The 288,358-nt window shown below is 37.3% G+C and overlaps 1 protein-coding gene, 1 long non-coding RNA gene and 1 other non-coding gene across 9 annotated transcripts; all 3 read right to left on the reverse strand.

Moving 5' to 3' along the window:
* Nucleotides 1-26,050: 26,050 nt before the first annotated feature.
* Nucleotides 26,051-139,259, reverse strand: ATP11B (ATPase phospholipid transporting 11B (putative)). Of its 7 annotated transcripts, none has more exons than XM_020879898.2 (32): nt 138,939-139,258; nt 115,507-115,623; nt 108,643-108,732; nt 106,873-106,953; nt 104,154-104,261; nt 103,837-103,965; nt 103,125-103,228; nt 100,762-100,809; nt 99,229-99,309; nt 98,590-98,654; nt 94,487-94,568; nt 86,888-87,038; nt 85,848-86,045; nt 83,745-83,987; nt 82,968-83,143; nt 81,669-81,737; nt 80,267-80,340; nt 80,079-80,182; nt 74,542-74,723; nt 72,029-72,232; nt 66,878-67,031; nt 65,531-65,633; nt 62,357-62,502; nt 61,130-61,189; nt 59,250-59,377; nt 57,666-57,804; nt 49,292-49,357; nt 48,679-48,782; nt 47,240-47,405; nt 44,558-44,643; nt 33,812-33,945; nt 29,524-29,612 (listed from the first exon to the last, which is right to left on the reverse strand). In XM_020879898.2, exons 1-31 carry the CDS (start codon nt 138,963-138,965, stop codon nt 33,843-33,845), a joined length of 3,588 nt encoding a protein of 1,195 aa, XP_020735557.2. In that variant the 5' UTR covers nt 138,966-139,258; the 3' UTR covers nt 29,524-29,612; nt 33,812-33,842. The 7 variants fall into 7 exon arrangements, with proteins under 7 accessions (XP_020735554.2, XP_020735553.2, XP_020735559.2 ...); XM_020879899.2 differs by lacking the exon at nt 29,524-29,612 and adding an exon at nt 41,389-41,514 and having other exon boundaries at nt 33,857-33,945; nt 138,939-139,259; XM_020879895.2 differs by lacking the exon at nt 44,558-44,643 and having other exon boundaries at nt 26,051-29,612; nt 99,238-99,309; nt 138,939-139,256.
* TRNAE-UUC (transfer RNA glutamic acid (anticodon UUC)) lies at nt 120,281-120,352 on the reverse strand. Its single transcript has one exon. It is a non-coding gene; the product is annotated as a tRNA-Glu (tRNA).
* A 63,046-nt stretch (nt 139,260-202,305) lies between the features above and the next one.
* On the reverse strand, nt 202,306-223,790 carry LOC139034655 (uncharacterized). Its single transcript, XR_011487148.1, has 3 exons — nt 223,709-223,790; nt 222,413-222,540; nt 202,306-202,491 (listed from the first exon to the last, which is right to left on the reverse strand). It is a non-coding gene; the product is annotated as an uncharacterized lncRNA (long non-coding RNA).
* Nucleotides 223,791-288,358: the final 64,568 nt, after the last annotated feature.

The following is a 288,358-nucleotide window of genomic DNA, read 5'->3' on the forward strand; positions in this document are numbered from 1 at the left end:
CCAGTATTCTGGCCTGGAGAATACTACAGTCCATGGGGTTGCAAAGAGTCAGACATGACTGAGCAACTTTTACTTCACTTCATGTACTTCATATAAATGGAGTCTTCATTACAGTATTTAGCTTTTTGTGGTTGGCTTATTTCACTTAGCATGATATCCTCAAGCATCATCCTCATTGCAGCATGTGACAGGAATTCATTCTTTTTAAAGACTGAATAATATTCCATTTTAAGTATATATCATATTTTACTTTATCCATTTATCTGTCAGTGGACATTTGACTATTGTGCTACTTTGAACATAAGTGTGCAAATATCTTTTTGAGACCCTCCTTTCAGTTCTTTTGGATAAATACCGAGAAGTGCTATAACTGGATCCTGTGGCATTTCTTGTTTACATTTTTTGAGGAACTTCTAATCTGTTTTCCACAGCAGTTGCATCATTTTAGTCTTACCAACAGTGCACAAGGGCTCCAGATTCTCCACACATCTTCACCAACACTTCCTGCCTCCCTCCTTCCCTCTTGCCTTCCTTTCCTTCCCCCTTTCTTGTATTTGTCATCCTAAAGAATTGAGGTAATATCTCACTGTGGTTTTTAATTACATTTCTCTGGTTAGTGATATTGAGGATCTTTTGACATGCTTGGTGGCCATTTGTATATCATCTTCGGAAAAATGAGTGTTTAAGTCTTTTGTCCATTTTTGAATTGGGTATTTTGTTGTTGAGTTATCAGAGTTCTTTTGATATTCTAGATGTTAAACACTTGCTCAAATGTTACTAAGTTCAGTGTGTCTCGATTGGTTTTCTGTCTGGATGATCTTATCCATTGATGACAATGGGATATTGAAGTCCGCTACTTTTATTACACTGTTGTCTATTTCTCTCTTTCAATTTCTTCTTTTGTTTTGCTTTATATTAAAACACTTTGTGTGTGTGTGTAATCTTGGATTTTCAACATGAAAGATAATATCTGCAAATATAATTTTGGTTCTTTCCAGTTTAGATGCTTTTCATTTTGTTCTCTATCTTAATTGCTGTGGCTAGGACTTCAGATACCTGGTAGAAGTGACAAGAGTGGGCATCTTTATCTTGTTCTTGATCTTAGAGGAAAAGCTTTGCATCTTTCACTTAACGTTATATTGAAGTATAACATTAGCAGTGGACTTTTCATATATGATCTTTAAATCTTTTATTATGCTGAGGTAGTTTCCTTCTATTCCTAGTTGATTTTTTGTTGTTGTTGGTTGTGGGGTGACAGGAAAGGGTATTGAGTCTTATCAAATGCTTTTCTGCATCAGTATGGTCATGTGGTTTTTCTCCTTCACTCTGTTACTGTGGCATATCAGAATGATTGATTTTCATATGCTGAACCATCTTTGCATTCCAGGAACAACTCCCACTTTGTCATGTTGTACAGTTCCTACTGGAACTCTCCACAGAATGTAATCAGAGATGTTACACCTCTTCTGTTTAAGGCTCTTTGTTGTTGTTGGGTGTCTGGTGCAGCAGTATGGCCTTACCTAATACAACATGCACTGAATGTGAAGGTTTTCTAAGGGAAATAAGAAAAATGACTGAATTGGATTCTCAGATGCTTTTTATTTCAAGATTCATTAACAGCTAAATCTGTAACTTGCTTAGAGACTTGAGGAGAAGAAAGTTTAGCTCACTGGATCACACACTTTATCTAAGTTTTTTAGTTTACTTATTTTTAAGGTAACCACCTAGTTCTACTTCTGGGGATTCTGCAGAGTTGGAGCTCCAAAAGAAAAGGAGCCACCCACGTGATCCAGATCTAGCAGAGAACAACTAGTTCAAAGTCCCTGAAGCATGTATGAACTTAGCAAGTTCGAGGAATGGAAGGTAAGGCAGTGAGGTGGCTGAGGAGCAGAGACAGGGCCATGAGATGAGAGGCAGGTAGGATTGCACAGGCTTCCACATGGCCTATGATTTTGTGAGCTAGCACAAGGAGAGTGAATTTCTAAGTGCAATGAGATACCTTTGGAGATTTTAAAACGGAAAGAAGAAAACTTTTTTGAGTTTTGCTTTTAAAAGATGACTGGCTGCAGTTCTGAGAATGATTCCCATCGAGTTAGGAGGTTGCCGTCTGGACAAGAGGTGATGCTGGTTTGAACTAGTGTGACAATGGTAGAAGAGAGATGGGCAAACTAAGGATATATTTTAAAGGTGGGGTCAAATAATTTAATGATGGATTGTTTATTGGGAGGGAAGGAAAAACTCTTAATTGAAATGGTTGTATAGATGATGCTGTCATGTAGCATAATGGGAGATCACTGGATTAGAAATCTGGAAAAATCAAGTATTCTGTTGTTAGGCATCAATGTTTCTTACTCAAACAAGTAAAAATAAGTAACGTCCCAAAGTATAGCCAGATACTTGAACATTTTTGGGCAGGACAATCCTACATTGGATCTCGGAGCTGTACATTTTACCCCAGGAAACGTAAAACTGCCTCTCTAGTGTGACAGTCTAAACTGCACACACATTTTTAAATGCTGGGTAGGGTAGTTCTGGGGGCTTCCCTGGTGGCTCAGCAGTAAAGAATCCGCCTGCAATACAGGAGACACAGAAGACACCGGTTCCATCCCTGGGTCAGGAAGATACCCTGGAGAAGGTCAGCAATCTCCTCCAGTATTCTTGCTTGGAGAAAATCCCATGGACAGAGGAGCCTGGCAGGCTACAGTCCAAAGAGTGACACAACTGAAGTGACTCAGCACACGAGCACGTAGTTCTACTTCAGGTTGTACCTCTAATATACTATTGCAGGTGTAAGGGGTCTTTACATCTTTATGTGTGTGTTCTCAGGCAGTGGACACTAAAAAGTACAACTTATGCCATCAGTTCAGTTCCATCAGCTCAGTCGTGTCCAACTCTTTGCGACCCCATGGATTGCAGCATGCCAGGCCTCCCTGTCCATCACCAACTCCTGAAGTTTGCTTAAACTCCTGTCCAACGAGTCAGTGATGCCATCCAACCATCTCATCCTCTGTCGTCCCCTTCTCTTCCTGCCTTCAATCTTTCCCAGCATCGGGGTCTTTTCCAATGAGTCAGCTCTTCACATGAAGTAGCCAAAGTGTTGCAGCTTCAGCTCCAGCATCAGTCCTTCCAATGAATATTCAGGACTGATTTTCTTCAGGATTCAAAGTATTATAAAAATACTTCTATATTTTAAAAATAAAATACTTTTTATAGTACTTTCAGTCCTAAAGGAAACCAGTCCTGAATATTCGTTGGAATTGGAAAGCATTATAAAATAGTTTTACAAAACTTAATTTCTTTAAAATAATTGTTTAAAGCAAAAAGTGTTTAGTTGGGTTTATAAATGTAAACTACATGACAGTAGTACAAAGGATTGGAAGAGTAAATGGAATTTTATTTTAAGATTCTTATAAATGAGGTGAGATAATATGTAAAGACTGGTTTACTGCAAGGATGCTAATTAAGTTGCTTCAGATGTGTCCAATTCTTTGTGACCCCTATGCACTGTAACTTGCCAGGCTTCTCTGTCCTGTGAGATTTTCCAGGCAAGAATACCAGAGTGGGTTGCCATCTCCTCCAGGGGATCTTCCCAACCCAGTGTATGAACCCGAATCTCCTGTGGCTCTTGCATTGTAGGCAGATTCTTTACCACTGAGCAATGTAAGGATGTTTTGTAAATCCTAGGAATTGCCACTGAAAACAGGTATAACCATCAAGCTAGAAGGAGATTGAATGCTAAAAAACAACCTGAATGAAGGCAGGAAAGAAATAAGCACAAGAGACAATAGAAAAGAGCAAGATGTAAAGTTTAAATACAAATATATTGATTATATTAATTAGAAGAGACTTTTGGAATAGACAAAAAGCAAGACCCAAGTAGATGCTTTATACAAGTCATGCATTAAATATAAAGACAGAAGGACTAAAAGTAAAATGATATATCATGGAAACAAGCATCAAGTAGTGTGGCTATGTTAATATAAAATATAAAAGGACATTTTACTTTGATAAAAGATCAATTCATCAAAATATAATCCTAAATGTGTATGCACCTAATAAAAATGTATGAAGCAAAAAAAATAACAGAAATGGGCAAATTCACAATTACAGTTGGAGATTTTACTACTCATTCAGTAATTGATAGAACTGTCTAAAAGCCACACACACACACATACTGATTTGAAAATCACAGTTGATGTTTATAGAACATTCAGCAACTGTAGAATACAAATTCTATAGCTCATATGTGCTACACATTCTATAGTGCAGTTGGTAGAATCTCAACTGGGAATATGTTGGATGTGTAGATCAGCTTAGGAAGAACTGAAATCTTGACAATACTCAGTTTCAAGAGTTTCAGTTCTTTTAAAAAAAAATTATTTTTGGCAGTACTGGGATCTTCGTTGCTGCATGCGGGCTTTATCTAGTTGTGGTGAGAGGAGGCTACTCTCTAGTTGTTGTTTGCAGGCTTCTCATTGTGGTGGCTTCTTTAGTTGCAGAGCATGGGCTCTAGGGCTCATGGACTCAATAGTTGTGGAGCATCAGCAGACAAATGGATGAGGAAGCTGTGGTACATATACACCATGGAATATTACTCAGTCATTAAAAAGAATTCATTTGAATCAGTTCTAATGAGATGGATGAAACTGGAGCCCATTATACAGAGCGAAGTAAGCCAGAAAGATAAAGACCATTACAGTATATTAACACATATATATGGACTTTAGAAAGATGGTAACGATAACCCTATATGCAAAACAGAAAAAGAGACTCAGATGTATAGAACAGACTTGTGGACTCTGGGAGAAGGCAAGGGTGGGATGTTTCAAGAGAACAGCATTGAAACATGTATATTATCTAGGGTGAAACAGATCACCAGCCCAGGCTGGGTGCATGAGACAAGTGCTCGGGCCTGGTGCACTGGGAAGATCCGGGTGGAGAGGGAGGTGGGAGAGGGGACCGGGATGGGGAATACATGTAAATCCATGGCTAATTCATTTCAATGTATGACAAAAACTACTGTAATGATGTAAAGTAATTAGCCTCCAACTAATAAAAATAAATGGGGAGAAAAAAAAATAGTTGTGGAGCGTGGGCTTAGCTGCCCCTTGGCCTGTGTTCTTCCCGGACTAGGGATTAAACCTGTGTCCCCTGGGTTGACAAGTGTACTCTTAACCACTGGATCACCAGGGAAGTCCTATTTCCATAGCTTGGCTATTGTGAATGATGCTGTGATTAACAAGGAAGTGCATTTATCATGTTAAAATCCTGTTTTTATTTCCTTTGGGTATATATATCCAGAGGTAGAATTGCTGGATCATATGTTAGATCTATTTTTAAATTTTTTGAGGAACCTCCATACTGTTTTCCATAGTGGTTAGACCAGTCTACATCCTCACCAACAGTGAATGAGGGTTTCCTTTTTATCACACGCTCACTGGCATCTTTTTTCTCTTGTATTCTTGATGATAGTTATTCTAAGGTGTGAGGTGATACCTCACTGTGGTTTTGATTTACATTTCCCCAATGATTAGTGGGATGTTATCTTTTCATGTACTTGTTGACTGTTTTGAGTCCTTTTTGGAAAAATGTCTATTAATTCTGCCCATTTCTTAATTACATTTTGTTAAGTTGTATGATTTCAGTATGTTTTGGATATTAACCCCTTAACTGATACATGGTTTGCAGTTTTTTTCTCCCATTCTGTAAGTTGTCTTTTCATTTTGTTTTGTTTTGTTTTGCTGTGTGGAAGCTTTTGGGTTAGTTGTACTCCCACGTATTGAATTTTGCTTTTATGGTTGTACTTCTGGTGTCAAGTCTAAAAAATTGCTGCCAAGACTAATATTGATGAACATTTTCCCTGTGTTTTCTTCTAGAGTTTTATGGTAGCAGGTCTGATGTTTAAGCCTTTGATCCATTTTCAATTGTTGTTATTTTGGCCACACAGCAGGCAGGATGTTAGTTCCCCAACCAGGGATCAAACCTGTGCCCCCTGCAGTGGAAGTGCAAAGAATCATAACCCTGGACTGCAGGGAAGTCCCTCGTTTATTTATGTTTTTTTGGGTGATGTGAGATAGGGGACCAGTTTCATTGCTCTGAATGTGTTTCTCCAGTTTCCCCAGCACCATGTGTTGAAAAGACTGTCCTTTCCACATCTGGTGCACTTAGCTGCCTGGTGTATGCTAGGATTTGCTTCTGGGCAATGTTCTGTTCTGCTCTAGCAAGTACAGTCATTCCATCACTATTGAATAGAAGTGGTGAGAATGGGCATCCTTGTCTTTTTCCTGATCTTGGGGTAGACACTTGGAATTTTTCCTCACTGGCTATAATGTTAGCTGTGGGTTTGTCATATATAGCCTTAATTAAGTTCCTTCTATACCCAATCTGTTAAAGGTTCCCCCTGCCACCCCCTCCCCCAGCATCAGGATTACGGATCTTTTCTTTCGTTATCCATATCTGGTTTTACTATCAAGGTATGCTGGCTTTGTAGAATAAGTTTGAAAGTGTTCCCCATTCCTTGATATTTTGAAATTTTGAGGATGATGGGTGTTAAATCTTCTTTACATGTCTGGTAAAATCTCTAGAAGCCATCTGGTCCTGGAGTTTTCTGTGTTGGGAGATTCTGATTACTTATCCAATTTACTTACTTTTGGTCTATTCAGATTTTCTGTTTCTTTCTGCTTCAGTCTTCGTAGGTTTTGTGTTTCTAGAAATATATCTATCTTGTCTAGGTTATGTAACTTTTGGCATATAATTTTTCAAGTAGTCTTATGATCCTATGTATTTCTCTAGTATCAGATGTCACATCTCCTTTTCATTTCTAACTTCATTTAGTTAAGTCTTTTTCTAAGTGTAGCTAAAGACTTGTTAATTTTCTTTATATCTTTTCAGAAAAGCAGCCTGTAGTTTGGTTGATTCTGTTCTTTTTCTGGTCTCTATTTCATTTACTTTCACTCTAATCTTTATATTTTTCTTCTGCTCAACTTGGGCTTGATTTGTTCTTTTTCTATTATCTTTAGGTTATTTGAGATAGTTTTGATTTCTTAATTTGTACTTAATACTTGATAGGTTGTATTTCCATTTTCATTGTTTTGATATCATTTTATTTGGCTGTGCCACATGGCTTTTGGATATTAGTTTCCCAACCAGGGATTGAACCTGCACACTCATCTGTGAAAGCATAGAGTCCTAACCACTGGACCACAGGGGAATTCCCAAAGATAATTTTTAATTTCCCTTTTGATTTCTTCTTTGACCCATTGTGCTGTTTAGTGTCCACACATTTGTAGATCTTTTTGCTGATTACTAGTTTCATACCATTTTGGTCAGAAAAGATAGCTGGTATGATTTCAGTTTTCTTAAGTTTGGTAAAATTTGTGTTCTGTTTTATGATCCTGGAGAGTGTTCCGTGTGCACCTGAAAGAATGTGTATTCTGCTGCTGTTGCATAGAGTGTTATGTATATGACTGTTAAGTCCATTTATCCTAATTCCAACATTTTCTTACTGTTTTTCTGTCTGGACAATTTATTCATTGCTGATGGTAGGATACTGATCTTTCCTACTAGTATTATACTGTTGTCTACTCCCTTAAGGTGTTCAGTTCAGTTCAGTCGCTCAGTCGTGTCCGACTCTTTGCGACCCCATGAATCGCAGCACGCCAGGCCTCCCTGTCCATCACAAACTCCAGGAGTTTACTCAACTCATGCCCATAGAGTCAGTGATGCCATCCAGCCATCTCATCCTCTGTTGTCCCCTTCTCCTCCTGCCCCCAATCCCTCCCAGCATCAGTGTCTTTTCCAGTGAGTCAATTCTTGGCATGAGGTGGCCAAAGTATTGGAGTTTCAGCTTCAGCATCAGTCCTTCCAACAAACACCCAGGGCCGATCTCCTTTAGGATGGACTGGTTGGATCTCCTTGCAGTCCAAGGGACTCTCAACAGTCTTCTCCAACACCATAGTTCAAAAGCATCAATTTTTCGGCACTCAGCTTTTTTCACAGTCCAACTCTCACATCCATACATGACCACTGGAAAAACCATAGCCTTGCCCAGACAGACCTTTGTTGGCAAACTAATGTCTCTGCTTTTTAATATGCTGTCTAGGTTGGTCATAACTTTCCTTCCAAGGAGTAAGCGTCTTTTAATTTCATGGCTGCAGTCACCATCTGCAGTGATTTTGGAACCCCCCAAAATAAAGTCTGACACTGTTTCCACTGTCTCCCCACCTATTTCCCATGAAGTGATGGGACCAGATGCCATGATGTTAGTTTTCTGAATGTTGAGCTTTAAGCCAACTTTTTTGCTTTCCTCTTTCACTTTCATCAAGAGGCTTTTTAGTTTCTCTTCACTTTCTGCCATAAGGGTGGTGTCATCTGCATATCTGAGGTTATTGATATTTCTCCCAGTGTTAGTATTTGCTTAATACGTTTGGTTACTTGGGTGTTGGGAGCATATATATTAATGATTGCTCTAACTTCTTGATGTATGGGCTCTTTTTTATCATTATAGAATAACCTCTGACTTTCATTACCACTTTTGGCTTGAAGTCTCATTTGTTTCATACAAGTATGGCTTCACCATCTTTTGGTTTCCATTTGCTTGGAATATAATTTTCCATTCTTTTACCTTGAGCCTGTGTGTGTCTTTAGAGCTGAAATAAGTCTCCTGTAAACAGCATATAGTTGTCTTTTTTTTTTTTAATCCCGTCCAATCTATGCCTCTTGATTGATAAGTTCCACCCATTTACATTTAGGGAGATTATTGATATGTAAAGATTTACTACTGCCATTTTATTTTTTGCCTTCTGGTTATTTTGTCTCTTCATTGTTTTCTTTTTCACTTTTGTAAGTTGGTGATTTTCCATGGTGATTTGTTCACTCTCTTTTATGTATGTGTGTCTGCTGTAGCTTTTTGTAGTTACCATGAGATTTACATAAAATATCTCATAGAAATAGTAGTCCTTTTTTTTGCTGATAGCAATTTATTTCCATTTGTCTAAATATGTTCCATCCTTTACTCTTCCCCTTTTATATTTTTGATTTCTCAAATTATTTTATGCTGTGACTTTGTTACTAAGTTTTAGTAGCTATAGTAATTTTTAATGTCCTCCTTTTAACCTTTGTAATTGTTTAATATACTTTTCAAAAAATTTTAGTTTTTCAATTCTATCACCTTAGTCACTTGTATGTACTTTTTTGCCTTTTAATTTCATCTTGAAGAGCTCTGATCATTTCTTTTAAGGCAGGTATAGTGGTGGTAAACTCCTTGACGTTTTATTTGTCTGGGAAAACTATTATTTCTCCTTTCTATCTGAAGGATAACTTTGCTGGATAGGGTGTTTTTTTAAAATTGGGGTATAGTTGATTTGCAGTGTTGTTAGGTTCTTCTCTACAGCAGAGGGAATCAGTTATACATATACATATGTCTGACCTTTTTAAAAAAAAAGATTAGACTGCATTGGGTCTGGATCTTTTGTTATGGTGCATGGATGCTAGTTATGGTGTGGGCTCAGAATTTCACGGGCTTATTTGCTCTGCGGTCTGTGAGATCTTCCCATACCAGGGACTGAACCCAAGTCCTCTACACTGCAAGCCAGATTCTTAACCACTAGACTACCACAGAAGTCTCATATCCACTCTCAAGATGATTTTCCCAAATAAGTCATTACAGAGAATTGAGTAGAGCTCCCTCTGCTGTACATTAGGTCTTTATGATCTATATATAGTAGTGTATTTATGTCATTCTGCATTGGGTATTCTTGGCTGAATTTTTATCTTTGAATACTTTGAATATGTCATCTCTCTCCTGGTGTGTAGAATTTCTGTTGATAAATCTAATTGCATTATAGGAGTTCCTTTGTAGGTTATGGGTTTTGCTTTTTTTCCAATGACTGCTTTTAAAATTCTTTATCATTGATGTTTGAGTCTCAATGTATTTTGGAGGTCTTTTTTTCATTGAGATAAGGTGTTCTATTAGCTTCATGGACCAGTATATCCAGTTTCCCAGGTTTAGGAAGTTCTCAGCTGTATTTTTTTGAACATGTGCTCAGCTCTTTTTTTCTCTCTTCCTTATGGTATACCCACTAATGCTCTGTTGGCACCTCTAATGGCGCCTGTAAATTCTCATGGGGTTTCTTCATTTCAAAAAAGTATTACTTCTCTCTTGTTTTCCACCTGAAACACTTCTATATTGCTATCCTTGAGCTCATTCTTTCATCTGACCTGCCCTATATCCAATGCTTTCTAATGCATTCTTCATCTCTTTTCTAAGTTCTTCATCCCTGGAATTTTTTTTTTTTTTTTTAGAATTACAATCCCTTTGGTAAAGTACTCCTTCTACTCATTGACTTTATTCCTGAGATCATTGTATTACCTGAGTTTTCTTACAGCTTGTTGAATTTCTTCATAACAACTATTTTGAATTCTTTATCTTTTAGATCACAATATTCTGTGTCTTGGGTTCAGTTCCTGGAAAACTTTTGTGAAACTGTAATACCATGATTTTTTTCAATAGTATTTGATGAAAAGTGCCTTTGCTGCTGCATTTGAAGTAGAGAACACCTTTCTTATTTAGGTAAGACTTTGATTCAGCAGGTTAGCAATTAGGAACCTTCGTTTTTTCAGAATGTTGCACTATAGCACAAGTTTTTCTCTTAAAGCTCACTCACCACTAAGGGGTTGGGAGTGTGTACATAAAGAAAGAAAAAGTTAGCAGAGAGAAATACAGGGGAGAAAAGGGCAGTGGCAGAGTTGGGTGAGGTATGTCATTGGCACTTGGGGCTGCCTAAAGCCTGGTAAAGGGATCTTTGAATATGTTTGTGGGTGGCCTTCTTGCCAGAATCCTGGGGCAGACAGCAGAAAATAAATCCTTTCAGTTCTCTGCTTTCTTATTTTAATATTATTGGTAGTTGATTTACAATGTTGTGTTTCAGCAGTGATTCAGTTATACATAAATATATGCTCATTCTTTTTCAGATTTTTCTCATATTGGTTATCATGAATATTGAGTAGAATTCTGTGTGCTATACATGGTAGGTCCATGTTGATCATTTACAGTAGTGTGTGTGATGTCCACCCAAGCTCCTGATTTATCCCACTTCAGCATTTCTCCTGTGGTAACCACAGGATTGTTTTTGATATCTGTAAGTCTGCTGGTCTGCTTCTGCTTTGTAAATATGTTCATTTGTATCATTTTACAAAATTAGATTCCACATGTGAGTAATATATTTCTTTGTCTGACTTCACTTAGTACAATAATCTGTAGGTCCATCCACATTGCTGCAAATGGCATGATTTCATTCTTTTCTAAATGGCTAAATAATATTCTATTGTATATACATTCCACACCTTCTTTATCTATTCCTGTCAATGGACATTTAGGTTTTTACCTTCTTTTCCCTTTCCCTCTCCTCAGTCACTGTAACTCAGTCGCTCAGAGCAGTGGGTCCCTCCAGCATGTGTGACCAGGGAGACCCCCACTCACTATCTTTGCCCTCCATCTCCGTTGCCAGAATGGCATGCTAGCCCACCATTGCCACTAATGTACTGGGTCTTCTGCCTCCTCTGAGATCCCAGTCCACCCACCATTGGATGTAAGGTAGATGGATCTCTCTCAGGTCACCTGGTGTGCTGTGCAGAGATGCTTTTCCTGGGCTATGGATGTCCAGTTAGTTGTAAATCAAAGGGGAGAGGAAATGCTTCTGTAAGTCTGAAGCACCCCTCCTGATTTGTTAAAACTTTTGATTTTACATCTATGTTTATGAGAGATACTGTGGTTTAGTTGCCAAGTTGTGTCTGATTCTTCATGACCCCATGGACTGTAGCCCACCAGGCTCCTCTGTTCATGGGATTTTTCCGTGCAAAAATATTGGAATAGGTTGCCATCTCCACCCATGAAAGTGATTTGGTCTACAGTTTTTTTCTATGATGTCTATAATGTCTTTATCTGCTATCAGTATTAGGGGTAATGCTGGGCTCAAAGAATGAGTGTAGAATGTATTTCCTCTCCTATCTTCTAAGAAAGAATTGGTATAATTACTTCCTTAAATGTTTGGTAGAATTCACCAGTGAACCCATCTGGCCTTGTTGCTGTTTTGCAAGGTTATTAATGATAAATTCACTTTCTTTAGTAGATATAGGCCTATTCAGATAGTTTATTTCTTCTCGTTTGAGCATTGGACAGCTGTGTTTTTAAAGGAATTGGTCAGTTTATTCTAGGTGGTCACGTTTGTGGTCATAGAGTTGTTCATAATATTCCTTTATTATCCTTTTAATGTCCTTGGGATCTGTAGTGATGTCCTCTTTCATTTCTGGTGTTAGTTATTTGTGTCCTCTTTTTTCCCTCAGTTAGCCTGGCTAGAGATTTATCGATTTTATTGCTTTCCAAAGTACCAGAGTTTGGTTTCATTCATTTTCTCTGTTATGTTTTCAACATCATTAATTTCTGCTCTAGTTCTCACTCTCTCTTCTGCTGCTGACTTTGGTTTTTTTTCTAATGTATACACTTAAATGTTATAAATTTCTTTCTAAGCACTACTTCTGCTGCATCCCACCAATTTTGCTAAGTTGTGTTTTCATTTAGTTCAAAATGCTCAGTTTAGTTAAAATTTCTTGATTTCTTCTTTGACCCATGTGTTATTTAGAAGGGTTGCTTAATCTCCATGTATTTTAGGCTTTTCCAGTTATCTTGTAACTTATTTTTTTAATTGTATTAAGTTCTGAGAGCAGATATTGCATAATTTGTTCTTTTAAAGGTGCTTTTTTGTCCCAGATGTGGTCTATCTTGGTGAATATTTATGAGCATGAGAAGACTTTGTGTTCTGTTGTTGGATAACACAGTCTACAGATGTCCATTTTATTCAGTTGATTGATCGATTTTTAATTCAACAATATCCTTAACTGCCTGTTGGATCTGTCCACTTCTGATCAAGGTTGGTGAACTCTCCAACTCTGACAGTGAATTTATCTATTTCCATTAGTTTTTGCCTCATATAGTTTGATGCTGTTTTTAGGCACATACACATTAAACTAACCCCTTTATCATCATTTAATGCCCTTATTACTGATAATGTTTCTTTGAAGTCTGCTCTTCTTGAAAATTATATAGCTGCTCTTTCTTTTGATTAGCCTTAGTATGGTCTATTTTCTATCCATTTACTTTTAATCTACATGTCTTTATATTTAAAATGGGTTTCTTGTAGATAACATACTGTTTGTCAGAGTGGATCTAAAATGAAGACCAATCTACTTTTAAACTGGTACATTCAAATGACATTCAAGGTGATTACTGATACAGTGGTAATATTAATACCTATCATATTCATTACTGTTTTCTAATTGTTGCCCTTGGTTCTCTCTTTTTTCTGGCTTTTGTAGTTTTAATAGCATATTCTAAGATTGTTTCTCTCCTTAGCATATTATACTTCTTTCCCCCACCTTTTTTAGTGGATGCTATAGAATTTGTATGTACTTTTATAGCTAATCCAAGTCAACTATGAAATAACACATCACAGGTAGTGTACATTATAGTAGCAAAATAATCCTAAGTCCTTTGTACAACTGCTGTTATTCACTTCATTTATATATAAGCATATACACTAGCATACATAATCAAATACATTGTTGGTATTTGGAAGAAACTGTTATCCTGTTACAACAATTAAAAATAAGAAAAAGAAAAGTTTTTATTTTACCATCACTTATTACTTCTTCACTGCTCTTCCTTTATACAGATCTGAGTTTTTGACCTATATTATATTCATTCTCTCTAAATGTTTCTTAGTTTTTGTTTCAGAAAATCTTTATCCTTCACTTTTGAAAGAACAGTTTTGCAGAGTACAGAAATCTATGTTGGTGATATTTTTTTCTTAATCTCTAGCTTTCTTCAGATTAGACTGGTGATCTCTGAATTTCCTGGATCTGTGGTTTGATCTCTGCCATTAATTTGGGGTAAAATCTGTCATTGTTTCAAATATCTCTTCTCCTTTCTCTGTTTCTTCTATTGATATTACCATGTGTACATATGTTATTTTGTAACTGTCCCAAAGGTATTGGTTTTTTTTCAGTCTTTGCTTACCTCTCCAATATTGGGGTAGAAGTTTGCCCTCTATTCTCCAGTCTCTTATGAATCCAAGAAGAGTTATTGATTTTTCAATCTGTTCAACTTCTTACTTGCTGTCAGGATGGAGTAGCGCCTTTAAGCTTTTAAATGTAGAACCAGAAACAAGTCTTGGATGCGCACATGGAACATTCACCAAGATATATCCAATGCTAGCTTTTAATACAGTCCCAAGGTTTGAAATCAGAGTATGTTCTTTGACTATAGCAATTATAAATTAAAAATAATATATATCCCAAGCACTGGGAAATTAAAAATTTTTTTTATAAATTTAATCACTAAAAGACATAGAAAACTTATTACATAGATTAAACTTAAAACATAGATTACATAAAGCTAGCATACAGATTAAAGTAGTAAAAAAAAGTGATATACAATATAAAAAGTAAAATGTGATATCAAAAACCTGAAATGTAGCTGGGGGAAAGTAAAAATGTAGTTTTAGAATGCGTTCCAACTTAAGTTGTTATCAATGACAAAGACTTTTGTTATATGTAAGCTTCATGGTAACCACAGGAAAACCTATACTAGATATACAAAAGATAGATAAATCTTAAAACACACCACAAAAGAAAACCATCAAATCACACAGGAAGAGAAAGTAACAGAAGAACTGCAATACAGCCTGAAAACAATGCACAAATGGCCAATTAGTATATACCTACCAATATGCAGAGTAGCTGAATAGATAAAAACAAATCCAAGACTAAGCTATATGCTGCCTACAAGTAATGCACTTAGATATAAGGACACACACTGACTGGAAGTGAAAGTGAAAGGACTGAAAAGATTCCTTGTAAATAGAAACCAAATGAAAGTTGTTTTGGCTATATTTACATGAGACAAACAGGCTGTAATAAATGACAAAGAAGGACGTTACATAATGATAAAGGGGTTAATCCAACAAAAGGATACAATATTTGTAAGCATTTATAAACCCAACATAGAAGTACTTAAATATATAAAGCAAACATTAAGACTTCTAGAAATAGCAATACAGTAATAGGATACTTCAATGTCCCATTTTCATCAATAAATACATCATCCAGAGAAATCAATTAGAAAAAAACCACCATTGTTTTTAAATGACATGTTAAACCAGATGAACTTAGACGTATATAGAACATTTCATCCAAAAGCAATAAAATATACATTGTTCTCAAGTGCACAGGAACATTCTCCAAGACAGATTTTAGGCCACAAATAAAGTCTTAATAAATCTGAGAAGAATGAAATCAAGGTTCTTTTTTTGAGTACATGGCATGAAACTAAAAATCAATTACAGAATAAACCTGGAAAATTTGCAAATATGTCAATTAAACAACACGCTACTGGACAATCAAAGGATCAAAGAAGAAATCAAGAGAAATAAAGGATTAAAAAAAGGATACTCTGAGGCAAACAAAAATGCAAATATACCAAAACTTAGGGAATACAGTTATTAGGAGGTTCATAGTGAGAAGTGCCTAGAAAGGAACTAGAAAAAGACGACTAAAGAACACTGTAATTAGTAGATGGAAGGAAATGGATTCAAAAGATAACAGAGAAGATCAAGAGCTGGATCTCTGAAAAGTAAACAAAATTGACAAACCTTTATCTAGACTCATGAAGAAAAATAAAGGACGCAAAATGAGAAATGTTAAGAGATGTCACAAGTGACACGACAAAAATACAAAGGATCATGAGATTATGAATGATAGTATGCCAACAAACTGACTAACCTAGAAGAAATGGATAAATTCCTAGAAACACATAGAATGAGTAGATCAATTGCTAGTAAGGAGATTAAATCAGCAATCCAAAACCTCCCAACAAAAACTCTAGGCCCAGATGACTTCACTAGTGAATTCTATCAAAATTTAAAGAATACCACATCTTCCTCTTTTACAATTTTTTTGGATGAGTAAGTGCTTCCAATTTTACAAGGTTAGCATCACCCTGGTACCAAAACCAGAAAAGGACACTGCAAGAAGAAAAATTACAGGCCAATATCCCTCATGAACATAGATACAAAATCCCTCAACAAAATACCAGCAAACAATTCAAGAATACATTAAAAGGGTCAGAAACCATGATCAAGTAGGGTTTATTGAAGGGATCCAAGGATGGTTCAACATTTGCAAATCAATAAATGTAATATACTATATTAACAAAATGGGGGATAAAAATCATACAACAATCTTGATAGAAGGAGAAAAAGCTGTTGACAAAATTCATTCATTTATGGTAAAATTCTCAACAAAGCAGGTATAGAGAAAATTCACCTCAGCATAAAAAAGGCCATTTGACATGTACACAGATAACATAACATGCTCAATGCTGAAAAGCTAAAAGCTTTCCCTGTAAGATCAGGAACAAGACAAGAATGTCCCCTCTTGCCACTTTTATTCAACATAGTATTGGAAGTCCTAAGCAGAGCAATTAATTAAGCAAGAAAAAGAAAAGGCATCCAACTCAGAAATAAGTATACCTTTGCAGATGACATATATACAGAAAACCATAAAAGTGCCACCAAAGACTTAAAACTAATAAATTCAGTAAAGTTTCAGGATATAAAATCAATATATAGAAATCTGTGTTGTTTTTATACATGATAACAGCTTTGAAAAAGGAAAATGAAAAAAATTCTTTCTGAAAGCATCAAAAAGAATAAAATATCTAGGAATAAATTTTAACCAAGGAAGCAAAAGACCTGTATACTGAAAACCATGACACTGAAGGATACTGAGGACGACACAAATAAATGGAAAGCTGCTTTGTGCTCATGAATTAGAAGATTACTGGTAAAATGTCTGTATTATCCAAAACAAATTACAGATGTATTGCAATCCTCATAAAAATTTCAACGGAAATTTTAACATAGAAAACAAACAATCCTAAAATTTGTATAGGACCATCAAAGACCTCAAATAGCCAAAGCCATCTTTAAGACAAAAGAACAAGGCTGGAGGCATCATGCTTCCTAAATTTCAAATATATCACAAAGCTCTAACAGAACAGTATGGTATTGGCATAAAAACATATATAGATCAATGGAACACAATAGAGAACCCAGAAATAAACCCATACACCTGTGGTCAATTAATTTAAAATGAAGGCATCTCTTAATAAATGGTACTGGGAAAACTGGACCAGAAACAAAAAAAATTACTCAAAATGATTTAAATTTAAGACTTAAAACCATAAAAGTCCTAGAAAAAAAATAGGTGGTAAACTCCTTGACATCAGTATTGGCACTGATGTTTGGATCTGATATAAAAAGTAAAGGCAACAAAATAAAAAAGTGGGACTACATCAAGCTAAAAAGCTTCACAGCAAAGGAAGTCATCAATACAACAAAAACATAACTGAATGGAAGAAAATAGCTGCAAATCATATTTCTGGCAAAGGGTTAATTAATAATGCAAAATTTATAAGGAACTCTTACAACTCAATAGCAAGAAAATAAACTCCAATTAAAAAAATGGGTAAAGGCTCTGAACAGACATTTTCCCAAAGAAGACATAAAAATGGTACATGAAAAGGTACTCAGCATCACTAATCATCGGGAAAATGCAAATCAAAACCACAGTGTCCCCTCACCCTGGTTGGAAAGGCTATTATCAAAAAATAACTACAGGTGAGGATGTGGAGAAAAGGGAACCCTGGTATACTGTTGGCGGGAATGTAAATTGGTGTAGCTTTTATGGAAAACAGTATAGACATTCTACCTATGATCCAGCAGTTCTACTTCTGGGTATTTATCCAAAGAAAACAAAAACATTAACTTGATAAGTCCACAACATAACCTCAGCTATGCAGATGACACCACCCTTATGGCAGAAAGTGAAGAACTAAAAAGTCTCTTGATGAAAGTGAGAGAGGAGAGTGAACAAGTTGGCTTAAAGCTCAACATTCAGAAAACTAAGATCATGGCATCTTGTCCCATCACTTCATGGCAAATAGGTGGGGAAACAGTGGCTGACTTTATTTTTGAGGGCTCCAAAATCACTGCAGATGGTGACTGCAGCCATGAAATTAAAAGACGCTTACTCCTTGGAAGGAAAGTTATGACCAACCTAGACAGCATATTAAAAAGCAGAGATATTACTTTGCCAACAAAGGTCCGTCTAGTCAAGGCTATGGTTTTTCCAGTAGTCATGTATGGATGTGAGAGTTGGACTATAAAGAAAGCTGAGCGCCGAAGAATTGATGCATTTGAACTGTGGTGTTGGAGAAGACTGTTCAGAATCCCTTGGACTGCAAGGAGATCCAACCAGTCCATTCTAAAGGAGATGAGTCCTGGGTGTTCATTGGAAGGACTGATGTTGAAGCTGAAACTCCAATACTTTGGCCATCTGATGCGAAGAGCTGACTCACTGGAAAAGACACTGATACTGGGAAAGATTGAGGGCAGGCGGAGAAGGGGACGACAAAGGATGAGATGGTTGGATGGCATCACTGACTTGATGGACATGGGTGGGGTGGACTTCCGGAGTTGGTAATGGACAGGGAGGCCTGGCATGCTATGGTTCATGGGGTCGTAGAGTTGGACACGACTGAGCAACTGAACTGAACCATGTTCACTGAAGCATTATTTACAACTTACAAGATGTGGAAACATGTTCAATAATAAATAGATAAAGGAAATATACATACATACAGAAAGGTGTGAAAGTGAAGTCACTCAGTCGTGTCCGACTCTTTGTGACCCTGTGGACTGTAGCCTACCAGGCTTCTCTATCCATGGGATTCTCCAGGCAAGAATACTGGAGTGGGTTACCATTTCCTTCTCCAGGGGATCTTCCCAATCCAGGGATCAAACCCGGGTCTCCCGCATTGGAGGCAGATGCTTTAACCTCTGAGCCACCAGGGAAGGCCACATAAAGGCATATTCGGCCGAAAAAAGAAATCCTGCCATTTGAGACAACATGATGGACTCGGCATTATGCTAAGTAAAATAAATCTGACAGAGAAAGACAAATATCATATGAGCCAACTTAAATATATGTAGAATCTTCAAAAAAAAAAATCCCAAGAAAACTGAATTCAGAGATTAGAGAAGATTGGTTACAGGTGGGGGCTTAAGAGTTGGGTGAAATGAATGAAGGGGGTCAAAAGGTACAAACTTTCAGTTACAGAGTAAGTCATGAGGATATAATGACAGTATGGTGACTAAATACTGTATTGCAAGTTTTAAAGTGCTAAGAGATCTTAAGAGTTCTCATCACAAGAAAAAATTTTGTAACTATCTTTGAGGAGGGATGTTAACTAGGCTTATTAACCATTTCACAATGTATACAAATATAAAATGATGTTGTACACCTGAAACTTATCTGTCAATTATATCTCAATTAAAAAAAAAAGAAACCAAAGAATGTATGGAAAATAACCCAGAAAGCAGAAATTATTTCAGACATATGGAGGTAAAGTCTTATGAACTAAATTGAAATATTTAAAATGGATAAACTCCTAGAAATATATAAAATGTATAGGAATAATTTGAATAGACTCATCAACTGTAAAAAGGGTATTAGAAATAGTAAAGACCTGTCCTCTCAAAAAACCTCAGGTCTAAATGTTTTTACTCTATCAAATTCTACCAAACTTTCAATAGCTGTTTTATGCAAGTTGTTTCAGAACCCAGAAAATGGGGAAGTGGAAAGCTTCCCATCTCATAAACAAAAAATCCATACCAAGAGAGTAAAAATTATAGGCCCATTTTGTTTATGTACACAGATGCAAAATCCTAAATAAAGCAATAGTTAAATGAATCCAACATAGCACTAAAAATAACAGATCATGAACAAGCAGAATTTGTGCCAATAAAGCAAGGATTACTTAATATCAGAAAAATTCATCAATATACTTCTCTACATTAGTAAAACATTTCATGATAATTTTAATTGAACCAGAACAATCACTTCATGAAGTTCAACACCTGTCTATAATTGGTAGTAAATTAGGACTAGAAGGAAACATTTTTAACAAGGGAAAAGCTATGCATTTGCAAACCTTACAGTACACGTCACAGTTAAACTTAGATGCATTCTCTTTAAGACAGGAAACAAGGTTAAGATATCCTTATTACCACAAATGTTTTAACACAGAATTGGAACACTATTAAGAAAAAGTGTAGGGAATGGAAGGAAAAAAACATATATTCTCCAAATGTTTAAAAATCAAAACACTTCTAAATAATCCAGGGGTCAAAAAAGAAATCATAAAGGAAATAAAACATTCTGATTTTGAATAACAACAAAAACAAAATCTGTGGGATGCATCTAAAGCAGTACATAGAGAAAAATGTATAGTTTTCATGTCTTTATTAAGATCAATTATCTAAGGTTCCAAAAAGCCAAAACAGAAGAGCAAATTAAAACCAAAATAGAAAGGGATAATAAAAATGAGAGCATAAAGCAATACAAATAAATAGATAAAATTAACAAAGCCAAAAGTTGGTTCTTTGAAATAAATCAATAAACTTGATTAAATCCCTAGCATGATTTGTCAGGTAAAAAAAAAATCAGGAAATAAGCTACCAATATAAAAAAGAAAAGCAGAAACACAATACAGATCCTAGAGTCATTAAAAAGATATTAAAAATATTCTGAATTATGTCAGAAATATTGGAAATTACATAAAATGGACAAATTCCTTAAAAGATACAACTTTTCAAAATTTTCACAAAGAAACAGAATGAATAATCCTGTATCTGTCATGATCCACAATATCTTCACTGAAATGCCCCCAAATCCCTCTTACTCTCGGTCTTATGACTTCAGTGGTAAATTCTTCAAAATATTAAGAGTTAAAAATAACATCAACCTTATAAACTCTTCCAACAAAGGGGAGGAAGGGACATTTCCCAAACTGTTGTGAGGCCAGTGTAATAACCCTAGTACCAAAACCTGACAGGGATGTTGTAAGAAAGTGAAATTACAGATCCATATCCTTCCATAAGCACAGATACAAAAGCCCTTAACACAATATTACCATATCAAACAGCAATATATAAAGGGGTAATACATCATAACCAAGTGAAATTTATCTCAGACCAAGTTGATTTAACATTGAAAATTAACCAGGATAGTTCACCATATTACCAAACTAAAACATAAAGAATCACATGATCATCTTGAAATGGAGGGAAAAAATGGAGAATTTTTGAAATTCAACACCTATTCATGGTTCTCAGCATATCTATTAAACACTGTACAGGAAATTCTAGCCAGTGCAATAAGGTGATAAAAGACATGAAAAGTGAAACAATTCTTAGATGACATAATTGTGTGTATCAAAATCAAAAAGGTTCTACACAAAAGTTAGAAAAATTGAATGAATTTCACAATGTTGTTAAGTTACAAAGTCAAAGGCACAAAATTAACTGCATTTGTGTAGAATAGTAATAAGTAACTGGAAGATTAATTTAAAAACAATTCTACTTACTGCTGCACCAAAATTCTTAAACATTTTAGGAGTTTGCCAGATTTCTACATTCTTGAAGACTACAAAACCTTCCTAAAAAGACCTAAGATAAATGGAGAGAGAGAACATGCTTATGAAATACAAGAGTCAATATTAAGATGTCAGTCCTTTAAAAAATGATCTAAAAATTCACAGCAATCAAAATCATATCAGGACTTTTAAAAAATTCATCAGCTGGTTCCAAAATTTATATAGAAATGCAAAGAACCTAGATAGGAGAGCTAAACTTACTACCAGATCTCAAAGTTAGGCAGAAAGCTATGGTAATCAAGACTGTGCTACTGGTATGAGGATAAATGACCAGAATAGAGTCCAGAAATAGACCCATATTTATACAGTTTTATATAGTTTTCAGTTTTTTGGCCACACTGTGCAGCTTGCGGGATTTTAGTTCTTAGATCAGGGACTGAACCCATGCCTCCTGCAGTGGAAGCTTGGAGCTCTAACCACTGGACTGCCAGGGAATTCCCCACTCAGTTAATTTTAAAGAGGCACCAAATGAATTCAGTGGAGACTGAGAACATTTTCAACCAATTAAGTAAACCAAACATATTTTTACAGGGTTGGGAGGAAGGAAGATATTCAATCCTTACATAAATGAATTTAAGATGGATCATGAATTTAAATATGAGACTGCTTTCAGAAGAAAACATAATTACCTTTATGAACTTGGGGTTGATAAGAATATTTTGGATAAGACACAAAAAACACATAACCAAAAAGGAAAAAAAAAGAACTTCATCAAAATAAAACACTCTGGCTCCTCAAATCACTCTGGCTCCTGTAATAAGAAAATATACAGGCAGAGCACAGACTGGAGAAAAATGCAAGTAATACATACATCTGACAAAGAACTTACATCCTTATGAAAAGGATTCCAACCATTCTGTAATGAGACAAGCAGCCTATTGAAAAAAATGGCCAAAGACATCAACAGATATTTCAGAAAAATATAAATTGCTAGTAAACATATAAAAAGGAGTTAAATGTCATTTGTTATGCAAATTAAAATCATGAGCTATAATAAAACTGAAACACATTATTGTACACAAATGCACATAAAATGGCACCCACAATCACTTGGGAAAACTTTTTGACAGTTTCTCATAAAATGAAACATAGACCTACCTTACGACCCAGCAATTCTACTTGTTATTTAATAGAAATAAAAACATGTCCATGAAGAATGTTCATAATAACTTTATTTATGATCACCCCGAACTGGAAATAACTCAGGTGTCCATAAACCAGAGAAAGGATAAATTGTGAGATGTTCACAAAAAGGAACACAACTGAGTAGCAAAAAAATACTCCACACTATGCAACAAGATGTATGAGTCTCACTGACATCGTAAACAAAGTAATATACAAAAGTGAAAATGTACAATTCCATTTATATGAAATTCAAGAACAGGTAAAGTTAGTCTATCTCAACAGAAAACAATGAAAAAAATGGTTGCTAAGGGCAGAAAGGGAGAGAAATTTCCTGCACACTTTGAGATGATGGAAAGGTTCTCTATCTGAGTTAGGATTACAGAGATACACATTTGTCAAAAGTGATAAAATGTAATCCTAAAGTCAGTGCACTTCACTGCCCACAGATTTTACTTGAATACAGACCATTTTACCTTAAAATCTGCTACTTCCAAAAACAGCTGTTCACAGATATGTGAATTCACTTCAATTGACTGAGTTGGCCAAAAAGTTTCTTCAGTTTTCTATGTAAAATAAGTCACATTTTTCATTTTCACCAAGAACTTCATTGAACAACAAATTCACCATTTCATTCCACTACATTTTGTCATTTTTCAGGCAACTTCAAAATTCCATCTTCCCAAAACTTATCTTTTTGAGCAAAGAACTGTTCCAGGTACCTTTTATAGTCTTTCAGAGTTAAAAAATTTTCCACTAAGAGGATTTTGTAAAGACAGAAATAAATGGACATCTCAGGTACAATATCTGGTGAATACAGCAGATGAATCAGAACCTCCCAGCCGAGCAGTAACAGCATTTGTCCAGTCATCAAAGTCAGTCAGTCTTGTGTTATCCTGATGGAAGATTATACATTTCCTGTTGACTGATTCTGGATGCTTTTTGTTGAGGGCTTCTTTCAGTTGTTCTATTGGGAGCAGTACATGTTGGAATTGTTTGGCTTTCTGGAAAAATCTCACAACAGAGGACTTCCTTCCAATCCCACCATAAGCATTCCAATCCCACCATCATTTTCTCTGGATGAAGACTGGCCTTTGGTGTGGTTGGTGGTGGTTCATCTTGCTTGCCCCATGATCTCTTCTTTCCACATTATTGTACAGTATCCACTTTTCACTGCCCGTCATAATTTGTTTTAAAAATGAAATGTTTTTGTTACGTCTCTACGTAGAGTATTACATGCAGAAATGTGGCCAAGAAGGTTTTTATTTTTCACTTGACTTGTGTGAAACCCAAACATCAAAGCAATGAACATAACCAAACTGGTGCAAATGCTTTTCAACTCTTGATTTGGATATTTGTAGTTTATTGGCTTTCTTCTGATGGTATATAACGCTGATCACAGTACCTTCTTCATACACCACACTTACCTTTTTTTTGCATTTCAGTTGCATTTTTGTCTTTCTTAAAATAATAAAGCATAAAAATAATAAAGCTGAAAATACTGCTTTTTCTTCCATCTTCAATATTAAAATGGTTACACAAAAATCCACCAATTTTGATTTTTTAAAATGCACATTTATATGACAACTGTCACAGTACAATCTAACAAAATTGTTTCAAATTAAGTTAAAGACAACTAATTTAAGTGCTACCAAAGCCAACTTAGGAAAAAACTGAATGAACCTTTTGGCCAACCCAATACAACAGCTTTGTTTTTGAGTCAAAATAAATACTCTTCAAAATAAAACTTCAATTGTTTTTGAATTCACTACATGTTCTGGTGAAATACTGCTCAAAAAATTTTACTTTCTTGCCCTATGTCTTAATCATTAGGAACATGATTCATTATGTTGTACAATAAACATTAAAGGCTGAATATCTTAAAGATAGTCTGAGTCCTCAATGCCTTTTAAAACAGATGCCTATTTCCAGCCATATGACCCAGCAATCCCACTTCTGGGCATACACACCAAGGAAACCAGATCTGAAAGAGACACATGCACCCCAATGTTCATCGCAGCACTGTTTATAATAGTCAGGACATGGAAGCAACCTAGATGCCCATCAGCAGACGAATGGATAAGGAAGCTGTGGTATATATACACCATGGAATATTACTCAGCCATTAAAAAGAATTCATTTGAATCAGTTCTAATGAGATGGATGAAACTGGAGCCCATTATACAGAGTGAAGTAAGCCAGAAAGATAAACACCAATACAGTATACTAACACATATATATGGAATTTACAAAGATGGTAACGATAACCCTATAAGCAAAACAGAAAAAGAGACACAGATGTACAGAACAGTCTTTTGGATTCTGTGGGAGCAGGAGGCAAGGGTGGGATGTTTCGAGAGAACAGCATTGAAACATGTATATTATCTAAGGTGAAACAGATCACCAGCCCAGGTTGGATGCATGAGACAAGTGCTCGGGCCTGGTGCACTGGGAAGACCCAGAGGGATCGGGTGGAGAGGGAGGTGGGAGGGGGGATCAGGATGGGGAATACATGTAAATCCATGGCTAATTCATTTCAATGTATGACAAAAACCACTACAATATTGTAAAGTAATTAGCCTCCAACTAATAAAAATAAATGGACAAAAAAATAAATAAATAAAACAGATACCTAGATAAATTGACTTGTCCAGGATCATGTTCTATCTAATTTCAGAAATAAAAAAATATATACATTGTCATTCCTTGCAAATACTAACACATGTACAAAAACAATAGCTTACCTTTTTAATAAACACCAATGAAATAATGTGTTTACAGTGATTGAGCATCATTAGGACAGTGGAATATTTCAGACATAAATATATACAGTATATTTTAATAAACACATTTCTTTTTCTTTTAAATTCTTAAATTTTTTGGCTACACCATGCAGCAAGTGGGATCTTAGATCCCTGACCAGGCATCAAGCCTGTGCTCCCTGCATTGGAAATGTTGGGAGTCTTAACCACTGAATGCCAAGGAAGTCCCAGAAAGCACATATTTTCTATTCATTGAAGGCATTTCCAAATTTACACTGGCTGGTTTTTCATGAATGATGCATTTGTAGTTGAAGTGTGTTGGTCTTTACAGTCTGTACATTTCAATCAGACAGCTTTCAGAAACTGTATTGATAATCTACAACTTGGGTAACAAAAGAACTGGATTTCTGAAAACTGCAGTTAGTGAAAGGCATATAATAACATTTCTTTACTGGAGAATAAATGCAGTAAAATTTAACTACAAAAACTTGGCAGTGCTGGTTTTGATGAGGAGAGGGAGGTTTAAAATGCATTTAAATAACAGAAAAAGACTTACTTATATAGGAAATTTTTTATTTAGTATAATTTCATAAACTTTAAAAAATTACTGAGCGCTGCACAACAGGTATGCTACATTTACTGACAATGAAGATAACAAGTTATATTAGATAGCCACAGTGTCTGAGGTCCAGAATTTTAAACTGTTACAATAGTATTTCCAACTATGTATTATTCATAAAAATCTAACAATCACCATTATTACAAACATATCATTAGTTATGATCTTTTGCAGTAATATCATTCAGGTTATTTCACATAAACAGCACTTTAATAATGTTCTGTTTTTATGAAAATAGAAGACATTTTAGATAGAAATAAAAGTGTCTCTAAAGGTGGGCCAAAAATAACAAAACATGTTTCATATAAGTCTTTGGTGTGTTAGTTTTATTAACACCTGCTTACACCCCAAATTGATCTTTAAAGGAAAAACACAAAACATGGGATGATTTTTCCCTTTTCTCCAGCCCCAATAGTTTTTCAGAGTAGTGTATTTTAAAAACTTTTGGTATAAATTGTAAATATTTTAGTGGTTGTGACTCCTGCCTATTAGATAGGAGGCTCAAGCTTATCACACAAGGCCAATTTCACAGTCTTATGCAGTAGAAATGACCCTGGTCGGAGAAAGGTATTCCCTAACTAGCTGATTTGACTCTCTTTAACCTACTCAGGACAGTGCCAGAGTTTGGATCAGGTCTGGGAAGCTGCTGGACATCAGAGAGATTAAGACCCAAGGAGGTGGTTAGTTAAGAGAAATTAAAACTTAATTCTCTCCTTTTTCCTTCTCAACCCCACAGCAAGCCTGGGTAGCTAGCTATAGTTCCCCTGGCCCACACTCCATTCCTTCCAGTGTGAGCCTCATGCTTGTTGAAAGTTGAGGCAAGATTGCTGAGTCACCTAAAGCAGCTGATGGGTAATTTTGGAAACTGACTTGGTGATTGCTACTATCTTCAGGGCTACAGCCTTAAGGCTAGGCAAACACAAGCAAGTGAAGCAAATAGATTTGAGACCAGTAACTAGCAATAACACATGTAGCATCATACCTGGTTTTGGCAGATAAGAGTAAGTTAATTATCAACATTGGTACTTTCCAAAGAATTTTAAAGAGATATGCAAGGAGGAAAATTTACAAATACTCATTATGCAGTAACAATTTTACAAAATGACTATCTAGCACACAGAACTATTGGAGGTTTGCAGACAACACTGTTACTTTCTTAAACAACAGAAAATCCTTTTCTTACAATTGCAAGAATTCCTTTAAAGGGAGTAGGTTTTGAACAACAGAGTAGGATAAGCATGTCAGCAGATGCTATTTTTCAGATACAAAGTTCCTAAATAACTTCAAATAGTGAATGCAGAAAATTGTATCAATCATACTTTAAGCACCATATAGGCTGGCTGAGTTCGTGCCTTGCTATAGTTGGTCAGAGACTGCTTGATGGCTTTGCAGTCCTTCCCTACTATTAGTAGTCAGTTAAATTGATGGCAAATAAACACCAAGGTAGATGCAATGCCCAGCTACCAAATGTCATTTTGTTATATGAACATTTTACAAGACATTCTAAGAGCAAGTTTGCCATTGTCATCCACTAATACTCTACTGAATATTTTCTGCAGTATTTCCTCTTCTGAAACATGAAGTGGTAAGGGTACACACTGTAAATTTTTATTATCCCTTTATAGTATTTCCAGAATAACAGCATTTTCCTAAACCCAATCTAAGGTAAAGATGGGCTATTTGCAAAAATTAATATTTAGGCTGAAATTTATAACCTAATATATCCTTGCATTATTGAAGCAGACAAATGTTATACTGGCAAGAAAACAGATTACCAGTGAACAAAGGTAAAGTCTTAATTGTATGATTCTTTCCCTACTAGCCCAATTCTAGAAGTCTTATATTCATGAAATGGGAAAGGGGTGGAAGGGTTGTGCAAAAAATAAATGTACAGAAAGGAATTACCATATTCAAAAAACTTTGGCAACCATTCCCATACAATTTTAAATGTATATGTACTCAATCATATGCTTAGGAACAGTTTTAAACTAATAATCATTTCCAAATTTTAAAACAACATTACTTTTTATGAAAACAAATGATAGCACTGGATCTACATGTTAAATTCAGGATGGAAATCAAGTACTGAACTGCAGTGAATTAATGGCAATCATACAAACCTTATTAATCATTTATAGCACTTAAATTTATTGCAGTCATTACCCCATATAATTTAGCATTTTAGAGTTTATTTCATTTACATTCTATAGCCATACCTTATAATGGGACACCGGGTAGACTTGACTTTACTGTGGTAGGCTGCTGTAACTTAGATAACATACTAACCTAAAAATAACAGGATTCTCATCTGAAATTCTTTATTCTAAGAGCTAGCTTACTGAAAGGCAAAAGCAGTTCTAAGCTAGTCACAAAAAAGAGGCTCTTCTCATTTTACTGATTTAATTATCCTAAAATTTTGATTCATATAATTAAAAGTATTTGCAATATTTGAATACTTTCCAAACTGTTTTTTATTGATATAGTTGGACTTCACAACAGCACTGTAAAATACTATAAACAAAGCCTTCAGATAGACAAGAAAAAGCAAACTGACATATATTAACCAGATTAAAGCATGCAAAAGATCCAATGATAAACACATTAAGTAATATGCAAATATGTCTAATTTACCCACTACAGGTTCTTTACATTGTCATGAAAATAATAAATATTAATTTGAAATTTGGTGAATGGACTTGATTCTTGATTTATATATGATATGGCATACCTTTTTGCATGTATATGGTTAACTTAACTGGTTGTGTTACAGTACACTGAAAGTTTGGAACTGATATATATTTATCTCTACTATCCATAGTGCAAGTAAATAATGGTTGGAAATGCATTCTCCTAATTTGTTCTGTGAACTTAGAAAGCACTAAAGAATTAACAAACATGGGTCACCGAGGGACCAAAATTCCTTACTATTCACATTAACTTTTCCCATGAAAAGCTTCAAATATAACTCTAATAAAAAAATAGAGTTTTCAAGGCAAACTTTTCAGCATAATTTACAGAAGCAGATTTAAATAGAAGACTCAATAACCAAGCTAATACTAAAAAATACAATTAACTAGGAATTAGCTCCCTTTTCTACCTTGATATTAAAATATAGTGGCCTTAGTAAAAGGCTGAAATGCCATTAGGAGTCCCATAAACACATGGGGAGAGCCCAGATAAAGAGATGAAAAATGTCTCTTTATTCACAAATTTTAACATGTTTAAATTAAGAGGGTGGCTGACATGGGTGCATGGTAACATTTTTTGTTTGTTTGCCATTATAACTCTGAGTGGGCATGAACTACTTCAGAGATTTCAGAAAGTAATTCCACAGAGGTAGTGTGGCCATTACCAGGATGCTCACACTCAATTTTAGGAAAGGAGTTGAAATGGCTCCCACAAAGTACTACTGCCCCTTTAACAAGTAGATGAGTCCATTGTGGAGAGGGTCAAGATGCTCCTGTCGTTGGTATAGAAAGGATCCGATGCACTCCATGATCTAAAGTAACAATAAGAGAAAAGTTTGGCTCACCAGGACCTATGTATCAATTGAGAAAAAAATTAACTCTAAAACTTAGGAGCAAAATGCAGTTTGAGTATTAAGCTAAGCACTGATTGATTCATTTTTAAAAGTTAAAGAGAAGTTCTTTTTACTAGCACTGAATGACCAAACATTATATTATACAAAAACTTGGGAAAATAATACTCTAGTCATCATATAAAAATATTAGCCAAAATTCACTAGTATTAAAACAATTTCTATAGGTAGTAAAGCATGAGACACTCTTAAAATCTTAACAATTCAGTAAGAAACAAATATGTTATTAAGTGTTATGCACATTTGGTTTTCCTGAAAAGCAACTAGGCTGTATTTGATATAACAAAAGCAAACAAACAAAAAGCCCAGTTACCGAAAGCTTTACAATGAAGTAATAGTATGTTCATATTATATTATTATTTCTTTTCAGCTATAAATTCTAAAGATTTTAGCATAATTAGCTTGAACAAAGTAGATGTTTTAATTCAACAGGTATCAAAGACACCTGGAAATCACTAGGATTTTCACTTAACTAAGAACAAATAATCCTCTACTGGTCTGTAAAAAGTTACCTACTATCTGTCTGAATGAAAAGACCATATGCAATTCATTATGTAGTAGTTTATTTGCAGCTGTACCAATTTCAGCTAAAAAACTTAAGAATGAAAATAGCCTGCCATGCTTAAAATAGCCTAACCTATTTCAAGGACAGTTTAGAATTACCAAGTTAAAGGTGGCTGTTCTTAGAAGACTTAACAATAAATATATTTTATATAACTTTTTCCAGGGTTCCCACTTTCCTTAAATAAAGATGTTAGAAGAAGAGAGTAGCATTTAAAATGGCTCAAATTCACTTTTCTCAAAAATCTCTTTCCTAGAGACTCTAAAGTTTGTATGCAGTTCCAGTTTAAATCGATTAAGTGAGCATAATCACAATGAAGTTTAGAAGCTAGAAAACTTTACAAAGTTGGCAAAGAGGAAGACAGATAAGCAACAACTATACCAGTGATTTACAGGTTCTCTAATTTTTACTAGTTTCCAGAAAACTTAAACAGTATCTACCCTCCCTTAAGAAGGGCTTGTTCACTACTGTCTCTCTAGTACCTAGAACTATTCCTGGTACATAGTAGGTACTCAGTATTTGTAAAATAAATGAATGAAATGGGAACATTTCCTGGTATTGAGGCAAGGAAAAGTATGCTCAGGCACAGATGACAAAACATAACCATAAACAACACTCCTAAACTGCCAGTATTTTGTACTAGTTTTTCCTATTTTTCAACCACTGCTTACATAAAAAATCCTCTCAGGTAAGCTGTCTTTCATTTTTGATCTTTTCAAAGCACATATGTGCATTTATATTGTTAATATCATATTTGACAGAACATTAAACCCGGAGTTATATATTAACTATTAACTCCTTTCTATTTAAAAGACAATTTTGATTAGGATAAGTAACTGCTGGTAAATTACATACAGAAAAGCATTTACTGCCGAAGCACAGACCTTCAGAGTTCAACATGGTATATCTTTTATAGAGCACCATGATGCTACCTTTGAAACGTAGCTTGCAATATGGCATATTTCTTTGACAACATCAATTAATAAAATTTAAGTAGAATAAAGGATGGTAAAACTTTATTAGTTTTATTAGAAATCTGTTATATGAAAGCACTAGTTGTATTCCTCAAGTAATTACCATTATCTCTTATGTTTAATGTTAATGGAACAAATATCCAAGGGATTCTACATCTTGTAATAGACGTTAATCTTGTCCTACTTTTTAAATTAGACATGAGAGATGTAGAATAGAAGCTGTTCCAGAATCAAACAGAGTGCCAAATGTACTTCACTAAAACAATTACATGTAAAAAACAAAAACAAATGGCTTTTCAAAGTTTAAATATAATGTTAATGGATCTACGGTAATTTTATATAGCCCTTAGAAAGGCACAAAGTGGTTTTGCATATTATATAATTTTATCCACTAAAAAAAAATAGAACAAATCTCAAAAGACTTTGTGGATTATTCATTTGAAGAAAACAGGGAGATAATGACAGTAGTAACCAATAACTTAACCGGAGATGCTGAACAAAATTGGAAAGCTATTTATAGTCTGTCAAATAAGATATTCACTACTGTTAAACATTTTATTACCAAAAAAAAAAAAAAACAAACAACTCTTACAAAAGAAAAAAGTGAGATACAACTTTAAGTGAAAAAAAGTACAAATGAGAACAGACACATTCAATAGAATATGCAGAAAGAAACTCCATATAATCCCTCAGGCAGGTTCAAAAGGAATAACGTAGTGAAAAAATGGCTATGTTAAGAGTAATAGGGCACATTACCTTAATAACTGATATCCAGAAAGTGGGAATATATGTAAAGCAGAAAAATATTCTGGGCTTATTTAAAACTAATTCTAATCTGTTTTAGTAGTTAGTGAAGACATTTATTGTCATTAAACAGAAATCTTGTGCTGAAAAGATATATAAAAAATTCTATACAAGTTCTATAGTAGTCTCTTAGTCTAATTCCCACCTTAGTTCTGTGCAGTAAACCTGTCTTAATAAGTAAAATAATATATATTAGGTCTTTCTGGAACTTCCTTTGGGAGACTCACTGACCTGGGTACATGACAGAACTATTTCTTATAATGCATTTTATAATACAATTTTGTAAGTCATACAAGTCCCAATAAATTCAGCTGCTCATAGTAATTCTTATATATGGAATAAAATGACTATAAAATAATGTCAGTGTTATGGAAATGTTCTTGATCACATTATAATCAACAAATGGGGACTGAAACCATATACATATTAAAAGAATTCTATTTATAAATGCAACTGTACCATAAAGAAATGGCCATAACTAAAGGCAAAGTGGGAGTGAACAAGTTTGCCAGTATAAGTTACCTGCATTCTAAGGTACAAGAATAATGTACCTTATAATAATAATAATATATAATCATTAAGAATAATAATAAGAAGAATGTCATGCTCTTCACTTTTAAAACATAAAGCCAACCAAATATTAAAAATTCTTTTATCAACAGATAAAAGCAGTGTTGCCTCCACCCTTGATTTCCTGCTCATGGGGTCTTTCCACACTTTTCCCCAGCATGGCACATATAGAAAGTGATCCTGCTCATGTGGCACGCTGTGGACAATGGAACTCACCATTCATCTGTGCCCATCTCTAACACATCATGGGCACGAGTGCACTGCTGTTCTCACTTTGGAACTTTAATATACATCATGGGCACGAGTGCACTGCTGCTCTCACTTTGGAACTTTAATATCATTCACTTAAAGAACACCAAAGTTTGAAACAATTTTCTATTTCTTAATATTCCCTAAATAATAGTATGTCTCTTGGGGAAATGTAGAAAGAGCTGAATCAATTTCACTTTTAAATAATTTAAGTGGTAAATATGGCATTTTTGTTATGATTCAAAAGCACAAGTCTAATTCAAGAAATACATTTGGAAAGGGACAAAAAACAATAAAATTCTTCTAAACCATAATTTAAAGACCCGTTCTAACTTATAAACTTTTAATTAGACCATAAATAGCAGTAAAAACTTAAAAACCACAACTTATTTTAAAACCTCATTACACAGCAGCAGCACACAGATAATATAGGAGAGCAGAAATACAGCCTTTTTTAGGTTTATAAATATCCCAAAGTCTCAAATGACTTACTAGACAATATACATGAAGAATAAGAAAAGTCTCTTGATTTTTCCTATTATGTGCAGATTATTTTGTAAATACAAAAAGCAAACAAACAAAACAAATACAGGAAATAAAATAGTATAGGTATAACAAAAAAGAGAAAGTTATAAAAGCAAGAGTACCATATACACACTCCTATTCACCACATTTGAGAAAGACTGTAAAGCAAAAATTTTTTGTTCATTAGATGAAAAGTCTCTTCAAAGGTGCTTTCTCTTCCTTTGTTAGTGAAAGAACCCCCTATCCTAAAGCCACGAAGTGAAATAGCATCAAAGAGTGCTAATAAATAGCACACTTCCTGCTTCAACTGGTAAAAGCAGGGGCTGACTGATTAGGTATCTAGAGATGCAGGTTCAACCTGTTCCAGTTTATAGGATACTCATCTGCAGCAAAGGCTACTTAGAGAAATTTCACACCTGCTGACATGGGATGGACTACATCTTCCTATTACTCGCTCCAGCATTCTTCCAACAGATGCACACACTGTTTCTCCTTCTGAGAAACAGCACATGGAGTCCAAGCACTTGATACTTGAATTTGTTTCAGTAAGCTGAAGGAGGTGAAGCAGAAAAATATTAGTTACTGAGAGATCTGGACTTCCAAAAAGCATGAAAAAAAATAACAAGTACTTTAAAACCAAAAGTAATGCATACATGTTTTATATAATATGGAAAGGTATGGGAGACTTTAAGAGTGATTAAAAGGCACTATGTCCTAAATTAGAGGTTGAGTAAAATAGTTATATAAAACAAGTAGCTGAATCTTGTATAAATCTGGAAAGTTTGTGCATTTAAAATTTTTTTTCTAAATTTATCTTTTGGCCCCACCACACAGCACCTGGGATCTTAGCTCCCCAACCAGGGGTGGAACCCACGTCCCATCCCACGTCCCTTGCACTGGAAGCACAGAGTCTTAACCACTGGACTGCCAGGGAAGTCCCAAGATTGTGGATTTCAGTATCTTAATATATTATGATCAATATGATTTACATCAACCACTCAGAAACTTAATGAAATTTAATTCTTCTTTGAACTTTTTAGGTGAAACTGCTCTTGCAACTTCAATTAAAAATGTCCAGTAACTGAGAAAAGCAGAGTTTAAATTATTTTGAGACTGGGAAATAACCAGGCAGGACTGAATTCCAATCTTCAGCAATAACACCAACAGCAGCAAACACCTTAATAGTGTTTACTATGTGCTAAGTTCTAAACACCGTATAGATATATATATACATACACCATAAATAATTCTTGAAAAAAACCATCATTTGCCTCAAGTTACTAAGCAACTATTAAGTGCTAACCATGTCCATAATAAGCTCATCTTGTTTTTTTAAAAATTAAATGATGATAAACTATTAAAGTCGATTAAGTAAGTAGTACTATTTAGGTTTAAAACTGAATTAATTTCTGTTAAGTATGCAAGCTTTATATTAAGGAGGGATAAACAACCGGGCAAGATTACTTAAAGCCACAGTAGTAATAATTTCAATCCTGTTAAAATAAGGAGGAAAATGGTATAACCACATAGCCCAATGACTCCCAACCTGGTTTTGACACAGTCAAGGGTACTTCTAAATTTCTCAAGGGTTATCATTTTAAACAAACTTATTTTCATTTACTTTACATGTATAACATACTGCATAACAAATCTCTCAAAAATATAGAGGAAGAAAACAACAGAAACAGATCATTGGAGTGCTACAATTCGCAAAGGCTGGGAGTCACCAAGTGTTGAGTGCAAGCATGGCAGAGGGGACATGCACGGGTGGCACAGGGGACAGAGACACAAGCATGATGGAACATAAATAACCTGGCATTCTGAACCTAAGCAAGTGGTGAAAGAACGTAAGTTAGTTGCTCAGTCATGTCTGACACTCTGCGATCCCATGAACGGTAGCCCAGCAGGTTTCTCTGTCCATGGAATTCTCCAGGCAAGAATACTGGAGTGGGTTGCCGATTCCTTCTCCAGGGGATCTTTCTGACCCAGGGATAGACCCTGGGTCTTCTGCATTGCAGGCAGATTCTTTACCATTTGAACCACCAGGGAAGCAACTGGTGAGGTCCAGCAAAAACCCTGTTTATAATAATCCTGCCAAATACCAGGCAATGTGAGACAACTTGGTTCCTTTTTGGCAATGAACTGACTGCATCAATGTCCTAGGATCTGCTGAACACTGAGGAACAGCCAAATTTCAACCTGTTCTTTCATTATAATGCCCTTGATTTAGGACTATTTACCATACTATTTCTTAAACTGAATTTTTTTGAGGTATTTACAGATATCACACGAAAAAAGTTTTGTGCTAAGTTTGAGAAACCCTAGTTCAAGGAATGTCTAAACAGACTTTGTGAGTAAAGGACTGCCAAGAAGTCATGTTTGTATGGTCAGTCTCCAGGGGGAGAGGTAGATATAGTGCAAATTTGGTTTTTTTCTGGTGAACTTCCCTTCTTCCCCTCCCCCCAAGGAACATTAATTAATCAAACCAGGAGGAATATTAATATTCAGTGGAAGACTTTAGGAAATCTTGGTTTAGGTAACAGGACTTAACCAGTTTCCTAGTTTCCTTCTTGGGTCACTGGGCTCTAGCTTCCTCCATCTCAAAACCAGCCCTTTATAACCTGACCTCAGGCTGCCTTTCCTACTCTCACCTTTAAATGCTCCTGTGTGCACACAGCGAACCTGGCAGTGTTCCTTGCCTGCGAACATGGGTCAGGGCCTGTCACCAATTAGGGGCAGCATGCTGACTCCTAACACCAAGATCAGTTTAAATACTGTCATTTCTATACAATCTTCCCACCTGTCCAACTATCAGTAACCTCTTTCTCTCTGGATTCTACTCCAATGGTTGTTTGTATCATTTAAACGGCAGAAGCACTTAAATTCACCTTGTATTTCACTGAGCAGGGCACTGCACTGGTTTTTACAGGGGACAATCTATTGAGTTAAGGATAAAGAAAAGGGTGGGAGGTAAGTCAGAAACAAGTAACAATGGCAGTTATATTAATGGAATGCTTACTGTGTGCCAGTTACTAGGTAAGAAGCTTCTCATGGATTATCTTATTGATAACCGCCTTTTGGGATAGGCACCAGACTTAAACACATTTTACAGATGAGGAAACAGAGAAGTTAAAAAAATATATTCAAGCTCACCCAGCTGGGGCTTGAATCTTGGGTTTCTTTGATTCCAGGGCCCAAACCTCTTTACCATGCTACTATAATGCTTTCTTATAGTTATGGTATAAGGCAGACTACAAATATCAAAAAAGGGAAAGGAAAGCTCAAAACCAGCTGCTATTGTTGGTATTAGTGGGAGAGTATTTTGATGAAAAATATGGCATCTGAAATACATACTGAAGACTGGATGGGATTTCAATAGCTGAAGATGGGAGAGAAAGAGCGTTCCAGGCTAAGCAAAAAGAATGAGTAACTGTGTGGGCAGAAAAGCATGATGTGCATTCAGCACATATTTAGCCTAAGTGTTGAGAGAGCAGCTGTTACTCGTGCCCCCTGGCAAAAGCACCAGTGTGCCTCAAAGTGTGATCTATTGATCATTGTTGGTCTGAAAACACTGTTACTGGCCCATGAGAACACAAAGGCATCTGGTCAGTGAGATTAAGAGATTAGACAATTTTACTGCAATCTGACAGAATATTTTTGTAACTGTTCAATCTAATAATTTCAAAATTGGGGCTTATTTTATATATCTTTTAAATTTCATTTCCTAGTAATTCATTTTTATTGTATTTTACAAAAGTATTGATCTGTGATGAACTAGAAATGAACAACAAAACAAGAAAACAATCTGGTCCTTTACATTTATCTGTGGAGCAATGAATTAGACTAGAAACCCGAACAAGGAGTTTGTCTGGTTCTTCTTAATTTAACAGCATGTGCTTTACTAACTGCTGGGGCTCAACCAACTGACAGGGATTCACTAAAGATGACATCCGTAATAGCAACAGCATTTGCGTTTCCACATACTGATACATGCAGAATAGTGCTTAGGTCTGGATCTGACTTTAGGTAATTATCTTTCTTTGCACTCATCACCTTTTACTTTAAAACCTGAGGACAGGTATTAAACTATGGGCAACTCAACACAGAGAGTAAACATCTTAAAATGTCAAACATATATAAAGAAATGACTTCTCAGATCACCCTTTGATCACACTAAATAAAATACATTTCTTTTTCTTCCTTAAGGGGGAAAACCCCCACCTGATTTGAAAATGCTGAATGCTGGTTAACTGCATTTCTGTAAAGCTATCTATTGGAAACACTATACTGTTCTCTAGCAAATCTCCAAGCTCTACCACTTTCCCATATATACATCTTTGATCTCATATCATAGCTTCCAGTATAACTGAGAACACAGCATTTAGGTCTCATTTCATTCAAAGTAAGGAGAGGGGGTTATTACCTTAAAAAAAAAAAAGACTATTAATAAATACTGGAAAAGAAGAAAAGCAAAGTACTGGGAATGAAACCCTACTTAGTGGACTAAAAAGTTACCTTTTAACTTATCAGAAATTTTGATTTATTGGTAAGACTCACTCTCCACAACACTTCTCAGAAACCACCACATAACTCAGAGCTAAAAGGGCTGCCAAGCAAAACAGCTATGGAGAGCCAACATGGGTATGTAAGGCTAGTGGAACTTTTCATCTTTACAGAACTTCCCTTCTGAAATAAATTCTAGCTTACTGCTTTTATATCCAATATTTTCACATCAATGATGGCAAACATCTAGAATTTTCTCCTGTTGCTTCTACAGAAATCTTTCTTGAATCTTCTAAATTTTGGAAAATTCATAACATTTCTAAGTTTTTTAGTCACTCCCATGACATTTTACCCTTCAAGTAAAGTTTTATCAAACTATTAACCACATTTGTTCTTTCGCTCTTAAAATTGTTTTATATACTTCATAATCAAAATGAATACCTTGCTTAGCCTTATAGGAGGTATCTGGAAAGAAGCCTTAAACTATAATGATGGTGAGAAAAAAAGGCTCCTGTTTAGGAAATGTTTTTCTTTTAAATGTAAGATCGAGAAAGTCATCGAATATTACCAATCTCCAAATTTGGTTACGAATAGTAAAACCCCTAAAACCAGTAACAGCTTCAAGTCCTTATTGAGAGTTGAAAGACATAGCTGTTTAATGATTATATTTAAATAACTGCTTCTCTTACTCAAGGCCTTTTTCTCCAAAACATGCAGCAAGTTCATATTTACTTTCCTAGACTCCCTCCCTTTTTTCATTCTCCCCAAATAAAATAAACAGTTTTGAAAGATAGTTATAAATAAAATACCTCTATACTGACTTTTAGGGATCCTTAGAAAGGAGATTTCCATATGTGTTGCCTAAATTTAAGTATGAAAATAAGCATAAATTATTAGGCAAGCTTATAAATTTGGCTTATTCCTTGTTTCAGAAAGACGGAGACTCTTTTAATAGTGTGATTACCAGAAAAACAAAACAACAATATCTGACTAGGAATTTGTAGTTTAGATGAATAAGAATATGAGGTATCTGTGAAAAATGATAAAATCTCCTATTTTAATGGAGGTGGTGAATCTGAATAGCAATTATTAACTAATCAGCAGAGCTAATGCTAAGAAATCAGTTTTCTAAGTATCAATCATACACAGCATATTATTACTGTTTGGTAGAAATAATATCAATACTAATACCTTTCTTCATTTTAACCTCCAGATGAAAAAGCTATTCAGTAAGTCAGCACAGATTTGAAAGTAACATTAGTTTTGTAAAGTGTCACACTTATCAGATATGCCTTATTATTATCAGCCTCTTAAATGTTTGATTCTGTTTACAAAATTTTACTCATTCAGAAAAGTGTACCATTTAGAGGCAAATAACTGAATATAGGCCATTCAGATTTTCTGTTCCTCTGTAGTTAGCTGCTTTGTTAAATAAAGCAGTATTTCTATGTTATCTTTGTCACACAAGGCGAGGAAGGTGACTTGTAGTTGGTTTAAACTGCTTAAAATGTTGTTGGTGGTGGCAAATTTCAGGTCTGGGACTTAAGTACCCTGATCCACAATGAGAAGGTTTAGTAGCCCTAGCATCCTGTTGATATCTCTATGGTAGCTACTAGGTGCAAGCTGGAAAAGGGCATCCAGAGTAGAGCCAGGAATCCAGAGAGAAAGAAATGACAGAACAATGAAGGCCTAAGAGGCAGGTGACATAGAGGGAGATAACTAGGAGAGTCTATGGCCCATGGTAATCTTTAGGGCTCAGCATAACTCTGTCCGATTTGGCAAGGCTAACCAAATTTTGATTAGGGAAATAAATGCCATTTCAAGAAAGAAAATATAGAAGAGAGGGATTATTTAACACTTATTTTTAAAAGTGATTTTTACCTCAAAATATATGCCAAAGACAGAAATACAGGAGAAGAGAAATACTCAACATACATTTTACTCAACCAATTTAAGTTTAGTGATATGCAGGAAAAAAACTGCAGATCAGGGTAACACCTCCAGCACTTTTACTAAAATCATATCCATGGTCAAAGGGTTCTTCTGCTTTCTTATTTATAGGAAGAGAGACCATATGTCACAGCATGATAGAAGAATTCACTTATCATTCCTTTGGAAAAGTAATCATAACAAGGCCTCTATTATTTTTAGGGGCATTCTATGAACCCAATTCTCAACTATACATTTTAATGGACATATTAAAGCAAAGCAGCACCAGATACATGTCTTATGAAATATCCACTTGAGTTTGAACCTTTGGGGAACTTTTATCACAGAGGACATAATTTCACAGTATTAACATAGCCAGGACCCAAAGGACTATCTGCTCTAGGAAATAACCAGGACATAATGTAAATCCCAGCCAGCTTCCCCTCTTTAACCAGTGTGCATCCTTCAGCTGAGTTTTCCTTTCAGCCAATCAGTGCATGTTCTAAACACTAAAAATCTTTCTATGTTTATCAAAATATGTTGATAAATATGTTGTAAAGATAATCACATGAAATATCCCTGAACAAAATAAAAATTCTGAGCTCTTTTGGATTTCTTTTCAACTAATAAAAATAATGAATGACAGCTGACTAATCTTCGGCATCTTCCATTTTGGGCAATTCATTAAAAGAATCTAATTTTAAAAACATTTTTCAATGTAACTCATATTTTTTTTTCAAATTACTGTATCTGTTCCACTGTCTTGATTTATAATCTTTAAATAGCTTTGTTTTAAAGTTTCCCTATTTATAAGCGTTATCTCAGATGACACAATAGCACCTTCTTGATCAGTAATTACAATATCCAAAGTGGCAAACAGCCCAAGTAAAAATATAATTACTAGTGGTAAGAATTTTTATCTTCCTTGGTTACTACCAATTAAAGTATTTTGCATATCCCAACTAGATATAGAAGTAGTTGGTAGGGTTTATTTATTTCTCAAGAGGGGAGTGAATCAAGTCTTTATTCATTTACACTTTTCTATTACAAAGATGTAACTATCAAGGCTAATGAAAAGTTAAGAACTGAGAGTTTGGTGAATATCAGTCAACAGAAAATTATTCAGTACCAGGTCTAAGCACTCATTCATTTGACCATTCAACTCAAGGGGGAGACTTAGATAAGTAATGTGGTGTCTAACTACATTAACATATATAAAATGACATACAACTACAAAGTGGGAAAAGTGATTTCAGAAATAAGAGAAATAGCATGACATATTTTCAAAAGAAGTGAAAAGGAATAAATGCTTGATTATAAGACAATAAGACAGAATCTGAAGTAAAGTAAGATTTAACTATAACTCTAAAGGAAGATTAATATTTGGGTACAGACATATAAAAAATGTAAAGATCACCAAAAAAGGAAAACAGGTAACTGAAAACAACATATGAGAAACAGTGAAGGAATCAGTAAAGTAAAAACTGCAATGTGAGGCCAGTCTCCCACAGCATGCCCCAAGCTTAGCGGATATCCCCAGGAAGGTCCAGCGCAGTACTACCTAGTGCACGCAAGAACTGTCCTGCTGGCTGCAAGCCTCAGCTAGCAGGTGCCTACTGTCCTCCCCTCTGTGCTTGCTTTCAGCAAATTCATATGCTGAGCTGACTGAACCCTTATCTTCTTCCATCTGGAAGGACAGAAAAGCAACAAGTCTCATATTACAGAACAATACTCTCACTGTATATAAGTTTAGAATCAAAACAGCAAGTCAGGGTCCACAATCTGTGAGGCATAAATGAAAGTTCACACACCACCACATTCATTTACTGTCACAAAAGAGAGCTAATAGGAGCTTAAGGAGCAAACAACAGAGCACACAAAACAAGGCCATGGTTATCCAGGGCACAAAGTTAAATTACAACCAGGTTTCCGGCAGGAAAGTTCAATTTCTTCCATTAAACAAATTCCTTGTCACCAAGAATTAGGGTTCTTATTGCAAAGGTATGTCTCATTTCATATTTCTCATGCTCCTTCTCAGAAGACTTCTCTAACTGGACTTCAGCAGAGTGGGTCAATCAAATAGCCTTTCAAATGTTAGACATATGGGTAGGGGGGAAGCTTGACTTGATTTAGTAAACAAAATTAATTTAATCCTTAATTTAAAATATCTTTTTTTAGTATTAACTAACTCAAATCAATTTCTATTCTTTGCTTTTTCTATTTCATAGGGGCCATGCCTCATGGCTTGTGGGATCTTAATTTTCCAACAAGGGATTGAACCCAGGCACTCAGTAGTGAAAGCATGGAGCCCTAACCATTAGACTGCCAGGGAGTTTCCTCTATATTTTAAATATTAGAGACCTTCAAAGGAATATGTGCCCATAGCCAAGCTAATTTAAAAATTTTAACCTTTCTTAAATTACCAAAAAAAGAAAGTTCCTCAATAAATAAAACATACTTTTTCCTCATTTCTGTGTGTTTTCTCAGTCTTAGGACTAATCAATAATTATTTCTATAAAAAAATGCTATAGTAAATTTCTTATATACATAAATAATAAAGTAGAATTTCTTGGTTTCAAGAGTACAGTAAGTTTATGTAAAGATAGCTTATTATTATAGCTTTGCCTTTTATAAGGGAGTGGAAAATATTCAAACTGAGCTTTCTTTTATTTAAAAAAATTATTAATAGCTTTGTGTTAAGGGTTCTTAAGTATCAATACTAACCTTATAAAAGATTTGAAAACTCTTAAAGGCATTCAATATATGCATAATTTTCCAGTTACAATAGTAAACACGTCATCATGGACCACACCCAGGAATACTGCTCAACACGATTCAAAAACAAGATGCATTTAAAAATTCACAGGATACACCAGCAGACAGATATTTGTGGGCACTTTTTCTTCATGAAGCTATGAGCAAATGCCCATCCAGTGGTCATTCACCACTCATGTAATCAATTGTTATTTCTGCCTAACCTTTGGTTGATTATATTTCTTTTTGTTTTTTGCTGATGCTGATAGTAAGTAAATAAGACTATAGTATGTAAAATGGTCATCTGATAGGTGAAGAACCTTGAAGCTCAATTAATACTCTAATCTGATTAGAATATCGGAGAAGGCAATGGCACCCCACTCCAGTACTCTTGCTTGGAAAATCCCATGGACAGAGGAGCCTGGTGGGCTGCAGTCCCTGGGGTCGCTAAGAGTCAGACACGACTGAGCGACTTCACTTTTACTTTTCACTCTCATGAATTGGAGAAGGAAATGGCAACCCACTCCAGTGTTCTTGCCTGGAGAATCCCAGGGACGGGGGAGCCTGGTGGGCTGCCATCTATGGGGTCGCACAGAGTCGGACACGACTGAAGCGACTTAGCAGGAGCAGTGTTTCATTCTTTGTCTATCACTACTCAAAAAATGTTGCTTGATTTGAGCCACCATGACATGTGAAAATATGATTTAATAAAAATATTAAGATTATTCACAATGCAAAAGTTAATCCTCACAAAAGTGCTTACCAGAGTGTCCTTTTAAATAATGAGCTCTCCTATTGCCTTATTAGATGTTCAAAAATGTGATAAGTATGCACTGTTTTCAGAAGGCACATATAGATAAAAATGATATACATATTTGGCTCAACCAAAGTTGGTGGTAAATCTTCCAAGTGTGTTTTCATTTTAGTTCTTGTTTTAAATATGAAATTTAGTTGACTACCACTTAAACTCCCATTTGTATATCATCTACAATTATACATCTTTGTAATTCAAAGTAGAATATTTGAAAAACCCTCATACTAATAGGAATATTAAAGTCAAAAGGCTTGGAAAATTTTGGAAGAACTCAAAATTACAAGGTTACATAAGTTATTTAAGCAGGGCTTTGTCACAGTCATTCATTTGATCAAGTGAACACAGACAGATTAGAAATCTACAGAATAAAAAAGAATTTAAAAAATACATATGATTAAAAATCCAGGGTGAGAAGCTGCAGGGTCCCAAAACTAAAAACAAACAACCTTTATATTACTTTTCCTCTTCAAACCAGACTGGAATTAAAGTTAATGTATAACTTTGGTATCTTAATATGAAAAGTTCTAGGATTTAAACTTTCAATTCTGTTCCATCAAAACACATCTTGGGATTACTAATTATTTTTTGCAGAAACTGACAGAATGAATCTGTCAGTGGAGATAAAGATATATATGAGATACAAAATCTATTATTCAATTTATAGATGCACTAAACAGTAGCAAGGATATGAAATATTTCAGCAGCCATTTCAGGGTACAAAGACAAATATGCATGTGTATTTACAACACAGATTAAGGCAAGATAAAAAATAGGCAACTGTCACTTCTAAGTAACTGAAACTTAAAACTTTAAATTGTATGATGAATTCCTGTAGCTTAAATTAAATTACTCAACATGCAGGAGCATTCTTAAATACGAGTATGACAAGCAGAAGCATTAGAATTGTGTTAGGAAAGGTAGTTAAGGTATAAAACATATAACAAAGTACAGATCTCTGTCCTGTTATGCTGAATTTTCATCTCAAGGAAATGGATATTTTTTAGGTTTTAACATACATAATGGTAAAGGTCAAATTAGAGACAGAGCTGTGCTAACAAAAATGCCCCACTCTTAATTCATGCCTCTGCCCATCTTTTGAGTTTTTTTAAATTGACCTTTAGCATGCAGAAGAGTTAATGAGGTTCTACTCCTCCTACTCTACCTAAGTTTGCTCAGCTGACTCCTTGCCCTCGACAACGGCTGCAGTGCGATGAACTCGTCACTGAAAGCGACTGTGTTGGAGTACATCTACAAGTGGACAGAAGAGGGACGGGACATGGAGCAAGTCAGTGAGCTGGACTTATCATCTAAGAGACAGACACACGACAAGCTTGGTAAAGACATTTGTTCCTACAGGAGCAGGAAGTATCATACACGGTATACATACATGACTGACATTTGCTATCCCAACAATTTACTCTCATTACCACACTGCTGTTCTGCAAGAAAAACTCAGAATCAATGCTGCCACCTCTTCTTGTGATATAATTTTTCTTGCTACTATTTGGATGATAGCAAAATGAAGTAAGGAACTGACAGCTTTCTAACAATTTTCATATCATTTGAAATTCGAGGTGACAGTACAAGTCTGAAAACAATAAAAATTACTGACTATAGCAAAAGAATAACATCACACATGGGATTTGAAGGACCATATACTGTCTTAACAAAAACAAGAAAAATCCCTGAGTGAAAGTAGAGATTTCCTCTTTAGATTATTTTTATATGTTCATTTTTTATGGAAGTACAATTGATTTATTACAATGTTGGGCCAATCTCTGCTGTATAGCAAAGGGACACAGTTTACACATATATACATCCTTTTCCTCTTTAGATCAGACCCCAGTTGAATATCCAGTCAAATCATTTAAAAGAAATTTAGTGGGGGTAGAAGGGAGATTATATTGACTTTCACACATAGAAAAATGATTGATTTCTTAACTCTATTTTTTAAATCAACTAACCCATGGTAAAAAACCAAAATATAAAGCACTTTTAACTTTTTCTTAAGGGTCCATCTTAAGGTATCAAATACTTCCTATGTAATCCTTTAAAAAGAGGCCTGTAAAAATAAGGACTAATATTATCATCTTGTATTATCATTAAGAAATCTCTTTGAAAGATATATGTAAATACTCTAAAAAAAATTTCCAAGGATAGATGTAAAATATCTGATTATTTACTTTTATAAAAATTTAAGTTTTTAAGTGATGTCATTAATCTATTTTGGTGAAATATAACTTTAGGCAAGAAGACAAGACAAAAATGTTCTTCATAAAGGTCTGGAAAAAGTATAATAGTCAATGTATTAAAAGTAGTATTCTATTATCAAGAATTTCTCTGAAGCTTAGAAAAATGGCAAACCTTTCTGATATTTAAGTAATACCTTGCACAGTGGAAAAATCTGTCCATATTTGGATATAGGTAAATGCATAGGTAGGCACAGTAAATAGATTATGCAAATTTTTTCAACCCAAGCTGAAGATCAGTATTAGAGCAGCATCCTAATCATTCTTCTAATTATGTTCTTACAGAGGACTTACTACATACAGACCCAGATGCTTCATATTAATTGTCTCTAACAATCATGTAAGGTAGTAATTATTATTCTGATTTTATATAGGAAGAAACTGAGGCTTAAGGAAGTGACTTGATTAATAATATACATTGTATGGTTAAAACAGTATTTAAATTAAGTCTGTCAGGCTTCAGATGCCTGCACTGCTTCAATGGTGTTAAAATGTATACTGGCTAGAATTGAGTGACCAAAAGCAAGTAAATGCTAAAGAAATGTTAATGTGATCAACTGAAATTAAACCCATATACTATTTAGGAAGCCTAACAAATCACTAAATACTTAGGAAGCACTTATTCTATTTGTAGCATTAACACACAACTGAATTTCCAAAATTTAAACAAAATCTGCTTTGCATACAACAAACATGCAAAAACAACAACCCCCGCCCCCACCCCCCATCTGCAACAAACACTCAACCTAGGAAGAATTAAACAATTAATAAAATTGGTGTTTACAGGGGCATAAAAGTTGATTAGAATGTGTTCCTGAGGATATATATTCAATGCCATGGTACAGTTAACAGAACAAACTAGGATTTCCAGGTTATGTACAAGTCAAATTATAAAGACGGTACATTCAACAAAATAGCTTTTATTTCTTGAGCATCCACTTTGTCTGAATATTATTTCATTTAATCTTCACATGCAATGAAATAGACATTTCTGTCATAATTTTACCCATGAGGAAACTGAGACTTAAAGTCAGAGCTACCCAGTGGTAGAATGAGGATTTTGAACCCACAACTATCAGGTCCTTAAGAACATATTCTTAAACACTATGTAAACACTGTTAATACCTGTTGTAGTTTAAATACTTTAGTGAGTATTCAATGAGAGAAAATATTTTGTAAAACTCCATTCTGTAGAAGTTATTCAGGTTAAAGAACTATTTCTTCTGTTGCCAACAATATAACCTAAAGAAGTACTACTGAAATTCTAATGATTCTAAAGATATGGATATATATTCCAATTATATATATTTGATCAAATGCTGTGATATTACTTAAGATGTAGTTATACTATTATTTGGATATAACTTAATAGTTTTATATTTCTACTCTACTTCTATGAAATTTTAAAATTATAATTTTTCGGGAGTCAAAAACTCAATACAACTTTAACAGTATCACATTTAACAACATTTATATAGCAAAACACTTGATACAGGAATAGTTAATTTACTATTTTCTAATAGGAACAAATTATAATGACAACTATTCATTAAAGACTCCTAATTCAAAAGGTACTGTATATAAAATGTGGTTACCTGTGCCTTTTCAATATTTGTAGGATGGAAGTGATGGTCAAATACTTTTTTCACAATATCAAGAAATAAGCATGTAACAACCATGAGGATTATGGCAAACCAAGCAGAACCACTTGACAGGAGCTGAATAAATACAAAGTACATATTCTGGGAGCTCAAAAATGGCCTGCAAAGAAAGTGGGCTTAATAAATGAAGAAACTGACAAGACAGATTCTTAAATCAAGACATTAAGTAAACCCACTATATTCGAAGGTTATAATTTTAAGTATATGGAGGTAAAATGTTCAAAATTCGGAATCAATGTAATTTAATTAACTAATAAAATGTAATACACTTTCACTGTCAAAAATAAAATCCAATTTAATTCGCTTGAATGACAACCATAGTTTTTATAATTAGGAAAGTGCCAAGTAGTTGACTTATTCTATCCCAGTGGTAGGAAATCCAAAGAATTATGTTGTAATACAGACTTAAGAGGTTAAAAAAGCAAGAAAAGTATGTAAAAAAATGTTTTCTACTAAGCAACTATAAGCTTGATAACCAAAATTTTAGGTTGAAAAGCTCTAGTTAGAGGATCTTCTCTACACACTTATTTAAAAATAAATGTACTCACAAATATTAGTTCTACATAGTAATAGGTTTTGTCAAAATACCATTTTTGGGGTTTTGTACATATCACTTCAAAGCAATATAGGGAAATACAGGAAGAAATGAAGAAATAAAGAGGATTAAAAACAAATGATAGTCATGAGCATCCTTTTATAATCCTAATGAAAGTTAATGTTTAGCCAATCCAAATTTTTTACCTGCTTTTTGTAATATTTTGCCTGATACAATATTTTGCAGACACAGTAGGCAATGTAATATAAATACTCTAATTCAGAGACTTCAGTTGTCCATGATTTATCAAAGAATTTTAGGATTCTTTAGGATAAGCACTCATTTTTTATCTATCAGAGAAGCTGAAAATCTGATTTTAGCAATGAAGATACAGCACACTATTTACTTTTGAGAGATAAGTTAACTTATTCATGATAAACTTTAATGTTTTTATGTGACTTATTTTATTATATACATTAGTAATAATTTAGAGGTATCAATACTATGGTTAGCATAAAGAACAATAATTTTCAAGTAAATCTTATTTTTAACCTTTGTGATCTTAGAGTTCAGTTTCCAAATAGAAAAAAAGGGATAGTAAGATTATTGTGATAATCAATGTTAATATCTCAGGTAAAACACTAGAATGCAGTAGATAGAGTAATTGTTAGTTTCTTTTTTTCTTCCTTATTAGTAAGATCAACTGAAAGAACTAAATTTCTTACCAGGATAGGGTCTTAAAACTATTCTGAGCAGAATTTGTTCATAATATAACCTATCATAATAAATATTTATTAGAGTTGAATCAATGTAATTAAAATACAATATAGTAACTCACCAGAGAATCCCTCCATAAAACAAAGAAAACACAAAATAGAATAAAATAGATCCCCATGTAACAAGATGATTGATCCAGGTCCAAAAATGAGTTTCCAAAGCCATCTAAAAAAATAAATTAAAAAATCCTTATTGTAAATTAATAAATCTTTAACTTATCAGATATAACCCAAGAATAAGTGACTAAAAAGTTCCTATGGCAAAGTCCCTCAGAAGACAAATATTAATGAAAGGCTCCTAGTATGAAATGGAACAATTTCAAGTTTATACTATTTTTCTTCTGTGAGGAAGCAGCATTAAAATTTCATGAGTACTTCATCAACTCCATGGGCTAAACCAGCTTGTGTTATCTTGCATCACATAGAGAGAAGCATAATTTCACAGGTGGGTATTGGGGAGTTAACTTTCCTTTGACTAGAAAAATCAGCTGAGGCTTTCCAGAATAATGAATTAAAAAATGAATTCATAATGAATTTTTTGACAAAAATTATCAAACTAGCCATCCATGAAATTATTCTTGACAGTAAAAAGAAAAACTCTATTACTAAAATAATGAAGAAAATTTAGAACTATATAGACAAAACATGTCCATGCTCCTAATTTCTGTATCATACCTTTGCTGTGACTGTAATAACCATGACTGTGAAGACCAAGGTGCCAAATGTCCAATTTCCAAACATCTAAAACACAAAGAATAAACTAGTACTGTATTACATGTTAAAATGATGCTGAAACAGAAGTGATGCAAAGAATAATCACATTCTTCACTGAAAATCACTTGCATCATTTACGTCAGGTACATTTGAAATCTGACTAGATTAGTAAAGTTAAAGGAGAATGAGAAGAAATACCATAAAGCATTATTATGTTTATTATATAAATGATCCTTTGGATAACACTATCAGACTGGAAACTCAAAGAAAGGTTTGAAGTTGTGTGGCACAGATAGTTTTTAGTGAGAATTATACACCTGTTAGTAACTGCTTTACTCTTGTCACAGAGTAAATATAATAATAAACCCTGTTCAATTATAATTATTTTCTGAAACCACTCCAGCCAAAAGTCACAGGAGAATACCTGCCACTGTATTTCTGGACACAGCATAGAAAGATCAAGTAAAAAGAAATTTATACATGAAACCAACACTTGAAAGGAAAGGTAATGGCTAGTGGAATGACTCAAAGGATTCCATGTAAAAATGCAGTTAATGCCAATCAGATAGTATGCTCTGGGCTTTTTAGCCAAAACTGACTAAGATTTATTAAAAATGCAGATTCCCCAAAGAACATCAGGATTTAATTTCCACAAACAAGAGCATAACCAGAACTTTATGTCAATTTAGGTCACCAAAAGTCATAATCTTTACCATTGGTTAAAAAAAAAAAAACCAAAAGACCAGTCATTTAAAAACAAGTGGGTTCCAATGGCAATAAAACTTATCTAGGTAATTAAAAATAAATGACAAACTCAGTGCTTAAGACCCTGAATAGCCAAAATAATCTTGAGAAAAGAATAACAGAGCTGGAGGAATTATGCTTCCTGACTTCAGACTATACTACAAAGCTAATGTAATCAAAACAGTATGATACTGGCACAAAAACAGACATATAGATCAGTGGAACAGACACAGATCAGTGGAACAGGACAGAAAGCCTGGAAATAAACTCACGCACCTATGGTCTAATTAATCTATGCCAAAGGAGGCAAAAATATACAATGCAGAAAAGACAATCTCTTCAATAAGTGGTGCTGGGAAATTGGACAGTTACATGTAAAATAATGAAACTAGAACATTCCCTAACACCATAACACCATATAAAAAAATAAAATCTAAAGAAATTGAAGACCTAAACGTAAAATTCCTAGAAGAAAACATAGGCAGAACACTCTGACATAAAATGCAAGAATGTATTTTTGGATCTGTCTCTTAAAATAATGGAAATAAAAACAAAAATAAACAAATGGGACCTAACTAAACTTAAAAAAGTTTTTGCCAGCAAAGGAAACCATCCATAAAACAGACAGACAACTTATGAATTGGGATAAAATATTTGCAAATGATGCTACAGATGAGGGATTAATTTCCAAAATATACAAACAGCTCATACAGCTTAGTTATAAAAAAATAAATGAGCAGAAGACCTAATAGACATTTCTCTAAAGAAAACACACAGATGGTCCACAGGCACATTAAAAATTGTTCAATATTACTAATTACAGGAGAAATGCAAATCAAAATTTCTTACAATGAGGAATCCCCTAACATTGGCCAGACTAGCCATTATTAAAAAGTCTACAGAAGAATTTCCTTAGTGGGCAACTGCTTAAAAACCTGCCTTCCAATGCAGGGGATGTGGGTTCAATCCCTGGTCCAGGAAATCAGATCCCACATGCCTAGGGGCAACTAAGCCTGCAGGCTGCAACCACTGAGCCTGGCGAGCTACAGCCCAAGCTCCGCTACCAGACAAAGCCCACACAGTGCAACAAAAAGCCAGCATGCCGGAACTCTCCTACACTGTTGGTGGGAATTTCATTAATGCTGCCACTAGGGAGAATAATGGTCCTTAAAAAGCTAAAAACAGTTACCATATGATTCTGCAATCCCAATCCTGGGCTTATAACTAGAGAAAACTACTTTGAAAAGACACATGAACCCCAATGTCCATAGCAGCACTATTTACAATAGCCAAGACATAGAAGCTACCTAAATGTCTACTGACAGATGAATGAATAAAGATGTGGTATATATACACAACGGAATATTACTCAGTCATAAAAAATAATGAAATAATGCCATTTTTGGTAACATGGATTCACCCAGAAATTATCATATTAAGTGAAGTAAGTCAGACAGAGAAAGACAAATATCCTATGATGTCACTTATACACAGAATCTAAAAAAAAAAAGACATAAATGAAATTGTTTATAAAACAGAAATAGATTCACAGAAACAGAAAACAAACTTATGTTACCAAAGGGGATAGTGGGGTTGGGTGGGGAGAGAAGATAAATTAGAAGTTTGGGATTAACATATACACCCTACTATATATAAAGCAGGCAAACAGTAAGGACCTACTGTATATACAGCACAGGGATCATGTAATAACTTATAATGGGAATCTGAAAAATAATATATATATGTATACATACAACTGAATCACTATGCTATACATGTGAAACTAACAACACTGTATGTTAACTATACTTCAATTAAAAAACAAATAGCTTAATGGTAAAAAAGCAACCAATAAATAATGGTTCTTACAATCAACAATGAAACATTAATATCCCTTTATTTGAGGGTATTTTGGGGAGCTTATTTGTCAAGGGGAAAATAAAGTCATATTGACTTTTCCTACTTTTATCATCTCTAGAAATGACTTAGAATACTGAAAAACCATCATATCTCACTCAATTCGGCTCTTAAGAATGCCAGCTCCTCCTTCAGTGATATGGAAGCAGGTAATCAATGCAGTCAGGCCACGTGGGCCTGGAAATGGTAACAACCACACATATCTACCTCTTAGTGTCTGGTTTTACTGGGCCCAGATTGGGGCTAATTATATGTATTGAGGCAGAGGATGATTTAAAATTCAAGCATTTAAGGACCTAGAGGGAGCTGTAGAAAACAAATTCACATTCTCTTTTTAGGTAAATTAGCAAAGTAATTTATTTCAACTGTAGCAATAACTTAAGACTATTTCCCTCTGATTTCCCCTTGAATTTAGTTTAATTGGTGATGAAGTGAGTGGCAGAGGGAATTTGGGGATCTAGCTAAAGAGATGTTGAGTTGGGCTTATTACTTTGGCTTGCGCTAAGTAGAAGCTATTTATGTCACTCACAATCATTTTCACATATACTATGTTTGTACTTACAGTTTTACGTTTTTTCACTGAAAGGCGGCCTGCCAAAATGAGTAAGGTTTAGACTACTCTACTAAACCTGGATCTGCTCCTGCTCAGAAGAGACAGATGCTCAAAACATTTTCTATCACAATGTTTTGGTTTTTTTTAATCACTTCTTTTAACTTAATTTGATACCTAATAATTTAATAAAGCCAACCATATAGTTCGAATTAAAGAAGATGATTCAATACTCACTTGTAAAGCCAATCAAGAAATAGTAACTGAGAATCTATTCCATGCCAAGTACCATTCTAGGCCTTGGGGAATGAAGCAGTAATAATGTAAACATTCCTGACCTCACGGAGCTTGTATAGTGGAAAAGGCAGGACATAAACTTAAAAATATATACTTTCAGGTAGAGGCAGGCACCATGAAGAAAAATAAATGTAGAGTAAGGGGTCGGGAAGTGACAAAGTGAGAGGGACAGATTTTACTGGAGTGGTCTAGAAAGTCTGAGTCAAGCCAGTGATAGTTCAGGAGACCTGAAGGAACTAAGGGATTCAGCCACATGACCACATGAGGGAAAAGAATCTAGGCAAGAGAAAGAGCAAGTGCAAAAGTTCTAATGCAGGAATAAATTAGTCTGAAGGAGCAAGAAAACCAGTGTGGCTGGCATACAGTGACTAAAAGGGAAGGTGGTAAGGAAATACAGTCCAAGAGGTAGTCCAAAATTTTTTCATTCTTATAAGATCACTTGGGCTGCTGTGAGAAGAATGGATAGTAGGAAGGGGAAGAATGGAAGCAGGAAGAAGGTAGCTACTATGGTCCCTGAAAGACTGAAAAGGAATAGTTGGTAATGAAGCCAAAGTAACTTATAGAGACTGAGAGAAGATACTGTGGCAGGCAAGAAGGCTTCATAAATTGTACCCAGTGGTTGAGTTCATAAATGCTGAGGTATGCTCTTGGATTTAGCAATAAAGTGGGTGCTGCTGACCATAAAGAACATGGTTTGGATGGGAGAGCTTTGGGGGAAAGTCCAACAGGAGTACATTTAAGGGAGAAGAGGAGGCCAGGAAGTAGAAATAATAAAAAATATAACTTCTTCCAATTTTGTAACAGGTTTAACTTAACTATACATGGATCTATAAGACAATTACCTTCTATAGAGTTAATCAGTTGTTCAGTTCTCCATTACAAACTATCTTTTTATTATTCATTTTAAACATTGACCAATTGTTGGGTGATACCATAAGAAGCAAGGTATATTTTTCTATTCTCTGTATATGAAAATTTCCTATTGACTGTTCGAAGTATTATTAGTGCTTTAAATATTCTCATGAATAAGAGAATACGCAGGGAAATTATGCAATGAACTAGATAATCAAAGGCATTTCAATCATACAAGCTTTAATTAAAATGAATCTATATCTACTGTTAGGAATTAAATTGCATATGTGTCTTTAATGACCTGATTGGTAATTACAGTGGTTAAATCATTTGAATTAAAATAAAGATACTGACTTCTCTGTGTAATATAAATATAAAATAGTATATTACTATCTTAACACAAAGCTCTTATCATTTGATGATTAGGTTTCAACAGCTGATTACATGTATAGTGTGAAAGAATAATTAAAATCATTAACATTAAAAAAAAAGCTTTGTAGTAAAAACTAAAAAAAGGTTTTTCTTTCTCAAAATTACAATCTAGGCTCAACCCTGAAGAATAGTCATAAGAGAAAGAGGTAAACAGCATTCTAGAGAGGAAACACAGAGATGGCTTTGAACTCTAGAAATGAATGTTGCATGTTCTAAGAGAGCCAACAAGGGTAGTTTAACTTATATGGTTAAAGAGAGAGTTTGTGGGAGAAGTAGGCTAGATGGGATTGGGTAGAACAAGGTCTTCAATAAAAAGATTTGATAGTAATAGTAACAAGTAATACTCTGAAGATTGAGTACTCTGTATGCTGGCCTCTATGCCTAATGCCCTACATATATCATTTATTCTTCACAGCAAACCTGCTGCTGCTGCTAAGTCACTTCAGTCGTGTCTGACTCTGTGCGACCCCATCCCTGGGATTCTCCAGGCAAGAACACTGGAGTGGGTTGCCATTTCCTTCTCCAATGCATAAAAGTGAAAAGTGAAAGTGAAGTCGCTCAGTTGTGTCCGACTCTTCGCGACCCCATGGACTGCAGCCTACCAGGTTCCTCTGTCCATGGGATTTTCCAGGCAAGAGTACTGCAGTGGGGTGCCATTGCCTTCTCCGTCACAGCAAACCAATAAGGTAGTTAATTAAGCTCCTAATTTTGATGGAGGAAACTGAGTCTCAGAGAAGTTAACTAATTCATCCCAAATCACTCAAATGATAACTTCAGATGCTAGTATGTAAATCCAATCTGACTGACTGTAACATATGCCTCTTTCCCGTCTATCTACTAGTACTGGTGGCAGGGAGCAGTAGATAAATTTCCAGTGGTATATATCTGAGTGACAGAACTGGTAGGCTAAAAGGGGAAGGAAGTTAATGATATACAATTTGAGTTAAAAAAAAAAAAAGGTAGTTAACAAGTGGTAAAAAGAAAAAAAGAAACTTTTATACCAAAGGGCCAGAACAATTTACCCTGCATTAAGATTTTTTATTTCATATAAAGCATGCTCAAGATTTAATTTTAAAAGTCACTAAAAACTAGAAGCAAATCAAAACTGTAACATTCTTAAATAATTTATACCATGTAATGAATATTATGTAGCTATGAAAAAAATATTTTTGAAGCATTTTTAATAACAAGAAAAATCACTGAGGCAGGATTAAGGGGAAATGGTGATGAGGTTATTGAGAGGATATAAATTTGAGGTTAATGAAAAAATAATAGGAGAAATATGTAAAAACGATAGGAATAATTACACCTGGGTACAAGGAGAACAGGTAGTTTTATTTTTTATTTTTGTGTATTTTTCTGATACAGTATTTCAAAATCAGAAGAAAAATAACTAGCACAAAAGAGATCTCTTTAACTTCCTTTTTATCCAAGGACATCTTCCTTTTTTCTTAACTTTTCCCCCTCTTTATTCTGTCCTGTTTTTATCCCAGTATTTCAGGTGAAAATGGGCATGCTCACCCATATAACTATATATTTGATGACTGAAATTCCCTGGTGATTCATTGGTTAGGAATCTGCCTGCCAATGCAGGGACACAGGTTTGATTTCCAGTCCAGGAAGATCCCTCATGCAAAGATGCAACTAAGCTCATGGGCCACAACTGCTATGATCACACTCTAGAGGCCCTGCTCTGCAACAAGAGAAGCTACCACAATGAGAAGCCTGTGCACTGCAGCTAGAGAGTAGCCCCTGCTCACTGCAACTAAAGAAAGCCTGTGAGTAGCAACCAAGACCTAGCACAGGCAAATATATATATATGTTTGATGGTCCTGGCACAGGTGGTAATACAGCACAGAAGTGTACTAGGCTAATAACTGTTTCTCAACAGAATTTAGGATCATGGCAAAGCATACAGGCTTTGATATTATACAGATCTATACTGTATAATACAGAATATTATATATCAATTATATAATATTGAATTATACTCTTGTAATTTATTTACTATGTGACTTGAGGCAAGTTTTTTAACCTGAGATTACTTTTCTAATATGAAAAAAAGTAACATATATTTTCCTCACATAGGACTGTTGTTACAATTTAGTAAGTTAATACATGGAATATACCTGGAACAGAGAAAAAAAACTGAATAAAATTCAATTACTTGAGAGAATTGCTGTAACATTCATGCTACACAAACTAGACTCATATTTGTCCAAACCTGGCTAAGTATGTCCTCAAAAGTGGCAATAATATGTATGTTCCTATTCCATATCCTAAAGGGATTTGCATGGTTAAAGCCTCTCTAAAATTGGAATCCACTTCCTTTATGCTCTTGAATATTGTGTTATTTCAGTTGCTCATTTCCAGTACCTCTCACAAGACTCTAAGCTCCATAACGGAGTGTGTTAGTTCCTCTCATAAATCCAGACACTAGTATAGTACATGGGAATGGCTGGTCCTCAATAAATGTTTGTTGCACAGATAAAACTTCATATTCTCCCAACTGCAAATATATTTTGGAGTTCTTAAGTACTGCCAACAGAAAACAGAAACTAAAAGGTGACAAGTATTTTCAGTCTATCACAGGACTACAGATGTCATTTCTTTTCCTCCTAACCTATCTAGTTAAGCCTAGAGAGAGGCCTAGTTCTGCAAAGTATCTCTCAACATGAGCATTCCAGTCAGGACACGGAAGCAACATACTTTGTGGTACTCCTTTCCAATTTTACATTTCAGAAATATGACCATTCTAAACTGTAACTTGACATCTTCAGGATTGCTGGTGTGCACTTAAGAGTACAGCAGCACTTTTTAAGCACACCAAAAAAAAAAAAATTCATTCATTTAAAAGCAAAACCCTAGACATTGTCTCTATTTCTCATTTGAAAAGGCCAAGTAATAGTATCATTCCAACAGAATTACTGTGAGGATTAATGGAAATGCAGCATGTAAAGCACTGAGCACAATATTACGTACTAAATAAACAGTTCAGTTCAGTTCAGTTGCTCAGTCGTGTCCGACTCTCTGTGACCCCATGAACCAACCGTAGCACGCCAGACCTCCCTGTCCATCACCAACTCCCGGAGTTTACTCAAACTCATGTCCATCGAGTCAGTGATGCCATCTAGCCATCTCATCCTCTGTCGTCCCCTTCTCCTCCTGCCCCCAATCCCTCCCAGCATCAGGGTCTTTTCCAATGAGTCAAAATAAACAGTAGCTATTATTAAAACACAATCTTGAAGTGAACAGCATGCAGTGGCATGAATATATTCCCTTATATGAATTAATTTTTGAACCCACAAAACTACTTAGGTAACTTGAATTTCACATTAAAACTACACTTCATTGCCTTTCTGTTTTGATTTTCATTTGTATGAAATTTGATTAAGAATAAGTTAAAACCTTTTAATAATTGTAATTTAATATATACAACTTTATAACTTAAACGTAATTTTACTTTATTTTTTAAGACAAAGTTATCAAAAGCCAAACTACATTAATTATTAAAAACATTCTGTAAAAAACTGTATATTTTACCTGGCCATTTCCAAGCAGAGATGTATCTTTCCCTATGAGAAAATAGGATCCAAAAAAGAAAATAAAGGCATGACTGAAACCCAAGATGGTCCAATAAAGAAATGTTTTCATGCTTAATTGACGATTTTTACTTATGTCTCTGCAAATTTAAAAAAAATGAAGAGAAAAAATATATCACGACTTATTATTTACCTACTAAATAATTATTACAATTTGATAATTAAAAAAGATGGCTTTTTAATTCAAAATTGCTTACAATTTTAGCAAAAGAACAAAACCTAATTTATAAACCACTGCTTGTAAATCATACAGCTTATATTTTCATAACATATTCAAATACAGTTTCTCATTTGATAAGGAAATATGATATGGGCATAATTTTTCAGTTTAACTGTGTAAAGTTGCTATTTCTTTTTTGGGGCCATAATGTGTGCCTTATGGGATCTTAGTTTCCTGACCACGGATTGAACCTGGTCCCCTAGTCGTGAAAGCCCAGATCCTAACCACTGGACTGCCTGGGAATTCCCTCTTTGTCAAATTTGTTATATTCTGTTATAACCAGACATGATTATTTCTTTATGAGGTTCCTAACTGAGTTCACGTCTATCAACAGCTATTATGAGCAGAAAAGCCTGTGCCAATCTTGGGTCAGGGCTTCGGTAGCTCAGCTGCTACAGAATCTGCCTGCAATGAAGGAGACCCTGGTTCAATTCATGGGCCAGGAAGACCCCCTGGAGAAGGGATAGGCTACCCACTCCAGTACTCTTGGGCTTCCCTGGTGGCTCAGATGATAAAGAATCCGCCTGCAACGCGGGAGACCTGGGTTCAATCCCTGGGTTGGGAAGATTCCCTGGGGAGGGGCATGGCAACCCACTCCAGTATTCTGCCCTGGAGAATCCCCACGGACAGAATAGCCTGGTGGGCTATAGTCCATGGGGTTGCAAAGAGTCAGACACAACTAAGCAACTAAGTACAATCTTGGGTCAAGCCCAGGCCTAGATATCCTGGGAAATCAAGGTAAGTTACTGCCATTTCTGGATAACTGAGTATCTCTATAAGCATAAAGGTCAAGTTAATGTGGGAATCATAAGCTAGTCCTGAGCTGAGTCCATGTATCTATGATTATCTGGTTCTGAGAAAGGAATAACCCAGGGGGCCTGGGATGGGATTTAATGGCCTCAACTCTCCATCTTGCATCAATTACTACCCATAAATTCGGCAGGGCTAGAACACCAACTACTTTTTAGGTAAGTAATGAGTAACTTTTGTGTGTGCCCATGAAGCAGAGTATTATTGGTTTAAAACAGTAAGTGCAAATCACGCAACTGCTCAATGCATTCCTAGGACGAAACTATTCATTCCTAAAAACATTGGAAAACTTATTCAAACATTCTCTTCAATGTTCAACAATTATAAACCATACGAACACTTAAGTACTTTCCTTAGTAAGACATTAGTCACCAAGAAATTGCCTGATATCTTTGCTTATTTTTAAGATACTTTTAAAAATGGGTAACTATTAAAATATAATGTACTACTTGCTGCAAGAGGTGGTATGGATATTTAATATTGGAAAACACTTACCGATAGAGGGCGGGCTTGTTCTGTAATACATGAGGGTCTATATGTTGTTCCAACAGACTATATATCAGAATAGGCAGGGATGTAAAACAAATATTGTATAAAGTCAGGTACACGCTGTCATATAGTGTCTAGAAAGAGAAATTTGTCGGAATTTGTAGACTCTAGACTACATTACTATTATACTTATTCATATAATTACAAAGAAGCATCATAAAAATTACATATTGTCAGTTTACACTGAATCCATTTTAGTAAGTCTAATTTGTTTCTTTTATAGACATAATGTTTCTACATTTATATTCTTTGTGGAAACTGGATTATGTCACTTGATTCTACTATTACAGTCAGATGGATCTATATTTCAAGATATCCTAATTTGATCACTGTGATGTAATTTTACACAATTCTCTTACATGTGTCCTAGGTTTGTTATTATTTCTTTGATATGCTACACATAGTTTTGTTTTCATAGCTTTGTTTTCCCACCTAAGTCCTACACTTTCTTTAATCCATGATCCATGAAACTTAAACACATTGGCTCAAATTCCTGATGACAGCTGCCTCTTCTAAACAGTTATGTGTGCTACTGTTGATACTAAGTGCTTAGCAGTTGCCTGTTCTTTACATATAGCTTTTATTAACATTGATACTGTCTCTCAGATTATACTATAAATTCCCTGAAAACCTAAACAAAATAGGTTAAGTCTTCTTGTCATATGCTCTCACAGCTTTCTTTATTTCATCCAAGTAAAACATTTTTACTAGCAATCAATGTCCAAGCAGGCTTCCCTGGTGGCTCAGAGGTTAAAGTGTCTGCCTGCAATGTGTGAGACCTGGGTTTGATCTCTGGGTCGGGAAGATCCCCTGGAGAAGGAAATGACAACCCACTCCAGTATTCTTGCCTGGAGAGTCCCATGGACAGAGGAGCCTGGTGGGTTATAGTCCATGGGGTCGCAAAGAGTCGGACACAACATTAACTAACTTAATGCCCAAGCAGATGTCTCAAATTTAGAGTTCCAGGTTGTAAACAAAGGAGAAAACAGTGATTAAGAGTAGGAAACTTCATTAAAAAAAAAAAAAAAAAACCAAAACCCAAGATAATTAAAAATTTCAATAAATTAGAACAAATGTCTTGATCAATTAGAGATGTTGAGTATGGTATGTGAGAAGGGTGCTCAAGTAGTCAGAAGCAATAGGTCCAAGCATGGTTTAGTTATTAACTTAGCTGTGTAATCTTGGGCAAGTTACTTAATCTCTATGGATTTCAGCTTCCTTCTCTATGTGACATGTATACAAAGAAAAGACCCATCAAGTGTTCATTATAGCTACTGTTAACCTACTATAAAGTTTTCCCTCTGAGCATATAGCCATATAGCTTCAGAACCCTTTTCAATATAGCACTCCTAGAACCTCCATTTAATTACCTTCTGAGATGAAACCTACATGTCATCCCTGGACTCAATCACTATGTTTCTTCCAAATCTAAAAAAAATTCTATGAGTCAAAAAATAAATAATGATGTAATCTTCCAATAATTATGTGGCCTGGCTTGATATGAATTTTATAGAAATACTATACATAAGTTGAAAATAGTTAGCAAAGTCCTCTCATAAGCTATTAAGAGTAATAATATCTATTTTTTAAAAAAGCATCCACAGTTAAAATATTTTTTGGTATTCACACTCACTTCACACTGAAAATCAGAAAAAAGAATATTGACGCTAAGCTAATTAGGTATACTACAAGAAAAGTTACGTCTAGCTAGTTATTTGCAGGACTAGGAAAAATGGAAAAAGTCCCTCCAAGTATTTAACAAGACCTGAACAAACATATTCTACTCTTTATCCCAAAGGATAAAACAAAAGACTCTATTTACTTACTTGTTGAGAAAACAAACAGTAGAACTGATATAAAAATTGGGGTGTGATAAAGCACACATTCTGAAAAACAAGATTAAATGGAAATAATTGAAATATTTAAGTCTAAATGAGAAATGATTTCTAAAAATAAGAGTCCAGAAAAATAATCTCAGTTGATATGGTAAATAGATCTGCCCATAAGAACTTTTCCATACAAAATAGGAAAATAAGAATCCCATTTTATTAAAAAATGCCTAAAAGTAGTCTATGTAGCACTGCAAATGTCAGCATGAAAATACCTTTGACTCCTGTCATTGCCAAACAATAAAATTTTGAATTTATAACTATTATTCAGTACTTTTCATACAGAATACAATTAGGAAGGTTTATTTAAACTTTAGGGCTAAAATTACTTTAGAATGCAAAAATATTTAAAATAAAATAAATGGAGTATCAAAATTTCTTTCCATTACAAAAGCCATAGGTCACAGCAAAAGTTGTTATAATAAGCTAAGAAAAAACTGCCAACATCGTCTATTAGCATTATGCAATTTACCTGTGTTCTTTCATTGGGCTGCAGCTACTAATTATAGAAATACATGCAACACAGAACACTCTGTTGTAGCAAATGTTTTGGTATTCAGAGGTGCTTAACATTGGTTCCAAATAATCCTATCTTTGCACAAAAGGTCAAGAGATAGAACAATAGTTCAACATAATTGGCTTCCTTATAATTCTATGTATTTTATTTTATGCACCTAAAATCCCTATACTGAGTAGTTTATACTACTAGACTACCAGTCATTCATGGCCCAAAAAAGATGCAGAACTTCTGCTTAAAATCATAATATTAGAGGTAAAATTAAAACTTATTACTGGTTTCAAAATAACAATAAAGAAATCAAACTAATAATGTTCTACTTTGCATAGAATAAAATAAGTGTGAATTTTGATGTGTCCTGACAAATTCATATATCCACAATCAAGTTAAAGAACTTTTCTGTCAAGCAAAGTTTTCTCATATACTTTTCCAGTCAATTCTATCACTCACACTCTTGGCCTCAGGCAACCACTGTGAGTACACATTAGATTTATGATAAAATAATAAAAGTATATTCCATAGACTATTATTTTTACTTATAGAAAAAATTTTCAGACTAATTTGTATGGTAATATTAATAACATTCCTTAAACTGAAACCTCAAATACTGTTAGCAATTAACTCTAGACTATCTCCATGAAACTCACCTTATAAAAAAAATACTGTACAAGGGTAGCTATTCTAATATAATAAAAATGACCATGAACAAAAAGCAATTTGGAGAGAAACTTAAATCTAGCTATTGCATAGTCACTGTTCCTTGCAGCTTGTCTTCCTTCTTTACCCATGATTCCTGTAATACAGGGGACAAAAAGATTAGTTCACTGATAATTGGTAAATGTAAATTTTAAGATATGTCTGCAAATACCTTAATTATCTGTAGCAGCTGAACGTGGATTTAGGATAATTATATTCTAAGTTATAGCAGACAATAGATTCCGAAAAGGTTGTTCTACTTATATCAAATATGTAATTAATACAAAGCTATAACATATACTAGGCATGTAACATCAATCTTCAAAGAACTAGAATAAAATTGATATAAAATATTAAACGTTCAGGATCTAAGAACATTTTATTCTAATCAAGAGAATGCCATAAAACAGCTTTCAAGGCTCTTATTACTTGAAATCAGTACATAATTTTATCTGACAAATATGAGCACTTTTTTTGAAGTTACCATTGTTAATTAGGTTTCAAAAGTTATTGCCAAGTTTGTTTATTCAATGTGAAACCAGCTTTGAAAAAATTATTTTTTCAAAATTAAAATTTTCTACTCCTGTTATAAAAGGATCAAAATGTTACAAAGTGTAAAGACAATCATCTGTATTCACAGCTCCTAGAGAAAACCACTATTTCTGGTCTATATACTCTTAGAAGTTTTCCTTATGCATATTTCATATATGTTCACTTAACATATATACAAACAAGTACATAAAGATGGGATTGTTTTGTAATCTGCTTTCATCACTTTCTACATTATGGACATTGTTTACTTACTATATATGGACATATGTGCTTGCTAACATAGTCGTTTATTTTCTTAAAAGGAATTCCTGGATGCCTAGTCACTAGGTCAAAGGGCACACATTTATTTTATTTTTGCTATGCAAAGGCTTTCACTAGTTGCAGCAAGGGGAGTTACTGTTTGCTGTGGTGCATGGGCTTCTCATTACAATGGCTTCTCTCGTTGCAGAGCACAGGCTCGAGGAGCATGGGCTTCAGCAGTTGCAGCATGTGGGCTCAATTAGTTGTGGCTCTTGGGCCCTAGAGCATGAGGGCTTCATTAGTATCATGGCACGAGAACTCAGCAATTTTGGTGCACAGGCTTAGTTGTTCTGTAGCATGTGGAATCTTCCTGGACTATGGATTGAAACCACATCCCGTGCACTGACAGGCAGATTCTTATCTATTGTACCACCAGGGAAGCCCACAGGGCACACATTTAAAATTGTTATATATAATAATGCAGGGTGTACCAATTTACATTCCTACTAACATTTAAGGGCATTTGTTAATCTGCATGTGTGTGTGCCCAGTTGTGTCCAACTCTTTGCGAACCCATGGACTGTAGTCCACCAGGCTCCTCTGTCCATGGAATTTTCCAGGGAAGAAAACTGGAGTGAGTTGCCCTTTCCTACTCCAGGGTATCTTCCTAATCCAGGGATTGAACCCCATCTCTTGCATCTCCTCCATCGGCAGGGGAGTTCTTTAACCACAGTGCCACCTGGGAAGTCCATACCCCTGTCAATTTCAGGGTATTTTTGCCAATCTGACAGGCAATTTCAACTTACTTTTGATTATTAGGGAGATTTCTACTAGACTGTTTTTCTTATTCTCCTTAATTTAAGACCTCACATAATAGGAATACTAAGACTATCATCTATTTTACAAATATTCTTTATTAGTTTGTCTTAAAAATTTTTTTATGGGAAGTATTTACTTCTGTCACACATGTTGATCTTTTGCCTTTTCAGTTCCTTGCTTTCTTTGGTTTTGTATTTAAAAGATCCTTCCATACCTCAAATAACAGGATTATTCACTAAAGTCTATTATTTTTATAGCCTTCAAAAATTATTTAAATCCTAATCCATCTGGAATTTGTTTTGCTATAAGCAATGGAAAGGGACTCACTTTTTCCCCCCAAATAACTAGTTATATCAGTGTTTTATTATATCAAATAATTTGTTTCCCTACTTATTTGAAACATCTCCTTTGTTACATACTAAATTTCCAGGCGTTCTGAATTGATTCTGCTCACTGGTCTGGCCGTTATCATATTACTGATAAAATCAAAAGTACTGTAGCTTTTTATACTCTAACATATGATACAGTTAGTTATGAAATTATCGTGAAGATTTCTGAGAAACAACAGTATAAACAATATAAAGAAAGCGAGGTTTTCAAAATGAAGAGTTAATTATCCCAAAGAGGAAGGAGTTGATTTCAGGGATACACTGGAAATATGGACCCAATCAGTACTCATCACACAGGCAACTCCAGAGCAAGGACTATCTCCTAACTCTAAAATTTTATCCTTCAACAAAAACCCATACTCCTCTCTTTTGCTTCCTCAATAAAATTATTGAGGAAGACAGGTCAAAATATTGTTTAAGTGGGAAATGACTGGTAATATAAATAAAATAAAATGATTTTAGTATTCTGAATTTAATAAAAATTTTAGGCAAAAATAGAAAAAACTTAGCATAAAGGTTATTAAATTAGAAAGTTGAAATTTTATAGTTTGGTATAACTTCCTATCTCTAAAATTATCTTTAAATACATTCCAAAATCTTTAGACTAATGGATAAAGTAAATAATTCTAAAATAAGATAATTATATATATCATGAACTTATAATTTAAAAATGATAAAAATACTGTGTAAAAGTATTTTAAAAGGTACAAAATTGCATGTAAAACTAAACTAACTTTACTGGGAAGAACTGGAGAGATAAAATTCACTAGTGGTATTTATTTCCTTGAAACTTTGCAATTAAAACATCCTGCAGCTTCCCTGGTGGTCCATGTGGCTAAGATGCTACATTCCCAAAACAGAGGGCCTGGGTTCAATCCCTGGTCAGGTAACTAGATCCCACATGCTGTAACTAAGACCCAGGGCAGACAAATAAATATTTTTTAAAAATCCTAAATACTGGGCTTAATAATGATAGGTTTCTGACAGAAATACAATGTGATATATTATACCACTGCATTTAGTTTTCATTCGTATATGTGACATTGTACTTTATTCTACAAAAGGAAAATTCATCATCAAATAATTATGCCAACTTTACAAGTTCAAAGAAAAAATATCAATCACCTATGCCAACATGTGCTTCTTGTATCATGCTTACATCGTTAGCACCATCGCCAATAGCCAATGTTATTGGCTTCTCAGGTGAGATTTTTATCAGTCTTATTACCTGAAAGACATACAATTCATTAATTATAATAAAACTTCAATTTTCTTGTATTTATATGAAATTATTTATCTGAAATGATCTGTTGTAAGAACAGTAATGAAAAAAATTAGTTTTATATTGGACAGTAATATGCACTGGGGTTCATTGTTTGAGGGATGTCTCCATTAAGACATTAGCAATGTCTTTCAGAAATGACAACAAAACAGACTGTGGTCTTTGGATTTTATTATAGGATGTAAGAATCTGTTAAACACAGCTTAAATTTGTAAAAAGTTTAATAATAACCGTGTAAAAATTAACTACAATTAATTGAACTTTGTCAGGCAATTTTTTTTTCTCAAGAAATTATTTTCATTTGATACATACGAAAGATAATTATTTTCTCTTGTAATAAAGTTTCTTAAAAATTTAAAAAGCCATCAAAATTAAATTCAATAAAATCTAACGAAAGGTTTGTTTGGAATACTTGAATGTACTTTTCTAAAGAATTTAGGCATTAGGTCTGTTTGGTCTCCAGTTTAATGTCCACAGACTGGGGTATATGGGTTATCATAATAAAATAGGCACTGTAATAAAACTCCATAAAGCCAAAAAAACTGGATGTATAGTTTATTAGCTCTATATGTGAAATAATATGTTTAGATGTATATTTCAAAGCATATACTTGTGAAGGTTTCAGTTACAAAAAATATTTGTATAGTTTTCACTTGAATCACAGCCGAGCATTAAATATTTCCTAACTACAGCTTCATATCATAATTAATTGGCTTTTTAACTCTTTATTAAAGTTCTGTTTAGCACTTAACAGTCATTTTTAACAAAGAGAATTATCAATTCATGAGAATGCAAGAATAAGCAAAGATCAACAGAATGACCTAGAGGTGCAGATGAACTGAAGTCTTATAGGGTCCTTCACCCTGTAAGTTAAGTAACGAACTCGTGAGACTTGTTATCATAGTTCAAATTTGTGTCTCAGGAATATCACAAACTGCTATCTATCACATGGTCACTTTTAGGTTACAATGATCTATTTCTATGTTATTATGAATAATTAAAACTTCAATATTTACTGTGAAATTTCCAAAGGCCTAATGTATACGGTTAAAATTCATATTATGAGAAGTGACTGACTCCTGGTTAAGATTTATATACTGTATATCACCAAATGGAACTAGGTGAGGCATTAATGTTAAAGAACACTTTTAAATCAAAGTATCTCTATGGGACTTATGAAATAAACATACCTTTGCTTTCTGTAGTGGTGCCATACGACAGCACATTACAGCTGAACAATTTCTACAAACGTCCATAAATAGCTTTTCATGCTCCCTGAGTGCAAGAGACAGACTGGTCCCGTCTACCACCAGACCATGCTGAATCACATGATCCTCTCTAACCCTAAAAAAATAGAAAATGATGATATCCTCTGTCAGACATGTATAAAGCCGTATTATTTACACTCATTTAGTAAACAAAAGATTCTTACTGAAAAACGGATCATTCACCTATAGACTTCACTGTTACAAAACTGACATGTCGGGGAATAGAGTTCTACCATTTGAAACTTAAGATTAAGTAGAACTGGGAGTAACTGATATGAAGAGTAAAATAGATGATATTCAATTTTTCAATGAATTATATATATATATATATATATACACACACACACACAAACTGTATTTTCTAAAAAGTGAATTGTGTTACACATAATTTGAGGATATTCTCCCAAACTGTATAAAAAATCTTAGAAAAATAAAAATATAACTAGTTATACATTTAGCAATTTCTGATTTTAAAAAATTAAATGAAATCAAGAATGTTCAGGAAAAGTTACAAGCTAGATTCACTGTATATTTAAGTAGTAAGGCAAGGAATGAAGAAACCATCAACTGTCTCTTGATATTTAACCCTACAATGGACTGTAATGTCAGGTATTACAGTGGTGGAAAATGGGTAACACCTCCCTTGTGGGCATATACTATACTAAGGACTATTTCAAAACATGGTCTAATAATTGGCAGTTGAGAGAACTATTTGTGACAAGAAAGAGAAAACAAGTATGTTATCATAATAAGTATGTTATTGCATCAGTATGTAAATAAAGTATATTATTGAGCACGCTATTTTGTTCAGTTGCTTCACCCCACTCCCCCTTCAGTAATAAGAATTTCTCAGTGAAAGAAGCAGTGTATAGATTTACATTCTGGAGCAAGCTTCTTATGCAGTTGAAGGCCAGCACTTAGAGAAGCATTGTGTTCAGGTCAGCACAAGGAAAATACTACATACAGTTCACCACTGGGTTCACAGTATAGCAGGACTGCTACTGAGAAACACCCATACATTTTCATTTTATTTTTTTTCTTAGCTTTATTGAGATATTATTGACATATATGTAAGTTTAAGGTACACAACATGATCTGATACATATATATACTGCAAAAATGATTACTACAATAAGGTTAATTAATTAACACCTCCATCCTTTCATGTAAAAACTTTTAATGTCATGGTGGTAAGACTTGAGAGCTACTCTCTTTACAATTTTTAAATATATAATATAGTACTGTTAATTATAGCCACCATACTGTAGATTAGATCCCCAGAACTTATTCATCTTATATATAAGCTAGAAGTTTGTACCCTAGACTATCATCTCCCCACCTCCCCCACAGACCAGCTCCTGGCAATAATCACCATTTTATCATTGGTTTTTTTAGATTTCACATATAAGTGTTTGTTTCTCTCTGTCTGACTTATTTTACTGAGCATAATGTTGTCAAGATCCATCCATGTTATCACAAAAAGCAAGATTTCTTTCTTTTTTATGGGTGAATAATATTCCTTCATGTGTGAAAGGAACATCACATTTTCACTGTCCATACACACATTAATGGATATTTAGGTTGCTGCCATTCTTGGCTATGGTGAATAACGCTGCAGTGAACAAAAGAGTGGATCTCTCTGAGACAGTGACTTCATTTTCTTTGTATAAATATCCAGGCATGGAATTGATGGATTACATGGTAGTTCTGTCTAAAATTTTTTCTATACCATTTTCCATAGTGGCTATTCCCTCAATTTTTAAATGATAAGTGAGAAGACTATTAAATGAGCAGTAAGTTATGAAAACTAAACATATTGATGATTTTCAGTCTCCTAATACTTATGTCTTTTCTGTAAGTTAAAATGATGTCTTCATTGTATGCCTAGTGTGTTGCACTGTATAGTAAGTGGAAAGCAATTAACATTTACAATATAAACTTAAAGAAATGTATACTTCCTTTATCAATTCTCCAATACCTGAAATCAGCATCTAAACTATGTTTCCTCTCTGTGGGCTGAACTTCCTTAGCAGCCCCTGCTGCCTATAGGCATTCAGTGTTAAGCACTGCCTGAGCGCATGGTCTCAGAAGCAGCAGCAGCCAAGAGCAGGACAGGTTAGGTAAGCTTTCCTTGGGAACATTCCCAAGGCACACTAAGTGAGGTTCTTCTCGGGACAGGCTTCATAAATCAGCACACACAATCCATGGTGTAACATCTATGCAGTATGGAAAAGCACCTCATAGTTCTGGCACATAGTAAGGTAGCATCTGCTTACTTTCTGTAGCCTCATGTTTCAGTATTTCCCACATCCTCTCCCATCTACTCCATTCCCTGGCCATACGTAGCTACTATCAATTGCCTGAATGAGCCTCTCTGCTCTGGGAATTTGCATACATGGGCCACTTTGATTCTTGGTGTTATTTTCTGGCAAGTTTACATCTCAAAACAGGAGACAACACAGTCATCAGTTCCAACGTACAGTGTTCTAATGTACAGAGCTGTTTCTAGGATAAACTTGGGCTAAGTTTCCCACTTCGGTCCACAGACAGCTGTCTGTTCTTGCCTCAGTTACAATTCAGTCGTGACGGTTGTGACAGTGTATTTACTTCTTTTTTCTGACACACTCTAAGTATTCTGGGAATAAACACACCTTATATGGCTGTCCCAAATGCCTACATAGGAGATAATCAATGTGGTTTTGAAGGATTAGATGCATACACTAAAGCTTTCAAAGATATGGAATTTTTTTGCTATATCCAAGATTTTTAGAATAGATACTTCCTGAAAGTCTATAAATCAAAATCCTATTGACTTATATGGTTAACTCAGAAAACATATTTCAGGAATTCCCTGGTGGTCCAGTGATTAGGACTCTGTGCTCTCACTGCAGAGATCTGGGTTCAATCTCTGGTTGGGGAACTAATATCCCACAAGCTTTGAGGCTCAGCAAAAGAGAAAAAAAAAGGAAGAAAATATATTCCACTAAGAAGATGGTATCTGTGAAACATACATTTCACATAGCAAGCCTAAATTTAATTTCAAGGTATAATATTCACTTTATAATACAGCTTTTGTACAAAAAGGGAAATGAACAATACCCATGATCTTAACAGACTCACCAAAAGCACATATATAAAAGACTTGAAAATATTTGAAAATACAATTATCTTCAGATGGCTGTATTATATTACTAATCATCATATCTTATTTTCAGTGCTTTTACAATCAGTATTTATTACTTTTATAATCAGAAGTAATATTTAAGAAGTAAATGATTCTGAACAATTAGTCTGTATATTTTACGGAGTTCTGGACATTATGCCCTTAAATGCTTAAGTAGCCACAATAGTGTTGGCATTGCTTCAAAACCCGTGTCATTAACCTAGATCAATCACCTTTTTGAGCTCAAGCAAAGATCTTTCTGAAAGTTGTACTGTCTCTTTAAAACATTCCTTAAATAAGCTTTTCTCTGATAAAATCCAAAATTTAGTATCACATCAATCCCTGCATAACAAACATAAATAAAGCACTAATGTACAGTGGCAATTGTGGCACTGTCTTCGTATTTGTTTTTCTGCATTAATATCACAAGACTGCAAAGAGAGATATCAGTAGGACATCTCAGATACCTACATACAAGCAACCCACAAGCTTACAATGAAGCACTCCTATTTAAGGTAAAAAAGAAAAAAAAAACCTGGGGCTCCCCTGGTGGCTCAGTGGTGAAGAATCTGCCTGCCAACGGAGGAGATATAGGGGGTTCGATCAATGATCTGGGAAGATTCCACAGGCTGCAGGGCAACTAAGCCTGTGTACCACAACTACTGAGCCTGTGCTCTAAAGTCCAGGAGTCACAACTACTGAAGCTCACAACGCCCTTGAGCCCATGCTCTGAAGAAGCCACCACAATGAGAACCCTGCTCATTGCTAGAGAAAAGCCTGCATAGCAATGAAGGCACCCAGCATGGCCATAAGGAATTAAAACTTAAAGAAACCGTTAAAAGGGGGCTCCTAAATAAAGTTGATCTACCTAAAGAAGCAGGTTTAGAGAAAAACAGAACAAATTAAGAGCATATATACTTATGAAAGTATCTTTGAACAGTAAAATGCAGGTGCATTTCCCAGTATGGTCATGTGAACTATATCACTGGTTGGTAAATGTTTTCTATACAGCACCAGAAGTAAATATTTCAATTTTAAGCTTTGCAGGCCATGAGACTAAATCGAAGGTATTATATAGGTTCTTATATTACAAAAGAAGAAACAAATTTTGACAAAAATTTTTAAGTAAGAAAATGAAATAATAATAATTAAATACAATTTTAAAAATAATAGAATAGAAATCTTATTCTTGGCAGGGAAAGAACATTTTAATTGGGGTTCAAAGTTCATGTCCTCTATCAAAGTCAGCTGGCACATGTCCACCTGTTAATGCTGATCTGTAATGAGATTTTACATTAAAAAAGAACCATAGGTAATGAGATTTTGTATTTCATATTTGATTATATCTGAAATAGGCAGTATATTAAAGCATACTGTCACTGAATAATAAACACAATGCTTTGCCATCTAATTTGATAATAATCAACACTCCACCGTGCTTTAGGAGTGTGATATTAAAAGTCCATTTTTCTTTTTATGTTGGACATGATAGTTAAATACTGACAATAAAAATATACCAAAATGCCATACAGCAGTGTGGCAGAGAAAACATTACTGAGCTATAACTGTGTCACTGTGATTTGCACTGTATCAAGCAGCAATGAGAAATGATAAAAGTACTCTGGCCCAATTACTCAACTGTGCTGTTATAGCGCAAAAGCCTTTGCTGATATGTAAATGAACCAATGTGGCTCTGTTCCAATAAAATTTATGTACACTAAATTATTAATTTCATGTAATTTTCACACCATGAAATATTACTCTTCTTTGATTTCTTTTTCATCATTAAAAAATGGAAAAGTTATTTTGAGCGCATGGGCTGTAAAAAAGGGCAGTGGGGCATATTTGGGTTCATTGGGCAATAGCTTCCTGAACCCTGAACTCCATGATGCAGGTAACTATATTCTTACCTTCTGGCAAGCTGCCCCAATTTTTCAGCACATTCACTGTCTGATTTCTGGTTTAAAAGTTCAAGGATGTTCATGGTTCTGTGAAAATGTCCACACGACAAACTCACACTAACAGCTGTTTCATGTTTATCTCCAGTAAGTACCCATACTTTGATACCAGCCATTCTCAAAGCTTCAATAGTTTCTCGAACTTTATCTTGCAGTCTGAAAACAAAAGAAACAAATTAGTAGTAGAGAATACTTTTTTGACTGAATTTTAAGTGTAAACCACATAGTACAAGTAGGGTAATTCTGAACTCCTTAACCTAGGAATGCTACAGTATAGTAATACAACTGACTTTTTTTCCCATTAGGGAAAAAACAAGAATAACCCAAGTCAGTGATCACCTGGCTAATACAAAATCTACAACTGTGTGCTGACACATTTGTAACAACGGGCATACCAGAGTTGTGTGGCATTTGAGGTAACAGATACTAATCACCTGGGTCAATACTGCCTTGATGAGAACATGTATGAATTCTAACAATAGTTAAGTTCCTTCCTCTTCATTTTGGTGACAGATAATACCACTGTAAACATATTTGGTTTTTTGAAGCTCACAGGGTATAATATGTTGGAGCACTATGTACACTTAAATATAAAATCTACAACTTTGTATTTTAACACTGTACTTTGAAGTTGATTTTTATAGAACCAACTAACTATACCATCACTTCATGGCAAATAGACAGGGAAACAGTGAAAACAGTGGCTGACTTTATTTTTCTGGGCTCCAAAAATCACTGCAGATGGTGACTGCAGCCATGAAATTAAAAGACGCTTACTCCTTGGAAGGAAAGTTATGACCAACCTAGACAGCATATTAAAAAGCAGAGACATTACTTTGCCAACAAAGGTCCATCTAGTCAAGGCTATGGTTTTTCCAGTGGTCATGTATGGATGTGAGAGTTGGACTATAAAGAAAATTGAACACAGAATTGATGCTTTTGAACTGTAGTATTGGAGAAGACTCTTGAGAGTCCCTTGGAATGCAAGGAGATCCAACCAGTCCATCCTAAAGGAGATGAGTCCTGGGTGTTCATTGGAAGGACTGATGTTGAAGCTGAAACTCCCAATACTTTGGCCACCTGAGGCAAAGAGCTGACTCACTGGAACACACCCTGATGCTGGGAAGGATTGGGGGCAGGAGGAGAAGAGGACGACAGAGGATGAGATGGTTGGATGGCATCACCAACTCAATGGACATGGGTTTGGGTGGACTCTGGGAGTTAATGATGGACAGGGAGGCCTGGTATGCTGTGGTTCATGGGGTTGCAAAGAGTTGGACATGAGCGAGCGACTGAACTGAACTGAACTATACAGTCTTCACAAACTTATTTCTTGTTGCAATGGTGAATGGTATTGTTTCCTTAATTTGTTTTCTCATTGTTAGTGTATAGGAATGCAAGGGATTTCTGTGTGCTAATTTTATATCCTGCAACTTTACTATATTTGTTGCTTTCACCAGTGTTTTATAGTTTTTTATGTATAGGTCTTTTGTTTCTTTAGGTAGACAAACTTATTTCTTAAAAGTCTTAAATTTCAAATTAGAAGATTTTCTTTTTTGGTAAGAAAATCTCTTAAATCAGTAGTTCAAAAATCAGACTGCAGACAATAAAGGTCTACATAACTTCAGAGAGTCTCAGAAATCTCACAAGGACCACTGAAAAGTAAATGAACACTAGATCTTAAAAAAATGCAAACACCCTTAGATCTAGGTGGTAGAAAAAAACATTAACAATAGACTTAATTTGTAGAATTCAATAATTCAAGAAACTGAAACATACATGGAGAGAGAGGCTAGGGAACAAGGCAATGAGTAAATAGATGGCATGGAATTCATAGGCTAACCGAGTGGAAAGTCTTCAAACAAGTAACTATAATATACTGTCACAAAGACAACAGCAGAAACTATCTACAAAACATGAAGGCTTCCCAAAGAAGAGAATTTTTAATACCATTAGGAGTCAGGAAAGGTCTTTCTAGAGAGTGCGGGTAATATATGAACTATAATTTATGAATGGGTATTCATAGATGGATAAGAGAAAAATGATCCGGGCAGAAGGCACAGCTTTGCAGAGGAAAAAAGGCAAAAACAGAACAGTTTTAGTTAAAACAGTCTTCACCAATGTTCAGAAAACTACAGTTTTGGTACTGCTGAAATGTAAAGCAGAAGGTGACAATGGTAGGAGGTGAGGCTGGAGAATTAAGCAAGCGCTTAAAATCTTTGAATGGTACACCGAGTAGTTGTCTAAAAACTCAGAACTATACATGGCTGGATTCTATGAAGTATTTCAGATAGCTGACTAGGAAAAAAATTGTATGTATGGACTGGGAAAAGGCTTTAACTTTTTATTTTAAATATATTAAGTCATTATAAAATGTTAAAAATGGAATTTGTCATATATTAGAAATACTTGGTTAAAAAAATTCTTATAAGAAAAATGACATTGGCTATTTATCCAATACTTACTTGTCTTCTACTGCTGTAGCTCCCAGTAATATCAGGTCTTTCTCTATGAACTGGAAGACACCTGCCAATTTCTCTTCCCGTTGCTGCAAGGCGGTCCTGGCTTCAAATAAACGTCTGTTTATTTCCTCATACTCTTTAGATGTAAACTGCCTATAGGCCATACACAGAGTTCTTAGCCCTTTCTAAAAGAGAAAAATTAAAGACAAAATTGAACGAAAATAACTAATGGGGAATCAAAGTCATTGAAATAAACTGAGGATACCATTACCAAAAATCAACTGTCAATAATTTAAAAATTATCACCATCTAGTGATAGGAAACTGTTACAAAACCATAGTCACCTGAATTGTGAGATACATATTATCATAGCTCTTTCAATTTCTAATGGGTTCTTAATAAGTTGCTCATAATAATTAAGGTCACTGTATTGTAGAACATTACAGACCCTAGACAAGATTATAAACATGATCTATCTATAATTTTAAAACTGTTTCTACCAGGAAAGTAAAAAGTTCTACAAAGGTACCTTCAGGCCAATCAAAAGAGGCAGCACTATGTTCTACTCTCTTGTTTTAACCACTATAAATTCACTTTTATCTACTTAAAAAAATTTTTTTAAGCAAAGGGGACTATAATTTCCTGAGGCTTCATGGTATGACAAATTCACAATTCAAATAAAGAAGACTGTAAGGTGGTCATTATCAACCAACCAATACTTTTCTAGAGCCATCAAATGAATGATTTTTAATTGTATCATTATATCTTCACTGGTGATTTGGGATTACACAAAACTTAGGAATACATGTTTGATTATCTGATTGTACCAAGGGTCAATTTTTCTTATGGTGTTAATATTTTAAAGTTGGTATCTAACTCTGAAAACTTATAAAAGTTCTTTTTCTTACATTTTCCTCACAAAAACCCAAAATAAAGATTCTAATAAAAGGACTCAGAAAGGAAAGGCTTTAAAATACTATATGACACTACTTAGTAGATTTCTAAATATTGGCTTTCTTTGATTTACATATGACCTACCTTTATAAACACCTCTTCTTCTTAAATAAGCCAAGAGACTATGAGAGTTATAAATAAATGAAATTAATTCATTCCACAAGTATTTATTGAGTCCCAGCTTAGTGAAAGCATTGTTCTAGATATTAAAATGACAGAAAAGTAGAATATCTTTGTTCTTACAGATGTTACAGTGTGGTAGATGAACTAGACCATAAACAATTAGAAAATAAGTAAGGGAGAAAAGAAACTGTAAGGAGGCAGATTGATAGAGATAAGTATGGAGCAAACATTTACAGAAATGCAGAAATGAGAGATCATGAGGCTCTTAGACTGAGACAGAACTGCTTAATAAGTTTCCTCTTCACATGAATTGTGGCACTGTATATTGTAAGATACTCCTACATTCTTTTATTAAGAGGGACATAGGTCACATACCATAATTCACTTTAAAGAGTACAATTAGGTGGTCCTTAGTGTACTCATAAAGTCATGAAATCATTACGACTATCTGATTCCAGAACATTTTCATCACCTTCAAAAGGAATTCTATACTCATTAGCAGACACTTCCCTTTTCCCCCTTCCTCCAGCTCCTGGCAACCACTAATCTGATTTCTGGCTCTATGAATTGGCTTCTTCTGGATATTTCATATAAACAGAATATGTGGCCTTTTGTGACTAGCTTCTTTCACTTAACAAGGAACACCATTCCTTTTAAGGGCCAATTAATATTCCATTATACAGATAGGACACTGTTTAATCCATTCAAAGTTGACAGACATTTGCGTTTTTCCATTTTTTAAGCTATTAGGAATAGTTCAGTTCAGTCGCTCAGTCGTGTCTGACTTTGCGACCCCATGAATTGCAGCATGCCAGGCCTTCCTGTCCATCACAAAATCCCCAAGTCTACCCAAACCCATGTCCATCGAGTCGGTGATGCCATCCAGCCATCGCATCCTCTGTCGTCCCCTTCTCCTCCTGCCCCCAATCCTTCCCAGCATTAGGGTCTTTTCCAATGAGTCAACTCTTCACATGAGGTGGCCAAAGTATTGGAGTTTCAGCTTCAACATCAGTCCTTTCAATGAACACCCAGGACTCATCTCCTTTAGGATGGACTGGTTGGATCTCCTTGCAGTCCAAGGGACTCTCAACAGTCTTCTCCAACACCACAGTTCAAAAGCATCAATTCTTCAGCACTCAGCTTTCTTTATAGTCCAACTCTCACATCCATACATGACTACTGGAAAAACCATAGCCTTGACTACACAGACCTTTGTTGGAAAAGTAATGTCTCTGCTTTTAAATATGCTATCCAGGTTGGTCATAACTTTCCTTCCAAGGAGTAAGCATCTTTTAATTTCATGACTGCAATCACCATCTGCAGTGATTTTGGAGCCCAAAAAAATAAAGTCTGACTGTTTCCACTGTTTCCCCATCTATTTCCCATAGTGATGGGACCAGATGCCATGATCTTAGTTTTCTGAATGCTGAGCTGTAAGCCAACTTTTTCACTCTCCTCCTTCACTTTCATCAAGAGGCTTTTTAGTTCCTCTTCACTTTCTGCCATAAGGGTGGTGTTGTCTGCATATCTCAGGTTATTGATATTTCTCCCAGCAATCTTGATTCCAGGTTGTGCTTCTTCCAGCCCAGCGTTTCTCATGATGTACTCTGCATATAAGTTAAACAAGCAGGGTGATAATATACAGCCTTGATGTACTCCGTCTCCTATTTGGAACCAGTCTGTTGTTCCATGTCCAGTTCTAACTGTTGCTTCCTGACCTGCATACAGGCTTCTCAAGAGACAGGTCAGATGGTCTGGTATTCCCATCTCTTTAAGAGTTTTCCACAGTTAATTGTGATCCACACAGTCAAAGGCTTTGGCATAGTCAATAAGCTGCTACAAATATTTGTGTCCAAGTTTTTGTTAGATGTATATTTTCAATTACTTGACTCATATAGTAACTCTATATTATTCTATATTGTACAAGGAATTGTAAAACTGTTTTCTAAGTTGGCCGTATCATTTACATTTCCACAGCATGCATGAGGGTTTCAGGTTCTACACATTCTTGAGATTTTTTTGTATAATCCCCTCCTTTTTTTGGCTGTGCCATGTGGGATGTTAATTCCCTGACCAGGAATAAAAACCTGTGCCCCCTGCAGTGGAAGCAAGAGTCCTAACCACTAGACCACCAGGGAAATCCCTCCTTTCATAACACAGCAATTTGAGGGGTCCTTAAAGCCATAAGTACTCTGGCTGTAATAGGTTCAAACAGAAGATACATGTTTGCAGGTTAAAAGGTCAGTATTTAACCAAAGAATGAGGAACCAACACATAATGTAACAGAACTACAGAATTACTGTATTTTTTCATAAAATACTAATGCAAATATCTTTCATATATATTTTTAATGGTTTTTATTTTTTAATTTTTTTTACAAATATAATCTTTATTTTTTTTCTTTTTTCATTTACTTTTATTAGTTGGAGGCTAATTACAATATTGTAGTGGTTTTTGTCATACACTGACATGAATCAGCCATGGATTTACATGTATTCCCCATCCCGATCCCCCCTCCCACCTCCCTCTCTACCCGATCCCTCTGGGTCTTCCCAGTGCACCAGGCCCGAGCACTTGTCTCATGGATCCAACCTGGACTGGTGATCTGTTTCACCATAGATAATATACATGTTTCGATGCTGTTCTCTCAAAACATCCCACCCTCGCCTTCTCCCACAGAGCCCAAAAGTCTGTTCTGTACATCTGTGTCTCTTTTTCTGTTTTGCATATAGGGTTATTATTACCATCTTTCTAAATTCCATATATATGTGTTAGTATATTGTATTGGTCTTTATCTTTCTGGCTTACTTCACTCTGTATGATGGGCTCCAGTTTCATCCATCTCATTAGAACTGATTCAAATGAATTCTTTTTAATGGCTGAGTAATATTCCATGCTGTATATGTACCACAGCTTCCTTATCCATTCGTCTGCTGATGGGCATCTAGGTTGCTTCCATGTCCTGGCTATTATAAACAGTGCTGCGATGAACACTGGGGTGCACGTGTCTCTTTCAGATCTGGTTTCCTTGGTGTGTATGACCAGAAGTGGGATTGCTGGGTCATATGGCAGTTCTATTTCCAGTTTTTTAAGAAATGTTCACACTGTTCTCCATAGCGGCTGTACTAGTTTGCATTCCCACCAACAGTGTAAGAGGGTTCCCTTTTCTCCACACCCTCTCCAGCATTTATTGCTTGTAGACTTTTGGATAGCAGCCATCCTGACTGGCGTGTAATGGTACCTCATTGTGGTTTTGATTTGCATTTCTCTGATAATGAGTGATGCTGAGCATCTTTTCGTGTGTTTGTTAGCCATCTGTGTGTCTTCTTTGGAGAAATGTCTGTTTAGTTCTTTGGCCCATTTTTTGATTGGGTCATTTATTTTTCTGGAATTGAGCTGCAGGAGTTGCTTATATATTTTTGAGATTAATCCTTTGTCTGTTACTTCGTTTGCTATTATTTTCTCCCATTCCGAGGGCTGTCTTTTCACCTTGCTTATAGTTTCCTTTGTTGTGCAAAAGCTTTTAAGTTTCATTAGGTCCCATTTGTTTATTTTTGCTTTTATTTCCAATACTCTCTGGGTGGTGGGTCATAGAGGATCCTGCTGTGATTTATGTCGGATAGTGTTTTGCCTATGTTCTCCTCTAGGAGTTTTATAGTGTCTGGTCTTACATTTAGATCTTTAATCTATTTTGAGTTTATTTTTGTGTATGGTGTTAGAAAGTGTTCTAGCTTCATTCTTTTACAAGTGGTTGACCAGTTTTCCCAGCACCACTTGTTAAAGAGGTTGTCTTTTTTCCATTGTGTATCCTTGCCTCCTTTGTTGAAGATAAGGTGTCCATAGGTTCGTGGATTTATCTCTGGGCTTTCTATTCTGTTCCATTGATCTATATTTCTGTCTTTGTGCCAGTACCATACTGTCTTGATGACTGTGGCTTTGTAGTATAGTCTGAAGTCAGGCAGGTTGATTCCTCCAGTTCCATTCTTCTTTCTCAAGATTACTTTGGCTATTTGAGGTTTTTTGTATTTCCAAAAAAATTGTGAAATTATTTGTTCTAGTTCTGTGAAAAATACCATTGGTAGCTTGATAGGGATTGCACTGAATCTATAGATAGATTTGGGTAGTATAGCCATTTTGACAATATTGATTCTTCCAATCCATGAACATGGTATGTTTCTCCATCTGTTTGTGTCCTCTTTGATTTCTTTCATCAGTGTTTTATAGTTTTCTATGTATAGGTCTTTTGTTTCTTTAGGTAGATATACTCCTAAGTATTTTATTCTTTTTGTTGCAATGGTGAATGTTATTGTTTTCTTAATTTCTCTTTCTGTTTTCTCATTGTTGGTATATAGGAATGCAAGGGATTTCTGTGTGTTAATTTAATATCCTGCAACTTTACTATTTTCGCTGATTAGCTCTAGTAATTTTTAATGGTTTTTAAAATAAGAGAAATTTGCACTTACCAAAGCAAATTCATCTACATGAATTCTGGTTTTTTCTATTTCTCCACCTATACATGCAGGGAGAACTGATGATTCAGCACCTTTAACAAATAAAAGCTTCTCACCTAAAAAGAAAAATGAACATTTCAAAAACTGTATTAGATACAATATTAAATAAGTACAAATTCATAAAAGTTTAGATTTGTTACCTGAAGGTGCTTGAACAATTACACTCATTCTTCTACGATCTGGATCAAATTCCAAAATATGAAGCAGCTTGTATCTAAGGAAAAAAAAATAAGAAAGACAAAATCTTTACTTTTTGAATAATATTAAGTGACTATTTGGAAAGAACCGCCATAAGAGATAAAATGGTTAATTCAGAACAATAAATTAATCTCAACTATATTTTTCAAGATGATGGATCATGAGTCAATTAATAATACAAGATAGAAAAAGAAGGAACAGACATTTATTAAGTATCAGGTTGGACAAAAAGTTCATGCAAGTTTTGCCAAAAGATCTCATGGGAAAACCTGAAAGACCATTTTGATCAGTCTAATACTTAACCGAATGCCACATACTTTACATACCTTCTATCATTTAACATCCATGAAAACCAAAGGATATAGGTCTTATCTCACTTTACAGATGCAGACTATTAAACTCAGAAAGGCATATTCATTTGCCTAAGCCAAATAAGCATATGAGTGGCAGAGAAAGGATTGGAATCCAGATCTGCCCAACTTCATGTTTCCTCACTAAAAAGGGTGACTGATTCTAAACCCTTTTTTCTGCCCAAACACATCTGAGAAATATAAGCCGTTACATTAGTAACAGAGGCTCATTATAGCAGTGATTCTAAACCCAGGACAGGGCACATGTGTACAGCTGGCCAGGGTGAGGTGGTGGGGGGCGGGGGGTGAGGATATTTCTCTAGGGAGCTGTAGAAGAATTTGGTGTGTGATGGGTCAAGTGTGGAAGTTGATAATATGAGCTAGACAGGGTCCCAGATAAAAGTAGTCAAAGACTGGGCACTAGTTCAGAAAAGCATAGTTTGGATGAGCAGGGCTGGAGCTGAGATGTGATCAGAACTGATAAAAATCACAAAAGATATATGAATATAATAAGAATGGACTAATTTATCCAACTGTAGAAGTACTGGAAATTATACAACAGTTCCTTGATGTTTGAAAGATAAAAATCAAAGGAAAGATACAGAAATTTTTCTTTAGTGAGTAGAAACTTACAAAACTCAATACCCTTACATGTAAAAATAAACACATAAGCAAATTCAAGAACCATTAAGCTAAAGTATAGATGCAAGATTCAGATTATATTATTATTGAGATGAGATACAATGTAATACTGACATCTTTCTAAAGCAGGCCTTGGTAAACTTTAAAGGTGCCAGATGGTAAATCCTTTAGGCTTTGAACATCATATATGATCTCTGTTGCATTTTTGTTTCTGAAAATGCTTTAAAAATGTCATTTAGTCTGCAGGCTATACAAAAACAAGCTGTAGGCCAGATCTGGCTTCTGGGTCATTTTACCAATACCTGTTCTATAGTATTTAATACATAGAAAATTACATATAGAAAAAAATTACCGTTCCAGTTTTCCAAGAGTTTTAACTTCCATAATTTCTCCAGAATTACCAATAAACACGATGCCAAATCTAGGAAATAAAAGAAGAAAGAAATATGAGATATAAAGAATGAGAGGTGGACCATAAAGAAGGCACAGTGCCAAAGAACTGATGCTTTCAAACTGGTGTTAGAGAAGACCCTTGAAGAGTCCCTTGGATAGCAAGGGGATCAAATCAGTCAGTCCTAAAGGAAATCAACCCTAAATACTCATTCAAAGGACTAATGCTGAAGATGAAGCTCCAATACTTTGGCCACCTGATGCAAATAGCTACTCACTGGAAAAGGCCCTGATTTTGGGAAAGATTGAAGGCTGAAGAAGAGGGCAACAGAGTATGAGATGGTTGGATGGCATCACCGAGTCAGTGGACTTGGGCACTATGAACTTGGGCAAACTCCAGGAGATGGTGAGGGACAGGGAGGCCTGGCATGCTGCAGTCCATGGGGTTGCCAAGAGTTGGACATGAATGGGTGACTGAACAACAACAACATTTCATATTTTACAATATAACTTGAGTAAACATTTAAAATATAAGTTTAAGATGTATTTTAAAGTATTTCCTTTGAGTATATATAGCGTTATTTTTAAGAACTTAAAGGATGAGAGTAGGTACAAAACAATACACACACAAGTATTTTTCACAACATATTTCATAGCAATCAGACAGTAGCTAGTGGTGCCTGGACCTACTACAACACTACTTCTGCTGTGACAGTAAAATTTGCCATCAGAAGACTGAAAGAATTGAAGGACCAATAGAAGTGTCATCATTTGATAACACTGCTAACCTATAATAAATGTGTTAATTTATGCAACAAAGTTACTTTGGCTTGTTATTAACTTCGGGTATGGGTATTCTGCAATGGCTCAGCAAGTAAAGAATCTGCCTGCCAATGCAGGAGATGCAGGTTCGGTCCCTGGGTTGGGAAGATCCCTTGGAGGAGGAAATGGCAAATTACTCCAGTATTCTTTCCTGGGCAATCCCACAGACAGAGGAATCTGGCAGGCTACAGTCTGCAGGGTCACAAAGTCAGACAGGACTGAGCACACATGCAGAATGCAGTAGACTTTTAAAGAAATCTCTTCAAAACACGACTTACTGCAAGCTTGACAACAAAATTAATGACATTTCACATTCTTATTTAAAATATCTTTATGTGCTTTTGATTTTTGTCTGAGAATTTAAAAGTATTTTCTTGTATTTTCACACTTTTATTTAAAAGGTATTTTTCTGAAGATTTGAAAATTATACTTAAACTACCTTGCAGCAGCTTCCACAAGAGCCTTTTCATCTGGTGAAGATGCATAGTACTCCAACTGGGCAGGTGCAAAGTTGGACTGCCAGGGACCATCACCAATGCTATCAGTCTGAACACTGCTAATCTGCACAGTGTGACAGAGACTGACTGCTTTAAAGAAGAGATCATGTTCTTTAATCTGTAGAAATATAATTAATATTCACAATAAAAGTATCAATACCAAATAACATGTAGGAAACCAGAAACAAAATTCTAAAAAATGCCAATAAATACAGTTTGTAATTTGATAAAATAAGATGTAGAACAAGACTGCTATAATCTTGAAATGCATAAGTAATAGCTAGCTGGCTGCTTCTGACTCCAAGGAGTTAAGACGTCATGTTTGCTTATGACCCTTCAACATCTGACTATCTTTTTAGTAGACATAACCAAATTGCAAGTAAGGGTGAAAACTATTTTGTGGCAGAATTGAGATGGAAAAGGTATTAAATAAATTTCAGCTCTGTTCCTTAACAAAGTCTCATTTACTTCAAGGCAGAAAGTGCTTTCCTTAACCTAGTCTCATTTAAACACCTAGAGAACTAAAGTAGATACATAGCAAGTGACAATTTAAGCTGGCTTATGACTATAAATTCTCAGTGCTGAACCAAAGTATAAACATTTCAAATGTATATTTCTTGCCCCACTAATAGTTAAAACATTTTCTTCTACAACCCACCAACTACAAAGAAGTACTGTTTCAAATGAAATTCCTATTTATTAATTTAAAAATTGCTTACTAGTTCAGTTCCATTTTCAGGACTGGTTCTAAAGGAGGAACTGGTTGCAAGATGGGATAAATTGTTAAGATGGGATAAACTAGTAAGATAAGATAAGTTTCCTTCTGAAGAGTCTGGTGTTGGTCCTTCGGATACAAGTCTACCATTGATTTCTTGGTATTTTGTACCATTAATTGAACATTCCCGAAACTGCATCTCATTTTCTGTCAGTGTACCAGTTTTATCTGTAAACACATACTCCACCTAGAGATAGAAAAGAAAACAAACTTTTCTGTTCAGGGTCTTATATTAGACCAAAAAAAAACAACAACAAAAAAACAACAACAAGCTGCCCTCTGTCTCCTGATGTTGTTTACCAATTAACACTGATATACTGATGTTGAGACTACAAATAATTAATGATGCCACAGAGACAGGATAACACAAAACATTTAAAATCTATATACTTTTCTAAGTCTGTGGCATCTTTAGGGTCACGTTTATCTACAGAGGTGACTGATAGTTTTTGTTGAACAAACAACACAAATAGTTCCCTGGTCAGGGAGCTATATATATTTCACATGCTCCAACTGAAAGATCTTATCTTGCATGCCCCCACATGCTGAAACCAAGACCCATCAGCCAAATAAATAAATTCAAAAAACAAACAAAAACCAGCTGCAATACTTCTGATGGCCACTTCTAAAAGTATACTTTAGGTCTTTTTCACGATAAAGTGCCATATTTATTGTACTACTTATTTATTGTATTCACCATGTTTATTGTATTTCTTAATAATTTAGCAAGTACTGTTGTCATTATTTTAATAATGACATTTTCATTTTAAATGTATTAGTGACAAAGTTTTTGTTATACCCCTTTTCATTTTAAATGTATTACTTACAAAGTTTTTGTTATACCCAATCCCATTTTCCCATAAACCCTGTGATTTTTACTAAGTAATTTTGCACAGCACAGTGATTTTTAGGAATGGATATGTCACATTACAGTAGAACTGATGAACTAAGATACTGCAAACCACAGGGCACGGCCAAACAAACACACTGTTCTGATATACTATAATATTAGAAACTTAAAATATTATAATAGAAATAAACCAAAAGATAAGGTGGAAAGATAAAAGTGCATGACTTCTTCCAGAAAGCATATTATAAAAACACAGAAACAAAAATTCAAAGTCAAAGAGAATTAGGAAATCAGGATAAATGGTCTGACACCCAAATTAAAAAATTTCAGAAATAAAATTTCACAAAATGGAAAAAACTTGTTACTAAAGAAATAAGGAAAATTCTTAGAAGTGAAGGATATGTTTCTAGATTAAGAGGACTCAGAGTTCTTTGCCCAAAGGGAGTAAAAAAAGACACCAAGGTGTATCATCATAAAATTTCAGATTCATTGCACAAAGAGAAGATTGTAAACAGGGTGACAGCTGAGAAGCTGGCCCAGAAAGAAGTCCAAATTGAAGCAGAAAAATGAAAGGTTTCAAAAGAGAAAGCGAGCAACAGAATAAAAAAGAGAAAGGAAATCCTAGATTACCTGCTGTGTTTGAATATGTGGAGAGATGGTTCATACACTCGTCAGATTTGTTTGTGGTAAATGAAAATTAAGTGAATGGAAAAACAGAACAATTAAGTGTAACAAAACCAAAATACATAAGAAAAATGTAAATATAGTACTACACAACACACAGAGAGAACTAGGAGTTAATAAACAATAACAAAACAGTTCTAATAATGTCAATAAGTGAATATTTATTAAATCCCAAATTGTGATTTAACAATATTGGGGAGCTATGGAGAGGCAAAGTGGGTATATGTCTGGGTATGTGTGTAGAAGGAATAGTGTAAGGGTTATATCTTTATATTTCATAGTAAATAATGTCTCAATTTTAAAAATCCAGAAAGAATACCATATAAAAATACAGTGCTAAATAATGAAGAACAGCTTAAGATTTCAAAATGGGAAACAAGAAATAAGTTGTGGAGCAAAGAAAGTGGGGCTGTTTTTTAGCATAAGTTTTGTAATACTTAGTTTTATTAGTCTTTGTACATTTATTGTTTTGATAAAAATAACAAATTAAAAAAACAAAAGGATCATTTTTACCTGTCCAAGTTCTTCATTCAGATCAGAAGTATTGACTTGAGCTTTCTCATCTGATTCTTCATGATAGAGATCAAGATCCCAGCCAATAAAAAATGATCCAAGAAATTTTTGCAGTTCCACTGTCACGTATAATGAAATTGGAATGATGAAATTGTAAAGGACCAAAAAAGCAAGGAAGTCTGAAATGAATTTCAGAATCTGTGGGAAAAAAATGATTTTTGGTAAGAAAAAACATGAGAATTTCTTTATCATCACTGAAGAAAATAATCAATTTCGCATTTAAATAGACTATCAACTATATTCTGAAACAGAATAGCCTCATGAGTTGAAATTCATTTATCGAATTGTCCTTTCAACACACTTACTGCTCTTTAGAATCCTAAACAAAGAGAAAGAAAAAAAAGGTTAAAACCAAATTACTTAATTTGTTACTTTTTGTGCCTGTGCACAAGCCTGAGCCCAGCTGCTCAGGCAGGTCTGACTCTTTGCAACACCATGGACTGTAGCCTGCCAAGCTCTTCTGTCCATGTAATTTTCTAGACAAGAATGGGTTGCCATTTTCTACTTCAGGGGATCTTCCTGACCCAAGGATTGAACCCAAGTATCCTGCATCACAGGTGGAGATTCTTAACTGCTGAGCCACCAGGGAAGCCCAGTGAATTACTCCGATAGAAATGAAAATTAGTTAATTTACTCTTTAGTTAATCTATAATATACAGTAAATGGAATAAAAATTTCAATATCTAGTACTGAAATGGAATGCCAATACAGATAATCTAAATTTTTGTGATCTTCTTTAACCATTCTAGTTATGTCATAGGGAATATAATTGCTTATGTCCTAAAATGTAAAAAGCATACCAGTACAAACATGCTGGCTACTCTTCACATGCAATATCCTTTTGATATCCTTCAACAATAATACTTTTAGGGGATGACAGTGGTAACTCCTATCAGAAGACACTACAAAACATTAAAAGATATAAAATTTCCAAAGAATAAAATTTTCTTTATAACAGAGTCAAAAGCACCATAAAATACCTTACTACTATTTCTTTGATGTTCTGTTTTTTGGTTATACCAAGGTTCATCCCATTTCTCTTCAGCTTGCCATGTATATTTCAAGATAGTACTGATGATGGCTTCAGAAATAAGGATTATTAGATAAATTATCAAAAATGTATTCATTGACCTGAAATGAAAAAAAGAGAATATAAAATCTATCAATAACACGTTACTATACTCATTTGTTTGGAAATTATTATTGGTGTTAAATAAGACATTAAATATATAAGATATTATGATAGCTATCTAAATGACACAATTTATGATCACTCAATTGAAGCTATTTACTAGAAATAAAAGAACAGATACATATGATTACAACCATATTTACTATAGTTAAGCTACTGTTCAAAATGCTTATAGTAAATGACAGTTTTGGCCAGTTATTTTGCTGGAAACAATGATCAAAAGATTTTCTACATTTTCAGAACCTATCTTACTTTATGTGCAAACATAACTAATATTTGTATAGCATTGATATTTTATAAAACTTTTGTCACATCCACTAACTTGCCTTATGTTAAACAAAAAGCAAGCTTGTCTAATGTTTATAAAAACCTGTGAAGAAGAGATTGCATCCTTTTTAAAGATGGTGACAAAAACTCAAAAATCATTCTGTAGACTTCCCCAAATCATACAAGTCACGAATTGACTTTAAAACCCTCTTCTTTTCACTGGGCAAGCTTCATACTGTATCTCTAAAGTCCTTCATCAATGTTCTGTTCTTTTCAGCACATGGATTTTATATGGATTTTGTTAGGTGTCCACCTAGGTACTTCTTTGGGGGTGGTGACTGCAAATGGTATAATTTAAATTTCAGTTTCTGTCATTGGTGTTTTTTAAATGTCATTATTTAGTGCTGTGACAGTTAATTTTTGTGTTGACTTGACCAGGCTAACAAGAGAGCTGGTAAAACATTGTTTCTGGATGTGTTTGTGAGGGTGTCTCTGGAAGAGATAGTTGGTTCAGTAGACTTAGTAAAGACATACGCCCTCACCAATATAGGCAGTTAGTCGCTCAGTCATGTCTGACTTTTTGCAAGCCCATGGACTGTAGTCTGCCAGGCTCCTCTGTCCATGGAATTCTCCAGGCAAAAATACTGGAATGGGTAACCATTCCCTTCTCCAGGGTATCTTCCTGACCTAGTGATCGAACCTGGGTCTCCTGCACTGCAGGCAGACTCTGAGCCACCAGGGAAGCCCCAATATACGCAGGCATCATCCAATTCATTGAGGGCTCAAATGGAACAACAACAAAAAAAGGCGAAGGACAAATTTTGTCTCTTCTTGATTTGGGACATCAGAGCTGTTGGTTCTTAGGACTTTGGATTTGGGCTAAATTATACCACCGAGTTTCCTGGGTCTCGATCTTGCATTTGGCTGACAGACTTCAGGGGCTCCACAACCACGTGAGCCAATTCCTGTAATAAATCTCCCCTTATATGTAACTTAGGTATAGTCTACTGGCTTAGTTTCTCTAGAGAATCCTAATGCAAGTACTATAAATTTCCTTCTCAGCACTGCCATAGCTACATTCTACAAAATGTGATTGTTGTATTTTCATTAATTTCTAGGTATTTAAAAACTTTTTCTTTGAAATTTCCTATTTGACCCACAGATTACTTAGAAGAGCTCCACGTGCTCCATATCTTTGCCAATAATTGGAACGTTAACGTGTTTCCATTTTCACCATTTCAATACACGTCTTGATATCTGTCGTTTTACTTTGTATCTCTTATGACTAATGATATATGCTTTTTCATGTGCCTATTGGCACATGGTATATTCTCCTTTGTGAAGTATCTGTTCACATCTTTCCTATATTTTCACTATTTTTCCTATTTTTCACATATTTCATAAATATGTAGGAGCTTTTAATATATCATTATATATTTTGAATACAAGTTCTTTGTAAGATAGATCTTGTGAATATCTTCTCCCAGTTTTTGGCTTATTTGTTAATTTCCTTAGTTGTGTAGTCTGATGAGAAGTTTTTAACTTTGAGGAAGTCCAGTTTATCAATTTTTCCTTTTATTTATGCTATCTGTGTCCTAAAAAAATATTTAGCTATCTCCAGGTTGTGAAGATATCTTCCTAAGTTTTCTTCTAAAAGTTTCATAGTTTTAGCTTTTATGTTTAGGCCTATGATCCATCCTAAAAATTTTTTTGGTGTACAGTGTAAGGCAGGAGTTGAAGTTTATTATTCTTTTTTTCCCACTTGAATATCCAATTGTTGTTACATCATTTGTTGAAAAGATTTTTTTCCTCACTGAATTCACTTAATGCTTTGGCTGAAAATCTATTGACTATTTCTCAACTTCCTATATTTTAACTTACTGAACTATCTTTTTATGCTAAAATCATACGAAACTTACTGTAGCTTTATACTGTCTTGAAATGAGGCAATGTAAATCTTCCAGCTTTTTTTTCTTAAGAAAGATTGTTTCCATTATGCATTTGCATATGTATTTTGGCTACTACATTTCAATATTCAGATTAGAATCACCTTGCCAATTACTACAAAAAAAAAAAAACTTGCTATGATTTTAACTAGGAACGAAAGAATTTACATATCAACTAACAGCTTAACAGTATTGAGCCTGTCAATCTACTATGATTTCTCCATTTATTTAAGACTTTAACATCTCTCATGTTTCATAGTTTTCATTATAGAGATCTTGACAAGTTCTTAAAAATTTATTCCTAAATATGTTTTTTCGACACTACTGTAAAATGTAACTGTTTTCTTAAAAATTTCATTTTCCTACTATTTCCTAACATATAGATGAGATTGAAAAGATTTAAAAAATTGATCTTGTATTCCAAGATCTTGGTAGTATCACTTACTAGTTTCAGAAGTTTTTTTGTTGAGTCTTTACAACTCTCTACGTGACCAGTCATGTGTCTTCTGATAGGGAGAATTTTACTCCTCACTTTCGAATGTTTATGCCTTTTATGTTTTTGTGTTGTTGCACTGAATAGGGTATCTAGGATAATGCTGAAAGAAAGTAGTGAGACTGGATCTTCTGGGTACAAGCCCTTTACAAGACATGAGCTTTGCAAATATTTTCTCCTAGTTAATGGCATGTCTTTTCATTTTCCTAACATTATACTTTCATGAAGTTTAATTTATCAATTTTGAGTTTTGCTTTGGGTTCCTTTTTTGTACATTTCCTTATCTAAGAAATATTTTCTTAATCCAAGGTCACAAATATTTTCCCCCATGTTTTATAGATTTAGCTATTATGCTTAGGTCTTACATTTTGAAACAGGTAAGGGTCAAAGTTTGGTTTTTGGCATATTAATGTCAATTGTTCCAGCACTGTGCTGAAAAGACTATGCTTTTGTGTGGAGATTTTTAAAAATAATTCTCTTTGATACATAGAGTTATTTACACTTTGTTTCACCTGTGACAATCTTTGAAAGTTATGTTTTCAAAGAATTTGTTCATTTCATCTAAGGTGGAAAAATCTAGAAACAAAAAGGTTAATTTCTTTATCTGTGGATCAAGTGACCATGTACGTAGGATCTGCAGTGATATCCTCTCGTTCATCCCTGCTCTTTGTAATTTTTAAGCTTTCTCTCTTCTACCGCTTCTTTTTCCCTTTGATCCCTTGATCTAGGTATGCTGCTGCTGCTAAGTCGCTTCAGTCATGTCCGATCTAGGTACAGATTTACCTATTTTAATATTTGCAAAGAAGCAACTTTTGGCTCTTAATTTTGTCTACATCTTGTTTTTATTCTATTGTTTAAAGCCTGCATTTTAAATATTTCTTCTCTTTATTCTCAGATTGGGTTTAATTGTTTCTTTTTATCCAGTTTAAGGTGGAAACTTAGACTAATTTTAAGCCTTTCTTCTCTCCATAAACATTTAAAGCAAAAAATTTCTCTTTAACCTAGGTTTTGCCTGAGTCTGCAGATTTAATATGCTGGATTTAAAATTATCATTCTGTTTTCTTCCTGCAATTTAGAAATTTTCAGTTATTATTTTTCAAAGATTTTTATTCTTCCCCTTTTGCTCTTTTTTTTTTTCCTTTTTTTTCAGGGACAGGGACTCAATTAAATTTATGCTAGATAGCTTAATATTGTTCCACATGATTCTGAAACTCTGTTTTTCTTCAATTTTCTTTCTCTGTTCTTCAGACTGATGTCTATTGCTCTTTCAAATTCACTGACAACTTCTGCTTCCCTTAATCTGGTATTGAGTCCATCTTATGACATTTATATTCCAATAATCATGTTTTCCCAACTCAAGAATTTTCACAGCATTCTTTTATAGTTTCCATTTAATCTGTTGAGATTTCACATATGTTCATTCACACCTTCCTTTAGGCTCCTGAACATATTTATAAAATCTGCTACCAAGTTCTTGTCTACTAATTACAAGGTCTAAATCATTACATAGTTTCTATTGAGTTCTCTAAGTATGAGTTACATTTCCTTCACGTCTGCTTTTTTTTTTTTTTACCAGAACAAAAAACAGGGGAACTTTAACCTTGCTTTACATAACTCCTTTTTAAAGTAAAACACAATACATAAAAACCATAAAGAAAATTACTGATAGTTTCAACTAAATAAAAATTTTATATGATAACCATATTACAAACTAAGTACAAAATCAAATAGTAAAATAAAAAGGTATATAATTACAATATATTAGTTATGGTACTTATTTACATTTTTTATTAATACAAGTTTTTTTAAAACTTTTAATCTTGTATTGAGGTATATAGCCAATTAACAATGTTTTGACACTTTTAGGTGTACAGTGAAGGGACTCAGCCATATATACACATGTATTCATTCTCCCCCAAACTCCTTTCTCATCCAGGCTGCCACATAACATTGAGCATAATTCTAGGTGCTATATAGTAGGTCCTTATTCATATCTGCTTACTTTTGACTACATATTGGATTTTATAAATAATAATTATAGAGACTGTATTCTTTTATGTTTCCTCAGATGAGTGCTGATTTTTATTTCAGCAGGGAGTTAACGTGACTAGCTTCAAACATCAAATTCTGTTTTCTACTGCTGTTGAAACAGCAAAATTCTCTGTTCGGTTCTTTCAGCTTCTTGGTATTGACTTTTTGCCAAGCCCACTGGAGTCTCCCCTGTACATGAACAGTTCTAACAGTCAGTCAAGGATTTGGGCAGAATTTATGTGCCTGTTTTGGAGTTCATTCCCCTAAATGATTTTTCCCTTTTTAGCTGCTCCTTCAGCTTTGAACTTCGTCCTTTAACATCTACACACTATACAGCTCAGTCTCTCTCATAGCCTGTGCAGTAGCACAGTAAGTAAAAAGGGCCCTCAAGTAAGAAGATGCACTCCCCCCTTTTGCTGCTGTCATTTTTCAGGAGTAGACTCCTTGCCAGTTTATGTTTCTGATCACTTTCCAATGCTTTCAAATACCTGTTTATTAGTATTCTGCCCAGATTTTATAATTGTTATCTGCAGGAGGTTTAGTCTGCTCAAGGAGTTCCATTATTATTCAACAGTATTTATTTTAAAATCATAATTTTAGTACCTGCAATATGCCAAACATTGTGCAAAATGCTACATGTATGCAGAAATGTTAGAAACCATCCGTTCCTCTTTGACATTGATCTTAATATTTGGAGGGATGGTTTCCTGGTGGTCCAGTAGTTAGGACTCTGAGCTTTCAGTGCTGTGAGCCCAGGTTCGATCCCTGGTTGGAGAACTAATATTCCACATGCTGTATGGCATGGCCAAAATATACATATATATATATATATATTTGCCATCTCCTCAGAAACAAAAGCAAGAAGGGACTATATCAAACTAAAAAGCTTTTGCACAGTGAAGAAAACTATCAATAAAATGAAAAAGCAGCCTACTGAATTAGAGAAAACTTCACAAATAATATATCTGACAAGAGGTTAATATCCAAAATATATAAAAATTTATATAGCCTAACATCAGAAAAACAATCAGATTAAAAAACTGGCAAAAGATCTAATTGGATATTTTTCTAAATCATCAGGGAAAAGCAAATCAAAACCACGAGATACCACCTCATATCTGTCTGAATGGCTATCATCAAAAATACAATGAATGACAAGTGTTGGTGAGGATGTGGAGAAAAGGGAACTCTAATACACCAATTAGGAAAACAATGAGAGACTTGATTTTGGGGGGCTCCAAAATCACTGCAGATGGTGACTGCAGCCATGAAATTAAAAGACCTTGCTCCTTAGAAGAAAAGCTATGAGCAACCTAGACAGCACATTAAAAAACAGAGACATTACTTTGCCAACAAAGGTCCGTCTAGTCAAAGCTATGGTTTTTCCAGTAGTCATGTATGGATATAAGAGTTGGACGATAAAAAAAGCTGAGTGCTGAAGAATTGATGCTTTTGAACTGTGGTGTTGGAGAAGACTCTTGAGAGTCCCCTGGATTGCAAGGAGATCCAACCAGTCCATCCTAAAGGAAATCAGTCCAGAATATTTACTGGAAGGACTGATGCTAAAACTCCAATACTTTGGCCACCTGATGAGAAGGACCGACTCACTGGAAAAGACCCTGATGCTGGGAAAGACTGAAGACAGGAGGAGAAGGGGATGACAGAGGATGAGATGGTTGGATGGCATCACTGACTTGATGGACATAAGTTTGAGTAAGCTCCAGGAGTTGGTGATGGACAGGGAGGCCTGGAGTGCTGCAGTCCATGGGGGTCACAAAGAGTCGGACAGGACTGAGTGACTGAACTGAACTGAATACACCAATGGTGAGACTGTAAATTGGCACAGCCACTGTGGAAAACAATATGGAGGTTCCTCAAAAAAGGTAAAAACAGAACTGCCATATGGTCCAGCAACTTCACTTCTGTGTATTTACCCAAAGAAAACAAAAACACTAGTTTGAAAAGATATATGCACCCAAGGTTCACTGTAGCATTATCTACAATAGCCAAGATATGGAAGCAACCTTAGTGTCTACCAATAGATGAATGGATAAAAAAGATGTGGTATATATTACACACAGTAGAATATTACTCAGCCATAAAAAATGAAATATTGCCATCAGTGACATGGATGAATCTAAAGGGTATTATGCTAAGTCAGACAGAGAAAGACAAACACCATATGATCTTACTTATATGTGGAATCTAAAAAAAACAAAATGAAAACAGACTCATAGATTAAACAGGTAGCTGCTTGACGGGGTTGGGGGAATGGGTAAAATGGTGAAAGGGTTTAAGGGGTACAAACCTTTGGTTATAAAATAAATGACATGAGGATGTAATATCTGTATAAGGGATATGGTCAGTAATACTGCAATAACTTTCTATGGGGACAGATGATCACTAGTCTCACTGTGTCATTTCACAATTGATACAAATGTCAAATCACCACATACAACACCTGAAACTAATATCATCAACTATATGTCAATAAATCAGAATTAAATAAAAATGAGAAACTCTCCCTATCCTCAAGGATACCAACTTTTGTTGACTTGAAACATACATTTATACCACATATTTTATATATATATGTAATAATATCCATATCAACAGTCATATTTATGTGTAAATAAAATAGTTTTCTTACTTTTCTACTGCAGATCGTTTCTGCGATTTGCTCTTGTAATTTAACGCCATCTTAGTTTCCATTCCGGTATAAACAGCAACACCTGAAAAACAAAACAGTCTTAAGCTAATCCTCTACCATGTTTCACAAAAGGAATGTACTCACTAGCATGAAAGCAACTAAGAAAACAATTGTTAAATTCGGCTTTCCTTTAAGTCCCAGAGGTTTTTGGGAAACTCCAGTCATTCAGCCTGCTGACTGAGAAAGGCATACAGATTCTGTTCCTGAATTATAACTGAGATATTTGAATGAAAGCGGTATTACTTGAGTTGGAACTGATAGGGCAAAGAATTTGGAAAGATAAAGATGGCAGAAAATGCCATTATAGATATAGCAAACAGTACACTAAGTACAGGGCAAAGACAGAAATGGAAAAGCACTTTCTATTACGTTGCAACAATGGATTGGGGTCAGTTTGAAAGGCCCTGAATACCAGGATCTGGAGTCTAGACATAATCTCATGAGCACTAGAAAGATAATATGGAAATCTGTCAGAGTAAATGAAGTAAATACAAGGAAACTCTGTTCTAAAAACACGTGCCTATGAGAAGGACTCTGAGATGAAAGAGAACGACAGTAATAATGGGACTAAAACTGAGAAGAGCAGTCTTGAAATTAGGTAAGAGCTGTCTTATTAAAAAAAGAAAAAAAAAAAAAAACTTGTTAACCACTTGTAAGAGAATGAGACTAGAACACTTTCTAACTCCATACACAAAAATAAACTCAAAATGGATTAAAGATCTAAATGTAAGACCAGACACTATAAAACTCCTAGAGGAGAACATAGGCAAAATACTTTCTGACATAAATCACAGCAGGATCCTCTATGACCCACATCCCAGAATATTGGAAATAAAAGCAAAAATAAACAAATGGGACCTAATGAAACTTAAAAGCTTTTACACAGCAAAGGAAACTATAAGCAAGGTGAAAAGACAGCCCTCGGAATGGGAGAAAATAATAGCAAACAAAGCAACAGACAAAGGATTAATCTCAAAAATATACAAGCAACTCCTACAGCTCAGTTCCAGAAAAATGACCGAATCAAAAAATGGGCCAAAGAACTAAACAGACATTTCTCCAAAGAAGACATACAGATGGCTAACAAACACATGAAAAGATGCTCATCATCACTCATTATCAGAGAAATGCAAATCAAAACCACAATGAGGTACCATTACACGCCAGTCAGGATGGCTGCTATCCAAAAGTCTACAAGCAATAAATGCTGGAGACGGTGTGGAGAAAAGGGAACCCTCTTACACTGTTGGTGGGAATGCAAACTAGTACAGCTGCTATGGAGAACAGTGTGGACATTTCTTAAAAAACTGGAAATAGAACTGCCATATGACCCAGCAATCCCACTTCTGGGCATACACACTGAGGAAACCAGATCTGAAAGAGACATGTGCACCCCAATATTCATCGCAGCACTGTTTATAATAGCCAGGACATAGAAGGAACCTAGATGCCCATCAGCAGACGAATGGATAAGGAAGCTGTGGTACATATACAGCATGGAATATTACTCATCCATTAAAAAGAATTCATTTGAATCAGTTCTAATGAGATGGATGAAACTGGAGCCAGAGTGAAGTAAGCCAGAAAGATAAAGACCATTACAGTATACTAACACATATATATGGAATTCAGAAAGATGGTAATGATAACCCTATATGCAAAACAGAAAAAGAGACACAGATGTACAGAACAGACTTTTGAACTCTGTGGGAGAAGGCGAGGGTGGGATGGTTTCGAGAGAACAGCATCGAAACATGTATATTATCTATGGTGAAACAGATCACCAGTCCAGGTTGGATGCATGAGACAAGTGCTCAGGCCTGGTGCACTGGGAAGACCCAGAGGGATCGGGTAGAGAGGGAGGTGGGGGGGGATCAGGATGGGGAATACATGTAAATCCATGGCTGATTCATGTCAATGTATGACAAAACCCACTACAATATTGTAAAGTAATTAGCCTCCAACTAATAAAAATAAATGAAAAAAAAAAAAACCTTTGGCGCTTTAGAACTTTGTTTGAATGCTAGCTCTGCCACTTAGTTCTGCAACCTTGAGCAAGTTATTTAATCTTTCCTTGTCTCAATTTCTCCATCTTTACATGGGAAAAAATACCTCATTAAAACTGTTCCAAGGTTGTGTGACAAATTAGCCAAAAGGCTAGAAATAGAAAGACGATCAATAAATGTTTATGCCTATTCCTAAACAGTATGATGTGAGGAACAATATTCATTATGCTCTCTTCCTAAAGATCTGTGCTGGAATTTTCACTATTAGAATTATTCCTTAAAAGCAGAGGTTACAACTCAAATGATAAAGGCCAAGAAAATTATAGAAATGTGACAAATCAATCTGCAGATTATTGGAGAACCAAAATATCTTAATATCAGCCAATGAGAAAAGATCACTTGGAACAATCATTTCCTGATAACACATTTTGCTCAGCAATAAGACAGAATAAAAGCAGAAAATAAAGTATTGAAATTAAAAAAAAAAAAAGAAATTCGAGAAATCACACAGAATGGTACAACACAGAGAGGCGGTGCTGAAGAAAACAGCAACAAACTCACCTAAAGGAATACACATTTCCTGAAATTTAAGACTGTGAAAGGTATTACTGCTAGAGAGGTGTTAAAATACAGCATTATATGAGAGGGCCTAAAAGTCCTGGAGGTTTCTCTGGACTTTTTAAACCATAAAAATTTACTATGGTTTCCTTTTTTAAATTGTGGCAGAATAAACATAATATACAATTTACCTTTTTAATTCAGAGGTGCTTAGTTACATTTACAATGTTGTGCAACCATCCTCACTATCTAAGAATATTTCACCACCACCCCCCAAAAAAAAGCCTGAACCCATTAGGCAATCATTTCCCATTCCCACCCTCCAGCTCCTGGGAACCACTGATCTAGTTTCTGTCTCCATGAATTTGCTTATTTTGGGCTTTTTAAATAAATGGAATCATACAATATGTGGCCTTTTCTGTTTGATTTTTTTCACTCAGCATAATGTTTTCAAAGTTTATGTTGCAGCATGTATCAGTACTACATTTCTTATAGGGGAGTAATATTCCATTAGTTGGAAAGTCTACATTTTGTTTACCCACTCATTAGTCGATAGACATTTGGGCAGTTCCTACCCTTTGGGCTATTATGAACAATGCTGCTATGAACATTCTCATACAAGCCTTTGTTTGAGCACCTGTCTTCAATTCTTTAAGGTATATATCTAGAAGAAGAATTGCCAGATGATATGTTTATAATTCTACGTTTAACTTATTGAGGAACTGCCAAACTATTTTCCATAGCAGCTGGAACATTCTACTCCTACCAGCAATGTATGAGAGTTCCAATCTCTCCACATTTTTGTCACACTCATTATTCTCCTTTTTAAAAAATCATGGATTTCTTTATCAGAGAGCCTAACACTGATAAGATATAGTACAGTTAACATAAAACAAAAGAATGAGAAAGAAGAGCTCAAAAGCTAACAGGCCATTCCTTAAAGCTGAGGAGCTAGTTGACAGCTAAAGGTTACCATTAACTTCACCATTTACCTAGAGTTGACTCAGAGCACAGTGAATTGAGATCTCCAATGCAAGAACACTATTTATCCTTTGATCCAGTCAGTGTATGTTAAAACAGCATCTGATATACAGTCACAGATCAGTAAGAATTTGCTGAAGGAATAAATGAGCTAGCAGTTTTAACAACCCAATCTAACTATAATGGAATTATACAAGTGGTTTATTGCACCATGGTGCCAGATAATATAGTTCTTAACACCATTAATACAAATGCCAGAATTATCTTCTTAGCAGAAGTATTCAGAAGAAAATATAACAGCAAGGTTCTAATCTAGTATTCAAAATTAGGAATTAAGAAAAAATACAACACAAAATTATATTAACACAATCTTTTAAAGAAAATTATCGTAGATAATAAATTATCTAACCAAAATAACACAAATGCTATGCTTTCAAAAATACTTCATGTAAAGCATCAAAACAAATCTATTATTAAAATTTTTTGATATATACGAACCAAAAATTTCTTTTGTGTTTTTTAATCTGGCTCCACGAAGCAAGAGACTCTCTGGCCCCAGAGGTCTAGGGGGAAAAATAACCAAAAGCATTAAATATATTAAATATTCAATTAAATTTTAAATGGCATCTTTAGCAGACAGAAGGGACCTAAAGCTATACTTACAACAATGCTTTCAAATAAAACCAAAATCTCAGCTAGTATAAGGCTGTCTAGGTCAATCATGATGTTAGTTACTGTAACAACAAACATCTGCTTTAGCATTTCAGTCATTTTAAGGTTAATGACTCAGAAATAAGATTATGCCTGTAGATATAATCAGAAAGCCACTAGTTTCAGAAGTTTAGACATAAAATTCAACAAAACCAAAAAATTAAGTGTTAACTTCAAGAAGACGAAATTTTAAAATTTTGACCAAAATCAATAAACAGTTTTTAAAGGGGAAAATACAGAATTAAAATGCAATGTAAACAGGCTGTGTGAAGAAAAAAAAGCAATGTAAACATAAATTGTAGTATGATTCGTATACAACTGCATGTTTTCTGCACAATTAAAATTATACTAGGTTACAAAAGATAACATAGCAAGTGAGTTAGTAGTTTTTTAAGGCAAGATCAACACTACAAGTTGACTACTTGCATTGCATACTTCTTGGAGCATGGGGTCTTCTTGCTGTTTGAATTTCTCTCCATAAGGGAGATGTAAAACGAGAAGAAATAACTAGAAAGGAAAATTGTATTTTCTTAGTGATAGCAAATGATAACTCTGTAATGGACGGATTAAAAAGCTTTAATTTTGTTGATATTCCTTATCATAAGGCTTTCCAGAAATATACATACAAGGTTATCCAAATTAAACAGAATCTGAACCAATTTTGAAGAGGTCTATAAACCCAAACACTAAAAAAAAATTCCAGTGAATACAGGGGGCCAGGTGTTTGGCTATGTATAACAAGTATCATTTTATTAGATCATATATTTGGAACACACTAAATGGATATTCCAAAATCAATTATTCAGGAGACTTATTACAGTTCTTTTTCATTTGGTTCCAACAATGAATAGAAAAACTTCGAGCTCAAGTTGGCATATAAAATTAGGATATAATGGTAGAAAGCTTCAAACTAAAAAATTCATTTGTTTACTCTGGTTGCCTCAGCAAAGAACAAGGCTCCCTTAAAAAAACAAACAAACCAAAAAAACCATTCTACTTGCTAACATAGTTGATCTTTTCTTTTACCAGCCACAATATCTTTATGCAAGTCATACTATGTATCCACACAAGCATTCCAATACGTCACTATAGAAATCAAAATAAAATCCAGTCATTGTTGTTGAGCAGGGGTCCCTAAATCTACAAAGACCTTGTCACAGAGTTCACTGAGCATGCTTCTATGATAACTTTTATTAAAAATGGGAATCCATCCTGATGCATATTTTTGGTGGCTTATCTTGAAGATTTTATTAAAACAAATTCTCAATTCTTTGTTAGTATCTTATTTTATGCAGCCAATATAAACTGAACATTTTCAGAAAATAGGCGGAATGCTAATTTAATTAGAAGTTCAAGGGTTGATTCCAAGATTTATTCTAAATTCAGCTTTGTGGTCATGGGTAACAATGTAATCTCACCTTATCAGAAAATCTTTGATAGGACAAGAAGTTTTTCATGTATGTTCCCAGAAATTAACCTGAATATTGAGGGAAAACAAACCAAAACAACCAACCAACCAAACAGAAGAGTAAATAAGAAGTTCTAGATTGCCTAGTACTCTAGTTTCTGAGGAATGATTTTGAAGTGAAGACGACCATAAGACATTTTTTGTATTCTAGACTTAGGTGGTGGTAGTTTAAATGTGTAAGAATGTGAAGAGGAACCAGTGTTTCCTTTATGTTACTATCTAATATTATTAACACTACCTAATATTATTAGACCAAAAAATACTAGTACACCAATAATCTTACTAACTTATTTTAATGTTATTTCATGGCATTTGCTTCATCCTCATCTCATTTGCTGCTGCTGGAAATTTGCTAGAAAATGAAATGTCAAATGTTTTCAACTCTTTTTCATGATTGCATTGCTTACTTATCTAATCTCCCTTTAACTTGATTTTATTCCCTCCCCAAACAATTTTTACTTAAAAGTGACTGGATAATGCAAATTTCTTACCTTACAATTTCTTCCATTTGTTGAGTTATTGTCATTCGTCCCATGAATCTATCAAAGAATTCATCATGTTACAAAAAAACTAATAATACATTTATGACATCAATAGGTGGAAATTTTTAGGGAAGTTTTGGCACTATTCTTACACATGAAACAAAACCAACCTTTTGCATGTATGAATGATCCAATATTTGTACTAGAAATTACAAAGGTAAATCAGTCACTAAAAATTTTTAGTGTCATTAAAAAAAATCAATCACTTTAAAAAATTAGTATTCTTAGATTCTCAGGGAGTAATCAGTGGTGCTGTTTTCCTTCTCATGCTCTTCTGCTTCATCCTGTTTCATTTGTGGAGGAGCAGTGTAAAGCCTTTCCCCACTATGCAGTGTGCTCCCTGCCATCCCCTGCATGATTTTCCTGGGCTTTGCAGATAATGTACAAATATGGGCTGGTGCCATAAGCTGTTGCTGCTGCCCACAGCTGTCTCACTAGCTCTCCTTATGGTCTATTTCACCCACTTTTGCCATCAAAATTGTAGCAGGAATTAACAGCCTAGAGGCTGGCCAGTTGCTAGTCATTTCTGCTTCCATCATTGTCGTCAACCTCCTAGTGGAGCTGGAAGGTGATTCCTGGGATGATCATGTCTTTTCCTTCTACTTCATACCTTTTTTTCTCTACCACCATGGGACTGCTCTACCATAACTGGTAGCAGAGAGCCTCAGGCTAGTTACAGTGCACCAGAATGAGAATGAGGACAGTGCCTTCAAGGAGTGTAACAACATGACCCTCATCCACTTGCTACTTAAAGTCTTTGGGCCCATGAGTGAGAGAAACCTCACCCTGCTTCTGCTGCTGCTACAGGTCATGGGCGGTGCTGTCACCTTCTCCATTCTGACCGGCTGTCCGACTCTTCTGTGTCAGAAGAGTTGATCCACTGCGCTTTGATTCACAGCCTCCAGGGTTTCTAATTCTGGCTGACCCCTTCTGGACCAAGACTGCTTCCCAGCCCAGGCCTCTTTCACCCTTCATTCTCCTCCAGATTGTGACCTCAGCACCTTGTTCCCCTTGTGACTACTGACATCCTGGGACTTTCTTGCCCTCTAAAAACTACTGCTCGGACTCTGCCCATGGCTTTCTTGAATTTGCCACTCTCCTTTTCCATTCTGCTTTGCAGCCTCCTAAGGCAGAATGTTGTAGTTTTTATGCAATTATCCACAACTCTGACACTCAAGGAGTTATGCTGGGCCTGGGAATAGAACCCTGGCTGGGGGTAGGGATACAAGTTCAAAGATGACTTGACATTTGGCTATAAATTATGTATTCTGATTAAGAGCAGACCAGGGGGTCAGGTGCTTTCAGTTGTGACAATAAAATGTTGTATTTCTTATTTTAAAAAGCTTTTTTAAACTTTCTCCCCATTTTTCAAATAAGGCAAAACCACTCAAAGCATTAGTCACATTTGATCTCATTATTAATCTTATGCTTTCTTAATGCTGCATCATTTTCTAGTTTTCAATAATCCTTTTACAATTCGCCCTTTTCTGAGACTTAGAAATAACAGCAATATAGAACTCAAAGCACTGAATTCTTCACAGTTAAATCTAATTTAAATGCACAGAACTTCAAATTTTTACAGTTAAGTGGAAAATTCCACATTGTTTTTGTTTTTGATGAATATGTAAGCTTTTTAAAATCACACAGATAAAATTCCATTATAAATGTATGGATTCAGAACAAAGATATTAAGAGATCTGAAAAAGCCAATGACTAATGTAATATCTTAAGCCAATATATGCAGAGAATGACAAAAAGCTGAAGTCAATTTTTACAATGTGGTTGTGATTTATATACCCGTTTTTGAGTAAAGATGAGCAGTTTTCTCTTTAATAATGAAAGTTGTTTCCATTTCATAGATGGCAATAATTAGCATATAGCTCACTGAAAGATGACTTACAGTGTTAAAATGAGTTAGTTCCTAACGAACACAAAGACATGGCCCTTCATGGAGCACATATACACATGTGCCTGCATGCATATATACACACACACCCCATTAGATTACTTTCCTCTAAGGAAATAATTTTATTTCCCTCATAACTACTATTATAATGTTTACTGCTATTGTTATAAAGCCAGCTCACCCCAAAGTAGAAGATAAAAGGGAGGAACATGTGAGTAAAAGCACAGCTTTTAATACTTCAGCTTAGAACTCTGCCAAGTTCCGCTTTTAGCTTTGCCCCCATTTAACTGATCTCCCACCTTGCAACCCCCAATGTCTTCAAACAGCTATTTCATTGCATGTTTTATGACCGTAAAAAATGAGATCTGTAAACAGACTTGAAATGAATATGGTGACTATATCATACCTGTACAAGTCCGCTTCTGGTTGCTGACATTCTATCACAGCTATAAGAGTGTCCAAATTGGCAACTGTCTGTAATACTGCTGTTTCTGGAACTGCCACATGTGTCTGAAAAAAAAGAAGAGTTAAAGCCCATAGTTCTGAGATCTAAATGGGACCTTAGACATCATTTATTTCAAATCTCTTTTATAAATGAGATCATAGCATTCTGTACTTGAGATCACTAAGCTAGAGAGCAGAAGAGAAGAGAAAGAAGAATGTAAAGTAACAAGCAATAAAAGGAGCTACTGTGATTAACTGTCTACAAAGGCCATTTGCATACAAGGAAATTAAGTCTGTAAGTGTGTTAATAGTCATTACTGCTCAAAGTTTATTGCAAATAAATTTAACAGGGAGAAAAAAGTGAATCAAGTAAAATTTATGATTGTACTGTGAAAACTGAGAAAAATTTAAATGTGCCCCCTATTTAAGAAAGCACCAGTATATTAAAAGATTATAGTTTCTCCAAAGCACTTTTTACTTTTCTTAACTTGACTAAACCATGTGAGGCTAACCTTGAAGTAAAATGTGTACTTTCATGGAGTAATTAACAGTAATTTAAAACATTTCTCCTTTATCGGGTCAAACTTTATTATCTTAACCAAAGGAAAATATCACTATAATCCAGAGACGTTTTGTTCACCAAGAGCCACGCTCAAACATACACATGTACAAACCTTCAGGTTAGTTTCTCCATCCAAACTAGCAGTTGTAACGTGACAAGAACCATCAAGTCGATCTGAGGACAGAAGCACCAAATCTGCAGGGAAACTTTCATCTTTGGCTACTCGAACAATATCACCCACCTATGAAGAATTTTAGGGAAAAGTGAATATACAGATTTTTAAAGGCAGGACATACTTTTATTGGGTTCTAAACAAGTGGTCTACTACAATATTTTAATGTAGGAAAGCAGACTTTAACTAAAATATGATCAGATTAGAATTTTTGTTTTTAAAATATAATTGATTTCTATTATTTATTAAATGCATACCCGAATATTTTTTGATCTAGTTGTTACAAGGCCACCACTTCGAACAACATAAACAGGAGCTCCATTTACTTCATTATCTGAGATATGTCTTAACCAATCTTCATAACCCTGTAAACATCAAAAGAATAAAAAAAGCTCCTCTGAGTATAATTAGAAGATATGTGTGTGTGTGTTAGTCGCTCAGTTGTGTCTCTTTGCGACCCCACGAACTATAGCCCGCCAGGCTTCTCTGTCCATGGAATTCTCCAGGCAAGAATACTGGAGTGGATTGCCATTCCCATCTCCAGAGATACTTTTATCAATTGAGAAAAAGACACATAATTTCCCCAAAACATTTCATTCATTAGAACCATGTTAGACTACTTTGGCATTCATTACTGCTAGAAACACTCTCTTCACTTGGTTTTCATCACACACATGTTCCTGGTTTTCACAGTACCTCTCCAGTTATTTCTTCTCAATTTACTATGGGAGCCTCCTTCTATATCATCTTAATGGGCCCCTTTTTCACCCTTCTCTTACTTACAAGATTTCTTTATCCCTGTGTCTTCAAAAAATTCTGAAATTTCTATCTCCAGCCTGAATCTCTGGACTCTAATAAATGTAAATATCCAACTGTATTCTTAATATCTCCATTTTGATGTCTCATAAATAACATTAAACATTTAAAAACTAAATTGATGATATTATCCTTAAAATCTGCTGCATTTCCAATGTCTCCCATCTTGACAAATGACTCATTTTGGAAAGAGACAGGTTGTAAGTTATTATATTAAACTCACTCCTTTGGCAGATATATTATAAACTCACCAACATCTTTTCAACTTAGTTACAGCATCATATTCCAACTAAATCCACTCTTTATTTGGCCAAATTTATACTGGGAAACCAAGGAAAGAAGTACTGCAACATTTAACACTTTCTTAAAAATATTCAAGAGGTTCATTCATTCATCTATCACATATTTATGTCATGTCAAATATGTGCATAACCTTGTTCTGGTCACTGGTAACAAACTGATAATATAAAACAAAGTCTCTGCCCTCAGAGAACTAAACATTCAAATGAAGGTGACAGACAAACAAATAAGCATTTATTCAATAGAATAGGCAGTGAATGAGAAATGATATAAGCAAAAAGACCAGAGCAGGGAATGAGACAGTGACACAGAGGTCAGGAAAAGCCTAAGGTGTACAAGAGGAAATAGTTGTATTTTCAAGCACAAATTGTTATATATGTGTCTCTGGAGTTCAGAGCATAGTTTCAGGATACATGTAAATTAGAAACCCACTAGACTTGATGAAATCACCAAAGAAAAAATTATATATAAAAAAGAAGCCCAATGGACAAATATTTGTTACTCTGATGCAATAAATGACATCTACAAAACCAAATGAATATGTAATTGTATTAAGTGATCTGGATGCTTACTGACTTACAAAAATCCTAGTCTCCAACAGCAGTGAATAAAGGGAAATCAAACTTACAGCAGTAGCAAGCTATTCAGACACACTAGATTAACTGTTGATTTATAGACTTCCCTTACCTTTATCAAATAAGCAATAAAGACACTACATCTCAGAATTATAAAATGTTTGCCAATTTTGTTTCTATGTCAATTTAAACCTTATCCCTAAATCTTACAAACTGAAAACTTCTCAAACTGGCACATGAAAATTCAAATTAACTCTTTCAAGAGGAAGGGAGCAGTTCTGTATAGTTGAGCTTCTGCCAAGATATTTTGAGAAGTGGTAGCTAATGACGCTTCTAGGAATTTTAAAATTTCTTGTCATGCTTATCCAATAATGCTGTTTTTCTATACCTAGATTTTAATATCAAATCAGATCTAGTTGAAGCTATTCCCTTAGAGTACTACTTTACATAAAAATCAATTTCACAGAGAAAGCTGTAAAAAGTAGGAAAGTACTATACAATTTTTATTCAAAAATGTTCATGCCAGAAGTACATGTTCACTTCTAAACATACCCCCTTCCTTTGAATTATATATCCTTTAAACACTACCAAACTCTACAAAGATGATAACAATCTGTTTCACACATAACTTGGCTTGTACCTAAAAAATGCTTGCTTTTGGATACTTCTTAGGTATGTTAAAGGAACAACATACTTTAATAACTGTAATCATTCCATCAGTCACCAGGTACCTGATGAGAGGCTTACTTCCGTTTAATTTTTACCATACGCAGGCTTCTCTGGTAGCTCAGGGGGTAAAGCGTTCTACCTAATTTTTAGCATATGCAGAGTCAAACAGATTGCTTTTTTTCTTTTATAGTTTTACTTATTCATTTGGCTGTGCTAGGTCTTCCATGGCTGTGCGGCTCTTCTCCAGCCGCAGGGAGCAGGGCCTACTCTCTAGCCAGGAGCTTCTCACTGCAGCGGCTTCTCCTGTTGCAGAGCACAAGCTCCAGGGCACGCAGGCTTCAGCAGCAGTGATTCCTGGGCTCCAGGGCACAGGCTTAGAATTTGCGACACACAGGCTTAGCTGCCCATGGCATGTGGGACCTTTCCAGATCAGGGACTGCCCCATGTCTCCTGATTTGGCAGATGGATTCTTTATCTCTGAGTCACCAGGAAAGCCCTAAATTTGCTTTCTTATGAAAATTACTTTCGCAACAATAAATCTGACTTTGGAGGAGAAATATTAAGTTAACTTCTGAATGACTTGGGAAGCAAGCAAGCAACAGAAAACATTTCATACCTGCTTTATGGCAGTAACTGTTATTACAAAGAACAATGGAAGTCCACTGGTAACTGGACTGGTAGGTGTATCAATCATAAGCTGCATTAAAAAAGAAAGAAGGCAGAGTATTATATTTTATATTGTACATATCACTATTAACATCTAGAATCTCATAATTATTGGGAAATCTGAAAACATTATACAAAATACATGTCATAGTTCAGATGAAAAAGTAACTTGAGAGAGATTATGCAGTGAATGTAGTTTACTTCACAGTTTCACAAGTACACTTTGTTAGCTATTATATGGGGTTAGTAGACTATCTAAATCTATTGCATACCCACAAATATTGCTAGAGTGGACTCAGTTTCTCTGCTTTCTTAACACACAGAGTACTTAAGGTCTTCCTCAGTATTTGTCTTGGAGGGGAGCTACAGCTATTCAGAATTTCAATTCACATTTCTTTGCCCATCCAGAGAAATGCTAAAAAAAAAAAAAATCTGTCAATTTTTATTCTGGGATCCAGAATAAACTCACACTGGAGAGAAAACAAGAAACGGGACTAGGGAAACGGTTTCTTTCTACAAGTGATTTTGTTACAGCTAATAGAACCAGAAGGGTACAACTTGGAAAACGATGCTGCAATTATCTAAATCATATAACTGATGTTTCAATAAACTGCTTTAGAAGAAATATTTGCAGTAATTATATTTGGTTATTTAGAACATGGGTCTAATAATTTATTAATACTGCTTTATTCTGGTTAGGCCAATTAAGTTTGTTCTATTCCACAGACAGGCTGAATTCCTGATCTTAGGCAGTAATTTCACAAATGCATGTTACTTGTATGCAATAAGTATAAATTTCTCGTTTTTTTTGACTAAGCAAGCTGATGGTCTACTGGTTAAAAAAAAAAAAAAAAAAAAAACAAAACCCAGAATTTCTTTTTTTCTGCTCACAAAGAGAAGCAATTAAAAAAAAAAAAAGCTTCCTCAAGCTTTAAAGTGACTACTTCACAAGTTTTTTTTTTTTCTTTTGAAGGTCCAGGTTCTATGGAAAGAAAAGTTCAGAGTTTATTAAAAAAATTCAGTGCCACACTGAAAGAGACTGCTAACGTATCATCAGAAAAGAAAAACCTCTTTGAAGGAAAACAACAATCATTAATTCTAAATCTTGGTTTATACTCAAGTTTCATACTGTTCTCTTGATATTCTGATATTAGGGAACAAAAAAGCACAATGTGAAAAATTAAAAACTAAAGAGCTTAAATTGAATATAGATTTAGTTTAAGAAAATGGCCTCCTGGATAAAAATCTATATTCATGAAGATCCTCAGAAATTATAATAAAAACTTTTAAAATAAAAGTAAAATCTATAAATTAAAAAAAAGAAAAACCAAAGGAAGATAAATTTTGTACAAAGATGGTTCCATAGGCAGAAATGTGCCAAAAACAAGCGCTGTATGTTAAAAGCCATAATATTTATTTTCTGAGGCAGAACATCTGAAAGGATGATGCTATTTTCTTGGCTTTAATTATGATTACCAGCACTATAACACATAAGTGATAAAACAAAATACAACTGATCTTAAAATTCACTGGCCATTCTTCAGACCTCTTGATGTGATTTACATTACTATATTCACTGAATACAATGGGGAAGCTCTGCAGAAAAAAAAAAGGGTCCCATAGTCACATGGTTTAGAATGTAATGTTAACTTTTCCTTGAAGATATTTGTTTAGCATTCATGTCTATCATCTTAACAATTTACAGAATGATAAAGCTTACCTGAACCAAAAATATAATAAGAAAATAAAAGTTTGCCACTCTTCTGAATTGTTCAAATAAATTTTTTGGAACAAAATTCCACATAGTATACTAAAAAACACAAAAAACAAAAAGATAAGTTAATATTTTAAAGTAATATGTACTATATACAAATAATAAGAAAACTTGTACACATCAGATATACCAAGCCCTTACACAAATTCATGTAACTCAATGCTACAAAAACTATCCGGCTTTTAGAGTTTCAGGGCTTTTATTCTACCTTTTACCTGAGCTTTTATTCTACTTTTTACCTTTTACTATTTATTGGCGATTTTAGTATAATTTTAAAAAAGAGATAAAGCAATCTATCAATTTTGCTATTAAATTCCTAGTTTTTTTAGAAGTTGGAGATGGCCTATCTAAAATAATATTTTAATATTTTGGATTTTGGATTTTGATTACACAAAACTAAACCTAATGTTGAAAGATGAATTAAGGGACTTCCCTGGTGGTCCAGTGGCTAACACTCCACGTTTCCAATGCAAGAGATCTGCGTTCGATTTCTGGTCAGGGAATTAGAACCCATATGCTGCAACTAAGAGTTCATGTGCCACAACTAGGACCCAGGGCAGCCAAATAAATAAAAATAAATTTAAAGATGGTTAAGAGTTGATAAAAATGCTAACACTGGATTCAGTTTACTTTATAAATATTTTCTTTAGGTTTTGTCAGAAACAGAGGAGACAGTGTAATTCTTCAATTACTCCTCGGTAAGCATGGGATATGAAATGCGAAAAAGATGGAAAATTACTTTAGTTAAGTGATCACTGGTATAACCATGAAGAAAATCTCATAAAGGACATGAAAATCTGTCACAATGTCTATTTTCACAGTGAGATAGTAGAGTATAACAGTTATAAACATTGATGGTAAAAGGTTAACAATTTTTGTGATCTAAACCCTAATTCATGGTCACCGAAGGACCTTGGATCTTATCTCTCTGTACCGCATTCTATGCTCCATAAAATGAGGACAATTTTAACAATCATACTGTACAGGCTGCTACAAAGATTAAATGAGCTGATATATAGTGCTAAGTGAAGTCGATCAGTCGTGTCCGACTCTCAGTGACCCTGTGGACTGTAGCCTACCAGGCTCCTCCGTCCATGGGATTCTCCAGGCAAGAATACTGGAGTGGGTTGCCATTTCCTTCTCCAGGGGATCTGCCGGACCCAGGGATCGAACCCTTGTCTCCCGCACTGTAGGCAGACACTTTAACCTCTGGCTCAGACAATAAAGCGTCTGCCTACAATGCGGGAGAACCGGGGTCGCAGAGTCGGATGTGACTGAGCAACTTCACTTTTCTTTTTTTTCCATTTATTTTTATTAGTTGGAGGCTAATTACTTTACAATATTGAAGTGGGTTTTGTCATACATTGACATGAATCAGCCATGGAATTACATGTATTCCCCATCCCGATCCCCCCTCCCTCCTCCCTCTCCACCTGATTCCTCTGCTTTTCATAGTGCTAAGGACAGAACCTAGCTCATACTAATTGCTGTGTCTATTGCTATATTATTAATCAGTTTATAAGAGGAACAAAGATAACAAGTTTAAATAGAGGGGATTAACAACAATACTTGTATCAACAGCTATATTCCAAGATAAAGTAAAGAAGTAATATACAAAGAATTCAACAAGAAAGAAAAATTTAATGAATGAGGTTACATTCAACATGGGGCTTTAAGGAAGGAACACTCACAATCTGAAAACTGGGGGCAAACAGAGGGAGAACATTTCAGGAAGGAAAGAAAGAATGAACAAAGGCAGAGAGGAGGGAAGTTCATCATGGCTTTGTGACAGAAGATAATGAAGTCTGAAAGAGTCTAGGGAAATAATAGGAGAGTAGAAAGGTAGTAAAAGGGAACATTAAGAAGTCAGGCTCAACTATGGTCAAGAAAAAAACAGACACTGCCTATATAAATATCTGGGCTTCCCTGATGGCTCAGCGGTAAAGAATCTGCTTGCCACTGCAGGAGATGCGGATTCAATCATGGGTCGGGAAGATCCCATGGAGGAGAGCATGGCAACCCACTCCAGTATTCTTGCCTGGGAAATCCCATGGGCGGAGAAGCCTGGAGGGCTATAGTCCAAAAGGTTGCAAAGAATCAGACATGACTGAACATGCATACATTGCATAAAAATGTCTCCATTCTTGAAATTATGGTTAAAAAACATGAAATCTACATTCTCTGCAAAAATATACAGCCTATGTTCTTAAAAACTGAGATTATCAGAACAAAATCATAGCAAAGCCAAGGTGGTAGGGAAGTTAATTTGTGGAATAGCAGGTAATCTGGTTTGGAAGTTTAGAAAAGCAGTAGTGGAATAATAATAGAGGAGAAATGAGAAAGACAGTCTTCATTTATGTGAAAAAAGGCAACATTTATTTAAAATTCTACACTTTTGAAACCTGGTCAAAAACACTAAACCTAATACTACTACATTTGATTGAATATCAAAATATTCATATAAAGATATTTAATCTCAGAAGTTTTCCAGGACACTCAGTTTCAAGTATCAGCAGACTGTGAACTCCTCAGTTCAGTTCAGTTGCTCAGTCGTGTCTGACTCTTTGTCACCCCATGGACTGCAGCATGCCAGGCCTCCCTGTCCATCACCAACTCCTGGAGTCTACTCAACTTGTCCATTGAGTTGGTGATGCCATCCAACCATCTCATCTTCTGTCCTCCTCTTCCCCCCTACCCCCGATGCCTTCAATCTTTTCCAGCATCAGGGTCTTTCCCAATGAGTCAGTTCTTCCCATCAGGTGGCCAAAGTATTGGAGTTTCAGCCTCAGTATCAGTCCTTCCAATGAATATTCAGGACTGATTTCCTTTAGGATGGACTGGTTGGATTTCCTTGCTGTCCAAGGGACTCTCAAGAGTCTTCTTCAACACCACAGTTCAAAAGCATCAATTCTTCAGCGCTCAGCTTTCTTTATAGTCCAACTCTCACATCCACACATGACTACTGAAAAAACCATAGCATTGACTAGACAATTACTTTGTTGGAAAAGTAATGTCTCTGCTTCTTAATATGCTGTCTAGGTTGGTCCTAACTTTTCTTCTAAGGAATAAGCGTCTTTTAATTTCATGGCTGCAGTCACCATCTGCAGTGATTTTGGAGTCCAAAAAAATAAAGTCTGACACTGTTTCTCCATCTATTTGCCATGAAGTGATGGGATCAGATGCCATGATCTTAGCTCTCTGAATGTTGAGCTTTAAGCCAACTTTTTCACTCTCCTCTTTCCCTTTCATCAAGAGGCTCTTTAGTTCTTCTTCACTTTCTGCCATAAGGGTGGTGTCATCTGCATATCTGAGGTTATTGATATTTCTCCCGGCAGTCTTGATTCTAGCTTGTGTTTCATCCAGACCAGCGTTTCTCATGATATACTCTGCATATAAGTTGAATAAGCAGGGTGACAACATACAGCCTTGATGTATCCCTTTTCCTATTTGGAACCAGGCTGTTGTTACATGTCCAGTTCTAACTATTGCTTCTGGACCTGCGTACAGATATCTCAAGAGGCACGTCAAGTTGTCTGGTATTCCGATCTCTTTAAGAATTTTCCACAGTTTGTTTTGATCCACACAGTCAAAGGCTTTAGTCAAAGGGATAGTCAATAAATCAGAAATAGATGTTTTTCTGGAACTCTCTTGCTTTTTTGATGATCCAACGGATGTTGACAATTTGATCTCTGGTTCCTCTGCCTTTTCGAAAACTTAGTTTGAACATCTGGAATTCACAGTTCATGTACTATTGAAGCCTGGCTTGGAAAATTTTGAGCATCACTTTGCTAGCATGTGAGATGAGTCCAACTGTGTGGTAGTTTGAGCATTCTTTGGCATTGTCTCTCTCTGGGATTGGAATGAAAACTGACCTTTTCCAGTCCTGTGGCCACTGCTGAGTTTTCCAAATTTGCTGGCATATTGAGTGCAGCACTTTCACAGCATCATCTTTTAGGATTTGATAATAGCTCAACTGGAATTCTATCACCTCGACTAGCTTTGTTCGTAGTGATGCTTCCTAACAACCACTTGACTTCACACTCCAGGATGTCTGGCTCTAGGTGAGTGATCACACCATCATGATTATCTAGATAGTGAAGATCTTTTTGTATAGTTCTTCTGTGTATTCTTGCCACCTCTTCTTAATATTTTCTGCTTCTGTTAGGTCCATACCATTTCTATCCTTTATTGTGCCCATCTTTGCATGAAATGTTCCCTTGGTATCTCTAATTTTCTTGAAGAGATCTCTAGTCTTTTCTATTCTATTGTTTTCCTCTATTTTTTTGCACTGATCACTGAGGAAGGCTTTCTTATCTCTCCTTGCTATTCTTGGGAACTCTGCATTCAAATGGGTATATTTTTTCTTTTCTCCTTTGCTTTTTGCTTCTCTTCTTTTCACAGCTATTTGTAAGGTCTCCTCAGGCAGCCATTTTGCTTTTTTGCATTTCTTTTTCTTGGGGATGGTCTTGATCCCTGTCTCCTGTACAATGTCACAAACTCTCCGTCCATAGTTCATCAGGCACCTGTCTATCAAATCTAGTCCCTTATCTATTTCTCACTTCCACTGTATAATCATAAAGTATTTGATTTAGGTCATACCTGAATGGTGCTAGTGGTTTTCCCTACTTTCTTCAATTTAAGTGAACTCCTAGCAGATAAGAATTATGAAAACTAGATTAAAATGAACTATTTAAAATCTTGGAACATGTCCAAAATATAGATAGAAAAGTGAAGAGAGTTTAATTTCAAAAAAATTACAAATGGAAGGTGTATGAATTATAAGCAATAGCCTCTTAGCCTGGAGATACTATCCAGCTTGTATAGCTATGGCAGCCAAAGGGTGGGGAAAACTACTCCCTTATCAACAAAATACAACAGATTTAGAGCTCAGGATTAGAAAAGCAGCTGGAAACTTAAGGGGAAAATACTAGTAGTGAAACCATCCAAGGAAAATGACCCGAATTCAGAACATAAACTACCCAAACCTATAGTGACAACTGAAATAAGCACTAAAAAGGAAATGAACACAGATACTGACACTTGCAACAAAGATCGATCTCAACAGTACTGTGTTAAGTGAAAAGAAATCAGACACAAGACTCCCACCGTATCCATTATTTATATGACATTCTAGAAGAGACAAAACTATAGCTACAGAAAGCAGATCAGTTGCTATTGTTGGAAGTGAAGAGAAGGGAGAATGGCCACCAACTTTTTGGAGTGACAAATGTATTCTGTATCTTAATGACAATGGTCATATGCTATACATTTGTCAAAATTCATCAAATTAGTAAACTGTATTGTATATAAACTATATTTCATGTTTAAAAAAATTTTTTTTCAAGAAGGACTTTTATTTCTTCAATCACTTACTAAGAACTATGTCATTAATCTAAAGTTCCTCTATTATCTTGACTTCCCTGGTAGCTCGGATGGTAGAGAATTTGCCTGCAATGCAGGAGACTTGGGTTTGATCCCTGGATCGAGAAGATTCCCTGGAGAAGGAAATGGCAACCCACTCCAGTATTTGTGCCTAGGAAATTCCATGGACAGAGGAGCCTGGCAGGCTGCAGTTCGTGGGCTCACAGAGTGGGCATGACTGACTAACAAAAACACACATGCTCAAAGATGCCTGGGAGGACTCCTGAGAGCCCCTTGAACAGCAAGGAGATCAAGCCAGTCGATCTTAAGGGAAATAAACATTGCTGATTTGGAAGGACTGATGCTGAAGCTGAAACTCCAGTATTTTGGTCATCTGATGTGAACAGCTGACTCATTGGAAAAGTCCCCGATGCTGGGAAAGATTGAGGGCAGAAGGCAAAGAGGGTGTCAGAGGATGAAATAGCTGGATGGCATCACCAATGCAATGGACATGAACTTGGGCAAACGGCGAGGGACAGAGAGGCCTGGAGTGCTGCACTCCATGGGGTAGCGAAGAGTCAGACACAACTGGGTGACTGAACAACAACAATGCTTAAAGAACTTTACCCTCAGTTTCTGACTCACATCCTCTGTAACTGCACTGTCCAATAAGGGAGCCACTAGTCCCATGTGGCTACTGACAATTTAAAATAAATTAAAATTAAAAATTAACTTCCTCAATTACATACTATATTTCAAGGCCTAAACAGCCCTAGTGGCTAATCGTTACCATATTAGACAGCAAGGAAAACATGTCCGTCATGACATGACAGCATTATTCTATAGTCTTCAGCTTCAAAACAGAATAAGACAGCTTCAAAATGCCACAGGAAAAAAATGAATCAAGGAAAAATATGTAAGAATGAGTAGGTTCTTTTGTACTATAAAATGTTTATAGAAGAATGATAAAATTGGAGGAAGTCAGGCTTTAAAGTCACATAGAACTGAGTTCAAACTCCAAACTCATCCCTGGGTAAATTATTTTCCAGCACTTCAATTGGAGAAACTGATACAAAATGAGTATAACAGCACTCATTAAACATATCTCAAAGTTGTTGTAAGGATTAAATAGCATAAGAAGTACCTAATATAGTGCCTGGCATATGGTATAAATATCAGTTCCTTAGTTTAACTGCTTCCTTAGTTTAATTCGTTCCTTAATTAGTTCCTTAGTTTAAACTAAGGGTACCTTTTGGAACGTTGGCTATCTGACATTAGGAACCAGCAACTCTTTTTATTTTACAGTTCACAATTTTGGTTAAGATAAATCTACCAACCACCATTTCCTTGAATTTTTAAGGATATAAATGTATACTACACAAACAAATCACTTTTTAAAGCAAAATAGTACATAACCACAGTTTTAATAATAGAAGTGTTAATTCTTACCTTAGATGAAATGATCCGGTTATCTATAAATTTCTGAGGTGTATAATGGCCATACTGAGGAAACCTGTTGGCTATATAAATAGTTCTTGTGTCACTTTGATGTGGTGGGTCAAAACCCTAAGGCAAAGCAAAAGAAAAATAATTGTCAGCAAAGTTAGTTGTCATGATTCTTTACTGGTGGTACTTTTTTTTACTTTTTAATTGATCATATTATACCTATTACTTGCCTTGAACTGCATATAGGGTTAATCTATTTAAGCCATTTCTTTTTCTTTCAAAGTAAGTGAAAGTTGCTCAGTCATGTCCAACTCTTTGCGACTCCATGGACTATACAGTCCATGGAACGCTCCAGGCCAGAATACTGGAGTGGGTAGTCTTTCTCAGAACCAGGGGATCTTTCCAACCCAGGGATCAAACCCAGGTCTCCTGCATTGCAGGAGGATTTTTTTTACCAGCTGGGCCAACAGGGAAGCCCCTTTCAAAGTAAACAGGTACATTTTCTTTAGATATAAACTAACTAGGTAATAACCTCTGGTAATGAAAAATAGTCCATTCTTTGTCAGAGATGCAACCACAAGAAAAAATAATCATACAGAAGAGCTACAGAAGTTTGTGAAGGCTTCTTTCCTTCTCTTTCATTCCTGGGGTTCCTTGCTTTTCTCTTTCTTACTTCCGTGCTTTTCTCTTTTCCTAGTCTTTTTCTGATTCCTAGTCAGTAATATGGAAGCCCAGCGTAACTAAGGCCTAGTCAGCACCTACCATGTCTGATGACAGAGGCTTACATTTTATTTTATACCCAGATCAACTCGGTTTCAAAGAGCTTTGTTCCCAGAGAACTTAAAAATGCATTGTATAGCCCAGATTCATTCCATACAAGCATTTCTTTGTGCTAGTTACATTATCAATCAACTCTCTGACATGTGGATATATTAATGTTACAATTCTGGCTTCAAATTTAGAAGACATTCAATTAAGGTACATTTAGTAATCATCTCCAGTGGAAAGGTTTGCCGTAGTGACAAGAATACTGATACTTCATTCCTACAATATTACACTCTTTTCCAAATTGACAAGTAAATCTTTTTATTTTTAAAAAATTTATTTATTTTTTAATTGAAGGATAATTGCTTTACAAAATTTTGTTGTTTGTCAAACCTGAACATGAATCAGCCACAGGCATACCTATGTCCCCTCGCTCTTGAACCTCCCTCCCATCTCCCTCCCCATCCCACCTCTCGAGGTTGATACAGAGCCCCTGTCTGAGTTCCCTGAGACATATGGCAAATTCCCATTAGCTATCTATTCTACATATGGTAATGTAAGTTTCCATGTTACTGTCTCCACATATTTCACCCTCTTCTCCCCTCTCCCCATGTCCATAAGTCTTGTTCTCTATGTCTGTTTCTCCACTGACGCCCTGCAAACAAATTCTTTGGTACCATCTTTCTAGATTCTGAATATATGCGTTAGTATATGATATTTATCTTTCTCTGACTTACTTCACCCTGTATAATAAGCTCCAGGTTTTTCTACCTCTTTAGAACTGACTCAAATGCCTTCCTTTTTATGGCTGAGTAATATCCCATTGTGTGTATGTACAACAACTTCTTTATCCATTCATCTGTTGATGGACATCTAGGTTGCTTCCATGTTCTAGCTATTGTACATAGTGCTGCAATGAACAAAGGGACACATGTGTCTTTCTCAATTTTGATTTCCTCAGGGTATATGCCTACGAGTGGGGCTGCTGGGTCATATGGTGGTTTTATTCCTAGTTTTTTAAGGAAACTCCATATCATCCTTCCATAGTAGCTGTATCAATTTACATTCCCACCAACAGTGCAAGAGCGTTCCCTTTTCTCCACACCCTCTTCAGCATTTATTGTTTGTAGACTTTTTGATGGTGGCCATTGTGACTGGTGTAAGGTGAAATCTCATTGCAGCTTTGATTTGCATTTCTCTAATAATGAGTGATACTGAGCATCTTTTCATGTGTTTGTTAGCTATCTGTATGTCTTCTTTGGAGAAATGTCTGTTTAGGTCTTTTTCCCACTTTCTGATTGGGCTGTTTGCTTTTCTGGTATTGAGTTGTATGAACTGCTTGTATATTTTGGAAATTAATCCTTTGTCAGTTGTTTCATTTGCTATTATTTTCTCCCATTCTGAGGGTTGTGTTTCACCTTGCTTATAGTTTCCTTTGTTGTGCAAAAGCTTTTAAGTTTAATTAGGTCCCACTTGTTTACTTTTGTTTTTATTCCCATTACTCTAGGAGGTAGGTTATAGAGGGTCTTGGTTTGATTTATGTTATTGAGTGTTCTGCCTATGTTTTCCTCTAAGAGTTTTATAGTTTCTGGTCTTACACTTAGGTCTTTAATCCATTTTGATTTTATCTTTGTGTATGGTGTTAGAAAGTGTTCTAATTTCATTCTTTTACATGTAGCTGTCCAGTTTTCCCAGCACCATTTATTGAAGAGGTTGTCTTTGCCCCATTATATATTCTTGCCTCCTTTGTCAAAAATAAGGTACCCACAGGTGCATGGGTTTATTTCTGGGCTTTCTATCTTGTTCCATTGGTCTATATTTCCGTTTTTGCAGAATGGCAAGTAAATCTTCAAGACTTCTTTGATTGGGGAACCCTTGACAGGTTGAAGTGAAAGTCGCTCAGTTGTGTCCGACTCTTCACAACCCCACGGACTGTAGCCCACCAGGCTCCTCTGTCCATGGAATTTTCCAGGCAAGAATACTGGAGGGGGTTGTCATTTCCTTCTCCAGGGATCTTCCCAACCCAGGGATCAAACCCAGGTCTCCCACATTGCAGGCGGTCTTTACTGTCTGAGCCACCAGGGAAGCACTCACAGGTTGAAAGCAATCACCAAACACAAGACCTTTTTTGGTTCTAACAAGCAACGATTCAAATTTTGTTAGATTTACATGTTTTTCATGATGGTCAAGGGCTATTTACTAGTACTATGATGTTATTAAGAGATCAATTAAACTTGGTATTCATAAACTACAATGATCTACTTTTATAAACTAAGTGCTCTTAAGCGAGTAATCTCCTAAGTCATGTGGCTGCCTTCCCATGCTTGGCAGCCCTGTAAAATCTCCATTAGGGACAGACGTACACAGGATAGTACAGATTCCCATACTACCTAGAGGGATACTTTGTTTAGCACATTAGAATATTAGCAGTGCTATGTTTAGGTTTCAACGGTTGTTGTTCATGGTTTTAAATAATTTATTTTGTGATTGTAGAAACAGCTAGCACACAATGGTGCAAATTAAATGTATTTGTATGCACCATTAAAAAATGAAGTTTTATTTTCTTTGTTATGCTATTTAAAGTGATGACCACACTTTTGGATGTGAATGTGCCATTACGTATATGATTTCAAAATCAGTTTAAGGATAAAATGTGGCACATATTTATTTTCCTCATTAATTTTCTTCTAAACATTTCATAATTGTGCCCTGTAGTAATTCATGGGAGAAAAAGGCAGGTTTCAAAATCAGAATTGGAACTCACTGCCCAATCTGGAATATCATAATCATTTAAAAGATATATACTATTTATTCAATCAACAACTATCTACTGAATTTAAGCACTATGTTAACCCATGAAGGACAATATGATTTATTAAATATGCAAGCAAATCATAACATGCTCCAACTCAATAAATAGATGAACAAACAGTCTGAATGCTACTGCTGTAGTCTATGACTGTTTCTCAAAGAGGGTCCACCAGAAGTTTTTCTATACGGTACATAAAACAAGAAGAGACACACACAGATAACTGAAGCACTACACTCCATGGAACATACTCATTCTGTAATCATGTTAACCTAAACCCTAAGTTATACACCATGCATGTAAAGCTTCTGAGATAAAAGAAAAAAAGAGCAAATCCGAGGGCTTGAAAGAATATATAAATCTTTAAGATGTCAAGACAACTGAGACTGAGAACCACGGACACAAAATTCTTTTTGCTGAATCCCAAGATTATTACTATGTACATCTAAAGTTAGACAAAAAACAAAGAAACCACGACCTTACCCCAAAATGTATTATGATATTAGTACTATAACCTCTCATATTTCACAGTATGAATATACTATATATAAGTGCATGCATTTTACAGGAAGCAAATGCTCATCATTCTTCATCCCTCTCTACTGAATGAACTGGTGATCACACACAAATGCTAGAACTCCTGAGATTTCTACAATTACTTCAAGAAGATAAATTGAAATGTTCCAAAAATCAGTTTTAAATTAAACTGAATTTTAAATTCAGTATCACCATATTCCAGGAAATCATATAAGATGACAATACCAAAAGGCAAATAATGATAGCACGTCTTTCCTTATTCCCAAAGATGCTATAACACCCACTTAAGCATTCTGAATTGTTTTTCCAGTGATTAATTCAAATGACTTTATCCAATCTTGTTATAATCAATGGCATGCGTATACATGTGGGTGTATTTTTTTACACACACCAAATAGTTAGATTTTATATTTGCAACTATAGTATAAGGATAGCTAAGCATTCCTCATGGAAGTTAAACCTATAACTTCAATACATGAACATAGTCTTCTCTGCCACAAATTCAAGTAGCCATGAACTAAATAAAAACAAAAGAATAAAACTGTCCAAAAAGGAGAAAGGTGACTTAGAGCAGGGCTTCAGGTCTGTGTCTCTGAAACTGTATGCAAATTTGCATATATGTGCATTCAAATTTTTTTTTATTCTGGCTGCACTGCAGGATCTCAGTTCCCTGGCCAGGGATTGAACCTGGGTCACAGCAGTGAAAATGCAGAATCCTAACCACTAGACCATCAGGGAACAAGTATTTTTCTGATGACAGAATAGTTTTCAACAGATTTTGATGACATAAAGAAAGCTAGAACCACTTTAAGGTCTTGTTTTTATACTCAGCTGCCCACCTCAACATTCCATATTTTAAAAATGACACAGAGGATCTTTATTTCAATAACACCTCCACTTTCTTTAACAGAAATCAAAATAGATACCTTTTATCAGAATTAAATAGCTATACTGTTAGTGTGAAGTTCAAGCACAGTTTCATACTATTTCTAGCAAGCATTATCAGCAGTTCTATGGTGCTGCACAAACTGAACTCCCTAATCACTGTTAAGGCCACACATCAGGGTCCAGAAACCTCTGGCATATTACACTTTTTATTGTCCACCCAGACTATCCACTTACACCCTGAACCTTGGATGGCTTGCTTCTTTCTTCTCTGACTTCATCTTGTTCTGAGTAAAGGAACTGAGATACAGTAATGCTATTCTAGCCATCCTGATTTTTGCACCTGCTAAAAAATAGAGTACAGTTGACTCGAACAACTCAGCAGTTAGGGGAACCGACCCTCCCTGCAGTCAAAACTCTGAGTGTAACTTCAGAATTGGCCCTCTGCATCCTCGGAACCAGCCCAACAGTCCTGTAGTATTTACTGTTGAAAAATCCACATATAAGGGGACCTGCACAGTTCAAACCTGTGTTGTTCAAGAGTCAACTGTATAGGATTTTGGAAGAACACAAATTTAACTTTTATTTAAAAATTAAAACTCTCATATTCTAAGAAAGTATGAAACTAAAAACCTCTTTTTTGTCTGGATTTGTGAGCATATGCAAAAACCACAAGTATTTTTTTTTTAAGTGGATGAATATTTAAGATGGGAAAAAAAACCCACAATGGCATTCAAGGAAAAAACTGAAAACACATGGGACTGATTTGAAAGAGATTTCTTTTGTAACAGCAAACTCATGAAGCCTAGAAAAACCAAACCAGAAAACAGCTTATAATTTTTAGAAGCTGGTCTGTGGCAAAAAGCGGTACTTGGAAATGAATCATAACATATTTTCATACCAAATATACCAACCTCTGTACTATTCTTACAAATCTCAAAGATTTTATCAAAAATGCAAGCATTATAAATAACAGCTAAGAAAAAACTAAAACTACAGTCCTGTAATTAAATGTCACACTTCCTTAACAAAACTAAGAGAACATTTTTTAGAGCTTAGTGATCAAATCTGTACATGTAATCACTCTTATATGTGATCTATCTCCTCCAAAATACAAAGAAAAAGCTACAAAACAAATAAAAAATCCATGAAAAGTAACATAAAAAGAAGCTTCAGAATCAAAACTTCAATGGCACTGTTTATTAAAATAAATGATCAAAAGTTTTATTTCAGTCACACACTTCATATGACAGAAAGTGATTTCTGTTGCCTACATGTTCCAATGTAACGATGCTTCTGGGGAAGAATGATTTAATGTACTTTACCAAATATACAAAATTAATAGTGAATTATTGTTTCCTGGATATGAACTTGAAGTAAAAAACATCTATGTTGTGTTGTGCTCAGATGCTCAGTAATATCCAACTCGTCCGACCCCATGGACTGCAGCCTACCAGGCTTCTGTTCATGGGATTTCCTGGGCAAGAATACTGGAGTGCATTGCCATTTTCTTCTCCAGGGGATCTTTCTAGCTCACGGATCGAATCTGTGTCTCTTGCATTGGCAGTCGGATTCTTTACCACTGAGCCACCTGGGAAGCCCAAAATACATCTATATGAAGGTATTATAATTTTACACTGTCAACAGCTCAAAGCAAGGTGAGAGGAAATAACTTAAAATGCCTATGATGCAAACACAATAATTTAATTTTAACTCTTTGAATCATGTTACATAATTTTCGTTTTAGGATTTAAGGTAGTCTGCCATTTATCAGACCAGTCTGGGCTTCCAAGAACTGCTCCTACTGCAGAGGTAGGTTGGAACTAGCTTTCCAGTTACAGGATTCAAAATATAGAGTAATCTTTGGCATCACCGACACGATGGACATGAGTTTGAGTAAGCTCTGGGAGTTAGTGATGGACCAGGGAAGCCTGGCATGCTGCAGTCCATGGGGTCGCAAAGAATTGGACACGACTGAGTGACTGAACTGAGCTTAACTCTAAAATTCTTAAATTATTTGCAAATACTTTACTATAAGAAGTTCATCTCTTACAGGAAGCTCATCTCTTCTTTTACTCCCCAGCCCTAATTCCCCACTCCAACAAGTAGCAGTCCCTGTGGCAATGACATGGCAACTCCTCAGAAAAGTGAACACAGAATATCCACATGATCCAACAATTCTACCTCAGTGTAAAAACTCAAACAGATATTTGTAAACTCATATTCATGGCAGCATTATTCACAATAGCCAAAAGGTGGAAGCAACCAAGTGCCCATTGACAGAAGAACGAATAAACAAAATGTGGTATGTACGACGGGATATTATTCAGCCTTAAAAAGGAAGGAGATTTTGACATGCTACAACATGGAAGAACCTTGAAGACATTATGCTAAGTGAAATTAAACCTGTGACAAAAGGACAAAATTGTATGATTCCTCTTACATAAGGAATAAGAGTTGACAAATTCATACCTTGTCAGGCGTTTATTCAAGGTACGGAGGGGAGAGTAAAAGGGCATTAGTGTTTAAAGGGCATAAAGTTTCAGTCTGCAAAGATGAAACAGTTCAGGAGACAGACAGTGGTGATGGCTGCCTAACAATGTCACTGTACTTAATGCCACAGAACTGTACATTTAAAAATGGATAAAATGGCAAATTTTATGTTAAGTATATTTACTACTACAATTAAAAATGTATCAATTTCACCCATTTGGGACTTTACCATAGATCTTCTGGATGTTTCCTATTTGGCCATAATTTAACTGTGACAGTCTCTTACTTGCTAAACTGGTGATTTCTGTGTATAGAATCACAGAGACATTTATGATAAAAATAAATCTGTGAAGTAGTTTTAGCTTAGATCAGATTTTAAAATTACAGATTTCACTGAGAGAATTTAAGGTTTCTGTAACCAAGAACCCTAAATTAATTTTCTTGATCTACCTATATTTATACCTATAATTGAACACTGGCTGGATAACAAGTGAAACTAGTAAATCTAACTGTGGTGTCCAAATTGGAGATAGATGAGTGAACAATCTACTGAGAGAAATCTTAGTACTGAGAAATCTACTTAGTACTCCTAAGTACCAGCTAAGTACTACTCCATGCAGACCCCATGGACTGCAGCATGCTAGGCTTCCCCGTCCATCACTAGCTCCCAGAGCTTACTCAAACTCATGTTCATTGTGTCAGTGATGCCAAAGATTACTCTATATTTTGAATCCTGCAGCTAGAAAGTTAGTACTTAGTAATATTACTTAGTACTCCTTAGTACTACTAAGAAATCTCTTAGTACTACAAGAAATCTACTAAGATTTCTCAAACACTTTTAAGGCTCCTTTTTTCTACTCACAATCACAAACAACAATGGCAATGAAGATGGCTTCCTGGGTCCTCAGTACATCAGAAGCAGTGGGTTTACAATTCTGAGGCCACAGACAAGAATCCTTGACGAAGAAAACATATCCTTTACAAAGTACCTTCAAAATTTAATATCTTAAAATATATATCAATCTACAAAGACAACCATAAAATTCTAAACAATAACAACATTAAAAAGAATGGCATCTGTTAAAAAGAATGAAATCTTTTAAATCCACAGATGGGTTTTAAGGGCATTATGCTCAGTGAAAAGAGTCAGTCAGAAAAGACAAAATATTGTATGATCTCACTTATATGTGGAACATAAAACCAAAAACAAAAAAGCCCAAGCTCATAAATACAGAAATAACAGAAAACAGACAAGTGTTTGCCAGGGTGGGGCTTGGGGAGTAGGTAAAATGGGTGAAGGAAGTAAAAGGTACAAACTTCTAGTTATAAAATAAGTTACAGGATGTAATGTACAGCATGGAACCATAGTTAATAATGTTGTATTGTATATGCAAAAGTTGCTAAAAGTGTAGATTTTAAAAGTTCTCATAAGGAAAAATTCTAACTCTTGTGTGGTGATGGATGCTAACTAGACTTCTTGTGGTGATTATTTCACCATGTATAAAAATTAGCAATAAAGTATGGGGTTTAATTAATAGCATTGAATTAATGCTGGTTAATTAGCATAACAAATGTAGCATAGTAATGTAAGATGTTAACAATAAGAGAAACTGGGTGAGAAAAATGTATAGGAATTCTCTATTATTTTTGTAACCTTTCTGAAAATCTAAAACTATTTTAAAATAAAAAGCTATTCTTTTAAGAAGTTAAAAGCACAGTCCTCAAAAACAAGGACATATGTAAGTTAGAGCAAAGATGCACAGACAGACATGTGCATGATATACTGACCTGGTATTTCTCATTTTGCCACAGATCAATGAAAACTTTATCTACAAGAAACATTATGAGGGAACTCACAGTCTAAGACATCATATAAAGACTGATAACAGCATCTCTAATTATTTAAGACTTGACTTTCACTGTCTCATAATACATTCCTAAGCTTTTTTTTTTTTAATTCTGTAAATATATGCTGGAAAAATAGTTGATCAAACACTGGTAGGTAAGCACTGTCTCCCTTTAATGCTGCACAGGAGCTGGATTCACAAAATCTCCTGTAAATCTAAGTTTAGACGTCAGTTCCTCTACAATATTTAAATTTCAATAGAAAAACCCAAAATTACAGAACAACTTCCCTGTCTTTCAATAGTAAAAAATTAAGTTCACCCTCAATCTTTGTTAGAGTTTTCTGAACTAATAAAGAGCATAGTGGAGAAGCGAGACAAGGAAGGATATCTATACTTCTTTCGTAGCTCAGGGGATGCAATTGTGAAGAAACAATTTCCTAAGTAAAATGTGATTAAGACTTGAACTGACTGTATACAATTCAAGCTTTAACGTTCAATTGCATTCAATGCAAAAAATCTTATGAGACCAATATGTACCCAAGTACATATCTATTGATATGCAGATCAATACATATCAATACAATAGGTCCATTGTATCTGTCGAGGGAAAAATGCTTGATACTATGCTAGGTATCTAGGCATAGTATGCTAGATACTATGCAGATGGTGATTGCAGCCATGAAATTAAAAGACGCTTACTCCTTGGAAGGAAAGTTATGACCAACCTAGACAGCATATTAAAAAGCAGAGACATTATTTTGTCAACAAAGGTCCGTTTAGTCAAGGCTATGGTTTTTCCAGTGATCATGTATGGATGTGAGAGTTGGACTATAAAGAAAGCTGAGGGCAGAAGAATTGATGCTTTTCAACTATGGTGTTGGAGAAGACTCTTGAGAGTCCCTTGGGCAGCAAGGAGATCCAACCAGCCCATCCTAAAGGAGATCAGCCCTGGGTATACATTGGAAGGACTGATGTTGAAGCTGAAACTCCAATACTTTGGTCACCTGATGCAAAGAGCTGACTCATTTGAAAAGACCTTGATGCTGGGAAAGATTGAGGGCAGGAGGAGAAGGGGACGACAGAGGGTGAGATGGCTGGATGGCATCACCGACTCAATGGACATGGGTTTGGGTGGACTGCAGGAGTTGGTGATGGACAGAGAGGCATGGCGTGCTGCAGTTCATGGGGTTGCAGAGAGTCAGACACGACTGAGCGACTGAACTGAACTGATGCTAGGCACTGGACTCAGTTGCCAAATTCAGACTTAAATTGAAGAAAGTAGGGAAAACCACAAGACCATTCAGATAAGACCTAAATCAAATCCCTTATGGTTACAGTGGAAGTGACAAGTAGAGTCAAGGGATTAGATCTGATAGAGTGCCTGAAGAACTATGGATAGAGGTTCATGATATTGTACAGGAGGCAGTGATTAAGACCATCCCCAAGAAAAAGAAATGCAAAAAGGGAAAATATTGTCTGAGGAGGCCTTACAAATAGCCGTGAAAAGAAGAGAAGCAGAAGGCAAAGGAAAAAAGGAAAGATGTACTCATTTGAATGCAGAATTCCAAAGAACAGGAAGGAGAGATAAGAAAGCCTTCCTCAGTGATCAATGCAAAGAAATAGAGGAAAACAAAAGCATGGGAAAGACTAGAGATCTCTTCAAGAAAATTAGAGATACAAAGGGAACATTTCATGCAAAGATGGGCACAATAAAGGATAGAAATGGTATGGACCTAACAGAAGCAGAAAATATTAAGAAGAGGTGTCAGGAATACACAGAAGAACTATACAAAAAAGAGCTTCTCGACCCAGATAATCATGATGGTGTGATCACTCACCTAGAGCCAGACATCCTGGGGTATGAAGTTAAGTGGCCCTTAGGAAGCATCACTACAAACAAAGATAGTGGAGGTGATGGAATTTGAGTTGAGCTATTTCAAATCCTAAAAGATGATGCTGTGAAAGTGCTGCACTCAATATGCCAGCAAATTTGGTAAACTCAGCAGTGGCCACAAGATTGGAAAAGGTCAGTTTTCATTCCAATCCCAAAGACAGGCAAAGCCAAAAAATGTTCAAACTACCGCACAATTGCACTCATTTCACACGCTAGTAAAGTAATGCTCAAAATTCTCCAAGCAAGGCTTCAATAGTACATGAACTGTGAACTTTCAGATGTTCAAGTTGGTTTCAGAAAAGGCAGAGGAACCAGAGATTAAATTGCCAACATCTGTTGGATCATCAAAAAAGCAAAAGAGTTCCAGAAAACCATCTACTTCTGATTTACTGACTATGTCAAAACCTTTGACTGTGTGGATCACAACAAACTGTGAAAAATTCTTAAAGAGATGGGAATACCAGACTACCTGACATGTCTCTTGAGAAATCTGTACACAGGTCAAGAAGCAACAGTTAGAACTGGACATGGAACAACAGACTGGTTCCAAATAGGAAAGGAGTACATCAAGGCTATATATTGTCACCCTGCTTATTCAACTTATATGCAGAGTACATCATGAGAAATGCTGGGCTGGATGAAGCACAAGCTGGAATCAAGACTGCCGGGAGAAATATCAATAACCTCACATATGCAGATGATATCACCCTTATGGCAGAAAGTGAAGAGGAATTAAACAGCCTCTTGATGAAAGTGAAAGAGGAGAGTGAAAAAGCTGGCTTAAAGCTCAACATTCAGAAAACTAAGATCATAGCATTCAGTCTCATCACTTTGTGGCAAATAGATGGGGAAAGAGTGAAACAGTGACAGACTTTATTTTTTTGGGCTCCAAAATCACTGCAGATGGTGACTGCGGCCATGAAATTAAAAGACGCTTGCTCCCTGGAAGACAAGTTAGGACCAACCTAGACAGCACATTAAAAAGAGAGACATTACTTTGTCAACAAAGGTCCATCTAGTCAAAGCTTATGGTTCCAGTAGTCATGCATGGATGTGAGAGTTGGACTATAAAGAAAGCTGAGCGCCAAAGAATTCATGCTTTTGAACTGTGGTGTTGGAGAAGACTCTTGAGAATCCCTTGGACAGCAAGGATATCCAACCAGTCCATCCTAAAGGAAATCAGTCCTGAATATTCATTGGAAGGACTGATACTGAAGCTGAAACTCCAATACTTTGGCCACCTGATGCAAAAAATTGACTCACTTGAAAAGACCCTAATGCTGGGAAAGATTGAAGGCGGGAGGAAAAGGGGACGACAGAGGATGAGATGGTTGGATGTCAACACCGACTCAATGGACATGCGTTTGAGTAAACTCTGGGAATTGGTGATAGACAGGGAGGCCTGGCGTGCTGCAGTCCATGGGGTCACAAAGAGTTGGACACAATTTAGTGACTGATCTGACTGACTGATTTGACCATTCTGAAATATCAAGCAACTTAGTATTTCATTTGTTAAGTGACCCTATAATTTAATTTAAAAAATTCATTATAAACACTATGAGCATTGTCTATGTGCTAGGTAATATGCTTGGTATTGTGAAAATACCAAAATGAGAAGTCAGGACCCTTGCCCTGAATATGATGTTATTAAAAAAAAAAAAGCCTTTAATAAGCACAAAAAATGAAATGAAAATCAAATAAAATGATTAAAATTTTGACTGAAATAGCAGTAAGTCATCACTAGATGACTTGCTTTTTTCCCTACAGAAAATTATCAAACACATTCTTCTGAATAGTTAAATAACAACTTTAAATATATAAAAACAAAGTATGGCATAATTTCATTACAAATGTAATTAAAGTTACTAATAAAAAAGGACAACTAACCTATATCTTTTCAGCATTTCCAATTTCTATTTCAACATCATGAGGTTCTCAAGTATCAAAACAACTTTGTGGTTCCTAAGGTTTATCATGAAAAAAGACATTTAAAACTGAAAACCTTTCTAAAAATTTGACACAACGTTCAAAATCAATTAAAATGTATTGCATTTGATATTAAATAACATATTCAAGAGGAGATATATATTAGGGTACAAGCAAGGCCTAGCTTCTTCTAGTACCTAAAATATTATGTCAACTTGAAAATGGCTACACTGGTTAACTATAGGAACTCTTGATCACTTCTCTCCTTTTCCTCTCAGACCTGTCACCTCCATCTCCAGAGTACCACTGCTACCTACAAATTTCTTTCCCCAACTCATTCTCTCTTCTTGCCTTACTCTTGGTTAGATTTAAAAACGGCGGGAATGGGAAAGAGATATACAGGGAAAACTGCGGCTCCTGCCAATTCTCTTCCACACTCACATATGCCCAGCAAAAACTCGGGGTTATGTCTTGCCTCTAGCACTAATTAGTTAGTAACTTTGGAAAAGTACACACTTTGAACTCTTCCTTCTACTTCACAACATAGATTAAAAAAAAAAAATTCTTTTTTCTTCTTTAAGACGACTTAGCTAGGCTTAAAATAAGGTAATCTTTTCCGTAATCAGGGGCTGAGCCTTTGGTACTCTGGCTCTAGAAACAGGCAGTCTGAAGTTCAATCCCCTTCTGTATCAGGGTCCAAGAGTCAGGTTCAACTGAAAGGAGGCTAAAAACTGCTGTGTACTTTTTTAAATATGTGTAAAATCTCCAAAGAGGTAACAGGATAATACTTTTTTTTTTAAAGAACAAAATATTACAAGACAAAGCAGAGAAATATGTGTCAAGAACAAATGGAAATGAAAGAGGTCCAATAATAAATTTGGGGCTGGGAGGAGTCATTTAAATTAAAAATTCAGAAGACAAGGATGAACTCTAGACTGGAGTGCAGCCCGTGGCTTTTCCTCCCTGGCCCTGGATCCTCCCTTCCTGCTAGGAGATGCTGCTGAGGCCTGGGGTGGGAAGGCAGGTGAGGGGAAGGGAAAGGTGAGGGGAGAGAAGTGAGGCAGGCCAGGCGGGAGGTGAGAGGCCTAGCCCATGGATACAGGAGAAAATCGGTGACTACAAACTAGAACTGAGAATTCACACAGAAAGCAGCAGAGAGAAAACAGATGAGAAATACGAACAAGAAGGTAAGAGCCACAGAGCATAGATAAAGATCAAGCAAGAGTTCGAGAATGAGAAAACTGAAGTCGGAGAACCAACATTTAAAGAGGAAAAAAAGCTGTAAAATTTTCTGAACTGTAGAAATGACAGCTTTCAAATTGAAAGCACACACAAGAGTAGAGCAGGAGAAACAAAAATCATATGAAACAACATAAGTACAGCACAGTTAAACTGCAAAAGAGAAGACAATGAGATAATCTTAAAAACAATGTTACAGAGACTATCAGCAAAGTAATGACTATTAGATTAAAAGCATACTTCACACCACTAATAAATGTCTGAAAGCAAAGGAATAAGTAGGAATAAGTAGTATCTTTAATATGCTGAGTGATGGGTTCGATCCCTGGTTGAGGAAGTTCTGAATGCCACACAGTGTGGCCAAAAATAGCAGTAATAACAATATGTTGTGTGAAAGTAACTGTTAATCTACAATTCTGAATCTACCTAAATTAGTATTCAATAATAATTAGGAATAAAGACATTTTAAGCCATAAAAACTAAGAAAGTTTACCACACATGAAGCCTTGCTTAAAAATAACTAAAGAATGTATGTCAGCAAGAACAAACGTAAATACATAGGGAAGAGGTGGTATTTAAGAAATAATGGTGGGCTTCCCCCGTGGCTCAGTGGTAAAGTATCCACCTGCCAATGCAGGAGACTTGGGTGGGATCCCCGGCCTGGTCTGATCCCACCACATGCCACGGAGCAACTAAGCAAGCCAGTGCGCCACAACTACTGAGCCTGTGCTCCCGAGCGGGGGAGCCACAGCTACGGAAGCCTGCACTCCACAACAAGAGAAGCCACCACAATGAGAAGCCTGAGCACTGCACCGAGACAGTGGCCCCTGCTCGCCACAACTAGAAGACCCAGCACAGCCAATAAATAAATAAAATTTAAATTAAAAGAAATAATGGTGAATAAAAAAAAATCACTGTAGTAAATCAAAATGAGTAACAGTTAAAAAGCTAGAGAGTGTTTTGAGTTTAAATGTTCTGAGTTTCCACAAACATTATGGAAGAAAGTATTTGTGAATCACGTATCTGGTAAGGGTCTTATATCCAGAACATATACATATAACTCTTACAACTAAAAGAAAAATTTAAAATGTGTTAAAAGATATGAATAAGCATTTCATCAAGAAAAGCTTCACAAAGTACAAACAAACCAGTTAACAGAGACATGAAAAGATGTTTGAAATCATCAGTCATTAGGCAAATAGAAATCAAAACCATGAGTTACACTTACATTCATGACCACAGCTAGAATCAAAGATAAAAACAAGTACTGGTAATGATATAAAGACATTGGAACCCTTATATTATACATGCCTGGTAGTAATGTAAAACAGTGCAATCACTTTGGAAAAGTTTGGCAATTCCTCACAAAGTTAAAAACAGTTACCACATGACCCAGTAATTCTACTCCTTACATATTTACCCAAGAGAAATGAAAACATATATCCACAAAAAACTTGCACATGAATGGAAAAGGAAGCATTACTTCTAACAGCCAAAAGGCAGAAACAAACTAAATGTCCATTAATTGATGAATGAGTACAAACTCTGGTATATCTATACAATGGAATTTTAGCAACAAAAAGAAATGAAGTACGGATATATGCTACAACACAGATGAACCTTGAACACATTATGCTAGGTGAAAAGGTCATCACAAAATACCACATGCTGTATGATGCCATTTACAAAAAATGTCTAGAGGTGGCAAATCTATAGAGACAGAAAGTAGATAAGTGATTGATCACAGCTGGGGGCTAATGGAGCTAGTGACTTGTAGGGGAATGCAGAGAGTGGATAGGGAATCTCTTTTAGGGAGTATAAAAATGTTCTAAAATCAGAGTGTGGTGGGGCTGCACAACTCTATGCATATACTGAAAAACTGAACTGGGCACTTTAATGAGAAAACTATATGTGGTTATCTCTCAATACAGCTGGTAAAAGAAAAAAAAAAACAAAAACAGTTAAACTATTAAGTAATTGTAATGTGGAAGCTAAGAGGGAACACAAGTGAAAATCTTGTAAATCCCTATATTATTTGTAGGTAGAGAGAGATAATAAAAGGATAAAAATACAATCTATAGCTGCTGCTAAGTCATTTCAGTCGTGTCCGACTCTATGTGACCCCATTGACAGCAGCCCACCAGGCTCCACTGTCCCTGGGATTCTCCAGGCAAGAACAACTGGAGTGGGTTGCCATTTCCTTCTCCAACAATCTATAGCTTCTACATGATCAAATGGAAAAACATTAATACAACTTAACAAATTCAATGCAAAGCCAATCAAAATCCTAGAAAGATTTTCCACAGAATTAGACAAACTGATGACACAAATAAAAAATAGCATAAGGAAGAGTAGAGAGCCAAAGCAATTCTAGGGGAGAAAAAGGATTAGGGGTTTTGCCTGGTCAGATATCAAGACTTCTCATAAAACACTACGTTAAGACAATGTATTATATTATTCATGCACCACCAGATCAACAGATGAATGAAACAAAATAGAGAACTTAAAAAGAGAACACAACACAAAAAGAATACTGGTATATGACAGAGAAGGCAAACAAGAGAGATTAGTGGGGAAAAGATGGCCCATTCAATAAACAGTATTGGGACAAATAACTTTCTATATGGGAGAAAATAAATTCTCGTCTTTATTTCATATACAAAAATAAATCCCAGGCATATTCAAGACCTAAACATTGTAAAACTAGATTTTTACACAACTAAGAAAATGCCAGAAAGATAGCTTTATGACCCTAGGAAGGAATTCCTAAACAAGTAATAAAACGTAGAAATTGTTCACCTAATAATAAGTTTACCTACAAATAAATTTAAAATATCAAAAAAGATATCATTAAGTTAAATACAAAGTGCAAGCTGGAAGATATTCACATCATACACAACAAAGAATTGGCATCCAGACTACAACTGAAACTAATAAGGAGAAAACAAACCACTCAACAGAAAAATGGGAAATCTACTCATATGAATGAAATCAAGGGGGCTTCCTTGGTGGCTCAGTGGGCAAGAATCTGCCTGCCAGTGCAGGAGACACAGTTCAATCCCTGATCTGGGAAGATCCGACACGGAGCGGAGCAACTAAGCCGGTGTGCCATGACTATTAAGCCTGCGCTCTGGAGCCCAGGAGCCGAAATTACTGAGCCCACATACTACATCCTCTGAAGCCTGCACCCTAGAGCCTGTGCTCCGTAAGAGAAGCCACTGCAATGAGAAGCCTGAACATTACAACAAACAGTAACCCCTCTAGCTCGGGTCAACTAGAGAAAAAGCCCATGCAGTAACAAAGACCCAGAACAGCCAAAAATAAGTAAATTTTTAAAAATGAAAAGAAATACAGGACATCTTAATCTCACTAGTAATCAGGAAAATGCACATTAAGCAAAATGAGATACCTTTCACACTCATCAGATTGCTAAGTTTTTTCAAGTCTGACAGTACAAAGTGTTGACCAAGATGTAGGGAAAAGGGAACATCGTTTTGGAAAATAACTTAGCAATATTTAGTAACAGTCATAAAGTGCACACCCCGTGGCCCAGCAATTCCACTTCTAGGTATGCCAATTTAAAAAAACACACAAGCAAGAATGGCCATTGCAACATTTTTTTTAAACAGGAAAAAACTGACAGAAATTCAAATATCCATTAGTCCTAGGAGAACGGCTAGGGCAAGGGTTGCTTCATTTTGGTAGTTTCAGAGCCTAGCAATATGCTATCACAGAGTATGTTTGAGTGAATGAGTAAATGAGAAAGAAATAGTGTTACCTAAAAGTATGAATGCAGAGTTGAGAAACAGTTTTTGTCATATGGAGAACTAAAACAAAATAGGCAAAAATCCTTCCCTTCATGATATAAATGAGACGAGTAAAGTACAGAATATGTTAAATAGTGATAAGTGCTAAGAGAAACAAAAAAAGGCAGGGAAGAGGGCTAGGGAAATATGGGGGTGGGGATTTACAATTTAATACTGAAAAGCCCTTAATGATAACATCTAAACAAAGATTTGAAGGGACTGAAGGTGCCAACAGGTTAACTGGGGGGGAAGTACATTCCAGCCAGAGGTGACAGTCAGGGCAAAAATCTTAAGACTGAATGAAATCTGTCTGGCACTTTTGATGAACAGCAAGGTGTATGTGGCTAAAGCAAAGTGGGTGAAGAATGATGGGAGACAAGAAGTGGTCTGGGCAGGGACTTGGATACAGATCTAGGAGAGACTTTGGCTGTTACTCTGAGCAAGAAGGCAAGTTTTTAGAAGGTTTGAAACACAGGAATTACATGACCTAACCTGTGTTTTAATAAGATCACTCTGGCTGTTATATTGAAAACAGACTGTAGGGATAAAGGGGATAGTTAATGATGACAGTGGCAATCACAAGGTTCTTTGGAGCATTTGGGCAAGGTCCCTACTTCAGTACAGCTGGGATAATTGGGATTCTACTAATGCTTGACCAGGCCTCCCTGGTAGCTCAGCTGGCAAAGAATCGGCCTGCAATGTGGGAGACCCTGGTCGATCCCTGGGTTGGGAAGATACCATGGAGAAGGGAAAGACTATCCACTCCGGTATTCTGGCCTGGAGAATTCCATGGACTGTATATTCCATGGACCCACAGGGTTGCAAAGCGTCAGACATGACTGAGCGACTTTCACTTTACTTCACTAATGCTTGACCTCTTTAACCAAATGAAAAATTGAGTATCTGAGAATAGATGTCTGAACACAGAGATAAAATAAAATATTCTAAGATTTAGGATCTTAAACATTAATATTTTTTTGGCTGCACTTTGCGGCATGCAGAACTTCCCAGACCAGGGATTGAACTGCAGCCCCTGCAGTGGAAGGACGCAGTCTCAACCACTGGACCACCAAGGAAGCCCCAAAACATTAACTTTTGAGGTTAAAATTTACTTAGCCACACCAAAATACCACCACCATAGGCCTTGCTTCCTTGGCCTACTCCTCATTCATTCCTTGAGAGAAAGGCAAGGAACACAGGCACTTCCAAACTGATGTGGAAAGAAACCTGATATTCAGTCAACCAACATTTGGTGGGTGGGTACCTTCAATGTGCCAGCTGCTGTCTTGACTGCAAGGGCTCTAAAGATAAAATATAGCCCACCCCAAGATGTTTACAGCCTAGTCTACTGTGTAAGGTATCTAGACTTACATAATGCGCTACAAGGAAAAATGAGTTCACTTCTAATGTTATACGGAATTACATTTCTGTAGTTTTTAAATTTCCAGTAACCATCTTTTTTTTTTTTAGTAACCATTTTTTAAAAAGTAAAAAGGAACAGGCAAAATGAACTGCAATATTTTACTTTACCAAATAAATCCAAAATATTACTCAACATGTAACCAATATAAAAAGTTGAGATATTTTACATGCTTTTTTAATACTGTTTTTAAAATCCTATGTGTATTTTATACTTAAGCATATTTCAGTCTAAACTAGCCACATTTCAGAGTACTGGACAGCATAGTTATATAGGAAGGACCTATTTTTTAGAAAACTGAAAACATTTTGACACAGGTACGGGGCAAAGTAAATTAGTAGAGGGAGGCATGAATGTGTTCACAGCTGAAAGAAAAAGTAAGAGTAAACAGACTACAGCTAATTGATGCGGAGAGCAGGATGAAAGAACACAAACGGACTGGTTAGTCTGGAAAAGAGGACTGTCACACCTTTCTTTGTGACAAGTGTGAAGAGAGGAATAGAGGAATAAACAAGTTTGGTGAATGTGAACAGGCTGAGTTTAGGCTAAGAGCTTACCGTTTTTCTCAGTGAATCAGAAGACAATCTTACTAGCCTCCTTCTGCCACTGTAGATATAAACCTGAAGGGACTATATTTATAGAACAATTTAAGAAACTGTATCCTAGTATGACAACATTAAGTCGTATTTTTTGATTTTCCAGCTTTCCTTTGGACTGGTCAATCTTGAATTTTGTCACTTTATCTCAAAACACAGAAGCAATAATATGGATTAATTCTTTTATCTTCTCACCTATTCATTTATTCAAAAAACATGTACCCAGTGTCTACTCTTATATCAAGTCCTGTGTGAGACATGAAATAGAGATAAATAAGGCCCTCACTGACCGACACTTGTGCCCCCACTATTTAGCTTATTATGCATGCACACAGTAAGTGCTTTAAAATATAGCATTACATTGCACTGTAAAGAAATATTACATGTCAATTAAAACATGAATTGACAAAGAGTTCCATTTAAATCTAATGTAGTGCTGTGCAACAGAATTTTCTGTGATAATGAATATGTTCTACTCTGAACTGTCCAATATAGTAGCTAATAGCCACGTGGAATTTTAATATAATTAATTAAAAATTTAATAGCCAATGTGGTTAATGGCTACCATAAAAACCTAAATATGAGACTACAACAAGTTAATGTTATTTGTTATCATAATCGAGGTGCTGCCATCTCTAATGACTTAACACATGTGATGCTAGAATAATACTCATTGTACCAGAAAGACATCATAAGAAAATTTTCCTAGTGTAAAATAACTAGGATTGTGAGCTCAAAAACGAAGAATGAAGAAGAAAAAGGAAAGGATAGTTCAATCTTTTCAGTCTGCTTTCCCAAAGAAAAACATCAACTTTCTGACGACCTTCTTTATTTTTCTCATTGTGTCAAGAAGTGAAAATAGTTTGTGGAGATAAGCAGTCAAGTTGTATTTAATTTAACAAGGAATTAACAGAACATACAAGTTGTTTCTGTAACAAATGACAAACTTTTTGGCACGACAATTTAAGAGGCCGGAAATCAGGATTCATATAATAAATAAAGTGTTTATAATTTCAAAAATCCTGTCTTTGTGATCTGCTTATTAACCTCTCCAAATCTGTCTTATTTATCTGAATTTTCTTTGTGTGTGTGTCCTACTTTTGCGACCCTATGGACTGCAGCTGGTCAGGTTCCTCTGTCCACTGGATTATCCAGGCAAGAGTACTGAAGCAGGTTGCTGTGCCCTTCTAGTGACCCTACTGCTGAAAGACTCAACCCACTGAGCAAATCAAAGTATACTTTACACTAGCCTATGAACTGAGTAATTTCTGGTGCAGTAACTAGAAAGGCAGTTTATGACTGGGATAGTAAAATATACTTATTATTCTGTGTATTCACTATCCTTTACATATAACCTAAGCGACTGTACAAACTTAATCAAAGAGACAAAGTCCTACATAGGCACAGGTCTGACTCTGATTACATAGTTGGAAGATCTGATAACTTAAAAGTAAAACCAGTGAAGTCAGTGACTAAAGTCAGAGATAGCATTTTTTATGCACAGCAACTTGTTCAACTTGTTAATCACCCATAAGGCATTTCTTGTAAATTAACCACAAAAGACTTTTTGCCTCTCCTGGTAGCTGTGTTTGGCTGAAGCCATTTTAAAAAAAATTAACAGATTGCCTATTCGAAGGTGAGAATACAATCAGGATTTTATCCAGGTTAACAAAAAATACCTAACACTGAGAAGTGGTGTCTTAATCTACTAGGAAAAACTAGAAAAAAAAAACCACTAGCACATAAAAACACCATCAGGTAAACAAGATTTCTATACACGAAGATGGGCAAATCAAACGCATGAAGTCAGACCTGAAATAATTAACTTTTAGAGCCAATTTACCCAGCTGTGGCTTACTGCAACAAAGCCAAACTATTACAACAATTTGGTATTATAATGACATCATTAGCTTGGTTGTCTAATAAGGAGGATATCTGGGATATCTGAATTCACAATTACCTAAAAATAGAGAGCCAACATGTGCTTGAGGGAGTGGCAGGCAGTTCTAGTTTTATTTATAAGGTATTTTTTTGAGAATGATGCCCACTGCCAAATGAATTAACAGAAGGCTGGCTCTGAAATAGCATACTTCTTAAACATAAAAATGCTCTTCCAGGGTAGGGAAAAGGAGGTATCAATGTTTTTAGTCCCCAAAAATCTTTACAGTCCCACGAAAACCGTTTCTGCTTCACTGCCTTTTAAACTAGTAAATGAAAACACCGAATTGTAGCAGCATCTAATTACTAATGCGATTTAGAAATTAAGCAGCAACCAGGAACAGACATCATGGAGGTACGGGTAGACTTCTTCAGTCTGGAGCAGTTTCACTCCTAATTGACAACGTGGCCTAAGCGTTGTATTTTGGGGGCTGTAGTTGCCAGCAAGAAAGTTTTCTCTGTGAATTAACTCGGAGAAAGGTGGCGCTTTTTATATGCCTTAAATCACACTTTTCTAAAATTCTTTTTTTCTCCAGATGTTCCATTAAAACTGAAAAGTTAACCATTGGGTCTAAATCAGTCTCGTTCACACTGCCTCGAGAACGGAAAAAAAGTACGGTTCCCATTCCAAAAGTTTCACCAGGGGTGGGGTGAGGACAAGGCAGGAAGAAAACCGTCCTTCATAACTATCTCACTTAGCTTCGCAACTAGACGGGGTGTTAGAATATTCTTTCTCACCCAGGCCTCCGGTAAAATTTCTCTGAGAGGAGTTAGACTAGACAAGTTACCCTTCTTGATTAATCCACGCAACCTTGAAAACAGCGATGAGAGGGGGCTGGAGACAGATCCTCCCCGTCCCCTTCACTCAAACCAGTCCCAAACTGTTAAAGGCAGGAAACGCGAGCCTCTTTTCTCTCCCCAACACCTATTCTCTTTTCTGTCCCCCCGCCCGAGTTCCTCAGCCAAGACGCCGACCCCGCTCCGTATCCACTTTTGGTCGCAAACCGCCCAGGAACGGCGAGGAGGAGAGAGTAACCGAGAAGCGTGACCAGGAAGCGGCAGCCCCCCGCCGCCGGGCTCGGGGGTCCCGGGTTCGGCGGTGAGAGGCGTGTGCGGGGCTGCGCGGAGCACTGCCGGCTCCGGGACCCCCTTCCAATGCGGCCTAGCCCGGAGCTCCCGCCCCGGCCTCGCGGCTCTGCGCCGCCGGCCCTTCCCCGCCACCCGGCCCGAGAAGCCGCGCGAGAGCGAGCGTCCGAGAGGTGAGAGGCGGAGGTACCTACCAGCTGCTGCCGGACCCAGCGCCACATGCCCCTTCCGTCGCCGTTCCCGTCCCGCGGGACGCGGGGGTCGAGGGACTCCAGGTGGAGGCTAACGAGCCGGAGGGGAAAGCGGGAGAGCCCCTCCGGCTGAAGTTCCGCTTGCCGCGGCCGCCTCACTCCCCGCGCTGGGGCCCCATCTTCCGCGCCGGCTCCGAGGTCCTACAGGCGCGTCCCCGGCGCCGCCCCCACCCGGCGCAGCTGAGTCTGCTGCCGCGCCGCAGCCACCTTCATTATTGACCGTTGTCACCCTCAGTACCGCCACAACCCCGCCCCCGGCCCCCGGCTCCCGGCCCCACTTGGGCCGGCCGCGGCGCCACGGCCCGCCCCCGGACGTGACGAAAGAGGCTGCGCGGACCGAGGGCCTGGGCTCAGCAGTGTGGGTGGGAAGGCGGCGCGCGTGGAGGCGGGCGGGCTCTCCATCGCCGCGTCTGCCCCCGCCCCCCCCCTTCATTTAGCGGGTTGGACTAACTCAAACGGCTGTGTCTTATATACCCAGGCCGCAGCTTTTGGCAGACTCTGTTTCTACCCCCTATTGCAGGTCTGCTTCCGGCTCTCTACTTTCTTTGGTTCCTTCAGCCGCCCAACACACGGACCATCAGGAGTGTAGTGACTGAAAGTTCATCCCCAGAGGTCTCCAGTTTCGGTTCAATTAAATTGTCCGAAGTGTTTGTCTCAACACAGTGCAGCTCTCGTTAGTAAACCAGCGAGCTGGGGCTAGGGGAATCTTGATCATTTAAGTAATTTTGAAAGAGGATGCTACTCCCCTGTGCCTGGTCGGGTGGAGACCAGTGTTTCTAGGGGAACAGACAAGATATGCTGTTTTGCAGTGCTAAATTGAACAGGTTAGGGAGAAAACACTTCCTGTGGGAATGTAGTTGTTTACTGTTAACTGCCGAACTGCGGTTAAGAATACCGCGTAAGCTGCAGTCCATAGGGTCGTGAAGAGTCGGACACGGCTTCACTTTCACTTTCACGCATTGGAGAAGGAAATGGCAACCCACTCCAGTGTTCTTGCCTGGAAAATAGCAGGGACGGCGGAGCCTGGTGGGCTGCCGTCTGTGGGGTCGCACAGAGTCGGACACGACTGAAGCGACTAGCAGCAACAGCAGCAAGACCTAAGTAAGATGAGGGTATGGAAGAATAGAAGTAAGAAGGAATATATTGTAAAGACAGCAGGAATAAAAATTTGACTTGGAAGGCTGAACTGAAGCGCCGGGTCTCGCTTTATTCAAAGCAAGCTTATACATCTTGAGTGTTACGTATGTGTATCGTGTACAGTATTTTGCTGAATTAAAGCACACTTCAACACACAAGAGTTAATTTTTTTTTCATTAAGCAAAAACAAATTTAAATGAAATTAGCAAAACTGGGCAGTTTTTTTGGTATATATACAAAATTTTTTAGTTTCAGTTGTTGTTTATCCTCTAAGTTGTATCCCACCCTTTTGCGATCCCATGGGCTGTCCATGGGATTTACCTGGCAAGAATACTGGAGTGTGTTGCCATTTCCTTCTGCAGGGGATTTTCCCAATCCAGGAATCCAACCCGCAGCTCAGGCCTTGTCTCCTGCATTGCAGGCGGGTCCTTTACCGCTGAGCCACCGGGGAAGCCTTAATTTCAGTAGACATTCCTTATTATATAATGATTATCCAGCACCACAAATAGAGCCTTTTCTTAGGGGTATTAATGATCTATAAAACCAGAAGTGGAATTTTACATTATATGTGTAGTCTGACTACAAAGAGAAAACGTAATCTCACTTCTGTCCTTATGACTAAATCTTTCTTTATGACCCTAAAAGAAATTTGCCATACATTTACTTGTTACAGTGATCAAACAGTACATTCATGGAACACTTGTGTGTCCCAAGCCCTGTAATAAGCTCTTTACTTGAATGGTCTGTTTTAACCCTCATCTATCCTTTGAAGTTGATACTATTATTTCCATTGTGTGGATGCAGAAATGGAGGCTCAGCTTAAGTAACTTGCTCAGGTTAAGTCAGCAGTGAAGTGAAGTAAGTCACTTAGTCGTTTCTGACTCTTTGTGACCCCATGGACTGTAGCCTGCCTGGCTCCTCCATCCATTGGATTTTCCAAGCAAGAATACTGGAGTGGGTTGCCATTTCTTTCGCCAGGGGATCTTCCCGACCCAGGGATTGAACTGGGGTCTCCCGCATTACAGGCAGGCTCCTTAACATCTGAGCCACCAGGTAAGTCAGCAGAGCTGGGGTTCAAATTCCCAGATGCAACAAAAGCTCATGCTCTTATGATATTGTAAAGAAACAAAAATATGAATGTATCTACTTTTATTCATCTGCAAGTTGTCTGATTAAAATTAGGCCTGGAAATTTTTATTTATATGCCACTAAAGTTTGTCAAGACAAGAAATAGAAAGTTAAAGGACATTTTGTGTATTATTATTTAACTGTGTCCCAATTTTCAAAAGGCAGAGTGGGAGGAGTTGAAATTGATTCTAAATTCTGTAGTGAAATACAGTAAGATGTTATTTCAAGATAACTGTGTAAAGATAATAATTGTAGCTCAAACTGTCAGTAACAGAGTGAGTATTCATGGTAGTGTTTTGATCTAAGGATTTTTCAAGAGCAATATTATACACCTCATATTGATCTACAAAGTATTAAGTTTTTATACTGTAGATTATAACTCTTTATTGGCAATGAAATCAATTCAATGTGTTGTGATCAGTGTCTCTAAAAAATAGAATATAAAACATTGGAATATATTGCTTAGTGTAGATAATATGTATTGTTTTGTGAAATTTTTTTCAGGTGCTCGTGTGTATGCACATGCATGTGTGCATTCATGTGCATACACATGCACATGTGCATGTGTGTATGTGTATACACATACACACCAGATCACATTATAAAAGAATGTCTTCCTATTGGTTGTGGTTGGAAAGTTTTGAAAACATTGAGATTGGAATACACAGGACTTAAGGCAAGCACCAGCTGCAAGGAAAGAAAAAAAAATATATCTGCAGTCAGTGGTAATTCATTCATTCCATAGCTACTTCCTCAATGTATCGGACACCATATGTATGCATAACAATTGCCTAATATTAGGAGGAGACACAAGTGCATACGACTTTTAAGATGAACCCCTTCTCTCTGGGGAGAGTTTCCAATCCCCTTGGAAAAAGAAGTTGCAGAGAGGAATCAGTTAAATAATAGTCCAAGGCAGTATGAGATTAACTTCTAAAGAACTGTACCAATAATAGTCACTAATTTCAGAAAATTGATGTGGGCAATATCATTTGAAGAGAGTTCAGAAGGACAGAGATGAATTCGAACTGAACTTGAAATGGGAGGATGAAGGTGGGAGAGAAAGGCTTCCCAGCAGCAAGAACCACAGAAAGCTAAAGATGTTTGAAGTACAACTACTGTGGAGTAATAAGAGGTGGGGTTGGATAAGTAAGGGAAGGCATAATCTTAGGAGAGTTTCTGGCTAGTCACAGTTTACCAGAAATTGGTCAATCACTGGAATTTTCTGAACAATGAAATGACAGAATGAAGTCAGAGTGTTATGTTCATAGACATTATATGTGATAGGGTGAAGAGAGAAAAAACATCTGATAGGAAATTATTGCTAGAATGAAGCATCAAGTTCACAAATGCTGTCCTGGCAGAGAGCCACATAATAGGAAAGTTGTGCTCTGGTGTCAGGCAAAGAAACTTGAACTTAAGCCATTTCAAGTGAGGTGACAGGCCTTCCAAGGGAATAACAGCATCACACAACAGTCACCGAATTAATGCTAAGTATGGTTCCTTTTTTTGAGTAAACTTGTTTATATAATTCTGTGTTAAATATACCTGTGAGATGTATTTATTCCCAGGGAGTAAAAAAAAATCTCCTGGTTTTCTGTAGTAGAGATTCTTAGGTATAATAAGGACAAAGAGGGATATTTTTCTTGATCAGAACATCTTGGACCATCAGTAGGAAGCACAGACTGTGAGCTTGTTAAGATCATGATTCCTGGCTCATTCGTTTTGGAATGCATAGTGTGTAAAAGGTACTCAATAGGTGTTTGTCAAATTAATGAATATCAATAACTGAGTAGTTAGGGAAGAAAACATCTGGTTCTGAAACATCAAAGTGGAAGAAAGTGAAGTATACTGAATGATTTCAGGAGATCATAAGCTATACAGTATCAGTGCTAGTTACCATCCTTTAGACTCAGGGCACTCTCTGTTGCCTGCCTCTCAGAACCCTTCAAGGTTCAGTCTGATTGGAGGAAAGTGAGCCTTGACAATCTGTTGCTTTAATTATTTTTCCACAGATTAAACCATCAGTTGGGCTGCTCTCATTTTTAAAAGGACAGCTTTCTATTTTCTCAAAATTAGAAATCTAGCATATTATAAATTATTATGCTTAAAAAGCAGTTTCCTTTTGGTTAACTCTCCTTCTAGAATTTCCAGACCAGACTTCAGGCAAAGGAAACACAGACTTCAGGGATGCTTTTTCCAGTAGTGACCAGGCTTGCATATTTTATCAACTGGTAAAGAAATTCATCAGGAATAATTTTACATTACATATTTGAAACTTTTCTTGAAAATTTCTGAAACAGATGTCAGGACTAAGCTGTATGAACACAGTTTAATTTCTAGTTATTTATGCTTACGAATAACTCAAAAGCCACTGAAACTCAGAGCCATTGTGAGAGTTAGGGTCTATAAAAATGATCCCTTCTTGAAAAGTCGAAGTATGTAAAGCATAAATACATTCTGAATTGTCCACTTAAAAATTGTTAAGATAATAAATTTAAATGTATATTTTACCACAATAAAAAAACCTGGGGGAAAAAAAAGACTGCATAGAGAGATATTTGTTAACAGTTACCTCATTGATCTTTCTAGATTAAACCATCACAGTTGTGTTCAATGGCAAAATCTTGTCATTTGCCCTTTTATCTATATTAGAATAAATCCAAAATTCTTTTCTGAGTAAAATCTTGGCTTAGCCCACAAATGTCTCCTCAGTTCCCATCTGTTTCCTTAACTTTTATAAAACCATGTGAAATCCATCCTCAGTTCTGCTGAGTACTAATGGAAGTGAATATACCCTAAATTGCCAACATTCCTTTCTGATTTGCAGATTTGTCAGAAATGCTTAGCTGTGAGAAGAAATGTTAATGGAGGATTTCGTGAGGACTATGTACTTTCTTTTGGTGATGTCTATTTTATCTTCAGATAAAAAGCAGATCAGAAGTCTGTCTTCAGAGAGCCTTATTTTGGCTTCTGCTATGGTGACTTTTACTGAACTGCAGTTTAGGGTCATGTGAACAGCCTAAGTCCAGAGAAGGCAGGGGAAGCAGCCTCAGGAACCCCATGACTGCTTTTTGCTGTGGAGATGCAGCTGGCAACACCGCTCACTCATCACACTGTGTTCTATTGAGGAGAGTCTGCAGAAACTCCTCACCACAGATGACTCTGCTTCTCTTGAGCAACTAGTTTGTTTTGTAAGCTTCTGAGCATTTTGAATTATGTAATTGAATGAGCTTCCTTCTGTCATTTTGTTGCTATTTTAAAATTTCAGAGAATTATTTATGGCAAGTGCCTAGACTCTACAGCACACATTTCGTGAATTACTCTTACCCTGGATTTCTTGTTTTGTCTAGTTTTAGTTTTCCTTTGGCTAGTTATTTCACCTCCTTTGTATCTTATTATACCTTCTGTATTTTGTTAAGCCATCTTCAATTATTTCTGAATAGAAGGAATAAAAGAAAATAAGATAGTCTTTCATATTATAAATCACAAAGATTAGTTTTAAGATAACCGCTCAGTCGTGTCTGACTCTTTGTGACCCTGTGGACTGTATAGCCTACCAGGCTCCTCAGTCCATGGAATTTTCCAGGCAAGAGTACTGGAGTGGGTTACCATTTCCTTCTCCAGGGGATCTTCCCAACCCAGGGATTGAATTCGGGTCTCCCACATTGCAGGCAGACACTTTACCATCGGAGCCACAAGGGAAGCCTGTATGCTTTAAGATAACAATAAGCCCCAAATAATCTAATCTGAAGATTGTGATTTCCTTTACTGCCACCACAATTACGTATGTTTTCCCTACTTTATAGTGAGTAGAGATGTTAATTTGTGTGAGTCGGAGATTAACTATAAGGAAACAAACCAATGAGTAAAGGTTGGAGTCAGGTTTGGTAGTATGTGAAAGGAGGGGAAAAAATGCGATCAGGAGGAAAACATGCTGAGTCAAACAAAGAACTGTATTTTTTAAGGTTGCAAGAAGTAGAATGTGTTGAAAGTTGAGTATTAAGAACTACTGCTCCAAGAGATTTCTGTATGGGAAACAGAAAGAAAGTGGCTGCTTGTTTGAAGGGTTTTTGGTAATGTTAATAGCTTACTATTAAGGAAGGGTCTGGGCTTCCCAGGTGGCACTAGTGGTAAAGAACCTGCCTGCCAATGCAGGAGACACAAGAGAAGCAGGTTTGATCCCTGGGTTGTGAAGATCCCTTGGAGAAGGAAATGACAATCCACTCTAGTATTCTTGCCTGGAAAATTCCATGCACAGAGGAGCCTGGCGGGCTACAGTCCATAGGGCCAGAAAGAGTTTGACAACTTTTGAGTACATACATACATACATACATACATTCACAAGGAAGGGTCTGGTTGATTTCATAGAAATATCAGCAAGGAAATAGCAGAGGGCAGGTGAGCGTGGAGTAGGACATAATCCTGGATAACATACAAAGCCTGTTATTGCCTTAGTGCTCAGGGAAGAAGGGCTCTGAGATGGACTGAAGACAGTGGCTGGGTTGGTTTGGAATCAGGGGAGATAGGACACTGGGGCAGAAATAATACAACCAATAGGAGAAGTCATACCTCTCTGGGAATCAGGTGAGAAGATCTCAAACGAAGATAGCTGAGATCAGGCAGTGGTCCTGTAAGAACCCAGAGTAGGAAATTCTCTGGTAACCCAGGGTCTGGCACATATTATGTGTTCAGAATTTTTTTGTTACAATAAATATGGGTGCATACTCAGTCGCATACAACTCATTGTGACCCCGCCAGGCTTCTCTATACATGGAATTTTCCAGGCAAGAAAACTGGAGTGGGTTGCCATTTCCTCCTCCAGGGGATCTTCCTGACCCAGGTTTCAAACCCACATCTCCTGTGTATCCTGCATTGGCAGGCATATTCTTTACCACTGTACCACCTGGGAAGCCCCAGTTACATAAATAAAGCTGTACCAAATTGAACTGTGTGTCTGTGTTACTGTGTTTGCCGACTTGCTTGTGGTTAATATTCTGATGTGGCTCTCACAGCAAGGCCATTTGTTGTGCGTATATGACAGGATCTGGGTGCATCAGCCTTTCACAGTGACTCCTACAGAGAAGAGGAAAGAGATTAATGGGGCTGTGGTCTCAGCCAATTTTGGGTGGTTTCACATGCTCCATGTACTTCTGTTTGGAAGTCTCTTCTGATATCCTGAGGAGAAGGAAGCTTCTTACTTGACTAATTCTTCTTCATCATTTAAGTCTCAGCTTAAAAGTTACTTTTCAGAGAAGCTTGGGTTCCCTTAAGACATTTATAAGCACTCAAAAGATCCCAGTGGCTACCACCCCCAACCCGACCTAAATACAAACTGAAACACGCACACAAAAGTGTGAAACATTTACTTTTTTTGGAAATAACATACAACAAAATGTATACATATCCTGAATAACTTCTTTCTAGATTTTCTTCTGATTGAAATTATCCCCCTCTATCTCTTTTTCATACATGCTGCCCTATTCTCTCTCTTGTCTCCTTTTTCCCCCCTTGAGTCTCTCCTTGTGCCCCAAACAAATGCTGAGTCAACTGTCAAGGTAATTCTGCACTCTTCTCATTAAGCATTTCCAGTGTCCTATACCTTCCCAAATATTTTGCACACTGGTAATCATGTAATTTTTTGCTGAAATCGCTTTAATGTCTGTCTTCCCTATGACACTATTCTTCTGTGGGGCAGGGTGTCAGTTTTTTCAAACATTTGTTTACTCGACCAACTATCCTGCCAAATGTAAACAATTTGGGGGCTTCCTGGGTGACTGAGCGGTAAAGAATCTGCCTACAATGCAGGAGATGCGGCAGGAGCCCCAGGTTTGATCCCTGCATCAGGAAGATCCCCTAGAGAAGGAAATGGCAACTACAATTTTCTTGCCTGGAGAATCCCACGGACAGAGGAGGAGGATGATCCTGGAAGACTACAGTCCGTAGCATCCCAAAGAGACTGAAGCGACACACACACACACGCAGTCATTGTGCTAGGTGTCTGGGTTAACGTTCCCAGACACCTTACACTTAAGGAGTTCATTGTTTAAGTCCTGGTTAAGTCCTGTTAAGTCCATCTTAAAATTAAGTTATTAAAGTAACACAATTTTATATCTGTCATCTTAAATATAGTAAAAATATTATATGTGAAAGTATTAAAAGTTACTGGTAGATAGAGTAAAAAAGGTCTATAAGAAGATAAAATTTAAAAATTTCTTAGTTCTGTCACCTCCAACTTCAGACTTGCTTTTTCACTGATCAGATCCTCAAAGTTTCATCTGGGATGTGGTAACTTTTTTAGATGGAGCAATGTTTTATGCATATGCGTCATATGCATACTTAGGGACTTTGCATGAAGAAGCATTCTGTCTGTAGAAAAGGAGACTGCACTTCTACACAATGCAGGGCTGATGGTTTGTCAGTGTGTATGTGTATTTATGCATGTATATGTGTGCATCTGGGTGCCAGGAAGGGAGGAGATGAAGAGGTGATGTGTGCATGTTTTATTACTTAGCACATTTAATTTTTATCCAGAGTTACTGATGAGTGTAAAGTCATAGACTCAACCCTCAGAGGTGGTTGTTAGCTTTACCAAAAGAAAAGTTTATCTCAGGACTATAGCCTGTATTTCCGGCCCCCAAAATAGGACAGGAGAGAGCAGATAATTCAGTGAAATCACCAACATGATCATAAATTCAATTCATATAATGGCAGATCAATAATATTATTTCTTTTTTGAGGTCAGATCATCATTGTAAAGGAAGATTACTGTTAGATGTATCACAATGTGACTTTCCACTCTCCTATGAAAAAAAGAGGAACCACAATAGGAAAGGTAAACAACTTTTAAACACATACATATGTATGTTATCCTCTGTATTATTATATGTCTTTTTATTAATGTACCTGTACAGAAAGATATAAATCTAATTTAACCTTGAATAATATACTAATGCATGTGAATTCTAATGAATAAGCCTTAGTCCAACTCCATAATTAATGATAGCTTTAATCAATGTGAGTGCTCCAGCAAGGTTGCGTTAGAATTCTGAATGGCATCTTATTTTTACTTATTGTTTTGAAATGCCAGACAAGAAAATGCAACTTTTCTCCTGTGTTAATTAATTAAATAGTAAATTGGGGGAGATGCCAGCTTTTAGATTGCATCTGTCAGTTTTAGCTCCCTCTGTTGTGTTTTATCAAGTCGCTATTTAAATTCTGGTACAGTACTGCATTTGTAGTTTCGATATTGTTCCCATTATCTTTCCTAGAGTGAATATTTCATTACTAACCCCTAAACATGCTCTCATGCACCTCAGCAGGGTAGGTGTGCTGGCTCAGTACCAGAAAGAACCTCTTCTTTCCTGATGTCGGATCATGGACACATGAGCATCTGAGGGTCTTAATTGTTCTCCTAGGGGCTCTTTGTAGAACATATAAATGGAATTTGTCTCCAGTTGGAACCTGGGAGTCTCTTCTCCTGGATTTTCTTCTTCCTTTTGCCCTATCTGCTCTTTCCCAGAATCTCCATTCTCAGCCTCTCCCTGCCCCTTGGGTCAGAGTCTAAGAAGATGCATCACTGAATCCAACCTGGGAGAAGGACAGAAAGTACTTGCATTCTTCAAAGTTAGGCATTTGCTGCTATTGCTCATTGGTTTTAATATAACTTTTATGCTTTATTAATTTTAATATTAATATTTATTTAATAATAATAATAATAATAACCACAAGTGAGCAAATACAGCCTACCCTGTAATTCTTCTTCATTCATCAGTCTCAAATTTCTATTGATTAGATGTTAAACTGAGAGTAAAAGTATGCTTATTTAGAGTAAATTTGGCTCCTTATAGGCAGATGCAGCTTAACTGCGATGCAACAATCATACTATTTAACACTTTACATTCTTATAACTAATAGAGAAGTTTTCTTCATAACATATTTAATTATTAGCAAGTGGGGAGATCTCAGTATGGTGCTCAGAGAAAATAATTGCGGAGTAAAAGACATCTTTTGTGAGTATACTCTGCTGAGGGTCTCAATGTCTATGTTATAAACACTTCTTTGTATTTCTTTCTCCAACAATATCATCTCTGTAGATAAGAGATATTCGATATCTTGCTCTCATCTCTTTCTCCGCAATTAGTTTCAGCTTCCTTCTCTGCAAGCAATTGCCTTTATTTCATCATTCAGATAGAGTGAGGCCTTTGAAAGCTACTGAATCAACGGAAGTCAGAAAATTATATATCATACATTTAATAATATCATTTATTTAATAATTGTGTACAATCTGAATACTGTGAGTACAGTTTTTTATTTATTTATTTGTGGCTGTGCTGGGTCTTCGTTGTGTGCATGAGCTTTCTCTAGTTGCGGTGCTCAGGCTTCTCATTGCAGTGGCTTCTCTTGTTGCAGGGCACAGGCTCTAGAGTGTGCAGGCTTCAGTATTTGCAGCACATGGGCTCCGTAGTTGCAGCTTGCAGGCTCTAGAGCATAGGCTTAGTAGTTGTGGCGCATGGACTTAGTTGCTCAGAGGCATGTGGAATCTTCCTGGACCAGGGATCAAACCTACGTCCCCTGCACTGGCAGGTGGGTTCTTAACCACTAGACCACCAGGGAAGTCCTGTGAGTACAATTCTGTTTAAAAAGAGTACATGACAGCAACCTTTATTCTCTCAGGATTATTTGAGTGGAAAAATCCCTTGAAGGGTATAAAAGAACTTGTAGTATAATTTTGATTTGTCAGTAATGCAAATTAACTTTGATCTTACCATCAAAATGTCAGGGAGAACTGACTCAAAATTGGAAGTGAGATCCTCATTTCTGGTCCCAGGCTGCTTAGGTGGTTGATGCCCTCGGATAGTTCCCTCATAGCAATAGTGAAGATTGCCATCTTATGGAGTAAAAAAATTAATCTGGCCTTTACTTTCATACCTGAGATAAAGCTAAGAGGAAAATTATGTCAATTTTAGTTGTAGCTAAGTTCAATAGAATTTCACTTCATCTCACCTACATTTCCCAAACCACTAGACCACTAAATGTTCACTGGAGATTTAAGGTCGTTGTAAACTGAGATGGCATTTTGATAATTAGCTGATTTAATGTTGAGTGCCAAGACACAACTGAGGCTCAAAATCCACAAACCTCAAATCCATTAAATTATCCTATTTTGAAAGTCTACTTTAGGAAAAATAAGCAGATGGTTTTAAAATATCTATTTCATTTTGTATAACCACAGTCTGTAGAAATGTTAAATTGTAAAGTCCAAGAAAGCTTTCAGAAGACTCTCAAGATGTGAGCTGATCTATTTCATTAGGGAAAGAGCATTATCTGGTTGTTAATTTAGCCAAAAATATTACTTATCTCTAATATAAACTCCAAGAAATGAAAAAATATTCCATTAGATTTTAAATTATTTTAAAATAATTTGATTTTAACTGTTAATCAAGATTCAAGTTGCTTCAAGGATGCTTAGATTTTATTTGACTATTTTCTCACTTTATATTGTTTCTTCTCTGGGTTTATAGGCAATAATTTTTCAGGTGCAATTATATTTAAAATTTTAATTTTCTTTTGCCTTATTTGACAGGCTAGGTGTATTCCCAGATTATGAAATGTTTTATAGGAGTTATTGGGCTTCTTAGGTGGCGCAGTGGTAAAGAATCTGCCTGCCAATGCAGGAGATGCTGGAGACCTGGATTTGATCCCTGGGTTGGAAAGACACTCTAGAGTAGGAAATGGCAACCCATTCCAGTATTCTTGCCTGGAAAATTCCATGGACAGAGGAGCCTGACAGACTACAGTCCATGGGGTCACAAAGAGTCAAACACGACTGAACATGCACCTCACAGCTGCTCCATATGAGTTATTGTTTTTCTTAAATTGTTCACTATTTTTCCTATTATTTCCCACAATCTTACAACATGAGTACAGTAATCATTTAGTAGCTAGATAAGCTGTGATTATGCAGTATTTGCTTGACCCTGATGGACATTTTAATAATCCACTGTATCCAATTTAATTCACACAACTTGGTATTTAACCTAATCAAGAATTTTCAGTTACAAAAGTCACATTTTACATTCTTTTAAAACTATGTCTACTTTTATATATAATTTTAATGTCCCAAATCCAAATACCAATTGTTGAAAACTCTTGGCATTATATTTTACTTCTCTATCTATGTGTTTCATCTATTATGTCTTTCTCTCCATTTCTGACAAAAAGTGAGCCTCCAATTTAGTATATATAAATGTCCAGGTCATTACCCAACCTCATCCTTAGTATCAAAGGAAATTCAAATGTTATTATAACAGTGCTATGTATCTCTCAGTGGGCTTCCCTCACAGCTTCAGTAGGTAAAGAATCTGCCTGGATTCGATCACTGGGTTGGGAAGATCCCCTGGAGAAGGAAATGGCAACCCACTCCAGTATTCTTGCCTGGAGAATCCCCATGGACAGAGGAACCTGGCGGGCTACAGTTCATGGGTTGCAAAGAGTCGGAGATGACTGAAGCAACTTAGCAGATGTTATCTTTTAAAGACTGTTACTTAGCACCCGTATGTGGATCAACAAATCTGCCAACTTTGGAGTTCACTTTTACTTAACAAAATGCAATAAACCTTCCAGGATTGGATAGTCCCTCATCCCTGTGCTAACACAGGAAAACTGACTAGGGGGAAAGCAGAAATCCTCTAGACATGGTGAGAGAAGCAGTAAACTTTATCCATATGCAGCATTTGGAGAGAGAATAAGTGGGAAGACCTTTGGAAGGTATACATATGTGGCATCTGGGCAGGGCCAAGGTTTCTTGCTGAGGTCCCAGTCTGGCTCTGTTTCTGGGACAGCAGCTGTGCCTCTCTCTTCCTGGTCTGTTCAAGTTTGCAGTGGGGCTTCTGGCACTATCTGAACCCCATGGGACCAGTGGAGGAGTCAGCCTGCAGCAGCACTAAGCAACCTCTCCCCAAAGCAGCAGCAGGGGTGAGATACCTGCCTGTGCTCTTCACTGGGCTCTGAGCAACACCTGGGGCCCACACCGCGCTCTGGTGACAGTTAACCCTGGGACTTACGCTAGCATTTATGAAGGGATGCCACCTGCCCCATGGTCACTTCTTCACAGGTTCAAGATGGCTGCAGGCAGGATCTGAGCTCAGAAAGTTAAAGAAACACACCTGCAGCCAGAGCTAGTCCTCACTGTTCCACGCAGGGAGGTCAGAATTGGTGAGGAGTGGTGATAGTAGGAGCTACTGTGGTTGCTGAGGACTGGAGCAAGGAGCGGTGGGAATCTTCTGGGACCTTGCTGGAAGGCAGAAGGGACTTGGCAGGGGAGGGCTGAATCACTAGCAAGTACCCCAGAGAGGTTCTGAGCTGGTGATGATTGTATCATCCTCATTTCTTTGCTTTATTTTTTTCCCCTGGGAACCTGAGAAGTATCTGTTCAAACAAAAAGTCTCCCAAGTTTTGGGAAGTTCTGCTGTTTTTAGGATTACACTCTGAGACTAAATCATCCCAGCCATACACAGTCACAAAAATACTCCCACAATGGTGAGTTGCCTCCTTATCCTTTGTGAGAGACCATCAAATATGCACAAGAGCAGCCATCATTTCAACATAAATTGAAGGCCTACTATGTGCTAGGAGCTGTATTTGCTATAGAGATCAAGGGAGGTGGGGCAAGTGAGGCCTGTTTCAACTGAAGACAGAAAAGAAATGCATCCACCATTCTGTTTAACAGCCTGTAGCTGACCTGGAGTGCACTGTGCTCACTAGTAAGGGTGTAGATAGGAACAGAAAAGGTTTGTTTGACACTTTACCAGTGCAGAGGGTATTACCTGGGGAAGCCTTGGAAAATTTAACTGTTCGATAGAGTCTAAATGTTGCACATTAGAAAATGTTTCATCAGTAGTTTGAAGTTGATCAGACTGGGGATGTTCAATTTAGCAAACCTCCCAAAAGATTGATATATGAGATCAGAAAGGTACTTTTATTAATTTACAATGAGAAATAAAACCTTTAGGGATTGGGGAGCCCATTGTTTAATTTTTCTTCCTGTCATTATCCTCCCCTGTAAGAAGCCAAACAATCAGCAGAAATCTTGAGGGGCAAAGGCTTAGGAGAGGAGGCTTAGGAGAGGAGGTATTTGTGAGAGACTTATGGCATTATGTTAAGATGGCCCGGTGTGTGCATTTCTGCTCTAAGAAAATACCTACCAGGCAGACCAGATACTATGAAGAAGCTGGCTGGATTTTCTTTCCTCAAAACACAAATTGACTGGGCTCGGTCAGTGTTTATACTGTGAATCTCCTTTTCCTCTATTTTTTGGGCAGATCTAGTCTCACTACCATTCTTACCTTTATTAATTAGGTAGCAGGCTATTTTGTTTCAAGGTGCATCTCAGTGTAAATCTTTGTTTTAAAACCCAAAGGGCAATCTTATTTCTCATTCTTAAAGAGTATCTGCTCATGGAATGTACTACTACTTGTGAGTGATTACTAAATTTTAGCTATTAACTATTTTGACATCATTTCCAGTTTTACATTAGTTTCAGAAATGGGAAAAATAGCATGGAAATAGAGTGTATCATTAACAAGCTAGGTTTAAAATTAGGGTTTCCTAATACCTAATCTGGCTTCCCTGGTAGCTCAGTGGTAAAGAATCCACCTGCCAATACAGGAGACCCAGGTTCGATCCTTGGGTTGAGAAGATCCTCTGGAGAAGGAAATGACAACCCACTCCAGTATTCTTGTCTGGTAAATCCCATGAACAGAATGACCTAGGGGGCTACAGTCTATGGGGTGGTGAAGAAAGAGTTGGACACGATTTAGTGATTATATAACAACAATGCCTAATCTCTTGATAAATTCACTAGGTTTTGAAAGCTAATTACATGTTATTATTAATTTTTAATTGACATGCTTATTATTTAATTAGGCACTAAGGTGCCAATTAAAGAAAAAAAAGTCTATTGTATACTAAGGAAAACAGTTTATCAAGTTTCCTAGAAGTCATTGTGCATTCTACTGCTTGGAGATTAAGTAGGTGGCTCAGTGGGTAAAGAATCCACCTGCATTGCAGGAGACACAGGAGACCTGGGTTTGATCCCTGGGTCAGGAAGATCCCCTGGAGTAGGAAATGGTGACCCAGTATTTTTGCTGGGATAATCCCATGGACAGAGGAAAGGGCTACAGTTGATGGGGTCACAAAGAGTTGGACACCACTGAGCATGCACACACTCACACAATCAGCTTGGGAGATATAAAATGTTTTGTAAAATCATTGTCAACTGGGCATTCTCTCACTGTGGTTGTGTCTCTATGGGTTAAGAAGATTGCTAAGACCAGCATACTATTCAAAATGAATAAGAAAAATCCTTGTGAGTTTTAAATCAGCTCAAGCCAGTTTGGTTGCCTGATACAGAACCCTGGTCTAGCCTCGAGCCAGGTCCTGGCAGCTGCTCTGTAAATGCTTTCTCTGGAGCTGCCTCTCTTCATGCTTGCTTCTGCAGATTAGGCCAGAGCCACTGTTTGGCTTGGAAAGTCACCTTCCCAGGGGAACAGGCAGTACACTGACTTGTAACTGGATGGCCACAGGGCTGACTGTTAAATCCACTGGGTTTTCCAATGGAAAAACAAAATGGGAAGAAATGTTATGATATATTCAAACACTCAGGGAATCTTCCTTCCTGAGACAGCACCCTCTGCTCCCATTACAAAAAAGGAAATTGAAACCAGAAATATTTATATCCACTCCTAGTAAGCCAATTTGTGAAAACAGAAAATTCACCAGATTTTGAAATCCTATGCTATTACGCAGTTATGTTGTTCAGGCATGCCTTTTAATAGTTTAAGAAAAATCTCTCTTCTACCCTAGGAAACATAGTATACAAATAGATAAGCAAAAAAATGTTATTCCTTGATAGTAATCTGAAGAATGCAAGTGAAAGCAACGTTAAAATAACATTTTACATTTACTAAAATAAGCAAAATAAAAGTATGACAATTGTCACTGTTGAAGTGAAAGTATTATTTCACTTCATAAACTACATATTTCACTTCACAAAGTACATATTTTTTTATGTACTCATTCTTGATGGCACTATAAATTAATAACATGCTTTTGGAAAGGAATATGGAAACAAAGAACAACAGACATAAGTATAATCAAGTCCTTTGTTCTATCAATTCTACTTTGAGGAATATTATCACAAACAAATTAATTCAAAAGAAATAAAAAAGGTATATACATGAATACATTCATTACCTCTTTATCCATAATAATAAGACATTGGTACAGAATAAATAATCAACATTAGGGGTATAGATTAAAATTTTGGTTGATCACTATCACAAACTATTTATCACATTCCTTCATCTACCATAATTGAAAATGAGCGCCTATTTCATGATACAAATGTGTACTATAGACACTACTGACACTACTGACACAGTCCAGCGACTGACAGTGGCAAGAAATGATGGATTCTGCAATATAATGTCAAACATAAAATTTAGTTACTAAAATTTTAATGAAAGTACAGTTTCAATAGTCAAGGATATTATTACAATGTGTACCTCAAACTAACCTAATAGTTGTGAGGGAAAGTTTCTTTTTTATAGTATCACAGCCAATAAACTAGGAAGAAATCAGAGTATCACTATATAGGTATTGCTCAACAATGGCTATTTGCATCTCAAGAAGACAACCAGACATGTACCTTCTGATGGAAATTCATAAACATCCATGAGGTGGTTTTGTTCTTCACCAAAAAAAAAAAAAAAAAAAAATCTAAATATGATCAAGTCTCAGATTTTAGTTTATAGAAGAAAAAATGTGGCAGATGGCAGTATGACTAGAAGAATATGTTTAAAAGAGTCCATGGATATTCAGTCAGCAAAATCTAGACAGTGAGGACTTCTGTGGGCCTATGACCTTTTCCTTCAATAATAAAATTGCAAGTTTTTTTTTTTTTTTTTTAAGAGAGAGATCCAGGGAAACATAGATTAAAGAAAAAAGTTCTCAAAATATATATCAATCCATAACAATATATGGACCCTTGGTATCAAGATTTGAACAAACTGTTTTTTAAAAGTTTTCATAGTGCAATAAGGGAAATGTGAACATTGGTTATTAGTAGTATTAAGGAATTTTTCCTGACTTTGGAGAGAGTGAAGTATTATAGCTTTTTAAAAAGAGAAGTCCTAAAAATATGAAAATGAAAAGGAAAGTCCTTTTAAAATGATACAATATTGAAATATAGAGAGAATGAATGGTATCTTGAATTTGCCCCAGAACAACCTGGAGTTTCTTCAAATAGAGTTCATATCAATTTTTTAAATACAACTAAAGCCTACAGAATGTTGCACATGTGCTCCAGGCCTTTCCATGTACAAATTTATTTATTCCTTTGAGGAACTTATCTTTTTTCACTGGAGCCTATTTAGAGCTTATTTCTGCTTCACAGATTTTTGCTTAGCTTCTGACACTACTTCAATACCATATGAACTATTTGCCACCATTTGCTTCTTTAAAAAAAATACAAATACAAATTCCACTATTAAAATGTATTCTTACCCGTGGCATCTCATCATAAAACGAAAGTCATAGAATCTGAGGCAGATTAAACCCATAAGTACTTAACAGATGCACATGATGGATTTTGCATGGAGCGTGATAGAAACAGGTTAAAAATAAATTCTCTGTCTTGAGAAATTAGACCATCTTAAAGGGGAGAAAGTTGTATGGAAATAATTATAAAAACCAATAACATTTGTTGATGTCTTACTATGGGCATGGAACTAGCTAAGTGCTTTACATGCATTTGATTTTAATCCTCACAATGACTCTATGAAGTAGGTATTATTATTATTATTCCTAAAATGCAAATTTAAAAACTAAAACGTAGAAAGTTTATGTAACTTGCTCAGTGTCATACAGATAGTAGAAGGGCCTGGAACCCAGGTCTCTGTGAAACAAAAGCCCACACTAGCAGTCACACAAAACTATCTATAGTCTGCTCAGTTGGGTCGACTTCAGTAGACTCTGGTGGCTGAAGTCTACTCAGTTGAGATTTACTCCAAATCTTCATCATACACAGTGATGAAGATACTGAACATATACTGAACATATATTCACATATAGTGAACATCCCTATATAGACACTGCTATCTGCCACATGAATATGATGATGGCTAATTTTATGTGTCAACTTGACTGGGTCATAGGATGACCAGATATTTGGTCAAATTTTGTTCTGGGTGTTTTTGTAAGGGTGTTTTTAGATGAGGTTAACATTTTGATTGGTAATCATATTGCCCTCCACAATGTGGGTGGGCTCATCCAACCAGCTGAAGGCCTGAATGGAACAAAAAAACAGTGACCCTCCTCCAGAGAAGAAGTTCTCCAGCAGATGGCCTTTGGATTTTATCTGCACAGTCAGTTCTCCTGGGTCTCTGCCTGCTGGCCCACCCTGTAGATTTGGACTTGCCAGTCTCCATAATCACATGAGCCAATTACTTATAATAAATTTCTTTCTCTCCTTCTCTCTATGTGTATATTTAGTTCTGTTTCTCTGGAGAAGACTGACTAATGCAAATGTTTTTCAAAGAAGCAGTGTTTAAATTACCACTAAATTTTGCAACACTGACATAGTAATTTTATATGAAAATGGCCTTTTCTTCCCATGAATCATATTCCTGAAAAAAATGTGCTTCTAAAAGTCATAAACAGATGATCCCACCTGCTATATTTGATTCCATCTTAGAGAGAAGACCAAAGGGAACAAGTTTTAGTTGTCATCACCAATCTATTTCCAAGTCATTCTATTGATAGAAATATTGACCTTATATCTGTATTATACAACTACTTTATGGAAAAAAATTATTAACTTGTTCAATACATTTTGGCAGTGCCTTGTTAGGCACTGAAAAACCACAGAAAAAATTGTCCCTGACTTCAAGTAACTAACAATCTTAGTTTGAGCCAGATAAGCTAAAGTCTAGGCTCCAAAATCACTGCAGATGGTGACTGCGGCCATGGAATAAAAAGACACTTGCTCCTTGGAAGAAAAGCTATGACAAAACTAGACAGCATATTAAAAAGCAGAGACATTACTTTGCCGATAAAGGTCTGTAGAGTCAAAGCTATGGTTTTTCCAGTAGTCATGTATGGATGTGATAGTTGGACCATAAAGAAAGTTGTGTGCTGAAGAATTGATGCTTTTGAACTGTGGCGTTGGAGAAGATGAGAGTCCCTTGGACTGCAAGGAGGTCAAACCAGTCAGTACTAAGGAAATCAACCCTGAATATTATTTAGAAGGACTATGCTGAAGCTGAAGCTCAATACTTTGGAAACCTGATGAGGAGAACTGACTCATTAGAAAAACCTCTGATGCTGGGAAAGACTGAAGGCAGGGGGAGAAGGGGACAGCAGAGGATGAGATGGTTGGATGGCATCACTGACTCAATGGACATGAGTTTGAATAAGCTCTGGGAGTGAGTTGGTGATGGACAGGGAAGCATGGCGTGCTGCAGTCCATGGGGTCACAAAGAGTCGGACATGACTGATCGACTGACTTGAACTGATCTGAAGCTAAAGTCATTAGGTTTCCCTGATGGCTCAGTGGCAAAGAATTCGCCTGCAATGAAGAAGATACAGAAGACCTGGGTTCAATCCGTGGGTTGAGAAGATCCCTTGGAGGAGGGCATGGCAACCCACTCCACTATTCTTGCCAGGAGAATCCTATGGACAGAGGAGCCTGGTGGGCTACAGTCCATGGGGTTCAAAGAGCTGGACACAACTGAAGCGACTGAGCACAAGCTAAAGCCACTGCAATACCATTATACCTGCTGTATTGGAGGCATGTACCAACTGCAATGGGTACAAAGAAGAACTGTCTAATCTCCAAGAGAGTCAGGAAGACACTCCAGAATAATAGTTTTAATATTTTAAAAAAATGTATTGTGATGATCTTCCTTTCAGATCTTCATTTAAGGCAAGCTCCACACTATATCAACACAAAAGGAATCCTTATTATATTTTTTCTTGTTTATTGACCTCTGTACCTACTTCTATAGTTAATAAGGAAGCTACCTTAAAACCCAGGAGGAGCTCATGTTTTTCTAGGCAATTCCATTTTTCTTTCTGTCTTTTACAGAGTCCTGGAGGATGGGTTTCAGAGCAACATTACGCTGAATGAAATTATGCATATCCAAAATGGAGTCACTTCCCTTTCTCTCTTATAAACTCCAGATCAACAATGTCAGACTCTGACTCCAGACCTACATATGGAGAAAGAATGATTCATTTCCCCATTGGTTATCCATACTCATATGCAATTAAGGAATTTGAAATTGTTTAAAATAATTAACAATAAACTCTCCTACTTTTCTCCCATCCTTGGATTAATTTTCCTTATGAGCCATCCCTGGGAACTCATATCTTGATCTTGATCTTCCTTGACATTAATGGGACTAATGTTACCTTATAAGCAGTCCCTTTATGTTTATTTGCCTAATCAAAACCAAATTTAATCACTGCATTGCATGCTGTGTTTTAGATAATGCTCTCAAATTTAACTATTTGCCAACTTATGTCTCCTAGTAACTTTCTTGATCTAAATAGAACCTTGACATTAGAATAGATTTTCACATCTACTGACTAGTGAATAGAAAATAATGGTCAGACTTTAGACATACTTTCTGTGATTTAAAATTGGCCTAGTTTTATATATGTTTTAAATCAAGAGAGGTTAGGTATCTTTCATTATTATGAAAGGGTTTCTGCCCTCTGGACTCCTCCCTTCCTTCACAAAATGGCATATTGAACCACAAAACTAGCAAAGGGGGAAACATTTTGAGTGGAGGCAGATTTGTGACTTACTGTCCAGGGATATGTTGGCTGGGATGTACAATTCCAGTGGCATTTTGCACATTGGAAGGCATAACAGCTCACTAATATCTTGTTGAGGGTGGTGGAGTGGGATGTAACAAAATTCAGTTTGTTTCAAGCAAGTGTCGGTGACCAAAGGGATCAGATTGGGAGGGACAGAGCAGGCAGCACTAGTTCTGGATATTCTGGGGCTTAAAATTGTAGAGTAAGAAGTGTGTTTATGATACGGTGAGGCATACCGTGGGCCAGCTTGCTGGGGTTCAGAGCTGAGCATCAATCTCACAGATGTTCAGGAGGGAAGTGCAACCAGGTGCCGAGGATCAGCTGTGAGCTTTGGTCAGTTTTAGTGAAGTTAGAAAGAACAGTGGCTCATTGGTGCTCATGTGGCACCTGGGATTCACTTTTCATCATGGAGAGCTCAGAGGAACAGATGGGTATCATCTGGAGGAGGAGGTAGAAATTGTGCTGGGACTTGGGAAAGGTGACATTTTAGTTAATTGTGAAGGAGTTCACATTTGCAGTCCAGTCCTACTGGGAGTGGCCTGAGAACTCAGAATCAGGCACTCAGAAAGGGGTGGGGGTGGGGCAATGAGTCAGACCAACCAGACACAAAGTGTGTGTGTGTGCTCACTCAGTTGTGTTCAGCTCTTTATGACCCCATGGACTGTGGTCCACTTGGCTCCTCTGTCCATGGGACTTTCCAGGCAAGAATACTGAAATAGGCTGCCATTTCCTCCTCCAGGGGATTTTTCCGACCCAGGGGATCACACCCAGGTCTCCTGTGTCTCCTGCATCGCAGGTGGATTCCTTACTGCTGAGCCACCAGGGAAGACCAGAAGAGACAGCTATTAATATTTCCCACATCCCTACTGTGAAGAAATTACTAAATCTGATCCAAACTGGTATCTTCCTGAAGGATGCCTTAAAAAGTTAAGTGTATCATCTTGAAAACAAAATAAAGTTTAGAGTTTATTATGAAAAACAGTTATATTTTTTTGTGTCTGCCCTAAGTGAAGTCCACAGTTTATGGAGCCTAAGCATTGAAATGTTTGCTGCCTTGCAATAAGACATTTATGCGGAAACATGTTTTTCTCGTCATATGATTGTCACCTGTTAGAACTTATTGCAATCCTGGGTTCATACCTTTGGCTCCAGCTCTTGTTTGCTAGGGCAATATTAAACTTAGATTAGATATAAACTCTCTGCTAAACTAAGTGGTTGAAAAAGTGCCTTCAGAAGTGCAATACTGATTGTCCTTCTAATCTTCTCTGTGCATTTTCTTTCTTATCTTGGTAACCAGAGAAATAACTAGGAGAGGTGAAGTTGGTTAAGATCCACTCCTTCACTTCCTGGAAGGTGACAGCTGCACTAGTTCTTTGTCAATGATGATTTGATCAAAGAGGTGAAGGGTTGGACCTTGAACAGTAGCTATTCTGGCTTCTGAAGGAGTGTGGGCAAAAGAGAAAGAGTGAAGGGCTCACTGCCCCTACACTCTTCTCTCTCACTGTTAAATGCACCCCTATTTCCCCAAGCCCCTACTTCTTCCTCTCTACAGATCACTGATGCCCACCCACACTTGGTCCTTCTCTCCCACTTAGACTCACTACCTCCTTCTGTTGATCTGTCATACCCTGTATCCTCTGTCAAGGTATAAGGTGAATGTGAGTTTGGGAATGACAAGGATCTCCTCTGAGCTAGTGCACCTGATCCTCAATTTTCTGTTCTGGGAAATGGTAATAAGACCTACTTCACACAATTATTCTGAGGATTAAAAAAAGTATTTTTAAAATGTATTTATGTATACATTTCTAGGCATGCAGTACATATTCTGTAAATGTTGGTATATTTTCCTGCCTATTAATCTTTATCATGTGAACATTTCCATGTTCTTTTTACCTCTAAAACTTTACTACTCTAAGTGTGGTCTGGGGACCAGCAACATCTCAGACCCAGCCCAGACAGAACATGCATTTTAACATGTCCATGTTGTTAGGACTGCACGTTAGTGCTAACATGTTTCACATACATGTTAAACCTTGAGAAGCACGGCTGTTAAGACAGAGACTGCTTCTCTCATTCTCCTTTTTCTAAAGGGAGAAGGATAATGAACATCACTGATCACCTGCCTGCTCTGTCAGGTGCAGGTTTTTTGACTGCCTTTTCCCTCCTCCTCACTCTGTGAGATTGGCACTGCCATCTCCCTTTACCTGTGAAGAAATGGAAATGTAGGGGTTAACTCCCCAACCCAAGAGCAAGTAGAGATTCAAACTCAACTCTTTTTTGCCTGCAAACTTTATGCTACTTCAAAACTACATACATCTACTGGCTTTTACTTCTGGAGAAGAAGACAAAAGTGGGGAAAAAAAGAAAATGAAAATAGAACAAAACAAAAAGAGAGGCATGGAAGCTTTAAAGGTAACTTTGAGTTTCAATTAAATCAGTAAAGGACCACTATTTTTAGGCCTATAAGAAACATTTTCATATCAATTTTAAGTTACTTTTTGCGTTTTTAAAAATTTATCAGGAAAGAGAAAAAAGTTGAAAATCACTGTTATACAGCAACTAGTTTCCAATAAAATTTTACATATTTTCTTAGTAATCCATGTAAAATTTTTTTAACATTCCATTTAAAATCATTCCACATATAAGATGAACCGTCTCATTGTCTTACGGGTGAGATACTGCTGCATTTTCTCTTTGGAGTTGGAAACCTGTATATTGAACTGAGTTCTCTCTGCTATACAGTAGGTCCTTGTTGGTTATCTTTAAATACAGCAGTGTGTACATGTCATCCCAAACTCCCAGTCTATCCCTTCCTCTACCCTTCCCCTCTGGTAACCATAAGCTCATTCTTAAGTCTGTGGGTCTGTTTCTGTTTTGTAAATAAGAAGAACCACTTTCTTGATGCCTGATTCCAACTGTCCTCAATTGTTTTCTGGGTTCCTTGCCCTTTATTTGATTTTGACATACATTTTGGCAGCTAATAAACAGTGATAAAATATTCCACAAACATGAAGTAATTGTTCAGTTTTCATCCTGTTTCATGAAGCAAAGTTTCAGCGGATTGTGACACCTAATCCAGCAGGTGATTGTGTTGTTTCCCTTTGTGAGTTTTTTTAAATGAATTTTTTTCCTCCTGACTAGATTGTAATATTGTAACTATCAAAGTTAGTAAACCATTTCAATTTACCAAACTTTTCCTCTATTATCATTTTTCCATACTTTGAAGCTTAACTCACTAGACAACATTCCCTAACTTGCCAGAAATGGGATAACTGTTCCCAGTAAGTAATTTTTTGAAACCTCTCCACCCCACTTACTCATGTAAACATAAGACACCATTCTGTAAAAGGGGATGATTATCTGAATTTATCCCCTCTGGACACCCAAGCTGGCAGAGTCAGGTTGTACTAGTCATCCATCCCAGATACCTATCTGTTATGGGAATGAATTTCAGTTCACAAACAGCCACGCAGGAAATATCATATTTCTTTATTTTCCCTAAATCACTGAAATCTGACTTGGAGGCCCCATCCTGCAGAACAGGAACAGCACTCACTCACTGTCTTGATGGGGTCTTGCCACAGAACCGTGCTGAGATTCTGGGGAGAGACGGACCACTCTGGCACTGACCAATGGGTCAGCCTGGCTTTTGTTGCCAGGCCTGTGTCTCATCAGCGTGGGCTGAGGGCTCAGCTGCTTCTGGACCATGCCTGAGAAAGGAGAACCCTGGGACAGCCAGGTTCTGTCCTCCTTTGGAGCACTATGAACGTTCCTCTCGGAGGCCCTGCCTCATCCTGTAGCTCTGCAGTTAAGCGGTGCAGCTAGTCCCTGGTGCTCCGCAGAACCTGCTGACTTCAAGCCCCTGTCCAGTCTCCCAGAATCTTCTCTCTCTCTTCTGATTTAAAAAAACACTTTCCAAGGACTTCCCTGGGTGGTGATTTAGAATCTGCCTTCCAATGCAGGGACTCAGGGTTTGATCCCTGGTTGAGGAACTAAGACCTCACATGCGCAGGGCAACTAAACCCATGACCTGCAACTAGAGAGACATCTGTGCACCGCGAGGACAATTCCCACATGTTGCAATGAAGATCCCATGTGCTACAACTAAGACCTGCCACAGCAAATTAATAAATAAATATTTAAAAAAAGAAAAATGCTTTCCTTTCTCCTCTTCCCATGTAGGACACCCATGATTATGTCTTTTATGACTTAGGTGTTTCAAAAGACCAGAAGAACTCTGATTTCATATGTCCATGCTTTCAGCTCTGTAAAAGTTCCTAAGAAGTTACAAATGAACTTCATTCTTGCTTGAGACTGAAAGAAGAGATAAAAACAGGAGAACTGGGTAAATTAGAATTTTAAAAAAATTATCCAGTCTATACCAGTCCTTTGAAAAGCTTTTTATGGGATTTTTGTGAAGATAATAAAGGCATTCATGTTTGATTAAGTCTATTTTGGAATGAAAATTCTACACACTTTACTATAAACTATATTAATGATAAGTATATGATTCTGATATAAATTTCCAGTGCCTGCCTCCTGGAGCTGGGCAGAACTCGTAGCCCAGGATTTGGCCTGATCTGTGTTCCTTTGTGGTATTTCCTCTCCTACTTTGGCTCATGGGGCATTTCAAACTTCCTTTTTGAGGAAGAGACACTCTTTACTTGCTGTCTTCAGGGAAAACAGATTCCCAAACCAATTCCCCTGTAATACCATTAAACATTCCTCCTGCTCTACATATGCATCTTGCATGATGATATAAATATATTATCCTGTTTTTGATTCATGGATTTAACATTTTATCTTTTTTCATTGATTAATCATAGTTTTTTTGAAATTTATTTGTGCCCTGTAAGATTCTCTAGCATAGGAAACTATGTTACATAAGTATATACATATACATTGGAGAAGGGAATGGCAATCCACTCTGGTATTCTTGCCTGGAGAATCCCATGGACAGAGTAGCCTGGTGGGCCACAGCCCATGGGGTCGTAAAGAATCGGACACGACTGAGTAACTAACACTGCTGCTGCGAAGTCGCTTCAGTCATGTCCGACTCTGTGCGACCCCATAGACGGCAGCCCACCAGGCTCCCCCGTCCCTGGGATTCTCCAGGCAAGAACACTGGAGTGGGTTGCCATTTCCTTCTCTAGTGCATGAAAGTGAAAAGTGAAAGTGAAGTCGCTCAGTTGTGTCCGACTCTTCGCGACTCCATGGACTGCAGCCGACCAGGCTCCTCTGCCCATGGGATTTTCCAGGCAAGAGTACTGGAGTGGGGTGCCATTGCCTTCTATACATATACATATTTATGTATTTCCAAATAGATAATCATGTTTTTAGATTTGAGTATTTTAAATGTGTATTTCAGGTATATTAAATAAAGATCCATGTATAGGTCGATTTTAAGGCATTTAACTAGATAACTTGAAGGTGAAAACCATTCTAAAGGGAGAATAATATGCTGTTTTTCCAGAGTGAACTAATAAAAACTAACTTATGCAAATTATGAGCTCCTGAGATGTGTGAGGCACAATTTTATAAATTATATTATATTTTTAAAGTATTAAGATATGTTGATAAAACTTTTAGGAAACCCTTTTTGAAAGTGAAAAGTTGATTGATAATTTACCTCTTTTCAGCACGATGAGATGTTTAATAATAAGGGCTCAGAAATTGGACTTTATGGCTTTAAAATCTATCTTCACAGCTTTTGTGTGATGTTGAACAAATTACTTAACTTCTCAGAACCTCCGTAAAATGAAGATAATAATATCTACTCACAGAGTTGTTGGGATAAAATGAGAAAAATACATGTAAATCACTTAGAACTATGCCTGACACTCATTTAGTACTTAGTAAACACTAGTTATCACTAATATATTAAAAATAGAATGAGGCACCACTGTAAATGATCATGGCATGTAATCCATCCCACAAATTATTTATGGATAATTATTACTTATTCTTTTGGTACAAAGTATTACATATGATGGACTCCCCTGGTGGCTCAGATGGTAAAGAATCTGCCTGCAATGTGGGGAGACCTGGGTTCAATCCCTGTACCAGGAAGATCCCCTGGAGGAGGGCATGGCAACCCACTCCAGTATTCTTGCTTGGAGGATCCCCATGGACAGATCCCCATGGGGTCACGAAGAGTTGGACATAACTGAGTGGTGAAGCACAACACAGCACTGCACATTATGTATGATGTGTTTGACAAATTTGCTTCTTGTAATGATGGAACTTCAGAAAATTCACCATGTGTTATCAAGTATGATTGTCTTGAAGAATTATTGAGTATAATCTCAATCATAAGACTGGAAAATCTTACTATGGAATCACATGGGACTCTTCCATGAAACTCTCTGATACATACCCATCCCCTTACAACACCTACACACTCACATACACACAAAAGATACTGCTTGTCTCAATGCTTGCATGCAAGAACAAACAAGAAAATGTGTGTTTCTGGAATAAAACGTTAACTTTTCATGCCAATATAGGTATTTATTGTTTGCAGGAATATCATTTAATAGATAGGTATTAAGATTTTACAAATGGTTATTTAGGCTGCTGTATTTTAACTCAGCATTGGTCAGTTTTTCTGAAATGTGATACATTTTCTTCCTCCTATAATAACTGGACTAATAACAATAGTGTATGCATGCTCAATCACTTTAGTTGTGTCTGACTCTTTGGGACCCCATGGAGCCTGTTAGGCTCCTCTGTCCATGGGACTTCTCAGGCAAGAATACTGAGTGGGTTGCCATTTCCTCCTACCCAGGGATTGAACCCAGGTCTCCTGCACTGGGAGGTGGATTTTTTACCACTAGCCACCTGGGAAACCCAATAACAGTGGTACCTAACATTCATTGACCAATTACTGTGCTTTCTTTGTATTAACTTGGAACAGCCTGATGAGCTGGATACTCTTTACTTTTATTTTATAGGTGAGTCACAAAAGTTTGAAAGCTTGACTAAGTTTAAACTAGTGAGTGGTGGAGACTGAATGTGAACAGTCATCTCTAGCACCAACTCAGTTTAACCATTACACAGTACTATACACTAAGTGGAATGTCTTATGTTCTACAAAATGCCTGACTGGGGTTTGCATTTGCCATGGGGTTTATTTTAAATCAAGAGAAAATCAGAAGTGTGACTCTGAGACTATGTTACAGTGAACTTTATGACATTTTTGTAAAATACTTTATATAGACACGTATGTGTCCAGCTAACATAGATTTTGTTATTTTAACCTCTGAGTAGGTTTTTAAAGTGAATTTTTAAAAAGCCCTTTTTTAAAGGAAAAAAAAAAACCCAGGCTTTATAATGAAGCCTACTTTGTCATGAAATGTGTTGAATGAGACTGTGAAAATAATAAAAATGGGACCCTGCATTTGTCTGGTGGTTCATTTAAAAAATGTTTATAGGTGTTAAATTCACTATTACAGGAGAAGCACTTCTTTACTTTGCAAAAAAGATCCAGCATCTTCTAAGAATTACATTATCGCATTCACTTGACTAATGAACTCCTTAAAGCTTTATAAATAATATCCACTGTCCTTAAAAAAGGGTCACTGAGTTACTGGCCTCAAGAATGTTGGTCTGATGAGCGAACATTTACTCTCTTTTTAATTTCAAGGAGCTTCTAAAAATAGTGATTGGACATTACCTATTCATTTATACAGGCATCAACTTTATCTTTTGTTTCATTAATAAGAACTCCATTTGGTGGAAAACTGTCCTGTGAAGCTCGAGTTCTGATGAAAAGTCTCCAAGGCACTCACTTTTATCTCAAGTCATCTGGGTAAATTTTGAAGTAGGGCTTGGTATTAGGTTACTGGGAAAAATATCCTTTATCTGCAAGCTTATAAGATGTTTGCATTCCCCTTATAACTGTCATTTTCAGAAGTCTGTTCCTGCCTTTTCTAGAATAGCCCCACAGACACATGGGGACTCAAGACAGTCCCTGACTCCTTCCACTGTTCTTCCCTTCCTCCCCTGTGCTCCCCTCCCCTCCCTTTCTTCCTTTTAACCAGTGTCTTCCACTTACTGCTTTTTATCTTTCCTACAGAGTCACTCAAAATAGATTCACTTCCTTCCCAGACTTACGGTTTTACAATTAACTAGAAGTAATTATTATCTTCATTCATATCCCTCCATCTAAGATTAAATAATCACTTTCTATTAAAGGGGATAAGTTGTTTCAAGCTTTCTTTACAAACTAGTTATAGCATCTACTGAGCACTTATTATGTGCCAGGCAATATACCTACACCATTTCTAATCCTTACAACTTTGCTAGATGAGTTAAAGATACCTAACTCATCTATGACAGACTTTATCATCATAGCATCTAAGATATGGCAAACACAACTAAAGCCATAATAGTGGCTGACACAAAGTAACATTCAATAAGTGTTACCTGTTTAATTTTGTACTTCTGCAAGCATCTGGAAATTTTTTTGCCTCAACTATAGTATTTATTCATTTTTAAATTTATTCATTTATTCGTTTTAAAAAAAATTTCAACATAATAGAATTAACCTGAGGAAAACTTTTGGCTCCTCTTATTAGTTCACTGTTTCTCCTAGCTTTATATTAATTCATATTTTTGGTCTTTAAAGTTATTCAAAAGAATGATAAAAGATCAAGGATGGAGGCCTTTAATTTTCAAAAACCTTCAGGTTATTCTGGACCAGGCCTGCCTTGTACAGTTCTCTGAGGTTTCTTTCTTTTGTGGAAAAGCACTATCCTGCACAAGAAGGGGAATGGCACCTGAAAGTAGACTTTCAGCTCTAACAGGAGAACACTAAAAACATCGCTCTAGTGTGTTTCCATGTATTAAAATTCAGTTTGAAAAGATGCAATTTTTTCACAGCTCACTTAAAGAGATGGAGAAAGAGTACAAGGCTGTGGTGATCAAGGGTAGGATGGTTGACTCAGCTGGGTCAGCCGCCATTCTAGCTTGGGAACTGGTATAAAAAGGCATTTCCTATTTGGGGAACATCATTTAGTGAACAGGCATTAGAATTTTTCCATTGGCTATGTAGGATACTGTATTTTAACTCAGCATTGCGTTTTTGCCCACACACCGGCTTGGATTTTTGGCCAGTTGCCTCGGGGCTTCCCCAGGAGCTCGGTGGTAAAGAATCTACCTGCAATGCAGGAAATGCAGGAGACTGGGGTTCAGTTCCTGGGTCACGAAGATCCCCTGGAGGAGGGCATGGCAACCCACTCCAGTATTCTTGCCTGGAGAATCCCATGGACAGAGGAGACTGGCGGGCCACAGTCTGTAGGTCATAAAGAGACACGACTAAAGCGACTTAGCACGCACGCACTTGAGTTCATACTTCTTTGTACTGGGAAGGACTTGCAGAACTAGTCTAGATGGTTAGAGAAACTTCAGTGGTGGGACAGCTGGGCTGTTGATCTGGGATGCTCCCCTTTGGGGAAGGAAATGCTCTGGAGTATAGAATGCTTGGTCAGATTACGGAACATGAGAAGAAGCTTACAGGAAGGAGATCTGGGATTTGATTTCTGTGTGTTACACCCAATCTTAAGTGGTACTGGGAGCTGTTCTTGCCCTGAAGATGACTGTATCAGCTCCCCAGCTCCGTCTTTTCTGTTTTCCCACAGTATAACTTCAGCCTGAGGGTTAACTGCCTTCCAAAGCACGGAAGGTCACCCCTATTCACAAAATGTCAAGGACAGGAGCAGACTGGGAAATATATTTAATGGAGATTTTAGTAAAATTTATTTATATGGTTCAGTCGCTTCCACAGATAACGTTGTTGCCAGTCATTCCAGTGTAGGAAATAGAATGGCTTCTAAGAACATTTCTACCAATCTCTGTGATGACTCACATGTCATTCTCTACCCAAGAGCTCAGGCCCACTTTCTTATCATGAGATGTATATGTTCCACAGAGACCTGTACCCATGGCACTATATTATGGAGGAACACCAAGGTTTAAAATATTAGGAGCCAGAAGCTAGTCTAAAATTTTTTTCTAAATCTGATAAATCATAAATAGAAAAAAAAAATCTGAGGATAGAGCTTCTCCCAAATTTGACAGCATCCTAAGTATTTACATGACATTATCAAATATGAGTTATGAAGCTAAAGTATGTCAATAATATATCAATAATGAAGAGCAAAAAGCTTCAAACACTGAATTATTTATTTTCTTTATAGAAAATATTACAAAATAATTGTCAACAGAAGATCTGATGAAAGAATATACAGGTAAAAATCTTCCCAACAAGGATTATAATTATAAAGGGGTGCCAGGCATAAAATCAATAAAAATATGGTTGCTTTCTTGGATCTTGTGATTTTGTGATATGTCAACTTTTCAAAATTTGTAATTTGTTGTAATTTATTTTATTATTCCAAATAAATATTCATTTCCATACCAGCTTTTTCCGTTGTTACTGATCTTTTGGCTATATGCCCACAATCTGACAAGAGATGTTGTCTTCTGCTTTTGACTTTTGAGTGGTACTCTGTTTGACCCAGCTCACAGTCAATAAATGTTAATCTAGGGAATAAAAGCATAAATCATTGCAATCTGGAGGGTTAGGTGCCCTCAAAGAGAGTGGACTACTCTTGGATTTGGAGGATGGGTAGAATTTGAAGAGTTTAGAGGGGCAGTGACATCAGCAGAGATGTAGAGATAGGAAGACCATGGAGAGATCAGAGGATAACAAATAGTTAAGATTAAGCTAAAAAAATTGAAACTCTGTGAGGTGGTGATGTTAACTAACCTTATTGTGGTAAGCATTTTTTCAATATGTACTTATATAAAATCACTACGTTATGCACTTTAAACTCACACAGTGTTATTTGTCAATTATATCGCAATAAAGCTGGGAGAAAAAAGATTGGTTCAAGTGAAAGGCTTGTGTTGTATAAGGGGTGAGCAAATAGGAAAGGAAGTTTTAAGCCACATTAAGGTAAAAGAATCTATTATAGAGTGTCAGAGTAAGGGAATTTAACTGTATTGTACAGCCAAGGGAGAGTGTATTGGCCATCTGTTGCCTGTGCCTACAGATAAGCCCATCCTCTCATCTTGTAATAGCACCCTTATTTTCTAGGGGAACCATGCTTTTTCTCCTTTTGCTCTATGTTGATTGGATGGGTTCACATCACCCCAGGCTCTAGGGATGGGCCCATGACCCAGGTCTTACATCTCAGACTCAGTGTTAGGATTTCTGCCAGACTATTGGGAAAGAGTCCTCTCTTTCTGCTAATGATGTTGCATTTCTCTAGTATGAGTCTGCTGGTAGTGGTGGCTGAAAGTGGTGGCTAAGTGTGTGGTGGCACACACTTAGGAAGAGTGTGCCTGCGAGTGAAGCCGACCCATAGCCAAGATATCGAGGGAGAGAGACTCCCAGTGATGTTGCTTAAGTACTAGACACTTGGGCAACCATGCTTGAAGAGAGATATCCTTGGCTTTTTCAGTTAGGTGTGAGCCAGTACATTTCTTTTTAAATTTGTCAGTATGAACTGGGTTCTTTTATTTGCAACTGAAAGACTTCTGATTACCATAGGCTATAAAAAGAGTAGGGTTTTATGAAGATTAATCTAGTAGCAAATCAAGGATAGAGAAATCAAGATGCTGGTAGTGGAAATAGGAAGGAAAGAAAAGTAAAGAGGAAGAATTAAGAGGGCTGGTTTCTAGAATAGGAAGAGGAAGCAAAAATGACTGGTATTTAGAGACTAGTGAATTACAAAGAATACCATGTTCCCCGCCTCCCCCTCTCCCGCCATTCTCTCAGGGGTAAGTACATTTATTCTTAGGTTTTCATTTTGAGGTGATGACAGGAAAATCAAGTGGAAATATTTAGCAGTTCATTAAAGTGTAGAATTAAACCTCGGGAGAAAACTCAGGATCCAAGATATAATAAGGACACGTGTTGGCAAGATGGAACAATGTGATGATCTGAGCAGAAAGTTAAGTCTCTGACAGAAGACTGAGAAGTGGGCTGATGGATAGGAGACACAGGGCTTGGAATGAATCAGGTTCTTTTCCTCTGCCAGATAGCTAGTCTCCACCCGCTGCAATTCAGGAAGCAAAGTCCGTGAAATGAGGACATGCAGCTTGGGGCACAACTGCTTAAAAGTGCCTTGCAAGGCGAGAACTGAGCGTGTGCGGGTGAGATTTCTGAAGGAGTGGCTGTGGAGAAGAGAGTGATGAAGAGCAAAAGAAACAGAGATGGGAAGGTTGATTAGAAAGCTCTCTTGGAATTCAAAGAAAGAGAACCTCTCGAAAAGCGGATACTCAGCTGCAGAGAGATGAGAGGAACAGCCTGGGAAACTGTAGCTTCACTGGGCTCTAAATGTGGAACTAGATTCAAGGGAGTAGGTAATATAAAAGTGGAAGCAGTGGGTGGAGACCAGAAGTTTGGCAGAGAAAGGAAATAGAAGGGCCAGGGTAGTTTACTAGTGGAGCAGCTTAGTCAAGGCTTTTTGTTTGCTTTGTTTTAAATCTAGGACAGAGGAGGCTTGTTTCAGAGGGCAGACAGAAGAAAGGGCAAGTGAATTAGTGGGGAGTGAAGAAGATAGAGAGGATTCAGCTGAACAGAGGAGACAAGGCAGACAGTGGTGGAGACAGCAGATGGGAAGGGAAGCAATATATCCCCCATCAGAGACCAGTGGGGAGGATGAGAGAAAGGGTGTAAAGAGAGATGCTTGGAGGCAGAATGGAGAGAAGATGAGGCATCTGTCATGTGTTTCCAGGATTGATAAGACAGTAACATGAGGTGTCTGATGCATTCAACAGAGTCTGTGAATCAAGTTACAGTGGGGATGTCCAAATTGCTTTTCTCCCCAGGAGACTTCACAGAAGATTATATTTCTGTAAACTGATGTTTAAGCGAGGAAAAAGAAATAAAACTAAAAGGATACATAGTCTGTTACGCACCTTAGCTTTGTAGCTCCCAGTGAAAATGGGGTGATTGTCTTGTCATGACAAGAAGTAGATAATGCAAAACGCATTATGACATGATACAGGCAATTGGTCATCACTTATATGAAATAAAAGTACAGATGTAATTGGAGGTGACATACATTTCATAATTGTGCTGTGGGACTTTCTCTGGGAGGATCCCGGAGAAGCCAAATATCAAGTCTGGTGGCTGTGACTTACTTTGGTGAGTAATAAACTCATTACAAGAAGAAGAAAGACTTGCTATGAATCAGAGGCAGAGCCAGGAGGTAGTCTATCTTTGGTTCCTACTATCAGATCAAACCACTCAATGCCAGAAGAACTGGAGAAACCTGTAGGAAAGGAGAGAGTCATTGTGCCTTGTCTGATAAAAGTTGCTGCACTCTGTCTGTCTGTCTGACTGTCGCTCTCTGACAAAATTGTACTATTGTTCAAGGCAATGGTTTTCACCCTGAAAAGGCAGCTTGTGCCAATGTTGTGATGCTGATTATGGCCCTCACTCAGATCTTCCCTTTTTGAACCAGTCATGTGGCACACAAGAGACTCTAACCAAGCCCCTTCTTGGCACATTTTGTGCTCCTGGACACACCCCTCCTTGAGTCTATATAATGAAATAAAAAGCACAAATAGTGGCAGGACTGGGTGGCAGGTGAATGAAGGAGGGCAGTACTCTCTTATTAAGACCTTTTACTTAATGACAACTACTTCAAAGAAGTGCGAGGCCAAGAGAATTGGCCAAAAAGTCCAAGCAGATGCTTGTAGGGGAAAAGAGTGTGGGAAAATATAACTATTTCTTGCAAAGTAGCTACAATCATGCCATTATCATGGACTCATGATAATATAATTGAATTAGGCCCTATGATTATAACAGTTTCCTGTCCAAAAAACAACAAAAAAAATTCAGTTGCTAAGTTGTGTCCGACTCTTTGCGACTCCATGGACTGCAGCATGCCAGGCTTCCCTGTCCTTCACTATTCCAAGTCAAGGGGTCCTAATAAAGGTGTAATTTGTGAATCTCTGCTGAGATGGGTCAACACTCCCCAAGGAGTGTTTGGAAATGTGAGGGTTGTTTTAGATTGTCACAATGACTAGGATGAGGCTGGTGTTTAGTGGGGATGGGGTGCAGTGATGCTTAATGTCCCTGCACCAACTGCTTAAAGAGAGCAGCACGGGAAAGAATGGCCCCACCAAACATGCTAAGATCATCCTGATGAAAAATACCAAGTCACAGACACCTCCCTCATGGAACAGTCTTCATAACTTTAATTTATGAATAAGATTCTTTGAAAACAAAAATCCACGTAAGTTGGATGTTCTAACACTGATTACATTCAATACCATTTTCAAATATGAAGGATAAGTACCTAGGGAGAGAGCCTAAGTTTGGGGAGAAAGAATAAACTTGTTTGGATCTATGTTCAAAATACAGCATAAATGGGAGAGGGAGGTAGGGAATTACTGTTTACTGGGTAGAGGGTCAATTTTGCAAGATGAAAAACTTCTAGAGATCTGTAGATACAACAATATGAATATACTTATCACTATTGAATTGTACATGTAGTGCTCGCTTCGGCAGCACATATACTAGAATTGTACATGTAAAAATGGTTAAAATGGTACCCACAGACATAGAAAACAAACTTATGGTTATCAAAGGCAAAAGGGGAAGGAAGGGATAAATTAGGAATTTGGGGCCAATATATACACATTACTATATATAAAACAAACAGGGAAGTATATTTGATATTTTGTAATAATCTATAATGGAAAATAACCTGAAAGAGGGACCTCCCTGGTGGTACAGTGGATAAGAATCTACCTGCCAATGCAGGGTCATGGATTCAATCCCTGATCCAGAAAGATCTCACATGCAATGGAGCAACTAAAGCCTGTGTGCCATGACTACTGAGCCCACAAGCCCCAACTACTGAGTCCGCATGCTGCAACTACTGAAGCCTGTGCGCCAAGAGCCCGTGTTCCACACTAAGAGAAGCCACCACAATGAGAAGCCGTGCACCCCAAGGATGAGTAGCCCCTGCTCACTACGACTAGAGAAAGCCTGTGTGCAGCAGCCAAGACCCAGGGCAACCAAAAATAATTTTAACAAATAAAATGTATACACTGCCAGGGGCTTCCCAGGTGGCACTACTGGCAAAGAATCTGCCTGCCAATGCAATGTAAGAGACATAGGTTTGATCCCTGGGTCGGGAAGATCCCCTCGAGGAGGGCATGGCAACCCATTCCAGTATTGTTGCCTGGAGAACCCCACGGACAGAGGAGCCTGGTGAGCAATGGTCCACTGGGATGCAAAGAGTTGGACATGACTGAAGTGACTTAGCACGCACACATACATTACTAAGCTTATAAAAAAGGGAAATAATCAAAAAAGAATATATATAATAAACATATATATCTGAATCACTTTTCTGTACACCTGAAACTAACTTTAATTTAAAAAAATTAAAGTTAGTTTAATTTAAATTAAATTAAAAAAATGGTTTAATTAAAAAAAATGGTTAATATGGTAAATTTAATGTTATATATTTTTTATCATTAAAAAATCAACAAAATAATAAAATTTAAAAGATATATAAGTGGCTTGAGAATTGGATGCACCCCTCATTTCAAACCTTTGAAGCAGAATTTCCACATAGCAGGGACAGACCTAGGGAAATCAAGGAGAAGCTTGTATTTAGAGTCCTGGTCATCAATCTTAGCGTTCCTGTATCTCTTTCCCAGCAGGAGTCCTCTCTGCCACCTCTCAGGATGCCACAGTCTACTGATAATTCCTTAGCTTGGTACAGTTGAGCAATCCATTTGCTGTCCTTGATCCCTTTCTTTCCCTTGTCTCTCCCATCCCTCTGCCCCAATCCAGCCTCACCCAGGCTCTTCTGTCTCTCTGCTGGGCTCCAGCAGTAGCGTACAACCTAGTCTCCTGCATCCCTGCTACTCCTTGCCACCACCCCCGATCCATTTCCCTCACACACCAGCCACAAAGATGTCTTTTACACATTATTCAGATCGGGCCATTCCTTAGCTTCAAATCCTTTAATACCCTCCCTTGGAGAAGGAAGTGGCAACCCACTCCAGAATTCTTGCCTGGAGAATCCCATGGAGAGAGGAACCTGGTGGGCTACAATCCACAGGGTTGCAAAGAGTCGGACACGACTGAGCAATTTCACTTTCACTTTGCACTGAAAATGAAATCAACCCCTTTCATGACTCTCTCCTCCCTTGTTTGAACCTCCTGCCCCTTCCTCACGTGTGCTCAACTCATGACCACCTTGAGAACTTTGCTCTTGTTCCCTCTTCCTGGAATGTTCTCTAAACAGCAAGCTGTTTCTTAGGCTTTAGGAATGGCTGACAATGTCATCTTTTCTAGATTCCTTCTTGGTCCTCCCCCACCCCTCCCCTCATGTCTGTCCTCTTATAAAATTGCCCGCTTCCTCATAATCACTGTTTACTGCAGTTACAACACTTATCTCAATCTGAAATCATTCTGTTTATTTGTTCATATTTTCATTGTTTGCTTGTTTTCCTCTATTAGAAAATAAGCTCCATGAGGATAAGCCCTGCCTATTTTGTTCACCATTTTATTACCAGCATCCAGAACAACACTTTTCACATAATAGCCATACAACAAATACTTGTTCAATAAAAGAACAAGTGAAATGTGAATCTGATTTTCCTAAGAGTCCTGTGAGACAGAGAAAATATTCTCAGTCTTAGTTTACCAACATATTTTACAGAATATCTGTGCTTACCAAAACCACATAAGTGATTTTTTTCTTCCAAGTCCTCTATGCTGCATTCTATTTACTGGTTTGTAAATAGGTAATCTTAGCCCTCTTTGAAGATGGAAGAGGCAGGAAATGGGGCACTTGAAGAGACTACAAGTCATACTATATACACGTTCTTATTCATGCAACTGTAGCCACAGACAAAGAAGTGCTGGGGGAGGGTCCCATTTCCTCCATGTCTCTACTGAAGCCACGCATAGCATGGCTGGAAGGGCAGGAGAGCACTGTGGGTCACTGCAGGGGCTTTGTAGGAAGACAGATCTGGGTTCCACTTCTACTTCTACTACTTACTGGCTGTGTCTTTAGACATGTTCATTATCTTTTCTGATACTTGATCTCCTTTCTTGTAAAATGAGAATAACATCATGATCTTTTAAAGTTATTTGAGTGGGTGAGGGGAATTCCTTGGTAGCCCAATGGCTAAGATGCTGCACTCCCAATGCAGGGGGCCTGGGTTCGATTCCTGGTCAGGGAATTTGACCCCACATGCCACAGCTAAGACCATGTTGCAACTAAAAATTCTGCATGCCACAACTAAGACCTGGCACAGCCAAATAAATGATGAATAAAAAGAAATAAAGTTTTTTGGGGGATTATTAAAGAAGAGAAGATCTGATGTTTGGTATACAGTTGGGCTTCCCAGGTGGTGCTAGTGGTAAAGATCCTGCCTGCCAATGCAGGAGAAGTAAGAGATGTCAGTTCAGTCCCTGGCTTAGAAAGATCCCCTGGAGGAGGGCATGCAACCCACTCCAGTATTCTTGCCTGGAGAATCCCATGGACAGAGGAGCCTGGCAGGCTATAGTTCATAGGGCTACAAAGAATCAGACATGACTAAAGTGACTTAGCACACGGCACAGGTGCTGTATAAAGAATATGGTGTCAGATTGTTATAAACATGGGATTGAACAGGCTTACCAGAAGTTCAGCTTTCCAACACCTCCCTCTTCCACCTATAGATATGGAAGGGAAGTTAATTTCTAGCTCTTAGAACTGACAAGCTCTTGATAATCATCCAGTCAAGCTACTTAATTTGTACTCTGAAGAAACTCACGACCAGAGAAGGTGGTGACTTGACTGAGCATCCTAGGACAGTAGCAATGGAACTGGAGATGGAAGCGGAACCTGAGTGAACTACTCCTGTTTGTGACTCTACTCACTGTAGATACCATAAGGCATGGACATCCCAGATTTCCACCTGTTCCTTTTCTTGGCTGATGTACACAACTTAAATCAGGAGGTTTCCCTCAGGGCAGGTGGAATCATTCAGATATGAGCAGCCCCTGAGGAGTCCTGGGGCCTTCCCCAAAGCCCAGTTACTGGCTTGTGAAATGGACAGTCACATCTTCTCACTGATTCTTAGTTCCATCCTCTACAAAACAGGGATGGTATTGGGGGAGAATGGATACACATGTATGTGACTGGCTGAGTCCCTTTGCCGTCCACCTGAAACTATCACAACTTTGTTAATTGGCTATATGCCAATATAAAATAAAAAAGTTAAAAAAAATAGGGATGATAACAGTACTTACCTCTTAGGATTGCCATAAAGATTAAATAAAATAACTCATGTAAAAATTGCCTGCAACTCAGAAACAATAATAGATCAATTTCTAAACTTGTATAAAAGTGATTTAAAAGTGCCTGTTGTAAGAGGAAAATATAGTTTTGCTCATATAATACAATATGTAATATATAATAATTTATTACTAACCGTGGAAAAATATAAAATATATAGTTCTAAAGAAATATATTGATTACCACTGAATATTGTTGACTAGAAGAGAATGAAGCATCACAAACTGACAGGTAAATTAAGTCCCTTACTGTACATGTCATATTGCAAAAGCAAATAATGAGACTGCATTTTATTTGTTTGTACCAATAAGTGAGTTATAATATGAAGTACATCAGGATAAATTTCTGCATAGTCTATAGAGTAAATATATCAATAAAGATGGGCACAAAGAAAGCAGCTATATAAAATAAACTTGAATGAATTGCTATACATGGAGTTGCAGCACTAGTAGCTAAAAAATATTTCACTAAAAACTAGCACAAAATATAGGAGCATTTTTTGCATTAGCAGGAATGTCAATATTATGTGGGCAGTTAAATCAAATTGCTCACAGAAAGTTAGTATACAAAAAGCAACAAAGAAACAAATTGAATTTCAACAGAAATCTCATCCGATACCCCACAACAATGGACAGAAACAAAAAAGTGACCAAAAGTGACCAAAAAGCCTTCTTAGCAGTTTACTTTTTATCCTCAGAACCCAGGAAGCCTTCTCCTTTAACTCCCACCAAACAAACCCTCTGCCTCTGCTGCATCCTGATGAGTCTCTTCATCATTAGGTGTCACTGCATTAAAGACAAAGCCAACACACCTTCAAATCAGCAAATCCATGTTTTTAGACTGATTTCATCACTATCTTTTGCTTTGTATGAGTGTGTTTACTATCAACCCTAGACTTCTCTTCTAGTTTTCAAATCTTTGTAATTTTTTTTTTTTTTGGTTGTTGCAAGATCTGAATAGTATCTGGCAACTCTATTATGCTCTTTTCTCTCTAGGTCTTAAAAAAGCCTAAGACTGACTCTCATGTTAGAAAATAGCTGATACTGCTTTTGAGCCAATAACTTATATAATAAATAATTTAAAAAAAGAGAGAAGTATACTGTGAAATAGAAATTATTACAGGAATAATATAAATTCTACACCCATCAATCTGGGGACTTACAATCTTTTAAGATAACTCCTAAAGGGTGCTGCACCTCACCAGTAGGCGGGAATAATAATTGCCATGGCTTGATCATCCATTACATCCCTTCCCTCTTAGTTTTGAACTTTCTATTGGCAGCACTTAAGTCAACATGGGATGATTTTTAGACACCTCTTTCAGTGGAAAAATACATAGTATACATTAACTAGTATGATAATTTAAATCATTTATGCACAAACACAGCGTCACTGAGGACGGTGACTGCAGCCATGAAATTAAAAGATGCTAGTTCCTTGGAAGAAAAACTATGACAAACCCAGACGGCTTATTAAAAGGCAGAAACACCACTTTGCCAACAATAATCAAAGCTATGATTTTTCCAGTAGTCATGTACAGATGTGAGAGTTGGGCCATCAGGAAAGTTGAGCACTGAAGAATTGATGCTTTTGAACTGTGATGCTGAAGAAGGCTCTTGACAGTCCCTTGGACAGCAAGGAGATCAAAACAGTTGGTCCTAAAGAAATCAACCTTGAATATTCATTGGAAGGACTGATGCTGAAGCTGGAGCTCCAATACTTTGGCTACATGATGCAATGAGCCAACTTATTGGAAAAGACCTTGATGTTGGGAAAGATTGAGGGCAGGAGGAGAAGGGGGTGACAGCGGATGAGATGGTTGGATGGCATCAATGACTCATTGGACATGAATTTGAGCAAACTCAGGGAGATAGTGAAGGACAGGGAAGCCTGGCATGCTGCAATCCATGGGGTCACAAAGAATTGGACATGATTTCGTGACTAAACAACAACAACACTGCACATATACATCATTTCAAGCTCGGAAAACTATGTTTCCAATAGTAGCCTAGTAGCCTAAACAAAGCTATAACTTATTTCAGTACTTCTTAAAATGTGATCCATGGAACACCTGTATCAGAATCCACTGGAGGCGTCTGCTAAAAACAGAGGTTCATAGTCTCCATCCCCCCTTCTCCTTTAAAGTCTACTGAATTAGATTATAATTTTTAACAAGGTCCCCAAGTGATCCTGGGCCCAGTAGAGTTTGCCTGTCAGGACATATCACATTGGGCTTCCTCCCTGCATATCTCAGTGAGCAGGTAAAAGTCAGCTGAACGCAACAGCCCTCCTCTCAGGTATTCGCCCAGGTGGCAGTTTTTGCTTTGCTAGAATTCACAGGTTCTCTAAGACTGCATTTGAACTTTGAATTGTGATATTTACTGCAGACCCTTCTCTTTGATTACCTCCTTGAACAGTTCTCTAGATAATCACCCTTTTCCTCCCCAATTCCCTCATCAAGGCCACACACCCAGCATGGGCTGCTTTGCCCAGTATATTGGGTTCATTCTGACCCATCTGTGGTCCAGGATAAAGAAATCACGGAGGGGTCATGCTACCAGGACAGCCTCTCTCCTTGGCTCAGACAAGCCATGGAGACGGGGAAATTTACAAAGACATTATAGAGAGCCACCTCACTCAGGGAGGAGGGTTTTAGACACCCCACAGGACAGACAAACCCAAAGGTACTTGTTTTTGAAAGAACACATAAATTAAACTTAATGAGGCAGGGAGTCGGATGATCTTTGTGATTGACTGATTTCCTATAAATTCAGGGCACCCATCCCAAATTCAGGGCAAACTCTATATAATTAAAATCTAAGGAAAAGTCTGAGTTTCTATGGTATATGCTTTTGGGCCACTTTTGAATGCATTAACTCTGGGAATCAGAACATTTAGGGAGCAGCTAGGCAAATGTTCCCTGGGTACCAGAGTGCCACTTAGGCACGAAGGGATATGGGAGGGTTCTGTTTGGCCCTGTGGAAGATGCTGTAGAATCACCTGAGTTTGTTTTTTTTTTTTTTTTTTTTTGCTACAGAAGCAGTAATCTTTCATTATAGGACATTTTAATCATTGCTGAGGTTTTCTCAAATGTGTATAAATGAATCTGGGTATACAGCAGTGGGTCTGTAGCTCAACAGCAGCTGCGTATGACAGTGGTCTTCCAGGTGGACTGTTCCTGTAGCGATGATGCAAGCTGACTCATTCAAATATGGAGAGAAAATATTAGGACATCTAACTGTAAAACACTGCATTATAGATGTTCACTTCTGTGGGGTTTTTTTGTTTGTTTTTTACTGCACTGTGGAGCTTGCAGGATCTTAGCTCCCCAACCAGGGACTGAAGCCAGGCTCTTGGTGGTAGAAGTGCAGAGTCCTAACCAATGGACCACCAGGGAACTCCCCGTGGGCTTTTTATATGTCTAATGCCTGTATATAGATAATAAAAATGAACAGACATTTGTTGAGGGTGTGTGCTCAATAATTTTTTACTGACTAGGGTGTACAGTTAAAAAAATTGGAGATTACTGTCCCATAAGGTAATGGATTAGGTGAAAGCAGAATAACAACTCGATTTTAGTTTCCTGAGCGATTTCTCAATTGTGTGCTGTTTACCCGTCATTTAGCCACTGGTTTGGTAGCTAGGATTGTAAAACTGTAACTAGGGGATAATCTGCTGGTGGTAACTAAGGAACTCCAAGACAAACCACTGAGTCATGGCTGTGATCAGATGCTTTCTATTTCTCCTTCCCTTAGGTGGAGGGGTAGTGGGAAAACTTTCAGGAGTCAGACACACCCATGTCTGACTAGGATGACTCTAAACTCTGCCTCTTATTTTTACTTTATGATTTTGAGAAAGTAAATTAACCTTTAAGCTAGCTGAGTCCCCAATTTTCTCACTTGCATGATGTGCTTGTTATAAAAACAAAATGGAAAAAGACATAAGCTAGCAGAGTGCCTGGCGCATAGTAAGCTCTCAACAAACGTTGGCTCCTGTGCTTCTCAAATCTCTTGCTTGTAGACCAATCATCTACGCTGAGAGAATTGCCAAGACTATAAGCTAGGGCTAAGTGAAGTACCTGAGAACCACATGGCCTGGGAATTATTACATAAGACTTGCCAAACTGAAGAAAAAACAACCCTGCCAAAAATAATGACAGGGACTCATGCCAGATGCTGCTATCTAAAAAGGAGTTCTTCAACAAAAAATAAAAAAATAAAAGGAGCTCTTTATCTACACAGAGAGCCTGGTACCCCACCGCTGCACGGTGGGAGCCAAGAGTGTGCAGTCCCGACCTCTGGTGCTGGTCTTGGCTAGCCTCCGGGTCTGGGAGGAAAGACCTCCCATGGGAAGGAACACCTCCCACGCCTCTGCTGGAGTTCTACTGCCTGTCTGCACACTCGGCATCTGCAGAGAGTCCCGGCTGAGCAGGTAAGCCACAGGTGACAGAGCAACACTTGCAGAGATTCTGCTGGGTCAGCCGACTTTCCCAGGCTTTTTTATGACTGGGTGGATGATGAAGCTTTCTTTCTTGATTTCTTGAAGGCAGGATAGGTGCTTGCGTGCTCAGTCGTCTCTGACTCTTGGCAACCCGATGGACTGTATGTAGCCTGTCAGGCTCCTCTGTCCATGGGATTTACCAGAAAGAATAATGGGGGGCGGGGTGTGCGATGGGGTTTTGCCATTTCCTCCTCCACAGGATCTTTCCTAACTCAGCGATGGAATTGCGTTTCCTGCGTCAGATGGTGCGTTCTTTACCACTGTGCCACCTGGGAAGCCCAGCCAGGGTAGGGTTATCTTCCTATTCAGTTGGTTGCAGCCCAGGGTGAAATAGGCTATGGGAGAGCCTGGGTGGCAGAGGCAATTCACTTTCAATAATAGACTTGATGAGTTTAAAAGTCACAGGACTCTCCTATTTATTCCTCCAAAGCATAATTTGTAGATAAAACCTAAATAATGGCCCCAAAGATATCCTAATCTCTGGACTGTGCAAATATTATCTTATGATGGCAAGAAAGATTTTGTAGGTATGAAGAAAAGATACCGAGCCAGGAAGTTATCCAGGTGAGCCCTGAATGGAATCACAGGTGTCTCTTCTCTCTCTCTATATATATATACATATATATTTTTAAAATTTTGTTTATTTCTTTTTGTATGTGCTGGGTCTTTGTTGCAGCTCTCTTCATTGCCGTGCAGGGGCTTCTCATTGTGGTGGCTTTTCTTCTTGCAGAGCATGTGCTCTAGAGCGAGGAGGGCTCAGAAGTTGTGGCACACAGGTGGCATGTGGAATCTTCCCAGACAGGGACCAAACCTGTGTCCCTGCAGTGACAGGAGGATTCCTAACCACTCTATCACCAGGGAAGTCTGCAAGTTACAGTTTTTAAAGGTTCACAGGTGTCTTTTTAAGAAAGAGGCAGAGGGGGACTTCTCTGGTAGTCCAGTGGGTAAGACTCTGCACTCCCAAAGAAGGGGACCTGGGTTTGATCCCTGGTCAGGGCACTAGATTCCACATGTTGCAGCTAAGACCTGGCACAGTCAAATAAATAAATATTTTTTAAAAAGAAATAGGCAGAGGAAACAAAGTTCTACTCTGTAGCACAGAGAACTATATTCAATATCCTATAACAAACCATAATGAAAATGAATATGAAAAAGAATTATAACATATATATATATATATATATGAGACACTTTGCTATAAAGATGAAATTAACACAACATGGTAAATCAACTATATACTTCAATACAATCTTTTTATTTATTTATTTTTTTAAATTTTTTTTATTTTTTCCATTTATTTTTATTAGTTGGAGGCTAATTACTTTACATCATTACAGTAGTTTTTGTCATACATTGAAATGAATTAGCCATGGATTGTAAATACAATCTTTTTAAAAAAAAGAGTCAAGAAGCCATGGGAGATTGGACATAGAAGAAGAAGGCAAGTAGATACCGAAGCAAAACAGGTTTTGAAAATGGTGGAAGGGACCATGAAACAGGGAATGCAGCCCAAAAGTTTGTGGCATTTTGTAACAGCAGCCAAAGGAAGCAAATATAGCACCTTAAATGTAATGAACGTTTGTTTTTCCTGGAAGCTTTCCTATACATATAAGCTCATTGAATCCATACCATGATTCTATGCCTTAAAGCCATAGTTCTACAGATGGGGGAATTGAGGTTCAGAGAGCTTAAGTAATGAATGGCCGAAGTTCACTGAGCTAATAAAGAGTAGGGCAGTATAGGGATTTGAACCTGTTTACTCTCATGTTAGAATTATTCTCATATTAGAAATTTTGTTAACGACTGTGTACTTTTTAATTTGTTGTTCAGTTCCTCAGTTGTGTCTGACTCTTTGTGACCTCACAGACTGCCCCACACCAGACTTTCCTGTCCTTCACCATCTCCCGGAGCTTGCTCAAACTCAAGTCCATTGAGTCAGTGATGCCATCCAACCATCTTGTCCTCTGTCATCCCCTTCTCCTGCCTTCAATCTTTCCCAACATCAGGGTCTTTTCCAATGACTTGGCTCTTCACATCAGGTGGCCAAAGTAGTATTGGAACTTCAGCTTCAGCATCAGTCCTTCCAATGAATATTCAGGGTTGATTTCCTTTAGGAATGACTGGTTTGGTCTTCTTGCAGTCCAAGGGACTCTTAAGAGTCTTCTCTAGCACAGTTCAAAAGCATCAGTTCTTTGGCACTCAGTCTTCTTTACGGTCCAACTGTCACATCCATACCTGACTACCAGAAAGACTATAGCTTTGACTATATAGACCTTTGTCGGCAAAGTAATGTCTCTGCTTTTTAATACGTAGTCTAAGTTGGTCATAGCTTTTCGTCCAAGGAGCAAGCATCTTTTAGTTTCATGGTTGCTGTCACTGTCCGCAGTGATTTTGGAGCCCAAGAAAATAAAGTCTGTCACTGTTTTCATTGTTTCCCCATCTATTTGCCATGAAGTGATGGAACTGGATGCCATGATCTTAGCTTTTTGAATGTTGAGTTTTAAGCCAGCTTTTTCACTCTCCTCTTTCACCTTCATCAAGAAGCTCTTTAATTCCTCTTCACTTTCTGCCATTAGGGTGGTGTTATCCTAATATCTGAGGTTATTGATATTTCCCCTGGCAATCTTGATTCCAGCTTGTGCTTCATCCAGCCCAGCATTTCACATGATGTACTCTGCATATAAGTTAAGTAAGCAGGGTGATAATATACAGCCTTGACATACTCCTTTCCCAATTTTGAACCAGTCTGTTGTTCTGTGTCTGGTTCTAACTGTTGCTTCTTTATCTGCATACAAGTTTCTCAGAAGGCAGGTGAGGTGGTCTGGTATTCCCATCTCTTTAAGAGATGAGCTCCTTAATGCAAAATTCAGACTTCAATTGAAGAAAGCAGGGAAAACCTCTAGGCCATTCAGGTATGACCTAAATCAAATACCTTATGATTATACAGTGGAAGTGACAAATAGATTCAAGGGATTAAATTTGAGACATAGTGCCTGAAAAACTATGACTAGAGGTTCATAACACTGTATAGGAGGTGGTGACCAAAACCATCCCCAAGAAAAAGAAATGCAAAAAGGCAAAATGGTTGTCTGAGGAGGCCTTACATATAGCTGAGAAAAGAAGAGAAGTGAAAGGCAAAGGAGAAAAGGGAAGATATACCCATCTGAATACAGAGTTTCAGAGAATATCAAGGATAAGAAAGTCTTCTTAAGTGAACAATGCAAAGAAACAGAGAAAAACAATTGAATGAGAAAGACTAGAGAGCTCTTCAAGAAAATTAGAGACACTAAAGGAACATTTCATGCAAAGATGGGGATAATAAAGGACAGAAATGGTAAGGACCTAACAAAAGCAGAAAAGATTAAGAAGAGGTGGCAAGAATACACAGAAGCACTATACAAAAAAAGATCTTAATGACCCAGATAACCACAATGGTGTGGTCACTCACCTAGAGCCAGACATTCTGGAGTGTGAAGTCAAGTGGGCTATAGGAAGTATTACTATGAGCAAAGCTAGTGGAGGTGATGGAATTTCAGCTGAGCTAGGTCTAACCCTAAAAGATGGTGCTGTTAAAATGCTGTACTCAATATACCAGCAAATTTGGAAAACACAGCAGTGGCCAGAGGACTTGGAAAGGTCAGTTTTCGTTCCAATCCCAAAGAAGGGCAATGCTAAAGAATGTTCAAACTACTGCACAGTGGTGCTCATTTCACATGATAGCAAAGTAATGCTCCAAATCCTTCAAGATAGGCTTCAATAGTATGTGAACCAAGAACTTCCAGATGTACAAGCTAGATTTAGAAAAGGCAGAGGAACCAGAGATCAAATTGCCAACATCCACTGGATCATAGAAAAAACAAGAGAATTCCAGAAAAACATCTACTTCTGCCTCATTGCCTATGCTAAAGCCTTTGATCCACTGTGTGAATCAAAACAAACAGTGAAAAGTTTTGAAAGAGATGGGAATACCAGACCACCCTACCTGCCTTCCGGTCATTAAATGAAAGAAAAATGTTACTACCCTTCTGCTGATGTGAATAAGCACTACAACAGTCCTAGTTTGACCTCATAGGGTCAGACACTCTCCTGCCTGATATGAAGGCAGAGCTAGTGATATAAGCCTGATGTATACTTGAAGGATGAGGAAGAAGCTGATCTTTTCCTCTCTCCCCCATTTTCCTTTGATAATAAAATTGTAGCTCACCTAATCCCCCTTGCCTGCCTCCTTGCATCTCTCACAGCATCCTAAATTACTAAATCTTCTTCTTGCCTATTACTTTGCCTCTCACTGAATTCCTTCTACACTGAGATACAATGAACCTGAGCCTCAGTATGTCCAGACACAAGGTGAATGATTATAATTAAAAGACCATGGGTTTAAGTCCTAGTCTGGGTTTAGTCTGCGTTCCAGTTCTGGCACATGGGTTCAATTCCCAACCAGAGGAGCACAGTTTCAGTTCTGCAGTACATGTTGGTTTATTCTCCTTGGGATCCCCTTTGTCTACTTAAAAAAATTGCACAATGTGAGAGTTGTGAGTTAAGTTTTATTTGGGGCAAAAATGAGGACTTCAGCCTGGGAGACAGTACCTCAGGTAACTGAGAAACTGCTCCAAAGAGGTGAGGGAGGAGGTCAATATATAAGGAATTTTAGTGAAGGGGGAGTTCATTTAATCAAGTACTTATCTTTGCAAAAGTTTTCTGCTAGTGATGAGGAGCCGCTGTCACTATGAAGGGATTCAGTGTTTTTCTAGATATGAGGAGATGCAAGAATTGGGCTCATAATATCAGTTCCTGGAAATATCTATATGAAGACCTGTTCTGCCAGTTTTCCAGAGCACAGAGTGCCTCACTCTTGATCTCCACCCTGAACTCCCTTCGGGGGATGTTGAAGGTCACAGCAGCTGCAGCAACAGGATTTAATCCTTGTAGAGGTAGATGGCAAGTGCTCATGGCAAGTGACAATTTGTAGCTGACACCTTCTACGGTTTTCATAGCTTTCTCCCCTTTGCTAATGAAACGGAGTTCCCCTAGAACCAAGTTCCCCTGCCAAGTTTATGATTAACCTCTCTATCCAAAGCTTTATTCCCTTTCTTGTCCTGCATCTGTTCCCCTCAGGATTGAGGGGTATCAGAGGAAAAGGGCGGGGGAGGTTTGAAACTGCAGGACCTAGTGGGGCCCTCCTGGGTACAAAAGCCTCTCTGTGTTCCAATTAGGGGAGTGAGGGAATGCAGAAACAAAGGAAAAGTAGTTAAACAAGAAAAGTAATAACAGTTCAGTGATAAAGCAGAGTCCCGGTTCCTACTCAAGGGATACACGTAACATTTGGACAGGTATCTCTGAAGTTGTTCTTTAGGAAATACAACCCCGACCTGAGGCACAGGATGCTGACTACTACTGCTGAATACAAGCATTGGACCCATACAGGATGGAACCAGAAGGCTCATGATTGAGATCCCTGAAGTGTCACCCTGTTGCCTCACTACTGCCCCATCAGAGGAAAGTTATAAATCCTCCAGCCCTTGCCCCCAAAGGTTGTCTTTAAAGACAGTCCCCTGAAAACCATCAGGGAGTTTGAATCTTTTGAGCATGAACCACCCACATTCTTTGCTCGAACCTGCAATGACGGCTGTACTTTCCTTCACCACAACTGGTTTCAGTAAACTACCTTTGCTGTGGGTGGGTGAGCAGACCCAAGTTTGGTTTGGCAGCAGTAAGACAATTTACTTTCTGAGTTGTAAAATTTTGTTACATCGACTCCTATTCTTTTTGTTAAGACAGATGTATACCTTTCTTTCACTGATGTTTTGGTGAGGACTTGAATTGGAAAGGAGATAAATGTATGTGATCAATCTGTTTAATTAAAAATCAGCCTTTACTTTGAGTGATTCAGTTTGTCTTTAACTATGTTTTTTCAGGGCAACAAATAATGGAATTAAAAAAATTCTCCCCCACTCCCCCTAAAATTTTTTTTTCCATGATCTTTTTAATTTTAAAAAGGAAGTTTAGTTCTTTTAAAGTTTTGATTGGTATATTTATACATTGTATTCAACTGAATCCTTTTTATTACTGCCATTTTTATAGTACATTTTAAAATCTTCACTTAATTCCATGTAGATGTTACCGAACACAAGTTCATGTGCCTGACACACAGGGAGGCCAAATGAACCAAAACATTCTTGGAGCACAGAAAGGAATATTGCAGGGGCAAATAAGAACAGGTGGCTTGTGCTCAAAAACCTCAAACTCCAGGGAGTTTTTACAGGCAAAATGTGGGACGAGGGCTTCAGGGTGTGTGGCTTTCTTCTGACTCAGTTCAGCTCAGTCGCTCAGTCGTGTCCGACTCTTTGCGGCCCCATGAATCGCAGCATGCAAGGCCTCCCTGTCCATCACAAACTCCCGGAGTTTACTCAAACTCATGCCCATCGAGTCAGTGATGCCATCCAGCCATCTCATCCTCTGTCGTCCCCTTCTCCTCCTGCCCCCAATCCCTCCCAGCATCAGGGTCTTTTCCAATGGGTCAACTCTTCGCATGAGGTGGCCAAAGTATTGGAGTTTCAGCTTCAGCATCAGTCCTTCCAACGAACACTCAGGACTTATCTCCTTCAGGATGGACTGGCTGGATCTCCTTGCAGTCCAAGGGACTCTCAAGAGTCTTCTCCAACACCACAGTTCAAAAGCTGACTAGGCGGTGGTGAAATAACAGGGCAGTGTGTCAGGAATCTTGTGCTCAGCCTGAAGTTACCATCCTTCACCTGAGCAGGAGCTTTAGTTCCTACAGAAGAACTAAAATAGATTGCTATGTATATTCCTTGTGGAATATTAAAAAGTATATTAAAAAGCAAAGACATCACTTGGCTGACAAAGGTCTGCATAGTCAAAACTAAGATCTTTCCGGTAGTCAGGTATGGATGTGACAGTTGGATCATAAAAAAGGCTGAGTGCCGAAGAACTGATGCTTTTGAACTGTGCTGGAGAAGACTCTCGAGCATCCCTTGGACTGCAAGGAGATCAAAACAGTCAATCCTAAAGGAAATCAGTCCTGATTATTCACTGGCAGGACTGATGCTGAAGCTGAAGCTCTAATACTTTGACCAACTAATGCGAAGAGCCAACTCATTGGAAAAGACCAACTAATGCGAAGAGCCAACTCATTGGAAAAGACCCTGATGCTGGGAAGGACTGAAGGCAGGAGGAGAAGGGGATGACAGAGGATGAGATGGCATCACCGACTCAGTGGACATGACTTTGAGCACACTCAAGGAGATAGTGAAGGACGGGGAAGCCTGGCAAGCTGTAGTCCATGGGGTCTCAAAGAGTTGACCTGAGCGATGGAACACCAACAACATATTCCATGGGGAGGAAGCAGGACCTTGCACTGTGGCTTTGCCTTTTTTTCTCAACTATTCCTTTCTTGTTTATACATTCCCTCCCTTCCCTGATTAGTAACTATTTGAATCTGCCCTTTGGAGCTCATGGAAGGTCAAGGAGGCTGAATGCAGCCTGTTTCCTACAAACAGGAAATGGAGGACACAGAAAGGATTTATACCCAGGAGAAATCCACAGGCTCTTTGCTCCATTTAATAGATGACTATCAAATGTTTTAAATACAGTTCTTTAGTTTTAGTCTTCTAAATACTTCTATTCCATAACCTTGAATTTGAATTAATTATCTTTAAGCCATCCCTGGAGGGTCCGTCAATATTTTCCAGCTGGCTAAATTCATTTTCTCCTTCCTAACAAAAACAGTAATAATATCTATCTGGAAGTTTATTGTTTTAAAAGTATCTTCATGCATACCATACCATTTTCTTCTCCCATCACTGTAAGGAAGGCAGTGAGGGTATTTTCCAAAGTCAACAACAGGGGAATAACCAGAGGTTGAGAGGGGTGACTCACCTAAGTCCACATAGGTAGTGGAGTCAAAGCCAGGCCCAAGTCACCCAGCTGTTTAAGGTACTCTTTCCACTTATAAACCTGCTGACATTTGTTTCTCATGGTCATAAACTAATCTTTCTCACACATTATTCCCTACTGTACCATCCCACAAGTCAAACCCTTGAAACCTCAAGTTGAATTTACTGAGTCTGTTTCTTCTGCTGACTTCCCCCCACCCCTACCCCATTTGAAAACACTGACCTATTGTGCTTTTCCTTTTGTCCTACCTTCCTGAGTGTATTTTTGTGTTACTTACTGTTCAAATTTCTCAGACTGATTTTCAAAGCCTTCCAAAATCTAATAGCTACCAGTTATCTGGTGTTTTCTGTATGTCAAATGCCATACTAAAAGCTTCACACATACTAATTCATTTAATTTACTTACCTATTCAGTGAGATAAGCACTACTATTACATTGCCATTCTCACTTTAGAAAGGGGGATAGTAAAGACAGTAAAGATGAAAGGGGCAACATAAAGATGAAGTAGCTTCCCTAGTATCTCAGTGGTAAACAGTCTGCCTGCCAATGCCAGAGACGTGGGTTCCATCCCTGGGTCGGGAAGATCCGCTGGAGGAGGGCATGGCAACCCACTCCAGTATTCTCACCTGGGAAATCCCATGGACAGAGGAGCCAGGTGGGCTATATAGTCCACAGGGTCACAAAAAATTCAGACACAACTTAGCGACTAAACAACAACAATTTGCAAAGCTAGCCACACACCTAATGAGTGCCAGAGCTCAAGGTTTGAAACCAGGTAGTGGATCTCTGGAGCTTTGCAGATCCCATAGTCTCACTTCCAGCTGTTAAAATGTGTCATACAAAAACCCCATCTCTACTCCCGCCTGAAATCTGACTGGAAATCGCAAAAAGCAACTAGTTCACTTTCCATTTTCCCACATCTTAGATATCCAATAACTCTTGTGGGTAACAAAGACTAACCTAGGATTCACCACATTTGCTGACCATCTGACTTCCTAAAGAAGTGCTCAGGGTCACTTGACCTTCAGTCAAATGTTGCAGAAGTTGAGATTGAGGTTGAAGGTCTACTCTTACCTTCTCCATCTATTTTTCCCTCTTTTATCCATAGCGTTAGGCATGTTGTGTTTCTTGGAGCACATGCCTAGTGAGTCCCAGAGTCACAGGTTTTTATTTCCTTAGCATGAACTTTACTGGTCAATTTCGTGTGTGTGCGCGTGTGCACGCGCACTCAGTTGTGTCAGGCTCTTTGTAACTCTATGAACTGTAGCCTGTTTTAGACTCTGTCCATGGGATTTTCTAGGTCACAATATTGGAGTGGGTTGCCATTTCCTCCTCCAGGGGATTTTCCCAACCCAGGGATTGAACTCACACTATCTGTGTCTCCTGCATTGCTGGCAGATTCTTTACTGCTTGAGTCACGGGGGAACTGCCTCTCTATACTAGCAGACTCCTTAAATTAATTTGAAGTAAACACATCAAAGGGCTTCATGGTGGATCAGATGGTAAAGAATCTGCCTGAAGTGCGGGAGACCTGGGTTCGAACCCTGGGTTGGGAAGATCCCCTGGAGGAGGGCATGGCAACCCACTCCAGTATCCTTGCCTGGAGAATCCCCATGGACAGAGAAGCCTGGCAGGCTACAGTCCATGGGGTGGCAGAGTCAGACACGACTGGGTGACTAAGCACAAACACGTCAACATATTGACAGTTAAATATTTTTTCTTTTTAAAAGTTAAATACAATTTCATTGTAGTAAAAAGCATATAACATAATATTTACCATCTTAACCATTTTTAAGTGTACATTTCAGTAGTGCTAAGTATATTCACATTTTTGTGCAACAGATCAGTAGATCAAACCTTTCTAAAACAGTAAAGTTCTAAGTGGATATTATTATTTTTGTTAGGGAAGAATAAAATATCTCAAATATTGTGAAAATATTGGTACATGACAGAAATAGGGGATTTGGAAGGCTGAAATTTGTGGGAGGCATTAATACTTATTTCTGGGTTGTAGTGTTATGCATGATCATTTTCTTCTTAGTATCTTAAATTTGATGACTTTCCTACATTGTGTATGTGTTACTTTTTGTTGTTGTTGTGACTTTTTTTCATGAATGAAATAAAAAGAAAACACTATAGCTTCCTGGCAGGTGTCAAGCATGTATGCCCCAGTTTCATATCAGTATATTGGAAGGTTAATTTTAGGCATACTCTTGTAGGGGAACTCTCCTGGTCTTATCCAAGATGAAACAATTTCAGAAGTTTGGGCATAGAAGGGTGAAGGAAGCTGCTGACAGCTGGAGCTCCTTGGGATGCCCAAATTAACTTGGAAGTTCTTGCTGTGTTCTTAGACTTTCTGATTGGACGGGAACATTTTGTCCAGGGCATAAAACCACATATTAAAACACCATTTGGCGCCACCTAGTGTTAAAGTGAACAAATTGCACCCATTTAGATTGGTTTCTCTGTAACGTCTCAGCAGTTAGACTTTCCATGAACTGGAGAGAAAAGAAATTTATTTTTGCAGCTATACACTTTTTCCAAATTTACTCTTATGTGACATGATACTTGAATTGTTTGATACTAGGATACACGATTCAATTAAGCATTTTTTTGGACAAATATTTGTGTGGAATTTATATACATTTCTATCAGCTTCTGTTTATATCACAGAGATGTCCTAAGACTCTCTTGGGATGATGTACCTGAGAACACTTTGTATATGATATGATTGCCAGGGGAGGACAGAGCTAGGAGGTCATGGATAAACTGAAGGAGAGATGTGAAGTGAAGTGGCTGTCATGTCCGTGGCCCAGTCTTTGCGACCCCATGGGCTGTAGCCCACCAGGCTCCTCGGTCCATGGGATTTTCCAGGCATGAATACTGGAGTGGGTTGCCATTCCCATAATTATGGCAAGATCAGTCATTAACAATGACAGCCAATACTTTTATGGTGCTTATGGTGCCAGGTCATGATCTAAACACTTTTTATGTATTAACTCAATCTTCCCAACAACCCTATGAAATAGGTCCAATGACTATCTCCATTTTAAAGGCCAAGAAATGGGGGCACACAGAAATTTAGTAACTTACTCAAGGTCACACAGCTAAGTAAGTAGCCAAGCCAATATTTGACCTTTGAAGTTATGCATTTTGGCTACGGAATCCATAGTCATTAGGCAACATTGCCTTAAACATTAACATGCTAGCAGTTATAGCTTCCACTATAGAGCAACTACTGAAGCTGAGCAGGACCATGTGGGGATCCTGGGCACAGAAGCCTTTTTGTCCCCCGATTCTTGTTTGTAGGGAACAGACTCCAGCCTCCATGACCTTCCTTGAGTCCCAAAGGGCAGATTCAAACAGTTGCTAATCAGGGAAGGGGAGATGCAGAGACAAGGGTGCGTGCGTGCGTGCGTGCTAAGTCACTTCAGTTGCATTCCACTCTTGCAACCCCATGGACTGCAGCCTGCCAGGCTCCTCTGTCCATGGGGATTCTCCAGCCGAGAATACTGGAGTAGGTTGCTATGCCCACCTCTAGGGATCTTTAAGACCCAGGGACCGAACTGTGTTTCCTGCATTGGCAGGTGGGAACCTGGGAAGTCCAGAGACAAAGGAGGAGCAGTCAAGAAACAATAGTGCAGCTTTGGGGCCGAGTCCTGGTTCCACCTCAAGGGATACACAGAACGATATCTTTGAGCTCTTTACAGAACTGAACTCCCCCCCGCTCCCCCGCTTGCCCCCACCAAATGGAAGAAGTTAGCATTCTTAATTCCAGAGATTACAGTTTGATAACCTCAAGAAGTTCATCAAGGGACCACCTGGTGGTCCAGTGGTTAAGATTATGCCTTCCAAAGCAGGGGACATGGGTTCGATCCCTGGTTGGAGAACAAAGATCCTACATGCTGCGGGGCAACTAAGCCTGCATTCCTCAACAGAAGATCCTCTGTGCCACAGCTGAGATCTGACGCAGCCAAAACAAACAAACAAAGAGACCATGTGAGGCCAGATTAAAGGAACCAGAGAAGCTCATTAGGAGACCACCTGAGACCAGAATAAAGGAGCACAGACCCTGTGCACGCTCTAGTCCTTATCAGCAACCCCACTGCTGCTATAAAACTCCTCAGCAGAACCCCCTGGGTAGGGGCACACAGTTTTGAGGGCATGAGCCTGCAGTATCCCCCTTTGCTTGGCAAAGTAATAGAGCTATTCTTTTCTACTTCACCTAAAACTCTGTCTTTGAGATTTGATTCTGCACCAGTGCACATAAGCTGAGCTTTTGGCATCACTAGTGAGTAAACTTACCTGCTTGATCTCATTTCATCCTCACACTGACCCCAAGAGAGAGGTACTAATAATCTCATTTTAGAGATTCGGAACCTAGATTTAGGGTAGGTAAGTAACTTGTCCTAAGTTGTATAGCTGTTATAGAGCTGAATCAAGATCTACCTGACTTCAGAGCCCAGTTAGTAACCATGCAGTCATATGTCCTTAGACTGTTATCCACAGGATGGCCCATCTCTCCCCTCTACTATCGCGATGCTGCGTACAACTAAGAGAAAAAAGAACAAACACAAAAGCAAACTAAGAGAAATATGAATAAACTAGAAAAAAAAAAAAAAACCAAACCAGCACCTAGAGTGCAAAGGGCTCTCCTGTGAGTAAAAGATATGGGTCTTAGTGAACAATTTTATTAACTATTATTTGCATTCTTTGGATAATTTTGTTTTTTGTTTTTTGCATACTACTTTTCTTAACTGTATTCTGGGTAGCTGAAATAGCTAGGCAGTAGGATTCTGAAGAGATGAAATGTTACCATACATGGAAATAAAATGATTGTTTTGACTTTGTGGCCCACATTGAGATATGTCATATTTAACATATGTTCACACAATTTAGGAATGTGAAATCATTTTTCTTTACTCTTTTTTTTTTTTTTTTTTACCATGAGCACTTGCCTTCTTACTTCTGCTGTATCACTTTACTCCTACTTCATTTTTTAAGAGTGCTCAGCAAACTGCTTTAGGAAGCTTTGCACCAGTCTACTAAGGGTGCTGTTTCACAGCAGTAAGATCGAGCAGGTGTCCAATTACTACTCAGGGGTTACCTATTTTATGCAATCTGTAACTGTTTTTATCCTTGTTTATCCTATGCCATGATCTCTTTCAATTCTGGGAACATCTCAGGTTATAGCAGTGACCCCAACTGAAGTAGTGGGTGGCAGAGGACGCCAAAGTCCCTCTGGGGATGAAGGAAGGAGAAATCAGGACTGGTGATCCAGGTTGAAAACAGGACCTAGATTGTTTTAGGGGAGTGGCTGGTTCCTAGAACAGCCTGGCCTCAGGTCTCCTGTAGGTGTGGCCATATCAAATAAGGAGCAGTCAGCTTGGGATGTCAGACCCAAGAGAGCATGGCTGAGTCCTACACACCAAGGGTCAACAGTTTCCCAGTCTGGAATATGAATGGAGCTATTCATTGTCTTTTATCACTTCTAATAAAATACCTCAAATTTTTCTGCAGTCCCCTCTCTGGTCACACTGTTTAGGATTTTTATTTGTTTGTTCTACAACTATAGCTAACTTAGGATGGAAAGGAATTTACTGGAATGTGTTAAATCAGAATCAGAGAAAAGGTCTAGAGTCTATTTTCTATAAGGCTGCCAGAGGAATTTAATACAAATACAAGTCATTCAAGTTTCTGTCTTGCATACCAAGAGTTTTTCATTACTCGCTAGAATAAAACTCTACCAGGCCCTACACCATCTGGCCCTGGCTCTGTTACCCCATCTCTACTTCCCCACCTACCCCCATCAGTTCCAGGTAGTCCACCCTCCGTACTCTCCCCTGACTCAGGACCTTTGAACTTGTTTCACCTGCTGAAGAAAGCTTCCACCAGAGTTTTATATAGTTCACTTCTTTATTCAGATATGTTCACTTGTTTACCACCTCTTTTCCCCGACTTGAATGTCAACTCTATGATGGCAGGGCTTTATTGCTAAGTTTTCTGAGCTTAGAACAGGGCCAGGCACATAGTAGCCTCCAATAAATACTGACTAAATGAGAAACCAGGTTAGAAGCAGCTTCAGGGACTTCACTGGCAGGAATTGAGGGGTAATCTCTAAAGAACTGGAATGAAAAAGCTGAATGGAATATACTAAAAGTGTTCTGAAAAACCACCTATAGGTTATGGTGACTAATTCTGATTTGTATGTAATATGGAGGGGGGTGGGCAGGAAGCAGTGGTGGTTCCCACACCAACAAGCAATTCTTCACTAATGGGTGTGCTACAATTCAACTCAGTTCTGACATTATCTACCTGGAGATAGTAAAACCAAGCAGGACCCTGTGGGTCTCCTGGGCATGGGAGCCTTTCTGTGTCCCCTATTTTTTGTTTGTAGAGAAGTGGCTTCAGCCTCTATGACCTTCCCTGAGTTTCAAAGGGCAGATTTAAACAGGGGTGGGAGGGGATGCAGAAGCAAGGAAGAAGTCAAGAAACAATAGTGCAGCCTTGGGTCAGGATCCGGGATACACATAATAATATCTTTCAGCTCTTCTGCAGAACTAACCCCCTCCCCTGCCCCAGCAAATGAAAGATGTTAACTACCTAATGAAGTATTTTTCATTCCAGAGAGAAAGTCATAGTTTGACACCTCGAGAACAAGAGAAGCTCATCAGGAGACCACCTGAGGTCAGCTTAAAGGAATGCAGGCCTTATATACTCAACATGCACTCAATATGCCAGCAAATTTGGAAAACTTGGCAGTGGCCACAGGACTGGAAAAGGTCTGTTTTCATTCCAATCCCAAAGAAAGGCAATCCCAAAGAATGCTCAAACTACTGCACAATTGTACTCATCTCACATGCTAGTAAAATAATGCTCAAAATTCTCTAAGCCAGGTTTCAGCAATATGTGCAACATGAACTTCCAGATGTCCAAGCTGGTTTTCGAAAAGGCAGAGGAACCAGAGGTCAAATTGCCAACATCTGCTGGATCATCAAAAAAGCAAGAGTTTCAGAAAAACATCTATTTCTGTTTTATTGACTATGCCAAAGCCTTTGACTGTGTGGATCACAACAAACTGTGGAAAATTCTGAAAGAGATGAGAATACCAGACCACCTGACCTGCCTCCTGAGAACCCTGTATTCAGGTCAAGAAGCAACAGTTAGAACCAGACATGGAACAACAGACTGCTTCCAAATTGGTAAAGGAGTACATCAAGGCTGTATATTGTCGCCCTGCTTATTTAACTTACATGCAGAGTATATCATGAGAAATGCTGGGCTGGATGAAGCATAAGCTGCAATCAAGATTGCTGGGAGAAATATAAACCTCAGATATGCAGATGACACTACCCTTATGGTAGAAAGTGAAGAAGAACTAAAGAGCCTCTTGATGAAAATGAAAGAGGACAGTGAAAAAGTTGGCTTAAAGCTCAACATTCAGAAAACTAAGATCATGGCATCTGGTCCCATCACTTCAAGGCAAATAGATGGGGAAACAGTGGAAACAGTCACAGACTTTAACTTTTTGGGCTCCATCCAAAATCACTGTAGATGGTGACTGCAGCCATGAAATTAAAAGACGCTTGCTCCTTGGAAGAAAAGATATGACCAATCTAGATAGCATATTAAAAAGCAGAGACATTACTTTGCCAACAAAGGTCTGTCTAGTCAAGGCTATGGTTTTTTCAGTAGTCATGTATGGATGTGAGGAGTTGGACTATAAAGAAAGCTGAGTGCCGAAGAATTGATGCTTTTGAACTGTGGTGTTGGGGAAGACTCTTGAGAGACCCTTGGACTGCAAGGAGATACAACCAGTCCATCCTAAAGGAAATCAGTCCTGAATATTCATTGGAAGGACTGATGCTGAAGCTCAAACTCCAATACTTTGACCACTTGATGCGAAGAACTGACTCATTTGAAAAGACCCTGATGCTGGGAAAGATTGAAGGCAGGAAGAAAAGGGGATGACAGAGGATGAGATGGTTGGATGGGATCACCAACTCAATGGACATGAGCTTGAGTAAACTCGGGGAGTTGGTGATGGACTGGGAGGCCTGGTGTGCTGCAGTCCATGGGGTCGCAAGGGGTCAAACACGACTGAGTGACTGAACTGAACTGAACTGATCCTTATTAGCAACCCCATTCTTGAACCATTGCTAAAAATCTCCTCACCAAATCCTCCCAGGTAGGGACAAACAGTTTCAAGGGCATGAGCCTTCTCTGTTCTCCTTTGCCTGGAAAAGCAATAAAGCTATTCTTTTCTATTTAACTCAAAACTCAGCCTCTGAGATTCAATTTGGTACTGGTGCACAGAGGCTGAGCTTTCAGTATCACTGGTTTATTATAAAAGGATATAATTCAGGAAGATCCAGATGGAAGCGATGCATAGGGAAAGGCATGGGGAAGTGTACAGAGCTTCCAGGTCCTCTCTGAAGCCACTTTCATAGCACCTCCACTTGTTCACCAAACCACTGTCTAAACAATGTCCTTTGAGGTTTTTGTGGAGGCTTCATTACATATGGAGGATTGATTAAATCATTGGTCACTGGCAATTGATTCAACCTCCAACCCTCTCCTGGGAGGTCAGAGGTGGGATTAAAAATTTCATCCCCTCTAATCATTTGGTTGGTTCCCCTGGCAATCAGCCTCCATCCTTAGGTGTTTTCCAAAAGTCACTTCATCAACCTAAAAGAAAACAGCTTTGTTGCTCTCATCACTTAGGAAATTCCAAAAGTTTTAGGAGCTCTGTGCCAGAAATCGGGATGAGGACCAAATTATATTATATTATAAATAAATTATTTTATACTATATTATATTACAAATTATATTAGTTATATATATAATAAATATATTTTATATTTTTATAAATTATTATATTATATAGAATGTCCTATTATAATTATATTATAAATCACAATATCATAGCATCAAAGAACAAACAACATAATCGACTATTACTGGTCTGAGATCTGGCAGAGGATGGGAGCTCAAAATGTGAATGCACTGCTACTGAACTGAACTTGGGTTGGCTTGCTCATTAGCAGCAGCAGAGCCAATCTACTGACATTGGTCTGTAGTGAAAGAAAGTACAGTGTTTATTGCTGGGTGCCAAGCAAGGGAAAGGAAGACAAGACTCAGATTCTTTCCAACTTGGTCTTCAAATTAGAATATTTTTTTTTAAGGGGAAGAACAAAAAGGCTGGAATTAATCATAGTCTTGTGCCATTTATGTGCCATTTCTTAACTGTAATTTAGGGAGTCAGGATGTCTCTGGTTTATGAGTCTCTGGCCTAGTGGTCCGTGGCTCAGGGGTCTGTTAGCCTATCTTGCCCTGACCTGAGTTTGTACATTGGTGATGATATAAACAGCAGCAGCTGTAGTCATCTAACTCTAGTGGATTAGTGTTCAGTTAGCACAGGATTGAGGTCATGGAGGACGAGAAAGGGAATAAAGTTTTGAATAGAGATATTAATCATAAACATGGGAAGGGACTAGGTTTTAGTAGGACTTGGTTTCAATATTACTTGATGACTTTTGCTGCTGACTCAGTGGAGGCAGCCATGAGGTTGAGCTGAGATTGAGCTAGGAGTTGTCAGAATTAGAATCCAGGGCATGCAAAGGGTGTTGTGACCTTATTACCGTAGCCCTCAAGGTTCCTCTGTCCGTGGGATTCTCCAGGCAAGGATACTGGAGTGGGTTGCCATGCCCTCCTCCAGGGGAATCTTCCTGATCCAGGGATCAAACCCAAGTGTCTTATATCTCCTGCATTGGCAGGCAGGTTCTTTACCAATAGTGCCACCTAGGAAGTTCCCTGATAAATAACACTCTACCTCTACTCCTTGGACTGGGAATATAGCAATAAAAATGAACTGGAAGTAAATCAGATCTCGTATGGTCTATACCTTTCCAGTCATATGGAAACCCCCAAAATCCCAAATAAAGTGATCCTGATTGCTACTGTGTCCAGGTGTCTGAAGGAAATAAATAAAAATAACACTGAGGAGAGTAAAATCCTACAGTTTGCTTTAAATTATTTCTACACATATTTTTATAAGTCTAGTCCATTTTGTAATTTCTAGGGTAATTACTAAAAACAAAACAAAACTAAAAAGAGTGTATATCTTTCAAACTAATAGGTGAGTGGCATGTGCAAAAAAGAACAAAAACAAAAAAAACAAAACTACCCTAGAAGGCAGGGGATAGGAGAGAAAAAGGAAAGAGTTTGTAGACAAAAAGAAAGCACATAGTAAGATGGTAAATATATTCCCCAAAATAACATTATTATGTTAACTATAAATGGGCTAAATGCTCCAGTTAGAAAGTTGTATGTATAATGTATAACTGGAGATATATATCTATATGTGGATATATATCTCATTGCACCTAGCAGCTTGAGGGATTTTAGTTCCATAAACAGGGATTTAACATGGGGCTCTCGGCATTGAAAGCAGAGTCTTAATCACTGGACCACCATGGAATTCCATATATATATATATATTTAAATTATTTTTAATCAATATACCTAAATGAGGAAGATGATAAGGATACAGAAAGATGAAGAGTGAGATATTAACTTCCTGCCAAATTTATTTTAAAATTGGAGCAGTTACATTAATGCCAGACAACAGAATTTAAGGAAGAAGCACTACTAGAGTTAAACGGCTTTATTTCATAATGATAAAAGTTTAAACACATAAAGAAGATATGGAAATTCTATATTTGCACGCTTTTAATACGATAACTGGAAGGACTGATGTTGAAGCTGAAACTCCAATACTTTGGCCACCTCATGTGAAGAGCTGACTCATTGGAAAAGACCCTGATGCTGGGAAAGATTGAGGACAGGAGGAGAAGGGGATGACAGAGGATGAGATGGTTGGATGGCATCACCGACTCAATGGACATGAATTTGGGTAAACTCCTGGAGTTGGTGATGGACAGGGAGGCCTGGCGTGCTGCGGTTCATGGGGTCTAAAGAGTCGGACACGACTGAGCAACTGAACTGAACTAAATATGATAACAGCAACATATATAGAGCAAACTTCAGGCAGAATTGCCTGGAGAAACAAATTCACCCTAATAGGGAAGAATGAGTATTACACCAATAGCAGCATTTTGTACACTTTTCAAAGTCATGAAGAATATTTACAAAAATTGAGTATAAATAAAGTCTCAACATGTTTAAAGAACTGAAATCATATAGAATATGTTATCTAACAAAGTATATTTATTCTAACAAAATCAATAATAAAGAGATAAATAAAAAATATCTACATGTTTAGAATTTAATCAGTATGCATCTAAACAAATCATAAGTCTAAGAAAAAAATCACAATGAAAATTAGAAAATATTTTTATTTGTATAATAGTTAAAATGCTACAAATTAAATCTCTTAAGATAGGATTAGACCAGTACTTAGGAGAAAACTTACTATCTTAAATGCATATACTAAGAAGGAAAAACAGGCTGACAACAATTAAGCCATACATCAAATCTCAAGAAATTAGAGGAAATTTCCTGACAATCCAGTGGTTAGGACACAGCATTTTCATGGCAGTAGCCTGGATTCAACCCCTAATGTGAAGTTAAGATCCAGCAAGCTATGGGGTGTGGCCAAAAAAAAAAAAAGAGAGAAAAAACAGAAAAGTTAATCCACAGAAATTAGAAGGCAGGAAATAAAACAGATGAGGACATGAACTAATGAAATAGAAAACACAGTCAATAAAAAAGATGAACAAAAACCAAAATGTAGTTATTTGAAAAGACCGATAAAATCAATTAACTTCTGGTGAAAGTACCAAAAAAAGAAAGAGGAGGAACACATTATCAATATATAAAAAGATAAGAAGATACTATGAACAACTTTTTATCTCCAAATTGAAGATTTAAATGAAATATTTAGACTCCTGGAAAAATAGCAAACTTACCAAAACTGACATAAGAAAACACAGAAAACCTAAATACTTCTATAACTATTATAGAAATAAAGTCTCTTATTAAAAAGCAATTTGCAAAGAAAATTTATGCTCTGATTGGCTCAAGTGGAGAATTCTACCAAACAAGGAGGAACTGCCAACAATCCTATGGTTTTTTCTTCAGCTAATTTCAGAAGATGAGCATAATCTTGTACTAATATGACAGATACTGCGCATACACAAAGAAAAATACAGATGAATTTCATTTACAAATACAGCAGCCAAACTCTAACAAAATGTTAACAAACTGAATTCAGCAATGTATAAAATAACACACCATGATCAAATTGAGCTTATTCTTGGAAATAAAAATACAGATTAACATCACAAGTTCAGTGTGAAAGTGTTAGTCACTCAGTTGTATCTGACTCTTTGGAATCCCATGAACTGTGGTCTACCAGGCTCCTCTGTCGATGTAATTCTTCAAGCAAGAATACTGGAGAGGGATCTCCAGGGGATTTTTCAATCCAGGGATTGAACATGGGTTTCCTGCATTGCAGGCAGATTCTTTACTGTCTGAGCCACCAGGGAAGTGAAGTTCAATAAATGTAAATAAGAATATTGACAGATTATATGAGGAAAGTCATATAGTCATCCTAATTGATTCAGGAAAAATATTTGATAAAATTCAATATCTGTTTATAACTAGGAAAAAGTACTGTTGACAAACTAGAATTGAAGATATCTTTTTAAGGATAAAGGACATCTAAAAAAAACAAAATGAAACTAATGAAATGTTGGAAACTTTCTCTTTGAGATCAGTGTATTAACCTCATGTCATTTTTTCATATCTTATGATATTTTGACATCTTAAAAATCTTAAGGGTGGAAGAGAGGCTGGCTTCCTCAGGTTAGTAATTCCTGAAATTGGTAAACACTTTACTTGGGAGCATGCCTCTCATGTTCAAGCCAATCACCTCCTTTATCTAGTCCTTTCAGTTCAGTTCAGTTCAGTTCAGTTCAGTCACTCAGTCGTGTCTGACTTTTTACGACCCCATGAATCGCAGCACGCCAGGCCTCCCTGTGCATCACCAACTTTACACACTAAGCAAATATTTCCCCTGGCCTAAGTCATCCCAAGGCCAGGAACCAAGTAGCTAGAAAGGACCCCATAGCCAAAAGCCCACAATTTATTGCTAATAATAACTAATCCTAAACTGTTTTACTCTGCCCTGCGTTTTTCAAAGAAACTCCAATAAGGGTTCTGGGTTTGGGCTTTTCCCTTTCTCCTGTCTGTCTCCTGATCACTCATGAGGTCTGAATGATGTGATGTGGCCTCTTCTCTCAGGAAATGTAAGTAATTCTTATTTCAATGGCATTAGCTTTCATGTCATCATTTAATCACCTCAATAAATTAAAATCCCACAGTTACAAATCACACAATCAGGAAAAATACAAGGATGTCCATTATAACTATTTCCATTTAGAACTGTAGCAGAGTCCCAGTCTGAGCCATTACATAAGAAAAACAAATGAGAATTATAAGGATTGGAAAGGAAGAAACAAACTGTCATTGTTTAAAGATGATATGATTATGATAAAACACAGAATAATCTATGAATACAATATTAATTTATAGCCAAATTGAACAGTGGATACAAAGTCAATATAAAAATTAACTGTATTTCTATATACCAGCAGCCAATAGTTAAAAAAGGAAACAAAAAAGAGATAACCATTCAAAATAGCTTAAGAAATCAAGTCCCAAGGCATAAATAAAATGTGCAAAACCTTTGTGAAGAAAACTATAAAACTTAATGAAAGAAAATAAAGGCAACTGAAATGTACCATGTTTATGGATCTGATGACTCAACACCAACAAAAAGAAAAAGGAGGAGGAGGAGAGGAAGAGAAAGAAAAAAAGGAGAGATATTGAACCCATAATCAATCAACACCATGACAAGTCAGTTTTGGGTAGAAAGTAGATCTCAACATCAAATACAAAGAAGAAAGATTTTTGAAGATAATCTAGGAGACTATCCTTATGATCCCTGGCCAGGGAAAGATATTTTAAAAGAAGCCACAGGAAATAATGATTGCTGAATTTCGCTGCACAAGTCAGAAGACACATTAAGACTCATTAAGAGAAGGGAAAAAAGTCACAGAGAAGAGAAAAAACATTTGTGACACATCTAACAAAAAGCTCACATCCAAATATAAAAAGAACTTCTACAGTGCAATAAAAGACAAATAACAAATAAAAACAACAACAACAAAGACAGAAGACAAAATACCAAATAACCAGACAGCCCAATAGAAAAATGGAAAAGATATGAATTGACAGTTCACAAAAGAGTATGTCTAAATGGTCAATAAACATGTGTAAAGATATCCAAACTCAATGGTAATCAAGATAATGCAAATTAAAACTACAGTGAGGTACAACTACCTACCACACTGGGTAAAACTTAAATTCTAACCTTAAGAAGTGTTGGCAAAGATGTGGAACCACAGAAAAGTTCATATATTGCTGGTTGGGTGGCAGGTGGTAAACAATTTCAACCATTTCAGGAAACTGTTTGACATTATCCGGTAAAGTTGTAGATTTGCATATCCTTTGACACAAATTCCTCTCCTATGTATATACCCTAAAAAATGTGTGCTTATGTTCACCAGGATACATATACAAGAATATTTAGAGAAGGGTTAATTGAAACAGCCCCAAACTGGAGAACTATAAAGTAAAGCAGTGGGGTGATGACTATAAAATTCAAGAGAGTTGTTAGGGGAGGGATAAGTGATTGGGTTACTCACCTATAGCCAGATATCCTGGAGTGTGAAGTCAAGGTGACCTTAGGAAGCATTACTACGAACAAAGCTGGCGGAGTTGATGGAATTCCAGCTGAGCTATTTCAAATCCTAAAAGAAGAGTCTCTTGATGAGAGTAAAAGAGTGAAAAGCTGACTTAAAACGCAACATTCAGAAAACTACCATCATGGCATCCAGTCCCATCACTGCATGGCAAATAGAGGGGGAAACAATGAAAACAGTGACAGATTTTATTTTCGTGGGGTCCAAAACCTTTGCAGACAGTGACCGCAGCCACGAAATTAAAAGATGCTTGCTTTTTAGAAGGAAAGCTATGACAAACCTAGACAGCATATTAAAAACCAGACCTATCACTTTGCCAACAGAGGTCCATATAATCAAAGCTATGGTTTTTCCAGTAGTCATGTACAGATGGGAGAGTTGGTCCATAAAGAAGGCTGAGTTCTGAAGAAAAGATGCTTTTGAATTGTGGTGCTGGAGAAGACTCTTGAGAGTCCCTTGGACAGCAAGGGGATCAAACCAATCAATCCTAAAGGAAATCAACCCTGAATATTCACTGGAAGAACTGATGCTAAAGCTGAAGCTCTAATGCATTGGCCACCTGATACAAAGAGCCAACTCACTGGAAAAAACCCTGATGCTGGGAAAGATTGAGGGCAGGAGGAGAAGGTGGCGACAGAGGATAAGACGGTTGAATGGCATCACCGATTCAATGGAAAGGAGTCTGAGGCAAACTCAGGGACAGTGAAGGACAGGGAAGCCTAGCGTGCTATATAGTCCATGGGGCTGCAAACAGTTGAACACAGCTGAGCGACTGAACAAGTGATTGGGTCAGGGCATTCCTAGGATTTGACCAGGAATCCCAGGTAGTTACCTCCAAATGTATTTGCATTCACACCTATGTTGATGATTACAACAGCATGACAACTCTTAAGGGTTATGGAATGGAATTCTCCTTTACAATACAGACTTATGTAAAGCCCTGAGGCAATGAGATTCACGGCAGGCAGGCAAAGAAGGATAAGTGGAAATAAACTGGAACACGCAAAGATCCCTCTTGGGAGCCAAACGTCAGCTTATGGAGGCGCTCTGTCCAGTCAGAGGGTCTTGAAGGGATATAAAAAAGGGAGGCATGGTATTGGTCCTGAGTAAAACGTATGCATCTCATATTTTCTCCGCAGACTCATCTTACACAGGAAGTAATGATACCATAGAGTAAGATGGTACACTTAACATTAATGGTGTAAGGTGAGTCTGAGGAGAAAATATGAGATGCATACATTGTATTCAGAACCAATACCATGCCTCACTTTTTTGAATCCCTTCTAGATATTTTAGGATACTGTAGATTCCAAGTGTTCATATGTTACTGAAACAGATATATTACTCACTGAACTGTATAGTTATTTTGTATTTCTCTTCATATAATTTACAGTAAAAATGAGTCATTAAATGTACATGTAAATGACATTTATTTGTATATTTTGAATACTTTCCATGTAAATAAATTCACATTTGAGAGAAAATTCTTTGCTAGATCAGGGCATCGTGATTGTTGGTTCAGGGACTTTGATCAACCATCACCACAGCCCTGAGTGTCATGGCTCCGGTCTCTTCAGGTGGAACAATTTCCTCAGCTCCCATGGAGCTGGAGCACAGTGTGAGGCCTTCTAGCCACAAGAGAGGGCAGAAATCTTACACATGAAATTTTTGAACCTGCACCTGTGCTGTCCATAACCTAAGACTTAGTGAAAGGGCTAAATCAGAGCCAAGGGCAACATGTATGGTAAACGACTTCTATTTTTTTGGCCACATGGTTTGCAGGATTTTAGTTATGTGACCAGGGACTGACCCAGAGCCATGGCAGGGAAAACACCAAGTCCTAACCACTGGACTGATAGGGAGTTTCTGGTGACTATTCAAAAGAACTTTTTGGTTATAAGTTTTGAAGAAGATACCTCATCAATGTTGCTAAAATAACAGGCATTTTCTTTTTCTATTGGTTTTTCTCCTTAGGTTGTCTATAATATCCTGTGGGCTTCAGAAATATTAAGAAACAATTTGGTGCTGCTTGGGTGGGTTGGGATGTGATGGCGTGGATGTGAGAAGGGAGAAGAAAAAGACTTACCTGGATATGGCTGTTGCTACAGCTCAACTTAGAAATGATGACAGAAATAATGAGGAAAATAATAGTGACTTTAAAAATGATTTGGCAGTAATTTTATTTGTTGTGCAATAAAATGACTGGCCTGTGGCTGTATATGTAGATTCAGGAGTAAACTTTCAAAGCATGCTCAGGAGGCATGCATGGTAATCCTATTATCAGATAACAGGATTTGTGCACATACTTCCCACATGCAGCATCAGTAACCCACCCTTTTAGTATTGCTGTGAAATGCAATTTGTGTGCAGATGAAAAGTTTACAGAACATGGGCCTGTGCCATGAAGCTCAACAAAGCCAGCGCACTGTGTGGCAAGGTTTCTGAACCCAACCCCTGTTGCTCCTGCTGTCTCCCTCCTTAGCGATTTCTGTCCCTTGGCCAAGCTGGCTTTGTAATGGTCTGTATCCACCCAGAAACTTGCAAAATGAGCTAATCAAATGGTGCAGCAGAAACCAATCCTGAATTTCTAGGAGGTTTCGGAGTCATGCCATATAGGGAGGTGAAGAGATGACTGGGTCAAACAAATGGTGGCTGAATGTATGGTGTGAGGTGGTCAAATGGCATGAATTTTGGATAATCATTTTTTTACAGAAATATCCAGAGAAGTAGGCAAGGCAAAAATCAGAGGAAAAAACTGGACTAAGTCTTAGTCTGCTAGAGCTGCCATAACAAAATACCACAGACTGGGTGGCTTAAACAACAGGAATTTATTTTCTCACAGTTCTGGAGGCTGGAAGTTCAAGATCAAGGTGTCAGCAAATTTGGTTTCTCCTGAGACTTCTGTCCTTGGCTTGCAGACAGATGGCCTTCTACCTGTGTCCTCACATGGTCTTTTCACCAGACCTCTTGGTGTCTTTTCCTCTTATTTTTATTTATTTATTTGGCTGCACTGGGACTTAGCTGTGGCAGGGCGGATCTTCGATCTTTGTTGTGGCCTGTGAAATCTTCTAGTTGTGGCATTCGAACTCTTAATTTCAGGATGTGGGATCTAGTTCCCTGACCAGGGATCGAATCCAGGTCACCTGTATTGGCAGCGTGAAGTCTCAGCCAATGAACCACCAGGGTAGTCCCTCTTCCTCTTATGAGGATCCAGTCATTGAATTCAGGCCCCACCTTCATGACCTCATTTAAACTTAATTACCTTTTAAAGACCCTATCTCCAAATATAGTCACGGGGAGGGTTTCAACATATGAATTTTGAGAGAACACAGTTCAGGACAGAAAATGACATGAGTAGTGCTTTAAAAATAAGGTCTTACCATACATTCAGCCAATATGTGCATGCTCAGTCCCACTCTTTGTGACCCCATGGACTGTAGCCTGCCAGGCTACTCTGTTCAGGAATTTTCCAGGCAAGAACAGCAGAGTGGGTTGCCATTTCCTACTCCAGGGTACATACAGCCAAGAGGCACATTAAAAGATGTTCAACATTGCCAATTATTAGAAAAATGTAAATGAAGCTACCATGAGGTACTACCTCATACTGGTCAGAATGGCCATCATCAAGAAGTCTATAAATAACAAATGCTAGAGAAACTGTGGAGAAAAGGGAACTCTTCTATACTGTTTGTGGGAATGCAAATTGGTATAGACACTATGGAAAACAGTATGGAGGTTCCTCAAAAAACTAAAAGCAGAGTTGCCATATGACCGAGCAATCCCACTCTTGGGCATATATACAGAGAAAACTCGTATTTGAAAAGATATGTACACTGCAGTGTTCAATAGCAGCATTACTTACAATAGCCAACACATGGAAGGAACCTAAATGCCCATCAACAGATGATAGGATATGGAAGGTATAGTACACATGAGTAATATGGAATACTACTCAGTCATAAAAAAGAATGAAGTGCCATTTGCAGCAACATGGATGGACTTAGAGATTATCACACTAAGCGCAGTAAAAAAGAGAAAGACAAATAACATATGCTATTATTTATATGCAGAATCTAACATATGACACAAATGAACTTTTTACACAACAGAAACAGACTCGCAGGCATAGAAAACAAATATACAGTTACCAAAGGGGAATGGGGTGGGGGTATAAATTAGGAGTTTGAGATTAGTAGATACAAACTACTACATAGAAAATACTGTACATAAACAACAAGGTCCTACTATATAGCAAAGGGCATTATATTCTACTACTGTAGGAATGTGTTGAATCTATAGATCCCAAAGGAAAAAAGGTCCTGCTATTCACATTTTAAGGCTTTTGTTCAATCTGTTCTATCTATTTTCTTTTGATAAGCTTACAATAACTGGTATATATTTTCACATGAACATCATAAAGAGCAGCAGATATTAGTAACAGAAGATGCTGTGAAAAATATGGAAAAGAATACACTCATTACTTCTATTGCTTATGAGTGCAAAAATACAGATTTACATTTTTATTTTCTTAAAAAGTGAATGTGTGAAATTCACATATTGACAGGTGAATTTCTTGATTCTTTCCAACAAGCTAATCAAGATGGGAAAGTTATTTTAAGAAAATGTATTTATGTTAACCATTGCTTTTAAGACAATGTGATTGCATCTGGTTTAAAGAATGGATAATCATTCAATGTACAATAGATTAAGCAATGAGTACAAATAAGACAAATAGATTTAGTTGGAAGAAAGTTCTAAACCATATATACGAAATTTGGATATTGGGATTCTGTTGGTAGCTGATGAGGAAATAGATTGTTCTAGTTCTTTCCTTTTCCTTGTAAAACTTGGAATCAGCTTATCTGTTTCTATAAAAAAGCCTGCTGGGATATTGATTGGGAATGTGTTGAATCTATAGATCCATTTGACAAGAACTGATATCACAATAATACTGTATATTCTGACCTGTGAGCTCAGTACACTGATTTAGTTTTTTAATTTTTCTTAGGACTGTTTTATACTTTCCAGAGTCTATGGCTCTTGTACTATTTTGCTAGATTTACTCCTAAGCATTTCATGTTTTTTGATGCTATTGTCAATAATTCTGTTTTAAAATTTCAATTTTCAATTGTCTTCTACTGGTACACAGAATTACATTTGATATTTTTTTCCCTAAGTACTTAAAATTCATTTCATCCTTAATAGATACAGTGAAATACTCTTAAGATTAAATGATGCTCTTAACATTATTATCAAATGCTTGATTTTGAATCAATTCTAACACATATCTGCTTATCTTCGGGATTTACTATGTTTTTATGTAGTTTAAAAAAATTAATTAATTTTAATTGGAGGCGAATTACTTTACAATATTGTGGTGATTTTTGCCATATATCAACATGAATTAGCCATGGGTGTACAGGCATCCCCCCATCCTGAACTCCCTTCCGACCTCCCCCTCCACCCCATCCCTTCTGGGTTGTCCCAGAGCACCAACTTTGAGTGCTGTGCTTCATGTATCGAACTTGCACTTGTCATCGATTTTACATATGGCAATATACAAGTTTCAATGCAATTCTTTCATATTGTCCCACCATCGCCTTCTCCCACAGAGTCCAGAAGTCTGTTCATTACATATATGTCTCTTGCTGTCCTGCATATAGGGTCGTTACCATCTTTCTAAATTCATATATATGCATTAATATACTGTATTGGTGCTTCTCTTTCTGACCTTACTTCATTCTGTATAATAGGCTCCAGTTTTGTCTACCTCATTAGAACTGACTCAAATGCATTCTTTTTTTTATAGCTTTGGAGTAATATTCCATTGTGTATATGTATCAAGACTTCCTTATCCATTTGTCTTCCGATGGACATCTAGGTTGCTTTCATGTTATAGCTATTGTAAACAGTGCTGCAGTGAACACTGGGGTACATGTGTCTCTTTCAGTTCTGGTTTCCTCGGTGGGTGAGCCCAGCAGTGGAATTTCTGGGTGTATGGCAGTTCTATTTCCAGTTTTTTAAGCACTCTCGACACTGTTCTCCATAGTGGCTGTACTAGTTTGCATTTCCATAAACAGTGTAAAAGGGTTCCCTTTTCTCCACACCCTCTCCTGCATTTATTATTTGTAGACTTTTTGATGACAGCTATTTTGACTGGCATGAGATGGTACCTCATTGTGGTTTTGATTTGCATTTCTCTGATAATGAGTGATATTGAGCATCTTTTCATGTGTTTGTTAGCCATCTGTATGTCTTATTTGGAGAAATGTTACAATGAATTTTTTTTATATTGAACCTATATCTTGCAATCTTACAAAACTCATACTTTATAGTCATTTTTTCTTTTTTTTGGGTATATTCTTTAGAATTTACTCCATAGACAATCATGTCTTCTACAAATAAGGGGAGGCTTATTTCCAATATACATGTCTTTTATTTCTTTTTCTTGCTTTCATCCTTTGGGTCTCCATTATGATGCAGAATAGCAGAAATGAGAGTGGATATCCTTCTCTCATTTCTGATCTGAGGGGGAAATCATTCAGTCTTGTATCAGTAACGTTGATATTAAAAGTAAGCTTTTTTGTGGATGTCCTTTATCAGCTTCTACCTTAAGAAATCAGAAAAAGAAGAGAAAATCAGGCCCAAAGTAAGCAGAATAAGGGGTGGGGGAGGGAATAAACATAGCAGAAATCAGTGAAACAGAAAACAACAGAGAAAATGGATCAGTGAAATTAAAATCTGGTTATTTGAGGAGATCAGTAAAATTGATAAACCTCCAATCAGACTGAGAAAAGAACGTTATCTTCTGACTTTTATGGTTTCTCTTGAGAAGATGACTGTTCATCTTATTGTTCCTCCTTTGAAGATAATGTCTTTTGTTTCCCTGATTTTAAAATTTCTTCCTTTTCTTTTGTTTTTAGCTCTTTTGCTCTGATATCCTGGTTATGCTTTTCTTTGTAGTTATTCTGATTAGGATTCATAGGATTTCTTGAATGTGTGATTTGAAATCTTCCATCAAGTTTGTATTATTGTCCTTTATCCTTTCAACTGTATTGCTGCCAGAGAATATGGTCTTCACGATGCTGATTCTTTGAGATGTGTTGAGACTTGTGTTATGGCTGAGTTGAGTGTGGATTTTAAGAAATACTGCTTGTGAGGTTGAGAAGAATGTGTGTTCTCTACTTGTTAAGTATCTAATTTAAAATAAATTGATTATAGCAATTTTGTTGTATTTGTTCTTCAAGCATTCTTTATTCAAATTAATATGTTGTCTTCTAGACCACCAATAATTACCAGAGTTATGCTAACATATGCTATGATGATTTTGAGGCAATTTTATTCTTTGCATTCAAATTTAAAGTTTGTTGTAATTACATAGTGAACTGAAAACTTTTACTATTATATAGTAACCTTCTCTATTCCCAATAATGTTCTTTGTTTTATATTTTATCTAATATCAGTGTAGTGATGTCTGCATTGTTTTGGCATTGTCTGGAATTTCTTTTTTAACCTTTCGACATTTTTATATTTTAGGTGTGACTATTACAAATGGTTTAGCTAAAGAAAGAACAGATTAAATAAAATTTTCCTTTTAACTTGTAATTAAATCATTTATATTTGTTGTCATTATTGATATAATTGGACTTATTTCTATCAATGTAAATTTTTCCCTAGGGGCCTTCCTGGTGGTCCAGTGGCTAACACTCTGCCCTCCCAAGTCAGGAGACTCGGGTTTGATCCCTGGTCAGGGAACTAGATCCCACACGCCTCAAGTAAAAGATGCTGCATGCTACAGTGAAGACTTGGCACAGCCAAGTAGATAAATAAACAAATATTAAAAAATTTGTTTCTCTTATCTGTTTCACTTGCTTCTTTCCTTCCTTTTCCTTTTTAAGATTAATTCAATTTTTTAGTTTAAAATTTTTCTTAACAAATTTTCCCCTCATCCAGTTAAGATAAAATATTCTTTTAGCAATTACTGTTGAAATTGTATCATACATATTAAATTTAAGTAAGTCTAAAGTAATTTAATATGTTAAACGTGCTCCTGAATGATGCAAGGATCTTAGAACACTTTTCCATCAGCTACTTCTCATTGGTGAATCAAAACCAAAATCTGGAGACTGAAGAATCTCCAAATGCTACTTAAGTCTAGAACTTTAGTTCTGTATTTTATTGCTTAAACACTATAAATTAGAACCCCACCTCTCCTTCCTTCTTTCTTTCTAATCTTCTTCCTTCTTGAATGAGGTCATTTAAAATTAAAGATGTAAAAATTACACCTTTACCAATTTATTCACTAATAATTTGCATTTTAGACTTTTCTTTAACAATAGCTTTCTTTCTTACTAAATGCACATTCTTTACAAGTTCCTAAAACTGTTGATGGCAAACTCTTTAGATTTTTGTTCAACTGAAAATGTCTTCATTTTTTCATTATTTCTGAAAAGATAATTTTGCAGAATACATAATTATAAGCTGACAGTTAATTTCTCTCCTTGTTCAGTTGCTAAGTTGTATCTGACTCTCTGCAACCCCATGGACTGTAGCACATCAGGCTCCTCTGTCCTCCACTACTTCTGGGAATTTGCTCAAATTCATGTCCATTGAGTTGGTGATGCTTTCAAACCTTCTCATCCTCTGCTGCTCCCTTCTCCTTTTGCCTTCAGGCTTTCCCAGCATCAGAGTCTTTTCTAGAGTTGGCTCTTCTCATCAGGTTGCCACACATTGGAGCTTCAGCTTTACCATCAGTCCCTCCAATAAATATTCAGGATTGATTTCCCTTAGGATTGACTGGTTTGATCTCCGTGCAGTCCAAGGTACTTTCAAGAGTTTTCTCCAGCACCACAATTCTAAAGTATCAATTTTTCAGCACTCAACCTTCTTTATGGACCAACTCTCATATCCATACATGACTACTGGAAAAACTACAGCTTTGACTATATGGACTTTCGTTGGCAAGGTGATGTCTCTACCTTTTAATGTGCTCTCTAGGTTTGTCATAGCTTTCCTTTCAAAAATCAAGTGTCTTTTAATTTCATGGCTGCAGTCACCATCCACAGTGATTTTGGAGGCCAAGAAAATAAAGTCTGTCACTGTTTCCATTTTTTCCCCATCTATTTGCCATGATCTTAGTTTTTTGAATGTTGAGTTTTAAGCCAGCTTTTTCACTCTCCTCTTTCACCTTCATCATGAGGTTCTTTAGTTCCTCTTCATTTTCTGTCATTAGGGTGTGTCATCTGCATATCTGAGATTATTGATATTTCTCCTGGCAACCTGGATTTCAGCTTGTGATTCATCTAGCCCAGCATTCACATGATGTACTCCACATAAAAGTTAAATAAGCCAGGTGACAGTATATAACCTTGATATACCCCTTTCTCAATTTTGAATCAGTCAGTTATTAGATGTCTTGTTCTAACTGTTTTTTTCTTGACCCATATACAGGTTTCTTAGGAGACAGGTAAGGTGGTCTGGTATTCCCATCTCTTTAAGAATTTTCCATGGTTTGTTGTGATCCACACAGTCTGAGGCTTTAGTGTAGTCAATGAAGCAGAAGTAGATGTTTTTCTGGAACTCCCTTGCTTTCTCCAGGATTCAGCGATCCTGTCTTTTTTGTTTTCTATCCATATGGTTGAGAGGAAAACATCATTCTTTCTCTATCAGGTTTCTTTTAAAGTCTTTTTGTCTTTTGTGATCTGCAATTTCACTACAATGTATCTTTGTGGGTTTCTTTTTATTTATCTTGCTTATTATATATCGACTTCCTTTACTGATACTTCTGAGTTTATGTATCTCATTAATTTTGGAAATTTCTTGATCATCGTCTCTCCAAATATTGCAGTTCCTCCATTCTATTTTCTACTTTAGGATTCTGAATGGATGTATTTTAAAGTCTTTCATTTTATTCTCTATAACTTTGAATCTCTCTATTAATTTTTATCTTCTTTTTTCTCTATATGGGATCCTGGATATTCTTTCAGATATACCTTCCAGTTCACCAATTCTCTTTTCACTTACATTTAATCTGCAGTGTAAGTCATCCATTTTCTTTTTCAACAATTACATTTTTTATTCTCCAAAGTTCTTTTCATTTTCATTTTTTTCAAGTTGGCAGAATATTTTTGATAATCCCTAACAATTACTTGTTCTGTGAAAGCATGTTTAATTATTTGAACAATTTATATATAGAAATGTTATAGTCTTTCTGTATCTGACAGTTTCCAAAATATGAATTCCTTAGGGACTGGAATCTATTTGTAGTTACTGATGACTTGCAATAATGGTGTCTTCTTTACATGTATATTTTCTGATTTTTTTCCATTTATTTTTATTAGTTGGAGGCTAATTACAATATTGTAGTGTTTTTTGCCGTACGTTGACATGAATCAGCCATGGATTTACATGTGTTCCCCATCCCGATCCCCCCTCCCGCCTCCCTCCCCCATCCCATCCCTCTGGGTCTTCCCAGTGCACCAGCCCTGAGCACTTGTCTCATGCATCCAACCTGGGCTGGTGATCTGTTTCACCCTTGATAGTACACTTGTTTCAATGCAATTCTCTCAGAACATCCCACCCTTGCCTTCTCCCACAGAGTCTAAAAGTCTGTTTTGTACATCTGTGTCTCTTTTTCTGTTTTGCATATAGGGTTATCATTAACCATCTTTTAAAATTCCATGTTATGCATTAGTATACTGTATTGGTGTTTATCTTTTTTGAGCCCATATTTGCTTTCTCTTAATCTGAATCTTTTGGTAATACAATGGGGATAGTTTTATTAAGAGAACATTTATTTGTGATTGTGCTAGGAAACAGGGAGACCATTGAGCTGGAACATTTCAGTTTCCTTTGAGAAGATCAGCTTAATGTGGGATTCTCAAGTTCAACTCTTATTGCAGCTTCTAGCCCAAGACTTAGTCCAGCTATCACAGCTCTAATACTGGCTTGTGCCTTCAGGCCACTCTACCTTTCCCTTCTTAATACGGCTCATCATTCTGCATTCTTGAAATTTATTTTTGGAGAGAGCATCCTGAAAAATTACCTTTTTTCCTTACAACTATAGACATGCAATAAAGGATGGCTTATCAGGATCTACTTGTTTTTTGGTGGGAGGCCCTCTCAGGAAATTAGCTCCTCTTACTTCCAGAAAAGGAAATCTGAAGCCTTTGTTCTCAAGTGTCTGTTTAATAAGATTTAAAAAATTACAACTAGATCTTCAGCTGAGTTTAAAAAAGGTAATTCAGACAACAAAATCTATCTTATTCACCATGATTAAGCAGTGTTCCTCACAGCCCCAGCTTTATGATCTTCCCATTCACTTTATTTTGCATATGGAATGTAAGCTTGCCATGGAGGGTTAGATTTAGAATGTTCAAATGAGCAAGTATCTTCTAACACAAACACAAGTTATGTATACAATTTGGCAGATTGAAGATTACATACAGAAAAGACTTGGAGTTCCTTACAAAGCAAATAGAAGCATGAGAACATTACTGAATGAAGGCCAATGAGCTCCATCTCTCTAAAAAGTTAAATAAATTAAAGAGATCAACAACTTGGCATTAATGAGATCGACAGTATTTAAAATTTTACATTTTTCTCTTAAATCTTCATACACATCCAGAGCATGCGTTTGTGCTCAGTTGCTTCAGTTGTGTCCGACTCTTTGTGACCCCATGGACTGGAGTCTGCTAGGCTGCTCTGTCTATGGGATTCTCCAAGCAAGAATACTGGAGTGGGTTGCCATGTCCTCCTCCAGGGGACCTTCCCAACCCAGGGATTGAACTACTGTCTCCTGTGTCCCCTGCATTGCAGATGGATTCTTTACTGCTGAGCCACCAGGGAAGCCCATATCCAAAGCAGTCAAAGTTTTTTTCTGTGAATACAGCAGTGTGTAAATTTGACTATTTTAAAGTTTTGCAGGTATCTCTGAATTGAATACTTATAAAGTTAAAAATGTGCTGTGTAAGGTAGAACACCACTGACATATCAACTATAGACTTCTTATGAATAATAATTGTCATGAAATCAACAGCTTGAAATACCAGCTATATTTTTCTACATACAACATACAATGTATTCTTTGATGTATGTGTATCTCAATTCAGAAAATACTATTTTAAGGTAAGAAGAAGCTGTGAGTAGCAGATTGAAGGGAGATTACTTTCTGAGATTGTACCACAGAGTCTTCATGGAGGGCATGGCAAATTGGTCTGGATTGGTTGAATCTCTGGGTAAGACTGATTTTCAGGTGCTATTTGTTGACAGATAAACATGCGTGGTCATGCAGAGGCTTGATCTTCATTCACGTTAAAAAAATTTATTTATTTTTGGCTGTGCTGGGTTTTCATTGCTGTTTGGGTTTTTCTCTAGTCGTGGTGAGTAGGGCTACTCTCTAGTTGCAGTGCTTGGGTTTCTCATTACAGTGGGTTCTCTTTTGCGGAACACAGGCTCCAGGCCACATGGCCTTCAGCAGTTGTGGCTCATGGTTTAGTTGCACTGTGGCACGTGGGGTCTTCCCAGACCAGGGACTGAACCCAAGTCTCCTGCATTGACAGGCAGATTCTTTATCACTGAGCAACCAGGGAAGCCCCCTTGTTCACATTTTAAAGTGTCTCTTCAGTTCTCATTAAATGAATTTTATGTTTACTTCCTATATCTGGGTCTTAGTTAGTTTCCTAGTATACCAAAGATGCAAGACCGAGTGCTCTCTAAGGTTTCTCCTAGCACTATCAGTCTGGTGTAATATATGAAGGTAGGGTATATTTTAGTATTCATCACAGCCTTCTCTCACCACCACATTAAACAGTGTACAGTAGAAAAAGAGAGGATATTAGCCACAGACAAGAAACCCAGATAAGAAAAAAAAAAAACGTATTTAAACTGGAATGGAAGAGATAAAACTGTCACTATATGCAGATGACATGATGCTCTATATAGAGAACTCTAAAGACACTACACAAAAACTATTAGAACTAATAAATGAATTTGACAAGGTAGCAAAATACAAGATTAATACACAGAAATATGTTGCATTTCTTAAAAATGAAATATCAGAACAAAATCCCATTAAATATCATGCCAAAGGACTTCCCTGGTGGTACTGTGGGTGGGAATCTGCCTGCCAATGCAGGGGACACAGGTTCACTTTCTGGTCAGGGAAGCTTCCACATGCCTCAGAGCAGCTAAGCCTGTGTGCCACAACAATTGAGACTGTACTCTAGAGCCCGTGAGCTGCAACTACTGAAGCCCATGAGCCTAGAGCCTGTGCTCCACAACAAGAGAAGTCACTGCAATGAGAAGCCTGTGTACTGCAACTAGAGAAAGCCTGGGCACAGCAACAAAGACCCAACGCAACAACAACAAAAAAAAAAGTGTAAAATTAAAAAAAACACAAAAATACCCCACCAACATAGGAATCAACTTAATTAAGGAGGTGAAAGACCTATACATTGAAAACCACAAAATGTTGATAAAGGAAATTGATAACTCAAAGAAATGGAAAGACACGCCATGCTATTGTTTTGGAAGAAATACCATTGTTAAAATGGCCACACTGCCCAAAACAATCTACAGATTTAATGTGAGTCCTATCAAAATACCCTTGACATTTTTCACAAAACTAGTACAAATAATCCTAAAATCTATATGTAACCATAAAAGACAGAATTGCCAAAGTAATTCTGAGGAAAAAGAACAAAGCTGGAAGTATAACTCTTTCAGACCTCAGACAATACTGCAAAGTGACAGTAATCAAAACAGCATGGTATTGGCACAAAAACAGGAACATAGATCAGTGAAACAGAATAAAAAGCCCAGAAGTAAACTCATACTCCTATTCTCAATTAATCTTCAACAAAGGAGGCAAAGTTTACAATGGAGAAAAGACAGTCTCTTCAACACATGGAATTGGGAAAGCTGGACAGCTACATATAAATCAATGAAATTAGGACAATCCCTCATACTGTACACAAAAATAAACTCAAAATGGTTTAAAGACCAAAATATAAGACATGACACCATAAAATTCCTAGAAGAGAACATAGACAATACTTTCTTGGACATAAATCATATCAATATATTCTTAGGTCAGCCTCCCAAGGCAAAAGACTTAAAAACAAAAATAAACAAATGGGACCAAATCAAACTTAAAATCTTTTGCACATAAAAGGAAACCATCAACAAAACTAAAAGATGACCTACAGAGTGGGAGAAAATATTTGTGAATGAAGTGACTGACAAGAGGTTAATATCCAAAATATACAAACAGCTCATATGACTCAGTTAAAAAATGAACAAACAAACAAACCACAAATAACCCAATTAAAAAATGGGCAGAAGACCTAAATAGACATTTGTCCAAAGAAGACATAGTGAAAGTGAAAGTCGCTCAGTAGTGTCCAACTCTTTGCAACCTCATGGACTATATAGTCCATGGAATTATCCAGGCCAGAATACTGGAGTCAGTAGCTCTTCCCTTCTCCAGGGGATCTTCCCAACCCAGGGATTGAACCCAGGTCTTCCGCATTGCAGGTGGATTCTTTACCAACTGAGCTATGAGGGAAGCCCAAAGAAGACATACAGAAGGACAATATGAAAAGATGGACAACATGAAAAGATGCTTAACATCACTAATTACTAGAGAAATGCAAATCGTAATCATAATGAGGTATTACCTCACACCAGTCAGAATGGCCCTCATTAGAAAGTCTACAAATAATAAATGCTGGAGAGGGTGTGGAGAAAAGGGAACTCTCTTACACTGTTGTTGGAATAAACTGGTGCAGTCACTAAGAAAAAAAGTATGGAAATTCCTTATAAAACTAAAACTAGAGCTAATATATGATCCTGCAATCCTATTTTTGGGCATATATCCAGAAAAGACAAAAGCTCTAATTCGAAAAGATAATGGACCCAATGTTCCAATGTTCATAGCAGCACTACTTACAATAGCCAAGATATGGAAACAACTTAAATGCCCAACAACTGTTGATTGGTTTAAGAAGATGTTGTACATACAACATGGGATATTACTCGGCCATAAAAAGGAATGAAATAATGTCATTTGCAACACCACGAATGGACCTAGAGATTATCATATTAAGTGAAGTAAGTCAGACAGAGAAAGACAAATAATATGATATCACTTATATGTGGAGTAAAAAATAATACAAATGAATCTATATACAAAACAGAAACAAACTCATAGGCATTGAAAACAAACTTACAGTTACCAAAGAGGAAGTAGGAGGGAAAAATTGGGAACATGAGATTAACAGATACAAACTGTTAAATTAAAAGTAGATAAGCAACAAAGATTTACTGTATAGTACAGGGAATTATATTCAGTATATTGTAATAGCCTATAACAGAAAATAATCTGGAAAAAAGCAACTGAATTACTTTACTGTATACCTGGAACAAAACTAATACAATATTGCAAATCAACTATATTTCAATTAAAGAAAAAGAAAAAGGGAGGACAGTTGCCTCCATCATGGGCCTCAACAGGCTCTCAACAAAAATTTTTTTCCTTAAATGATTTAATCTATAGATTATTTCATGAGAAAATATCTTGATTCTAACAACTTTGTTATTTTATCTGTTATTCCTTCTTAGAGAACATTGAGTGACCTCCTTCATACAGTAATGATAATGTTGGTGATTTCATTAATTCACCTTTAGGGTGAAGATAGTACCTGGGAAGATAAAGTGGAAAAATGGAAAGAAACTAACATTTTGGTGACACTATTGGAGCCCCTGGATCAACCCTTGCTTAAAGCTTGAACTGGAATTTTCAGTTACATGAGCCAATGCATCACCTTTACTGTATAAGACAGATGTGGATTTTGTTTACTTGCAGTTAAAAGCATCCTAATGATAATATTTCTATTTAGAGTATAACTTGAACATATGACTTCTAGCTAATAAGTGCTCGAAGAAGCTGTGTCTGACACTTTGTGACCCTCTTGATTGTAGCCCTCCAGACTCCTCTGTCCATGGGATTCTCCAGGCAAGAATACGGGAGTGGGTTGCATGCTCTTCTCCAGGGGATCTTCCCTACTCAGGAATTGAACCCATGTCTCTTCTGTCTCCTGCATTGGCAGGTGGGTTCTTTACCACTAGTGCCACCTGGAAAGCCCCTTTTAGTTTATTATCACATAAGTAAAAGTGGAGTTTATTATTTGGCAGGGTAAACAGTAAATACATTATTTTGCTTTTGAGACGAAAACAAAGACTGAAATGCATTAAATAAATTCAGTGACAATTAACCAATGGCTAGATGTGTTATATATCAACAAGACAGATTTCAGCTCCTAGGGCACAGAGTGATTAACTTCTTTTTTGCATCCTGCTCACTCATCACATTACCCTTCCTTCTGAGCCAACACTTGGCCACAGTCTCCCTTTGTGGCAGCCACTGCCAATTTCTGAGACCTGGGACATGAGATAACACCTATTTGTGCTCCTTGTCATTTCATTCTATCTGCTCTTAAATGTCAGAATGGGGACTAACATGACTATGGGTTTTGCAAGAAAATAAATGCAAAGCTTTTGAAAGAGAGACAAAAGGATTCATTCATTCATTCTTTTCAACAAATATTTTATGTTTCATGGAAGAAAAGGAGTGAGACTAAACTCATAGATTTTAACAGAAAAGTAGCATCTGCCCTCCTGTGTGCAGAAGTCAAGAAGCACAAGGTTTCCAAGTCAGCAGCAACCACAGACTCACCAGTGAGAGAAACTGTAGTGCTCATCTCCTTCCACAGAGGGGCACTCCAAGCTCATCACTGAAAGTGCCCACAGGGTCGCTTCTGTGAGCCGTTTGGGGAACAAGTGCTTCTCATCTCCTCTCCATACCTAGGGATTATTGAGTAAAATGAAAAGTACATTTAGCAGGGCTCTTTGTGAATGATGCGAAGCTATTTTAACATCAACCCCTATGGTTCCAGCAGCTTCTTCTAAATTAATTCATGTTTAAAAAACTTAACAGAAATGTGTTAAGTTTGAGAACAAATTGGACTTCAGATCTGTGCAGATCTCCATTATACACAGATGAAATAATCATACAAAACAAAGGATACATTGCGGGCAAAATATTTCTCATTCAAAGCTTTATTATGGTTTATCAGAAAACTAGAGTCAGCTCTACCTCAAACACTCATGCCTTCATCAGAATGGGCAGTATAGAATTAAAAAATACATCTTGGATAAACAGTTTTAGATAAATATGAGTTAGGTCTCAACACTTATTATCTTTATCCCTGTGTCTGGGAGAAAAATCTTTCAGTATTTCCAAAGGCTTGATAGCATTTCCAAATCAGCAGTGGATGAAGGTGAGACCGTGCAGCTTTGATGAATCAAATACGAGTGTATAGGATGGGCCTTAGAGTTTGTTTCTCATATTACAAAATGAAACCATCAAAGGGGAGATTCTTGTCTTTCCTAGTACATTAAAAAAGACTTTGAGGACCAAATCCTGGAAGGCTGGCGTCAACGCCGCGAGGCGTGCGACTCCCTTCTGGGCCCGGGAGCGCCGCCGAGGGAGCCCGTGCGTTTCCGCTGGTGAGGGGCGCTCCGAGCGCTCCCACCGCCCGCCCGGGCAAACGGAAAGGGCTAATTGGCTTGCAGCTCAACAGCACATTTAAAAGGCAGCATAAAAAGCCCAGAAGAGCAGCAGCCCAGATTGTGGAGCCGGCAGGGCTGCGGGCTTTGAGGGTTCCTGGGGAGAAAGGGGAAGGGGCGGCGCGCCCCGCCTCGGACAGATGGATCCCCGGCTCCCGCGGCCAGCGCGCGGGGGGCGGCCGCGCCAACATCTTCCCACTTGGTTTAAGTTTATTCTGGGCCGCCGGGAGCTGGAACAGGAAATGTTCAGTCTTTCATGTCCGCTGGCCGGCTGCAGTTTTGCACCTCCCGGCGAGCGCTGATGAGTTGGTTGATTCTGCTGCGTTTGAAGTTCACCATTTATTATTAAAGAGAAGTGGCAGTGATTAGTTCGGAGTTCTCAGAGAGCTAAATAAATATTTACCAAATAACAAGGTCCAGGCCTACAAGAAACGGCTCGAACAGGTTTCTGAAATCTCTGCGAGGGCCCGAAGTGCCGCCCCCAGGCAGGAAGTGGAGTCGCGGGCTTCCCTTTTGGGGGTATGCCCTCTGCAGACGGCGGGCCGCTGGGGACCTTTGTGAGTCAGGGCTAAACGGAGAACATCCCGGTCCTGAGTCCAAGTCGGTGGTCTGCGGTTTTAAATGGTTCCTTAGGCTGTGTTTCTTGTATAAAGGCAGAGGTGACTGTCAAGCTAAACTTTGAACTTTCCTTTTAAAACAATTTAAATAATGCAGCATTTTATTGCTCAGACAACTAAGAGGGTTGATTTGTATTGCTTCTCACATTAGGATTTTCTTAGCCTCTGTATACTCCAAGATAGATTAAAATTGTGAACACTGAAAAGAGTATATTTAGACGGTTTATTTGGCAAACAACTTATAAGATGGCATCCTTGTCAAAAGGATTTATGTTGGTTATTTTAAAAACATTTTCCCCTTAATATTAGACTAAGACTTTAGCTCTAGAAATGTAGAATATGGATATATTCGTGCATCGATATTAAGCTATCGGTACTCCAGTTTTGTATGATTTTTTTTTCCAGTCACACTTTTTTTTGTGAGAATTTTCTAATGACATAAAAAATTTCTAGAAAACATTACCAACTGTTGAACATTAAGGTGGATCCCAGAATAGCGCAGTTAACATAGTTACACATAAGTCTGTTTGCATCTTTCTGATTATTCCCTTAGGAAAAATGCCCAGGTATGGAATTAGCAAGACAAGCATATGAAAAAATTTAAACTACTTAGTGCATCTTGCTGAATTTATAGAATGTAAATTGAAGAAATTAATAGGTAAGACACCATTTTAATTTGAATTTCTTTGAGTATGAGTATGAGTTCTTTCAAAACAGGGCCATATTTTGCTCATCAACAATTTGGTGTCTTGTGTAATACCAGATACATATTTGGTACTTAATAAATATTTGTTGATTGAATAAGGAAAAGATGAATAAATGTTAGCAGGACATTTGAATTTCTTGTTGTGTCAGTTGCTTTTTTTATATTGTTCAGTTATCGATTATTGTGAGAGTTGTCTTTTTCTAATAATTTAAACTGTGTTTTACATAGGAATTTAGTCTTTTGTCCCTTATGTGGCAAATCATATGTGCCCTCTCCAAATCAAAAGTGTATTTGTGTGTGAGTACTTTTTGATTTCCAGAGTTAAAAAAAAAAATCTCGTATTTTTAAACACTTTATCACATATGCAAATTAATTAGCTATAGCTGTGCAATCTAAGATTTGATGCAGTTTTATATATTTTAGACATAAAATATATGTTTACCAAGTTGTTCCTTGGAGTTTTTTTCTAGGACATAATACATCAAGTAAAAAGGCATTGCAATTTTAGTCTGATAAACACTAGGCTCAAGACCTGTTGTCATACCAGAGAAGATCTGTCAAGTCCTTAGTTTCCAAACAACTAACAAATGCTTCTTGCTGCTCTTTCATTTACCCTTTTCTTTTCTTGTACATTACTATTGATGAATAGGAAAATGGATCTTAGTTTTTTAAGGGGTTTTCTGCACATATCTCATTCCAAATGAACATATAATCCCCTTAGGTATCCCACCTGGCTGTGGTTGAAATGACAGAGTGTTAGGGACCATGGGATGGAAACGGGGTGCAATTATTCTCAGTAGTGATAATTTAAAACTTTGGGAGTATGGCTATCTAATGGAGAGAGACATTAAGCCTTAGATTTCTTTTCTTTGCTAAGTAAGCATTCCCAGAAATAAAAGCGTGACACAGGAGCCAAACACTTATCTAAGGCAAACAGTACAGCATTTAAGTCACAAAATTTGACAAGACTGCATATTGTATGTATTTTTGTAGAGTTAGGCTTGAGAGTTAGATATGGGAAAGGAGCTCATTTGGAGTATATTTCTTTTTTCTTCTTATAGCAACACCAGTTTGGGTTACCTGTAGCTCTGCTTCATTTTGTCCTGACTCTAGACATAGAGCAGGCGCTATCTGGGACACTGCTGCCCTGAACTAGAAAAACCTCTGTGAACCCAATACCAGTCTTCTATTCGAGTGATACACACCACGTGGGGTTCTTCAAAAATAGCTATTCAATTCAATAAGCATTTGGCACGTGCTTTCTGGGTTCCTCTGACTTTTTCAGATGCTGAGGGATATAGGCTTTAGTGGGAAAGAGTGAAGGAGAGTTAACTTGATCAGATTCTGAGCAGTTTACCAGTCTCTGTCTTTCAAGGCCCATTGAATTGTTGGAGCCTTCTTGGATAACTTTATAGTCAACACTAACATGCTCCTTTCTATCTGTCTTACATTCAAAAATATTTATTGAAGCCAAGTATGTGTGGTGAGTAACAACACAGGCACGGTTTGTATTTTCATACAGTTGACTTTCTAGTAGGAGGGAACAAGCAATAAATAAGGACACAAGTAAATATGACAGTTTGAGATGGTGAAAAGCGCTGTGAAGAAAACGCATGTCAGAGGGTGTGGCAAGTGGGATGAGCGCTGACTTATGGCGCATGGTTAGGGAAGGCTTTTTCAGTGGGCAACGCAGGATCTAAGAGTCTACTGAAAACCAGCAGCCAGCTGTGTCAGGGGAGGGACTGGTCAGTACAAAGGCCCAAAGGCAGGCGAGAGCTCAGATGACTGAGGAAAAGAAAGAAGACCAGTCGGTCTGAGGCTAGTGAAAGTGAAGACGTGTGCTAGGAGATGGGGTCTCAGAAGTTGGTAGGTCTCGGACATCTAAGCCTTTGTCAGGACTGTACTTTTTCTTTTTTTTCCTGGTAAGTGAAATAGGGAGCTATGACAAGATTTTCAGTTTCACAGGACAAGCTCTGATTGAGGTTTTTAAGCAATCATTCAGATTGCTGTATGCTGCATGGTGAATGGATAGAGAGCGGTGAGAAGTGAAGGCAGATGGCCCAACTGAGAATTTGTCACTTGCTCATTTTCAAACTAACATTCTGAGGGGTTCCCCAGTGCATGACAAGCTCCTTTAGGACAAGAACATGCTACTTCTCTTCTTTCTAGTCCCCTTCCTCCTTCCTCTTTTTGTCTGTTACTTCTAGAGGCTCTAACAGTGTTAGCCACATAATGGGCTCAATGAAAACTTACAGTGATCTGGATAACTTTTCTGCGAATTATTGCCACAACTTTTTGGATGTAGAATGGCCCAGCGTATTTGCCATTTACTTTGAATGTGTGGAATCAAGTGACTTCAGCTCCTTGGAAGAAGGTAACTGCATAATGAAGACGTGATGTTTTCTTTTTTCCTTCAGTTCTATTGAGGTGTTTTGTTGTTTAGTCGCTAAGTCGTGTCCAACTCTTTTGCGACCCCGTGGACTGTAGCCGATCAGGCTCCTCAGTCCATGGAATTCTGCAGCTGAGAATACTGGTGTGAGTTGCCATTTCCTTCTCCAGGGGATCTTCCTGACCCATGGATCAAACCCGTGTCTCCTGCTTTGACGGGTGGATTCTTTACCCCCGAGCCACCAGGGAAGCCCCCTATTGAGGCATAATTAACAAAAAAGATTGTAATGTATTTAAAGTATACATGATGAATTGACAGAGATATACATTGTGAAAGGATTCCCACCTCACATATTTATCTTTTCTTTTTTTGGTGAGAACACTTAAGTTCTACTCTCTTCACAAATTTTAATTATACAATACAGTATTATCAACTATAGATACCATGTCATACATTAGTTCCTCAGACCTTAATTATCTTTAAATTGAAATTTTTTACACTTTTATCAGCCTCTATTTCCCCAACCCCCCAGATCCTGGAAATCATCATTCAACTCTATGTTTCTATGAATTTAACTTAAAAAATTCACATATAAATGATATTGTTCAGTATGTATCTTTCTCTGTTGGCTTATTTCACTTAGCATAAAGTCCTCCAAGTTCATCCTTGTTGTCATATATGGAGGATTTTCTTCTTTTTATAAGACTGAATAATATTTTTTCAATCCATTCTTTATATCCATTCATTCATCGATGGGCACATAGGCTATTCTCAATAATACCACAATGAACATGGAGGTACAGACATCTTTTCCAGATGGCGATTTTATTTTCTTTGGATATATATGCAGAAGTAGAATAGATGGATCATATGGTACTTCTAGTTTTAGTTTCTTGAGGAACCTTCATGGAAACTGTCCCAACTATACATTTCCACCAAGTATGTACAGAAGTTTCCCTTTCTTCATATCCTTGCCAGCATTTGTTATCTCTTGCCTTTTCATTTATTTAAAATTTTAATTAATTTTGGCTGCCTTGGGTCTTTGTTGCTGCACCTGGGCTTCAGTAGTTGAGGCGCATGGGCTTATTTGCTCTGCATCATGTGGCATCTTCCTGGAACAAGGCTCAAATCCATGTCCCCTGGACTGGACCACCAGAAAGTCTGTCTTGTCTTTTTAATAATAGATATCACCTCACATCCTAATATGTATGAGGTGATATCTCCTTGTGATTTTGACTTATATTTTGATGATGATTAGTGATGTTGAGCTTCTTTTCACTTCCTACTTGATCATGGTGTATGACCCTTTGAAAGTACTACTGAATTTGGTTTGCTAATATTTTGTTGAGGAATTTTGCATATGTGTTCATAAGGGCCATGGCCTATAATTTTCTTTTCTTAACAGTGTCTTTCCTTGGTTTCTGATAGCAGACTAATACTGTTCTTGTAAAATGAGATTGGGAAATGTTCCCTTCTCTTCTGTTTCATTGGAAGAGTTTGGGAAGGGTTGGTATTAATTCTTCTTGAAATGTTTTGTAGAATTCACTAGTTCAGTCATCTGCTTTTTTATGTGCTGGAGAAGGTTTTGAACACTGATTTAATCTATTAGTAATTGGTCATTTCAGATTTTCTGTTTCTCCATGAGTCAGTTATGGTAAGTTATATGTATTTAGGGATTTATTCACTTTCTAGGTTAGCTAATTGTTGACATATAATTGTTTATAGTAGCTTCTTATGATTCTTACTATTTCTGTGTTATTAGTTGTAATGTCTTCTGTCTCATTTCAATTTTATCTATTTGAGTCTTTTTTTCTGTTTTTCTTAGTCTAGCTACAGTATATCTATTTCATTTATCTTGTCAAAGAACTTGATCTTAGTTTCAAGGATTTTTTCCTTTAGTCTTCTTAGCCTCTTTTTCATTTATTGCTATTCTGATCTTTGCTATTTCCTTTCCTCTACTAACTTTGGCTTAGTTTGTTCTTTTTCAGTTTTTGAGGTTTAAAGTTAAGTTGTTTATTTGAGATCTTTATTTTTTCTTAGTATGGGAATTTATTGCTATAAACTTCCCTCTTAAAACTTCTTTTGCTACACCCTTTAAATTTTGGTATGTTATTTGCTTCCACATTCATTTGTCTTAAGATGTTTTCTAATTTTCCTTTTGATTTCTTCTTTCTCCTGTTGGTTGCTCAGGAGCATGTTGTTTAATCTTCACATATTTGTGATTTTGTCAGTTTTTTTCTTTTAACTGATTTCCAGTTTTGTACCACTGTGGTTGGAAAAGATGCTTGATATGATTTCAGTCTTTTTTTTTTTTTTAACATGATTTTATTTTTTTTAATTTATTTTTTTTGAATTTTATTTATTTATTTATTTATTTTATATTGTAGTGGTTTTTGCCATACATTGACATGTATCATGCCATGGATTTACATGTGTTCCCCATCCCAATCCCCCCTCCTGCATCACTCTCCGTCTTCTTATATATATTAACACATATTTTGTGTCCTAACATATGATCTATACTAGAAAATGTTCCATGTGCACTTGAGAAGAATGTGTATCCTGCTGCTGTTAGATGGAATGTTCTATACATGTCTGTTAACTTAGTCTGTAGTTTAAGTCCAGTGTTTCCTTACTGATATTCCATCTGGGTGATCTATCCATTGATGAAAATGGGGTATTGAAGTTCCCTATATTATTGTATCACTTTCTATTTCTCCTTTCAGACCTGTTACATATTTGCTTTATACATTTATGTGGTTTGATGTACCTAAATGTACATTATACATTATTCATAATTGTTATATCTTATGATGAATTGGTCCTTTTATAATTATATAGTGATCTTCTTTGCTTTTTGTTACAGTTTTTCATTTAAAGTGTACTTTGTCAGATGTAAAGGTAACTCCTCCTCCTCCTCTCTTTCTATTTTTATTTACATGGAATATATTTTTCCATCCCTTCACTTTCAGTCTATGTGTGTCTATAAAGCAGAAGTGAATCTTTTGTAGGCAGGATATAGTTGGATTTTAAAAAAAATTTCATTCAGCTACTCTTTGTCTTTTGATTGGAGAATCTAGTCTATTTAGATTAAAAATTTTTTATTTATGTATTTATTTAATTTTATTGAGGCATAATTGACTTATTAGTTTCAGATATACAATGTTTGATTAAAAATTTTATAGATTGTACTCTATAGTCATTACAATATTGGCTATATTCTAGCCCATTTACATTTAACTTAATTATGGAGTAACTATTGACATTTTATAACTTGTCTTCTGGCTGTTTGTAGTTCCTTTTTTCTTCTTTTGCTCTCTCCCTTTGTACTTTGGTGTATTTCTGTAGTGGTATTTTTCGATTCCTTACTTTTTATCTTGTATCTCTGCCGTAGTTTTTTGCTTTGTGGTTACCATGAGGCTTACATAAAACATCTTACAGTTAAAATGGCTAATTTAAAATTGATAATGACTTAAATTCTAATGCATACAAAAGCTCTATATTTTCACATCCCTCCCACCTTTCATGTTTTTGATGTTACAACTTACATCTTTTTATATTGTGTATCTATTAAGAAATTATTGTAGTTATGGTTATGTTTAATGCTTTTGTCCTTTAATGTTTATACTAGAGTTATAAGTGACTTACTCATAACTGTTAAAATCTTAGTGTATTCTGAATTTATACATTTATCTTTACCAGTACATTTTTACACTTTATACATTTGTGTGTTTTCATGTTATTAATTAGTATGCTTTTATTTAAACTTGATAAACTTCCTTTAACATTTTTTGTAAGGCTGGTCTAGTGTTGATGAACTCCTTCAGCTTTTGTTTGTCTGAAAACTCTTTTTCTCTTCTTCAATTCTAAGCTAAAGGACAACTTTGCCAGGTAGAGTATTCTTGGTTTTTAATTTCAGCACTTTAATAATCATCCTACTCCCTCTAGCCAGTAAGGTCTCTGCTGAAAATATGCTCATAGTCTTAAGAGAATTTCTTTGTATATGACGAATTGTTTTTCCTTTGCTGCTTTTAAGATTCTTTTTTTGTCCTCAACTTTTTTTTTTAATTTATTTTTTTATTGAAGGATAATCGCTTTATAGAATTTTGTTGTCTTCTGTCAAACTTCAGCATAAATCAGCCATAGGGATACATGTATCCCCTCCCTTTTGAGCCTCCCTCCCATCTCCCTCCCCATCCCACCCCTCTAGGTTGAAATAGAGCCCCTGTTTGAGTTTCCTGAGACATACAGCAAATTCCCCTTGGCTATCTATTTTACATATGGTAATGTAAGTTTCCATGTTACTCTTTTCATACATCTCATCCTCTCGTCCCCTCTCCTCATGTCCATAAATCTATTCTCTATGTCTGTTTCTCCATTGCTGCCCTATAAATAATTTCTTCAGTACCATTTTTCTAGATTTCATATATATGCACTAGAATACAATCTTTCTCTCTCTCTTTCTGACTTACTTTACTCTATATAATAGGTTCTAGATTCATCCACTTCATTAGAACTAACTTAAATGCAGTCCTTTTTATGGCTAAGTAATATTCCATTGTGTATATGGACCACAACTTCTTTATCCATTCATCTGTGGATGGACATCTAGATTGCTTCCATGTTCTAGCTATTGTAAATAGTGTTGTAGTGAACAAAGGGATACTTGTGTCTTTTTCAATTTTGGTTTCCTCAGGGTATACGCCTACGAGTGGGATTGCTGGGTTATATGGTGGTTTTATTCCTAGTTTTTTAAGGAATCTCCATACTGCCTTCCATAGTGGCTGTATCAATTTACATTCCCACCAACAGTGCAAGAGCACTCCCCTATCTCCACACCCTCTCCAGCATGTTCTGTTTGTAGACTTTTTGATGATGGCCATTCTGACTGGTATAAGGTGATATCTCATTGTAGTTTTGATTTGCATTTCTTTAATAAGGAGCAATATTGAGCATCTTTTCATGTGTTCATTAGCCATATGTATGTCTTCTTTGGAGCAATGTCTGTTTAGGTCTTTTTCCCACTTTTTGATTGGGTTATTTGTTTTTCTGGTATTGAGCTGTATGAGCTGTTATGTATTTTGGAAATTAATCCTTTGTCAATTGTTTCATTTGCTATGATTTTCTCCCATTCTGAGGGTTGTCTTTTCACTTTGCTTACAGTTTCTTTTGCTGTGCAAAAGCTTTTAAGTTTAATCAGGTCCCACTTGTTTACTTTGTTTTTTATTTCCATTACTCTAGGAAGTGGGTCTTAGAGGATCTTGCTTTGATTTATGTCATTGAGTGTTCTGCCTATGTTTTCCTCTGGGAGTTTTATAGTTTCTGATCCTACATTTAAGTCTTTAATCCATTTTGATTTTATCTTTGTGTATGGTGTTAAGAAGTGTTCTAACTTCATTCTTTTACATGTAGTTGTCTAGTTTTCTCAGCACCATTTATTGAAGAGGCTGTCTTTGCCCTATTTGTCCTCAACTTTTGATGGTTTAATTATAATGTATTGTCATTTGGGTCTACTTAGGTTCATTCATCCTATTTAGTATTCTTTAAGCCATTATTTCTCTGAATAAGCGTTCTGCTCCTTTTCTTTCTCACATCTCTCTAATTCATATATAGGTCTTTTTGGTGTTATACCAAAAAGTCTCTTGAATTATCTTCACTCTTTTTCATTCTCTTTCCTTTTGCTGTTCTGATTGAATGAATTCCACCTCCCTGTTTTCAAGTTCACCGATCCTTTCTTCTGATTGATCTAGTCTGACATGGAACAAGAAATATCAATAACCTCAGATGTACAGATGACACCACTCTTATGGCAGAAAGTGAAGAAGAACTAAAGAGCCTCTTGATGAACATGAAAGAGGAGAGTGGAAAAGTTGGCTTAAAACTCAACATTCAGAAAACTAAGATCATGGCATCTGGTCCCATCACTTCATGGCAAATAGATGGGGAAACAATGGAAACAGTGATAGACTTTATTTTTGGGGGCTCCAAAATCACTGCAGATGGTGATTGCAGCTATGAAATTAAAAGATGCTTGTTCCTTGAAAGAAAAGCTATGATCAACCTAGACAGCATATTAAAAAGCAGAGACATTACTTTGCCAACAAAGGTCCATCTAGTCAAAGCAGTGGTTTTTCCAGTAGTCATGTATGGATGTGAGAGTTGGACTATGAAGAAAGCTGAGTGCCGAAGAATTGATGCTTTTGAACTTTGGTGTTGGAGAAGACTCTTGGGAGTCCCTTGGACTGCAAGGAGATCCAACCAGTCCATCCTAAGGGAAATAAATCCTGAATATTCATTGGAAAGACTAATGCTGAAGCTGAAACTCCAATACTTTGGTCACCTGATGCAAAGAGCTGACTCATTTGAAAAGACCCTGATTCTGGGAAAGATTGAAGGTGGGAGAAGAAGGGGCCAACAGAGAATGAGATGGTTGGATGGCATCATCAACTTGATGGACATGAGTTTGAGCCAGCTTCGGGAGTTGGTGGACAGGGAAGCCTGGCATGCTTTAGTCCATGGGGTTGCAAAGAGTCAGACATGACTGAGTGACTGAACTGAATTGAACTGACTGATTTTTTCAGTTTAGTTACTGTATTCTTCGGCTCTATGATTTTTGTTTGGTACTTTGAAATGTTTTCTATCTCTTTGTTGTTCATGAATTGATCTTATGATCCTGGTGAGCATTTTTCTGGCAATTATTTTGAACAATCAGGATTTATCTCCATTTCATTAGGATCAATTTCTGGAAGTTTATCTTGTTCTTTTGTTTGGAACACATTTCCCTGTTCCTTCATTTTCCTTGACTCTCTGTGTTGGTTTTCCTATATTAGCTAGAAAAGACCTTCCCCAGTCTTAATAGGCTGGTCTCATGTAGGATATGAACCTTGTGAATCAGCCTGGTCCAAGTTCCTGGTTGATTCTCAAACTTCTGTGCTTGTCCAGCAACCGTCCTTATTCTTTGAGGGTGTGCCAAGACCCATCAATGTACCAAAGAATACTAAGGAGTACTGCAGTCATCACCTTGATGCAGGCTGGTCAGCATACAGACTCTAAGCAGTAATGAGTAAAGTATGTATTTAAGCCAGGAAAAACTGTGCAGAGAAAAACTTGGTAAAGGACAGTTTTGCCTGCTTCTCTGCACTGAGCCCTGTTGAGAGTACATATGGTGAGTGCTAATACTCCTGCTAAGAACTGCTTTTTTGTTTGTTATAGCTTTGTGGGTCCTATGGGCCCAAGCCCTATTGGCTTTCAGAGATATGTGTTTTTGGATCCATCCCTCTGATATGATCTTTAAAAGAGCAATAGATGCACAGTTCAAGCTCTTTGCTCCTCAGGGAGAAACTGGGAGTTTGGGGTTCCCTCCTGATTGTATGGTTCTGTGCATGGGGTGGAGTTTATGGCAAGAATATGTCTCAGCCTATCCCAATTATTTTGTTGTAGTTATTTCCTCATTTTCCCTGTGTTGTAGGAGTCACTCAGTTAGTTTCTGGAATTCTCTCAGAGGGAATTGCATTGAGTGAGGTTGTACATTTGGTGTGTCCATGGAAGGAAGGAAGTTCAGGAGTCTCGTATGTTACCATCTTGGTCCCTCCTTCGAAGTGATGTTTTTTTAATATGCATTAACTACAATGAATATTTTCTCCTTCTTAAAACTAGCCATTGTTTCATATTTAATAGAGTATGAAAAAGGTTGGAGGTCTTTTGTAGTTATAGAGAAATAGATTATATCACCCTACCATGTACTCTTCAGTAGGAATGATTAACCCTTGGCCTTAAACCTGCTACCCACATTTGCTATCTTACTTGGTAGTGATAGAGATCTCACAAAAAGTGAATTTTTAGTTGATATGCTATAAATACTCTTCACATTTACATATTATATTTATATGGTTGTAATTCTGGAGTCTCCTAATTCATTAGCCTTAGCCACAAAGGTGATTATGTAGGTCCTGAGATGTTTACAGTAATCATTTGTGATATTCTGTCCCAGCTTACACCAAGTGAAGACTAGGGGGTGATGTTGAAGTCACATCACTCCAAATTCATCTGTTGAAATAATCCCTAATATAATAGTATTTGGAGGTGGGGCATTTCAGAGGTGATGAACCCATGAAGATTGAGATTCATGTCATTTAAAAATGGACCCTAGAGAGATCTCCCTTCCCTTCAGCCATGTGAGAAAACAGTGATAAGCTGGTGTCTATGAACCAGGAAGAAGGCTCTCATCAGACACCAGATACGTACCTTGATCTTGGACTTCCCAGACTCTAGAACTGTGAAAAATAAGTTTCTATTGTTTATAAACCATCCAATTTATGCTATCTTTTATACATCAGCCCAAACTGACTAAGACAATACTTCATAATGTTTCTTTGAGAATTAAATGAGATGGCATATATAAGCATTTGGCATATTGTTAATGCTCAGTAAATATTAACTTGTCATTAAGTCATTTTCTTACTATAGTGGATGAAGTGCAAGCTGGAATTAAGATTGTCAGGAGAAATATCAATAGCCTCAGATATGCAAATGACTTCACTCTTATGGCAGAAATCGAAGAAGAACTAAAGAGTCTCTTGATGAAAGTAAAAGAGGAGAGTGAAAAAGTTGGCTTAAAACTCAATATTCAGAAAACTAAGATCATGGCATCCAGACCCATCACTTCATGACAAATAGATGTGGAAACAATGGAAACAGTGAGAGACCTATTTTTTTTGGGCTCCAAAATCACTACAGATGGTGATAGTAGCCATGAAATTAAAAGACGCTTGGTCCTTGGAAGGAAAGCTATGACCAGCCTAGACAGCATATTAAAAAGCAAAGATATTACTTTACCAACAAAGGTCCATCTAGTCAAAGATGTGGTTTTTCCAGTAGTCACATGTGGATGTGAGAGTTGGACTATAAAGAAAGCTGAGTGCCAAAGAATTGATGCTTTTGAACTTTGGTGTTGGAGAAGACTCTTGAGAGTCCCTTGGACTGCAAGGAGATCCAACCAGTCCATCCTAAGGGAAATCAGTCCTGAATATCCATTGGAAGGACTAATGTTGAAGCTGAAACTCCAATACTATGGTCACCTGATGCGGAGAGCTGACTCATTTGAAAAGACCCTAATTCTGGGAAAGATTGAAGGCCAAGACATGGAACCAACCTAAGTGTCCATCAACAGATGAACAGGTAAGGATGTGGTATATATACAAAATGGAATACTGCTATGCCATAAAAAGAATGAAATAATGCAATTTGCAGCAACATGAGGAACCTAGAGATTATCATGCTAAGTGAAGTAAGTCAAAAGAGAAAGGCAAACACCATATGACTTTTATGTCAAATTTAAGTTGTGACACAAACTTATTTGCGAAACGGATTCATAGATATAGGAAACAAACTTAGGGTTACCAAAGGGGAAAGGCAGTGTGAGAGGAATAAATGAGGAGTTTGAGATTAGCAGAAACAAACTACTATATATAAAATGAATAAATAGAGAATTCCGAGGTGATCCAGTGACTAAGATTCTGTGCTACCAATGCAGGGAGCCCAGGTTCAATCCCTGGTTAGGGAACTAGATCCCACATGCTGCAACTAAGAGTTCATATCCCACAACTAAAAAAAAGAGTCTGCATGCTACAACTAAAGATCCTGCATGCACAGCCAAATAAATAAATAAATACTAAATAATAAATTAAGTACTTAAAAAATAGATAAACTGCAAGGTCCTACTGTATTGCAGTTCAGTTCAGTTCAGTTGCTCAGTTGTGTCCGACTCTTTGCGACCCCATGAACCACAGCACGCCAGGCCTCCCTGTCCATCACCAACTCCTGGAGTCCACCCAAACCCATGTCCATTGAGTTGGTGATGCCATCCGACCATCTCATCCTCTGTCGTCCTCTTCTCCTCCTGCCCTCAATCTTTCCCAGCATCAGGGTCTTTTCAAATGAGTCAGCTCTTCACATCAGGTGGCCAAAGTATTGGACAGGGTACTATATTCAATATTCTATAATGAATTATAATGGAAAAGAATATGAAAAAAATATATATTGGCTTGGCCTAAAAGTTCGTTTGGATTTTTCTGTAACATCTTACAGGAAAACTAGAACACCGGGGCTTCCCTGGTGGTCCAGTGGTTAAAGAGTTTGCCTTGCAATTCAAGGGACACTGGTTCAATCCCTGGTCTGGGAAGATTCCACATACCTTGGAGCAGCTAAGCCCCTGAGCCACAGCTGTTGAGCCTGTGCTTTAGCACCCCTGAGCAGCAGCTGTGAACCCACATGCAGCAGTTCCTGAAACCCACAGCTAGAGTCCCTGCTCTGAAATAAGAGAAGCCACCACAATGAGAAGCCCACATACTGCAATGAGGAGTAGCCCCATTTCGTTGCAACTAGAGAAAGCCATGTGCAGCAATGAAGACTCAATACAGCCGAAAAATAAAAATAAATAAATAAATCTTTAAAAAAACTCCAGTGACATTTTTGGTCAACCCAAAGTATATCTGAATCACTTTGCTATGTACCAGAAGCTCACACAACATCGTAAGTCAACTATACTTCAATAAGAGAAAGAAAATACAGACAAACAAAAGGAAATAAAACTCTTTATAATTCCATAATCCAGAGATAAACCGAGATATCTACTCCCAATCATTTTCTCTGCATGTGTTTTTTCTCACAAAATTTGATTTTATTATATTGTACCTATTGCTAACAGCTTTGCACATTGTTATATGATTTTCTAAAATTTAATCAAGACTAGGTGAATAAAATTTCACCATACAAGTGTACTGTACTATAGTTTAGCCTACCAAATCTCTTTTGTTTTATCTTTATGATTATTTCCACTTTTTTGCTATTGCAGAGTCCTGCAATAAGCATTATTATACAAAATTTCCCCCTAAATATCCATGAAAATTTTCTTGGTTCAATCATAAAAGTGTAGTTGCTGAGCTGAATAGTATCTGTTTTTAAGATTTTGGATTCTTAGTGACTAATTGGCCACCAGAAAGTTGTTGAAATTTATATTTTAATCAGCAGAATATGACATTAACTTTTGCCCTATATCTGCATCAACATCAGGCATTAACTTTTAAACCAAACTTTCATTCACTTCCCTAATACTATTTAAGGGATTATTCTATGCATGAAGGTACAGTGTACGAAAAAGACAAAAATCTCCCTGACCTCCTGAAGCTAACACAGAGTATGTTAAATGATGTAGTTACTATAGTGGGAAATGAAGCAGAGCAGGAAAACAGTGTCTGGTTTGTGGAAATGGGGGAAGTGTAAATTCATGCAGGGAACCAGGGAAGTTCTCACTGAGAGGTGAATTTGCTGCTAAGATCTGAAGGCGAGAAAGTATTTAGGATATCTAGGCTATTTAGAGGGTGAACTTTCCATGCAGAGGGAAGAGCAAGTGCGAAGATCCTGAGGCAGAAGCATTCTTGGCATGTTTAGGAAATACTAGCAGACCAGTATAGCTGGGGTGAAATGTGTAAGGAGAATAGAAGGTGATAAGGTCAGAAAGGTAACTGAAGCTTAGGTCATGTAGGGAATATTACACCATTATAAGGACTCTGAATGTCACTCTGCATGAGATGGGGAGTCACTGCAGAATTTTGAGCAGAGGAGAGCCATCATCTAACTTACGTTTAAAGGATTACTCGGCCTGCTGTGTTGGCAATAGATTGAAGGATAAAAGTAGTAGGGAGGTTGATTTAGAAAATGAAGGTTGGCAGCTTGCACCAGGGTAGTGGCAGTACAGTGGATGAAGTCCAGAAGTAATTGCAGTGAAAGGACCAGAGATTTGCTGATGAGACAAAGAGAGGAGGCAAGGTTTTTGATTTGAGCAGCTGAAAGAATGGAGTTACCATTCACTGAGATGATGAAGACTGAAAAGGAACAGGTATGGGGGTAGATTAGGAACTGATACTTTACCTTTGAGATGCCTTTTAGATGTCAATGTGGAGGTGTTATACGGAGTTGAATACATTAATCTAAAGTTCAGGGGATAAGTTTGATGTTGAGGGAGCAGTGGTTTAGGGAGGTGAGTAGGTAAGGTTTAGGGAGAATCTTTTTTTAAAATGGAGTGAGAGCTTATAGTGTTTATTTGTTGATGGAGATGATCTAACAGAGAAGAAAAAACTGATGATTCTGGAGAGGAGAGAATCACTGGAGCAATGTCATCAAGAAGGTAAGAATGAATGAGATCTTCCAGACAAGATGGTTGTCTTTAGATAGCAACTAAAACAATTCATCTGGAGTAACAGGTAGGAAGGCAGAATGGTGAGTGTGTACATAGGTATGTGGTTAGATGTGGCCACAGAACTTTGTGGAATTTCTGTTTAATTTGCTTTTATTTTCTCAGTGAAATAAGTAGAAAATGGTCAACTGATAATGAATGGGTGTGGACAGACCCATTGAGATCTGTTGAAAATACATCCCTTTTGTAGCAGTGTGGGGCATGGGCTGCATGGGGCAATGCCCACCTGAAGAGACCATTGCAGTTATTCTCAGGAGATATGAGGACCTGGTTAGGGAGGTGGTCCTAGACACAGAGAGAATACATACATCCTAGCTATGTTTTGGAGATAGGACATGCAGAACTCACTGATGGATTGGAAGTGGCTGTGAGGGAAGGGTGGATACCAAGCATAATTCTATTTTGAAAAGCATTCTAAAAAGCCAATAAATTACAATGGCTTAAGCTACATGGAAATGAAGGCCTGGGAACTCTTAGTATTTTGAATCAACTGGAGCACAATACAGATCTTTTCTTTTCTAAAAATCCCTCCTAACATTGTAAAAATCTTTGATTTTAAACATAGTGTGGTTAAAAAAAATAGCACACATGATTTAGAGAAGTTGTTGGTAATCACTGGCCTCTATGAGTGGGTAGTACAGTCTCACTTTGCAGATGAAGAAACTGGGAGCCAGAAAGGTCAATGAAGCTAATCACAAATGTTGAGGGGGAGAATTAAACAAAAACATTAATTTAGAATTATGAAAAGCAATTGTATCTTAAGTTGCAGATATTAACTACATGCTTATTTTGTTTTGTATAATGCCTAGGACCGAATCCCATGCAAATAGATGCTTAAGAAATGTACTTGACAATGATTCTGTATGATGCATTAATTGCCATTAATTGTGTAAAAACCCTTCTAAATATGTATAAAGAAATTCACAATGTTGACAGCCTCTTACATTAAGGTTATATGATTCTGTAGCTCTTCCTGCAAGCATGAGAGATTGGAACTTAGATGTTCCACAAGTAAAATATGGTTTATTAGATAAAAGTGTGAAACTGAAACTGAGCAATCTATGAAGAGGCCTTCCTGGTGAAAGAACTCCCAGTGTGTCCCCTGCTTCTTAATGATTAAGAAAAAGACTGGAAGTATACTGTGGCCTCTAGGCCCTCCATGATTAGAGAGAGAAAGAAACAAGCCCAAGCGGGATGATTGGAAAAGCTAAAGAATGTTGAAATAAAGATAAAGGGCAGTCAGGCAGAGAAATAACCATAACTTAAAATAATAAATCAGCCTCAAGGATTCTTAGTTTTGTCTCAAAAGTAAAGTCTAATGCACATTTCTCAGTTGGTTGACAGAAACCAGACCCCAGCCAGTTGGAGAATGATGACCATGAGCATGTAGCCCCTGGACTGGCTGGAGCCTGAGGATTGATAATGTGATCAATCTCTGTGACCTCATCTGGTTACCTCACCACCCACCAATCAGAAAATTGCATGAACTGATTACATTCCCTATGACTCTCATTCTCACTTTGTGTTTAAAAACCCACCCTTAAAAGCCATCAGGAAATTCAGGTCTTTTAAGCATTAGCTGCCCATTCTCCTTGCTTGAGAACTTGCAATAAAGGCTACACTTTTCTTCATCACCTGGTATCAACAAATTGGCTTTGCTGTGGGTCTGGCAAGTGGACTCAAGTTTGATTTGGTAACAAAATTGAATATTTTTTATGTCTTGAATCTCTGCTTTCAGCAGAAGAGTAAAAAATAGACAGTACTTTAAAATATTGATTTATTAAAGTTTCACATAGGAGCCTATTTTTTTGGTTTATACCTAACTCAAAATTTGAGTGTCTGATACTGCAGTTTCAATTCTATGCTTTAAAAGAACTTTTGGTATGCCAGTCACCCTTGTTGCTGATATTTGGTAATTTCCCCTAAAAAAGCGAACATTGGCAAAGTAATATGGAATAATATAGTTCATATTTTTTATTCATTGCCTTAGAACTTATTCCTTCGTTAACTTAAAATATTTTTTATGATGCACTTTCTAAATGTCCGAATTTTTTTTTTTTAAGCAAGGAATTGTGTTTCCAACTTGAATATCAAGCCCTTTGAGGGTAGGAAAGCTCCTCTATCTCTGAGCATGCTAGCATGCTTCACAACAACACAATACATAGTAGCTACTCATGAATGTTTATTCAAAAAAAAAAAAATTGAAATTCTTAAACTTCAGTTTTTCGTTTAGTAGATATGCTTTAAAATGTCACATTTCCCTCTGTGTACAAACATGGATGTACAGAACCACATTATCTTTGGATTCATCTACCTCTGACAATTAACTATCTAATTAATTAATCATCTGATAATTAAAATGACCTTTGGCTGATACTGGATCCTAAGAAAGGTTCAAAAGAAACTCGACACATCTTGTTGTGTCATGTTCCATTCATTGTGAGACACCCCTGCTGTTTCTCACATTATGTCATATATCACATGGTGGTAACGTCAAGTTGAACAAAACGTGGTGACATACCAGAAAACAACACAGTACATTCAATTTATATGAAATCACTCATTCTTCACTCCTTCAAAATGGTACAGTTACTAGGCAAAGTTTGCAAATTTAACATGTTTTAACCATTAACAAATCTAGGACTACTATTCATCAAGGAATTCACACACTGGACTTAACCCTTTCCTCAATTTCAAGGTCAAGGTTTTGATTCTGGCACTTTGGACAACATATGAGCTTATGCATCTTACAGTTCTTGCATGATCCTGTATTTCTGTCAACAGAATCGTTGTTAGTTCTCACAGTGGAAGATATTTAGAACATAGAGTGTTTTGTGGATTTGGGACATACCATTTTTCTCCCTCTGTCTCCAAAGAAAGTGATTAATGAGAATTAGACTTGAAATAGTAACTCTGCAAGAAAATTCTAACTTTATAGTCTTCATTTGGTATTCTATACTCATGGCAGTCTCAGTTATGGCAGTATTATTGCCTTTATATTCATGGAGACATTTTTGGTTCCAGGGTGGTGTACTGATTTCCAAAATGAAACTAGGATTCCATGGTCTGTGGAATACAATGAGTCCACAGAAATATAATACATTTTAAAACATTTTAACAAACAGCATACATGAGCCTTAACTTAAAACTCCAATTTTCACTTACTGTGATTAACTTATTATGTTATTATGGAGTAATATGGAATTTAGAGAGGACCTAAACAGTAAAAGTGACCTATGGCTGACACTAGTCTGCACATTACATGTATTGAAGTGTTTCTTCATCTGATACTGTATCTTTAATAAGCTACAGATGACATGGGTCTCTTCTCAAAGGGGATATTGGCTTTCTGTATATAATTAATAACAAGAAAACTGTATCCTGACTTTAAGATCTGCAGTAGCATCCTGGAACAAAAAGGGCCATAAATTAACATCAATTATGCATTAAAGTTCCAATTAACCTGGCTGACACTGATATACTTTAACAAGGTACATTTAGATAAAAAGAAACTCTCTGATTACTCGGAACAGGACCTTATGACTCATTCTGCTCTTTTATCCCAATTCCAACCTAATGAAGAATGAAGAGAGAGAGAGAAAGTTCTGCAGAAGGTGACAGTGTAGCAACCGGAAGATTTCCTCCAGGATGCCCCTTTGCCATCAAAAACTCTTCATGAATATTCTACTGTACTTGTGTTCTTAAAAACAAACACCTCCATTGAAGAAGAAGAGCATTTTAAGTTTGAAAAATGGTGTCATCCTTTGAGATTTTCCACTAGAACCTGTTGTTTGGTTCAGTACAGTTCAGTTGCTTAGTCATATCTGACTCTCTGTGATCCCATGGAACCTGTTGAGCATATTATAAACAGGAAATGGAAGTCCCCTCATTCTGTCTGCACCTGCTTTAGATTCATTTTCTTTGAGAAATGCTCATTGGTTACTATTCCCTCTGCATTGCTCATTCTCCCTGTCCCTCAAATCTTTGGACAGCCTTTCTGTTTCCGTTTCATTTGGGAAGAGCATTCTGGTCCCCGGTCCCCATCTGTTCTCCAGGTGGCTCTTTGGATTTTGTTCAGTTTCATCTTCTGTCCACTGCCTGGGCATCTTGCCCACTTAGTTCTCTATGTTTTGGTGTACCTCGTAGTATCCCTCGGTCAGCTAGCTTCATCCAAAATTGTGTATGTACCTTCTAAGCTACACATTACATGCACTGAAATGTTCCTTCATCTGAAAACACAGAAATAGCAGTCAAAGATGTGTACAGAATGGGTGAAAGAGAAGTTGTGATGACTGTGGGCTACAGGGAAAGAGTGGAAGCAGGATATATCCCAATAACCCGAGGAGTCAGAAGCGGAAAGGACACAGAATAAACTAAGGAGATACTTGTTTTTATTGCACTTTTGTCTTTCTGCATATCATTATCAGATGTTATCCTTTGCTTTCCTGCCGTGATCTCCTATATAATATTTCTTGATTTTCCTGGAGTCTCTGCTCTGACTCACCCTGCACAGTAGATGGAGGAGCCTTGTCTCACTTACCCTGTATTCAATCAGGCTTCCCTACTCATCCCCTTTTCTCCTCCCACCAAATAGCCCGAGGCATAAATACTTTCCTTCAGGCTCTTCCTTGCGTATATCCAAAACGAGACTAACTTTTTATAGATATGAACTCAGCTTTTAGCCAAATATGAAATTTTAAAAAATCAAGAAATGCATCTAAATAAAGCAGAATTTCTACTTATACATTTGAATAAATATATCCAAGTTCTTTCAGGGCCACAGATATATGTGAATAGATTCTTAGATCTAAGTATGAAGTAAGTATCTAGAACAAATGCTTATGAATAGAGATGAAAGTAGGCATATAGAAATTATCATGTTGTGTGAACAACATGTGAGGCCAATGCAATTGTCTTGGAATATGATTCTGACTCTGTTTTTGTGTCTTTTGCTTTGTTGACAAAAGAAAGTGATAGTAAAAGCATAGGACGAAGGATGTTCATCCAGCTTGGAGGCTGAGATCTAAGGTTAATTGATTTGAGCTGGGGCTGGTGGGAGAAGGGCAGACACCCTGCAGCAGATAAAGAAGGCCCCATGAACGACTTTATTTGAAAGTTGATTTTCTGCCCTTAACCCATTCGCCTGTGTGCTCAGGCCCAGGGCTTCAAAGAGTTTTCCCATCTCCAAGTTTGTGTTTTTCTGACCTTGATTTGACAATCCAACTCTGTCCTTTGGCACTCCACTTAATATGTCTAGCCTGCTTCAGTGATAATGAAAAAAGTCTTACAAACTTCCAAATAGAACAAGTTATGCAAAAAGGTAAAAAGACTCAGACTGCCTTGTTCTTTTCCTTTATTAAATTCAGAACACTGAAATATATAGCATCTACAGAAGACTTCAATAAAATTATTTTAATCGAAGTCATGTGAGAGGAAAAAAGAAGCAAACCTGTAAACCTTTGCTCAAACAACTGGTCCAGGCCACCCAGACCTGTCACCTGGATTACTGCAGTAGCCTACTCACGAGTCTGTTCTCCACATAACACCCTAAATGATTCTTTTAAAAGATTGCTCAGATCACACCACTTCTGCTCACAAACTCCTTAAGTGGTTCCGAAAGCAGCCTTTCCCTTTCTTCTCTCACTTCATGTTTGACTCACTCTCCTGTTCACACCTCTCCAGTCACAACAGCCTTCTTGCTGTCAGCCTGGGATTCACTTTACCTGATTCTCACATGATTCCCTCCCTTCCTTCAGCTCTTTTTTCTATTACTGTTTGATCAAGGGAAACTGTGTATTTTAATAAAATGGCAATCCCCTACCCCAACTCTCAGTCATTCTCTATCTTCCTAATTCTGCTTTATTTCCTACCCAGCACTTGTCATCTGCTTTCCTGTGTATTTGTTTATTGTATGTTTTCTCCTTTTAGAATACATGTGTCATGAAGACAGGGGATTTTTGCATTCATTGTTACAACCTAGAACAAGACCTAATAAACTCCCACCATTTGTGTAATGAAGGGAAAAGGTGCAAGAAATTCTTCATGGAGGAAAAAAAAGACATTTGTTAATATGCAGGGACTCAGAGGCCAGATTATCCCAAAAGACCAATTTTCAAGAAAGATCTTGGAATCACCCACAAGGCCTGTTAAAAAGAATATATTTTAAGGTCCTGGATCATCCAAATCATTCTTTCCTTAAGAAAAGTCTAGAATCTGAGTATTTCAAGCTATTAATTGAATACTTCTAAAGTGCCTTATGTAATTGATAATAAAGAATATAGCAGAAGTTTGGAAATCTCCGTGAGTCTATCTTAAAACAAATGAATCTAAATAGACCTCAGTAGCAGTAAACTGTGCGGAGTTGAAATAGAAAAGATTTTTTTATCTGACCCATTATTTACATTGCTCATTTTTCAATATCATTTATATTAGCACAGCTGTAGTGTTTTAGTTCCTAAGTTTCTTTTATCAAAAGATAGATATAGCTGGAAAGATACTCGTACTTGTTAAGATGAGCCCATCTGTCCATCTTAATGGGGGGAGAAAAGAAAAAGAATTAGAACAAGTCTCACTGTTAAATAATTTAAGGCACACTAGGATTCTGTGTCTGATGTTTGAAATAAGAGAAAATTCTTCTATTCCCCAATATTCTCTGAGAGCATCATTATGTTATAACAGTAAATCATAACTGATATTTATATTGATAATCAAATCCTTTATGATTATACAGTGGAAGTGACATATAAATTCAAGGGATTAGATCTGATAGACAAAGTGCCAGAAGAACTATGAACAAAGGTTGGTAACATTGTACAGGAGGCAGTGATCAAAACCATCCCAAGAAAAAGAAATGCAAAAAGGCAAAATGGTTGTCTGAGGAGGCCTTACAAATAGCTGAGAAAAGAAGAAAATGAAAAACGAAGGAGAAAAGGTAGTATAGCCATCTGAATGCAGAGTTGCAAAGAATAGCAAGGAGTAATAAGAAAGACTTCTTAAGTGAACAATGCAAAGAAATAGAGGAAAACAATCGCATGGGAAAGACTAGAGATCTCTTCAAGAAAATTAGAGGTACCAAAGGAACATTTCACGCAAAGATGGGCACAATAAAGGACAGAAAGGATAGAAGCAGATTTAACAGAAGCAGAAGAAATTAAGAACAGATGGCAAGAATACACAGAAGCGCTATACAAAAAAGGTCTTCACGACCCAGATAACCACGATGGTGTGATCACTCACCTAGAGTCAGACATCCTAGAGTGCGAAGTCAAGTGGGTCTTAGGAAGCATCACTATGAACAAAGCTAGTGGAGGTGATGGAATTCCAGTTGAGCTATTTCAAATCCTAAAAGATGATGCTGTGAAAGTGCTGCACTCACTATGCCAGCAAATTTGGAAAATGCAGCAGTGGCTACAGGACTGGAAAAGGTCAGTTTTCATTCCAATCCCAAAGAAAGGCAATGCCAAAGAACGTTCAAACTACTGCACAATTGTGCTCATTTCACATGCCAGTGAGGTAACGCTCAAAATCCTTAAAACTAGGCTTGAACAGTACGTGAACTGAGAACTTCCAGATGTTCAAGCTGGATTTAGAAAAGGTAGAGGACCCACAGATCAATTGCCAACATCCATTGAATCATTGAGAAAGCAAGAGAATTCCAGAAAAAGATCTACTTTTGCTTCATTGACTATGCCAAAGCCTCTGACTGTGTGGATCACAACAAACAGTGGAAAATTATTAGAGATGGGAATACCAGACCACCTGACCTGCCTCTTGAGAAACCTGTATGCAGGTCAAAAACCAACAGTTAGAACTGGACATGGAACAACTGACTGGTTCCAGATTGGGAAAGGAGTACATCAAGGCTGTATATTGTCACCCTGCTTGTTTAACTTATATGCAGAGTGTATCATGAGAAATGCTGGGCTGGATGAAGCACAATCTGGAATCAAGACTGTTGGGAGAAATATCAATAACCTCAGATATGCAGATGACACCACCCTTATGGCAGAAAGTGAAGAAGAACTAAAAAGCCTCTTGATGAAAGTGAAAGAGGAGAGTGAAAAAGTTGGCTTAAAGTTCAACATTCAGAAAACTAAGATCATGGCATCTGGTCCCATCACTTCAAGACAAATAGATGGGGAAACAATGGCAGACTTTATTTTTTTTTGGACTCCAAAATCACTGCAGATGGTGACTGCAGTCGGTGACTGCAGTCATGAAATTCAAAGATGCTTGCTCCTTGGAAGGAAAGCTATGATCAACCTAGACAGTATGTTAAAAAGCAGAGACTTGACTTTGCCAACAAAGGTCTTTCTAGTCAAAGTTATGGTTTTTCCAGTAGTCATGTATGGATGTGAGATTTGGACTATAAAGAAAGCTGAGCACCGAAGAATTGATGCTTTTGAACTGTGGTGTTGGAGAAGGCTCCTTAGAGTCCCTTGGACTGCAAGGAGATCCAACCAGTCAATCCTTAAAGAAATCAGTCTTGAATATTCATTGGAAGGACTGGTGCTGAAGCTGAAGCTCCAATATTTTGGCCACCTGATGGGAAGAAACAACTCATTTGAAAAGACCCTGATGGTGGGGAAGATTGAAGGTGGGAGGAGAGGGGGACGACAGAGGATGAGATTTGGATGGCATCACCAATGGAATGGACATGAGTTTGATTAGGTTGCGGGAGTTGATGATGGACAGGGAAGCTAGGCATGCTACAGTCCATGGGGTCGAAAAGAGTCGGATACGACTCAGCAGTTGAACTGAACTGAAGAGAAACTAAAGAACCTCTTGATGAAGGTGAAAGAGGAGAGTGAAAAAGCTGGCTTAAAACTCCACATTCAAACAACTAAGATCAAGGCATCCGGTCCCATCTCTTCATGGCAAATAGATGGGGAAACAACGGAAACAGTGATAGACTTTATTTTCTTGGGGTCCAAAATCACTCTGGATGGAGACTGCAGCCAGGAAATTAAAAGACACTTGCTTGTTGGAAGAATAGCTATGATAAACCCAGACAGCATATTAAAAAGCAGAGACATCACTTTGCTTACAAAGGCCCGTCTAGTCAAAGCAATGGCTTTTCCAGTAGTCATGTATGAATGTGAGAGCTGGACCATAAAGAAGGGCATGCTGTAGTCCATGGGGTCGCAGAGTTGGACACGACTGAGCAACTTAACAACAACAAATATCTATATACATCTTAGAAAAAAATTAATTATGTCCACAATACTCAATTTAAGTAGGTGGGGAATTGTTAAAATGACCAAACATGGTTAACACAAATGCTGTTTGGTATTTAAAGCAAACAATTTTTTGGAAAATATAATTATGGAAAAAATAGGATATTGGGTAAGTAGGGTACTATTGCATGAAATAAGATCTTTGAACACAAAATGCCTATAATCTTGGTGGAGAGACAAAGCATTAAAACATGAAATAATTAACAGTAAAGAAACAGTGCTATTGTACACGCTACCTGTTCACTCTGTATCACACAGTAGCCTCATCAATGAAAAGGGTATAATAATGAAGTCCTAGGGAGGTTTGAAGATTAAAGGGGATAGTTGATATTCTCAATAAGGGACATATAATGCCACTAAGTGAGGTATTACAAAGGTTTGAAAGTAAAAGTAATGGCTGAAGATCAGCATAGACTGGGAAACCTCTATGGAGGTTTGAAACTCCATAGAGGAGTTTGAAACTTGCTCTTGAAGAAAAATTCTTGAAGAAGAATTCTAGGTAGGCAGATCAGTGAAGGAGGAAAAAATCAAGGCAGTTTGGAGAGATGACGAGGAGACCATCTGACTGAAGTGTGGGTCATAAAAGTCAAGGTTAACTAAGTAGATATACTTCTTTAAAGTGGAAAATGGACATAAACAATGAGAAACTGAACAATATCCCATGATTCTACCACTTAGAGATAACTACATTGCTATATATATTTGCTTCTAGCTTTTTTCCCTATGCAAATATTTACTTTTATATTTAAAACATACAATACTATATATTCACTCTTACAACTTACATTTAACGCTGCATCCTCAGCTATTTGCATGCCATTACGTATCTCTTGGAAACATGTTTTCTGTGGTCACATAATACCAAATTTTTGATCTTGCTACGAGTTAATCAGCCTATTTTTTTTGACTTTTAGTTTGCTGTATTTTTTTTCTCTTCTAATATATAATACTACCATGAGGATAACTTTTTAAAAAGTTGATTTTTTTCCTCCATAAAATGAATTACTAGAAAGGACACATCTTGCTCCAAAATATATGAATATTTTAAAAGTTATTGATATATTTTGTTTAATATTCTGAAAGCTTGTGTCAGTGTACATTTCTTTCTTTCTTTATTTTTTCAGTATACATTTCTACTACCAGGATATGAGAGTGTGAATTTCATTCCACTCTTGGCAGAGAAATTTGGAATCTGTGGAAATCAGAGGAAGAGCAGTCTCTCAGCAGTAAGTGGACAGATCAGGGGAAGAGATGCTGGAGCCATATAGCAATGCTGGGGTGTTATGAACAGGTATGGAGCTTCAGTGGTTCAAGTAAGAATAGAGAGGAAGGAGTAAATCTATGAAACTTTCCCTGCTTTCTCTTATCCCTTTCTCCCTCCTTCTCTTTCTCATTCCCTGCCTTCCTAATAACTTGCTTTCCCCCTTTAAAATATATATATATATATATATACCATAATAGAATATTTATAAAATCCAGAAATGTAAAAGTTAAAGTTTTATTATGTGTTTCCAATTTTTTTCAATGTCAATCAATATATTAAAGAAATATTTTCCCAATTAAACATTCTTTGCAAAAATGAAAGCATTTTCTTTCATGGATGTAACAATCTATATATTCATTTGCCATTGATGGATATATATGCCGGAGGTTTTCTATCTTTGTTCAAATTATCTTTATTTTTGATTTTACTGTAGTAGAAAGGAATTGCTGAGTATAGATTTTAGATTTAAAAAGCATTTTAAAGCATCATTAAGAGGTTTCATTACATGCACACACACACACATACACACAACTAGAACAAATAAAAAATGATCCCTCTGTTTCTAAACTTCAAGAATGAATCACAAGAGAAATTCCAAGTAAGAACTGGCTTTGGAGGGAAGTTGACAAGTTCCATTTCGAACCTAAACTGAACAATTAAACATATACAAATGAAAGTGAAAATGAGGATAAAAGTGGTTTAAAAAAGCGAAGAGTTCGATAAATCCTATTTTCAATTTTGACATTTTATATTATAGTATATTAATCAAAATCATAAGAAAAATACAGATATCTAAGACTCTATTTTATATCTTAAACACTGAAACATTATTTCTGTAAATAATCCCAGTGGAAAAGCTGAAGAAAAATATGTGAGATTTTATCATCTCTAAAGTTTTATGCTTACTCTATCTTCAGCCCTTCTTGTATGCAAATGCTACTTAATCGTTACTTAAAGAACATTAGTATATATCACTGTGATTTCTTTTTATTTGTGAATGGAAGAATAACTATCTTTTTCTATATGAAGCGGGCTTCCCAGGTGGATCAGTGGTAAAGAATCCTCCTGTGTAGGAGACACAGGAGACGCAGGTTCGATCCCTGGGTTGGGAAGATTTCCAGAGCAGAAATGGCAACCCACTCCAGTAGTCTTGTGTGGAAAATTCCATGCACATATGCATCTATGTGAGGTAGCCAGTTAGGAAGACTTTTCCCAACCAAGAATAGCATGTGAAACTTATCCATCTGGTCCAAAGCTACCTGAGTAAGTTGGTGTAAAATTCAGTTAACTCCATCTTCCAGTACCTCAGCTGACCCTATCTTATTTAAAGCTGTCTTGACTGCCCCTCGCCATTTTTTCCCTTCCTATATTTTTACTAGAAAAATAAATATTTCCTCTAGAAGTAAGAAAGAATAACAATTTCAAAATTTCTCAGTAGTATCTTAGATTACAGAGTCAGCTTACCAAATTATAGTTATGTGGTCACTGATTGGTTGCCACAACAAATCTTATAAATAGATTGGCCTACTCATTAAGACCTGTACCTTTTTGAAGGACTAAGTTTGAGTCAAAGAATGGATTAGAGTTTTGCTAAAATATGATACTTTTGTTGTCTCCAGTGCCTTCTCTTGCTGTGGCAATTGAAAGTGTCTCAGTATTTTTATTCTAATGTACTTTAAAGGAATATATTTTTTTCCTTTCTTCATTACTGAATTGATGGTGCAGTCATTTTGTCTCATGGTTTTGAAACAAAGTTTGAATTGATGATCATTTTCTGGAGTAGTGTAAATTTTTAGTTAGCAAGTAGGGGCTGAGCTTCTTTGTCTCTCATTTGCTCTAAATGCTATGAATATATTCATTAAGAAACATTTAATGGATGCCTTTCACATGCCAGACACTCTGTTAAGTACGTGAGGCATCTGCTAAGTATGTGATATTGAAAAAAAATGGACTTGGTCCTGGTCCTTATGGATCTTAAACTTTATGGGAGAGAATAAAGTAATGAGCACAGAAATCAACATATAATTATAAAAAATGTTACAAAAGATAACAGGATGCTTTCTGAAGTCCTGAATGATAAATCAAGAGTGAGAGACATGAGGAGTACAATCAGGATAATACATCAGCATTTCAGGTTAGTCATCAAAACTGGTATTGAAAATTATCTTTTCTCCAAGATATTTACTTACAAGATGAAGTAGATCATTCATATTTTAAAATTTTATCTTAATTTTGGATATGTTTTGGCACTTGGTATCCCACTTCTCTGACATCCTATATAGCTATATGATAGTGAGCCAGTGTAAGTACCTTCTCCAGAGCAGCTAATTTATTGGGTTGGCCAAAAAGTTCATATGAGTTTTGCCATATATCTTATGGAAAACCTCAATGAACTTTTTGGCCAACCCAATATATTGACCATTTGCATAGGGCATTTTTTAAAAAAACAGAATCTCTTGAATTGGCAGTAACTTCTGAATATACACGTGCTACGCCACTTCAGTCGTGTCTGACTGTTTGCAACTCCATGGACTGTAGCCCACCAGGGTCCTCTGGCCATGGGACTTTCCAGGCAAGAATACTGGAGTGGGTTGCCATTTCCTTCTTCAGGGATCTTCCTGAGCTAGGGATCGAACGTGCTTCTCTTACATCTCCTGCATTGGCAGGCGGTTCTTTATCACTAGTGCCACCTGGGATTATACAAGGATTTGCTAATTTCTCCATGTAGTTTTTTAAAAAATTAATTTATTTTTGGTTGTGCTGGGTCTTCATTTCTGAGGGAGAGTTTCTCATTGCAGTGTCTTCTCTTGTGAGAACAGGGTCTATGCTTTTGGACTTCAGTAGTTGCAGCACATGTACTCCCTGTAGTTTTATCAGTATTTGCTTATATATTTAGTTGGTTGAGTGTATATATATTTAAAATTGTTATATAATTCTGAACAATTGAGCATTTTATTGTGTGTGTGTGTGTGTGTGTGTGTGTGTTAACTTGCTTCAGTCGTGTCTGACTCTTTGAGACTCTATGGACTATAGCCCACCAGGCCCCTCTGTCCATGGGATTCTCCAGGCAAGAATACTGGAGTGGGTTGCCATCTCCTCCTCCAGGGGACCGTCCCAGCTCAGAGGTTGAACCCATGTTTCTTGTGTCTCTTGCATTGGCAGGCAGGTCTTTACCACTAGGGCCAGAGCATTTTATCTTTATGTAGTAAACTCTAATTTCTAATTATGCTAGTCAAATTCTATTTTGGCTGATAATATAGAACACTCCAGATTTTTGTTTTCCAGGAATAATTGGTTTCTACTTTATTTTAGTGAATCTCTTGTAAACCACATAGACCTGGATCTTTGTATTTTTTCTAGTATGTTATATTCTGATTTTTTCTCTTTAAATTGGTAAGTTTAGTCTACTGAAGTTTTTCTTTTAAGGTTATTGATATTTTGGGGCTTTCTACCATCTTTCTTTTGTTTTTCGCCCTCTCCTGCTTTTGTCCCGTTTACCACCCTAAACATGTAATCTTGCTATTTTATCCCAATAATCTTCAATCCTCTATTAACCAGAATCACCTGGGAAATTTTTAAAAAATATTAATATTCAGGGTCCACCACTAGGATTTTTATGTGAGGTCTGGAGTAGGGCCTGGACATTGGTATTTTTGAAAAGTCCCCTAGGTGATACATGTTTATCTATATTATAGGTATTTTTGCATATTCAGAATTTTTTATCTCCTTCCAAAGTCTCATCATAATACCTGAAGAAGCTATCTTTCTTTAGCTATTCTAGTGAAATTCTTGAAATAATCTGTTTTGGGATTGGTATTCATGCTATTTCCACTCTATTCTCTTGGAACTGTCTCTGTGACTTGATTCCCATTCCCCCTGCTTCACAGCTGCTGGACTCCCACATTCATATCTTGACAGAGTCAGGTATTTCAGGTATTTAGAGTTAGGTTTTGTTTAGATCTGATCTTTTGGCTGTTAGATCCTCTAATGGAGTTCAGAGTTGGGGGCAGCTTAAACTTTAGTTCACTTGATCCTCTTAGTTTCTGTTAGACTCCTTCTTCTATTCCGTCAGCTCAGTTCAGTTCAGTCACTCACTCGTGTCTGACTCTTTGCGACCCCATGAATCGCAGCACGCCAGGCCTCCCTGTCCATCACCAACTCCCTGAGTTTACCCAAACTCATGTCCATTGAGTCAGTGATGCCATCCAGCCATCTCATCCTCTGTCGTCCCCTTCTCCTCCTGCCCTCAATCTTTCCCAGCATCAGGGTCTTTTCCAATGAGTCAACTCTTCGCATGAGGTGGCCAAAGTATTGGAGTTTCAGCTTCAGCATCAATCCTTCCAATGAACACCCAGGACTGATCTCCTTTAGGATGGACTGGTTGGATCTCCTTGCAGTCCAAGGGACTCTAAGAGTCTTCTCTAACACCACAGTTCAAAAGCATCAATTTTTCGGCACTCAGCTTTCTTCACAGTCCAACTCTCACATCCATACATGACCACTGGAAAGACCATAGCCTTGACTAGACAGACCTTTGTTGGCAAAGTAATGTCTCTGCTTTTTAATATGCTGTCTAGGTTGGTCATAACTTTCCTTCCAAGGAGTAAGTGTCTTTTAATTTCATGGCTGTAATCACCATCTGCAGTGATTTTGGAGCCCCCCAAAATAAAGTCTGACACTGTTTCCACTGTTTCCCCATCTATTTGCCATGAAGTGATGGGACCAGATACCATGATCTTAGTTTATTGTGATCCACACAGTCAAAGACTTTGGCATAGTCAATAAAGCAGAAATAGATATTTTTCTGGAACTCTCTTGCATTTTTCGATGATCCAGTGGATATTGGCAATTTGATCTCTGGTTCCTCTGCCTTTTCTAAAACCAGCTTGAACATCTGGAAGTCCATGGTTCATGTATCGCTGAAGCCTGGCTTGGAGAATTTTGAGCATTACTTTACTAGAGTGTGAGATGAGTGAAATTGTGCGGTAGTTTGAGCATTCTTTGGCATTGCCTTTCTTTGGGATTGGAATGAAAACTGACCTTTTCCAGTTCTGTGGTCTATTCCTTAGGAAATACCAATTTCTATTCCTTAACCCCTCAGCAGATTTGCTTTTTGCTAGTCTCTGGTCTACCAACTTGTTGTTGAAGATGCTAATAATAACATCATTGAAACATTTACTGGAAAGCCACAGATTCTGGTAGCTCTGGAATGTGGAGTTTGTTCTATCTGTTAAAGCTAATAGTGAACAATAATGTTCTCTAACCTGTAGTTCTCAAAGTGATACTGATGCTGGAGCAGCAGCATCCATCTCAACTGAGAACTTATTAGAAATAAACATTCTCTGGTCCTCTTCCAGAACTGCTGAATCAGAAATACTGGAAGGTGGGATCCAGCAATCTGTGTTTTAACAATCTGCCAGCTGATTTAACACTCAGTTAAGTTTGAGAGCCTTACTGTAATCCAAGAGGTTTTTAATGTTCAATTTGATTAAGGACACAGGAAAATTTACAGTGGAAACTGGTTAATTAACTAGTAAATCAAGAATATACAACCAAGACTCAGAAAGGGAATACACTATTCAGTGGGTAGTATTGTATTTTCTAGTTTGGTATTTTAATTCACTTTGAACACTACCCCAGTATTTAGGCTAATCTTCACATGAATCTGCTTTTCTTAAAAGTTAGTATATGTATTTAGTCAAGTGGGAGAGTCAAAGCAAGAATTGGGAACAAATTATCTAAGTGGAATGTGGACTTGTATTAAATTATTCACCGCCAAACTTTCCTGTAAAGAAACAATTACCATGGTCTTTTAAAATTAATAGCACAGGGAATGTATCCAACATTTTATAATAATTTTATATGGAATATAATCTATAAAAATATTGACTCAGTGTGTTGTACACCTGGAATTAATATATTATTGTAAGTCAACTGTGCTTCAATAAAAAATAAAGTTTAATATGGAGTCAGATTCTTCTTTTGCTTCTACTATCCATGGTTTTCAAAACAGGAATTCAAAAAAAACTCTGTTAACACTTGCTAAGTATACAATAGTACACAAAGCTCTATGTTATAATAAATATGTACAACAAAACCTTCTCTTTGTAAGATTTGGATCTTCCCTTTGAAAAAATTAATTTGGAGCTGGAAAAAAATATGACATCTAGAATCTGAGATATCACACACTTGCTTTAGCTCTAAATTTATTTTAAAAGTTCACATTTATTCTGTTTACTAATTGTTACACTCATTTTCCTTTGCTTAGAGTACCTTTTGGCTATCCAAATAACTTTTAATGGAAACATTTTTTTTTCACCAGTAGTAAACTGAAGGAAAAGAAGATAATTCAGTCACTGATTTTTTTTTTCCACCAAAATCTATCTTCATACATGCAATATCTTCTCTTAAGGAAAAATAACCCAGGTTTTGTATTTATATTAATGAGCCTTAACAGGGTCATTAGGGTTGTTGGTGGGACTGTGGGCCACATGCAGAAAGTATCATAAACTCTATAGCTACAGTGTAATGGGAGGTGGGAGATGGGGAGGGAGACACACACATGTGATTTCATAGCATGGTGGATCCTACATTTAGGAGATCATAGAGCGAGAACAAGCATTATAGAGCCATATGAACAAGCACTTGGACATTTCTGGGATGTTTAAGTGTTAGTGGGGGCTTCCCTGGTGGCTCAGTGGTGAAGAATCTGCCTGTTAATGCAGGAGATGTGGGTTCGATCCCTGTGTGGGAAAGATCCCCTAGAGAAGGAAATGGCAACCTACTCCAGTATTCTTGCTTGGGAAATCCCGTGGACAGAGGAGCCTGGTGGGCTACAGTCCATAGGGTTGCAAAATACTCAGATACAACTTAGTGCCTAAACAACAATAACACCTGCTTGTGGAGGGTACTATGCACATATTACTGGGGAAAATAAACATTTCTTTAGAGATGCATTTGACTACAACTCTTTAACTAAACACTAGATTAAAGGAACAAGGGACTCGCATGGGTGACAATCACCTCACTGCTAGAGCTTCCTTGGATATGGAATGACCTTCCAGTTCAGACCTTATAACTCCTTGCTCCTGCAAGTTTGATTTTCCTAGGGTCCCAGGAGTTCAAGCTACATGATCCAGTTTCTTATTTTCCTCCCTACCCCCAATATGCATAAATGAAAACAAAACAGGAGTTATTGTTCTTTAAGAGGGGACCAAGCTTATAAAATTGCAAAATACTCCTAAATTCTCAAATGCATCTGCTGGTTAACTGGGAGTCCAATAGATGTTCTCTATAGGGTCAGACCAACCTCTTCACATCACAGGATTCAATCCCTTCCATGTATGGCCTGCTCTGCTTCCTCCTGTCTCCTTCTGCTCCCCTGTAGCCTCAGACCCTCAGGCCTCCCAAGCAAATGCATCTAGTAACCTGTCAAATCATCTCAATCTCACCCCTGAGAAGTCTCTTAGCCTATTATTTCCTGTTTACACTGCCTTCACCTCACATGTTCATCAAACCACCCTGCAGTCAGGGTCTGGTGGAATTCCCAATACTGTCATGATATCATCCTAAATAGACCTTCAACAGGTCACGAGCTCTTTCAGGCTCCAAGCTGTCTGCATAAAGAAACTCCATGACTGTTCTCCCTTCTTCTGCTACTTGTACTGTGTTGTAAGTGGAATTAATGGAGATGTGTTAATTTCTTTGGTTTATATGTAGCTAATTGTTCCTATGACACTTAATTTTGTTGCGTTAGAGTTGTCGCTGATTTTAAGAGCTTGGAGTTTAGATGTGTGTTCTACCTTGTCTGAATGGTGCTCATCTACACATGTAGCTGAGCGCTTCATAACAATGAGAGGATGAACCTTCTTCCTTTGAGTGTGACTTGCATTGTCCTGAAAGGCTGAAGTCCAGCTCCACAGGATAGCTGGTTGTTAAATATCCCTTTCTATAATCTATAGAATTTATATGTTGGTTTATGTCTCTAACATTCAATTTTGGGTTTTAAAATGGTATCCTTCCATTACAAAATCCTGTACCAAGGTTAATATTCTTCTGTTTTGTCTGATGACAAAATCTACCATAGCCACTCAAGGATATTCAAAATGAGAAAGGAAAATGCCTTCCTTTATATAATAAGAATTTAAACTTACATTTTAACACTATGGAAAGTAGGCATTGGGATAGCATCTTTTCTCTCTAAATATATCCTTGGCTTTCAATTATTCTTTCTACTTCACCAAAATGGTTTTAAAAATCCTTCCATCTTCACAATGTTTTCCTTTATGTTGGATTGGCAGGACCACCTTGAGCCCATCCCTCAGCTCTTGTCAGCAAACATTATCATTTCAAGAGAAACATAAACTGGGGCAGTCTGAGTGCAAAGGAGTCTCTCTGAGAAACTATTATGATGCCACAGGAATGTGGCTTAAAATTAAAGCATGTCTCAGATAAGAGGTGGCCACTGTTAACTCTGTAACTTCCACCAGAAATATAAGCCTAAAATAAAAGGTAAGGACCTTCCTTTGAGGGTGAAGGATCAGGCCCCTCTCCAGGAAACACCAGCAAGATTCTGTGGAAGCACCAAGGTTAGACTACCAGATACTTGTGACTTTGGAAAATCCTTCTGCTCCTATGGGTTTCAATACCCCACTCTGTTTTGTCTGGAGATTTTCTAAGGTTTCAAACTTATTTGTCAACATACATTTATGAGAACCTACAGAGTTCCAGGCACTTGGGATGAAATGTTAAATAATGGAGATGGAGTTTCCAGTCTCCCAGGACTCAGGGATCAGTTCAGTTCAGTTCAGTCACTCAGTTGTGTCTGACTCTTTGTGACCCCATGGACTGCAGCACACTAGACTTCCCTGTCCATCACCAACTCCTGGAACTTACTCATATTAATGTCCATCGAGTCAATTATGGCATCCAACCACCTCATCTGCTGTCATCCCTTTCTCCTTCCACCTTCAATCTTTCCCAGCATCAGGATCTTTTCCAATGAGTCAGTCTTTGCATCAGGTGGCCAAGGTACTGAAGTTTCAGCTTCAGCATCAGTCCTTCCAGTGTCTTCAGGACTGATCTCCTTTAGGATGGATTGGATGGATCTCCTTGCAGTCCAGGGGACTCTCAAGAGTCTTCTCCAACACCACAGCTCAAAAGCCTCAATTCTTCAGCTTTCAGCTTTCTTTATAGTCCAACTCTCACATCCATACATGACTATTGGAAAAACCATAGTTTGACTAGATGGACTTTTGTTGGCAAAGTAATGTCTCTGCTTTTTAATATGCTGTCTAGGTTGGTCATAACCTTTCTTACTAGGAGCAAGGGTCTTTTAATTTCATGGCTGCAGTCACCATTCGCAGTGATTTTGGATTCCAAAAAAATAAAGTCTGTCACTGTTGCTATTATTTCCCCATCTATTTACCATGAAGTGATGGGACCAGATGCCATGACCTTAGTTTTCTGAATGTTGAGTTTTAAGCCAACTTTTTCACTCTCCGCTTTCACTTTCATCAAGAGGCTCGTCAATTCTTCTTTACTTTCTGCCACAAGGGTGGTGTCATCTGCAAATCTGAGGTTATTGATATTTCTCCCAGCAATCTTGATTCCAGCTTGTGCTTCATCCAGCCCAGCATTTCTCATGATATACTCTGCATATAAGTTAAATAAGCAGGGTGACAATATACAGCCTTGATGTACTCCTTTCCTGATTTGGAACCAGGCTGTTGTTCTATGTCTGGTTCTAACTGTTGCTTCCTGACCTGCATATAGGTTTCTCAGGAGGCAGGTCAGGTGGTTTGGTATTCCCATCTCTTGATTTTCTACAGTTTGTTGTGATCCACATAGGCAGAGGCTTTGGCATAGTCAATAAAAGAGAAATAGATATTTTTCTGGAACTCTCTTGCTTTTTCAATGATCTAACAGATGTTGGCAATTTGATCTCTGGTTCCTCTACCTTTTCTAAATCCAGCTTGAACATCTGGAAGTTCACAGTTCACATACTGTTGAAGCCTGGCTTGGAGAATTTTGAGCATTATTTTGCCAGTGTGTGTGATTGGTAGTTTAAACATTCTTTGGCATTGCCTTTTTTTTTGGGATTGGAATGAAAACTGACCTTTTCCAGTCCTGTAGCCACTGCTGAGTTTTCCAAATTTGCTGGCATATTGAGTGCAGCCCTTTCATAGCATCATCTTTTAGGATTTGAAATAGTTCAGCTGGAATTTAATCACCTCCACTAGCTTTGTTTGTAGTGATGCTTCCTAAGGCCCACTTGACTTCGCATTCCATGATGTCTGCCTCTAGGTGAGTGGTCACACCATTGTGGTTTTCTGGGCCATGAAGATCTTTTTTGTATAGCTCTTCTGTGTATTGTTGCCACCTCTTCTTAATATCTTCTGCTTCTGCTAGGTCCATAACATTTCTGCCCTTTATTGTGCACATCTTTGCATGAAATGTTCCTTTGGTACCTCTAATTTTCTTAAAGAGATTTCTAGTCTTTCTCATTCTATTATTTTCCTCTATTCCTTTGCATTGATCACTGAGGAAGGCTTTCTTATCTCTCCTTATTCTTTGTAACTCTGCATTCAAATGGGTATATCTTTCCTTTTCTCCTTTGCCTTTCACTTTTCTTCTTTTCTCAGCTATTTGTAAGGCCTCTTCAGGCAACCATTTTGCCTTTTTGCATTTCTTTTTCTTGGGGATGATCTTGACCATTGTCTCCTGTACAATGTCATAAACCTCCGTCCATAGTTCTTCAGGCACTCTGTCTATCAGATCTAATCCCTTGAATCTATTTGTCACTTCCACTGTATAATCATACAGGATTTGATTTAGATATACCTGAATGGTCTAGTGGTTTTCCCTACTTTCTTCAATTTAAGTCTAAATTTGGCAATAAAGAGTTCATGATCAGAGCCACAGTCAGCTCCCAGTCTTGTTTTTGCTGACTGTATAGGGCTTCTCCATCTTTAGCTGCAAAGAATATAATCAGTCTGATTTTGGTATTGACCATCTGGTGATGTCTATGTGTAGAGTCTTCTCTTGTGTTGTTGGAAGGGGTGTTTGCTATGATTAGTGCATTCTCTTGGCAAAACTCTATTAGCCTTTGCCCTGCTTCATTCCGTACTCCAAGGCCAAATTTGCCTGTTACTCCAGGTATTTCTTGACTTCCTACTTTTGCATTCCAGTCCCTTATAATGAAATGGACATCTTTTTTGGGTGTCAGTTCTTGAGGTCTTGTAGGTCCTCATAGAACCATTCAACTTCAGCTTCTTCAGCATTACTGGTTGGGGCATAGACTTGGATTACTGTGATACTGAATGGTTTGCCTTGGAAATGAACAGAGATCATTCTGTCGTTTTTGAGATTGCATCCAAGTACTGCATTTTGGACTCTTGTTGACTGTGATGGCTACTCCATTTCTTCTAAGGGATTCTTGCCCACAGCTGTAGATACAATGATCATCTGAGTTAAATTAACCCATTCCAGTTCATTTTAGTTCACTGATTCCTAAAATGTCAATGTTCACTCTTGCCATCTCCTGTTTGACCACTTCCAATTTGCCTTGATTCATGGACCAAACATTCCAGGTTCCTATGCAATATTGTTCTTTACAGCATCAGACTTTACTTCCATCACCAGTCACATCCACAACTGGGTGCTGTTTTTGCTTTGACTCTGTCTCTTCATTCTTTCTGGAGTTATTTCTTCACTGATCTCCAGTAGCATATTGGGTACCTACCAACCTAGGGAGTTCATCTTCCATTGTCCTAACCTTTTGCCGTTCCATACTGGTCATGGAGTTTCTCAAGGCAAGAATGCTGAAGTGGTTTGCCATTCCCCTCTCCTGTGGACCACATTTTGTCAGAACTCTCCACCATGACCTGTCCATGTTGGGTGGCCCTAAACGGCATGGGTCATAGTTTCATTGAGTTAGACAAGGCTGTGGTCCACGTGATCAGACTGGGATAGTTTGCATTTAATAGTCTGTCTATGGAAGGAAGATTGCCAATTACACTTAATAAGGGTTTTAGTTTAATTTTAGCCTTTGGATCATAAAATCCAAATATTCCAAGTCATACTTCTTTTGTCCTTTTTCTAGTTGCTGGTCTTCCTCAACCATTCCCAGAGAGATATGACATGGCACCAAATTAAACACTTGTCTATATGATGTGTGGAGAAAATCCAAGCGTATGTTATCAGAATTTGTTTTGATGAATTGTGGTCAATATTGCCTGCATTCATGGGTGTGATTCAGGGAGGGAGAACAGATATTGGTGACCACATGTGGGTCTTACTGCTCTGTCATAGTTATAAAGCTGTGTGGATAAAACACAGGTCAAAATAAATCACAGCTAAAATTTCTTCTCAGCCTTATGAAAAATCAGTCTACACAAATGTATCTATTGCATTTAAGCAGTGGGTTTATATTTTTGAGAGCCAATATGTGCTATTTCTCTACAAAAACAACTATGTTTAAAGCTTAATGAAGTAGGAAAGGCATTCAGGAAGAGCTAGAGCCAACATCTTGTATGTTTGAACCTGTCTGTTCTGCCAGTGACCCATAGAGTGAAGAGCTGTGTCAGCTAATCATTTATCTGACCATTGCTGACAGACAAATACCTCATGCTGAGCTGGGAGGGAATGCCACAAAAACATCAGAAGTCAACAAGGTGACACAATTTCTGTGGGGTCCTGTGCTTATTTTTGCCTTGGCTTGGAGCTGAGCAACTGCACATAAAAATGCATCTTATCTGCAAATAACATACACATTTTAAGACTTTAAATTAATTTGTTTTCAGAGGTGTTTTTGAAACTACTTGGACACATATTTTTCCAATGATGGTAATTAGCTGATTAATAATATCACAGTCATCAAAAGAGATAGCATGTTTTCAAAATCATGCAACAATAGATGAGCCCTTACATGGCTTTAATTGGAACACCTAATAATTATAACCTTGTAGCTACAAGGGAAGATGTGTTTTCAACAGTAAACATCAATACAGAAAAACAAAACAAAAATTTGTCAACAGAAGACCGCCCTGCTCATAAGACTGCTAAGCCAGATAGCAGCTGTTTATTTAATGTATTGCTTCAGAGGAAATAGTACTCTAATGAAACCACAGTGGTAGTGGTTTCCAACACTGTCAATAGCAAAAGTCCTGTCATCTACCTGCTCCATCATCTGCAAATTGAGAGAGACTTTCCCCCATAAATTTGTATTCTGTAAATAGTTATGGTTTTTCTTTTTTCTTTTTTTTCCCTATTCTTTGACTGAGCCTTGCAGCATGCAGGATCTTATTTCCCCAACCAAAGATTGAACCCACGCCCCTTGCAGTGGAAGCACAGACTCAACCACTGGACCACCAGGGAAGGTCCCTGGGTTTTTCCATTTTAGTAAGCAAAGACAATTTTAGCTACCAGTTAATGATTATGATGAAGGTGAAACATACATATTCAACACTGAATTTCTATAAGTCCTACCCTAACCAAGGAAACCTGTTGTAGATATTGCAGATTCCCTTATGGTGACCAAATATGTGTTTCTTTTAGACATTTAAAAATCTTGAAAATGGTACATGAAACCCATTTCTAGCTTTTAGGAAGTGTTAGAGTTTGAGAGCTCTCTTACGAAGAAACTCAATGATGCATAAAAATTATAGTGTGAATTTAGCTGTGTTGGATGCATTTAAGAGTTCTTTTTCTAAGAATGTGAAGAGCCAAGCTATGTTTTCCTGATGGGATTAAACAAATTTTCTCTCCTATTTTAAGACAAATTCAATGGGACTCCTTACATCTGAGTCTTTGGTAATTATTAGAAAATGTATGGCTAAACAATGGAACTGTTTATTGCTCTTAGCAGACCTGAATGGGCACAATATGAAACAGGCTGGGAAGCAAAGAAAAAAAATAAACAAGTATTTTTCATAAAAACGTGAATTACTGATTCCAATGTGAGATGGTTGGTATTGCAAGATGTGGAAGAAGATAGGAAAATTTCTTCTCCTTACTAGTTATACTGCCTCTGAGAACTAATGTTGGTCCTTGGGAAGTGCGTGTGTGTGGGTGTGTGTGTGTCTGTGTGTGTGTTTATGTTCTGACAGTTCTCTACTGAACAGACTCTATAGTGGACATGTGATACCAAGTGTGTTTCTTAGACTCACTTTAAATTTTTTTTGTGATCTTTGAGCCTTAAAGGCATATCTATACTCCCATCCTAACCCCACAGTTTTTTAGGGCATGATGTGTCAAATGATACTGAGAATGTTTCCTGAAGCCCTGGGAATCTTCTTTTTTATATTGACTATATTGACTATAATTGAATATATATTGAATATAATTGATTATATTGACTATATTTATATTGACAGGGAAAGATATTGCTGGGGGAAAGAGGAAAGATATTTGAGGTGAGATCCTTTCTAGAAGGCCAGAAATAGAATTTTCTGAGAGTGGGAAGAAGATTGCATGACAAAGATGCTCATTTAGAGAGGAATGGTTTTAAGTATGGTGGTGGGGGGGTGCAAACTTAGAAGTTGGGATGGAGGTGACTATGAGAACCCTCTTTCCATCATAAATTATGTTCTTGGATGGTCTTCCCTTGAACATGGGAAAGGTCATGTAAAATTTTACATCCATCAATCAACCCTAAGCCATCCTACCTTCCTATGGTTCCCCCCCAATTTTATCAAGAAATAATTGACATACATCACTTTATAAGTTTAGGGCACATTGTGTGATGGTTTGATTTATGTACATTATGATATCCCTATGGTTTATTATTTTTAGTTACTACAAATCATTCTGTTGTAACTGATGAGGTTTGTGTGCTGGTGTTATGGAGGACAAAAAAAGATGAAGCAAAATGACAAATGACTTAAAATTTTTTTTTTAAATTGAAGTAGAGTCAATTTACAATATTGTGTTAGTCAAGTGTGTAGCAAAGTGATTTGGTTACATGTACATATATATACGTGTGTTTATATTTGTTTAAAATTCTTTTCCAGTATAGTTTATTACAAGATATTGAATATAGTTCCCTGTGCTGTACAGTAGGTCCTTGTTGTTTATCTATTTTTTATATGGAAGTGTGCATCTCTTGGTGCTTCCCAGGTGGCCCAGTGGTAAAGGATCAGCCTACCAATACAGGAGCCTAAGAGATTCGAGTTTAATTCCTAGGTCACGAAGATCCCCTGGAGGAGAAAACGGCAACCCACTCCAGTATTCTTGTTGGGATAATCCCAGGGACAGAGGAGCCTGGTGGGCTACAGTCAAGACAGAACAGAGTGAATGAGCACCCACTATGCACCAAGCACATCTCTTAATTGCATACTACCAATTTATCCTCTCCCCATTTCTTCTTTGATAACCATAAGTTTACTTTCTATGTCTATGAGTCTGTTTCTGTTCTATAAATATTTGTTTATCTGCATTATTTTTTAGACTAAACATATAAATGGTGTATAATATTTAGCTTTGTCTGACTACTTCATCTAGTGTGATCACCTCTAGGTCCATCCATGTTGCTACAAGTGGCATTATTTCATTATTTTTTATGGCTAAGTAATATTCCATTGTATATATGCTACATCTTCTTTATCCATTCATCTGTTGATGGATACTTGGTTTGCTTCCATGTCTTAGCTTTTGGAAATAGTGTTCCAGTGAACTCGGGATGTATGTTGCTGTTGATCAGTTGCGAACTCGTGTCCCACTCTTTGCGACCCCTTGCACTGCTGCACGCCAGGTTTCCCTGACCCTTACCATTTCCCAGAGTTTGCCCAAGTTTATGTTCATTGCATTGGTGACACCATCCAGCTATCTCATCCTCTGTCACCCTCTTCTCCTTCTGCCTTCAATCTTTCCCAGCATCAGGGTCTATTCCAGTGAGTTGGCTGTTCACATCAGGTGGCCAAAGTACTGGAGCTTCAGCTTCAGCATCAGTCCTTCCAATGAGTATTCACAATTGATTTCCTTTAAGATTGATTGGTTTGATCTCCTTGCTGTCCAAGAGACTCTCAAGAGTCCCAACATCACAGTTTGAAAGCATTAATTCTTTGGTGGTCTGCCTTCTTTATGGTCCAGCTCTCAGAACCATACATGACTATTGGAAAGACCATAGCCTTGAGTATATGGACCTTTATTGGCAAAATGATGTCTTTGTTTTTTAACACACTGTCAGGGTTTTTCATAGCTTTCCTGCCAAAAAGCAACAGTATACTAATTTCATGGCTGCTGTCACCATCTGCACTGATTTTAGAACCCAAACAGCTTCCACTTTTCCCCCTTCAATTTGCCATGAAGCGATGGGGCCAGATGCCATGATCTTAATATTTAATTTTTTTTAATATTTAGTTTTAGGGTGTATGCATCTGTTTAAATTAGAGCTTTTGTTTTTTGAATATATGCCCAGGAGTGGGATTGCTGGATCATATGGTAACTATTTTTAACTTTTTAATGAACCTCCATACTGTAGTTGGTGGTACCAATTTACATTCCTGACATCAGTGTTGGGGGGCTGGTTTCCTTTTCTCCACAACCTTTATAGCATTTGTTATTTTAGACTTTTTAATAATGGCCATTCTGACTGGTATGAGGTGATACCTCATTCTAGTTTTTGTTTGTTTGTTTGTTTGTTTATCTAGATGGCCTTTTTCTATTTTTCCAAACTTTAAATGGACTCCCCTGGTGGAGAAAGTGGTAAAGAACCTGCCTGCTAATGCAGGAGACATAAGAGATGTGGGTCTGAGCTTTGGGTTGTGAAGATCCCCTGGAGGAAGCCATGGTGACCCACTCCAGTATTCTTGCCTGGAAAATCCCATGGACAGAGCAGCCTGGTGGGCTACAGTTCATAGTGTTGCAAAGAGTTGGACACGACTGATGTGACTTAGCATGCATGCAGAAACTTAAAAATTTTTATTTTGTATTGGGGTATAGTAGTCTTTGTAACATTGTAATCTTAATAACTATTGATGTTGAGCATCTTTTCATGGGCCTGTTGGCCATCTGTGTGTCTTCTTTGAAGAAATGAAATGACTTTTATTTTAAATCTATTAGTTGTAAGGATGATGATTCTTACTTCAAGGGGGTAGGGCTGACAACTGAGCTTCACCTACACATTGCCTCCTACAAGTTTCCCCAAACAGTGTCCCAAACCATATTAATAAGTGTTCCACCCAAAAAAGGATTCTAAGGCCAGTTAAGTTTGGGATATATTTATATACTATAGGACATTCACAATATACATTAAACAATCTAAAAATAAATCTGAGAAGTTCTGCAATAGAGAAAATTATTAATGTTAGTTAATCTAGTATTTTCTACTGAATTTAACTATAGACACTATTTTTCATAGTATGTGTTTTTCATGGAAAAAGACTGACATCTTCTTTCTTGAAATGATTTCTTCCTTTACTTCTGTGACATCACTCTTAGTTTTCCTCTTACCTATCTGTGTCCTTCTACCTCCTTGATTGGCTCATTGTTTTCTACTTGGTCATTTGACATTAGATTTCCTCAGGATTAGACTTAGGCTTGTCTCTCTTATCATTCCTTATTCTTCTCTTCTCTCATCTATGCTTATGGCTTTAAAGATTGACTCATGAAGATGTCTCACAAACCTCACAAAAGAACTCCAGTCTAGACCTCTTCTCTAAAACTCAGCCCTGCATATTTACTCATCAGCTCACTTGACATTTCCTCCGGGATGTCTGAAAGGACTTCTAACTCAATGTTAAATCAAGATCATTGTTTTCTTGTCTTTGCCCAGTCTTCTTGCAGTCTTCCTTTTCTCATGAAATGGTATTATAACTTATTCTATTATGTAAACCAGAAACTTGGAATCATCCTGACATATACATACACAAATATGTATGATGTCCTTGATACCACCCTCAAACATACACCAAATAGGATAGATATTATTTCTTTTTTTTTTTTTTTTTGCCACATCTTGAGCTTGTGGGATCTTATTTCCCCGAACAGGGATTGACCCTGGACCACAGCAGTAAAAGCAGAGTCCTAACTACTGGACTGCCAGGGGATTCCCTAGATGATATTTCCTAAGAACTTTAAATTCATCCACTTCTCTGCAACTTTATTTCCTCCAATTTGGTTTATGGTCCAACTTTTCACACCCGGGAGCCTACAAAAAGGCTTATCCACTCTGTAGCACTCAATCTTGCCTTCTCTAATCCATAATCCACACTATAGCCAAGTGATAGTTCTTATCACAAATCTAATAACATCACCTTTCTCCTTTTAAGATTCCATCACTCTTAGACAAAGACCAAATCCTTAAGTCACAAAGGCCCTCTGAGACTGGGCCTCTATCTCTTGTTTCAGCCCCATTTTGCGTTACTCTACTCATAACTCTCTTTGGTTCTCTTGTCTTAGTATTTTTTTGTTGTTGTAAAAAATTGATACATCATTTACCCTTTTTGGTATTCACTTATGGTATATCATAATACAAAATTCACTCTTTTGAGGTGTACAGTTCAATCATTTTAGTGTATTTTTAAGGTTGTGCAACCATCACCACTGGGGGTTCCCTGGCACCACACCAGTGGCTCAGCTGGTAAAGAATCCTCCTGCAGTGCAGGAGCTCTAGTTCAATTCCTGGGTCAGAAAGATTCCCTGGAGAAAGGAAAGGGTATCCACTCCAGTATTCTTGGTTTTCCCTGGTGGCTAAGATGGTAAAGAATCTACCTGCAATGCGGGAGACCTGGGTTCGACCCCTTGGTTGGGAAGATCCTCTGAAGGAGGGCATGGCAACCCACTCCAGTATTGTTCCCTGGAAAACGCCGATGAATAGAGGAACCTGGTGGGCTATAGTTCATGGGGTTGCAAAGAATTGGGCATGACTGAGCGAGTAAACACAAGCATAGCACAACCATCACCACAATCTAATTCAACTATTTTCATCCCCTCGAAAGGAAATCTTTTAGCATTCATCCTACAGTTTCTTCTGCCCTAGCCCATGTTAACCACTAATCTACATTCTGTCCCTCTGGATTTGCCTACTCTGGACATCTTATAATGGAGAAATCATATAATGGAGTGTGACTTTTTGTGTCTGACTTTCTCTCATTTTTCATACTGTTTTCAGAGTTCAGTGTTTATTTATTTAGTGCTTCATTCCTTTTTATTGTCAAATTGTATGTATACAGTATATTTTGCTTGTTCATTCATCAGTTGGTGGACATTTGGGTTTGAACATACAGGTGCAAGTCTGTGTGAGCATATTCTTTTGGGAATATACTTAAGGGTAGAATTGCTTGGTCATTATGGTAATTTTATGTTTAAATTTTGAGGATCTGCCAAAGTGTTTTCCAAAGTGGCTGAACCAGTTTACATTCCTACCAGCAATGTATGAAGGTTCCAGTTTCTCCACACCTTTGCCAACTTGTTACTGTTCGTCTTTTTGGTTACAGCTATGTTCATAGTTACGATGCATTATCTCACTGATTTGCATTTCCCTAGTGATTAATGCAGTTTCTGTTTTACCTTTAATTTCTGAAATGTATCATATCCCCTATTGCTGCAGGGTCCTTTTTTTAATAAAAATTATTTATTTATTTGGCTGTGTCAGGTATTAGTTGCAGCATGTGGGATCTTGATCTTTGCTGCAGCATGCAGGGCCCAGCTTCCTGACTGGGGATAGAAACCCGGGCTTCCTGCATTGGGAGCGTGAAATCTTAGCCACTGGACCACCAGGGAAGTTTCTATAGGGTCTTTTTGTATGTATAGTTCCCATTTCCCTAGTCCTTTAGCTTATAAGTTGACTCTTCCTTCTGTTCTCCTTATACAGACTGCAACTGTCATTTTCTTAAGGAAATATTCTCTGATATTTCTAGGTCAAATTCACTGACCATACGCTCTCATAGGTTCTTGTGATTCTCACTCATAGAGTTTACCACAATTTTAACACTACATTTATATATATGTGAGGCTATGATTAGTGCCTTCTCTCCCAGACTATATTTTTCATGAAGTTAGGAAACTCGTTTATATTATTCCTCATTGCATTTTCAGCACAGACAATGCCTGGCATATAGTTGCTAACATAGTTAATAAGTATTTTAGGAATGAATGAAAATAAATAGATTGATTCTGTGTTATAGAATGAGATTTAATAGGTAAAAGCATTCAATGGCACTGTGTATTCCTGTGGAATTTCTCAGAAGACAGTTTAGGGTGACAAATCTCTCTTTGTGAACATACTTTGGTTAGTTAGAAAAGACAAATGAGAGGAGAAAGTCAGGGCAGAGAGAAATGTCTGTAGGAATGAAGGATAGACACTTTTCACCAGATTACTTTTGTATATCCTTATGAATTAAAACCTAATGTGCTACTATGATTTTGGACAGCTTGTGAAAATCAGTTCATTTGTTTTTTAAACATATTTCCTCATGAATTGATTTTCTTAAAATTATTAAAATGAAAACTCAGTTTGCTTTCAATGCATTGATGCTTCTTCTGCTAATTGTCTTTGCTTTGGAATACAGGCACTATTTGCCAGGCTTTAGACATCTTTGAAAAAAAAAGCAAAATGGAAGATTACTGACACAAATTATCTCCATTGGTCATTTCTGTCTGAAACCCAAGATTCTTATTCACTTCAGTTGAATGGTTTTGCTAAGCATTAGATGACATTTACTTATACAAATGAAAGCTAGAATTTCAGGAAAATCTATTCTAACATCCTCTAACATTTATCATTTCAAGTGACCCAGAGTAAAGAGTAGCATGCACACCCTTACACTCTGACACTCAGTGGGGCTATCAGCTGGCAGTTAGGACCCTTTACTCAAATGCTTGGTATCTAGCAAAGGAAGAGAGTGACTAGTACTCAATACACATCAACAAACAGTGATATCCTGAAGCATAATGACCACAAGCATGCAGGTCCCCATCTCACCTGTGACCAAGTGTAACCTTGGGTAATAAAGTTGGAAAACAGAAATACTAAAGAAAACGTATCTGTAAAGGAGATTTTCCTAAATTGCTAAAGGTGTCAAGCTTCTTTTTCTCCTCCCTGTTAGTAAACTCTTCATGGTTGAAGGCATGGAGGCCTACTGACAGGAGATGGACATGCCATAGACAGAAGTGGCCCTTGGACCCTGGAGGTCACTGTGTGATGGTGTGTGCGAAGGAATGTGAATCCTTTTTACGTCTTTGTTCTAGCGGACATGGTCCACTGGCAAATCCTGTTGCACTAAGATTGGAGGGTGCAGATAACCCAAACATAATCCAGACAAGTGGACATTGTTTTTGTGACATGGCATTCCGAATCCAAAGTGCACCACCCCTCTCAAAAAACAAACAAGTCTTTGGTTTCTTCCTGCATGTAGAATTCTAGACCTATAAGTCTCTCATTTTCTCTCAATCTCTAACTCTTTTTCTATCTCTATGTCTCTCTCATGTCTCCATTAACTAAATACTTATACTTCAGATGTGCTATGTGTGTCTTTTAGGCATTGTATGCTCAGTACCTGAAGATACAATTGACTACTTAATATATATAAAATATGTAGCATGCTTGTACAAGTCATATATATTTATATACCTATATATATTATATGCATGTATTTGTGTCCTAAATATTTGGTCTTCCCAGATGGTGCTAGTGGTAAGGAACCTGCCTGCCAGTGCAGAAGGCATAAGAGATGTAGGTTTGATCCTTGGATTGGGAAGATTCCCTGAAGAAGGGATTGGCTATCCACTCCAGTATTTTTGCCTGGAGAATTTCTTGGACAGAGGAGCCTTGCGGGCTATGGTTCATAGGGTTGCAAAGAGTTGGGCATAACTAAATATTTACAGCCCCCAATTAAAACGGTAACTCTTAAGTCAATCTGACATTGAATGGGCAAACATAAATTATCTAACTACATTTTATGGAGGAAAGACAATTTAATTTTGTCAGAAATAGTATGAGAATGAGTTGGAATTTATGAATATTTGTCCAAATAGACTCAGTGCCCTTACCTGGGCTTCCTTGCCTATGGGCCCAACTATAGCCACTCTACTAACAACTTGGGTTCTCTGTATCAGTTCTTGGGCTCCACGTGGGCTCCATCTTCAGAAACTTTCCTTGGTATTCCTGTTATTTGTTGTGAACATTGGAGTCTGTACTGTTTTCTATATTCTTACCTTGACCTAGCTCTTTATATCTGCCTTGGCTCCCAGATCCTTCTTCCCCTGGAAGAATACCCAATATCCTGAAGCCACAGAAAGGCAATGTCAGGCAATGTCATTCCCACAGATCTTTGTGTTTCCAGGTCATTCCTTCTGGCCTCTGCTCTGGGATCTCTGCTCCTAAGGACATACCCAGTCCTTTAGAGCCACAGAAGATTTTCGGGGAGCATGGCACCCTTCTTGGGTGGCTTCAGAAAGTGTATCTGGGCCCTAGCGCCTGGGTTCTCAGGACTAGGTGCACCAACTGTAGGTCTCCGAACCCTCCAGAGGCCACAGAGTGACATGTCAGGTTGGCAGTGAGCCCCATGGCCTCCTCATGCTGCAGCCAAACAACCTCATGTTCTAGTACATGGCTTAGGACACCTGGCCCTGTTGGCATTCTTGCTACCCCAACCATGTAACAGCTGCAATGGGAGTAATCCACCTACAACTCAAAGTCATTGCTGTGCTTTTGCCTGCAGGTGCAATTGTATCAGGACATGTGAAACTCCAGGTCCCCAAGGGGTAAAGTGGTTTGCCTTGTATTTGGTGAAAGCAGCAGAAGGTTAAATAGAACTTTTTGTCCAGATTAGGAAGCCTCCATTAGAGAGTTTCACAAACATTCCAGCATCATTAAGGCATAAGTTTGGGGCAATATCTGGTATACATTTTTGCCTACATGTGGGTGAATGGTCAGCTATACCAGGTAGTTTCAGAATAGAATGACCAAGTCTTAGGACTTAGTTTTGGGGTAGAGCTAAGGGTCATGACTTTTGATTAACTGGCATGACTCTCTTCCATTTTTTTCCTTTATTGTAATCTCTGACCAACTTCTCTTACACTGTCTCAGTGTTGCGAGGTAGCAGATGTTCTCACCAAGACTGCATTCATCACCCTGCACAGCCCAGGCCCTGTTCCCATCTGCATCTAGCCTCATTAGGAGAGCAGGCTCTGTTTCCAGGCTGCCCAAACTGGATTCAAGTTCCACCTCCAGTGTTCACTTGTGTGATGTGGTTTTTATGCAAGTTATTTTACCACTGGGCCTCAGTTTCTATATCTACAAAATGGCAATGATATCAGTAGGTACTAATGGGATAGAACACTGCCTGCCATGTGGAGAGACTAAAAATTATTCTTATCATCATTGTCATTATGACCAGTCTGCCTTCACAAATTACCCTGAGTCCTAATGTGTGATATGACTCTTACTGGTCAGACTCTTAAAATCTGTCTATGTTGGATAATCTACACTGGCAATTGAGTAAAACTGTAAGAAGACCTGCCTTGACATACTTATACAGACATACCTCACCACAGGGCAAGTCACAGAGAATTGAATTTCTATCAGAACACCTGAATTTGGAGCAATTATGGCATTTGCCTCTGCACTCTTCCTGCAGTGTCATCAGGGTCCTAGCAGTTGGCCAGTATCTGATATATTTTATGTACCCCCACATGAGGTCTTGCCAAAGCCAAGAATTGAAGCATGTTCTCTAGCACTAGGACCTTCAGAACACCGTCCAAGGACAAAGCAATGCCTAACTTATCCCTAGTGTTTTCAAACTATGAAGCTGGAGGTCAACTTTCGCGGAGCTTTCAGGTAGATAGTGACCACCAGAGGTTGTCCTCATTTTTCACTTCCTTCAAATAGAACAATGTTTGATCCAGCAGGACCAGATTTCCACCTGTGTCCTTGTGACCTGTCCCAGAAACCTTGAACAGGGTATGAGGAGTGTTGATAGGAAATGTTGGATGTAGGAAGATCCTGGAGTCAGCTTCTGTATCCAGTCCTTGGATGAAGGTAACCCAATGAAGCTATCACAGAAACCCATCTCCCACGTGTGAAGAACTAACTTACTACCAATCAAACTGATTATCTCTTTGATCCATGAGTTAATGGGAGAAGGGAAACTGAATGAATAGTGCACTTGATATTGTGTCAATGTAATTTGTGCTTCTTTCAATCCAGATTTTCTGATTCTAAAGCCTAGAACTCTGTCACACATCACTTCCTTTTTCTTAGATTAATTCATTTATTTAATATGAAGTATAATAGACCTACAAAGCCATGCTAGTTCCAGGTGCATAGCATAGTGATTCTTCCAGTGAATCATTACAAAATGATTACTATAACAAGTCTAGTTATCATCTGTTATCATATAAAGTTATAATAGTATTATTGACTATATTCCCCATATTGTACACTTCATCCCTATGATTTATAACTGGAAGTTTGTCTCTCTTAATGTCCCTCACCTGTTTCACTCATCTCCCTACCTGCCTCTCCTCTGGCAACCACCTGTTTGTTCTCTAAATCTCTGAGTCTGTTTTGTTATGTTTGCTTATTTGTTTTGTTTTTTAGATTCCACATATAAATGAAATCACACAGCATTTGTCTTCCTCTAACAATTTTGCTTAGCAGAATACTATTTGTGTCCATCTATGTTGTTATGAATGATGAGATTTCATTATTTTTTCTGGCTAGTATTCCATTGTGTATATATATATATACATATAATATATATATATATATATATACCACATCTTATTTATCCACTGATATATATCCACTTTATCTACTCATATATACATATATATACATAAAATATATATATTCCCTTGTGTGTGTGTGTGTGTATATATATATATATATATATATATATATATATACACACACACATATACCACATCTTCTTTATCCACTCATCTATTGATGGACATCTAGGTTACTTCCATACCTTGGCTATTATAAATAATGCTGCAATGAATGCAGGGGTGCATATTTCTACTTAAGTTAATGTTTGTGATTTCTTTGGAAAAATACCTAGAAGTGAAATAGCTGGATTGTATGGTAGTACTATTTTTTAATTTTTTGAGGAAATCATCATACCATTTTCTATAGGGGCTGCACAAATTTACATTTCCACCAACTGTGCACAAAGTATCCCTTTTCTCCACATCCTTGCCAATACTTATTACTTGTCTTTTTGATAGTAGCCATTCTGACTGGTATGAAGTAATATCTTGAGATTTTGATTTGCATTTCCCTGATGATTTAGTCAAATTGAGCATCGATTCATGTGTCTGTTGGTTATCCGTATTTTTTGTTTGGAAAAATGTCTACTCAGTCCATTTTTTAAATTGGGTTTTCTTGTGTTTTTGATGTTGAGTGGTATGAGTTCTTTGTATATTTTGGATATTAAGCCCTTATCAGACATATTGCTTGCAAATATCTTCTCCCATTCAGTAGACAGCCTTTTGTTTTTTTGGCAGTTTCCTTCTCTATGCAAAAGTTTTTTAGTTTGACGTAGTCCCATTTATTTTTGTTTTTGTTACTCTGGCCAAAAAGATATTAGAAATAACTTATGTTAGTACATATGAGCTGGCCTTCAACAAGTAGGTGAAATGTAGTCATGAGGAAATGGGAAAAGGAAAAGACATTTCAGGCAGAAGAAACAGGGTGAGGACAGACATGAGGTGGGACACTGGGGAACACATGTGTGAGTGGTGCAAGGATCCAGGGGAAGTAGCTATACTGTCTCCCAGTGATATAATGTGTGAATGAAATATTCAGATGGTACTGGTGTTGTGCAGTACAGATGGGTTAGAGGTAAGTTATTCTTCTTTTCTCTAATTTCTCCTGTGCAACCTGCATGTCCTCTGGCCTTGCCTGGGAATCAGTCCACGTGTCTCATACTGTCTCTGTGTCATTGTCACCGCTCTACTCCAGGCCCTTCTTCGTGACTCCTCTGCACTGCTAATGTCATTTTCCTACAAGTCATGCTTCTTTGTTTGCTTGGTCTGGGCTACTCACTCCAGAACTACTACAAATCATATTCCCTAGGCCTCAGCCAGTCCCGGTGTCCTGCTCGCCTTGGTACTCTCCTCATTGCTTGTGACCCTAACAACAACCTCATCTTCATTCTCACCCCATCTCCACTCCCTCTTTCTGGCCACCACACTGCCCGCCACTGTCCTCCATTCATCTGGCCATTGTCCCACCCCGTGTGAGTCTCTTTGGAGTGGTCTCTGACACAGCTGCTTGGGGCCCAAGGTCTCTCAGCCTCCACCGAGGATTAACAGCATCAGCCTCACTACCTGGGCTTTGCTGGACTGAGTACAATGTGGAAAAATGTGCTCTATTGTTCTTTATAAAGATTGTGCTGAAAAAACCAACCAACCAACCAAATGAAACGTACCCATGGCCACCCTTCCCCAGGATATTGATACACAGTTAGGGTGGATGAGTTTGGTAGTTTCAGTGTTGACTCTATGTGCCCTGCAATTGCTATGTCAGGTGCTGGGATGATCCAAGTTCTGACTTAACAGAGCTCACGTGGCAATGGAGGAGACTGCACATAAACAAGTCAACCAGCAAACATAAATAATGTAATTTCAGGTGGTGATAGGTGCTGTGAAGTAAATAAGTCAGGGTGGGAAATTTAAGGGTCAAAGCAAATACTTGTGAGGATGGGATCTCAGTCTCACACACCTAATCTCTACCTGAAGGGATTTCTTTAATAAAAATACAATAAAAACTTTCTATATTGCAATCGGTAGAACATTTCTCTGTGAAACTGAAGGTAGAAGTATTGCAAGTATTTCTCTGCTTGTACATAAGCACTCCTCTTGGGAAAACTTGGTGTCAGTTCCTTGTAAGTTATGATCTGGCAACTTAGATACAGAAATACAAATTATAATGTTATTGCCTTGGACTAATTTTAACAGCTAATTTACTGTTGGAATTCTAGATTCACTATATCCCTCCCAGAGTCAGCTGAACGCTTGCAGTCTGTGCTCAGTACCTTGTGGTCCCCTTTGGGTTAATGAGCGTGCTAATTACCTGCCAGTCTCTTTAGTTCCACCTTTAAGGAATAGGGGTTTCAAACTTGGATTAATTCCAATTAAAGCATTTGTGTTTGTTTTCAGTTGCTTAGTCGTGTCTGAGTCTTTTGTGACCCCAAGGACTGTAGACCACCAGGTTTCTCTGTCCATGGAATTTTCCAGGCAAGAATACTGGAGTAGATTGCCATTTCCTCTTCCAGGGGATCTTCCCCACCCAGGGATCAAACCTTCCTTTCCTGCATTTTCTGCATTGCAGGCAGCTTCTTTTACTGCTGAGCCATCAGGGAAGCCTAAATAAAGCATTTATCTCTTTGCTATGCAAATTCTCCCTGCAACTGGAAAGTATTCAAGTAAAATTTGCCTCCAATTAAGACTGTGCTGCTAGGATAATACTTAGATTTGCGGGGATAGTTTTTGCTACCTATTGTTTTGTGTTTTTTATCTTATTAGGACAACACACAGAGTTTCAAGATGATTTTATTAAAACTATAAAAAATTCCGATGATGAAAATGGGAAATATTAGTCTAATGCCTTTTAATTAGAAATTTTCAAACAAAAAAAAAAAGTTCCAAAGGTTGTTCTTATAATAGACATATATCTCTTCCATAACTGATAGAGTCATCTATAAACATATACATTTCTCCTGCAAACTGGGTTTTCTTAACATGGGTCATGTACAATGAGATTATAAACAATTTAGGGCCATGCTTCAAAAACTGAGGTTAAATATACATGCAGTTAACTGCACAGGTCTTAAGTTTAATATTCAATGAATTTTGATAAATTTATTCAGCTATGTGATCACTATTATAATTAAGAATATTGTTATTATTCCAGAAAATTCCCTATTGTCATAGTGTGAAGTATGTAGAATGTATTTGGCTATAAAAATAACTGCAGTCTGAAATCTGGCTTACTCTCACTAATACATTTAACCAACATCTTAACCAAATGACCTATTTTCTTGAACACCTGGTGGTAGTTAAATATCGCTCACTGCCCATGGGCTTATCAGTGGTGCCAAAATCATGTGGGGAAGGCTTTACTCCTGAGGTAGCAAAAGCTTACTGATTAATTTAACAATGAGCTAATTATAATGGCTTCTTATAATTAGCTGAAGTTGGGAGGTTTTGCTTCATTCAGATCAAACATGTCTATCATTAGTATCTTTGGGGCCCAGAAAGCAATCTCAGTTTTCCTGTTGAAATGGACCAGAGCCACCTGAAGAGACACGGACTGAAGCAAACTACACAGATTTTATTTTCATTCATTCAACAGATAACCTCTTACTATGTTCCAGGAATTTTTGAGGTACTGGGGTTATAACAGGGATCAAACAGGCAAAATCTCTCTCCTCACAAAGAAAAAAAAAAAGTCCACCCCAAATAAGTCTAATAATATAATGTCAATGTAGGGGTCTAGGGGATGATGGGAGAAGCTCTATACAGTCAGCAAAAATAACCTGGAGCTGACTGTAGCTCAGATCATCAGCTCCTTATTGTAAAATTCAGGCTCAAATTGAAGAAAGCAGGGAAAACCACTGGGCCATTCAGGTATGAACTAAATCAAATCCCTTATGAGTATACAGTGGAGGTGATGAATAGATTCAAGGGGCTAGATCTGGTAGACAGAGTGTCTGAAGAACTATGTATGGAGGTTTGCATCATAGTACAGGAGGCAGTGACCAAAACCATCCCCAAGAAAAAGAAATGCAAGAAGGCAAAGTAGTTGTCTGAGGAGGCCTTACAAATAGCTCAGAAAAGAAGACAAGTGAAAAGCAAAGGAGAAAGGAAAAAATAAACACATTTGGATGCAGAGTTCCAGAGAATAATAAGGGGAGACAAGAAAGCTTCTTAAGTGAACAATGCAAAGAAATAGAGGAAAACAATAGAAGGGGAAAGACTAGAGGTTTCTTTAAGAAAATTAGAGATACCAAGGGAACACTTCATGCAAAGATGGGCACAATAAAGGACAGAAATGGTATGGACCTAACAGAAGCAGAAGATACTAAGAAGAGGTGGCAATAATACACAGAAGAACTATATAAAAAAGGTCTTCATGACCCAGATAACCACGATGGTGTGATCACTCACCTAGAGCCAGACATCCTGGAATGGGAAGTCAAGTGGGTCTTAGGAAGTATCACTATGAACAAAGCTAGTGGAAGTGATGGAATTCCAGTTGAGCTATTTCAAATCCTAAAAGATGATGCTGTGAAAGTGCTGCAGTCAATTTGCTAGCAAATTTGGAAAACTCAGCAGTGGCCACAAACTCAGCAGTTTCCAGCTGACTGGAAAAGGTCAGCTTTCATTCCAATCACAAAGAAAGGCAATGTCAAAGAATGCTCAAACTACTGCACAATTGCACTCATCTCACACACTAGTAAAGTAATGCTCAAAATTCTCCAACCTAGGCTTCAGCAATACATGAACCGTGAACTTCCAGATGTTCAAGCTGGTTTTAGAAAAGGCAGAGGAACCAGAGATCAAATTGCCAACATCCTTTGGATCATCGAAAAAGCAAGAGAGTTCCAGAAAAACATCTATTTCTGCTTTATTGGCTATGCCAAAGCCTTTGACTGTGTGGATCACAATAAACTGTGGAAAATTCTTAAGAGATGGGAATACCAGACCACCTGACATGTCTCTTGAGAAACCTGTATGCAGGTAAGGGAGAAACAGTTAGAGCTGGACATGGAACAACAGACTGGTTCCAAACAGGAAAAGGAGTACATCAAGGCTGTATATTGTCACCCTGCTTATTTAACCTATATGCAGAGTACATCATGAGAAATGCTGGGGCTGGATGAAGCACAAACTGGAATCAAGATTGCTGGGAGAAATATCAATAACCTCAGATATGCAGATGACACCACCCTTATGGCAGAAAGTGAAGAACTAAAGAGCCTCTTGACGAAAGTGAAAGAGGAGAGTGAAAAAGTTGGCTTATAGCTCAACATTCAGAAAACTAAGATTATGGCATCTGGTCCCATCACTTCATGGCAAATAGATGGGGAAACAGTGGAAACAGTGGCTGACTTTATTTTTCTGGGCTCCAAAATCACTGCAGATGGTCATTGCAGCCATGAAATTAAAAGATGCTTACTCCTTGGAAGGAAAGTTATGACCAACCTAGACAACATATTAAAAAGCAGAGACATTACTTTGCCAACAAAGTTCCGTCTAGTCAAGGCTATGTTTTTTCCAGTAGTCCTGTATGGATGTGAGAGTTGGACTATAAAGAAAGCTGAGCACTGAAGAAATGATGCTTTTGAACTATGGTGTTGGAGAAGACTCTTGAGAGTCCCTTGGACTGCGGGGAGATCCAACCAGTCCATCCTAAAGGAGATCAGTCCTGGGTGTTCATTGGAAGGACTGATGTTGAAGCTGAAACTCCAACACTGACCACCTGATGTGAAGAGCTGACATATTTGAAAAGACCTTGATGCTGGGAAAGATTGAGGGCAGGAGGAGAAGGGGATGACAGAGGATGAGATGGCTGGATGGCATCACTGACTCAATGGACATGGCTTTGGGTAGACTCTGGCAGTTGGTGATGGACAGGTAGGCCTGGTGTGCTGCGGTTCATGGGGTTGCAAAGAGTCGGACACGATTGAGCGACTAAACTGAACTGATTTCCTTTAGGATGGACTGGTTGGATCTCCTTGCTGTCCAAGGGACTCTCAAGAGTCTTCTCTAACACCACAGGTCAAAAGCATCAATTCTTTGGCACTCAGCTTTCTGTATGGTCCAACTCTCACATCTATACAAAAAAGCATAGCTTTGACTAGATGGACCTTTGTTGGCAAAGTAATGTCTCTGCTTTTTAATATGCATGAGGGTAATGAAGTATATCTTTTGTTTTACCAGTTACAACAGGACTTCCTGGAAGGACAGTGTTCTCCTTTTATAATTGTTGGGTATTGTAATTATTGTTGATTTATTTATTTGCACTCCAGAAGTAAAGCTAACTGGTTCCCTTAGTCAAGGTACAAATAGCACAGAGTTGAAAAAGAGAGTATTTGTGTGAAAAATTAAGGTAATGTAGGCTACAGAAGCTAGTCTCTTGAAAGTCCTCTATATCCTAGGTGCCATTTTTAGGTGCTTTTACTTGCTGTGAGTATGAGTTTTAAGACCCACAAAAAGCAAGAATATAACTGTTTTTCCATAAGTAAACTTTAACATTATCTTAAACATTTTTTGGACATAAAAAATTTAGTCCAGTTGTAGCTATGTCAACTCAGTCCCTTCAGTAATTACATTAGTCATTTCATTTTTACACTCATGCAAATCTGGACTTCCCTTCTTCTTCTCTTTCTTTCTGATGTTAATCCTCAAAGCTGCAGAGATTTGTGAGTATGCTGCTGTAGATGTGGAGGAGAGGAAGGTATATTTTTCTTGATTCTGACCTGTTAAAATCTCACTCAATTTCCCATGAGATATAGCTGCTTGGCTTGGTCTCTGGGCATGTCCTTCTCCAGGACGGCAATCTCTTAAGAAATAACTGTTTTCTCATTAGCTCCCCCTGGGGATTGTACATGCTGTATCTTTCTTGCAGTGTGTTCTAATTCAGCCTTGAGACCTCTGATAGCAGACTTTGTCAGAGTAAGTGAGATTCAAGTCCCCTCACTTCAGGCATCCTGAAACTTACCCTCCCTCCTCCAGCAGTGCCTCTCCTTACTGAGATGGCCTAAGGATGCAGGATCTTGACTTCTAAATCAGCATATAACTTGCTCTTTTTACTTCTTCCAGCCTGTAGATGCTCTTGTTTCTGAAGGGCTTGGAGGCAGAAGGGGAGGAACTAGAAAGAGGGCCCACCCAGCCTGTAATCTTCCCAAATCTATAGATTTTTAGGAGCTAAGCCTTTGGAAAAGTAAAATAAAAAATTTACTTAGTGTACACTAGGCAGTGACAAATGGGAGGCTGCATTCAAGGCTGGGGTACAGTTGAGGCAGGGTCTCATTTTAAGAGTGGGGTAGAAGAGCACAGGCGTGGAAAACCAACAGACAGGGCAATGCATGGGTTATCACTTCATATAACACCTGCCCCATGATGATTTCATTTGTTTTCTGTGTTGGTTCTATGAGTTTTAGCTTCTTATTACCATTTTGCAAGTGAGAGAGTTAGTACAAAAAAGTTAAAAAATATTGTCTGAGTCTATATAGATAGTATGTGTTGGTAGAACCAGGAATCAAAACCAGATCTATTCTGGCACCAAAGCCCATAATTAGCTCATAATCAAATTCATATGTTAATATTTTCCTTCCATGTGAATGAACCAAATTATTCTAGGGAAATTAATGAATGGGGATGGGTTATGGGTAGTAACTACTGAGGGCATCACCCTAGTAAGTATGTATCTAACATCTCTCTCTTCTTTTTTATCAGATTTCAACCTTCAACCAATAATGATTGCATGTCCCTAGTGTGGTGCAGGGATACAACAGTGAACAAGCCAGCTCTTGCTCTCAAGGAAGTGAGCGCCAAGGAGAGGAGAGGGACAAGCAAAAGAAACCGATAATATAGCGTCGTGAATTGCTACTAATGAATTGAAACAGCTTGATAAGAGAGGCCCAAAAGGATCTTCTGACCTGGAGGATGTGAAAAAGCTTCTTGGAAAGAGTGGGATTTAAAGAACAGAGCTTTAGAAAGCTGTGGATGCGGGGTGGGGGAGGATGAAATGTGGGAGGATAGCCCAATACAAATCCTCCAGGTCTTTTTGTAAGTGATGTTCTTCTCCGACTCCTTCAAAGCAGGGTGAACTGAGCTGCAGTTGAGGCAGGGGCAAAGCAGGCCACCTATTCTTGGGCTCACCTGCTAAGATGATGAAGTCGTTGTCCTTAACCAAGGTTGGCTGTCCTTTGTGCCAAGTCTAACCACCCCTCAATGAACTGCATCCTCAGCAAACCACAGCTACGGCTACTTCTTATTGATTGCCTCTGAAAAGGCTGCCACTGTTTGGTATCCAGCCTGCTCACCTTCTAGCCCGTGGAGTTCTTTTCATTGGCTTTCCTCCCCTCTGACCTGAACTACGCTACATTTGTGAGGTAAACACCACCAGGGCAATCAAATGCCACAAAAAACAGCAGAAAGATGCAAAACAAACCACACCATTTCTTCCTCCCAGGATTTAGAAGCCCTGGGAAGAGCCAAGGGGAGGGTGCTCTTGGAGACTGCTTATTCTTACTTGAACAGGCAGTGTTTAAAAGAAAGAAAAGAAGTATACTTATTTTCAAAATTTGGCCTTTTCCCTTCATTCTCTCCCCGCTACAGGGTTCTATTCAGAGATTCATTTTCTCCCTCAGACATTTCAGCTTCTGAAATTATTTCACAAAAAGCATGACATATTTTTTTCCTTATATATTTTTTGAGGTGATAGTGAATTTCCTCAATTCCCAGCGTTTTCTGTCAGTTACTTCAGCAGGGGAACATAGACACACACCTCGGCAGCTGCCGCTGCCGGGATGAGGCCCCAGGGCCGGTGGCTGGGTGGCTATGTTTGCCCTGGGGGGTTTGGACTGGGGGTGGGGAGCGTCTTACCCCACATGCCTACCTTTATGTTTCTGGGGACACCTGGGGAAGAGCAGAGTGTGATCCGATGGGCTGCATGTTGGGATGGGCTATATGACCTGAAGTCAAAGTTCTGGTGCTACACTGAGGAGGGGTCTTGGAGGAGGCCCCTTCCTTCTCTGGCTGTTTCTGGACACCGGATTTGAGCCAGCCACATTTACTCTGCTGCCTTCAGAAATACGGTGGGGGAATCTGGGCTCTCGACTCTCCTACCTACACACTTCCTGGAGGCTATACTTTAAGTGATCTACCTTAAGAAAACAGCAAACAGAAAATAAGAATTTATGAAAATGATGGTGGGAGAGAAAGGAGGGGGCTGTTGAACATTCATGCCACCATATTTGTTCTTTATATGCATTTAAATGATGATTCAATTTAAAGAATGAATGTGGCATACACTTTCTTCATGAGCATGTAGTACAGAAGAAAGGAAACATAAAATTTGTTGAGTGACCTTTGTTCTCCATTGCTTCACTGAGTCTTCCCAACAACTGTATGTTGCAGATAGCATTATTCCCATTTTCGAGGTGAGGAATTGAGGCAGAGAGGTCATGTAATTAGCAATTAAGTAGCTAAAACTGAACAAGCCAAGATTCCAGCCGAAGGCTAGGGCAGGTGTTGTGAGCCTTCTTAGGGCCTTTGCCATGAGTCAGGGTCCCCTGCTGGTACAACTGGCAGTCACTTCCTTCCTCAAAGTCTGATTCTTAGGAGAATCTTGTCTTTCTGGCTTCACAGGGTTGTTGTGACAGCCATGAATGACCTCAAGACAACATGGGGTTGCTTCATAAATAACAATGCGTTGTACAAATACCAGAGGGAATTGGTAATACTTCACTGTCATTGAAAAAGGCACACCTATTGATGAATTACTGTGCTATTTGGCTAAAGGTCTTGGTGTGGAGTTTTGTCTCCTGTAGTAGAATGCTGATGGAGGTTTCTCGTCATCTGGGCACATTCCCCACATGGCTTTGATACACACTGATGCAAAGTGCAGGTCATATAGAAGGCACTTAATGCCCATGAAGAGGATTTGTGGGGTTATCCTTAAAAGCAAGGTTGCTGGGGCCAAATTGCCCGCCTCTGCCACTTGCCAGCTCTGTGTCTTTGGCCAAGTTACTTAACTTCTCTGTGTCCCGGTTTTCTAATCAGTAAGATTAGTCCCAGTAAAATGGGGCTAATAATAGCACCTATCTCACATTATTGTGAAGATTAGAGTCAATTCATGCACAGCTCTTAGCACACTAGTGGGACATAGTAAGTGCTGTAATAGTGCTGGCTATCTATGATGCCTGCTAATTGATTTTGACCAACCTGATAGAATTTGCAGGAGGCACACATTTGTGGAATGGTAAGCTTTGTGTTGAGTGCTACAATGTAGAAGGCTCCACATCAGGGGCTTTCCCTATAAATATTATATTCCCTAAAATGCACAAAGAAATGACTTCTATGACTAGTATTTCCCATGGAACAATGCTGTGGCAGGCCTGGTGAGGGGCTAGGTGTGCATGTACCAGATCTGACTCACCTTCCAGCCTCATGTCCTCATCCTGGAACCCCTCAACCACCCATCCAGTACCCTTTAAGGTTTTTGAATATGATGTGATCTCTTCCCTCTCAAACAGACTACTCCTTTTACTTCTGCTTTATTACATAGCCCCAGACCCACCTGTGAGCTTGCTCACATCTCTCTACATATCCTCAAGGTCTCAGTTTAGATATCGTTTTTTGGGGATGTTTGTCCTGATGACCTTTGACTGGTTTGGAAAAAAGTATTAGGATGCAGTACCGTCTCTAAAAATGATTGAAATGAAAATTGTTACCCTGAAAACTCTGTAAAGTAATGGCCTTTGCTTAATCAATTATACATTTGGTTTATACAAATAATATGCTATTTTAAATATATTCATTATACATTATATTCATTGCTTATTCAAAGTAATTGACTGAATTTCTGGATTTACGCAAATTTCTTTCTTTCTTCTCTTTCTTTGTTTTGGCTATCTATCCCCTTAAGCTACCTCTTGACAAAATCAGCATTTATTCCTCTCACCCCCTTTGTTTTTTAAGGAAACAGTGAATTGAAACTTTCATACTATTGAAATAATCTAGAAAACGTCAAATGGCTTCTACCCTCTTTTTCAAAAAGTTTATCTGAAATAGTATTGTACAATCGTCAGATATTTTTCATTGGTTTCAGCCCTTATTTTGTAAACAAAAACAACAGAAAAAGATGGAACGCTTTATATCTAAGCCTAATAGTGTTATCTGTGAGAGGTGGGTAAAAGTGGATTTTATTTTAGTGCCTTTGCTTCCTCTGTATTCTCTCACTTTTCTAAAATTACTAACAAGAAGTTATTAAAAGTTAAAAATAAAAACAAAGACAACTTTAATGTTCTCAATTCACTTCCAATCAACAAGATTAAATAAACAATGACTGTTGGAGGAACATTTTTAAAAAGTGGTCCGTTTTCCTCCCTTCAAGGAGATGGACATCTCGAAGATTAATTGATCAGAGAGGAGCTCTAAGAAAGATGCTCCTATAGCTACTGTACTGAATTCCACCCCTCTCTATTCTCTTCTTTCTAGCTTTCCTACCCTTACTTCTATTTTCCTTTTTAACATTTTAAAATTGTGTAAGTTGCAGATGTACGGCATTATAATTTGACATCTGTATACACAAATGATCAGCACCACAATTCTAGATACCCACTCATCACCATACAGTTGATCCCCTTTGCCCATTTTTCCCACATCCATCTCCTTTGCCCTCTGGTAGTCTGATCTCTGTACCTATGAGTTCATTTTTATTTTATTTCATTCTTTCATTTGTTTTGTTTTTCTCAGATTCCATGTATAAATGAAATCACATGGTATTTATCTTTCTCCATTTGACTTATTTCACTTAGCATAATACTTTCAGGGTCCATTTATGTTGGCACAAATGGTCATTCTTTTTTATGACCAAGCAGTATTCCATTGTGTATATACAACACATCTTCTTTACCCACTTATCCATTGATAAACATTTAGGTTTTCCATGTCATGGCTATTGTAACTAATGCATTGAGCATAGGGGTGCATATAACTTTTTGAGTTAGTGTTTTTCTGTTCTTTAATAAGTACCCTGAAATGGAATAGTTTGATCATGTTGCTGTTGCTAGTTGCTAAGTCACGTCCAACTCTTTTGTGACCCCATGGACTGGAGCCTACCAGACTCCTCTGTCCATAGGATTTTGCCGGCAAGAATACTGGAGTGGGTTGCCATTTTCTTTTTCAGGGAATCTTCCCAACCCAGGGGCTGAACCTACGTTTTCAGCATTGACAGGCAGATTCTTTACCACTGAGCCACCAGTTTGATCATATGATACTTTTATTCTTAACTTCTTGAGGAAGCTCCATACTGTTGTCCACAGTGACTGTACCAATTTACAGTCTCAGGAACAGTGAGAAACAAGGTTCAGGTTTGTCTGTGTCCTCTCCAACACTTGTTAGTTCTTGTCCTTTCAATAGTATCCATTTCAACAGGGGTGAAGTAACCTCTCACTGCAGTTTTGATTTGCATTTCCTTAATAATTAGTCATGTTGAACATCTTTTCATGTGCCTGTTGTTCATCTGTACGTCTTCTTTGGAAAATTGTCTATTCAGATCCTCTGCCCGTTTTTAATTGAGATTTTTAAAAAATTGTTGAGTTGTAGGCATTCTTTAGGTATTTTGGATACTAATCCTTTATGGACATACTATTTTAAAATGTCTTATCCCATTCAGTAGGTTGCCTTTTCATTTTGATGATGGTTTCCCTTGCTGTGCAGAATATTTTTAGGTTGACATAGTCTATTTATTTTTGCTTTTGTTTCCTTTGCCTTTGGAGTCAGAGCTGCAAAAATATCCCTAGGACTTATGTCAATGGTCGTTACTGCCAATATTGTCTTCTAGGAATTTTATAGTTCCAGGTCTTATATTCAAGTCTGTAATCCATTTTGAATCAGTTTTTGTGTATGGTGTAAGATAGTGGTCTAGTCGCTTTTTTTTTTTTTTTTTTTGCACATGGCTGTCAAATTTTCTCAACACTATTTATTGAAGGGGGAATCTTTTCTCCATTGTATGTTCTTTGCTTCTTTGTCATAAATTAATTCTCCACATATCTGTGGGTTTACTTCTGGGCTCTCAGTTCTCTACTGGTCTGTATGTGTCTGTTTTTTTTGTGCCAGTCCCATGTGGTTTCAATTATTATAGCTTTGTAGTATAGTTTGAAATCATGGAACAAGATATCTCCAGCTTTGCTTTTCTTTCTCAAGATTGTTTTAGCCAATTTTCGTATATATTTCTTTCTTCATTAAAAAAAAAAAAAACCCTGCCATATCTGCCTTTTTGACCTTTATCTTTTCTTTTTGATCTTTATCTTAGTTCCTCTATTCCAGTTATACCTTCTTCAGAGAAGATTGTTAACCTTTATTTCCATGACTTCTTCATTACAAATTTTTTTCTCAGTTTCTCTTGAATTTTTTCAGCAATGGGGGCAATAACATTAAGTTTTAAGATATTCAGGGACTCTGTTTTAGTTAGAGCTTAGAAGTTTTCCTAAAAAAATGTTTCACATAATTTTTCACAGACATCAAAATAGAATTTTTGTATTTTTAAAAAATTCTATTTATATTATAAGCAATACAGAAGAGAAAGTAGCTATTGGAAATTGTGTTTTCAGAGACCCTTGGCTAGATTTCCTGTTATAGTCCTAAAGGGCCCAGTACCATACATTTAATTATATTTACATCTTCTTGCAAAGATATGGAAGTAGCAAGTCATAACTTTTATCTACTATTTTATAGTATGTCTCACCAAGATCTGTCTGCACCTTTCTCAGAAAGATAAATTTTATATTTCAGCAAATAAAATATGCAATGTTTCCTTATAAGAAATATCTCTGCAAAAATTGTGCCAGCTTCTGGTCTTTACTACAACTAAAGACCAGAAGGGGGTCTGACCACTGAACTCA

Source organism: Odocoileus virginianus, chromosome 4 (genome assembly GCF_023699985.2).
Source record: "Odocoileus virginianus isolate 20LAN1187 ecotype Illinois chromosome 4, Ovbor_1.2, whole genome shotgun sequence".
NCBI classification, from domain to species: Eukaryota; Metazoa; Chordata; class Mammalia; order Artiodactyla; family Cervidae; genus Odocoileus; species Odocoileus virginianus.

Bases quoted from the DNA above. Each gene is read 5' to 3' on its own strand.
- ATP11B (XM_020879894.2), bottom strand. From the start codon at position 138,965: ATGTGGCGCTGGGTCCGGCAGCAGCTG. The intron at 80,341-81,668 runs GTAATTTTTTTC...TTTTTTCCTTAG, and splicing joins ACTCTTGGAAAACTGGAACG to ATACAAGCTGCTTCATATTT. The intron at 62,503-65,530 runs GTGATTGATATT...CCTGTATTACAG, and splicing joins AGAAGCACATGTTGGCATAG to GAATCATGGGTAAAGAAGGA.